Source organism: Canis lupus, chromosome 5, assembly GCF_048164855.1.
Source record: "Canis lupus baileyi chromosome 5, mCanLup2.hap1, whole genome shotgun sequence".
NCBI classification, from domain to species: Eukaryota; Metazoa; Chordata; class Mammalia; order Carnivora; family Canidae; genus Canis; species Canis lupus.
Genome location: NC_132842.1, coordinates 82,810,709 through 83,093,504, shown reverse-complemented (window position 1 = coordinate 83,093,504; position 282,796 = coordinate 82,810,709). Strand labels below are relative to the sequence as shown.

General features: G+C 52.7%; 4 protein-coding genes and 3 long non-coding RNA genes across 30 annotated transcripts in view; 4 read left to right on the top strand and 3 right to left on the bottom strand.

Annotated features, from left to right (window-relative positions):
* KAZN (kazrin, periplakin interacting protein) overlaps window positions 1-28,963 on the top strand; it is a 1,010,923-nt gene extending 981,960 nt beyond the window's left edge. For all 9 annotated transcript variants that reach the window (XM_072828267.1, XM_072828268.1, XM_072828272.1 and 6 more), the window contains 7 exons: window positions 7,962-8,167; window positions 8,675-8,793; window positions 17,051-17,282; window positions 18,883-18,984; window positions 19,554-19,720; window positions 24,624-24,738; window positions 26,364-28,963. In XM_072828267.1, coding sequence (XP_072684368.1) covers window positions 7,962-8,167; window positions 8,675-8,793; window positions 17,051-17,282; window positions 18,883-18,984; window positions 19,554-19,720; window positions 24,624-24,738; window positions 26,364-26,528 — 1,106 coding nt within the window. In that variant the 3' untranslated portion in view covers window positions 26,529-28,963. The remainder of the gene's footprint in view (window positions 1-7,961; window positions 8,168-8,674; window positions 8,794-17,050; window positions 17,283-18,882; window positions 18,985-19,553; window positions 19,721-24,623; window positions 24,739-26,363) is intronic.
* A 30,452-nt stretch (window positions 28,964-59,415) lies between these two features.
* On the top strand, window positions 59,416-115,230 carry TMEM51 (transmembrane protein 51). 9 transcript variants are annotated; one of them, XM_072828265.1, is made up of 5 exons: window positions 59,416-59,520; window positions 107,527-107,601; window positions 108,099-108,172; window positions 111,392-111,929; window positions 114,106-115,230. In XM_072828265.1, exons 4-5 carry the CDS (start codon window positions 111,589-111,591, stop codon window positions 114,515-114,517), a joined length of 753 nt encoding a protein of 250 aa, XP_072684366.1. In that variant the 5' UTR covers window positions 59,416-59,520; window positions 107,527-107,601; window positions 108,099-108,172; window positions 111,392-111,588; the 3' UTR covers window positions 114,518-115,230. The 9 variants fall into 9 exon arrangements, with proteins under 9 accessions (XP_072684366.1, XP_072684358.1, XP_072684361.1 ...); XM_072828262.1 differs by lacking the exon at window positions 59,416-59,520 and adding an exon at window positions 81,534-81,688; XM_072828263.1 differs by lacking the exon at window positions 59,416-59,520 and adding an exon at window positions 98,445-98,514.
* LOC140634394 (uncharacterized) lies at window positions 114,846-130,693 on the bottom strand. The gene is made up of 3 exons (XR_012031894.1): window positions 130,659-130,693; window positions 127,627-127,697; window positions 114,846-115,131 (listed from the first exon to the last, which is right to left on the bottom strand). It is a non-coding gene; the product is annotated as an uncharacterized lncRNA (long non-coding RNA).
* An 81-nt stretch (window positions 130,694-130,774) lies between these two features.
* On the top strand, window positions 130,775-253,184 carry FHAD1 (forkhead associated phosphopeptide binding domain 1). 7 transcript variants are annotated; one of them, XM_072828250.1, is made up of 34 exons: window positions 130,775-130,896; window positions 134,808-134,914; window positions 152,105-152,311; window positions 167,706-167,973; window positions 175,977-176,086; window positions 179,340-179,555; window positions 183,533-183,656; window positions 186,581-186,711; window positions 189,247-189,336; window positions 190,588-190,692; window positions 194,589-194,696; window positions 197,203-197,286; window positions 198,036-198,188; window positions 199,141-199,336; window positions 209,109-209,179; window positions 210,733-210,885; window positions 212,477-212,584; window positions 212,824-212,931; window positions 216,110-216,217; window positions 219,516-219,623; window positions 223,911-224,084; window positions 225,989-226,214; window positions 227,689-227,770; window positions 228,288-228,394; window positions 229,977-230,136; window positions 232,142-232,274; window positions 235,687-235,816; window positions 236,658-236,785; window positions 239,389-239,481; window positions 239,920-240,140; window positions 240,651-240,816; window positions 245,534-245,614; window positions 248,181-248,234; window positions 252,639-253,184. In XM_072828250.1, exons 2-34 carry the CDS (start codon window positions 134,822-134,824, stop codon window positions 252,753-252,755), a joined length of 4,413 nt encoding a protein of 1,470 aa, XP_072684351.1. In that variant the 5' UTR covers window positions 130,775-130,896; window positions 134,808-134,821; the 3' UTR covers window positions 252,756-253,184. The 7 variants fall into 7 exon arrangements, with proteins under 7 accessions (XP_072684351.1, XP_072684349.1, XP_072684353.1 ...); XM_072828248.1 differs by having other exon boundaries at window positions 212,824-212,991; XM_072828252.1 differs by lacking the exon at window positions 194,589-194,696 and having other exon boundaries at window positions 212,824-212,991.
* Window positions 168,715-171,200, bottom strand: LOC140634391 (uncharacterized). 2 transcript variants are annotated; one of them, XR_012031891.1, is made up of 3 exons: window positions 170,205-171,200; window positions 169,129-169,225; window positions 168,715-169,022 (listed from the first exon to the last, which is right to left on the bottom strand). It is a non-coding gene; the product is annotated as an uncharacterized lncRNA (long non-coding RNA). The 2 variants fall into 2 exon arrangements; XR_012031892.1 differs by having other exon boundaries at window positions 170,215-171,194.
* On the bottom strand, window positions 196,044-228,719 carry LOC140634392 (uncharacterized). Its single transcript, XR_012031893.1, has 2 exons — window positions 227,850-228,719; window positions 196,044-199,478 (listed from the first exon to the last, which is right to left on the bottom strand). It is a non-coding gene; the product is annotated as an uncharacterized lncRNA (long non-coding RNA).
* Window positions 253,185-265,040: 11,856 nt separating the features above from the next.
* On the top strand, window positions 265,041-279,459 carry EFHD2 (EF-hand domain family member D2). Its single transcript, XM_072828247.1, has 4 exons — window positions 265,041-265,407; window positions 277,004-277,151; window positions 277,853-277,987; window positions 279,063-279,459. The coding sequence occupies exons 1-4, from the start codon at window positions 265,097-265,099 to the stop codon at window positions 279,192-279,194; spliced, it is 726 nt and encodes a 241-aa protein (XP_072684348.1). The 5' UTR covers window positions 265,041-265,096; the 3' UTR covers window positions 279,195-279,459.
* The last annotated feature ends 3,337 nt before the right edge of the window (window positions 279,460-282,796 follow it).

The window sequence follows — 282,796 nt, the reverse complement described above, 5'->3', positions numbered from 1 at the left end:
CAGGATCATGCCCTGGGCCAAAGGCAGGCACTGAACCACTGAGCCACCCTTTTAAAAACCACCTTTTAAAATTCTCATTTTAAAAATGAGAATTCAGCTTCTGGCTGGAGAAGTGGTGCCGGGGCTGCCTGCCACGGCCCGAGGGGGTGAGTGTTGACCAGAGCTGGCAGCCCGAGTGGGGCAGGCTGAGAACAGGAGGACGGGGCACTGGGGGCAGCTGCGCCGCGGGCTTGCAGGCATCCAGGGTACAGAGGCTGGGTGTGCTCCTAAACATCCTCCCCTCAGCAGGGCAGCTTGCACGACAAAGAAAGCTGGTCCCCAATGCCATTCAGTAGTGCTGAGGCTCAGAGCCCCTGCCATCAGCCAAGAAAAAGGAATGAGCCTGGGTGGTGGTGCATTTGAGGGCCTGCAAGCAGTTGGATGTGGCGGGAAAGGAGGTGTGAAGGAGATGAGAGGCCTGCTCCCTCCTCCTCACCGCCTCCCCTCCCTGCTCACTTTCTTTTAAGCAAAACCTACGGGTGCCTTCTGTCCAGGCAGTAGTGGGCAGCTCTGGCTCATACAGGCTCCCAAACTGGGTCCCGGCTCCACACCCCGTGGCCTCTCGTTGGTCACTGACACAGGCCGAGGTGGGTGAGTTTACACCACAGAGATCGGCAGAGGTTGAGGCCGTGCTAGATGTCAGGGATATCTGGGGAGCAAAAGAGGGCCTTGCGCCTGTCCTTATGGGGTCTACATCCTAGCGGGGGGCACACTCACCAAATAATCCCATGGCCGTTCATTAATGTCAGCCGTGAGAAGTGCAGGCAAGAACAGCACCTGGATTAATGAGAGTACTGTGAGTACATGCATGTGGAGTGGAGGCGTGGACACGCATGTGCTGCAGGGAGTGGTGACCGGCCGACACCAGGGGACCAGAGAAGGGGTCCTGGGAAGAGGTGACATTTTGATAGAGCCTGCAGACTTCATAGGCGTTCGCCAAGCAGAGCAGCCTGCAGCTGGGTGCTTCCAGGCAGAGAGCAGCAGGCGTGACTGATTCGAGAGGGGAGAGGGGACCAGGAGTGCTGGAAAGTGCGGTGGGGGGGTGGTGTGTGCCACTGAGAAGTCGGCAAAGGGCTGGGTCACACCCAGCCTTGTCATGCGAAGAGCTTGGGCTTTATCCAGGGAGACAGTGATGGATATTGAGCACAAGAGGTCCCCGGGAAGATTCAAATTAAAACAATGACAACAAAACAAAAACAAAAAAACTATTGACTATCCCTTTCCCATAACTTGGTCTTTTAATGGTGGCATCACCATGAAGCAGGCCTGGGTGATAAAGAGAGGGATAGACTTGACCCCTGACCTTGGAACTCCCTTTGTGGCAGGGCAGATGGACAGACCCATGCACTAGCAGAATGTGAAGAGCACAGGGTGGACTGTGCACACAGCAAGGGGATGTCCTCTCGGGCCAAACCACCAAATCTAAAATAAAATATATTAAAAAATAATAATAATTAAATAAATAAATAAATAAAATAAAACATAGTTTTTAATGTTAATCTCTGGCCTCACCAAAAGTAAGGGAAATCCCCACGCTGCCCCCATCCAAAACTAAAAGTTCATGAGCTAAGACCAGAATGGGAGCAGAGAAGTAGTGAGCGAAAACCAAGTATGAAAACCGGGGTCTGTCCTGGGGGCAGATGCTGATGTCAGGACTGTGAACAGGGAAGTAAACGCTGGGGTGTGACAAAGTGGTCTCTCGTTCTCCAGGTCATCCTAACAGGATTGAGATGGTCCCTGCTATCAGGTGCCATCCCCCCACCCACCCCCACCCCCCTGGCGGATCACAGAAATCCTCTCTGGAGGAAAGCATTTGCTGTTCAGACTCAGAGATTCCCAGAAGATCAAATGTGAGCTCCGCATGCATGAGAGTCCACAGAAAAATACAGCAGATGTAGACCCTCCAAGGGCTTTTCAGATACAGTAATTACCAATATCAAATATAAGCTAATATGTATGTAAAACTTTAAAAAAATTTAACACAAAGTCATAAACATGAGCAAACAAGAGACTAATATGAAAAGACCAGGTAAAAAGAACCAACTAGAACCTTTGGAAGTATACAGTGAGTAACATTAAAAGAATAAAATCCAGGGGTGCCTGGGTGGCTCAGGCAGTGAAGCATCTGACTCTTGATCTTAGCTCTGGGCTTGATCTCAGGGTTGTGAGTTCAAAGCGTTCGTTGGGCTCCACGCCTGGTGTGGAAAAAAATAAATAAAATAAAATAGAATCCGAGGATGGACTAAACAGAAGAATAAGCTGCTGAAGAGAGAATTTTAAAAATGGAAAATAGGTCAAAGGAAATTACCAGATTGCAATGCAGAGAAATAAGTTGTTGGAAACCATGAGAAATCAGGGCTTCCTGGTCCACCATGCAACAGCCACTAGCCACATGTGGCGATGTAAATCAGTAGTTGGATTAATTAAAATTCAATAAGGTTTTAGGGTCAGTTCCCCGGGTACACTGGCCACATTTTGAGTGTTCGCAGTCATACGTGGCTTCTGTCTGCCATAACACACCGTGCGGATGATCTAGCATCTCCACCATCACAGGAATCTCTGGTGGACAGCACCAGCTTACGAGAGAGGGAAGATAGAATTAGAAAGACCAATCCCAGAAGGAGAGCAAAGAGAGAATGGAGAAGAGGCAATATTTTAAGAGATGATGGTTGAGGATATTCCAAAAATCAACCGAGAGATACAGGAAGGAAGCTCAATTTAAATCAGTCAAAATAAGAAGAAATCCACAGGTAGCCCCATCGTAATGAAGCTGCAGAACCCCAAAGACAAAGAGAAAAATCTTAAAAGGAGCTAACGAAAGAACAATTGGACTGGCAGCTGCCTTCTCTTTAGCAAAAAGGAAGCCAGAAATCGGTGTTGGCGCAACGTCCTCCAGGTGCCGGAAAGAAATGACCGTAGACCTACAACTGTGTGCCCAGCAAAGCTCTTTGAAGGACGAGGGGGAAACACAGGCTTTTTTCAGATAAACAAAAGCTGTAGGAGCTTACCCCCCAGAAAATACTCTTCATCAGAGGAACTTTCAAATCATGTTCTCCAGGAATAAGAAAAATCATCCTAGACATTAGGTCTGAGACGCAAGAAGAGTGGTGAACACCGTGATTAACGTGCAGGGAAATTATTTTAAGCAAATATTATCAGGATAAAAATCATCATGACGACAGTGTCTAAAATTGTGGGGTTTTATTTTTCCCCAAAAGGACAGAATTAAAATAATGGACACGGTAGGTGGTAAGTCAGAAGGGGTGATCAGAATGTTCAAATAACTTACTATTTAGGGCAGAGCATTAAGATCCTGTTCAACCGTAGGTTTTGTTAAGTCAAATACGCACGGTAAGTTTTCAAGGGTAGCTAATAAAGAGTGGTTCTAGAAGTTGGCGTGTATCAGAAACACCTTGGGCGGGGACTTGTTAAAATACAGATTATTGGACCCCAGCCCTCAGAGCCACTGCCCCAGGAACTCCGGGGTGGGATCCTAGAATCTGCATCGCTAACAAGTCCCCAGGTGCTGCTGGCGCCGCACTTTGAGAACCACTGACCCCAAAGCAGAGAAATCAGGTGCCTCCCTCATTTCCACACCAACAGAAGGGGGGGAAAGGCGAAGGGAAAACAAACAAAACCTTCCGTCTAATCCAGCTCGGTGCAGGAAGAGGCTCACGTGAGCCACATATGTCATTTTAGATTTTCTAGGAGACCTACCCGTAAAAACGGGTGGAACGGATTTTAACAACTAGGTGATGTAATGTGTAGTTACCACAAATATTGTCGTTTCAATATGCGATCCACATAAAAATTCTTGAGATTATGTTTTCTTCTTCTTCTTCTTCTTCTTCTTCTTCTTCTTCTTCTTCTTCTTCTTCTTCTTCTTCTTCTTCTTCTTCTTCTTCTTCTTCTTCTTCTTCTTCTTCTTCTTCTTCTTCTTCTTCTTCTTCTTTTTTTTGGACAAAGTCTCCAGAATTCAGCATGTATTCCATACTGTAGGTTCTTCTCAGTGTGGGCAAGCCACGGAGCAGGTGCTCGACAGCCACGTGCCGTGTGTAGCTCCTCGCAGGCCGGAGCCGGTGTGGGGTGTGCAAGCTGTGAGGCTGCAGAGGGCGGAGGCCCCCGCTCCGTGCGGGACACCAGGCAGGGAACCGTGAGCAGCGTCCATCCCCTCGCTCAGCCTCACCTAGGCCTGTGACGTTAGACTTTACTGTCTTCCCGTTTCACAGATGGCAACGGTGAGGCCGAGCACATTCCAGACTCTTCCCCAAGAGCAATGGAAGGGCCAGCAGTCAGGCCCCGGCCTCTCCACTCCCGCGCCGACCTCAGAACCCGAAGGTTTCTGAACAGGATTTTGTGTGACAGACCGGAGAGGAAATATTTCAGGCTCTCGGGACCAGACAATATCCACCTGGCAGGAGAACATAGAACCTCTTCTTCCGGACCCACCTGGAAGGATCCAGATGGAACCCCCTCGGCCTCTGCCAGCGGCCCGGCCGGCTCGCCTCCCTGCCTGACTCGACGTGGGAGCTACTCCCCCCGTCAGGGCTGAGACAGAGGGGAATAAAAGCCAGGACTGATGGAACCCCAGACAGAAAACCTGGGCCCGTGATGCCTGCATTTTGGAAGTTGCCTTTAATTAATGGTTTATGACCCCAAAGACGCCCCCGCCCCGTCGGGCCTTCTGCAGTGTTGTCATGGGGCTCAGTCCTGCGGGCGAGGGCGGAGGGGGGCGGAGGTGGTGCGGTGGCAAAGGCGTGGTTTGTTCCTAGGAGCCCAGCTGGGCCTCCTGCATGCTCGAGCCGGATGCCACCCGCCACCCGCCACCCACCACCCGCAGGTGACGACAGGTGAGGACAGCCGGCTCTCCTCAGCGGCCGGGCCCGCGAGCTGCAGAATGACCCCCAAGTATTTGCACACCTGTCATTCCTGGGGCGCTGCTTCTCTCCTGAAGGCTTCTGCTCTTTGAGTCTCTCTCTGACTCTCGGGGCCTCTCTTCTCCTTCCTTCCTCCTTTCCCTGGGGAGGCCCAGCCACGTGCTGCCCCCGCCCCCCCCCCCAGGCCTGGGACCCACGAGCCCGCCCCTCTCCTCGCGGGGAGCCCGGCCTCTCCCACCCGGACCAGACCCGAGTCCTGCTGGGACGATGCGTTTTGGCCCCGGTGGGCTTGACCCCAAGTGGGACCCCTAAGCTCCTGAGCTGAACTCAAGCCAAGTTCACCCCAGGAAGGCGGTGGGGCTGAGGCAAGTACCCAGTGGCCTACCATCGCTTCCCGTGCGGAGTTCATGAGTCATTAACCGGGGAGGTAGACAGTAGGATCGTTATACCCATGTTATAGATGGGAAAACAGAGGCTTCAGGAGGTCAAGAAATTGGCCCAGAGCCGACGTCTGCTCAACTCCAAAACCTCTTTCCACAGGCCCAGTCCAAGTGGACATCGCGGGCTGTGTCTTAGAACTTCAGGTACCCAGATACGACGAGGAGGAGTGATGTTCGTCTCTCACCTTCCCGGAAGCGTGTGACAGAGACGCGGCTCAGCGACAGGAATAGCGCAGTGATTCTCGGCTCTCTCCCACCCGGGAGGACACCCCCGCGGCGTGCCCGGGGTTCACACCTGCAGGGCCCAATCCCTGCAAGCCAAGCCTGCCCTGCGGAGCCAGGGACCAGCGGGAGGGACACCTAGGCTGGCGATGAGCGGAAACTCAGGGGCCCCAGACAGGGCTGCAGAGGAGGCTTCTGTTCCCGCATTCCCGGGCGTCATGGCAACGTGTGCTCAGGCTGGCGACCTGCACGGAGCTCCATGCCCATCTGCCGTTTCCCTGGGGGCAGGGAAGAGGCCTCCTCCCACCCGAGAAGGGAAACGCGATGATGTTCCAGGAGCTTCTCAAGCCCTCCCCATCTGGCATAGACAGGCCCCAGCATCCCCAGTCACTGAGGCCCCAGAGCAGCCCAGGGGAGGACGCAGGTGGCAGGGAGCACCACCGAGCCAATCTTATGGTGCTGGAAACCGGGGCATGAGGCCTGAGGGCTGCCCACCCCGAGTCAGGTGGCTCCGCCTGGGCGGCATCCTCCTGCCCACCCGCTGCATGCTCCGGGGGGGCTCTGGGCTTACCAGGTAGAGGCTCGCGGCCTTGGGGAAAAAGGTGTTGGCAGAGCGGGCTGTGTGCGTGGTCCCCAAGCTGACGGAGCTGTTTGCAAAGAGTCTACATGACGAGGGCCGGGGAGGGGTGAAGGCACCGGGGAGAGCGGACTCGTCGTAACTCGAAAAAGATTTCTAGGCTGCGTTTCTCCATTTAGAAAATAAATACACCTCAAAAATAGCATACCTCGCTGCAGGAAACGTGGGAAACAGGAAAGCAGGCACACACGTGCAAATACGCTCGCACACTCACACAGGCACAAAACGATCACACACACACGTTCACATGCAATTAACCCGTCACCCCTTTCTGCACGCAGGCTTTAAACATTTATCCCAACTAGTATTTTATACGTGTCAATGCCCACGTATACGCATGCACACACAATTAGAGCTCTCCGTCGTGTACTCCTGTCCACATCACCTCGAAAAGGCAGCTGGGCCGACGATGCACCTGCTGTCGTGACCTGTCCTTCTTCACTTGGCGATTAGATTATTGTCAAAAATATTCCCCAGTGACGCACTGCTCATTAAGCACCTATGTTCCAATAACACGAATGAGGCATTGCTCATCATTCAACCTCCCCTCAATAACCACTTATACCGCTTCCTATTTAATTTCTCCAATTTTTGTTAAAAATTTGTACATGTTTGTCATGGAACTTTGATGAGACACACAAGTACAGCAAGAGGAGAGTAACCTCATCCTTCCCGGCACCCGAGCTCAGGGACTTCGCACGCAGATTTGTAACCACGTGGCCAATTTGATGGATAAGCCTTTTTTTTTTTTTTTTACATCGTCATGATCATTTCTAATGTAACAGTATCGGCAGGGTCCTTTCTCACCAGGCTTATTATTTTTTTTAATACTTGTCATTTCTCATGGTAGTGGGTTTGCGTGGGTGTTTGTCTGTAACCCTGCTTTAGAGAAAGAGACTCTCTCTCTCTCTCCCTCTCTCCCTCTCTCTCTGTCTCGGTCAAGTCTCTGTAGCCTGAACCTGACCCGTTCGTCAGGTGCTGTTACGTCCCACCACGGACGGAAGAGTCGGGCTGGGAAATGCAGGGGGATTAACATTTTCGTCGATGGGGGGCTCCTCTGGAAACAGGTGTGGGTGCAGTAATGAGTGGAGCCGAGGCTCCGTTTATCCTAAGGAAATAAGTCACCAGGCTGTCACCCAGCTGCCCGGAGATAACTGCGCTGCGTCGTTCACAATAGCGAGAAACGGGGACAACCCATGCCCGTCAGTAGGAGGCAGGCGACATAGAGTACAAAGCATCCCCTGAGGCATCCCGCGGTGCTGTGGAAGGAAACCACAGATCTCCCCGGAGGTGGGGGGATGGCCCCCCGCGGGGTAAATGGGAACATCGCGCAGCGGGGAGCACCGTGTCTGCGCGTGGGTCTGTGTGTGTTCGTGAGCGTGGGCATCTGTGTATCCCAAAGACTATTTAACTACAACTAACAGCTGCTGTCTCCGGGTGGCGTGGGATCTGGGGCGACTTTCACTTTCTGGTTTATTTTCATCCTTTCCTGGATTAAGTTTTTAAGACCCAGTTCTTCTGTTGGGGGGGCGGGGACCGATTGCTTTTGTAATGGGGGAGGGGCGGCAAAAAAAAAACGGAACAGGAGCCCGTTGACTTTGGAGAGAAGAAATGCGTGGGGAAGACGCCCTGCCCTCCCCCTGCGCCCGGCCTGCCTAGGCCCTGCACCCGTCCCCCTCCCTGCAGCCCCCCCACCCCCCGCAGCCCCCACCCGTCTCCCCAGCAGCTCCCGCTTGTGTGTTGCAGATTCGGACAGCCAGTGCAGCCCCACGAGGCAGAGCCTCAGCCTGTCGGAGGGCGAGGAGCAGATGGACCGGCTGCAGCAGGTGGAGCTGGTCAGGACCACCCCCATGTCCCACTGGAAGGCCGGCACCGTCCAGGCCTGGCTGGAGGTGGTCATGGCCATGCCCATGTACGTCAAGGCCTGTGCGGAGAACGTGAAGAGCGGGAAGGTAGGGCGCCTCCGGGATCCCAGCGCGCATCTCCCTCCTGTGACCGTTACCAACCCGGAGCTGGCCTGCTCCACCCCCCACCCCACCCCACCCCACGGCCCCAGGAGGAGCCGTGTTCCAGGAGCCAGCTGAACTGGCCTCAGGCCCCAGTGTCCCCAGTAAATCATCGCATCTCCCTGGCAAGGCTCGTAGCCCTCCGAGCCTGGGCCTCTGCGTCTTTAAGTTGGGTCTCACCCTCCCGTACCCGGCTGGAGGAGGGCAGGACTGGCCAGAGGGCTCTTTTGGTCAGGATGTGATTCCTCCCACCTCCTGGAGCAGGGATGCACCAAGTGCTCTGCGTGGACCCCAGAGAAGGATGTGCAGGGAGACAGGCGGGTGCTGGGCCCCAGCCTCATGCTAACAGACCCCTCCGGGCTCAGCCGCAGCCAGCAGCAGGTCCTAGGGGTCTCGGGCGCCCACCGCACACGTTCCCTCTGGGCGCTCAGTCCTCACCTTCCTGGGGAGCAGATGCTGCTGAGCCTGAGTGACGAAGACCTGGAGCTGGGTCTGGGCGTGTGCAGCTCCCTGCACCGGCGCAAGCTCCGGCTGGCCATCGAGGACTACCGCGATGCCGAGGCGGGCAGGAGGTGGGTCGGCATGCCTGGGCACCCCACCCAGCTGGGCCTCCAGGGAGAAGGGACGAAGGTGCACCCCAAGACCTCCAGATACCACAGTGAGGGGCAAACGGGCACTGTAGACTGGGCCAGGGATGGAGGGTGGTGGGGTATTCCCCGGGGATGCCGGGGGGGGGTCAGGTGCTCCCCAGTCCTGCTCTGGGCCAGGCCTCCCCATAGAAAGATGGAGCTACTGGGAATCAGTGAGATCCCACCCCCATGATCCCCACAGCCTGGAGGCAGGGGGGCCTCACTCACCCCCAGAAACTCCTCTATCCCCGAGGGCCGGCCCAAGCAGGTCGGGGAACTGGGCCAGAATGTCTGTTCTCCCTACTTCCACCTCAACCCCGGGTCTACCCTTCCAGGGGGAGGACGGATGGCGTAAGGCAGGGAGAAGTAGGATGGGACAGAGAAGAAATGGAGCAAAGGGCTTTATGGCACCAACACCCCCAAAGGATTAGGGCTGGCCCAGAAGGGCTCCTTTAGCAACCACACCTGGGAATGGCCTGCGGTCCCTCTCATCAGGTGTGTCCTGTTCCCGTTGCTCACACCCCCTCCCACACACCCCGCCTCTGTCCCATCTCCTGCCTCCCTCCTGACCTTTTTCCGAGCAGGAGCTGCTGGCGGGGGAGCTCATTCCCCAAGCAGCTCCAGGGAAACCAGAACACCCCCCTCAGCCCTCAGCACGCAGAAAGAACTAGCGCACGTAGTAAATCTGACACTTTCTGTTTTTGCATAATTATCTCCTTCACTGGTTCCCCATCATTTTCGTGCAGTTAATTAATCAAACCTGGTGGTGTGTGCTATTATTTGCAGAAGCTGCTTTGTGGATTAAAACGTGAGGGGGCTAAGGCGGGGAACCCAGGCTAGTGTGGAAGCAGGAAACCAAAGGCTCGTGTGCGTCCTGCCTTGGGCCCTTGGCGAGATTCCTAGGTGGCCGCAGAGACATGTGAGATCAGATCAGAAACTCAGGTGGCGACTGAAAGCAAGCGAAGCCAGAAGGTGCCAGACTCTTGTCAGCAAGTCAGGACCCTGCGGGACAGGGCTGGGGGTGAAGGGTGGCGGAGGGGAGTGATGGGCAGGGGAGGGGAGCAGCAGGCACGAGCCTGCTTTCTTGGAGGCTTGTCCCTCCCTAGGGCCCCACAAGCACTTCCCGCTCACCACCTCCTTCTAACCGGTGCCTCCCCCCGAATCCTCTGCCACCCAAGCAGGAGCCCCCTCCTGCCCCCTTGTCCCACTCCCAACGTGGTCAGTAAATGCTGCCCGTTGAACAGCATGGGGCTGCCCCTACACCTTGCAAAAATGCAGGATCACTGCCCAAGTTCCCCCCAAAACATGGTTGACCCCAAGAACCCCTAGGAACAGAGATGCAACAGCACCTAGAAGGGTGTGGACACAAATCGGCAGACAGGTGTGAAGGGAGTTTGGAAATTTCCCAGAGCCATGGTCAGGACTGTTTCCGAGGATCCTGTGCCCCCACATCAGACACCCCCAGGCTTCCTGCAGGAGAGAGGCCTCGTTCCCGGTGGAAATCTGGCCTGTCTCTAACCTGCCGTGGCTTTGCCTTCTCTGGGACATGGTTTCTCCACCTGTGAAGTGAAGGGGGTTCAATCAGAACAGCGGTTCTTTTAACTTTTGGAGACCACGGCCCCTTGGAGAATCCGACAAAAACTGTTGACACTTGCCCCAGAGGTGATATACAGAAACTCCACGATTTGCTTTCTGGGACCCTCTGACTCACTCATGGAACTTTCGGTGGGGGCAGCCCGGGTGGTTCAGCAGTTTAGCACCACCTTTGGCCCAAGGCGTGATCCTGGAGACCCAAGATCGAGTCCCACCTCGGGCTCCCTGCAGGGAGCCTGCTTCTCCCTCTGCCTGTGTCTCTGCCTCTCTCTCTCTCTCTCTCTCTGTTTCTCATGAGTAAATAAATAAAAATCTTAAAAAAAAAAAAAAAAGGAACTTTCAGGGGCCCATGACCTCTAGGGTAAGAACCCCAGTGAGGTCACCTTCAAGAACACATCCTGCATGGCTTGGGGCATGACATTGCCCTCCCTGGGCCTGGTTCCACTTATCTCTAAAGTACCGACCACCAAGTCCACAAGCCGGGTCACCAGTCGCTTTATAGACATGATTCTATTTAACCATCAAAACGGAAATGTGGGGTAGACATTCTGACCCCATTTTAGAGATGGAGAAAGTGAGGCCCGGAGAAATCCTGAATGCAAAATCACACTATGAAATACCCAACTTCCAAGTTGATCCCCTTTCCGTTATCCCGCGTCGCCTCAATGTCAAAAACATCAACGACCCCTACTACTCGTGTTTATGGAACACAGAATGAGCCCCAGACTCTATGCTAAGGGTTTCACGTTCTTTCTTTAAAAAAAAAAAAAATCTTAATTATTTATTCATTAGAGACACAGACACAGGCAGAGGGAGAAGCAGGCTCCCTATGGGGAGCCCAATGTGGGACTCGATCCCAGGACCCCGGGGTCACACCCTAGGCCGAAGGCAGACCCTCAACCGCTCTGCCACCCAGGTGTCCTGGGTTTCACGTTCTCCGGTCTCTTTCAGCCCCCACACCTTCTGTGAGGCGGGCACGACTAGCCCCACTTTGAGGACGGCTGGGGCACAGAGACACAAGGTCCCAGAGCTCAGGGTGATGGAGCCAGAGTGGCCTTGTGTTTTCTGTGTTGAACAATGACCTAGACAATCTAAATTCTGTGCCCAAACTCAGATTTCAGGGCCTAATCCAGCCCCAGTTTGGAGCAGGGAAATGTCAAATTTTACAAAACATCTGAATTACTTTTAAAGTCATGCCGTTTTCTTCAACTTGGGCGCTTGCAATAGCTCAGACCAACAGCTGGGAAAGTGTTGCCAAGCCGAGGCCCCATGGGGACAACTTTAATGAAAAGAGAACCGTTCTGAAGGGCAAGAGTGCATTAGCTGTCAGCATGCGGATGGATATTGCTGACTCTAAATGGCTTCCCCCAAGTAGCTTCAGCCAGGGGCCCCTCCCACCCTCCCACCCCATGTCTTGTTGCACCATTGATTTGCTGAGCAAACCCTCCCTCGGACTGGAGAAGGGGGCTTCTGGTCTCCAACAGTGACAACCGGGCCCCGTGGCACCTGATTCGGAGGGCTGGGAGCTCCAACTCGGGGCCCCGGGCAAGAGAGCCGTGACAGTGGCAGATAAGCCTGGGAAGGGCCACTCTGAAGTGACAAGGCTGGAGCCCAGCCCCCAGGAGGGGGCCTGCCTGGCACTTTTCCCCCCTAGAGGGGAGCTTGTCTTGGATCAGAAGTTGCCAGTACGGGAGCCCTGTCCTGGGTGGCCTCCTGGGGGACTGGAGTCCATGCCCCCTCACCCGGCCTTGCTTCATCTTCTGTACATTGGACCATAGAGCAGAGGCTGTGGAGCACTAGGCCGGAGCCAGGAGGGGAGCCACACCCGGTCCCGCCGTCCAGGAGCGGGCCGTCTGGTGGGCCGCTGGCCAGATGAGCAGCAGGGTGACAGCGGCAGGGATGGGGCCTCCCAGGGGGCTCTGGGTGCAGGGGCGGGCTCTGACCCGGCACCAGCCCTGTCGGACTCAAGCAGGTGAGGGGGTGGTGTGGGGTGGAGCACGGCCCGGAGACGAGGAGGCCTCGGGGCAGAGCCCAGCGGTCCTGGGGGCGGAGGAGCAGGAGGCAGCGGCCACGCGGGGAGCCATCCCTCCTTTCTCCGGCGGCTCTCCCGGGGAGGCTGTGTGTCGAGACGAGGCCGGCCCTTCCGCAGAGTCTCTGTGCTCAGATCACTTCGTTTTTTAAAGTTCCACGTGTGATCGGTGCTTTGAAGGGAATCCTTAGAGGCAGAGCCGCAGGCGGGGGAGGGGGGGCAACGTCAGACGGAGCGGTCAGAGCAAGCCTCTGCGGGCAGGGGAGCAGGGAGCCAGCGCAGGGCTGGGAGGCAGTGGGCCCGGGGAGAGGCCAGGCCCAGCACCCCAGGGGGCCAGGAGCTGGGTGGGAGCACCCGAAGGGCCTGGACGTGCCCCCTGAGCCCCGAGGGGAGGCCCGACCCTGCTGGGGCCACTCCAAGGACTTACGACCTTACGTCCGAAGAGGGCAGCCGGGAGAGGCTTCTTGTTTTCTTTTGTTTTACTTACATCTACTCTTTGTTCCTTTTCACCCTCTTTTGCTGACTTTGTATTAACTGAACGTCCCCACTGCTGGCTTAGGAGCCATACGTCTTTGTTTCACGTTTCATCGTTGCTCTACAGTTTGTAACACGCCTCCTTAGCTTCACACTGTCTTCAAATAATATCATACAACTTAGTGTACAGTGTAGGATGCGTTTTCCCCCTGCCTTTGTGCTATTGTTTTCATACATTTTTATCTGTGTGTATTAGATGCTCCGTAATAGTGTTGTATTTTTCTTTTAAATTGACCGTTATATTTTAAGGAGATTAGCAAATGAGAAAAATACTTACCCAGATATTTACCATTTCCAATCATCTCTATTCCTTAAAAAAAATTTTTTTTATTGTGGTAAAATACACATATTTATCATAGTAACTTGTTTTTTTGTTTGGAGACAGAGACAGAAAGGGTGGAGAAGGGTCAGAGGGAGAGAGAGAATCTTAAGTAGGCTCCATGCCCAGTGTGGTGCCTGACATGGGGCTTGATCTCACAACCCTGAGATCATGACCTGAGCCAAAATCAAGACTCAGACATTTAATCGGCTGAGCCACCCACGTGCACCGCCCATCGTAACTGGTTTTATTTATTTTTTTTTAATTTTTTATTTATTTATGATAGTCACAGAGAGAGAGAGAGAGGCAGAGACACAGGCAGAGGGAGAAGCAGGCTCCATGCACTGGGAGCCCGATGTGGGATTCGATCCCGGGTCTCCAGGATCGCGCCCTGGGCCAAAGGCAGGCGCCAAACCGCTACGCCACCCAGGGATCCCTCGTAACTGGTTTTAAGTGTACAATCTTAATGATATAAAGTGCACTCACCTTGTTGTGCAGCCATCACCACCCTCCAGTCCAGGACTCTCTTCATCTTGTAAAACTGAAACCCTATGCTCACAATAACACAATAAACACCAACTCCCCGTTATTCCCTCCCCCCTGTATGGTGACAACCACTCTTCTATTTTCTGCATTTATAGTTTTGACTGCTCTCAGTACCTCATTTAAGTGGAATCACACAGAAGTTGTCTTTTTGTGCCTGGTTTATGTCACTTAGCATCACGTCCTCAAGATTCATCCACGTTGTAGCAGGTGTCATTTTCCTTTTTAGAGCTGAATATATTCTACTGTGTGTATCTAGCACCTTTGTTCATCCATTGCTCTGTCGGTGGACACTTGGCGGCTTCTACGGTTTAGCTACTATGGATAGTGCTGCTGTGAACATGGGGGTATTAACACTTCTTTGAGACCCTGCTTTCGATTCTTTTGGGTGTTTACCCTGAAGTGGAATTGCTGGATCATATAATAATTTTATTTTTAACTTTAGAGGAAATGCGTACTGTTTTCCGCAGTGGTTACACCATTTTAGATCCTCACCAACAGCGCACCAGTGTTCTGATTTTACCACACCCCCAACAACACTTGTTTTCCGAGATTTTTAGCCATCCTAATGGGTCTAAAGCTGTATCTCATTGTAGAGAAATTTGTGTTTCCCTAACAGCTAGTGATGGGCATCTTTTCCTGTGTTTATTGGCCACCTGTTTGTCTTTGGAGGAAGGTCCATTCAAATCTACCCATTTCCAGATCCAGTGGGGTTTTTTATTGTGACTCCTAGGAGTTCTACTCTTTATTCTTTTGTGTGGGCCAAGTTTCCGTATGGCTATTATTTTCTTGCCTCTTGAAGAAAGTCTTTCAACATTTCCTGCAGTTTATTTCTCTGATGATAAATTCTCTAAATTTTGTTTATTTAAAAAAAAAGTCTTTTTCCTCCCTCATTTTTAAAATGAACTTGAATTTTTAGAGCCGTTCTAGTTTCATGGCAAAATTGAAAAGAAGGTACAAGAGCTCCCACATCCTCCCTACCCCCTCTCCCCCATAATCCACATCTCCCACCAGATGGAGCATTTGTTACACGATGAACCCACACTGACACCTCACAATCACCCAGACTCTATAGTTTACAGAAGCGTTGGCTCTTGGTGTTGTACATTCTGCGGGTTTGGACGAACATATGATGACATGCATCCATCATGACAGTATCATACCCAATAATTTCACTGCCCTAAGAAATCCCCTGTGCTCCACCTGTTCATCCCTCCCTCTCCCGAACCCCTGGAAACCACTAATCTTTCCACTGTCTCCATAGTTTTGCCTTTTCTAGAATGTCATACAACTGGAATCACACAGTATGCAGCCTTTCGAGATTGGCTTGTTTCTCTTAGTAACGTGCATTTAAGGTTTCTCCACTGGAAGGTTGTAAGCAGAGGAGGGACACGATCTGACTGATGTTTTAAAAAGACCATCTGGCCACTGTGGGGAAAGTGGATTAGAAGGAGCGGGGGAGGGCAGGGGAGAGGGGATACAGGGGGGCGGCAGGGAGAGAGTAAGGAGGCAATTGCAGAAATCTGTGCAGGTGGTGGTGGTAGCTTGAACCCAGAAAAGGAGAAAAGAGGACACACATGCTGACCAGTGTGACTGATGGACCTGGTAGGGGAGAAGAGGACAAATGAGGACCAGGAGCCAGTGATGGTAGGGGAGGGCAAGAGCTGGGAGAGGGGACAGGGCATTTCATTTGGAGCCCATTAAATGTGAGCTGTGGGACAGGAGACGCCACAGGGGCAGTTAGTGAGCAGCTGAGCTCAGAAGAGAGGAGCAGAGGGGGCGGAGAATTCGGGAGGCCTCGTTTACAAGTGTAATCCAGAGCCCTGGAAATGCGTGCCACTGGGACGGAGCGTGGGGAAGAAGAGAAGGAAGGGGCCGGGAGGCAGGAGGGGCCCACTCTAGGGCGGCGGCCGTCCCAAGCACGGGGGTCAGCAGCTGTCCAGCACGCAGTGAGGAGTGGAGGGAGGAAGGACAGCGAGGAGCCACAGGGGAGCCCCAGCAGGAGGGGTGCGGCTGCTGTCCTGCCAAAGGGATTGGGGAGGGCTCAGAGGCGGGGGGCCGAGAGGGGGCCATAGGAGGGCAGCGTCCAGGGAGACGCGGAGTTGCCCGGAGTGAGCCGCGGGGAGGAGAAAGGAGAGGCTGAGTCCGGCGGAGGTGAAAAGCCCACGGGGGTCTCCAGCTAGAGATGGGTGCACAGGGAGCGGGCTGGGAAGTGGGTGAAGGGTATTCTCTGGGGGCTGGGGGAGCGGAGAATGCTGGTCCCCATCCCAGACCTGGGGAGGAGGGAGTCGCTCTGTGAGCCCGCATTTCCCTGTCACCTCCTGACCCCCTCCTGGGGTCCCTACCCCGTCATCTCTCAAGTCACCGGCAGGTGGGCTGTTCTCATGCCTTCTGTGACGCTGCCACCGTGTGGCGACCGGGGGAATGCCCGCGCAGGGGACCGCAGGCCGCACGTCCACGCCCTTAACCATTTGAGAAGCACGCGGTGCGCACCACTGCGCAGCCGAGCGAGGATGTGGGTGCGAGGCGGGGAGATGTGAGATAGGCGGGGAGGAGAGAGGGCTCGGAACAGGCAAGCCAGGGGTCTTAATTCTGATTCCAAGGCGCCACAGTGTGGCTCTGGGCGAAGCCGGCTTCTGGGGTTGTCAAGGGAGGCGAGATGGCCCAGGCCACAGCTTCGTGGGCTCAGGGGTTCCGGAGCTGAGCAAGGCCCGGGGCCACACCCGGGGGCAGCCCCAGGATGCTGCAGGCTTCCGCGGTGCTGCTTCGGCCGCACATGGCCCTGCTGCTCGCTACGGTCCCCTCCCGCCGGTGTCTGAGTATGCCCTGCTCCCCCTCCCTCTGCCTCCCTCCCTCCCGATCCCTCTTCTGCTCTGTGGGGCTCACTCTGTTTCTCTGTCTCTGTCCATCTGTCCATCTGTCTCTGTCTCTCTCCATCCACTCCCTGCATCCCCCTCTCCCCTTCTCTGCTTCATCTCTCTTCTTCTCTGCCTCTTCACTCCATCCCCTTTTCCTTCCGTCTCTGTAATTGCTCGGTCCCCTGCCCTACCCCACCCGATCTCGCCCTATTATTTTCCCTCTATCTTCAACTCTGCCCATCTCTGCCCCATTTCTACCCGTCCCTCTGTTTCTGCCACCTGGCCCCACCCGTCCCTCTCTCTGGCCATGTCTGTCCTCACCAGCCTATCCAAAGCCGCTGACCTGGACCATCACTGGGTGGCCAAGGCCTGGCTGAATGACATCGGCCTGTCCCAGTACTCTCAGGCCTTCCAAAACCACCTGGTCGACGGGCGAATGCTGCATTCCCTGATGAAGCGGGACCTGGAGAAGCATCTGAATGTGTCCAAGAAGTTCCACCAGGTCAGCATCCTGCTGGGGATCGAGCTGCTGTACCAAGTGAACTTCAGCAGGGAGGTGAGGACCAGGGCAGGAGGTGGAGGGATCTTCCACAGCCCTACTTTCCCCACTGGCACCCACTGTCTATCCATCCATCCCCCTGGCCATCCTCACACCCATCCACACACGCATCCATCCCCCTGGCCATCCTTACACATATCCACACACACATCCATCCACTTGCCCATCCTTGTACCCATCAAAATACACATCCATCCACCTGTCCCTCCACGTACCCATCCACACATGTACCCATCCACCTGGCCATCCTTACACCCATCCACACACACATCCATCCACCTGGCCATCCATGCACCCATCCCTTCCTCTCTCCCTTCCTTCTTCCAACAGCTGTTTACTGGGCATGGATCATGCCCTGTGTCCAAGTAGGGGAAGTGGGGAACCCTCATCCTCCAAGAGCTCACTGTTTATCAGGAAGAACCACAAAAGCCTGGTGCCACCATACCATGGAAAGCTGGCCCAAGGAGAGAAGTCCAGAGTTTTATGAAAACCCAAAGGTGTAACTTCCAGAGGAATCAGAGAGGGCTTCCCCAAGGTAGTGACAGCTGGACTGAGATCTGAAAGAGGAATTCCAGGTATCAGTTAGCAGGAAGTGTGAGAGAAAAGCAACCCAGCAGAGAGAACAGCACAAGCAAAGGCTCAGAGGACAGATGATATGGTCCCAGCATTGGGTCTGAGGTAGGGGCATGAACAAGGCCAGCCAGGAGACCATGGACCCAGAGAGGAGAATCAGAGTTTGGACTCTGCGTGCCCCCTTGATTCTGAGCCCTGCCAAATCAGACAGTATGGGGCATCTGCTTCAGCTCCCCCAGGATCCAAATATTCCCCAGATCGCTGGTCCCTGCGAGGAGGGTCAACCCAGAAGGTTTACTTTTCCTAGAGTGATGTCAAAGTACCAGCCGCTCAGGGTCAGGAGGAGAGACACTGAGGAGGGAGCTGTCCATTCTTCAGCCCCTCTAACACACCCACCACAGGGCCCTGGGCATGGGGAGTGGCGAGGCGCAGGCCCTGGTCCCCGACCCCCAGAACCTCACTCTGGTGAAGGAGGCAGATGTGCAGGAAGATTGTGACAGTAAAGTGTGGAAATGGGCATGGTACACTGGGGCTGGTCAGGGCACGTTGGAGGAATCCGTGGGCCAGGGGGTCCCTGTCTCCACCACCATCCCAGGAGCCCTTTGTCTGAGAGCCAGCCCCCCAGAGGCTGGTGAAAGGGGACCAGGCTGATCCCTCTACAGGTCGCCATAGGTGATGTTTTATACCAGGGAGACACTTGTTGCCCCAGGGGCTAGGGGAGTCCCGCGGGAGACCCGCAGGAGACTTAGCCCCTCATGGAAGAGCCGCATTGTTGGACACCTATTCAGCAGGGGCTGGGGGGTCTCACCCAGCCCTCCACCCCCAGAAACAGGCTTCTCCCCATTTCCCAGAATGAAAGGCCAAGCCCCAGATTGACGTGGCCAGAGAAGCCAGGGCTCGCCAGCCAGGACTCTTCCTTGTACTGGCATCCTGGAGTCCCCCCAGCACTGTGGACGGTCATCCCTTGTAACCTCTGCATGCCCCCCTCCAGCTGACCCATTGTCTCCCCCCGCCCCATCCCAAGGCCCTCCAGGAGCGCCGCGCCCGCTGCGAGACACAGAACATAGACCCTGTGGTCTGGACCAACCAGCGGGTGCTCAAGTGGGTGCGGGACATTGACCTGAAGGTGAGTGAGGGGCTGGGGAGCTGGGGTGACTCACAGGCATATACACATCCCATGCACATCTGTGTGTCCATTTTATGTTGCCAGGCTGGCAAGAGTGCCTGCCTCTTGTCGCTCAAGAAGAGGGGCATCCACCCCTGCAGTGGGACCCCCCATTAATGATGCCTTTCTCATAGCAGGAGGGGTGAAGAGGCTGGGCTGTCCTCTGAAAAGAGGCTGGGATTGAATCCAGGCTCATCTCATTAAACAACTATTTTTGGGCTGCCTGCCAAGATCTGGAGATACATCAGCGACAAAATAGTCTTGGTCACTGTCCTCATGGCCCTGAAAGAGTTGGGGGATCCCTCTAAGGCTTAAACTAATGGTCCCCAGGGGCACAAGCCCTTGCTGTTGGGGGCAGGCCCCCCACTTGGAGCTCAGGGCACCTCAAGCCAGCAGGGCAGGTCCTCAGGACACCTCAGGACAACAGGGTGGCCCACTTTGACCAGCAAGGCAGGACACCAGGGCAGACCTGTCAAGCTAACAGGGTAGCCCCCCACCGCAGGCTAACCAGCCCTGTGCCTTGCCCTCAGGAGTACGCAGACAACCTGACCAACAGTGGCATTCACGGTGCTGTGTTGGTGCTGGAGCCCACGTTCAACGCCGAGGCCATGGCTACTGCCCTGGGCATCCCCAGCGGGAAGCACATCCTCCGGAGACACCTGGCAGAGGAGATGAGTGCCATCTTCCACCCGGCTAAGTGAGTGTGGGCTGCAGAAGCAGGTGATCCTGACTACCTCCTGGGCCCCTCGCTCCCTATATCCCACTTCTTCCCTACAACACCCTGAGGCTCCAAGAAGCAAAGTGCTTCAGCCTGAAGATCACAGCCAAAAAAGAGGCAGAGGAGTGGTCAGGTATTGAGTGAAGTGTGTAGAGAAATCCCCCAAACCACCCAGGTGTTTAGCGAAGGGAGCGCGAGCAGCACAGGTGTAAGGAAAGGCCATGCAAGGGTGGGATTTGAGCTGGGGAGGAGTCTCACTGGCTGGAGAGGTCAAGGTGGCCAATTCCAGGCAGGGAGAGCTGGTGAGACAGAGGTTTAGAGGCAGGGAGGAGCATAGCAATGGGCTGATGGTCCAGGTGAGAGGCCATGTCCACCTACCTACTCCAGTCTCCTCATCTGAAAAGTGACCAGAGAAAAAGCACCTGGACGGATAAACCAGACCCCGTCCCAGTGGGTCCTCTCCTTAAATTAATTACAGTTAAGCTAAAGTGACCATTTACTGGATACTTGCTATGGGCACTAATGACAATACCAAGAAATCGGTGTCACTCTCCCTCCTTCATAGATGGAAAAAATTCATTCGAGGGGATGAAGGTACTTGCCAAAGGTAACACAGCTAGTAAATAGCAGACCCCAGATTTGTCCTTTGCTCTATTAATATCACATATTACATTGGTTTTCATATGTCGGACCAATCTTGCATTCGTAGGATAAATCTCACTTGGTTGTGGTGTAGAATCCTTTTAAATGTTGCTGGACTAGGTTTGCTAGCGTTTTGACGAGGACCTTTGCATCTATATTTATAAAGGATGTTGATCTGTAGGGACTTTTTCTTGTGAGATTTTTGTGTGGCCTTGGAATCAGAGTAATACTGGTCTCATAGGATGTCAGGAAGCATTCTCTCCTCTTCTGTTTTTTTGGAAAAGTATGTGAAGGATTGGTGTTCATTGTTCCATAAACATTTGGTAGAATTCACTGGCGAAGCCACACGGTCCTGAGCTTTTCTTCGTGGAAATTGTTGTTTGTTTTGGTTTGGGTTTTTTGCTACTTCAATTTTATCTGTTATAGATCTATTCAGATTTTCTATGTCTTCTTGAATCAGTTTGAATAGTTTGTATCTTTCTAGAAATTTGTCCATTTCATCTAGGTTAGCTAGTTTGTTGGCATTCAGTGGATTATATAAGCATTTCCCTATAATCTTATTTCTGTAGTGTCGGTAGTAATGTCTCCTCTCTCAGTCCTGGTTTCAGTAATTTGAGTCACTCTGTAATTCTTGGTCAGCATAGCTAAAGCTTTGTCTATTTTGTTGACAGAGCTCATATGTGAATCTGAGGCTCTCTGAGTCAGAACTCTGAGTGTTGAACCCCCAAACCACATGAAACCTCAGGAAGCAGCTGGGCCACAAACCATGTTATACAGAAAGTGAGGCATGGGGGGGGGATATTGTGCATCGGTAGCATGATCCAAAAGTCCTGAACTGCTCTTCCCCATAGGCAGGCTAATATCCAAGGGGTTCTTAAAATGAGGTTCACAAACTCCTGCAACAAAATCATTGGTGCTCTTGTGAAATACAGATCCCCTGGCCCTACTCAGATCTACAGGACCAAGATCTTCTAGGAGAGCCCAGGAATCTACATTTTGGACATTTTGAGGTAGCTTCTTAGAGACCAGAGTTTGAAAAGAACCCCCTATTCCATGAGCCATGAATCAACAGTGCAGGAAAAGAGCTTTTCTCCTAAGCATTATCCACCTTCCTGAACCTTCCTTCTGGAGCCATGTGACCTGTAATGACCTTAATATATTCTGAGCCCTGGAGGGGCAGTGCTAGCTAAACATTAGTGGGCATTCGTGTGCCTAGTAACCCTTGACCACCCCTGAAGTAACAGGTGCATCAAGGACTATCTAGGATTCACAGGTGAGCACTCATGGGGCACAAATAGGGTGGCTTCTTACGTTGTTGGCAGGCCAGGGATTCCTTTACCTTCCAATATCAGGATAAGGAAGAGGAAAGTGGACTCCTCGGTCCTCCTCTTCATTTTATAGATGAGGAGTCTGAGCTGGTCAGCCAGGGTCTTGAGAGGCAGTGCCAGCCCAGACCCCAGGCACGGCTCCCTACTGTTACCTCTGCGCAGTGCTGCTCTCTTACACGTGTCTGCCCGTGGTCCATGTGTCAGGTCTCCGTGTCGCATTTTGGAGCACTTTGCTGAGAACACAGGCCAGGGGGAGCAATTTCAGTCAGCTTGGGGAGAAACAGAACTTCATGAGTTCCTAAGAAATTTTAGAGACCACCCCTGTTGGTACAAGAGTCCCCAACTAAACAAAACACCAGTGGAGATGGTGATCCCCTGGCATGTGGTTAAATATTGTGGTGATATTTAACCACATGCTGGGGATTATATTAACCAGGCTCTTCAGGCTTTGCCCCAGGACATCTCTGCAGAGGTCCAAGCAGTGAAGCTGCCCTGTCCACTGCCCTCCTGCTTCCTCTCCTTCTGTTGCTGACTTCAGCTTTCCAGAGAGAGGTGGGGCAAGGCAAGTGGGGCTGGCTTTTTGGGGTGAGTCCTTCCAGAATGCCCTGATTGAGTGGGAAGATTCAGATGGAGAAATATCCCTAACTATTGAGTATCTCTCAAGGGACTAGCTCAGGACTCCATCCCAGATTGAACCCAAGGCTGGGGGACCCTGATGGAAAAATAAGGTGAAATGACACATAATGCAATTGGCAGAGGAACCAGGGCACTGTGAGGTGTCCAACAGTGCAGCGATTATCAATTATTACTCTGAACTCACTACCTGCACCTCCACTGCTGCCTCCCTTTCTCCCCCAACAGGGAAATGGCTGGAATGTGGGTTCAAATCCTGCTGTGCCGCTTTCTAACATGTTAGACACAAGCGGGTGATTCCAGGCCTCTGCACCTCAGTGTCTCATCTGTAATATGGGAATAGGAGCCCTCCCTTCCCAGCAGCTCTGTTAGCAGGGTTCAGTGAGGCAAACTATACGCAGCGCACCTGACACAGACCCCCCCAGCACCTAATCACTCAGGCCCCCCGACCTCACACGAGGACCAAAGCATCTCCTTGATGCACTTTCCTCTGGATTTGGTTGCCCAGGGCGCCCTTCTCCGGGGCTGTGCTCCAGCTTCCTCCTTAGCATCACAGCGGGAGGAGCCTTTCCTCTGTGAACTTGGACATGCTTCACCGTCCAGAACACGGAATAAGAGGCCTTGCCACGTCTCCCACCTCCGTGGCTGGCAGGCTCCCCAGGCCACAGAGTCAGGGGTGGGGGGTGTTCTAAGTGGGGGTGGGAGGGGCATGCTGAGATTTTCCGGCACCCATGCCAAGGTGATGTGTGGTGACATCCTGCCACCCAACCCCTAGCAGTTACTGAAATGTGAGCCTAGAGACCAGGCCCCAGACCATTCGATGGTGGTCCCGTGTATTGAGGGGCCACAGCAGGGCCTCTGAGGCTCCATCTCTGGCTTCTCCATCTTCACCATCTGTGTGATTTCAGGCAAGAAACCTGCCCCCCTCTGAGCCTCAGCTGCTCAGCTTGAAATGGGGATAATCACTCCTTCTCAAGGTTTCTGGAAGGGTTCAAGCACCACACATGGGTGAGGACCTGGCTAACACCCAGCACTCAGGAGGTGGCCATGCATACTCTTCCCTTCCCCACCTCCTTCGTCTCCACCAGAGCAGAGCATCTTGTACCTCACAGGCCTTAAAAATCCTCATTTGATCGGGTCAGATTCAACTCTCAGGTGGGCCTGCAGCCAAGGCTGATTCCCACCCCTGACCTTCCCTCCTGCACCATGATGCCTTTTTAGGGTCCAGGATACCCTCTACATTGACTCCAGAAACCTCACTGAGATGCCGGGTCCTCCAGAGTCTACCTTTATCAAAACACGTCCTTTCAGCATTCCGTCCCCTCAGGGTCTGACAATGTGACTAGAAATACACCAGAGGCCATTTTTAGCCTCCAAAGGCCTTCATCTGGTGTTTGGCTTATTCCCCGAAGCATTGATGTTTTCACCATTTTAATCCAAAGGAGGAACTGGGGTGGGATTCAGCTGCGGTGGGAAAAGCAAGAAGGAGAGAGATTTTGGCATGGTGGTGGCGGAGGCCATCCCCGGGCCCTCCGTCCTCCCCGCTTCGTCCTCCACAGCACTGGTGTCCTCATGGGCAAATTTCATCTATAAAAGGTTGGACAGTAAATACGGGAGCACCTGAGAACCATCTGGTCTGCGTCAAACGTAAAGCACCCCGAAGAAAGCAGGCTTCCACAACATGTGAACCAATGGGCGTGCCTGGATTCCAATAAAACTTTATTTGCGAAACCAGCTAGCCAGCCAGGTGCCGCTTGCCGAGTCCCATTCTAACGGAAGCCCTTGATGCTTTAACACAGAGAAGGGAGTAATGGGGTCACTTCAGGCATCAAGTTCGCGGAGTGGGGGACACAGATCTCAAATGCAAAGTAAGGGGGATTTTGCTGATGCTTCTCCAGTCGTGCCAGTTAGCTCAAATGTGGGCCCTCTCCCATCAAGCCTCCCCTCTCCTGGCAAGGCGTGCAGCACCCTGGAGACCTCGGAGTCTCACAGACTTGGGTTCAGATCTCGGCTCGGCCGCTTGCATCTGGGTAACCCTGGGCAAGTCGCTTAACCTGCCTGAGCCCTCCCATCCCGTTGCCCCAACTGTCATGCAGGGATGTTGTAAGGGTTGCATTCATACAGTGCTCAGCACAGGGGTGGCACGCAGGAGGGACGCAGCAGATCACAGCAGTTAAGGCCACTGTCACCTGTGTGAGTGTGCGTGTCTCTGGGGGGTGGCAGCCGCCTGGGCCCCCCCACCCCCATGCACTGCTGACTCAGAATGGGTCTCTCCCCAGCTCCTCAGGCATCCGGGAGGCTGAGCGTTTCGGAACACCCCCCGGGAGGGCTTCCAGCATCACCCGGGCGGGCAAGGAGGAGAACAGCGGTGGCATCAAGTACAAGGCCGGCCGGGTAAGTTACGGATGGCTTCAGCTGAGAGTCTTGCGGCCCGGGCAAGGTCTTTTTTTTTTTTTTTTTTTTGTCATCTGGGCCCTTGGTGCCGCCTCCCACCTCCAATCTTGGCCTGAGGAGGGAGGGGGGGCCAGATCACAGGTGCGACCAGGAGAGAGGAAGCCACCTTCAGTTGACCTGCGTGATGCTTAAGCCCCCAGCCCACCCCCACCGCAGGCTTAGAGTAGGTCTCACCTGCCCGCATCAGAATCACCTGGGCTGTTGATTCTGGGACCCATCTGGGCCTCCTGAAGCCACAGGCCTCTGGGGTGACGGGGAACCCTGCAGGCAGCCAAGCTGCCCAGACTCCGAGAACCACTGACTTAGCTCTTGAGCTCCAAGGACCCAGCCGACAGCCGACAGCCACAGGTTAGGCTCTGGTCTGTGAAAGTGCATCAGTGTGCACCTGTTCACGCGGACCCAGGCTGACCCAGGCTCCTCGGTGGAAGCGCGTAGACGCAGAGGGAGAGGCGGGCAATCCAAAACTTCTCCTTCGTTCAGCAAACATATTTGGGCCCTGACTGTGTTTGAGGTACCACCCTAGGCATGAACGGGGACAAGCCTGACTGAGCCCCCACCCTCGCTCACGGCGCCCTCCATCTAGAACGTGTGGTCTCGAGTGGGGTGTAAGTTGGTGCCAGGGTGGGAGGGGAGGGGAACAAACCCCTCACTCTCTCTACGTGTGAGGCTCAGTATACGTACGGGACGTGAAGAGAAGCACGGTGTATCTGCCGTGTGGAAATTTCACGGTGGGGGCGTGATTGGGAGAAAAGTCTCTAAAAAGGCTCCTTTTTGAAGGTGGCAACGTTGGACAAAAGGTTGGGAAACCCCTGGTCTGGAAACAAAAACAGTCAAGGAACTAAAGAGTTCCAAAGCGCTGTCAGGATCATTGTCACAGAGGGATGTTCATAATAAGAGGTAAACAGGCACCGGGAGCCTGGTCCTACGACAGCGAGAGCCCTTCGCCAGCACCTTGCCGGGCGCCGTACAGATCCGATTTCTGCTCTTGACCTCAACTCGGGGAGGAAGGAAGTGCTATTCCCACTCCGAAGCTGAGAAAGCAGGGGCTCAGAGAGGGCAGGTGACCCCTCCAGGGTCACGCAGCTGGGAGGTGGCAGGGCAGGGGCCCAAAGCCCGGCTTGTGAGTTTCCGACTCACGCTCTTTCCACCACCCTGGCAGGTGCTAGAACATTTCTTCCCGACCTGGGGGCGCAGTCAGACTTCAGGCCCATGTGCAAACACCCTGGCCTCTCCCCCATCACACCCGTCCCCGACTCTCCGCCTGCTGGTGAGGGAGATGGGAGGCTCTTGAGGACAATCAGAAAGACCTCATTTGTCCTCACCCTCGGCAACCGTCCAGTTCCTCCGGTTGGGAACACGAAGCTCCCCCGACGTTAACTCGTGAAACCCTCTCCGGGTCTCTGAGCGACAGAGCGTGAGATCTCACAGGAGGAACACGGAGAGGTTGGATGAGGGACTTAAGGTCACACGGCGGTTGGAATGGGGGACCCCACATGCCCCAGGTCCGAAAACACTCATCCCTTTCCTCTCCTCCCGGCCCGTTCATCTCATTTCTCTCTCCTCAGCTCCCCCTGGGGAAGATAGGAAGGGGCTTCAGCAGCAAAGACCCCGATTTTCACGACGACTACGGCTCTCTTCAAAATGAAGACTGTGGAGACGATGACCCCCAGGGCAGGCCGGAGCAGTGCCGTCTGGAAGGCTACAATGGCCTCGAGGTCACCAATGTGTAAGGAAGGGACGCCGCGCCAGGCCCAGCGCGGACACGCCCGCCGAGGGAGAGTCGCCAGAGGCTGGCACCACTCTGTACATAGGGACCGCGGCCGAGGATGCTCCTCTGCTCCCGGACGGAACCCCAGCAGACTGGCGCAGCGTCACACGGGGGCTCCGGGGGGCGAGGAGGCACCTGCTTGTTCCCGCTGGGTGGAAGGACCCGTCAGCCCAGCCTCTCGGCAGCCCAGGCCCCCCCGCAGAGGGACTGTCAGCCGTCGAGCAGTCCCCGCGGTCCCCGCGGCCTCGAGCTGAGCTGCCAAGGTGGAAGGAGGCCAAGGGGTCCCCAAAACACCCTCCCGGAAGGAGCGGGTGGGACTCCAGCCGGACACACAGAGCCCAGCGCCGGGAGGGGGCGAGGCGCCAGCCAAGCCTGAGGCTGACCCTGGGCACCTGGAGCCCTCCGGCCGGCCTGGTGAGCCCTTGGCTTCGGCTCCGTTCCTCCCATGACTGGGGAACTCGGGTTCTGACTTGGGTCCCTGAATCTCCGCTGGGATTGGGAGGATGCACAGTGAGACGGTCATTCCCTCCCAACCCCTAAAAGTTGTGTGTCAGGCGGGGGGTGGACTGTAGAAAAGCTATTTGCCTTCTCTTCCCGCGAGTGGAGGCAGGTGGATGATCCTTGCACGGGTGGGGCTTAGCAGCGACATTTCCAGGAAATGCAGACTTCCTGTCGTCAGGATGAAGGATGTTCTGAGGACAGGAGCCAGCACGGGTGATCGACTCAGTGGCAACCACGTGCAACAGTGGGTTTGGGATTGGGAGCAGGGAAGTGCTTGTCATTGTTTACCCAACAAGCCTCTGCGGTGATGGCTCAGGCACCTGAAACAGGTGTGCCCGCCAGTGTCCTCGCTGAGACGAACCTTGCAGGGCAAAGTCACGAAGGCGGTGCAGAGAACCCCAGCCCTTTCCCGGCCCCACCACCGTTCTGCTCCGTGGCTCCTTCCCAGGGGCCTCACCTCTCTGTGCCTGAACGTCTTCATCTAGGACCCTTCCGGTCCCCTCCCAGGGACACTGTGAACATTAACACTTGCTAATGTCTGTAACACGCTTTGTAACCTCTCCAGGGACAGGTGGGAAGGTACAGGGACAGAAGGAAGTGTCCGGATTCCCGTGTGGGACACAGAATTGACCTTGAACCGGTTTCCCCGCAACTGGTTGGGCCAAAAGGAGGACAAGGACTGCTTCACGTTTGGACTCTCCAGAGCCCCCAGTAGGGCCCTGACCAAAGAGAGAGATAGAAAGGTTCACGTGGACGACCGTGGAAAAATCCGTTTGAGCCATGTGTTCAGGCTCGAGTCCATTGACGTCCGCGCCAAGCGATGATTTGGGGGCACAAACGCATTGGGGTTCTCCTGACGCCTCGGTCGTCAGAGCGCATCATTTGTCGGGACCACAGCGTTGAAGCCTTTCGCACAAGAGCCGAGGGCAGGTCTGAATTTCCAAGACTTGAACAGGTGTCAGCCTCCGAGACCCGCCAAAGCGCGGGTTCTTCCACCCAAGGAACAGTTTCCTCTCAAGAAAAGCCTAAACCGAGGCCCGATGAACCTGAGAACGATTCCTCCCCAATGCCCGAGACCATGGTTTTCCCTCTGACCCTAAGATAAGCACAGCTTTTCTTGCCACTGGAAGCCGAGCGCCCAGCAGGCGGCAGGTGGACGGCCCCTCTCTTGTCTGAATGTGTAGCCTCCTAGGGTCGCATCTCTGATTCCAGGGCCTCAGGGGTGAAGCTCTGGCGTCTAACTTGGCTTTGCTGGGGTTCCAAACCCCGGGATGTTAATGCCATTCGGCCACACAGGCTGCAGAGCCTGCAGCCTGGCAGGGGGAGTAAACCCCCTCCCCCATAGCCTGATGCCGCACACAGGTCACTCCCAAGCCAGCGTCCGGGCTCGGTGACCTGGGACCCCCAGATCTGCCTCTTGGGAAGCAGCAAACCAGGTGGGAAATGATTCCCACGGGGTGAGCAAGGCTGGCACACGGGTGCCTGCGTGCAGCTCTGATTGCTTGAAGCCAGTGTTGACCTGAGTTGTCGGAAATGAAGCTTGCATCCCCCCCCCCTTCAATCCCATGGGGCATGAGATGGGCAAGTGGACAACAAAATTTGCAGCATTCGGCCAACAGGCCCGGGGCCATGTGGACATCAAAAGTACCTTTCAGTCCAAATGCTACCCCGATGGCACCTTCTCGCCTGCCCACCGCATCTATCCTTGGCGGCCAGCTGAGCGCGTGGAGCTGGCTCTGCAACACGAGGACAGCTTGGTTGATGAGTGAACAACCTCCACAGAGGGTCAGATCCCGGGAGCTTCATCTGCTGAAAAAAAAAAAAAAAATCCTAAATGTCAACTCTGCTCCGAGGGTGGGCAAGGAGAGCACGGGGTGCAGATAGCCTTGGTGGAGAGATTCATGTGGCTAATTGACCAAGGCTGGAGGGTGACCACCTGCAGAGCAGCGACCTGCCACGTTCGGCCCAAAGGGGCCTCAAGGGGTGACAGGGCTTCTGGGAAAATGTGAATATGCTTCTTTGGGAGGTGGCACCTGCGCCCATGGGTGCTAGCCCCTTAAAAAGAGGCAGTTGGTGCCAGAGGTTGGGGTGACCCAGAAGGGGGTGGAGGCACCCCACACCTCTCCGAGAAGCTGGGGGCCAGAGCCATCAGAAGGCCCCTGCGCGGCAGACTCAGCTCTCTGCCCCAGACACTTCTGAGAGGCCCCCTGTTCCTTAGCCCCACAGAACCTTTCTCCCAGAAATCTGCGTGTCCGTCCCCAGGGCTCAGGCTGTAGGAGGCGGGAGGAGCCACACGAGCATCCGGAGCAGATGCAGGAGAAGGGAAAGGGGCGTCTGCAAAGCGCGGCCAGCACGGAGGTGCGGGAAGGACAGTGGCCCCAATCCTGAGGCCCCTCAATAGGGCCCCCCACCGCTCCCACCTGGTCCATCCCCGTCCCGTCCAAAGTCGCACCTTGTGGCACCGTCTTTTCCACGCTGCTCTTCGAGGCTCCCACGGCTCCTGGCGGTTGTGTGGTGAGGAAAGAAGAGCCTCTGAGGCCGGCGTTGCCAGCAACGGCTGGCGGGGGAGAGGAACCCCCTCCCGCAGACGGAGTCCGTGGCTGCGAAGGGAATCCGTGATCCACGAGCAGAGATGACGGTCTGGGTTCTCTCATCGGGGCCACGGCCCCCGCGTCTTCCCAGGAGTGAATTTTAACACTGTAACAATAAACACTACCGTGCAGAGCTCTGCTGACCAGGTAGCCTTTTGCGACGTGTGTTCTCATTTCATTTTGCCAACAGCTGCCTTGGGAGAGGGGATTATGGGCCCATTTCATAGGTGGGGAAACTGAGGTTGGGGAGGCGAAGAGGCTTACCCAGCTCCATACAGCTAAGAATTCCCGAGGCAGGGACTCAGACTCGGTCATCTGCCTCCCATCGCAACCCCAGGCTCCTCCGGCCCCGCTGGCACTTCCAACCACCCCCCTGCCCCTGCCTCCCAGTGTAGGACCTACCTCACCAGGTGGCATCACTCAAAGTGGAGTTCAGAGGCGCTCTGTCCCGCTGGAAGAGTCTGGGCCCGACCCCACTGGCGGGAGGGAAGCATCCAGTAAGTGACCCTTCCCTTAGCGTCAGTGGCTTTCTGCGTCCCTCCTCCAGGGGTTCTTTATTTTTTTTTTTCCCAAGGTTTTATTTATTTTTTCATGAGAGACACACAGAGAGAGGCAGAGACACAGGCAGAGGGAGAAGCAGGCTCCATGCAGGGAGCTGATGCGGGACTCGATCCCGGGACCCCGGGGTGAGGCCCTGAGCTGAAGGCTGATGCTCCACCGCTGAGCCCCCCAGACGCCCCTCCAAGGGGTTCTTTCGTTTTCGGATTTCCCAGATCAGCTCTCCAGTGCTGGCCTCAGTGAGCTCGGGCTGCCCTGATGAAACATCACAGCCTGGGGGCTCACACAGCACATTTCTTTTTCCCAGCCCTGGAGGCTGGGCGTCTGAGGCCAGGATGCCAGCGGCTCCCGCTCCTGGTGAGGGCTCTCTTCCCGGTTCGCAGAAGCTCGCCCGTGGCCAGGGCGGTGGAGGGATGGGGGCTCCCAGAGCACCTCTGAACTGAGACCTAAGTTCTGAGGACCCAGCCCCGCCCAGACCCGGGGGAAGAACGTTCCAGTCAGTCAGAACCGAGCGAGATGCTGAGGACACGGTGGTGAATTAAGTCCTGCCCAGCATCTGCCCTTGGAGACCTTCCAGTCCGGTGGGGAAAGGGGACACAAATCAAATACTCCTCCAGAATGTGAGAGTGTAACTGTGACCAGTCTTGAGAGCGGAGGTCTAGTGGGAGGGCTTCCCACACGGGCATTTGATGTGGTCGGAAGGAGGAGAGGCCTGGACGGAGGAGAGGTCAGCCGCAGAAGGAGAAAGGGAAAAGGGTTCTAGATCGCCACGACAGCATGTGCAAAGGTCCCAGAGTAAATTGGGCTGAAAACGGGCTGGGAGAAAGAAGTGAGGGGCTCATCTCCTGCGAGTGCTGGAGGGGCAGGTGGCATCTGCCCATCTGGGTCACCCCCAATTGCAAGCAGGGCTTCCTAACTGGACATGAAGCTCCCACTTTCTGCACACGCGTCCCTCTTTCCCTTTGACTCATCGCCAAATTGGGCTCCTCGGGACACAGAATGACACAGTGGGCCCAGGAGGGGGCACTGGGGCTGTCGGGGCAGAGCTGGCTTGAGGCCAACAGAGGCGTCAGGTGCCTCTTTCACGACCCCAGGTAGAAATCTGAGATGTCTATGTTAAGCCAGGCCAGTCAAAAGATGTACTGCTGGTTTCTAAGAGCAAGGGGAAAAGCCTCGAAGGAAACGCCATCAAACTCCCGGTTAGATGGGGCCTGCAGAGCTTCTTCCCCGGGGGGCTTCCGCGGCAGGAGGTAGCCTGGGTCGCCCTGAGGGTCTCTGAGCCTCGCCAGGCCCCCCAGGGGAGGGGGCCAAGTTCTCAAACACAATGAGCAGCTGGGATTTGGTCTGTGTGTCCCCGCCAGCCGCCCACCGTCCGCTAAGCGCGTTGCACGTGTGGCCCGTTTCACCCCGAAGCCGCCCCGAGAGGCACGTACATTAGCACCCCCGTTTTACCGATGAGAAGACAGACACGGTGAGTGGGGGAGGCACGTGCGTCCGTCTGCAAACACCCCACCCAGCCTGGCCCTGCCCCTCCGGGTGCCTCCCCGACGTGGGCCCACCTTCCAGAAGGGATCCTCGGGGGAGCACCGGTGGATTCCCGGAGAAGCCTTGCTTGGTCCGCCCTCTCTGTCTGTGACCCAGAGGACGGAGCCCGGGCTTCCTCCCAAAGGTTCTGCGCTTCAGCTTTGCATTAAGGCCGTTCATGTGGCACCCGGGACCCGACCACGTCCCCCCGTCCCGCGTCCGACGCGCACTCCTTGTGGGTTGAACAGGTGAACAGATAGAAAACAAATAAATTTAAATTCACGGAGGGAGACGTGCAAGACGCAGTGCAGCCGAGCCATCCAATAGGTGGCCACAAACTACAGGGGGTGTTTAAATGATTAATTAATATTAAGTGAAATTTAAGCTTCCATTCCTCAGTCGTCCCCCCCCCCCGCCGCCCCCGCCCCCCCCCCCCCCTCCGCACATTTCAAGTGCTCCATTGCTGCCGGCGGCCTGCTGGGCAGATCCAGCACATTCCCACCAAGGCAGAAAGTTCAGGCTGCTACAGCGTCCAGAGGGAACTTAGCTTACTACCCAAACACGGCCTCAGTCAGAAGCTCACGGTTGCGGGCTCTCTAGAAAAATTCATAACTGGGGGGATAAAAGATTTTAGGGCAGGTGGGACTTCTGTATGAGCCAGTGAACGGAGATAGAAACTCACTGCAGAAACTGGCTTAAAAGTACAAAGCAGGGGACACCTGGGGGGCTCAGTGGTTGAGCATCTGCTTTTGACCCAGGATGTGATCCTGGGGTCCCGGGATCGAGTCCTGCGTCAGGTTCCCTGCAGGGAGCCTGCTTCTCCCTCTGCCTGTGTCTCTGCCTCTCTCTGCAAGTCTCTCATGAATAAATAAATAAAATCTTTTTTAAAAAATTTAAAAAGTACAAAGCAATGTACTGACTGGTGTCTGGAAAGCACAGCCCAGGACCATGACTGTGACTGTGACTGTGACTGGCTTTGGCTGTGGCTGGATCCCGGGCGTCAGATGATATTTTCAGGATCTTCATCGCCCTTCATCTCTTGGCTCTGCTTTTCTCTATATCAGGGCCATGCTCAGACAGGTTGTCCCCACTGTTGGCAAGTGACCACGAGACACACAACCTCCCAGCTGAGCAAGCCCTGCACGAGAGAGAGGCTCTCACCTGGTAGTTCTAGCACAGTCTCCGTGGGACGGGGTCTGCAGCACCCACCGGGGCTCGTGTCCTGAGCAGATGAGTGGCTCTTAGGGGACTCCAGCAGACGGGTGCTTTCGTGTGGCCCGAAGGCTTCCTCCTTCCCGGACGGAGGTCTCCTCTCCCTAGCAGTGGGACAAGCACAGACCCCAGGGGAGAGCAGCCCCCTGATATTCACGGGAGGAAAGAATGGAGTCCCGGCGCCCAGCAGCTCACAGAAGCACCAGAGACAGACTCAAGGGTTCCAGGTCAGACCCAGAGGTCAGACCTAACAACAGACAGCCTCGACTTGCCCTGTCCTTTTACTGCGGGGTCTCCCGACCTCGGCACCATCGACATTCAGGACGCACGTTGTCAGGGGCCTGCCCTGTGCACTGCAGGATCCTAAGCGGCATCAGGGCCTCTACTCAGGAGAAGCGGGCATCAGCCCCCCTCCAGGCCTGGCAACTCCCACATTCTCCCAGATGTTGCCAAATGTCCCCTGGGAGGCAGAAGCGCCCTGGTTGGGAATCACAGCTGCACATGACCATGGCTTTCAGAGAAGCATGGCTTTTCTCATCTGACAGATAGGGAAACTGAGGCATGGAGCGGTCACATAGACTCCCAGGGTCCTGGACGAGCAAGTGGGAGGGGCGGGGCCGAATGGGCTCTTGGCAGAGTCTGGACTCGGAACCAACGGCCTGAGGCTGGCCGGCCGCACCCAGCTGTTTACAATTAAAAAAATCCCTAAAGCCAGATGTTCCCAGGGCAGAGCAGACTTCCTCCGTAGTAGGTTCTAGGTTATCGGGAGCTCCATCCCCCCACCCCAGCCCACCCGGCAGAAAATCACTCTGTAAATTACAGGTTTGAAGGCGGCCCCGTGAGCTCCCGACTTAAAACAAGGTAGTAATTTAGGGGCGAGAAGGGTCTGGTTGAATGAGCTCCTATGGGAGCTAATCTCACACCACACCCCCACCACCCCCATTTTATTAAAACACAAACAAACAAAAACGATAGGGAAGGAGCATAGGTTTTGGATGCTTGCCCTAGACCTCGTGGCAAGTTAGACGGAGCCTGAGAGCGGCCTCCCCCTTCCAACCCTGCTGGGAGCCCGACCCCCTCCCAGCCCCACCCCGGGCTGACCGGCCCCCCAGGCTCAGCACAGACAGGCTGTGGGGCCTGAGGCCAGTTCCCTTCCCCATCCACGGAGCATGCTTTCCCCTCCTCTGCCCGCCCTGGGGAGAGAGCTCTGCCCTCACTTCTCAGGGGTGGGGCGACCCTGGTCTCCTCCTGCCCCTGCTGCCCACACCCGAACCCCCACCCCCACCCCTACCCCCATCCCTGCCTTCAGGGAGGTCTCGGGATCCGGCTGCAGGGAGTCCAGCCCCGCAGCCCCCAGGCGATGCAAATGGCCCTGAGATCTGAGAGGGAAAGTCCGCATGCTTACCCAGATGGTCCAAAATAGGGACTTTTCGGGTCTTGGGCTGTAAGATGGGCCCCAGAGTTACAGGCTGCCGCGTCCCTCCCACACCCGGACAACCCAGGGAATGGGACCGACTCAGGGCCACAGTACAAGACGGTTGCATTCCCCAGACCAACCTGTCCCTGCAGACCCACCCCTGCTTCCTGAGTCCTGGGGGTGCCAGCCTCTGCCCCCCTGCACTCGTTTGCTAGGGCTGCCATAACAACGTGGCTTAAAAATCGAAATTTAATTTCTAGAGGCTAGAAATCCACCATCAAGGTGTCAGCAGGGTTGGTTTCCTCCAAGGCCCCTTTCCTTGGGCGTGTGGTGGCCGTCTTCCCCCTGGGTCCTCACGCGTCTTCCCTCTGCACCTGTCTGGGCCCCGGGTCCCTCTTCTCACTGAGACACCAATCATGCTGGATCAGGGCCCCCCCAATGGCTCCGTTTTGACTTAATCACTTCTTTAAAGACCCTGTTTCCAAGCACAGTCCATTGTGAGGTGCTGAGGGTAAGGCCTGCAACATGTACATTTGGGGGGGGCGCATAATTCATCCCATAACACTCCCCCTGAAACACACACTCCCTGCTTAAATCAACAGGAATTGGGTTTCAGTCTCCTGATCCAAAAAGAGCCTCCGTTAAGCTACACGCTGTCCCCGGGCTTGACCCCGAAGTGCCCCGTCCCTTCTCCTAATTCCTCCAGGCCCCCTACCCGTGCACACACACGCACACACGGGCGCACACACAGCCTCACCCCACATTTCAAACACTCTCCCTGCATTACACAGGACAACACGGAAGGATGAAATGATGTTAAATTCCTTTTTTTTTTTTCTTACCTGACCTGATCCTCCTAGCTAGAGACGCGCTCCCTCGAGCCTGTGACATTGCATTTTTGGGGACAGTGCTGCCCTGTGTCTCCTCGCCACCATGCTGCCACTATCTGGGGACACCCCACAGGATGTCACCTGTCTCTCGGTTTCCTGACGGGGTTTCCGTGCCACTCTGCTCCGGCCAGGCAGGACCACTCCGGCTCTAGCTCATCCTAGAGGTCGGTCCAGAGCCAAGAGGATGGAGCCAGTGTCCCTGACAACACTGAGCCCAGAACATCCGGAGCAGGGCTCCGCTGGGAGCCCCACCGAGGCAGATGGGCACGCAGCACCGCCCGTGGGAGAGCTGGGGACCACTCTCTGGCCTCAAGTGATGGATAAAAAAAAGTACGTAACATGGAAGCTAGTGTGAGGAGGGGGGAAAAAATCACACAGGCAAGGGGAAAAGACAACGGAGAGGCACAGGGGGAGGTGGGCGAGGTGCCACGAGGGAGGTTCTCTTGCTCCCTCCCTCTCTGGACCAGCCGTGGCTCTGGTTTCTTGGCCACTTAACTCGGTGAGCCTCGGATTGGCTGGCTCCCGGGGTTGGCGGGGTGGGGGCGTGGGGTGCAGACTGCATTTGTGGAAAAAAGCAACCCGCAGCATCATCGAGGTCAATCTTCAAACCCGCGCAGAAAGCCCCTCGGCGGCTGGATTCCCCAAGACCACCCTATTTCTGCTGCGGCCACAAACCCGCCCCCCAAATACAGACCCGGTGTCTCCGTGCCGCTGGCTGCTGCAACAAATGCCCGGGCAGGGGGGCTCGAAAACCACAGAAAGTCACTCCCCGCAGCTCCCGAGGCTGCAGCGCGAGACGGGGGAGCCCATCAGAGGGGGCCTGGTGAGGCCCCTCCCAGGGGCTGCAGTCCGCTCCCTGCTCATTGTGCCCATCGCCCCGGCTGGCAGGGGGTCAGGGGGCTCTCTGGGGTCTCTCGTAGAAGGGTGCTCAGCCCCCCATGACGGCTCACCCTCGTGACCTGGTCACCTCCCCGAGGGCCTCCTCCAAACGGCGTCCCCGGGGGCTTAGGGTCCAACCTAGGAATGTGAGAGGGAACCAGCATCCAGGCCCTAACACCTACGACATGTCTATTTTAAATTTGGCTCCGGCCTGATGTCGCTTGGAGCTTTTGTGAGGCCGCAGGTCCAAGACGCCGGCCTTATGTTCTCTAACAGGTAAACGTAGGCGCACAGGTGCGTGCATGCGCGTACCGAGTACGCGTACACGGGTGTGCCAAGTGTATATGCAAGCACACACACGGGTATTGCGGCAGAGGCTTGTCCGCGAGTCCCCCACGACCCTCTGAGGGGTGCAAGCTGCACGTTGGAACCCGCTTCCTCTCATTCGCATCAGCCCGCAGGGTCCGCGGCAGCAGGCTCCCCACCCCGCCGGCTAGTCCGTACCCTTCCTAGCTCCGGGGCTGCCAAGGGGTCGGCTCACGCCCGCCACCTCCTGATCCCCATTCCCTCCTGCACACTAGAGCCTGACCTGACATTTCCACGCAGCACATGCCTTGCTCCCCAAATACTCACCCCCAACTTAGAGACCCTCAAGCCTCCCCCAGGTCCCTCAGCTCTTTCATCCCCTCCTCCTCGGGACATTCTTCTTATAAATATGTTCCTGTGATCACACTCGGTGCCCCCAGTAGATCTGAGCAGGGGGACTGTTCGTGGGGGACCCTCTTCCTAGGGGCCAGGCCCTGTGCTAAGTGTTTCGCACATGATCTGGTTGAGCCCTTGAAGCAACCCTGACAGACACGCACTCTTATCTCCTACTTTACAGAAAAAGGAAGAAGCTTAGACATGGGCCCATGGTTACACGATTGAGAGCAACAAAAGCAGGACTCGAACCCAGATATTGAAGTAACCACTATGTTTTATCCTCTCCAATGTAGGTATTATGCTTCTAGTAAGATGACCAAATACAGCATCCCCATTTTAAAAAATCCATATCCCACGGTTGTCTCATTTAACTTGTGGCCAGCTGAGTCAATGGTGTTGAAGTCAAGTTGCCCATGGGATTGGTAGAGAAATCTTGTTAAGAATTTGGATTCCAAAAAAGAAAAGAAAAGAAAAGAATTTGGATTCCCAGGGGCACCCGGGTGGCTCAGTGGTTGAGCATCTGCCTTCGGCTCAGAGCGTGACCACAGGGTCCTGGGATCGAGTCCCACATCAGGCTCCCTACATGGAGCCTGCTTCTCCCTCTGCCTCTGTCTCTGCCTCTCTCTGTGTCTCTCATGGATAAATAAATAAAATCTTAAAAAAAAAAAAAAAAAGAATTTGGATTCCCACATCCTATCCCAATCCTAGTAGTTTAGAGGTGGATCCTGGGGATCTATATTCTAAAGCTAAACTGATTTCCAGGCCTCAGAGTTTCTGGTGCAGCAGGTGTGGGGTAGGGCTTGAACATTCATATTTTTTAAAACCTCTTTGGGTGAACCTGCAGCACATCCAGGACCTGGGATGGAGGCCCCGGGGATAACCAAGTCCGGTCTAGACCGGTCTTGAGCCATTGTAGCTCCCAGTTGCACCAGCCACCACTAGATGGCAAGAACCTACACCCCTTGGCCGCCCAATCCAGCTCCACGCGGGAAGGAGCTGAGCAGCCCAGATCATCCAGGGACCCCCACCCAGCAGGCACAGCTTCCATGGGCAGCTTCCCCTTACGGTCTGTGTCCCTCCCTGCACCCCAGAGAGGGTGGCTCTTGATGGAGAAGTGTCTTTTGTCTTTGTTTCCCCCACGGAAGGCGAAAACACCTCTTCAGTGGGACAGACAAAATCTGGAAGCTGGGTTTAGGACAAATCAGAATACCTGTCGAGCCTCTGTGTGATCCCCCCAGCCTGGGAGCCACAGCCCTCGCGGGGCCCCGCTTCTCATCCTGAAACGAAAGCATCTGGGCAATGCAGCCCCTCCGGCCCCGACAGATTGGGGATTCTAGAAAAGACGGTGACGTTCCCATTAGAACCTCTGCTGGACTGACCCTGAGCTTGGTGCTTCAGCTGGACTGCATTCACCAGGGGGCGGGGAGGGAGGGTGTCCGCCCCAGGAACAACCCCCACAACCCCCGCCCCACCCCGCAGCGCTGCCTTTGCCCAGAGGTGTCTACTCTTCAGAGGCCCATCCCACTGCCCTCCTGGCTCCTCTTAAGAAGTGGGGCCCCAGTAATTAGTGCTTATACCACGTGGGACATGGGGCCGCTGAGCTACGTATGGACAGCAGTGACCCGTGCCTGACTGTTCCCCAGGGCTCAGCTAAGGGGGTCCAGTTGGGGGCATGGACTGCAGGCTCAATTATGTATGTCAACCACGGGCATTGTCGTTATCGGGACTGCCCCTCCCCACTGCCACCTGACAAATGTGTTTTATCACACACCACCCGTTTGCTGTACTGATATTATTCAAGAAATAATATAGACTTGGAAGACAGAAATGTCCTACAAACCCAAAACATACAGCTTAAGAAGGAGATGTAAATATTTTTCTAACGATACGAACGAAATGATACGAAGTCTCTTAACTCTGGAACCAGTTTTTGTTTTTTCCATCTATAATCTTAGGTAAGTAATATACATGCAAAGTTATTCATATAGTTCAATAATTCTTCATACAAGTTGAACAGATACCTGCTGGCTAGCTTGGAAAACCACCTGGGCTTTAATAACATTGGTGCTAAAAGAAAACAGATTTGAGGGGCGCCTGGGTGGCTCAGATGGTTAAGCATCTGCCTTCGGCTCAGGTCATGATCTCCAGGTTGTGGGATCGAGTCCCACATCAGGCTTCCTGCTCAGTGGGGAGTCTGTGTCTCCCTCTCCCTTTGCCTCTGCCCCTGCTTGTGCTCTCCCTGTCTCTCTCTCTCTCTCTCTCTCAAATGAATAAAAAATCTTGAAAGAAAGCAAGAAAGCAAGCAAGCAAGCAGATTTGATTTCCAGTTTACACACCTATGAAGGCACCTCTGGAATATAACGGGCTGGCCAGTTCTCATAAAGCCTTCTTGAATATTCCACCCAGGAGCATTCAGTGTGCAATGGTCACTGGCGATGCCATTGGATAAATAAGGATGGAATACCTTTCCCTCCCCCAAGCAGCCATCCTGTGGAAGAAGCTCCAGATCTGTAGAACTCCACACCTGAAAGGGGAGAAATAACTCTTAAGTCAATGTAGGGGGCAAGATCTAATTTAAAACCTTCGGGGTGAGGGCGCCTGGGTGGCTCAGCAGTTGAGCGTCTGCCTTTGGCTCAGGGTGAGATCCCGGGGTCCCGGGATTGAGTCCCACATCGAGGTCCCCACAGGGAGCCTGCTTCTCCCTCTGCCTGTGTCTCTGTCTCTCTCTGTGTGTCTCTCATGAATAAATAAATAAAATCTTTTTTTTAATGAATTTTAAAAAATAAAACCTTCCAGTGAAGAAAGGCACCACTCATTTCACAGGAAAATGAGACTACCAAAAATTTAAACCGGAGTCCTTCTAAAGGGGCTGGAGCAATTTGAAAAGATTCGTAGATTCATAAAATAGACTTTGGATTAAGTCCCCACTGCTAAGTGGTGGAAGGGTCCTGAGAGATTCATCCCTTCAGCCTTTAGGAGGCCAGCAGGTGCACCCGGACCAGTCAACTCTACCCAAGAGCAGTCTTACCTGTTGACCTCAGGGTACCAAGCTGTGATGGAAAGCAGGGCCCTGGTTCAGGGATCCCCGAGCATAGGAAACACCTGAATGGATGTTTAAAATACGGAGGCTCCTGAAACACACTGAGCTAACTAAATGGCAAAACACAGTAAAAACACCCGGAGTGTCCTTTACACCCAAATATTAGGGCCCCACTCCCAGAGATTAGTATTCGGTTGGTCTGAGGTGGGGCTCATAGTTATTCTCTAAAAGGTGTTCCTAACATGCAGCCACGATGAACCACTGATTTTTTTAACCCAACTCCCTACCCAATATAAGAGTTTCCCAAGACAACTTGACAGGTGCATCTAGCCCAGATGCCAAACATTTCCCCCCACCCTGTGTCCTTCTTGCTGCTGAGACCCGAACAAGTGCCGTGTAAATGCTGCCTGCCTTTTTACTACTATCATTTGCATTTGGTCGCAGCTGCAAGTTCAGGCCACCTGTCCCCGTATCCCCGTGCCAGTTACCCTGGGGTTTGGGAAGAGCATGGGAGCTATAGGCTAAGCCAGTAAGAGTCCTGCTTCATCCCCCTACCTGCCCCCTCCCCTAGTGATTGATTCAACAGTGACCATGTGACCAGTCACACGCCTGACGATCCCATCCTAAGACTCATATTGAAATTGTTGGCCAAGAGAATCACCCACTTTCCCCTTTATGCCTGGAAGGGTGCCAGCCTTAAAGCAGCCGGAACCACCAAGATGAGAGAGAAGCTGCTTGAGAATAAGGCAGCACAGGAAAAAGTAAAACCAAAAGATAGAGACCTTGTCTAGCTGACACCATTTTACTTCACTCAGCTCCAGCCACATGGGAAGCTCTTATAGTCCTGGACTTGGCATATTCCCTTTTCTGCTTAAGTCAATGGGCATTTTGTTTTGCTTTTTGACTTGCAAATGGCAAAGACATCCTATCACATTACTTAACACCCACGCTTCACCATGGACCATACTCAAGCTGGGCTCCTGCCCCGGAGCCCCTGACCGGTGACTAGGGCATTGTTAGCTGATTACAAGTTTCCCAGGTGCCAACTGCCTTCCCGGCTATACTTCTTCTCCATAGCTGTGAACTGCTCACATGCCAGGACACCTCTAGGTCACCTTGGATTAGGGTGACCAACCCTCCCAATCTGCCCAGCACTGAGGGGCCTCCTAGAATGTGGGACTTTGAGGGCTAAGACTAGGAGAGTCCCCCGCAAACCAGAGCAGCTTGGTCACCCTGTTTTGGATCGTGTATGAATTAGAACCAGAAACCGCTGAATGCTGAACACTGGGCTCCAACAGCAGAGACACAGCTGGGGTTGACCCCCCATGGACTGACCTGCTCCAGCAGAGGCCTGGAAACAGGCCCAGGCCTTCCTTCCTTGCTGCCAGCCCTGAGCAGCCAATGCCTGCTGAAGCCTCGAATGGCTACCTCCAGAGAAGCAAGCAGGGCACAAATAGTCCATGAATGCATCCTCTCCACCGAGGGGAGCCTCACTTCCCCACCAGGTGACCCACTTCTCAGGTGGAAGATTTAAGGCATAAGAAATAACCACATCATGTGTATACGGATTTTAGCACAGTACCTGGTAAACCTTAGATAAAGATGGTAGCTGCCACCCCTGTCCCAAACAAGGGTTGATTGTCTGGTTTCTCAATAAGCACTAATTTTACAGGCTTCCTGTATGCTGGCCCTTGGTGTGAGTACTTCAACGAGGCTAACTCATTTCATCTTTACAGTAACCTCCAGAGACACGTAACATCATCCCACTTCTCAGGAGAGAGACCCCCAAAACTGCCTCATGAGACTGAATTATTAGCCATTATTCTGGATTAATAGAAGGCAGCCTCTCCTCCAGCCTGACTGTTGTCTATTCATTGAATAAGCATTTAACTGAGCACGTGCTAGGTGCCAGACACTGTTTTAGGCACGGGGGCTATTGCATTGAGCCAGTCTCCGCTGTCCTGGAGTTTACATTTTAGTGGAAAGGACACCAATAAAGAAGGAAGTCCGTAGCAGAAACCAGCTCTTGCCTGGCTTTTGCAAAACGGAATTTACTGGAAGCTGCTCTCAGCGCATCGTTGAACTGATGGACCTGTCCCAATGCAGATCCAGGGGAGGAGCATCCGGTTGGCGAGGCCTGGGTCATATGCCAGCACCGTGACTGCTGGAGGCCAGAGTTCCCAATTACCTCCCTTTCCTCTCCGCCAGACTGGGTGCAGAGAGGAGTAATTCCCCCCAAAAGACATCAGAGGCGTGGGGATACAGGGGGGAGGGACGCCGGGCAGCCGGAGCAAACATCCGTGACCCCAGCCCTCCAATACTTAAAGACACAGGCTTCCCCCTCCCTCGGAGCTGAGACCCTGTTCCCCAACCTAATCCTGGAACTGGGTGACTTCAGAGCTGGAAGCTGAAGTAACCCAGCCACACGGTGACCAAGCCTCCGCCTCGTGTCGGAGAAGCGGATCGGATGCCTTAGGGTCCGGCCCGAGAAGCAGAACCCACAGATATTCGGGAATTTATACAAGGAGTTTGGCGGGCTGGAGAGGTGAGCCTGAGCTCAGGGGGCGGGGCCGGGGAGGGGCGGGGCCACGGAGGGGCGGGGCCCGGGGAAGGCGGGGCCATTGGCCGGGGGCACGGGAGGCCGGGGGAGGGGCGGGGCCACGGAGGGGCGGGGCCACGGAGGGGCGGGGCCCGGGGATGGGAGGAGCCATGGGCGGGGGGCACGAGGGAGGGGCGGGGCTCGGGGAGGGGCGGGGCCTGGGGGAGGGGCTGTCCATGGGGGAGGGGAGGGGCCTAGAGAGGGGCGGGCCCGGGAGGGGCGGGGCCTGGGGAGGGGCTGCCCATGGGGGAGGGGAGGGGCCCAGGGAGGGACGGGCCCCAGGGAAGGCAGGCACGGGGAGGGGCGGGGCTTTGGGGAGGGGCGGGGCTTTGGGGAGGGGCGGGGCCCGGGAGGGGCGGGGCTTTGGGGAGGGGCGGGGCCCGGGAGGGGCGGGGCCCGGGGAGGGGCGGGGCCCGGGGAGGGGCGGGGCCCGGGGAGGGGCGGGGCCCGGGGAGGGGCGGGGCCCGGGGAGGGGCGGGGCCCGGGGAGGGGCGGGGCCCGGGGAGGGGCGGGGCCCGGGGAGGGGCGGGGCCCGGGGAGGGGCGGGGCCCGGGGAGGGGCGGGGCCCGGGGAGGGGCGGGGCCCGGGGAGGGGCGGGGCGGGGCCCGGGGAGGGGCAGACCAGCACTGAGGCAGGGGCGAGGCCAGGTCTATGGGATCCACAGGTAGGATTCATCCTGCATCAGGGAAACCTCAGTCCTGCTCTCACGGCCTTTCAACTGACTAGCCCTGCCCAGATTATCTGGGATAACCTGCTTCACTTAAAGTCAGTCCTTCCGGACTTTGATCACATCCGCACAATACTTTTGCAGCAACACCCACATTAGCATCTGACCGTGTAACTGAGGGCAGAACCTGGCCACGTTGGTGCATCGGTGTCCCTCATACAGAGGTGACCTCACTGAGCCGCCAAGATTAGGGTCCAAGATCTAATGTCCTGTTCAGTTGGAATTTTAGACAATGAATAATTTTTTAGGAAAAAAATAGGAAAGAGAGCACCAGGAAGGAAGGGCAAGGGGTGGGGGGAGGCAGAAAATACCCTCTCAAAGCCATTGTGCGTATAAAGACCTGAGCTCTGAAGCAAGCCCGGGAAGGATGGTGGCCTGCAAGGGCCCCCGGCCCCTCTCACTTGCTGACCAGCCATGCATTTGGAGAATATTTATTGAGCATCTATTATGTGCCAAGTAAAAAAGCTACAGCTGACATTCCCATAGCGAGTGTGTGCGGGTTCTAGCTGCATTTATGCTTGCTAATTCATGTAATATGCACAAGGCAATGGGGTAGGTATAATTCCTATTTTAGAATGAAGCAACCAAGGCAAAAAAATTAAGAAATGGTCCACAGCCCCAGAGCACGTAAATGGTAGGCCTGGGATTTGAACCCCCAGGTAATTTGGCTTCAGAGCACATAATCCTTGATGGCCTGTGTATCGGTCAGGGTTCAAAGCAGCAGAGCCAGTAGGAAATTTTATATGTATCTAAATGGAGGGAGGGAGAGAGGGGGGAGAAAAGGAAAGATGGAAGGAAGAAAGGAAGGAGGGTGGGAGGAATTAGCCTCTAAAAAGCCTTTGTGTATGATGAGTACGTATGTATGTGACAGAAGGCACACACTGTCACCTCCCCATCACCGTGCACTCTATCCCATAGGGCCAGCCCTATTGGGTGTGGGAAGGGATGCTCAAGGTGTGGTACCAGGAGGTGGGGGGCACCCAGACCATCTCAGAGGCTCTGTCAACTTCCTCACAAATCTGTCCCTCGAGGTACTGAGCTTTGTCCTTGGGGAATTGACGGTCAACAGGACCAGCTCGTTCCCTGCCCTTCCAATGCCTGACAGCACGAGAGATGAGGAACCAGCAATAAGAAAACAAATAAATAAATCATTGCCGACTGCAGTGTTGCAAAGAAAGCAGAGAGCAGCAGGGGTGACTCACTTCCAGCAGGGAGGGCGGGGAAGGCCTCTCCGAGGAGGTGACATTTGAGCTAAGACTTGAAAGGTGAGGAAGGAGGTGCCACTGAGGGCAGGTTCCAACAGCAAGTTCAAAGGCCCAGAGGAGGCAAAGGCCCTGGGGCTGCAAGGAGAAAGGTCAGTGAAGGCTGCAGCCTATTCAAGGAGCCTACATGAGGCTCGATGGCGCAGGTGCTCGGAGGCCTGCCGAGGGGTCACAGCTTCCGCAACACGCTTCCCGGAGAACAGAGAAATTGGGAGAGCAGGTAAAGGACAGGCAGAGAAGCATCGACGTGGCCTCCCCTGCCCCAGATACACACACACACACACACACACACACACACATCTCCACACTGGCACATTTACTTGGTTGAAGGGTTCGGTCCCAGGTTGGGGGAGGACACAGTGAGGCCTTTCCCTGGCTGAGTCTGGGAACGGGAACCTGAAGGAAGGATCTAGAAGAAGACCTTGTACCTGAAACTCATGGCCCTCTTTGCAAAGTGCATCTGCTCCGCATTGAAGGTGGTCTTGTACTGGGGCCAGGAAGTCCTACTGGTGCTCCTTCTGCACGTTACATCCGGGCACCATCCCCATCTGCTTGGACGAGCCCCATCAGCTGTCACTGGATTACTACCACCGCCTCCTCCCTGGTCTCCCTGCTTCTGTCCTCGCCCCCCACCCCCGCCCCCCGCTATTCTCCGCATAGCAGCCGGCTCCCCTTCGAAATGTTAAGTCACATCTTATCACTCCTCTGGGGAAACTCTGAAGGCCCTGCCTCTCACCGGGTTAAAGTCAAAGCCCTAGTCACCTAGATGGCCCCTCTGCCTCTCACCTCTCCAACCTCACTCCCACACCCGTCTTACTTGCTCAGCTTATTCCCGCCAAACAATTCTCAATGTTCCTGGATACCCCAGGATCCTACCTCGAGGCCTTTGTACTTGTTGTTCCCCACCAACCCAGAACACTCTCCCCATCCCACAGCGGCCACCTCACCCCACAGCATCCCTCACCTCCTCCGGGGCTTCTGAATGTCACCTGCTTTGACTACTCTGTTCAACACTCGGACCCTCCCAGTCCCTTAAGCCTCCAGCACTTCCCCTGCCCCTTCCTGCTCCGTCTTACTTAGAGCACGATCTACACCCAACTCCTTGCACTTTATGTACTTATTTGCGAGTGTATGGTCTTCTCCCCTGTGAGAATGCAACGTTGTATGAGGGCAGGAAGCTGGTCTGTTCCTCCCCTGCTGTAGGCCCAGAGACTAAAACAGGACCTGGCACACGGCAGGTGACCCATAGAGGAAATCGACCCTCTGACAGCCACTAGCCATGGACTCTACACTTTGGGAACAAGACTCTACAGACTTGTAGACTCAGAGGACTCTACACTTTGGGAACAAGAGTCCCAGTTCAGCCAGCTAGCACTGGGAAAAACCAATGAATATGATCCACCCTCCCAGTTCACAGAGGAGGCCACTAGGCCTCGTAGTGTCCCTGGTCCTGTCCTTCAAACCAGCAGTGAGGCTTTAGGCAAGTCGCTTCCCTGGGTATCAGTTTTCCCATCTGTAAAATGGGGAACACACACATTCTATCATCTCTGAGCTCCTACTTGGCATCCAAGCCTTTGACAGGCACCATGGGCAAGAGGCAGGGCTTTCTCCCAAGTTGCAGGATATCGCTCCGTGCACTGACCCCAGAAGGTCAGATGACATTTTTTGAAAGGGGAAATGCTGTTGATGAGTGGCCAATGTACTTTTATATCTTGTTCTGAATGTGGCTGCCGTCGAGCAGTGCCCTCTGGCTCCTTTCCGCCTCTCAGACTCTCACGCCTGCAATCCCCAGGCGGCTGTGCAGGGGGAGGGCAGAGGAGGGGCGGGAAACACATTAGTTCTCCTTTCCCTGATCTTGGAGCGTTTTCAAGCAGAGTGTCTAAAAGGCCTGAAACCACTCCGGGGTGCGTGCCTGGCGGAAACGAGGGCTTCTGTGCACCCCAAGCCAGGCGCAGAAATGTGCACAGCCGCTTTTTTCCTAATAGTCCCATGCTAGGAAGGAACTGGATGAAAACACAAATTGGGGGAGAGTCATACGGTGGAATATTACACATCAGTGAAGAAGAACGGAGGACTGATGTACAAAACCCAGACAGAACGTGGGATGGAAGAAGTCAGCCACAAAAGACTACATCCTGGGTGGTTCTTTTTATTTGAACTTGAAACACAGGCAACACTAGTTGGAGGGGATAAAGGTTAGAATTGAGGACTCTGGGGAGTCTTGGACAGGGAAAGGGGATGAGGTAGCCTTCTTGGGTCCTGGGAACACTCTAGATTTTGGTGCGGGCGCTGACCGCACCGTCTGCACGTTGGTAGAAACCCATTGAGCCGTCCACTTAAGCATTTTGCACTTCGCTAAATGTATATTGTGACTCAATAAGAATAAATAAATATAAATCAGTCGAAGGCTGGAGGGAGCGGGAGGAGGCTTCCTGCACAGGGAGATGCCCTGCTGCCCACCGACAGGGGATTTCCACGGGACTGGGTGGCGGCTCCCACCTCCCCCGGCAGCCCGCAAAGTCATTAACTCAGAGCTCAGCATGTCTGGCCAAGACTTCCGCCTTCTGAGCAGCCGGGTCCCCAGAAGCAGAGAGGACCCGGGGCACAGCTGCTTCTGGTCCCAGGTGCCTGGGCTCCTCCACTGCCCCACTGCCTCCACTCCACTGCTCCTCCTCCCGCCTGCCACCCCTTTCCTGAGAGCCCTCTGAGTGGGCCCCATTTCTCCATCCTTTGCCCTCCTGCCCCAACAGCGTTCCATATAACCCAGGATGGGCTGGACAGGAAACCGCCGCCTGGCACCTTCCTCCAGGCCTCGGCGGCTCGCTGGGTCAGTCCCGCTGCTGGCTCTCCGGCGGCGGCCGAGGCCCTGGAGAGTTCAACTGGCAGGACTATGTCCTTGACACTGCAATCATAGGTCTGCGGAGTGACCCCCGCCTGATGGGCAGCCACCCTGTCACCCTAGCCTCCCTTGGCCTAGAACAGCTTCATTTGTGTTGGGAGTTTCTCTTCAATAGTCAGAGCTTCCTTTTACAGAGCAGCTTATGGCAAGGCAGGCACTGCTTGCTGCGCTTCACAGACATGGACTTGGTTGGGACTCCTACTGACCCCATTTTACAGATGAAGAAGCTGAGGCCCCACGAGGTTAAATGCCTCCCCAAGGAGCTGTAGTCAGTGACTGCAGAGCCAGGATTTGAACCCATGCAGCCCAGCTGCAGGGCCATGTGCCCAAGCCCTGAGCTAAACTTCCTCCTATAGGAACGACTCTAAATACAAGGGCCAGCATTTCGAAGGCGCCCGGTGTTAGCTAGAAAAGCAACGTAGGTCAAAGAAAGGGTTACATTTCTGGCGGGAAAATATCTCAGTCTCAATTAATACACATTTTTTTTTAACATTGAATTACACTGAACTAAAAATAAAACAAAACCCTTCCCTTTTTCTGGCCAAATAGAGGGCCAGTTAGCCCGATGGTGCCGTCCAAACCTGGTCCAGGCGCTGTGCGGGCAGATGCCACCTGGGAGAAAACCCAAGGGCCCGGGGTGGGTCTGTCTTTTCTGGGGGCTGCTCCGGCTCCTTGTTCCCAGGTGCTTGGCTGCAGAGACCCGGAGCAGAGCCCTGGGGGTGCAGGGCCCATGCACCCAAGTGCTTGGAGGGAGCAGGAGCAGCTCTCCCAGTGGCCCCGTGACTGGCAAGCTCGTGGACTGCTAGCCAGGCCCTTGGACCAGAGACAGCCAAGGGACAGCCAAGGGACAGCCAAGGCGGGGAGGAAGGTCTGCAGGGAGCTGAGCAGAAAACCCAGAGTGGCTCTCTAGGCTCTGTCTTATAATTAGATTTTCGGAGAAAAAAGCTTTTTCCACTTTGCAAAGCAGGCTGCTGATTTCCAAAGTGATAGCAGCCAGCATCTCCCCTTTCCCGTAACTAGATTTGCCAACTTTCTGACTCAACCTCTTGTCTGTCCTTCCATTTTTATCACTGTTCTTCTCCAGGGAGTCGTCGATCTGTCTGTCCCGGCCGTCTGGACTCTTGCTGTGGCTAAAGTGACATGCGATGGGGGTGGGGGGGGGAGGTCACTGTACGTCGCCGTGCAGGGATCGGCCACCTGTCAATCACGGCCGCCCTGCCAATCATCTGGGGGTGGGCGGGCCTTAGTGCAAGTTCGACCAATGGCCTTTCAGTTTCCCCCAGGTGAGGGTTCTGAGTGCCTGCGCCCGAAGGTGGGACCTGGGAGCTCAGGAAGCCGACAGGTGGAGGTGCGATGAAGCCACACCTTTGGGGGGAGCGGGGCGGCTCCGATGAGCTCCGGGTCCCAGTCCCAGCTGTGCCCCTTCGCGGGCTGTTGACTCAGGACAAACCCTTCATCTCCAGCCTCCTTTCCAAACTGAGGCTGAAATGAGGTAAGGCTCGTAAGGAGCTTAGCCCAGCCCCTGCATGCAGAGAGATGATGAAGGCTGACATCTGAAATTAGCTGATGTGTTTTGCATTCCCAGTTTTTGTTGCTGCTTCAAGATCCTCTCCACCCCACCCTCCCCCACCCCCCAAAATTGAGGCAGCTGTTATCAAACGTCTCCGGGAGTTAATGACACAGCGAGAAAGACAGAACCAAACAGTCCTGGCTTTGGATCTTGAAAGTCTAGGAAATCACGGGGAAACAGAAAGGACTAGTGTGTATAGACAATAGGATGGGGGGGCAGGGCAGGGAGAGACACAGATGCTGGACTCAAGAAGCTTCCTGCCTCTTGACTGGACAAAGTTCCCAGATCAGGAGGAGGGAGTGTCTGAAAGGAAGCCAGGGAAACAGAGAACGAGGGCCCTGGGCTGTGTCCCATTGTGTCCCTTTCCCATGTGGAGCCAGCAAGGGCCTCAGGACCCGGGGCTGAATGGCCATTGGATTGATGGATGGAGGCAGATGGGTCTGAGACAGCTCCACAATGTTTTTCTGCACCCCAGCAAGGAGCAGGAGAAAAATGCACCCGGGGAACCCAAAAGGAACACAGAAATAGGAAAGAGCGAGGTTGCCAACTCAGACATCCATGTAGGCCAGGCAGGTTTTGCAAATGAGTGAACCAGGCCCGGTGTTAATAGGGAATGGTGGGGACTGTGGCGAGCCCACAGAAGGCATGCCTGGTGTCTAGGGGCAGCCACCATGCAGAAGGGGCCTGCAGATTGCCGCCTGTTGGGATGTGTGCCTGGAGTGATCTCCAGATTTTTAGATTTTTTTTTTCTTTACAAGACGTGAAAATCATTATTATTTTTTACAAAACAAGAAAATATTATTTTTTTACGAGACATGAAAATCCTCTTTTTCTTTCAACTATCTAATTCTTAGGTGAAAATTCCCGTTCCAAATATTGGCAACTGATCCTTTAAAAACACCATATGGGTCAAATGAAATGGATCTGTGGACTACATGTGAGTCAGAGGATACCGGGTGGTGACCTGTTGTCCTGCTAGGTTTCCCTCAGGGTCAGCATGGACTTGCCAGGACCAACAGCCCGGCAGCCAGCCTGGGAACAGGGATCGATGGCATCTGCACCAGATGTGCCCTTAGGGAAGCTTTGGCATGAAACAAAAGCTTCAGAATTGAGATGCAACCCTTGCAGAAGGGGGGGCAGGAAAGCATCTCTGCCACCTGGCTGAATAGGGGCTCCTAAGATAAATAAGGCTGAGTCATGGAAAAATAGGTCCATTTCCTGCCAGCTTGAGTTTGTGGTCTGAGTCTCACACCTCTTCTAGTGACCGGGGGAATTTAACTATTTTTATACTGCACGTGTTTTGGGCAATTCTTTCTGCCCTTTTGTCCCTGTGTATTTATTTCATTCAGGTTCAAATCTTTATTTTGAAATAATAACAGATTCACAGGAAATGGACAAAAAAAAAAAAAATCACAAGGAGGTCTCGTGGGTCCTTCGCCCAGTCCTTCTCCATGGTAGTTTCTTGCACGACTTCAGTACAACATCGCAGCGGGGAGATTGACGTTGAAATGACGTTGGTACAACTCCCAGAGCTTATTTGGATTCCATGTTCCCTTATATTCATTTGCGTCTCTATCTGTGTGTGTAGGTTCAGGTAACCAGCGCCTCCCTCAGTATCCAGAACTGTTTTGTCCCCACCAGAATGTGTGTGTGTGGGGGGGTGCTCCATGGAAGCCACACCTATGCTGGCACAACCACACCTCCTGGCAATGTTCTTCATCTCTGCAACTTGGTAGTTTCAAGAATACTATGAATGGAATCGTACAGTATGGGAGCTTTTGAGATTTGATTTTTTTTTTTTTTTTGGTCAGTATGATTCCCTTGAAAGCCATCCAGATTACTGCATACCTCAAGAGCTCACCTGTTCCTTTGTATTGCTGCCTAGTACTCCACGGTGTGGCTATACCACAGTTTACCCCCTCACCCACTGAAAGGCATTTAAGTTGTTTCCAGTATTTGGCTATCATGAATCCTTTTCTTTTTTTTTTTTAATAAAATTAATTCAGAAAATGCCAGCCAGTGGCATCTGTGTTCTGAGTTTGGACAGGGTACAATATTTTCTGTGATCCCTCAGTTGTGGAAATTTGCACAGACTTTTTCTTTTTTTTTTGCATAGACTTTTTCATTTGAACTCTACAGAAGCCCTGGGAGGAAGGCAGGGCAGGGCAGAGATTCAGGGGGTCAGTAAGTCAACACATTTTTTTGAGCACTTATTATATACTATGCACTATTCTACATATTGGGGAGATAGTGGTGAAAAAATAGACTAAAACCCCCTTCCTCGTTGATTATCCCCAATACTCATCAGAGAAAGCTGAAGCTCAGAGAGGCTATATAAATAACTTGCTCAAGGCCACACAGGTAGGAAGTGAGACTTGACCCCACATCTTCCAACCTCCAGGCCACTACTTTTCTGGTTAGATTTCGCCACCTATCCTCCACAGATATCAACTCCAGAGCAAAAGCACATGCCGGGGATCCTGTATGCAGTATTTTAAGCAGTGGATCTTAGTTGGGGGTGATTCCCTCCTCCCCCCAGGGACATTTGACAATGTCTGGAGTCAAAGCTTGAGGGAGGCGTTGCTATTGGCATCTAGCAGGGAGAGGTTCAGGGCAGCTGCCAGCAGCCCTACGGTGCACAGGGCAGCCCCCACGACAAAGACTTATCCCGTGCAGATGTCAATAGTGCTAAGGTTGCAAAACTCTGGTCTAAAGAGCCCTAAGAATCACAGACAAAGATAGCGACCACCTAGACAGCACAGTGTAATATTGAACCTCCACCCCCCGCTCCCGGGACAGAATTATTTGCATGGCAGGTATGGTGAAGGCAGCACACCGCTGGTTGGGGGCCGATGCGGGTCCCTATGAAGCAGGCACAACACACCGTCACCTCCACTGCATCAATACTGGGATGAGGGCACAGGGTAGACGCCGGCGCCTGGTGGGCTGCCTGAAAGAGGACGCAGAACGTGCAGGGGACTGGCACCTCTGCCCCATGCTCTCTTCCTCCGTTTCCCTTGAAGAACCTCACTTACCTCCTTTGGGCAGAAATGCACAAGAGAGCAGAGCTGAACAAGCAAGGCCTTTTTAGGAACAGCAGGGAAGTGAGCAGGATGCTCGGTCCGCATCGTGGAGCGTGTGAGAAACGTAACTTCAGTTTTCAGAACTAGGCTCAATTTCTACTTCAAATCCCCGTTCTGCTGGTGGGAGAAACTTAATCACAGCTACTCAGTCTTGCTCTGGGCTACGTCTGTGTTTCTCTTTTTGGTGAAAGGAGCTCACAAAGTGCCAAGACCTGGGCAGGAGCCAGCAGCAATCTGGTCTTCTCTGGCACCTGCTGACACGGCCTCATTTCTATATTCCGGATGGCAGACGCGCCCTTCTCGCCTCCTGGAAGCCCTCTCTTTGCCCAGCTTCTCCCTCTTTTCTTCTCTCAGCTTCTGCTCTCCTCTCGGGCACATGGGAGACACTGGCAGGGCCTGGCAAACTGCGGCAGGGCGGTCTCACTGCCTCCGCCGGCCACCCCATGTGACCCTCCCCCCCGGAACCACAGTGGGTGATGACAGACATTCTCCTGGGCTCCCCCCAGCCCACACCCACTCTCAGAGTGGGCAAAGGGCCAACGCTTTGGCCACCACTCACCTCTCTGGAGACCCACATCACCCTCTGCCCCTCTGCGTGGACCCCCAACCCAGAGACACCTGATCTGACCTGGCTCTGGGCAAATGGTTATCAGATCTTGCTAAGTCCCCAAACCTTTTGTTAATGACACAAACTTTACGCCCAGGGCTCCCACTTTTGAAACTCAAAGCTCAGATTCTTCTAATCCCAAAGTCTTGAATCTTAAAACTCAAAAATGTTATCTCTGCTTTCCTGCTGCATCTGGTTTACCCTGAAATAAGAGCTGCTGGCTGAAAAAACAAAAGGGGAGAGAAAAAAAAAAAAAAACAAGAACAAAACCTTTCATCACTAAGTGTTAGCCCACTCCAGCAGTGTGTTGGAATGGGGGGAAGACACTGTCGGGCTCCTTCTTTGGGCCCTTCTCTGCCAGGGGAAGCTGAATCTCAGTCTCCAGGCTCATCTCCCATCCTCCAAGCCTGGATCAGACGTCCCTAAGAGCACTGCAAGCCGCACTAGCAGGAGAGCCAGGGCAGAGAAGCCTGTGGGTGCATGGACCGCAGGCCGCCCGGGGTCACAGCCAGACACCAACACCTGCCAGCTGGGTGAGCTTCATCAAGTCACTTAACCTCTCTGGGTCTCAGTTTCCTCGTCTGTAAAAGGGGGAAATATAACACCTCATCTTCCTGAGCTTGTGAGGATGATTAATGAGACAGTGCGTGTATACGTGTAAAGTGTGTAGAACAGTGCCCGGCACGTAGTGAGCACTGTAGGAGTGCAGCCTGCTATTGTTGTCACTTACTTATCCTAGAAGTGAATGGGTTTCCCGGAATCCAGAATCCGAATCCCATGCTCACGCCCCCACCCCCTCCTGCCCTGTGCCGGGTGCTGGTGACTACAGTCACTCAACCCGGAGACGATCGGGGCATCTGTGCCCAGCCTCTGGCGCTGCCTTCAGCTGCTTGCAAGAGCTTCAAATGGATCCTCTTAGGATCTTTTCCTTGCAAGAAACAGAAACTCATCAGACTAGTTTAAGTAAAAAAAGGAAACTCGTTGGAAAAACAGGACTGCAGCTCAGCATCAGGAAGGAAGGACGGTGGCCCGCAATCCAGGGAGCTTCCGTCTCGTGCTGTCTGCAGCCGGCTCCCAACCTGGCGGCTTCCCTGCACCTGTGGGGCCCTGCTCTAGGTGCCTGCTGGGTGGGTGCATTGGCTTCTCCTTCCTGCTGGCAGAGCCTCCGTGTGATTCGGGTGTCTGCGCCAACCCCAGTGACCCCAGGTGAATCCTGAGAGTCTACACCAGGCTCGAGGGCCCTTGCCGGTTATAGGTTGCAGAATGAGCATGTGACCCAGTTCTGGCAAGGGAGGTATAAAGGAAGTTTATGGGGAGCTTCTGGGAAAGGTTTCATCACTGATGGAAAAGGGACCACAGAGGAGTGACAGGGCCTGGGGCCTGAGGGTGCGATGAGTAGCAGGGCTGAGCAAGTCAGAGGGCCCACCTGGTCACGAAGCCCTTGTGTCCTGGGCAAGAAGTCTGAACTCGGTGCTGAGGGCCCCCGGGGAACCCTGGCTCAGGTCTGGGTCACACTGCTGACCGTGAGACATGCAGAACGCATTCCAGGGGGATAGCCCGGACACAGGACACCAGGTAGGAAGGAGCTGGGTGAATTGTACTGAAGATGGGACACAGAGGAAGGTTCTAGGGGATGGGGCACCAAGGAATATGGGTGATAAAGAGAAAGAATCTCTGGCTGTCCGTGCTCAGGGGTCTCAAGAACCAGGATCCTAATGCCACGAGGTCCTCACTAGCTCCATTCTGGGCTGATTCATCTACACAGGCCCTGTTACAATGGTAACTGAGGCAGAGACATATTTTTCGAAGCATTTTTCAGAAAGTGGGATGAAAAGGATTTCATTTTTTTTAATTTTATTTTTTTAAGATTTTATTTTATTATTTATTCATGAGAGACAGAGAGAGAGAGAGGCAGAGACACAGGCAGAGGCAGAGACACAGCAGGCTCCACGCAAGGAGGCTGATGTGGGACTTGATCCTGGGACCCCAGGATTATGCCCTGGGCCGAAGGCAGGCGCTAAACTGCTGAGCCACTCAGGGATCCCCAAAGGATTTCATTTTAAACCAATAGTCCAACTACACGATTCCACCTTGCACTGTATGAGCAAGGTCTCTCGGCCACCCAGACCTGACTCAACCCTCCGAGAGGCTGGGCCAGTATGTCACGGTGATACCTGCGTGTAAGACACATCCCTTCCCGGTGACTAATGTGGACCGCTCCAGGTGAAGTACACGTACATGTGTGATTTACTGCTGATTGCACGCAAGAGTCACACAGTGGAGACATTGCTCAGCTCCTCAAGGGTTGAGAAATGAGCCCTCATCACAAGCCACCTGCTCAGAAAGGAGCGGAAGACTGGCAGCCGAGGGCAGACACAGGGGCAGCAGAGGGGGTGCTCCTGGGGGGCGATACACAGGGCTCCTGGCGCCTCCTTCTTGTGTTTTCTTAGCACACGCACTCACTGCTTTTCAATTTCTAAGGGTAACCACAGTTTGGTTTCATCCCTCCCATAATACACGTTATATATATTTTTTCTTCGAGAGAGAGAGAGAGTGAGCATGAACAGAAGGAGGAGCAGAGGGAGAGAGAGAGAGGGAGAACTCCAAGCTGACTCCACGCTGAGCATGTGAGCCCGACACGGGGCTCAATCCCACGACCCCACGATCATACCCTGAGCTGAAATCAAGAGTCGGACATTCAACTGACTGAGCCTCCAGGCGCCGCCCCCCCCCCCCCCGCAGCATACTTTCTATGCATAAGCAAATATATGTGTGTCTATATCTTAAAAAACAATAACAACGACAACATTTGTGTGGCCTCATAATGCTCAGTCTCCTGCCTCTCTCAATTCATGATCCAGCTCGGATATTCTTCCCAGGCAGCCCTAGCTCCTCCTTTCTCATGACCACATGGCATTCCTGCCCGAGCCCACGCCTCGGCTCGGCTCCCCTCTGCTGCTGGCAGTCACCCGTGGGAGCTCTATGTGGCGATCTGTCCCTCTAAGCAGGTTCTCAGCCTCACCTCCTGACAGACCGAGGTCAGGTCACCAAGCGGCGACAGTCTAATACTTTAAATTAGCTACTTGCCCGCTCACCGCTCAGCCAGAGGAAATAGAAATGTTCACCAGCAGAAGGCTCAGAGCAGCATCCCCTCCTCTTAGATTTCAGTGTTTTGGAAACAGACAGGCTGATGCGCCAAGCGACTCGTGTTCCAAGGATCCCAGGCCGTTGGCGGGACACTGGGCCACATCCTGTCTCCCCTGACCCTCATCTTGGTGCCGCAAAGTAGGTATTATTAGCATCACTGTTTTTGCAGAGGATTTTGAACCTGAGGCTCAGAGAGGAGACGTCGTCTATCCAGGGTCACACGGCTCGTAAGCGGCGGGGGACCCAGAAACGAGAGACAGATCTGATGAAATCCTGCGTTCCTCCTGAGTCCATGGTGCACAGTGTCACCGGCCTCTTGGGTGGACGCTTCGCTGAAAAGGTGGGTGATGTAAACAGCCGCCTGCACAGCTCAGCTTGCCAGACCTGCTGGCTTCCTCTAGTGCCTGTGACAAACTACCACAAGCGCCAGGCCTAGAAGAACACAGATTCATGAGCTCACCGTCCTAGAGGTCGGAAGCCCAGACTCGGCCTCAGGAGGCTAGAAGGAAGGCGTCAGCAAGGCCGCGCTCCTGCTGGAGGCCTAGGGGAGAACCCGTCCCCGGCCGATTCCAGCTTCTAGGGGCTGCTCGCCTGGCTCGGCTCAGGGCCCTTCCAGGAACCACATCACTCTGCACTGCTTCCGCACCTCTGCCTCTGTCTTAGAAGAACACCTGAGTCTATACTGGACCCGCCAGGACGATTCAGGATAATCGCCCCACCTCAAGGGGCATCTGCAAAGTCCCTTTTACCATGTCAGGTAACACCTTCCAGGTCCGGGGGATTAGAACACGAACATGGTTCAGCAGCCGTTATCCTGTCTATCCCGGGGGGCTCCTAGCATAGTGGTTAAGAGCAAGCATATACATCAGTTGGAATCCTGGCTCATCTGCTTGTTAGCGGATGGAGGTGTGTAATGTCTCTGAGTCCCAGTTAGCCTGACCCGAAACACTGGAATCATAGAATGTCCCTTCCAAGGCTGTTGAGAAGATCAACAGCAGTTAAATTAAGTCGGGTGCTTCCATGGGACCTAGAGAACCAGGGAAGAATTGAGGGAAAGGGCCATGAAGGGGTATGATGACAAGGAGAAACATGCTTCCCTTGAGTTTCTAGTTTCGTCTGTGGCTCCACTTTGGAGGAGATTTTCTCCAGCCTCTCCCCAGATTAGGCAGGATGAGCCTGCCTGAAAGGAACACTCCGAAGACGAGTTGCTGAGATGGGCCAGACCTGCCCAGTTAGGTTTGTGGTGGAGCAGGGCGGGTCTGGAATTGGACCCTGGCACAGAAATGTCCTGGGGCTCTTTGCCTCCTGCCTGAAATGATCATCCCCAGTCCCGGCCTCTCCAAAGTTGGTCTTGCAGAGTGAAATGAAAGCCAGATTCTGGGTCTTATCGGAGAGCTACATGACTGTTTCTCATCAACCATTTGGAGCCTGGAAGGTTCCCAAATTCATTGTCTAAACGTTGTGAGGGAATACACAGCTCTCCAACGTGAGCTTGTTGTCACAGGTACCTGCCTACACAAACAGTTCTCGCCATTCAATAAACTAATGTTACTATTTGGGGCTTTCATTTGGCCAACACATATTTATCAAGCGCCTGCAGGCGGCGAGGGGAGAGGGCAGGAGAAATGGGCAGGACACAGGGGTCCCTATCCCCAAGGAGAGCGGGAGGCAGACTTGCCTAAAGGATTAGGTCACCGTGCAGAGTGAGACAAAAGTGACTTCTCTTCCTGAAAGACAGGAGAAGCAGGGAACCTTGTCTCAGGGGAGGGAGTGTGTGCAGAGTGACAAGGAATTCTTCCAAAGATGGGAGAGCACGGGCTCCGGAGCTGACCAAATGGGGTCTAACTCCTGATGCTTCCCAGCTGTGTGGCCTTGGGCACATGATGACCTCACTTTCCGAAGCCTCAGCTTTCTCTTCTTTAAAGTGGGTGTGACCCAAAAGCACCACTGGGGTTGTTGTAGGATTAAACGGGCGGGGAAGTGAGCGGCAGCCTGGCGATGGATTCAGGGTAAGGACGTGAGGAATACGCTCTTATTGTTATATTCATGGAGACTCATCACTGTTGCCCTAAATGCTTTCCTCATCCCCCAGATCACAAGTCAGCCCCAGATTTGCCTATTTGTGGACACCAGGGACCTGTTGAGCTGTTACTGTTCAAGTTAAAAAGCAACAGTGGGATGAAATTCCGACACGGGCAGATATAGGTATACGCAGGGTTGGATGCTGTGTACCCTTGAACTTGGCAGTAGGGCAGTGAACTTGATTGCAGTTCCACAGCGACTGCGGGGTCTGATTTCTGCCCTGGACACAGCAGATTCCCAGTAGGAGGCGCCTTCTGTCCTCTGCTGGGTTCTCTGACACCCAGCCAACGGCCTATTGGCCTTCCTCAGGGTTTGAACTTCAAAGGCCTTGACAGTCACAGGAGAAGGGGGCCCCCCACCTGGCTTCTCTTGGAATTCAAAACAATCTAAGATTGGGAGAGGCAGCGGGCTGTCTCCTCGCTCTGTGTTTAGAATCCAGGTTTTTTTTTTGTTTTGTTTTGTTTTTTTTTTTGGTCTGGCTGTGATCTCAGGTTTGGGTGCCCGGGAGGTTCCAGGGGGGACCTCCAGGTGGGGGGCAGAGGCAGGGCGGACCTAAGAGGCACCCTCACCAGTGCGGGTTTACTCTCCCCAGAGCCAGGCTTCAGGCAGCAGTTCTGGGGCTCTAAGCAGAGGGGGCCACCGCTTGCAACCTGGTGGTCAGAGTGACCCCCCCAAACCGTGTTTCATTGGGAAGGTTCTCCGGAAAGCTGGGAACGAAAGCAGCCAGCAGGGGAGATTCTCTGGGCCTAGGGGCCGCGGGCGCGGGCACCCGAATGGGCTCCCCCCGGGGGGCCGTGCGACCTGGAACACGCAGGGGGCGCGCAGGGGATGGGAGACGGGGTGGGGGGCCGGGGCCGAGGGCAGGAACTGACTCGCTTTTTAAAAACCTGCTTCCTCCTTTGCTACCTCCACCCATCAGTCACCTCGCAAACCACCAGCCCTGGGCGGTGCAGGCGGGTCCCAGCGCCCCGAACACGCCCAAGGGTGAAGAGCAAGGCGGCGGCCTCCCCAGGAAGCAGGGGGGAGCGGGCGTGGAGAGGCGGGCGCAGCCTGCGCCAGGTGAGCGCCCGGCCAGGTGAAGGCGCGGCAGTGCTGCACCTGCGTACTCGCGCCGCCGGAGTTGGGGGGCGGGGCAGGGGGGTCTCCCCAGGTCTAAACACTTAACTAACCTGGAGTCCCGAGTCGCCGGCCCCGGCCCCCATCCCTGGGGATGTCTGGGCTCCGGGCCCGTCCCCCATCCCTGCTTGGCCGACCCCGAGCGGCGGGGGGCGGGGGCGCTTGGCGCAGCGCCCCCCTCCCCGCACCCCTGCCCCGCGCGGGCGCGAGACCCGGGGCGCCTGGGCTCTGCGGGCCCCGGGGTGGGGGGGTCGGCCGGTGGGCGGCGCCTCCCGGGGCCCGAGGCCGCTCCCGCCGGCGCCGCCCTCCGCCTCCCGCCGTCCCTCCCCCCTGCGCGCCGGCGCTCCGAGGCCGCGCTTCCTGCGTCCCCATCCCCGGCCGGGCGGGCGCTGCGCGCTGTCCGCCGCCGCCTCCCTCGGCCGAGACCCGCGCCCGCACCGCCGGCCCCGGGGCACAGCGCCCCGGAGGAGGCAGCCCGGGGCACGGGGTCGAGGAGCCCCGGTGCCCGCCCGCCCGCCCGTGACCCAGCGGGACCCGCAGCCGCCCCGGTGAGTCTGCGCCGCCGCGCCTTCCGCCCGGGAGGGAGCCGAGGGCCGTCGGGGTCGATGTGTCCGTCCGTCCGTCCGCCCGGGAGCTGCCCGTCCCGCGTGGGCCGCCGGGAGGCCTGCGGACCCGCACCCCTGCAGCCGCGCCCCGCCCCGCCGGTGCGGGACACCCCGCCTCCCCGCAGCGCGCCGACCTCGGCCGGGCAGGCTGCGCGCCTCCGGGGCCCCCTGCTGGCGAGGACAGGTGCCAGCGCGGGGCGGGATTCGAACCCTCGGCCGGGCCCGCGAGGCACCTTCCCAGGAAGTCCCTGGAAACCACCCTGGCCTGGCGCTGCCCCATCGCTGCCCCTTCCCCCCTCCCTAACTCTTTTCTGGAAACCGAGGCTTTGGGGGGGATTTAGGTTCGCGGGGGTGTCCCGGCAGCAAAAAACGGTGAGAAACCGGGCGTGAGCGAAGTGAGGTCAGACTCAGCTTCCTCACTGTGAAATGGGCGTGATGACCTCCCGGGATGAGGCGTGCGGCCTGCAAGTGCCAGGTCTAATGGGAAGGGAAGGGATGGGATGGGATGGTCACTTAGAGAAAGTTAGCTTCCCCAGCCTGCGGGCGGGGACAGCCCAGCCCCGCCTGGCCCTCCCTGGCCGGCAGCAGCCGTGGGGCACCTGCGCACCCTTGTCGGGCGAGCTTGTGCGGCCCAGGCCAGATCCCTCCTCGCGTCGTGGGTGGTCCAGGCCCCGGAATCCCTGCGGGGCCGTGTGGGCGGGGCCGGGACCAGCCCAGGTGGGCGAGCGCCGGGGAGGGGTTACCCTCTAGAGCTGGCTTCGCCAGTAGAAGGAGGAAGGTGGGCTCTGGGACCTGTGAACGGCTCTCACCCCAAGGAGACTTGTCACACAAAGATCTTGACCTCGGTTGATAGGAACAAATGGAATTGGGGAGGATCCCCGTTCCCTCCAGATGCTTCCCTCCGCCGCTTGCCAGAGGTCCTGCCCAGACTAGGAGAAAAGGCCGAAGAGAGGAAGGGGAAGAGGCTGGCGGTGCATCTGTTCCTCGCGATGCTCTGTCCGGTGGTTGGATGATGAAGGCCTCCTGGGCATCAAGCAGGGCCAGGCCTGTCCCTCGCGATGCAGAGCCTCGGGACCTCGAGAGATCCCGGCCTAGTAAATGACAAGTGTCGCTCAGAGGTGGTGATGCAGTCAGGCCCCAGCACCCCAGGCTGGTTGTGTGACCTGCTTCCCTGAGCCTGAGTGACAGCCTCCTAGGTGGGACCTTCGTGCCTAGCACACAGCAAGTGCTCTGTAGGAAGGAGAGAGAAAATACCCCAGGCTGAGGTGTGCCACGAGGTCCTGCTAGGAAAAGAATGTTGGAATAGTCGACAGTGTACTGGAGTCCCTCGGGGAAGGGGGCGAGGGGTGTCTGGGCAGATGGAGCAGCACGAGCAAAGGCCCAGAGGTGCGAAGGCACATGGGGCTTGGTGGGCCTGGGGGAGTGTGCTCAGGCCGTGGCAGATGGGTTTGTGGAAAGGTGGGGAAAGTAAAGGGAATGGAGGGTCTGGAATGAGCTAGACTAGATAGGCAGGGGGCCGGGCATTGCCCGTGGGACTTTTTCACGTGGATGCCTGGGAGCCATTGAACGAACGTGTGTTGACTGAGCACCTTCAGTGGGCCAGGCACCTTCTGGGTGCTCAGGACAGATCACTGAACAAGAACGACAAAGACAGACACAAATTCCATTCACGTTCTTTAAGCAGGGGAGTCATTTGATCCTGTTGATATGTGAGGAAGATAATTCTGGCTGCGTGGAAGTCTGTGGAGAGTCCGGGGAAGGCTGCGGGGAGAGGGGAGGCTGGCCTGCGGGGTGGGGGCGGTGGGGATGAAATGGGGGGCTGGCGTGGAGCCCCGCCCAGGAGCCAGAGATGAACAGGTGGTCTTCACACGTGACCACTGCTCAAGGGCGAGGTTTGTGGATTTGGTGTGAGGCCCAAACTGCCAGCCTGTCTCCTGCCAGAGAGCGCGGACGGGTGCCCGGGACCTTGGCAGGGCCCAAGCCCCTCCAGCCGTGAGGCCTCTCCTGCTCCCTGAGCTCCAGAAGGCACAAGGCCCTCTACGTGAGGGATGGCAAGCTGGAGGCAGAGCCAGCGGCCCACCTCCTGGGCAACCTGCCTCTCAGGGCTCCTGTTTTACTGGGCCTTGGTTCTGGTAAACGTTCTCTCCCTCTCTGGGGCTGGCGGTAAACCCCTCAGGACCCTCGGGCTGGAAGAGGGGCTTTGGCTCTGGGCTTCTCTCCCCCCCACCCCCCCAGTTCCAAAGTAAAGTGAATTCGAGGGACTGAGCAGAGTTTTCTCCCTAAGTGCTGGGGACGTTCCAGAAGCTCAGATGTCTTCTGTTGGGAATGTGGCGGGCGAGGGGTCTTGCATCTGGCTTCCGGCTTCTGGTCATGTCTGTTCTGAAGCTTGGTCAGCTCATTTCTTGCCATTGACAGCTGTAAGGGTGTCTCCCATGTTGGAGGTCTCCCTCTGCTGGGAGGGGGAACCACGCTGTTTCACCAGCCGCAGGAGGACCCCAGAATGTCTTGGGTGGAGGGGACCACTCTCATTTGACCAATAAAACTCAGAGCGGGGAAGGCCATAGAGCAAGTCAGCAGGGACTGCCACCCACCTCCTGAGCACTCCGGGGTCCCCTGCGTCCTCCCAGGAGACCTGGCCTGGACTCCAGCTTAGTACAGGTTTGGTGGTTTCTCAGGCTCTCCTTCTTGCCGGCCACTTCATAGAGTCTTGCCCCTCCCCGGCCTGGACAGGTGGCCTGGCGTTTTGGTTCTCTTCCTCTTGGACTGAGCCCCTGGTACACCGGCTGCCCCTCCTGGGAGCTCTGGGCCCCCAAAGAAACAGGCCGCTTGTTTGGTTTTCCCCGCCTCTGCCCCAAGACACCAGCCAGAGGCAGCCCTCCGAGGGTCCCTGCTGAGCTCTCCCACTAGCTGTGGCCTCAACCTGATTCTTGACTCCTCCCTCCCCTCAGCCCCAACCCTTATCTCGGGAGGCTGGTTGGCCCTGCCTTCTATCCAGTGTTGTTTACTTGGGCTAAGCTGCCAACAGTCTCTTATTCTCTCTTGCCCTAGATTTATCAGACTTAGCAGCCTTTAAACCTGAATGCCGATCCCTTTAGCTCTTAGGCTTCTGAAGCCAGAGGGGACCAGAGCCATCAGAAAGTCTAATCTGCTTATTTTATAAATGGGGAAACTGAGGCCCAGGGAAAGGAAGGCACTGGCCTGAGTTCAGAGGTAGGACTAGACCCCGTTTCCTGATTTCTTTTTTTTTTTTTTTTTTTTTTTTTTTTTTTTTTTTTATTGGTGCTCAATTTACTAACATACAGAATAACACCCAGTGCCCGTCACCCATTCACTCCCACCCCCCGCCCTCCTCCCCTTCTACCACCCCTAGTTCGTTTCCCAGAGTTAGCAGTCTTTACGTTCTGTCTCCCTTTCTGATATTTCCCACACATTCCTGTTTCCTGATTTCAAGGATGGTTCTTGAAAATAAACCAAAGCAGTGAAATCAGAGGAGCCTCTTTCTCTCTACTCTCCACACTGGATGTTTTGGAGACATCCACAGTGACGTATCCAGGAGGGGTAAATGCTGAGGGACCTGGAAGACGGGTGCACATTGAGGAGTATATATCTTGGGGCACCTGGGGGGCTCAGTGGTGGAGCGTCTGCCTTTGGCTCAGGCCGTGACCCCGGGGTCCTGGGATTGAGTCCCACATCGGGTTCCCTGCAGGGAGCCTGCTTCTCCCTCTGCATCTGTCTTTGCCTCTCTCTGTGTCTCTCATGAATAAATAAATAAAATCTTTTAAAAAAATGAAAGAAGAAGTATATATCTTGACATTTTCAAGTTCTATCTGCTCAAACTGGCATTAAGGCCAGAGAATAAGCTAGTGATTAACCGACATTATTTGCTGCTCCTCTAAGCATACAGGCATTTAAGGTTGTTTTCTCCCCAAAATTACAAAGGAAGGACACGCTCATCATAGAAAACTTGGATGGAAAACATCACGATATGCTGGCAACCACTGTTGATGGGTGTTTACACAGATTTTTTTTGTTCGCTTGCTTGCTCTGCTACTTCATACCCTGGTTTTTCAGTCCGTCGTCATAACGTGCATTTCCCCGTGTGACAGCACGCCCAGCTCCTACCTGTCAGTCTCACGCACTTCTACCATCCGATGGCTGGAGATGACTCAGGAGGCCAGCTTTCTGTGGCTCTGTCAGAACCCTCCAGCAACCAAAATCCTCGCACGCCATGCAAATTATTCACCTCCGTGGGACTTCAGGGGGCCATTTGTCCGCACTGCCGTGGTGTGGGGAAGGGCATGTTTACAAAATGTAAAGCAAAAATCAATTCTTAGGGAGCCTCTTAGAAACGGAGGAAGTTAGGCATCCAGGTGGCATGGGTGTGATCCAAAGATTACAGAAGGGAAGAAGATGTCTTTGTTTCCTCTCATTTTTTGCTGTGTTGGTTTTAACCCAGCCAAGTGCTCCCACCCCACTGCTACCACCCTTGCCCTGAATCTCCCCAGGGTTCGGCACTGGGGTGGCAAGTGTGGGTTCCTAGGAAAATCAGTACTGTATTGGCTTGCTTGTCTCCAAGCCCTGCCTCTTGGACAGCAAGTGTTTCAGTGGCAGACAATTGAGTTGCCTACTCAGGTGATCCAGGCTGGGTCACCTTTGGGACAGGGTCTCCTGGCAACTCTCAGACTCTAATGGGGTCACAGCTTTGGTAATGCCATATAAATTGTCAATGCTAGAAGTGACCTCAGAGGATCCCTTAGGCCAGTGCCTGCAGACTGTGGGCAGCAACTTAGTGGGTTTGAAAATCAGTTACGTAGTTTTCCACTGGCTTTTAAAAAGTGAAATAGAAGAAAGCCGACTAGAAAACAGCGTGTATCTCACGACAGGAGATGCATTCTTCAAGGAAACGTTCATCTCAATTTTCTGGGTGCGGGTATGCACTGAGTCACCAGATAAATATATTTCCATCTGCCTGGTAAGAACCTTGGGTAGCCCTGCTCCTGTCCGTTGGTTTGGTTTTTGTTGTGTTTTTTTTTATTTTTTTATTTTTATTTTTTTTAAAGATTTTATTTATTCATGAGAGACAGAGAGAGAGACAGAGACACAGAGACACAGAGACACAGGCAGAGGGAGAAGCAGGCTCCATGCAGGGAGCCCGACGTGGGACTCGATCCCGGGTCTCCAGGATCACGCCCTGGGCTGAAGGCGGCGCTAAACCGCTGAGCCACCTGGGCTGCCCTGTTGTTTTTTTTTAAATTGGGGTACAGCTAACATGCCATATTATGTGTTTCAAGTATACAACATATGTATCCATTGCAAAATGATCCACACAGCAAATCCAGTTGCCATCTGCCACCTGACAAAGTTAACAAGATGTTACTGACTGTGTTCCCCATGCTATACATTATATCCCCCTGACTTCTTTGTTTGATTACTGGAAGTCTGTCCTTCTTTATCCCCTTCACCCATTTTGCCCCCACCGAGCCCCCTTCCCTCTCTCAACCACCAGTCTGGTCTCTGTATCCATGAGCCTGGAGTTTGTTTTCTTTCTTAGATTCCACATATTTGTGAAATCCTGTGGTGTTTGTCTTTCTCTGCCTGATTTATTTCACTCTGCCTAATACCCTCTAGATCTGTTGCTGCAAATGGTAAGATTTCATTCTTTTTTATGGCTAGGTAGTACTTTTTTGTGTATATAGATATTTATGTCGAGTCTTCTCTATCTGCTCATCCAATGATGTGCACTTGGGTTGTTTCCATGTCGTGGATTTTGTTTGTAGTGTTTTTTGTTTTCTTTGTATCGGTATCCAGTAATGAAATTGCTGGATCATAGGGTAGTTCTATTTTCAGTGTTTTGAGGAACCTCCGTACTTTTTCCCACAGTAGCCATACCAATTTACATTCCCACCCACAGTACGCAAGGGTTCCCTTTCTTCCACATCCTTGCCAGCGCATGTTATTTCTTATCTTTTTGATGACAGCCATTCTGACAGGTGGAGGTGATAGCTCATTGTGGTTCTGATGTGCATTTTCTGAGGCTGAGTGATGTTGAGCATCTTTTCGTGTGCCTGTTGGCCATCTGGATGTCTTCTTTGGAAAAATGTCTACTTAGATCATCTGTTTATTTTTTTAATCAGATCCTTTGTGGGCTTCTTCTGTTGTTGAGCTGTGTGAGTTCTTTATATATTTTGTGTATTAACCCCTTATCAGACATATCATTTGCAAATGTCTTCTCTCATTCTGTAGGTTTTCTTTTCATTTTGTTTTCTTTAGGTTTCTTTAGGTCCCATTCTGTAGGTTTTCTTTGTGGTATGGAAGCTTTTTAGTTTGACATAGTCCTAGTTGTTTATTTTTGCTTTTGTTTTCCTTGCCTTTGGAGTCAGATCCAAAAAAACATCGCTAAGACCAATGTCAGGGAGCTTAGGGCTCCTGTCTTCTATCAGGAGTTTTGTGGCTTCAAGTCCTACATTCGAGTCTTTAATCCATTGTGAGTTAATTTTTGTGTATGGCGTAACGGTCCACTGCTTTTTATATTGGGATCCTGGGAAACTTGGAATTTTTTGGACGGGTCCCAGAAGCAGTCAGACGTTTGCAGGGACAGAGTGGTGGGAGGCAGGGCCAGCTGGAAGGAAGCTCTGTTTACAAGTGTTCCAGATGTCGGGGTGTGAAAGATTCCTTTAAAAAAGTTCTGTGGCTTTAAAAACAAAATGAAACAACAGGCTAGAAACCAGTGCTCATCTAGCCACCTCAATTCTTAGAAAAGAAACAGAGGCCAGAAAACAGAGAGTCAGTAGGGGAAGGTGGGCTCTCCGGCCACACGCTCAAGGACCTCTAAAAGTAGCCCCCTGACAGCTCTCCAGATGAGGTGCCAAAGTCAGTGTCAGAGCTGTTGGCCTGAAGCCCACACTCACCGTGAGCCCACGTCCCCCACAGGCCACATTGTTAATGTACACTAGGAATTCATGTTTATCATAAAACCCATTAACTGTCATGCTAATGGCTCAGTTTATATTGCTACGGTGCACAAAATATTAGTTTGTTCAATGCCAGCATCTAAAACCCATCACAGGATTGGTAAGTCCATTTTGGCATTTCTTCTTTTTTTAATGTCCCCAGAGCTTCACTAATGGAAGCATCCAAGAGGTGATGGGCCCAAGGTCACCCGGCAAATCCTGGCAGATCCAGGGTGAGGACTCACCGTGGTAGGTGAGTTCCTTTCTTAAAGACTGTGGCCTCACAGGATGTACAGTTCTGGTTGTCTCCAGAAGGTTCTGCTGTTTCTTTGATTCAGGGTGTAGAACCAGGTGGCTCTAATTCTTGGTGAATTTTATGTCTTTGCCACTTTGTCCTCTCCATATCTGGTCCGGGAGAGAGAGGGGAGAGAGAGAGAGAGAGAGAGAGAGAGAGAGAGAGAGAGAGAGAATTTACCTACCTTAACCTTGTTCTACATTTTCCCCACGCCTACTGGCTGGGCTTGCAGAGGGATACCTCATTTCATTATGTTTTGTAGAAACTGTGTCTATTACAAATTGAAGATTTGTGGCAACCTAGTGTCCAGCAAGTCTGTTGGTGCCATTTTTCTAACAGTATTTGCTCACTACCGGGTCCCTGTCACATTTTGGTAGTTCTTGCAATATTTCAGATTTTTTCCTTATTACTTTGTATGGTGACCTGTGATCAGTGATCGTGACTTGCCGAAAGCTCAGATGATGGTTAGCATTTTTTAGCAATAAAGGACTTCTCAATTAAGGCATGTACATTGTTTTTTTTAGACACAATGCTGTTGTACATTTACTAGACTCCAGTATGTTGTAAACATAACTTTGTATACACTGGGAAACCAAAACATTCATTTGACTTGTTTTATTGCCATATCCACTCTCTTCCAGCGGTCTAGAACTGAACCTGATCTCTGAGGTATGCCCATACTGGCTAGGGTATAGGCATTGTTCATTGACACGTGGTAGAGGAGGATCTGATTTAAAAACATGCTTTCAAAAAAATAATAAATAAAACACGCTTTCAAATATTATGTCTTAATTAACTGCAGTTTGGATGATAGCAATTATGTATCAGAGTTGTCCTTGGGTCATTGGTTTCAAATAGTGACAGGTGCAAATTCTTCTATGGTGGTGGGGGAACATTATCTTTGGCTCATCACAAGCTGTGACTTTTAACTAACGTACCGGTATGTTCTGTGTGCCAGGGTGAGCTAGAGGGCCAGCTCCCGCCCCCCAGATGGGGCTGATCAGCCTGGGGGGCGGGGGTGGGGAGCTGGCTGTAAAGGCACCATCGCAGTTCTGCCGACAGTGATGAGGTAGCCCAGGAGCCAGAAGAGGAAATTTCACCCAGACCTAGAGTGTCAAGGACGGGCTTTCAGAAAGCTGAATCTAAGCTGAAATCTGAAGAGGGGCAGAAGGTCAGCAGCAGAAAAGGGGGCACCTGGAAGAAGCAACAGCCTGAGTAAAGGCCCCAAGATAGAGAAGAGCTTAATTCACATGGGCAGATACTAGATGTGAAGGATGGGATGGGAGAAACCTTTTGTACAATTTCTTCTTAAAAGTCATTTTGGAAGTAAGACTCATTCATTCAGCCAGTATTTATTGAGTTTTTTCTACAGGCCAGGTGTTCTGGGTTTGGGAGACATCAAGGAGACATGGTCCCTGCTCTCGTGGAGCTGACATTTCATTGGGGTGGAGCAAGGAATTAGTAAATTAGGACACAAATAAGTGAAATCAAGAATCTAATAAAGAAGTAAAATCTTTACCACTCCCTCAACTGCCTACAGGATCAAGGCTAAACTAAGACACTCAGCCTTCAAAGTTCTAAAGACTGGAGTCTCCTAAATACTGGACTCCTTAGAGTTCAGGCTCAGTTTCCCCTTCCAGACCCATTGCTTCTGCCCCAGCTCCTCCCCCCAAACAATGGAGGAGTTGTAAAGAACCAGAACCACTGCCCACCTCCACCTGCCTCCTACACCCCCACCCACAGCCATGAACTATGATGGTTTTCTCTTCTATTCCTTCTACTTTTCTGCCTAGACCATTCTCTGTCCTAAACAAAACTCTTTTTTTTTTTAATATGTTATTTATTCATGAGAGACACAGGGAGAGAGAGAGAGAGAGAGAGAGAGGCAGAGACACAGGCAGAGGGAGAAGCAGGCTCCATGCAGGGAGCTCGACGTGGAACTCGATCCCGGACTTCCAGGATCACGCCCCGAGCTTAAAGCTGCGCTATACCGCTGAGCCACCCGGGCCGCCCCAAAACTCTTAAAAAAACACACACACACACACCCAAACTCTATTTTGGAATAATGTTATAATTTATAGAAAAGTTGCAGAAATCATACAGCTTTCCTATATCCTTCACTCAGCTTACCTTACCTAACATGTACATAACAAAACTGAGGAATTCGAATTACCGCTCACAAAATGGTGGACTTTATTTGGATTTCACCAGGTTATTTTGTTGTTGTTTCTGCTCTGGGATCCATTTCAAGACACCACACTGCATTCAGTTGTCCTGTCTCCTTTGTCTCTCATGGCCTATCACAGTTTCTAGGGGTATTCTTGAATTTTGTGACCTTGAAAGCTTTGAGGAGTACTGGTCAGTATTCTGTAGAATGTCCCTAACTTCAGGTTTGTCTGATGTCTCATAATTAGACTGGGATTTGGGGTTTGGGGAAAGAATACGACAGTGGTGAAGTATCCTTATCATTGCATCATGTTGGGATTTACCTCATATATAGCAACATGACTCAACCTGTGGTGCTGACCTTGGTCATTTGGTTAAAAGTGGTGTCTGTAAGACTTCCCCACTGTAGAATTACTAGAGCCCCTTTTGGGAGGGGGCTTTTAAAGGATGATAGTCAAAAGTAAAATCATAAAATAAATGACTGAAAATGGTTGATAGATTAGGCTCCTAAAATTAAAAAGCTTAAAAAAATTTAAAAAAATTAAATTAAATTAAAAAGCTTCAGTACAGCAGATGATACACTGGAGCAACATTTGCAACAGGGGGTGGACAAGGGGCTGTTTTCTAAACACAGACCGAGTTTTTCCACTTAGTATGAAAAGCCAAAGTCCCTCAAGAAATGGAAAAACAAAAAACAAACAAAAGAAATGGAATAAGGAAAAGATGCTGTTGGCCAAAAAGCATGTAGGGGTGGGGGGAAGAGAAAAAAAAAACCAATCAAGAAATGTAACCATGATACACCAATGTTTTCTAATTAATTGTCTGTATTCAAGAGTCCCCATAATATCAGGATCAACCACTGATTTTATTTTTATTAAGTTTGTATTCAAATTTCGGGTAGTTAACCTAGAGTGTAATAATAGTTTCAGGTGTACAATATAGTGATGCGGACTTCTGTACAACACCCCGTGCTCATCGCAACAGGTGACTGATAGTCTCCTTTATTCCAAGATAGTCCCCAAAGTGTGTTTGGTCTCCCGTGGCACTGATACATTTGAAGAGATGAAGCTGATGTCTTCATTGTTTGCTTTTCACCTCATGGCTGGTTGAGTTTTAAACTTTTATGGCAAGAAATTTTCACATATGCTGTGGTATAGTTGTCATTGCATCACATCAAGAAGCATTGGAGGTCAGAGCTCAAGAAAGAAGATGAAAGAGAAGAAAGAGAAGGAGAAGGCGGGGGAGGCAGAGAAGGAGAAATGTCCTTAGCCAGTAAGCACATGGGGGAAAAAACCCCAACATTCACCCTCATCATATTAAAGAAAATGCTGCTTAATACCATCAGGGTGCCTGGGTGGATCAGTGGTTGAGAGTCTGCCTTTGGCTTATGTCATGATCCTGGGGTCCTGGGATCGAGTTCCGCATTGGGCTCCCCATGGGGAACCTGCTTCTCCCTCTGCTTGTGTCTCTGTCTCTCCCTGTGTCTCTTATGAATGAATAAATAAATAAAATCTTTTTGAAAAACCCAATACCATCATTCATATATGAAATTTTAAATGTTTTAAATGTTTCAAAATTTTAAGTTAAAGAGTGCTTATCTTTCATGAGCTCATGGTGGGGACGAGGACAGTCTGAAATGCATCTCAAAGCTTAAAAAAACACAGCAGTTTCAATACCAAGAGTTTATCCAGAGGAAACACGATTGTGTAAGGGGTTGGTTTCAATACTGTTATTTTTAAAAATAGCAATAAAATTAGAAGCCAACCATGTGTCTGGCCATAAACGACTGGTTAGTTATGTAAATGATGAGTCCTTCACATACCAGAATATTCCTCAACCATTAGAAGTTATGGTTTCAGTGAATTCTGATGATGTGCAAAATTGTTCGTTATATAGCAACATTTTAAAAGTTAGGTCACCAAGCCGTGTTACAGTAAGATCTCATTTTTGTAAGAAAGAAAGAAAGAGAAGAAGAAAAAAGAAAGAAAAGAAGAGGAAAGAAAAGAAAAGAGGAAGGGGAAGGGGAGGAAAGGAAAAGAAAAAAGTATGTTTGCTTACAAAACACAAGAAAGTCTGAACACCATGGATGTTATCAGTAGTCACAGATGGCGAGCTTATCGGTGATTTTCATATCCTTTCTGTTAATCTAGATTTATTAATGTTTGTTTAATAAAGAAGCATTCGTTTTATAATAAGAGGAAAATGTTTTCTTTTTTTAAAAAATCCCCTGGGGTTGTAGTGGCTCCCCCAAGGGTGACTGGGAGGTAGGGTATTTGTGAGCTCTGGAGGGCTTGCATAGGTTGGCCCCTGGTCCAGGTGGTCCTTTGATGATTTTAACTTTGAGCATCTGATTCTCCCTTCCCAGGCTGAAAAAGCTGAGAGGTGAACATGGTGAAAACACAGCAGCTCACTGGTCTGCACCTGTGAAAGCCACTTGTTACGGGCTGTGTTTTTGTCCCCACCCAAATTCATTCTCCCAGGGTGATGGTATTAGGAGGCGGGGCCTTGGGAGGAATTTAGCTTAGGTGAGGTCTCGAGGGAGTCTATCATGATGGGATTAGTGCCCTTAGGAGGAGAGGAGAGAGAGAGAGCACCCAGGACACAGCCTGAAGGCCACCTGCCATCCACAGCCAGGAGGCAGGCCCTCACCCTGACCCGAGACTTGCAGCCTCCGGAGCGGGGAGGAGCCTATGTCTGTTGGTAGAGCCGCGCGGTGCGTGGTGCTTGTTACAGCAGCCCGAGCTAAGACGCCACCCTCCCAGCGCTGTGTCATCTATGTCATCATGTCATGTACATCCTTCTAAATTTACAAACGGGAAAACTCACCCTTTCTCATGTATAGTTCTCCAGTGCTGATAAACGCATACAGGTGTGTAACTGCCACCACAATCAAGATATGGGAAAGTTTCATTAGAGATGTCTGGGGGGCTCAGCGGTTGAGCATCTGCCTTTGGCTCAGGGTATGATCCCGGGGTCCCGGGACTGAGTCCCCCATCGGGCTCCCTGCAGGGCGCCTGCTTCTCCCTCTGCCTGTGTCTCTGCCTCTCTCTGTGTGTCTCTCATGAATAAATAAATAAAAATCTTTCTTAAAAAGTTTCATTACACCCCAAATTCCCTGGTGCTGCCCCCCTGGTCCTCGGCAGCCACTGGTGTTGGGCATCCTTAGAGTTTTGCCTTTGCCAGGACGTCACACAAATAGAATCCCACAGTAGGAAGCCTTTGGAGTCCGGCTGCTTTCACCCAGCATCACGCTTTGGGATTGTCCATTGCTCGGATGTAACAAATGTAGATCCATTTGACCCTTCACCTGTTGAAGAATATTTGGATTGTTTCTGGTTTGGGGTGATCGCTGCCATAAACATTCACGCGCAGGTTTTAATATGAACATAAACGTTTTCCGTCTCTCTTGAGCAGATCCCTTGGAGTGGGACTGCCTGGTGTGTCTGGTGAGCGGATCTTCCTACCAAGTGGCCAAAGTTTCGGGCTGCAGATCCAGGGAGGGGAGCAGGAGACTCTTGCTGAGCACCTGCTGTGTGCACTGACTCTTGCTGAGCACCTGCTGTGTGCACTGACTCTTGCTGAGCACCTGCTGTGTGCACTCCCAGCGCCGGGAGCTTTCCGTGCACAGCCTCAGTGGTGCTCAGCTCAGCCAAGGAAATACCGGGCTCCGGCCGCCCCTTTGCCCACAGAAAAGGCAATTACACGCTCTTCGACCTGATAAATGCCGAGCCACTCTCCTTGAACTTGGACAGGGTTGTGGTGGGAGGCTGTTTATCCTCCTCTGCGTGTCCTCCCTCTACATTCCAGCTTTGTTCTAGCATTTACTGTCTTCATCACCCCCGGCCGGGCTCAGAGCAGACTGGGTTGAGCGCACACCCCTGAACTGCCCAACTCCTCCTGTGTAGGGACCTGGTAGATTATGAATAACCCCCTCCCTCAACTTGGCACTTTAATGTTGGATGTTGGACGCCCAGGAGAAACAGCGTCACGCCACCCCTACCCCTTGGAAAGAGTTTGGCAATGAAAGTATGTTCTGAGAACTGTGGTTTAAAAGAAATGTTTGAACTTGAATCTGAATAAAATGATAGGATTTTCTCCATTTTTTTTTCCTAGAGAGTTGAAACTATAAAATCTGATTTTGAAATATTTCAAGATAATCTTAGGAACTGTGTGTTCAATTCCACCAGCTAATATTTTTAAATTTATTTTCTCAAAGTTGTGATTAATGTTCACTGACCATAACTAATTCAAATATCAAAATTATAAAGCAGTGAGACTGATTTCTTTTTAAAAGAACACCAGAACTTATATCTTCAGATGGTCACCTTAGGAAGCAATATGTTCATTAAAACTACCTTTGCATTTGTGCTCAAAACTAGGAACATATTTTTATATCATTCTCAGCCTTTGAGAGTAAATCATATGTAACTGGTGAATAAAGCTGGATGATAATCTCTAAAAAAGAAAAAAAGGGCCCCACTGCTCTGGGAGGAGGTAAGCGGACCTTTTTAGCATTGGTGACCTGTCCCTTCCCCATGTTGCAGGAATGACAGTCGCAGTGGGTTGTGTCTAGGTCTTAACCTAAATAACTTTTTTCTTGACTCTTGATTTAATTAGAAAAAAAATTTTACACATGGTAAAAAATTTTTTTTTAATTTCACACACTGTAAAGGGCTCCCCAATGAAAACAGATAAATCTCCCTCTCATCTCAGAAGCCCAGTCTCGTTTCTCAGAGAGAGCCCGGCTCAGGGTTTCTGGCATAGGCTTCCAGACATTTTCCGGGTGTCTAAGATGCTTTTAAATGCTGCTTTTTGATATTCAAGTGTTGTCAGCATCGTTCTGAAATTGTTGGGTACTTTTAAACTAGTAATTGCTCATGTCAGGGTCCTCAGATTGCCTTTGAAGACCCACGAACCCCCTAAAATTTTACGGGAAACTTCCATCTCTGCATTTTTCTGTGGAGGGTCAGTTTTCATTAAGGGCCTGTGTACACACACACACACACACACACACGAAGAAACACACAAAAAGGCATAGCAGAGGGTATGAGAGAAGCAACCTTTTACTGATTAAAAAGTAGTTAAATGTGTAATTAGCTGGGGAGGGGGGACCAGTTCTGAATTTACGGATCATCAGTCCCTAGTTTTATGGTTGGAAGCCGACGGAGCTGTTGATTGAGTAGTGTTGTCCCGGAGGGACAAGGGGGACAAGGGGACAAGGGGAGCTGCGCCTGGCCGAGCCAGCGGCCGTGAACTTCACCGAGCTCTTCCCTCCGCATTTCACTGACTCATTGCCTGTGGGGAAGTGTGTTGGCAGCTTTAGAACACATGCACGCTCTTGCCCGGGACGGAGTTACCCATTTACCCATTTACTGGGAACTTCTCACAGGAAGGAGGAGAAAAACTTGCTTCCGAAAAGAGGATTTCAGGCAGAAAAACATTTTAAAAGATTTTAGGGAAATTCCTGGGAGCTAGAAGAGCCATAACTGGTCGGTGTCGTAAGTCATGAAGGTTTGGGGGAAATGACCCTTTATGGGGTCAATATTCTTGATGGAGTTGGGGGTGCAGAACCAACAGCCCCCCCCACACCCTTGTTTTGGGGTGGCCGTGGGAGGCAGATCCTAGCTGGCAAGCTGGAGAGGGGGTCTGACCTCACGAGGTATTTCCAATGTCAGTTTAAATGCACACAGCAAAAAAAAAATAAAAAAATAAAAAGATAAATGCACACAGCAGTGTGCCAGGAGCTATTCTAAGCATTTTGAGTATATTAACTCATAATCCATTGATCTTCATAACAGTCTAGTGACATGGGGAAACTGAGGCAGGAGTAGGCTAGCTACTGTGCACACAGCCTCACATCTCAAGGACTCAGGACAGGTCACAACGTAACCTGCTGGGTGGGTTATTCAGGGACCCAGGCTTCGTCCATCTCCAGCACTTGGTTTCCAAGGCCTTGGCGAGCTAATGACACTACCCCCTAGCTGTAGAGACGGGTTTTAAGCCCAGGTAGGCCGGTTCCAGAGTCTGTATTCTTAATCACTACATCATGGTGAGGAATGAGAGCACTGGCTTTTAGCTAGATTGACCTGGTGTGTCACCTCAGAACCAGAAGTAGGGAGATAACAGGGCGTTCTGGAGAACATTGGGGCCTCATTGCCAAGGGATCAAGCTCCTCTGGCTAAGGAGCAAGCTGGGTAAATCTCAGAGACGTTTTTACCTCGTCTTCTGCACATATAAGTAAAAGCCCTTTCCCCCAAAAGTGTGCACCTGAAATAAATGTATGTCAACTGTGTTGATGCCTGACGCTTGGATCTTTCTGCCACAGATGTCATCTGTGCAGAGCTGATTGCCCCATGTTGCCGCTTGTTTTGCTAAATTTCAGCACCCTGGTTACAACGTTTCTCCCGAGTTGAAGTGTCTTCTTATGGAAACAACCCAAATGTCCAACATAAAGACCTGGACAATAGACTATGGTACATCCACCCATGGGAATGCCACATGGCCGTTAAACATGGTGGTGATGGAGACCTTGAGAGACATAGACCGTTCTAATCTAGTAATGCAAAAAAAGCAGATTACAAAGCCAGTCCATTTTTTTTTAATTTTAAAAAAGATACTAAGAGTGTAAAAATGTGAATATTGACCATTTCTAAATTTCCTATAGAGAAACATGTATTAAAGTTACAGATTTAAATTCAAGTGCTGGCCCTCATGACTGCAGTGAGTTGGCCAATTGCTGAACATCCCCTAATGGGAGGAGAGTTTTAGGATTTTATGAGGAGTAAATGAGCTATGTGTAGAAAGTACTTGGCACACAGTAGATGCTCAATACAGTTTTAGATGCTGTTATTGTCCTAATTGCTTTTTAAAAGTCTTCCCCCCCCCCAAAAAAAAAAAATCTTCCCATTCTGATGAGCCCACTCCATATCCAGATGAACCATTTCCAGTGGCCAGAGGTGGGGGCTTTATGGCAGCGGGCCTGGGGTCGTGGACCTGTGAGCAGGCCAGTGTGCTGGGGAGGTCCGGCCTCCCCCTGGCCTCTGCTGCAGGACAGGGCACTGCCAAGTGTCTGAGACACTGCTTTTAAGTGTCGGCCCAGGGGCGCTCCGGCTGATGTCTGGCTTCTGTCTGCTGCACAGAAATAACGGCAGGGTTCTGGGCATAATGGCATATTGGGAAACATGTGGAGTCTGAGTCAGACTATTTGGATTCCACCTCGATTAAATAGAGATAATTTAATGTCATCTCTGTCGGGTGGGGGTGAGGATGAAGTGGTGCTAAGCTTGCGAAGCCTTAGCACGATGTCTCAGTAAAGGCCAGCGCTCACAGACAGGCCTCAGAAATTCATATAATAAAATTATATCAAGAATACAACATATTTTCCATAGATGTATTTCCAGGACCTTTTCGTCATCCTCGACAGAAATGGAGGAAGGCTTGTTAAATGCCAACAGGAGAGATCCTTAAACTTCAGCACGTGTCGGAAGCTCCCCCGGAATTTCTCCTTCAGTCGGTCTGGAGGGTTGGGGTCTGACAACTTGCATTTCTAACAGGCTCCCGTGGTGCTAATGCTGTCGGTCCAGGATCACATTCGGAGAACCACTGTCTAAGATTGAAAGGTCTGCAGGAAAGGGCAGATGATGAGCTCATCCAGCCTGAACTCAGGAAGCTGGGCCACTATGACCAATGGAATTTGGGATTTATTATAAGAATTAGATCTTGCCCAGTTATGGGAGGGTGGGGGATACCGGGAGGAGGGGTAGAAGTGAAGGTGAAATGGGACCCAAGAGACCAGGATGTCCAGCCATCAAAGTGAGACCACATAGAAGCCCGTGGGCAGCTATTGCCTGGTGGGTGCCTAGCTAGGTGCCTGGTGGCAGCCTGGGGACACTGTCGGTCAGCAGGACCAGCAGTCAGAGGGAGGAGCTGGACACAGACCAGATAGCAGGATGGGCTCAAACCTGCCTGACCCCCATGGTGCCTGTCCATAACTGCATCTACCTCAAGAGCATGATGGCTGGCTACTTCTTCACTTCCACTTTCCAGATTTCCCACAAACTTCCAGATTTCCCACAAACTCCTAACCTAGAGCTGATAGGAAGGCAGATTCTGGGAAGCAATTCCAGCTTTATCAAGTTGGCACAACATAAGTTATCATAACAGATGAATCAGTCCCTGCCATGGAGCTACCTCCCTGAACTCATGGGTGCTTGGGGAGGGGGAGGCCCTTGGCTGTGGGTTCCCCAGCTCTCCCAGCAGGACCTTCTGGCTGGCACAGATGTGGCCCACCCCATCGATCCTCTGCTCAGAGCATCAATCAGCTGGATTAGAACTGTTAGGAAACTTACAGAAACAGAGGTTCCCAGGCCCCAGCTCAGGCCTCTGATGGGAACCCAGGAATCTAGATTTTTAACTTGCCCTGTAGTTGATTCAGACATCCAGCCAAGTTTGGAACTCCTGACATATGAAGCAGAAAGTACACTCTGGGGCCAGACAGATGTGAGTTAAATTCTGGTTAGTAGCTTTGTGATCGTGGGCAAGTGGCTTATCCTTCCTGATCTGATACTGTTGACTCATCTGTAAAATGGGCATAATGCCTGCCTTCCTCACGGAAGGGCCTGGGGACTGAATGACCTAATGTATCATAAACTTCTGGCGTGCATAACATATGGCACTTAATACAGTTAATAACTGGCATAGACATGTCTGGGGGTATGTCAGATAAGCCCAGAGTCCTCTCTTTCTTCTTAGGAATCTGGGCCTGAACCTGGCCATATTTTTACATATGTTGTTTTCCCACATCATGAAAACCAGACTTGCTTTTCTTGTGTCTCCATTCATACTCCAAGCATTATTTCATATAAAGATCAGTTGCTTGGGGTGCCTGGGTGGCTCAGCAATTAAGCGCGTCTGCCTTCGGCTCAGGGCGTGATCCTGGGGTCCTGAGATTGAGTCCCACATCGGGCTGCCTGCAGGCAGCCTGCTTCTCCATCTACCTATGTCTCTGCTTCTCTGTGTCTCTCATGAATAAATAAATGAAATTTAAAAAATAAATAAAGATCAGTTGCTCAATCTTGAAAAAGAACAAAATTGTAGGTATCAGACTCGCAGATATCAAGATGTACTACCAAACGGTATGGTACTGGCACAAAAATGGGCACATTAGATCAGTGGAACAGAATAGAGAGCTGAGAAATACACCCACACTTTTATTTTCAATTGATGACAAAGGTGGCAAGAATGTACAGTGGGAAAAAGACCATCTCATCAACAAATGGTGTTGAGTAAACTGGATGGCTCCATGCAAAAGAATGAAACTTCTTACGCCATACACAAAAACAAACTCAAAACAGGTTAAGGACCTAAATGTGAGACCTGAAACCCTACAAATCCTAGAAGAGAGCAAAGCAGAAATGTCTGAGAAATTGGCTGTAGCAACATTTTTCTGGATGTGTCCCCTGAGGCAAGGGAAATAAAAGCAAAAACAAACTACTGGAACTACACCAAAAAAAAAAAAAAAAAAAAAAAAAGCAGCTTCTGGATAGCAAAGAAAACCATCAACAAAAAGACAACAAAAAACAACCTACTGGATGAGAGAAGATATTTGCAAATGGCATATCTGATAAAGGGTTAGTATCCAAAATATATAAAGAACTAATACAACTCAACACCCCCAATAAACCAAACAACCCAATTTAAAAACGGGCAGGAGACATACATGAACAGACATTTATCCAAAAAAGACCAATAGATACATGAAGAGATGCTCAACATCACTCATCGTCAGGGAGATGCAAATCAAAGCCACAATGAGATATCACCTCACACCTGTCAGAGTGGCTAAAATCAAAAACACAAGAAACAACAGATGTTGGCGGGGATGAGGGGGAAAAAAGGAGCCCTCCTGCACTGTTGGTGGGAATGCAAACTGGTGCAGCCACTGTGGAAGACAGTATAGAGTTCCTAAAAAAAAAAAAAGAAAGAAAGAAAGAAAGAAAAAACAAAAACTAAAACAAAAAAACAAAGAAAGGTAGACTTACCATATGATTCAGTAATTCCACTCCTGGTTATTTACCCAAAGAAAATGAAAATGCTAATTCAAAAAGATGTGTGCCCCCCAATGTTTATAGCAGCATGATCACCAATAGCCAAATTATGGAAAGAGCCCAAGTGTCCATCGATGGGTGAATGGATACAGAAGATGTGTCTGTGGGCAATGGAACATTACTCAGCCGTATGAAAGAATGAAATCTTGCCATTTGCAACAACATAGATGGAGCTAGACACTATAATAAGTGAAATTACGTCAGTCAGAGAAAGCCAAATACTATATGACTTCAATTATATGTGGAATTTAAGAAATAAAACAAAGAAAAAAAGAAACAAACAAACAAACAAACAAAAAAAACCCAGACTCAACCATAGAGGACAAACTGGTGGTTTGTCCAGAGGGAAATAGGTGAAGGGGATTAAGGGGTGCGCCTGTTGTGATGTGTCCTGAGTGGTGTATACAATTGCTGAATCACTACGTTGTACACCTGAAACTAATATAACACTATGTTAATTATACTTGGATTTTTTTTTTTTTAAAGAGGTTCTTCAACAACAACAAAAAAGTATCAGTAGCCTATTTCTTCTTTAGGCGCATTTCACAAATTCCACCTTTAACTACCAATGATTCCGTCAAGACCATTCTAACCTCCAGCCCTGTTGCATCCCAAAACGTTTTCTTGCATCTGGAATCTTTGTTGTTTTCTTGGAACATTTCCATCTTTCCGCTCATGCCTGTCATTTTGACACTCAGTGAATTGCTGTGGTCTGCGTGACAGAACCAACCGCTTTTCCAAGAAAGCAAGCTGGAAGATTTCACAATGTCTGCTCCTCCGAGGATGAAAGCAGCCCTCCTGGGCCAGGCTGGTTGATAAAAGGAACTTTGGCTTTGAAGTGTGCTTTTAAAGAAGCTGTTATTCCCAAACCAAGCAAAAGCAGCAATAAGGAAAACAGGGTTTTGCGTTTCAGCTGCTGGAAGGGTGAGAAAGGAAATGATGATTTTTAATGGTCAGAAATCAGGGAAGGCTGGCGGGGGGCCTTTGGAGAATAGCTTTCAACATTCGGCAGAGGTGCCAGGGCACACGGGGCGTCTCGGAGCGAAAGCAGCATTCCACACCTTAGACACACCTCTCTTGGCTTCAGTGACGTGATCTCACTATTTTGCTATCTCAGTCTCAGCTCAGATTTTTCATCCTAGAGACAGATGGAATCATTCATTGTTTGCGGAGTTTTCCCCATCTCCGTAAAGGATCTGTATTAGCTCAGGCTGCTGTAACAAATACCATAGACTGGGTGGCTTAATAACAGAGACTTATTTTCTTACAGCGCTGGGAGGTCCAAGATCAAGGTCTCGCGTGGTCAGGTCCTCACGAGGGCTCTCTTCCTGGCCTGCAGACAGATGCCTTCTTGCTGTCTCATCACATGGCCTCTCCTTGGTTCATGTGTGTGGACAGAGAGAGAGAGAGAGCAAGCTCTCTCGAGTCTCTTCGTGTAAGGGCACTAATCCCATCGGATCAGGGCCCCGCCTTCATGACCTCTTCTAACCCCGATTACCTCCCAAATGCCCCATCTCCAAATACCATGACATTGGGGGTCAGGGCTTCAACACGTGGATTTAAATTCGGTTCTTTTTTTTTTTTTTTTTTTTTAATTCGGTTCTTAACAGCGCCCTAGCTTCCTCTTGATTGCTCGGGTTAAAATCAAATCTGTAATAAGTTCATCTCCATTTGTCACCTTTGCCCTGGGCTAGGGCGGTACCGTCCTAACTGGCTCCCTGCTGCCCCCGTGCCTTGCCCGTCTTCCAAGGTTATTCCTGCCTGGGGCCTTTGCACTGACTGCTGTCTCCATCCGAGACTCCTCCCACCTTCCCATCCTGCTGTGCTGCTACCTTGTGGGTCCCAACTGAAATGTTTCCTTCTCTGAGAGGCTTTCCTCAATCACCTTCACCTTTACGCTTACATTCTGTTTCCTTTTCTGAACCATTCTTGGTCCATCCCTTACATTGCATCTCCCAGGCCTTGTGTTGCTCATCACTGTGTTCATTCCTCCACCTGGCGCCCAGTATTGCTCAGTGAACATTAGTTGAGTGAATGAAGTCAGGGAGACTCGTTGAGACTTTGTGATGTAGCTCCGTGCCCAGTGTTAGGCAAGTCCCAGGGAGATGTAAAAATGCAGAGGCAGCGATAAGAACACAGGTATTAAGCCCTGCCTGCCTAACTTCAAACGTAGTTAGAGAACGTGGCATGAAAATCACCCCCTCCAGACCCCTCCAAATGGCCAGGATCGAGTGGCTCATACAAACAACCGGCATTCACACAGCTCAAGAGCAGGCGAGCTGTTTCTCACTGGCCCTGGGAGGAGGCTTCAAGAGGAAGGGGCATGGGAGCTGGGTGTGGAAGGTTAGGCCTTCAGGGTCAGCTGGGGGAGGGGAGAAAGCAAAAGCAGGGAGACCGGACAGTGTGCAGGGGACGGAAGGCAGACCCATGTGACTGGAGTTGTGACAGCAGGACTGTTTCCCGTCCTTGGACACGTCCCTCACATCACACTGATCTTTCTCCTGGGAGAAAGCACATTTCTCTCCACCCTGTACCGATGGTGCCTGGTACTGGGTTCTGCACAAAGCAGGTGCTCCAAGAACACTGGTGTAGAGGTAAGCTTGAATGGGGGGGGGGGGGGTGGTCGGACACTCGGGGAAAAGCTGGACCACATCCCATAGGTGGTGAGGGACTCCCCTGAAGCTTTGGTAGACACTGTGGCCGGAGGGTTGGCATGGCTGGACCGAGCCTTGGGGGCTGAGAAAGCCTTAGAGAAGTGTGTTATAATAATTATCACAATCAACCAGGGCTGAGAAGCAGGAAGGAGGTGGATGGGGTCCAAAGAAAGACTTTGGGAAGGGAGAAGAAATGAATTTGGGACCAACCGAATGTGGAAGGGGACAGGGGTTGCAATCGCAGGTATCTGAGAGGCAGCAGGGCGTGTTAAGGAGAGTCAGGCCGGGTGTGAGGCATCAGGGAGCGGTGGGGATCATGGCAAAGTGGAAGGCAGGCCCCTTCCATGGGACACGGCTCTGACTCAGCACCAGCTGCTTGTAATATGTGAGAATTGGGGCCCGGCTTACCAGATTTTCAAGTTTTATATATGAGATCACCGATGCTCTCAATAATGGCTACTGCTCCACATTACATAATATAAATAACCCTCCACAGTCCAAATAAGATGCTTCTGCAGGTCGGAGACAACCCTCAGCTGCCAGTTTGAGACCTGGAGGGGTGTGTGTGTGTGTGTGTGCGTGCGCATGCATGCACACGCGCGTGTTGGGGGATGGAGTGAGAAGCAGAGAGAATGCCCAGGGGCGCTGAGATTTCAAGACCAAGTCACCAGGACAATAGTGAGCCTCGCACTATAATTAGGAAGTAGGAAGGAGAGGGGTGGGTGGAGCGGAGGCTGCCGGGGTGATGTGCATGGTCTTATGACAGAGGACACGGCCTGGCAGGACAGCTCATCCTGGGAAGCTGCTGAACTGCAAGGGTGGTGGGTTTGAGACTGGAGGGAGGGCCCGTGTGCGCTCAACCGGTGACGAGTATGGAAGGGGTCTCCCTGGGGCCCCTGTGCTTCTGTAAGGGGTTTGTCCTGATTTTGGAATTTTTGTTTTTGTGTTTTATCTCCGCCCCCCACCTTAAGATAGCCTGATACGGCCCCCGGCAGGAGGCAAATGTAAGAACTCGGGTGTTAGAGCCGTAGGGACACGGCTTGAGTCCTGGTCCAGCCCCTTGCCGTCAGGGACATTGGGCAAGTCCCTCTGGGCCGCACTTTCCTGGGTCTCTGTCCCTCGTGGATGAGAATGCCCGCCCTGATGGGTTGGGGGGAGGCATCCACAGCCTCTCCCTAGGGCTCGTGTCCCACCCACGATGGTTAAAACCGTTGCCTCTGGGTCCCCTCCCTCCTGCATGGCTCCTACCTTCTCTTCTGAAATGAGGGACACAGACGGGCTGAACCCAGTGTCCTTCGTGGCTCCACTCACCCATCCTGGGCCTTGGGAATGCCCCCGCGGACGTCCCCTTGAAATCTGAACCCACTTCGGCCGGAGGTGGAAGGCAGAGGAGGAAACTTCCAGCTGCTGCCATCTGTTCTCCCCCAGCCACTTAATGCCACAGCACACCCCAAACAGCCCGAAAGAACCTCCTGTCACCATCGAGGGACTTCCAGCCGCGTGGGAAGGGGGCCTGAACAGCCACGGGCCCCCTCCCTGGTCAGGGATGCCGCGGAGCATCCTGAGGCCTCTGCATGCCTGTTTGGATGTCGTTTTGTCCGACAAGGGTCCTGTGGTCTTGGGGGCTCACAGTCCCTGGCAGGAGAGAGAGCGACACAGGCTACTCGGGAGGTAATAGTTACCCACGAAGTCTGTGACGACATTTGTTAAGTACTTACTATGAGCGAGGCACCGGGCGCACCTGGTTTAAGTGTTTGACGTAAGCCCCCACGGCAATGCGCTACGGCGGGTTCCAGTATCACGTCCACCTTACAGGCGAGAAAACTGAGACCCAGTGCAGAGAAGGAGCCTGCACGCCACCCCCACTCAGGTGGCAGAGCTGGGCCGCCCTGGCAGCCGGAGACCCCGTTGCTTACCTGCGCGGAGCTCAGCAAGTGGATACGACTGGAGCATCTTGGGGGAGCCACGTGGTAGCTGAGGCAGAAAGAGGTAAACACGGCCCGAGGGAAACAGCTCCCCGGCCGGACGCCCCAGAGAGCCGTGTCCTCCCTCCCCCGGCCGTTCGGGTTGAGGAACGTGTCTCACTTGTCAGGAAATGCATCCCCAGACCTAAAGTGGAAGCAACGTGAAGTCCGAGCGCCTTCCGCACTAACCGTGTGACGGCCACCCGGCGTGTGTCACATCCCCTACCCACGCGAGCTCGTGACCCCCTCCTGGCAGCTGCGTTAGCGAAGCCAGACGTTTTATGAGACCCATTTTTACGGCTCAACTGCAATAACTTGCTCAAGTTCATCGAGCCGGGAAGTGGTGTAGCTGGGAGTTGAACCTACCCTGGCCCAGTAACACCAGTCTTGCTAAGGTGATAGCGCTTGGCTGAGTTGACCCACAGGCCACGTGAGGCGCGCGTGGCTGCAGCTCCCGGGCAGAGCCAGCAGGCAGTCTTGGTGGAGGAATAAATCCATCTCTGGCCGCCCCGGGCCTCCTTCCACCTGCCCTTGCTTCCACCCCCACCTGTCGCTACATCCTCCAGTCCAGCTGACTTCCTGGGCTCTGCCTTGGTCCACACTCGGGATGCGCCTCGGGACCCGAGGCTTTTGTGAGCATCAGGACATCTCGGGGAGCTTGCTAAAACAGATCCGGGGCCCCACCCCAGATCCTGACTCTGGGAGTCCATAATGGAGCCGCGGAACCTGCTTATTTAGCCAACCCTGCCCTACCTGCCCTGCCTGTGCAAGGTCGGGGATGCGGAAGTCCTCAGCTAGCAGTGGGTCTCACGTTACAGTCCCTCCGCCTCTTGGTCCCCGTCTGCTGCTCAGCCGACCTCGGCCGCCTCCTGTTCTAGGCCTCGGCCTATTGAATCCTCACTCCTGTTACTGCTAAGCATCGCCGTTTTACACGTGAGGGGAATGAGGCTCAGAGGACCTGGATTTGATCACCCCTGGCTCTGACCACCTCACTTTACTACCTCTGCTGAGCTGGTATGGGGGGGGGGTCCCTTGGGGCCCCTGGTGGGGTTTAGAGGAAGGGCTGCAGAGGATGCATTTTCATCAGTGCATTCAATCCAGAGACTATTGGGGAAGGAGCCACAAAACTCCGTCAAAGCCTTGGTACCCAGGGGCGCCTGGGTGGCTCAGTCCGTGAAGGAGCTAACTCTCGATTTCGGCTCAGGTCACCATCTCAGGGTCGTGGGGTCCAGCCCTGTGTGTGTTGGGGGGGTCCCCGCTCAGCGGAGAGTCTGCTTCTCTCCTTCTCCCTCTGCCCCTCCCCACCGTTCGTGCACACTGGTGCACGCTCTCTCTCTCATATAAATAAATAAATCTTAAAAAAAAAAAAAAAAAAGCCTTGGCACCCGGAGTACTCCTCGCACTATCTCTATGGGCTTTTAAGTCCTGGTATGAACAGCTGACATCATTAGTCAGAACAAACCATCCAGATGCAGCTCAGCTTTCAAAGCTAAACGTGAATCAAAATGTGGAATGATGCTCGGTTAGGAAAACGGATTCCTCTGTGATCCGGAGCAGGTCCTGTGAGCTCGGGGGCCTCCCCACCCCACCCCGGACGGAGGCCTGAGGAGAGAGGACCCTAGGGAACCCTAGCCCCCCACCCCCCGGACTGCTGTAGCACCTGGAGAGAGGGTTAGAATAAATTCTCGTCCCCCTGGCCCGTGGCAACACGTGTAGCCAAAGCCTCTTTGAACCGTGTGCAGGGAATCTGAAGGTCTGCGACTGAAGCCTCTCGGGTGCTCCCCCTCCAGGCCTTCATCCCAGGCTGCTGGCGACCATCACGGTGACGCCCTCGGGAGACACTCCTGCACGCCTGCCGCGACTGTGACCGCAGGACCGAGCTCCAGGCCCATCAACCACCTTTTTGTTTGTTGGTTCTGTGTGATTGATTGATGATTGATTGATTGCCTGCCTCTCGGGAATCACAGTGCGGGTTCTTGTCGCAGACAAAAGTGAAGCCGACGCCCCCCTGCCTACGTGAGACGTCCGCGCGGGCTGCTTTACAAGTGACACACGTGCGACTGCAGTAGGCTGAAAGCGGCGTGGTGCCACGGCACAGCACAGCGCTTCTGGATTCCGACCCCTCCTCCCTTCTTGGCCGTGTGACCTCAGGGACGCGTCCACCTGCCTCTCTGAGCCTCGGTTTCATCATCTGTACGATGGGTACAGTCGCCCGCCCTCCTTGCGGGGCTGTCGTGGGCCCTTGGCACCGTGCCTGGCATCAGCTAACACGATGATCCGTATGCCAGGCCCCTTCTGAGTTGACTTTCAGATTCTGGGTCCCTCGGTGACTGGCTCTGTGACCTCGGGCAAATTACTTCCCCTCTCTGCGCTTTAGGTTGTTCCATTTGCAAAATTAAGACCCTGCGTTCCTCATGTACAGGATTGTCCTGAGGGTTAAATGGAGACATGACCTCCAAACTCAGCCCAGCACAGGGCTTGGGACCTGCAAGTGCTCGAGACATGGGAGCGGTTGTGCCAGTGATACGGCGATGGGCACGCACGGCCCTCACTCTCAGGGAGGGCGAGCAGGGCCATAAGTCCCCGCTCCCCAGAGGACTCCAGAGTCGCGGTGCTGGGAGTACCTGGTAGGGCCCTGAGTGACGGGGGACATGGCTGATGCTCCTTGGAGAGCAGATGGGACAGGTCGTAGCAGGGAAGTGCTGGATCTCCCAAGATGAACAGTGACTTACCCGGTGGCCTTGAGGGGGAAAGGTGACCCAGCTGGCCAGAGGACACAGAAATATCGACGGTTCCTTCACTTGGCTGGCCCTGTGTCTTCCCTGGTGGCTTTGTTTCTGGACCCAGGTCTGGAGGTACAATGGTTTATAGCAACTGGCTTTGGGAACTTAGGGACAGACAGACCGGCTTAAACAGATTCCGAATACAAAGATGCCTTTGACCCCAAAAAACACGTGGGGGGTTAATGATTCCCCAACCAGCAGAAGTCTTTATTTTAGAGAAGTGTTCGCCAGGAAATTCGTTTCCATGTCGAGCCCCGTGCGTGTGTAAAATGCTATTTGAATCGGCATAAGAGGGCGAGATTGTGCAGTGGTGACGGGGGCAGTCATGGGGCCAGATCTCCCCCGCCCCCCGCTCCGGGTGGCAGCTCTACTCTGCCTGCCGCCGCCTGTAAGACCCTGTGTCATGGGCCCCTCGTTCCTCATCTGTAAAACGGGGGTTATCGTAACCATTACCTATGTCGCCTCGTAGGTTTTGTGAAAAATAAACAAAATAGTCCGGGTCAAAACCCTATCACCACGTAGTGAGGGTGCGATACCTGTGGCCGTTCTGGGCTCCAACAATATTTGCACGATACCTTCTGTGTGTCTGGTTCCGTCGGCCCCGTACCTGACCGTGTAGAGCTTCCCCTGGGGTGTGGGGTCCGGGGACGGGGACGGACAAAACACCGTGTTAAGCAACGAGGTGCTTGTGAGCCGCACGCATCGCCGCGTCCCAAACCAGCAGGTGCTAACACACGTGGTCACACGAGAGGCTACTGTGCGCCAACGTCCGGCGGCGAACATCCCCCCACGGGAGTGACATTTGAGTGACGGGTGAGCAGGAGCCAGTGGCGAGGGGCAGTGTGGTGGGAGCGGGGGCGGGGGGGGGTACGGCAGACTGAAGCAGCTCCTCACAGACTCGACGACGATGCTTGTCGCTGTGACAACGCAGGTCCTGATGCAGCAGGTCCCGGGGCAGACCTGAGCCTCTGCTTTTCTGCTAACGGGGCCCGGGGCTGCCGGGGACCCCGCTCTGAGCCACCAGAAGGAGGCTGAGGGGGTCAGGGGGTGGGGGGCCAGCCGACAGAGCAACAGAGCTCCGGAAGGAGCTTGGATCGTGCGCTCAGGGCAGTAGGAGCCCGGCAGGAGAGCGACGGAACTGAGGGGGCCCAGGCAGGAGGCGCGTGTGCCATCCAGGTGATGGTGGCAGCCGGGGAAGCAGATGTAGGGGTGCTTGGGAGTAGGTGCATGTGACCCCTTTGGGCGAGGGGAACTGACACCACTTGCCAAGGGGCTGAATAGAGAGATCCTTAATGCTCTCCATAAAAATTATTGCGCATGCTTCTTTAAAAAAAAAAAATCCTAAACCAGTAATGACGTAGAGCAGCGGTTCTTGGCTGGGGCATCTCCCCGCTGCTGCCGCCGCCGCCACCACCACCGGGGAACATGTGGCCATGTCTGCAGACATTCGTGTTGCCCCAGCGGGGATTGAGATGCCTCCGGCCTCTAGAGGGTAGGGACCAGAGACGCCGCTAAATACCCTGCGATGCACAGCACAGCCCCCTCGACAAAGAGCGGTCAGCCTGACCTGCAGTGATGCAGGTGGAGAAACCCTGGTGGAGAAATGCAGAAAGTATGTCGCCCCCTTTTGTCACCCCGTCTGCGGGGTGCCCCAATGACCACGTTTCTCTGTGCATATGCGCACATTCCGGTTCCCTTTCCAGTAAACCACCTCGCCAGGCATGGGATGTGCGGCAGTTGCTCCCAACTTGGGAGCAGGGTCGGGAGGAGGGTATCTGGTTCGCTGAATCTGCTCTGCTCTCACCGCACGATGATGGTCGCGGCCCAGCCACAGGAGCCGGGAGGTAGCAAGTGGCCTAAAACCTCTTTGCTCTAAAAGTCGTGAAATTCTTCCTTTTTTCCAAAGGGCTGTCTACAAACTGCCTATCACTGTGATCCGGCAGCCTCTGTGACAGGGCTAACTTCCAGAACCTGAGAATTTCAATGTCGGAAGAAACTTCGGGATCATCTAGTGTCTCAGCCGACCTATTTCTCAGATGGGAAAACCGAGGCCAGAGACTTTTTTTTGCAAATGGGGAAATCCTTTTATAATAGTCTCTTCTTAATATTTTGGGATTTTGATCTCAGGTTTTTAATGTAATGTGTGGTGACAGCTTATGTTTCTGATTTTTTTTCCCCTTGGGCGCCTCCGCATGTGCAGTTGGTTACAGTGGCTGATAGAGGAGATGTGATTTAGCCCTGTCGCTCCTCGACGCTGCGTGTAGACTCTACGCTCAGAGCGCTACCGGCCGCCCTCCGGTCCTCACGCTCCCGTCCTGTGGGGGAGACCCCATAGGGCCCCCCGAAGCGGAGAGAACGATGCCCTGCCGCTGTAGGACCCCAAGCAAGGACCCCGCAGGCCAGAGAGGTCGACTCCGGCAGCAGTGAGGACCCCAGCAGGCCAGGGGCGGCAGGGGGGACGTCTGGCGAGGGACAGGGGGGTGCATCGGGGTGGCTCCCTGGCTGTTTCCCAGACCCCTCAGGCTGGGCAGAAGGGCCTCAACACCAAGCTCAGGGCTTTGGCCTTTGATTCTGTGGCCCTGGGAAGCCACCGAGGGTTTGTTTCTGAGCAGGAGAGTGATGGTAAAAAAAAGGGGGGGGGGGCTGTTTCTGGAGGATCAGAGTGGCAGCAGCATGCCGGGTGAGTTGGATAGAAGGGAAAGACCGGGGGCAGGAAGCCAGGTCGGCGCAGCGAGGGGGAGGGCTGTCCCCTGGTGCAGTGGAAACAGAAGAGGAGGAAGAGATGGGCCTTCGGGATGGCCGGGGCCGATGGGAAGGACGGGGGAGCCCGCAGCCACAGATGAGCCAGCTTTCCAGTTCAGATGGGGACGGGACTCTACGATGTGGGAAACTGGCACCGGTCCCTCGCCTCTCCCAGCCTCAGTTGTCTGTAGGACGGGGTGAGACCAGCGCTGGTGGTGAGGAGGAAACAAGATTGTGCATGGAAGTGCGTGGAAATCAGCCCGGGCCTGAGGGGAGCGGCAGGCGGGGGCTGGGGGCCAGGAGGTGCTGGGGAGCCATGGAGGGATCTTGACTGAGGGTGACATGATGACATTTGCCTTTTGGAAAGACACCCCACCCCCACCCCACCCCGTCCTCCCTGAAAGCAGCATAGAAAGGACAGGCTGGGAGGCAGGGCCCACCGAGGAGGCCTTCATGGTCCACATCCAGGTGAGGTTGGCCTTTACGGAGTGGGACGTGGGGGCCATCGTGGGCTGTGGACTCTCCCCAGGGGCCCACCTGCTTGCTGGGTCCCCTTTGTGCTTGGCAACCCCTGCCCGATGATGGTCAGGAGGCAGATATTTGCCCTGCAGCCCAGCTCGGGGGTTCTTTGTGCCCGCTGGCCCCTGTGTGCACGGTGCTACGCCAGGCAGGCCCCGCGGCAGCTGCCCACGTGGGAGCCCAGCAGCACCGGATTCACCCTCCCGCCCAAAACCTTAGCCCTCACGCCAGCCCCGGATCCGTGCCCCACCGCCAGGGCCTCCCTGTTGGGGACCGGGGGCTCCTTGCTCCTGCTCTCTACTAGCATCTCTTCCTCCTCCTGTGCTCTCACCCAGGGCCCCTCCATCCTGCATCTTGGCTCACTTTTCTCTCCTTTGGGTCGCTTGTGCCTCACTGTCTCCTTGCGCCCCGCGCCCCCACCCTGTGTCATCTCTCCTCCCCCTTCCAGTGCCTTCCTCTCCTCCTATCTTCCTGCACGTGTCCGTTGGCTAGACGTGCGTTATAACCTTGGCAGTAACGTTTTCAAGGGCAGGCCTGGTGCTTCTTCCTGCCCTGTGACTCCTGCCAACAGCCTAGAGGCACGCCCAGCCCCGTGACTTACGGCAGTGTCTGTGGGGTGGCGCGTGGGAGGGCAGCGGCCCAGGGAGAGATTTGCCGGCTTTCAGCCCGAGGACCGCATCCTTCCTCGGTCACTGCCACGGCCACAGGCCTCTGTTAGTCAGCGGCCCTGAGAGTCATCCTCAAAGCATCCCGACCAAGGAAGGAGATCCAGTAACCTGGCAATCAGGCCTGGACTCCTGACCCTGCATTCCAGAACGCCTACCTGTCCAGGTGCTCGTGGCCAGACGGCGCAGAGAGGACTGTGAGAAGGTGCCCTAGGGGGAGGTGGTGGTCACTGCTCACTTGGTCAGCACCAGGCTTGCCTCAGAAAGGAGACGGTTGGGGGCAACTAGCCAGTTTGGTTTTGCTTTGGGTTTTTTTTTTTGTCATTATTAATTAAAAAATAATAATTTTAAATTAGACAAGAGGGTTTATATTGGTTCATGCAGCTGACACATTGGGAAGTCCAGCTGGATTCTTGGGTTCAAGTGGTGTCTCCTGGCATGGGGCTCGCCGTCCACCTCCGCTCTCATTTCCTCCAGTGCTGGCTCCCTCCTGGGGCAGCCTCTTCCCCGGGAGAACCAGATGGCCACCAGCTGCCACCAGCTATCTCCTGTCCCTTCCAGCAAACCCCGGGGTGGAGGGGATGGTGGGGGGCGGGGAGGTTAGGGACCCAGCAGGGGTTCCCCTCCCAGGCATTTCCTTGGCCAGGCCCCATCCTCTGAGTGATAGGAAGCTCTGATTGGCCAGGCCTGGTGGCGCCCAGATTTAGGGCCAGGAGAAGGGGGCTGGGATGTCGAGCACCAGCCTGGCCACAGGGCACCTGCGTCCTGGTCCAGGGCAGCCTGGCTCTCGGAGCCCAGTGTAGCCCGGCCCCCCAGGCCTCCAGGGACCATCCTTGGGAGTGACATGTGCCACCGGCTCTGGACGACGTGGCACTGTGATGGGCACAGTAGTGCCTCCTTCTGAGGGTCCCTGCAGAGGCATTTGTGATAATAATAGATTACCCTCGGATTCCCTCTTTGGGATTTTCCAATTTTTTTAAAAGATTTTTTATTTATTTCCTTTTTTTTTAAGATTTTATTTATTTATTCATGAGAAACCAGAGAGAGAGAGAGAGAGAGAGAGAGGCAGAGACACAGGCAGAGGGAGAAGCAGGCTCCATGCAGGGGAACCCAATGCAGGACTCGATCCCAGGACCCTGGGGTCATGCCCTGAGCCAAAGGCAGGTGCCCAACCACTGAGTCACCCAGGCACCCCAGGATTTTCCAGTTTGATACCGGATCTTTGCAAAGAGAGGGCCTATGTGTGGGGCTGGCTGCCTCAGTCCCCCAGCACCTGGACTTCCGCGCGGCGTGCCGTGGGTGCCCAGTTCATGTGTATGGGGGGTGGGGACAGACTGCCAGGAGACAGCTGGCAAGCCAGAGGACAAGAGCCTTGGCCTGCCCCCAGGCCCCACCCTCACCGGGCAGCCTCCTCCATCTGCCTCCAGCTGGTTGGGGGTACTCAGGAAATAGGGGCTATTTTATCACCATCTGTGTCATCATTATTTATCGTCCCTGTTGTAGTTACTCTTGTGACTACATGGCCATTGTTATTGTTCAGCCTGGAAGTTTCTTCTGGTTCAGGGAGCAACCTTGACCCTTGCTGGACCTCACCCCCCACCCGCCCCTTTGCTTCAGTAATTGCATCCGATGCCCAGATGTGTGGTTACCATCCCCTTGGCTGATGGGTGCATCAGGGTCACAGCTCACAGATATTTAATAAAGCCCTACACTGCCTCGGCCCCCTGTAGGGTAGAGACCATCTGGCATAGCTCCTGGCCTGAGGGGACAGGGACACGACTGGGATGCCCACAGATGCACCGCAGACTGGGACACCGCGCTGTGGGGCTTCCAGGGGGATAATCCCAGCCCAGATGCAAACAGCGCTGCTTTGGACGTGTGGTGCCTGGGTGCTCACCGGCCTCAGCCCCCTTCCTTCCTCTGCAGTGGGGACGGCGGAGCAGCCGGAGAGTGTGTTGATGGTTACAAAAATGACGTGCAGAAGTGTCCAGCTCAGTGCCAGGAAGGAATTGCAACCCCCGGGCTGTGCTGCGGCGCCTGAGAGGGGGCAGAGTCCTGGGACGTGTGACTAGCCACCTGAAGCCTCAGGTCACAGGGGCTGAGCCCGGGTGGCCGAGAAGCATGAGGTCAGCACTCAGCCCTGACCCTAGGCTCCCAAGCAGATTACTTAAGACACTGGTGTTTGTCTTTGTCACTGAGCGGCCTGGGACAAACCCCGGTCCCCTCCATCTCGGTGCCAACAGCAAACCCTGGCTGCCGACGGCACACAAAGCAGTGCCTTGTTCACGGAAGCCCCGTGTAGTGACATCTGAAAGACTCATTCTTTTAAAGCCCGGTTTGGGGGAGCAGATGAGAGGCAGGATCTTAGAGGGACTCTAGACTCAGACCATCTGGTTCCCAGCCTCATCCTGCTACTTATTAACATGAGACTTTGGGCAAGTTCCGTAACCTCTCCGGGCCTCAGTGTGCGCATCCGTAACATGGGGGTGATGGTAGCGGCTTCTCCGTGTGAAGATTAAGTGAGATAATCCGGGCTCAGAGTAAGCATTCACTGCATTTAGTTAAGCAGATGTTAGCAGGTAAGTTAGCAGGTAGGAACAGTTACCTGTTCTTATATTGATGTAAAGACACACGCTTTTGAAAACAAAAGGCCCTTTTGTAAGACGCGTCAGGCCCCAGTGCGTGTCTGACGGGCGTTGTCTATATCCAGGGTCACCTGAAGCTCCGAGCGCCATGCGGGTAGATTCCAGGCTGGGGTTTCTTATCCTGGGGGACCGTCCCCGAAAGGCCAGTGACCCCAAGATTGTGCAGGGCTGAGCCCAAGGCCCTTACCGTAGGCCGGATGACAAGTTTATTACGGGATAACGGCACCGCCACCCCCAGACGCCCACCTGATCCCGGAGCCTGTGTGATGATGTCACCTTACGTGATCAAAGGCCTTTGCAGATTCACATTATCCGGGTGGGTGTGTCATGGTCTCAAGAGTCCTTAAAAAGGCGGGGGGCATGAGGGTGTCAGAGAAGGAGGTGTGCTGATGGCCACAGAGCTGGGAATGACATCCTGGGAGACGGGGGGGGGGGGGGGGGCGGTGGCGGGCCGGAAGCTCGGGAGCACAGGCTGCTCTAGAAGCTGAAGAAGAAGACAAGGAAAGAGATGCTCTCCGGAATCCTCCAGGGGGAATGCGGCCCGGCCGACACCTCCTGCCCTCCAGGACTGTGAGAAGATGAATGGGAGTTGCTTTAAGCCACTCAGTGTGGGGTGATTTGTCACAACAGCAACAGGAAACCAACACAACCTTCCTCGGGAGAGGGTGTGCGGTGGTTTTTCAGATTTCCACCTGCGCTGACAGGCAGATGATGAACAGTCGCAGGTGCAGAGCATCCCGCTGGGCATCCCACCTGGGCATCCATCCCGCAGGTGTTAGGACGCCACCTTCCCCCCTCCTTGGTGGCGCCCCCTGCCTCTGCATAGCACATCTGAGATGAAGGCATGTCTTCCCCCAGCATTTCTTCTCTGGAACAGACTCAGAGAGGCCCCACAGAACAGCGTGTTGCATGGCTCTGGGGGTTTCTAAATCCCGACCGGTACAGGTGTCCGCGGAGTGTGCCTCCCCCGGTCCTTACTCAGTGCCGCTGGGGCCTGTCTGCATGGGGAATGCGCTGCGGCTCCCTCCGTGGGATCAGTAGAGATACCCCTGCGTGGGCACAAACACCCTAGCAGCTGCTGGGGGCCACAGCCTGGCACCCAACCTGGGTTTATCATTCACACAACCCCAAACAGCCGCAGCTTCCCGGCAGCGCCCTCGGGCTCGCACGCGCGGCTGCAGCTGCCAAACCTGGCGTCTGTCACGTCCCTGGACCCTCAGGAGCAGCAGCTTCCTTACACAGAGGAGGAAGCCGAGGCTCACAGAGGTGAAGTGCATGGCTGTGGGCGTGCGGGGTTAAACCAAGGTCGGACAGACTCTAAAACCCGTGTATTTTCCGCGATAGCGCTACGCCACGCCATTCATTCATCCAGCATTTATGAGGCTCCTCCTGCACATGCCGGGCCTGCTGCAGGACAGAGGGAGAGCAGCGAGCAACGCAGAGCGAAGCCCCCTGCCCTGGAGCGCTCACATTCCAGAGCAGCGCTGTCCCTTAGATATAGAATGCACGCCCCGTGTGTCATTTCCAGTGGCCGGTAACCGCGTTATTTTTTTTTAAAGTACAAAGAAACAGGCAGAGATGATCATTGTTATTTAACTCGCTATATCGGAAATATATCATCCCAACACAAAATTGATCAAAAACGCTAACGAGATAGTCTTGGCGGAGGGGTCTTGTACTTTTATAGGACATCTCAGTGCCGACTGGCCACATTTCCTCTTTTTTTAAGATTTTATCTCTTCATTCGTGAGAGACACACAGAGAGAGGCAGAGACACAGGCAGAGGGAGAAGCAGGCTCCCAGTGGGAGCCCGATGCGGGACTCGATCCCAGGACCCTGGGATCACGCCCTGAGCTGAAGGCAGCCGCTCAACCCCTGAGCCCCCCAGATACCCCCAGACTGGCCACGTCTCAAGAGCTCACCAGCCACATGTGGCCAGCGATGGTCGTAGCGGTCAGAGCAGCTCTGGCACACAGCCGATGCCCATGGAGACAGTGACCTGGGTGCAGCTGGTGTGGTGCCACCCACGGGGCTCAGCAGCCACCAGCCCATCCCTGCTCACGTCCAGCTCGGGCTCATATTGGCCACACGCGGCTCCGCAGCTTCTTGTGGCTGGGTTGTCGTGGAATCGGGACGAGCACTTGTTTGTGGGGTGGTGGGCGGAGGTGCTGGGCCTCAGCTTGGAGGTTGGGTTAATCCAGCCCTTAACTTGTGCCACATCCTCTTCAGTGGCCACATCAGGCCTCTCTCTCTCGTTTTATTACTGTTGCTATTATTTTATCCCCCTGCCCCCCTTGCCCCAGCTCCACTTTCCTCTCCCAGCACCCATCCCCGCTGCGGGGAGTGCCCTCATTAGCCCTCGTGACGGGCAGGTGCTGGCCCTGGAGCCGGGGTTAGGGTCATGCGCTTGGCCTGAGAGCAGGGAGGTCCCGGCAAAGAAAATCCAGGCACTGATCCACAAGGAATGGGGACAGCTGTGGCCTCAGGCCATCTCCGGGCACCTGGAACCTCTGGACCCTGTGTTCCCGACCCCCGGCCTCTCTGCCTAAAGAGCCCTTCTCAGCCTCTTTGTCCACACTGTCCTTTCTCCCAGTTCAGGCCCGGGCTCTCGGAGAACCAGCACCGAGTCTCCCGTGCCCCTCATTCCCGCAAAGACTGCTTCTTGGCCAGCGCTGCACCGACAGGCACTTGGTCTGCGCATTCTCTCTTCGGGAAGGTGTAGTTATGGCCATCTTACAGATGCGGAAACTGAGGCTCGGGGGGTATCAGGAACAGCTAGTTGAGCAGAGGAGCCACGGCCCGGACGGAAGCCTGCACACAAGGCCCTAGTCCTCCCCGTCCTGATCTGCACGCGGCCTAGTTGCCAAGGCCTGGAACGGGGCGTCCTCACCCCACACAGCTACATCTGCCCACGGCCAGCCTCCAGGCTCGGCTCCCACGCTGTAAGCCTCTCGGCCTGACTTTCAGACTTTCCCACCCTTTCCAGTCCTCACCCCTAGTTCTGTGGGGAGAGAAGGGGTCCTCCGCCGACCTCTCCTAATCTCCCCGGAGCCCAGGACAAGCTGTTCCCCTCTTCCTAAAGTTCCCCTCGTGCTTCATACCCAATCACCATAAATTTAGTAGCATGAAATAGCTCATGTGTATTATGTCGCAGTTCTTGTGGGTCAGGAGTGCAGCCGGGTCCTCTGTGAGGCCAGGTCGGGGTGTAGGCCCGGGATGGCGTCTCCTCTGCAGGGTGGCTGTCAGGGCTTACAGCAAAATTGGTGCCTGCGCTTGTAGGACCAGGGGCCTCATTTACTGCCGGCCGTCGTTGGGAGCCGACCCCAGGTCCTTACCGAGTGGGTCTCTCTCCAAAGTGTCCACCCGCTTTATTAAACTCTCCAAGCAAGAGAACGTCTTCCTGCAAGGTGGACATCACGGTCGCAGGTGATAGAGTCTCGCACAATAACCTGCATCCCATCACTCTTGCCGTATTTTATCGGCCAGAAGCAAACTACGGGTTCCTCCCACGCTCAAGCGGAGAGGCCACGCGAGGGCGCAAACACCAGGAGATAGGGACTGTGGGGTCACTTTGCGAGTCCGCCTGCCGGCTTTCCCTCTAATTCTCCTTCCTTAATGGCAGGATGGGACCGTGGAGTCGGAGAGACCTGCTGTATGGCTTTAGGCAAGACCTCAGTGTCCTCATCTGTAAAAACTGGGGCAATACCATCTGACTCTTGGCATTCATGGGATGCATTCATGGGATGGTTAAATAAACTCCCTAAGTAGAGCTTTTAGCACTATCCTTGGCAGAGCTGTTAGGCTCATAAATAATAACACATTCCCTGTTACTATTCACCCGGCCTGAGCTGGTTTAGGTGACAAAAAAAGCCCTACGTAACAATAGATTCAATAAAATAAATGTTTGTTTTTCTTCCATGCAGAGTCCGGAGTTCAGCCGGCTAGGGCTGGGAAGATGGCTCAGCAAGCACCAGGGTCCCAGACTCCTTTTCTTTCAACTGCTCTGCCATCTTCTTCATGCTCCATATGGCTGCTGAGCTCCAGCCATCACATCTACACCACAGTGAATAGGAAGGAGGAAGGGGAAGAAAGAGAGAGAGAGAGAGAGGCATGTCCCTTCTACTTAAGAACCCTTCCTGAGAGGCACCCGGGTGACTCAGTCAGCTAAGCACCCAACTCCCACTTTCAGCTCAGGTCATGATCTCAGGGTTGTGAGATCAATCCCCACATCAGGCTCTGCACTGGGTGTGGAGCCTGCTTAAGATTCTCTCTCTCTCTCTCTCTCTCTCCCCCTCTCGGTCTGCCCCTCCTCCTTCTAAAAAAAAAGGAGGGGGACCCTTCCTGCAGGTCCCCTTCCCCAACACACAGTTCTGCTCATGTCCCATTGGGTGGGACACAGTCGCGCAGCACAGCTGGCTGCTCGAGAGGCTGGTAATGTCCTTTATTCTGGGAAGGCCTGGGAAACGGAAGCGTCGGGAGTTTTCTTCCGATGGAGGAAGGGCAGAGTGCGTATTCGGAGCCGCGAGCTAGCAGAACGGAACCACCCCACTGGGACTGTCAGGCTGGTGAGTCAGCATTACCTGCTCCTCCTGCCCTCGCTCCAGCACAGGTGGGAGAAGGAAAGACCAGGTGAGCTGTGCGGGGAGGTGAGCCAAGCCGTCCAGGTGCTGTCTCCCTGCAGCCTGCTGGCCCTGGCACATCCCGAGGAGGCCATCGCCCTTTCTAGCACTTAGCTGGGGCCCGACTGCCATTTACAGGCCCACATGGCCCAAGGAAAGGCAGCCAAGGTGTTGCCCCCCCAGGGCCCTGAGAAATCCTTGTGCGCCCCAGAGGTTTCATCTGGGGGCTCATCTGTGGACGATGGGACCACTTCAGTGTCATGCGGAGGCCGCAAAGGAGGCACAGTGAGCCTTTCTCAGGTCTTCAGAGACTGGGGGGTGGGGGTGGGGGTGAGTATAGAATCCAGATGTCACCCAGGCCTCAACGCGTCCCTCCTCAACCCCATGCGGTGGAGTGGACACTGCCCTAAGTGCCACCGGACAGACGGGCGCACCCACCATGCAGGGCTGTGCCCGGCCCTCCGTGCGCTGCTGGCGGGGGGCGTTACAGTAGCACTTTGTTCCCAGCCACTGGGAGTCACACAGAGAGGAGGCTGGGGAGCTCGGGCTGCGGACGGCACCCAGTCCTCCCCTCGGGTCCCAAGTGGAGGAGGTGCTGCCGCCAACAAGCTCCTCCATGGGCTGCCAGTCTGTCTGTCCCTGTGTCCTGCCCGCCCCGCCCTAACCTCCACTCCAGCTTTATGATTAAACATCCCAGCGTCAATTATTTACACTATGTCCTGATGACTATCGGGGTTGCAGGGGGCCCGGTGACTCACGCGGGAAAGTTGGTTTATTAAGGAGGGGAAATAACGCGGAGGGAAACTACCACCTGGCCCCAGAGCCTGAGGTCAGCCTAGGAGGGGCTGGAGGCACCTGGGGTGCCGGGAGGGGGCTTTCTGGGGGGTTGCGGGTGCCAGGAGGGGGATCCCCGTGGGGGTGCGGGTGCCGGGAGGGGGATCCCCGTGGGGGGTGTGGGTGCCAGGAGGGGGTTCCCCGCAGGGGTGCAGGGTGCAGACAGGGGGCCTTCCGCCGGGGTGCGGGGTATGGGCAGGGGTCTCCCCGCAGGGTGCGGGGCGCTGCATGTGGGGTGCTGGAACACACTAGGTCTGCGCTCAGACATAGCCAGCACGACTCTCTGCTGTGCCGTTCGCTGGGTGACTTCGAGCAGGTGCCTTAACTTCTCTGAACATCTGTTTCCTCATCTGTGAAGTGGGGATGACTCTAGAAACTTTCTCATCAGGGGTCTTGGGCATGTTAACTGTGTTAGTAAATAATACATTTAAAAAATAAGCATATTGGGGCGCCTGGGTGGCTTCAGTCCCTGAAGCCTCTGCCTTTGGCTCATGTCATGACCCCAGGGTCCCCGGATGGAGCCCCACGTTGGGCTCCCTGCTCAGCGGGGAGCCTGCTTCTTCCTCTCCCTCTGCCACTCCCCCCAGCTCATGCTCCTTCTCTTGCTCTGCTGTCTCTGTCCCTCTCAAATAAAATCTTTAAAATTAAATAAAATATATTAAATAAATCATAGAAATAAGTCTTTGATATTTACATAAAATAAATAAGATAGACTAAATTATCTAAATACCATTAATAACCGGAATGCCTCGGTGGCTCAGTAATTGAGCATCTGCCTTTGGCTCAGGCCATGACCCTGGGGTCCTGGGATCGAGTCCCACATCGGGCTTCCTGCAGGGAGCCTGCTTCTCCCTCTGCCTGTGTGTGTCTCTCTCTCTCTCTCATGAATAAATAAAATCTTTTTAAAAAATACCATTAATAGCAATCATAAAAATGCATGAAAGCAGCCAGCACAGTGCCCAGCGCTTGGTTAACGCTCAGGAGACTGTCCACTGTTGTTGCCACGATCCCAGAACATGACAGATGGGAAAGGAATTGGGGGTGTCTTTCAGAGAAGTGACTTTCTGAAAACCAGAAGCAGGAGGAGACGAGGGCTCGAGAAGGCAGGAGCTTCACGCGGAGCCACAGGTAGCCAGGGAAGAGGGGGCAGGGAGAGGAATGGGCAAGCTTGAGCGGATTCCAGGAGGACGCTTGGCAGAAGGTTTGGGAACCACTTCTGTGGAAGCCGCATCACTGTGGCTAAAAAAGAAAATGTCCAGATATGGGCAGGATAACCGCGCTGGGACTGTGTCCTCCCCTCCACAGTCAAGGGCAGCCCCGACGAAGGCCTGGGAGCGGGGAGGGCTCTGTCGGGCCGCAGGGGATCCCCCACTTCCCTGCACACCTCCGGTCGTGGTTAGGAACCCCCCAGGGAACGACCCCAGAACAGCCGTCTGCCTAGCTCTGTGCCGAGGGCTTAGAGCCACCAGGAGAGGGTGAGAATGCACCCCTTTGTTCCAGTCTGACCCCAGCCGACTTGGAACAAGTGCAGGCTTGCCTCCGGAGAAACCTCGGGTTAAAATGTAAACCGGGTGCAGGAGGGCCGGCACCGAGGAAGCGGCGAATTCACCCCGGGATCCATTCTAGCAGGATCAGGGAACCGGCCCGGGGAGGGGAGCTGTGGGGCGGGCGAGCGGAGGTCCGCGTGCCCGCAGGCCCCGGGGAAGGCGTGCAGCCCGCCTGTGGCTGCTGCGACAAAGGAGCCCCGACGTGGTGGCCGCTTACTCTCTTGCAGTTCCTAAGGCAGGAGCCCGCGGTCAGGTTGTTTGCGGGGCTCGTTCCTTCTGGAGGCTGAGGGGCAAAGTCCCCTCCTCACCCGCCTCTGGGGCCCAGACGGCTGCACCCCGTGGCTCACGGCCCTTCCCCGCCGCCGCAGCCCCTGGCTTCTGCCCTTACAGCTCCTGCTTCCTCCTCTGACCTTTCTTGCCTCCCTCTTCTGAGGACACTTGTAATTAAATTGGACTCACCTGGATAATCCCGGCTAATCTCCCCATCTCAGGATCCTTAACTTAATCACATCTGAAAAGTCCCTTTCGCCCTATCAAGTTAACAGTCACAAATTCCAGGGATTAGGATCTGGATATTGGTGTGTCTGTAGGTGGGGGGGTGGGGTCATTGCTTAGCCTCCCTCACGCCCTCTCTCAAATTCTGAAAAACACGGAGTGATGGCAAACAGCCCCCAGCTGAACCCAATTCCTCTCTGTGCCCAATTTCAAGGGCCTTGAATCAGCCTCTCCCTCGCCCCCCTGCTCGGGGCCAGCTAGCCCATCAGGAGCGTTACTCTGGTCTCGGTGCAGCCCCGCATTGATTTTTCCAGCTCCGCTGGCCCTAGAAACAGCCGGGCAGGCTCCTGCCTCAGGACCTTGGCTCTGCGGTTCCCTGTGCCTGGAAGGTCCTTCGCCCAAATACCCTCGGGGTTCCCTCCCGGGCCTCCTTCAAACCCCTGCTCAAGTATCCCCTTCTCAGTGACTGTGCTCCCTGAGCAGCACACTTAGAGTCCCCACCCCGGTGCTCCCTACCACCCGGCCGGGGGCAGCATCATCACTCCCAGCTCGTCCGCCCCACCCAGCGTTCTATAGTTTTCTCCCAACAGGTGGTTGTCCATTTTGGCCATTCCTCTCTCCCCGGCACTCACAGCAGGCCCCGGCACATGACAGATACTCTGTTAATGTTTCATTGAGTGAATCCCTACATACCCGAACCCCCAAACTTTGAGCCCATAATGCATAACAACCCATGAGGTCATCGGAGTCCAGCTCCCCGAACAGTGGAAGCGGACGGAGGTGAGAGGTGGACTCTAGGCCAGTGTGAAGTAGCTGGGCTGAGACGGGAGCACAGCCGCTGGCCCAGAGCCCACCCTGGGGACCCCACCGTGTGCCAGGAGGAGTCGATACTCACAAACACATCTCAGCTCCCTCATATGAGCTCTCCCCTCTGCCCGCCTCTCCTTGTTGCTGCAAAATGCCTCCTGGGGAGGAGGAACAAATGAATCAGGTCAATGTCCAAATTGACCTTCTGCACAAGGACACAGGCTTTGTGCACAAAGTGCCCAGGTTCACACAAGCCTGGGCAGCAGCCAGCGCACGGACCCGAGCAGCCAAGTTGCATACGCTCCCTGTCCGGGGCTGTGACATCTCACCAGCTTCAGAGCAGGGGTGGGTGGAGAGGGCATAACAGGTGCCACTGCCCTGCCTTGGTGATTTTGGCTGAACGGCTGGTTTCCCCTACTGCCTCGTGGATGAGGGAGGTCTGAACGAGAAGACCCTGCACAGGTGCTCCCACTTACACACTGTGGGTGAGACCTGGGGCAAGTTTCTCAACCTCTCTGGGCCTCGTGTATTCGGTGATACTGTGGACGGAAGTGGGGATAAGAGCACCGCCTTCATGTGATGCTTGGGTGGAATAAATGAGCCAACCCATGCAAGCGCGGAGTGTGAGCCCGGCACACACACTGGTGTCCAGGAAATGCCAGCAGATCTACCTGTTGCCGGCTGCATGCTGGGGCCAGGTGGGGTGGTGGTGCCTCTGCTCAGCCCGGCTTCTCAGCGTGGGAGGCCACTGGTGGCCCATCCCCGGAGCCCGGAGAGGGATCAAGATGTCAGACTCACTTTGAGTTGATGGTGACAGGAGCTCTGGTTGCTGCCCTGCATCTCATATGGGCACCAGACTCTGTCCTGGCAGGGGAACACGCAGTGATGTCATATTTCCCAAGAAATATGGAATGTGGCTGGAGCCCTTGAGACTGGTTCCCCAGTGCCAGCCTCGTAAATCGGGTCACACGCCAGCCACTTGCTTAGAGAAAGACACTGCGTCAGGCGCCAGGAGCCTAGATACCTGGCTTGTTAACTCGCCTCCTCTGTTCCTGGCTCCTGGAGTCTTCAGAATGAACTGGACTTCCTTAATGTCACCAACATTTAAATGAATTAGCAAGGAGCCTGGAAATGCCAGGTCTTAGAAAATTTATGGACATCTGCAGGGAAGGGGGAGGCTGCCTTTCTTTTCTCCGCAACAAGTAGTGGGCTCCCGGGAACCGTCCTGTCTCCCAGCTCTGTGCAGTGTCTCAGGATGGACCCGTCCCACAGATCTCCTTCCTCGCCTCCCACCCCCAGACTCCATCCAACGTAGATTTATATACACCTCAAGGCTTTGCAAAGCTGCTGCTTTTTTTCTTTTTTAAGATTTTATTTATTTATTTGAGAGCAAGACAGGGAGCACGAAAGAGAGAGAACATAAACAGGGGGCTGGGGGGGGGAGGAGCTGAGGCAGAGGGAGAAGCAGGCTTCCCGCTGAGCAGGGAGCCCAACTCGGGGCTCGATCCCAGGACCCTGGAAGCATGACCTGAGCCAAAGGCAGACGCTTAACCAACTGAGCCCCCAGCCGCCCCAAACTGCTTTATCTTCCTTCCCCCACCTCCTTCAAAGCTAATCTGTTGCTCTTTCTGTAGCCTCCTGTTAAGCCCCATTTTAGCAATACCGCCTGGTGGTTAAACGCATGGGTCTTAGAATCAGACACACCTTATCCCTGCCTTGCACCAGCTGTGGAACTTAGGACATGTTACCTTACCTCTCTGAGCCCCAGAGGCCTTCTCTGTAAAACAGAAATCGTAGCTATCAAGTGATTGTGCATTCACACAACCACGTGAAGGAGCCCAACACAGGGCCTGGCACAGAGTCCGCATCCAATCCAGGAATTGCTGGACTCAAGTTCTCTACAAAGCCATTTTAGGGGGCGCCTAGGTGGCTCAGCGGTTGAGCATCTGCCTTTGGCTCTGGTCGTGAACCTGGGGTTCTGGGATCGAGTCCCCCATCAGGCTTCCCCGCAGGGAGCCTGCTTGTCCCTCTGCCTGTGTCTCTGCCTCTCTCTCTGTGTCTCTCATGAATAAATAAATAAAATCCTTTTTAAAAAGCCATTTGGAAGAAAGGCACACCTGTTCCCCCGGTGCTTTCATGATGACATACCTCCGAGGATAAAGTACGGCGCTCACCGCGGCCTGGCCGCCCTGCCCAGGGAGTGGTGGGGGCGAGGGGAGGAGGTGCACTGCAAAGCCAGCTGGATTTGATGGGGCACCTCGCCTGCTGCTCGGAGCTGTGTCCCCGAGGGCAGGTGGCGTAACCTCTCGAGGCTCACGGGTGGCGGGGCTAATCATTCCTGAGGGGCGGCTGCAGCTGGTGCTTGCCTGACCCTTCCCATAGCGACTGCCCTGCCTAGCAGATTCCTGAGCATCCCTTCTTGTCCTCTACCCCCGTCCACTCTCTCTAGCCCAGCAGCCCTCTTCCCTCCCCTCTGCCTTTATGACTCATTTGCACATTGATCTTCGTTTTTCCTGAATGCTCAGTCCACAAGAACGCGTTCTAAGAGAATGGGAACCTGACACCTTTGACCTTGGTTGGTGGGAAGGTGGCCTGAAACTCCCGGGCAGGACTGGGACGGCAGCAGTGGTGGCACCCAGAGCCTTTCTCCCCCTGCATGGGACCGGAACTTAGTGACCAGAGTGACTGGGGCCTGGGCCCCACTGAGTTCTTCCTTTGTGATGGGCATGTGGCCTGGTTCCCTGGGAATGCAGCTGGGGATCCCTTTTATGGGATGCCCGGTGCCCAATTATGCCTCTTGGCAGGAAGCGGCTGGGGTGCAGGGAGAATGGTCAAGGAGCTCCTTTGTGCTGGGGACCCGTCATGCGGCCAGGCACCTCCGACCGCCGAGGTCCCTCCCGGGCCAGGCAGCAGGGCCGGGCGCCCCTGGGACTGCTCCTTCCCTGGGCCGGGTGACGGGCTCGGTGGCCACACGGGGTCCTGGTTCCTAAATCCTCATAGAATTTCTGGGATTCAGCGGGGACGGGGCACGGGAAGCCTTTGCCATCACTTGGGACCCTTTGCTCTGCCTCAGCTCCGACAGCCCCGTTTGGTTGTTTTCTTTCTTTCTTTTGTTCAATTTTATTCAAAGCATTGTCTCTGTATTAGATCCACAGAGACTCCAAGGCGGGTGCAGGATGGGCGCGCTGGGGTCTCAGCCAGGTGGAGGGCTCTCGTGTCCAGGGCTGTGACCGTCCACCCCCACCCCAGAAATCCCTGCTGGCTCTGGTCAGCCAAGGGTGCAGGTGGGGGGGAGGAGAGCTGCTGCCCAGAAGGGGGCAGTTTGGGGGCTCTCACCCCTGCCGACCTCTGCCTAGGAACGCCAGGGAACCCTGAAGGCTCAGACTCCACCGGGGAATGTTGGTAGAGTCGCCTCTCGGTCACAATCACGTTTAACCTGGGCGCCTCTCCCACCTTGCTGGCAAATGGTTTGCGTTACGGATACTCCGGAAAGTTGCTCCAACCCATCCTCTCTCCCTCGGGGCCAACCGTGGCTAGGAATTTCCCCAACTCGATATGGGACACGGGTCAAACTTTTTACCTTGCCAGATATTCATTCTACCAATAGTCACTAAGCACCTGCTAGGTTCCCTAACAAGAACTTTCATTCAGGGAGTTTAAACTCCAATGGGAGCAAACAGGAAAGCAAAACAAGACTATTACAGATTGTAAGGTAATGTCATCCAGCCATGGGAAGACACCAGGCCTGGGGTGTAAGGATAGCGGGTGAGGGAGGGGCACCCTATATAGAGTGGTTAAGGAAATCCTCATTGAGGGGGCGGCGTTTGAACTGAGAAACAGAAGTAGTAAAGAACTAGCCAGACCAAAGAGACAGATGGAAGAGAGTTTCGGGCATTGGGAACAGCAAGTACAAAGGCCCTGTGGCAGAAAGTGCTTGGTGTGGGGGAGAAACAGAACAGAAGCCACCGAGAGTTGGTGAGCCAAGAGAGAAGGTATGAGAGAGGCAGGAGCCAGGCCAATCTGGTGGGACTGGAGGCCACAGCAAAAGAATTTGGAATTTATGCCAAGAGTGGTGGAAAGATGTTGACGGGTGTTGGAAATTCCTGTTACAAAGTAATTCAGCCAATGAAGACAGTGTCTATAAGATATCTGTGCAGTTTAAGGACTAATGTGTTGAATAAACACCCACATGTCGTTCGGTGTTACCTGGCTGGGAGCTTCGGGTAAATGGAAATGTGCTACGTGTGCTTTTCTGCTCAGCATCACGTTCGTCAGAGTGGGCCGCGCTGGCGCACGTAGCTATGGGGGACCCATGTTCAGGGTACACGTGGCTATGTGGTATGCCCCTGGATAACCCTGTCATGGCTTATCCTTTCTCCTGGTTCTGTATGGCCTTATTGATTTTCTTTTTATTTTATTTTATTTTTCTAATTTTATTTTTATTTTTTATTTGATTTTCTAATGGTGAACCAATCCTACATTCTTGGAATAAACCCAACCAACATGATTGTGATGTATTATGTAGTCATCTTTTTAAATTTACTTTAAATTTATTTATTTACATTCAATTAACATATAGTGTATTCTTAGCTTCAGAGATAGAGTTCGGTGATACATCAGTTGCATAGAACACCGAGTGCTCATCACATCACATGCCCTCTTTCATGCCCGTCCCCCATCCCCCCAACCCCCGTCCCCTCCAGCGACCCTCACTTTGTCTCCTGTGATTAAGAGTCTCTTACGGTTTGTCTCCCTCTCTGATTTCATCTTGTTCTCTTTTCCCCTCCCTTCTCCTATGCTCCTCTGTTTTGTTTCTTAAATTCCACGAGTGAGATCGTATGATAATTATCTTTCTCTGATCGATTTACTTCCCTTAGCATAATACCCTCTGGTTCCATCCATGTCATTCCAAATGGTAAGATTTCATTTTTTAATGGCTGAGTCATATTCCATGGTATGTATAAATCACACCTTCTTTATCCATTCATCTCACGACGGACATGTGGGCCCTTTCCATAGTTCGGCTATTGTGGACATTGCTGCTGTGAACACTGGGGTGCAGGTGCCCCTTCAGATCACGACATTTGTATCCTTTGGGGTAAATCCCAGTAGTGCAGTTGCTGGGTTGTAGGGTGGCTCTATTTTTAACTTTTTGAGGAACCTCTACACAGTTGCCAGAGTGGCTGCACCAGCTTGCATTCCCACCCACGGTGCACGAGGCTTCCCCTTTCTCCGCATCCTCGCCACATCTGTTGTTTCCTGACTTGTTCATTTTAGCCCTTCTCACTGGTGTGAGGTGGGATCTCACTGTGGTTTTCGCTCGTATTTTCCTGGTGCCGAGTGATGTGGAGCATTCTTTCATGTGTCTGTTGGCCATTTTTCACGTCTCCTTTGCAGAAAAGTCTGTTCATGTCTTCTTTCCCTATCTTGATTGGATTATTTGTTCTTTGGGTGTTGAGTTTGATAAGTTATTTATAGATTTTGGATTCTAGGCCTTTACCTGATAAGATGTCTGCAAATATCTCCTCCCATTCTGTGGGTTGTTTAATTTTGCTGTTTCCTTCGCTGTGCAAAAGCTTTTTATCTTGATGAAGTCCCAATAGTTCACTTTTGCCTTTATTTCCTTTGCCTTTGGAGGCGTGTCTAGCAAGAAGTTGCTGCTACAAGAAGTGGCAAGAGGTGGCTGCCTGTGTTCTCCTCTAGGATTTTGATGGATCCCTGTCTCACATTGGGATTCCATTTGCTTATATTTTCTTGAGGATTTTTGTTTGTGTGCAGACAGATCAGATTGGCCTGTCATTTTCTTTCTTGCCTTGTCCTTGTTTGGTTTTGGTATCAAGGTTCTACATTCCTCATAAAATGACTTAGGGGAGTGTTTCCTCTCCTTTTAGCCTCCGGAGCACTTGTAGAAGATGGATAAAATCTCAGAAGGATCTGGTGAATGCAGCTATCAGACTGTCATCCTTCTGCGGCCCGACTTTTTTGGTACAGCATCTTGGCTTCTTCGGGCACAACTTCCCTTACATGTGCCCCAACCCCAACCCGATGCCGTCCACCTCCACCAAGAAAAACAGAGAAAACACATTCCTTCCCTATGAGCACCCCAAATTGAAATGCTCACAGCTAACTGAGAAAACTGTGTTTCTGGTTTTTTGCAGAGGGATCCTTAACTCAAGACTGTAACATGAAGAGTTGTTTTCAGGCCTGCCCCAAGTGCCCCCAGGTAACAACAGGTAGGTGCTTCTCCTAACTGGTTAACCACTTTACATGAAAACCCAGGTATAGGATCCCTCACTTATTCCTTGGGCCCGACTGGAACATGAGCCATGACGGGTCCAGCCAGAGGTGAGTCTGGCTGAGCTGGGACCCCAGTCTGCCCGCCAAGGCTGCTCTCTTTTAGGGATGTGTTGGAAAGTATGTGGTCCAAATCCTCTAAGCACAAAATTAGCTTCTTTCCATATTTTTGAAAGGGAAAGAACACCTTACTAAATATAACATGGGTCAACAAGCCAGAAACAAGATAAATAGCCACCAGCTGTAGCTCGGGAGCTGGGTTCCACACGCCTGGTGAACCCACCAGGCTCCTGGTCTCCTCCAGAGGGAGGGCGGAATTGATGGGCAATTTTAAGCGACCATTGGACGCCCAACCCTGCCACGAACCCAAAACACAAAAACTTTTATTTCATTTTTTGATTCTAAAAGCAACACATACATGTTTCTGTGTTTCCAGTTGTTACTCTCCCAGCAAGAGAAAATAAAAATCATTCTAACCGCACCGCACAGAAGACAACTGAAAACACCACGGTATGCATAATTTGAGAGTTTTGAAATTTAATATACACTAAATAGTGTTTCCCAACCTTTTTTCTCCAATGTTGTCCCACAAAGAGTCTTTTTAGATATTGTTTTTATTATGCGCCTACTTCACCCCCCACCCCATGAAATTTTAATGCTGCAGATAGGCTCTGTGTCTGTTTATGTATTGCAGCGGGCCACAAACCATTGTAATATCTAAGACTATTTTACACCACCCCCAAGAACGAATTTTTGCCCCCATTAAAGGTTGTCTCGCCCCTTTGGGAATGCAAGCTTTAAATACTATTAAACAACAGACTTTTCTATAAGAACTTTCTTTTTTTTTTTTTTTTTATATAAGAACTTTCTATGTGCTTAGTCACATATCATTGTAGGTGCTTTATGCACATTTACACTTATCATAACTCTCCTATGAGGTGAATACTTAGAAAGCTTTTATCTCCATTTTATAGTTGTGGAAGCTGAAGCACAGAGAGGTTAAGTAACTTCCCCAAGGGCACACAGCTGGGAAAATTCAGAGTGAAGATCTGAGCCCAGGGAGCCTGGTTCCAACGTTGATGTTGAACCACCAAGCTATGTTGCCTTGGGCCAATACGTTCTGATTAAAACTAGTTCAAGAAACAGAAATAGAGTAACAGGTACACTTCCCAAGCACTCTCTATTCTCAGAAGCAATCATGCTAAATTTGGAATGTGCCATTTGTCTGAGATTTTTACATACATGTTTGCCAGATGGAAATCTTTTGTCTCTTGTTTATTTTGACATAAGGAGGATCATCCAGTCTTCCTATATATTCACGTATCTAGATCTGTGTATAGAATTTTTTTTTAAAAAATTAGAATCACACTGAACATACTGGGTTGTTGTTTTTCTTAACCTTGTTTGAATTTAAAATGCATCATTAGCTGGCTTGAAACTATAATTGAACAAGCACAGGTACTGTATTTTATTTAACCAGATACAGATTATTGGCTTTTTAAATACTTTCTAGTTTCTTGCTACTATAAAGCTACAATGAATATCCTTGCCTGGTACATAATTCTTAGAAGTCAGAATTATAGAGCCCAAGGGTATAAGCATTTTTGTAACTTTTGATCCATAAATGCCAAAATTTGCCATCTGGAAAAATTGTTATAGAATTGCTTATCCCAACACCATTACTCACACCGGCTATTATTGCCTGTTTTCAATCACTGACAATTTAACAGGCCCAAATGTCTGAATCCTGACATTTTCATCTGTCAGTGACTCTTACCAGGGGCCTGTTTTACTCATGTGAAGGGTAAGGCAAAGCTTGAGTCCAGAGAGCAAGGTGGAAGGTAAAAGGGGCACCGATCAGTGGTCTAGAAAACTGGCAGCCTAGGGACAAGGCCTACCTGTTGGGCCCCTAGCAGGTGGTCAGTGATGGGCTTTCTCATCCCGTGCTTCCCACACCAGCCTCGAGATGCACCTCTGCACCAGTGAGCCCTTCCCCTCCTCTGGCCTGGTCTCAGATCCATTTGGCAGAACTGTTAAACCCCTTGTCCTTTCCCTTGCTGGCTGTGAGTGATATTTGAGAAACAAATACCCTTGTGTGTATGGTGGGCTTTTCAGCTGACCCAGTGCAACTGTCTGCAGCGGGATGGGACCCCTGGGCAGTGCCCTGCGTGCTTACACATACACGTCCCCACACCAGGATGCACGCATATGTGCATAGGCACAAATGCACCCAGCACAGCACAGTCAGGGTGCAGACCCTATTATATGAAATGCGACCTCTCTCTCACACCGACTTTCCATACGCCCTCCAGCCTGAGTTAGGACACCCACCTACCAAATTCGTTTCTAGACTTTCTTCCCACTCTCTTATTATTCCTTGTAGACTTTTTCCTGCTGGCCTGGAGGCACCACTAACCCTTAATTTGCTCACTGGTGGCCCATCCATTGCCCAACGCTGCTTAGCAGATGCGCAGGAAATATTTGTTGAATGAAAAAAAGAAGGAACAGACCTCAAGCCAATGAAGGATATTATCCCAAATATTTTTAGAATATTTTTTTTAACAAAGTGGCCACATTCAGATCGAGCCCGTTGTTTGATGAGAAAATATCTCTGCAGTATTAGATTTCAAGTGGCCTGGTTAGCCGTCCTTCTGGAAAGATCGGAAAGAATGCAGAATTGAAAATAGGACCTTGCCCATCCAAACATCTGTCAGGCTCTACTGTTCTGCAAAGGTCGCTGTCCTGGGAATAATGTATTGAGGAGCAGTCGGCCAGGAAGGGTGCTGCTCGCTGGTCCTCCTGGCCCCTGAAAGTATTCTGAGCTCAACCTTCAGGTGACCTGCTTCTCTGGCCCACTCTCCCGGCCAACAGATGGCCGTGGAATCCCAGGACCGTGGGCTGCTCCCTTTAGCACAAGGTCTCTGAGCTGCTTCATGGGAAGAGTTTCTTGGCCAGCAGCTAAGGTGAGGAATAGCCATGATTTTGCCCCTTTAAGAAAAGCAAAACTCTGTGTAGCTGAAGGGAGGCGAGCCCTATTCTGGTCTATCCTGCATCTGATGCTGCAGATGTGTTTGGAGCCCTGCTGTATCCCGGCACAGGGATGGAGGAGATGTGTCACGGGAAGAGAGAGACTGGCCACAGTCGTCACTGGGGGCCTGTGGGAACCCACGGAAGGGGCGGCTGAGAGTGTGGCTTGGGGTCGGGGGGAGGGACCAGAGAACTGCAGAAGTGCTGGAAGGGCGAGGTGAGAGATGGAGGCCGAGGGGCAGTCACAGGTGTGACTGTAGGGGACCGGATTTCCCACCGCGGGAACCGGGGAGCCGCAGAGGGTGGGGAGCAGCCCGCAGGCCATGCGGAGTGGGACGGATCACCGCTGATGCCCGTCTCCCTGGCGATGTGGGCCCCGTCGTCCTTCGCTCCGAGCTGGACTTTACTGCACTTCCCTAAATTCCACAAAATGTTTTCAGGACCCGACCTTTCTGGCCTCCTGCATGGAAAGGTCTGGCTTTTCCTTTTCGGGTGGGGTAGGCGGGTCTGACGTCGGGCCACGGGCTCCCGGAGGAGCCGGCGCAGCGTGAGACATCTGGAACGCATCGACGGCGAGGCCCCGCCGAGCCCGTGGCCCGGCCCGCTCCGAAGCTCCACCAGGAGTTAGGGAGACAGCCGCTGTGTTCCTGGAAGCGGCCTGAATCCCCACTGATCTCCCTCTCCTTCCTGCTTTCCTTCCAGAACTCTCGGCCGTAGCTGTCCACGCGGGGCTGCCCCGCATCGGCTCGACGGCGGCCCTCGAGAGCGCGGCTGCTGGGTCTCTAACGTGGCACTAGGGATTTTGTTGTTCTCGTTGCTGCTGCTGCTGCTGCTGCTGCTGCTACTCTCGTTTATTTATTTTCTTTCTCTGAACCGGGCCTCGCCCTGCTCCCAGTGGCATGATGGCCCAGTCGAAGGCCAACGGCTCCCACTACGCGCTCACCGCCATCGGCCTGGGGATGCTGGTTCTCGGAGTCATCATGGCCATGTGGAACCTGGTGCCCGGCTTCAGCGCCTCCGAAAAGCCGACGGCCCAGGGGAACAAGACAGAGATAGGCAGTGGCATTCTCAAGAGCAAGACCTTCTCCGTGGCCTACGTGCTGGTCGGGGCCGGGGTGATGCTCCTGCTGCTCTCCATCTGCCTCAGCATCCGGGACAAGAGGAAGCAGCGGCAAGGCGAGGAGATGGCCCACATCCAGCACCCGCCGGGGGTCGAGCCGCGCACCCCAGAGGAAGACAGGTGAGGCCCGGCTGACTACCCCCTATACATGCTCACACACCTGACCGGGGGGCAGGGGGTGGACACACTCATAGGGTTCACCAACGAGGCTATTTTAGTCTGGGAAACTCTGCCTTTCTAATTCTCCCCCCTCCTAAGACTCTGTAAAGCAGGGTACAAGTTGCCAAGTAACTTCATACTTCTATCTCAGAGTTTCCCAGATAATGTCGTATGAATGGATTAGGGGCGTATCGAGATTTTGACACCTGCAGGGGAGCTGCATGAGGCCCCGGGGCAGCCAGAGCCTCCAGACGGGGCCGCTTGTCCATTCACTCTGGCATGCTGTGCTGCTGTACATGCTTTGTGCTGGAAGGGTTGGGAAGTAGAGTTCTATTTGACCAGAAATGCCAGGAACACATGTAAGAGGCAAACGATAAATTGGGGAACACATGATGAAGGCTGACATCCCTATTATAAAAAGAGCCCCGATGAATGAGTATGACAGGTGAACGCACCAGTAGGGAAATGGACAAAGGATACAAGCAAGCCTCTCATAGATGCTCAGACAATACATGTTCAACCTCATTAGTCACCGAAATGCAAAAAAGGAAGGTGTCATTAGTCTTTGCCTATCTCAGTGGCCAAAACGGACAGCCCCCGGCGTTGGGAGAGCTGTGGGGAACTGGGTCACCGATGGGGGTGTTGACTGACACCACCTTTCTGAAGACCTGTTTCACAGTGAGAGGAGGTATTGAAGATGCGTGTCCCTATCTGTTCTGTTCCTAAGAGTTTACCCTTGGGAGGAAAAATCACACAAGTGCAAAGGGGTTTGTGCCTTGGGCTTATCAGAGCATTGCTTAGAATAGCAAAAATGGAGAAACAGCCTAAATAGCCATCATTCAAGCTACAATCTGGCACGCCCATCAATGGCTGTGGCACAGCCTTAGTTCTATAGTTGTTAACTTGGGACCACACACACCACGGTGAGAAAGGGAGGTTATAACACAGCATCTCTGGTTCTAAACGCATCAAATATTGCAGCTGTGGGATTAAAGGGAGGTTGGGAAAGGTGTCCAACAGAAGGTTAATAGTGGTTGTCTCCAGGTGGAAGGAGTTGGGGTGGTTTTATTGTTTTTCTGGGCTGTTTAGATTCTCTATGACTTTGTCATCTTTCTAGTAGGAAGGGAGGGGAGTTGTTTTTAGTTTGGAAAAACTAAATCCGTTTTCTGATCATAAAGATCGTGCATGCACAGTCGAGAAAACTTAGGAAATACAGAAAAGAACAAAGAAGGAAAATCAAGTCACCCTTAACTACCCACCCTGGCCATGAGCACACACATGCCCAAGGGCAATGCATGCAGGGTCTGGACCAACCTGGTAGGGGGACGGTGATGTTGGCTATGATCACCCCACAGGGTCAAGTGTAGAGTCCTAGAAAATGGCTAATGGCATGACTCCCTATATGTGTGTAAAGAAACAAAAACAAAAACACCCTGGCTTTCTGGTTTTTTTCTTTCAATGGTCAAATGAGAATAAGCCTGACGATAAGACCTTTGAGCCTTATAGTAAACTTGGAAGACAATATTATAGAATAATTTGAAATACATAAAATTTTATAACGGAAGTTCCTTCTCTACCTGGGGACAAGCATTTTGCCTCAAATCACCAGCTGTTTCATGCATGTTTATGTGGCCTTTGGCCAACGGACACAGCTGGGCACCAGAACAGCCCATCCGGCATATGGTTAAGTGTGAGCCTGAAAAGCAAAGGGGGTTTAGTACTTCCTTGTATTACAGCTTCCAGATAATCCAGGGTAGTCCCTGTGGTAACTGGTCTCCAGTTCCTGCTCTCCCCCTTCCTAAATACACGACCAAGTCAAATACATAACCTTGATGTATCAGTTTCCCCTTCTGTCAAATGGGTGTAAAAATAGTACCTAACTCATAGCCTTGTTAGGAAGATGAAAGTGGTTGATACGTGTTACTTAGTACTTCCTGAAAGTACTTAGAACAGTACCTGACTCATAGCACACAGTTGAAGTGTTAGCTTTCCTTACTTCTGGGACCCACTGGTTGTTCACAAGGCTGGTGTATGAGGACCCAGTGCTGACACAGGATCCGGAGTTCGTCTCCTTGTGACTTTAAATGCGGCCTGGGCGCATGCTAACGCTCTCTGTGTTGGTGTTGTTGTCTTGCAGCCAGGAGGAGGAGGAGGAGGAGGCCTCCTCCAGGTACTATGTCCCCAGTTACGAGGAAGTGATGAACACAAACTACTCGGAAGCGAGGGAGCGGGACCAGAACCCAAGGATGAGCATCTCTCTCCCCTCCTACGAGTCCTTGACGGGGCTTGACGAGACCAGCCCCACGGGCGCCAGGGCCAGCGCGGACGCCAGCCCGGGGAACCCACCCGACAGACAGAACTCCAAGTTGGCCAAACGCCTGAAGCCGCTGAAAGTTCGAAGGATTAAATCCGAAAAGCTGCACCTCAAAGACTTCAGGATCAACCTCCCCGACAAAAACGTCCCTCCTCCCTCCATCGAGCCTTTGACGCCCCCGCCGCAGTACGATGAGGTCCAGGAGAAGGCTTCCGACGCCCGGCCACCTGACTGACGGGCTTGCAGGTGTGTCCGTCCGGGCGCTCACCCTCCACACCACGGACCCCCGGGAAGCCACTTCAGCTGCAGTTGAGAAGCGGAGGGGCCGGACGTGTACAGATTGACGGGGATGGGGACGGGGGGTGGGGGTCCTCTGACAAGGGACTGACGACGTCCGCCGAGCCACACGTGGCAGGTGCATCAGAAAGAGCTGCCTCCGCGGAGCTGGGGACGTGGACCCCGTGGGGGGCGCAGGGCACCCCCTCCCCCCGCCCTTCTTCCCCAACTCTTGAGTTGTTGGCGACAACACTTCTCTTTCCAATCAGGACAGGACACCTAGCAGCTGGTTTAGGTTGTGATTTTGTTTTGCTTCCACTAGGACTGTTTTGTTTCAAAAAGAGAACAAGACAGGCCTTTTGCTTTCTTCACCGGAGTCCTGAGCCTCGGGATGGAGATGTGACTTGGCTTTCTGGAAAGGATGTGGGGCTGTTTCATGAATGAAGCGAAACAGGAGGCTGATGGACGAGGTGGGGCTCTCTCGGAGCTCCTGAAGCTGTTGGTTCTCCGAGGGCCCAAGGCCCGGGGGTGCATGAGATCAGAGCCTCTACCGGTACGCTTTCCTGGTGACTCCTGCGTAAGGGCGAGAAAGGAAAGCTGTAGGAGATGTTTTATTCCTTCTAAAATGCTGTGCAACTGAGCTTTTTATAATAAAATATTTTATATGTAGTACATTTGGGCACTGAATTCCCATGGATGGCAGCTCTTCATAGGGAGAAACATCACTGATGATAATAATTGCTAATCTGCACAAAACAGATCATATCACCAGGTGCTGTGCTAAGTATTTCACGTACGTTACCCCATTTCATCTGCATCCTGGTATCACTGCCATTCGGTAGGTTAGCCCACAGAGGCTCAGGTTAGGTAAAGTGCCCCATGTCACATCGCTAGTGAGTAGCAGAGCTGGAGTCTGAACCCAGGCCGTCTGGCTCCAGGGCCTGAGTTCTTTCAACGCTCTACTGTGTGACTCAGCGTAAAGGGCTTTTTCCGACTTGGAAGGAGGATCTGTGCTTCCCAAGAGCTGGGGCTGCACCATCAAACTGAATGCTCAAGAGAACATTGTGGCTGTTTAGACAGTAGCTCCTACCTCCCTAAACAACCTCCCAACATCCCCCTCCTGAAACCCGGCCCAGAGGGGCTGTATGCTCATGCAGGCCAGGTCAGCATGTCCTCACGGACAGGGCAAAGTGCCTGCCCTCTGGAGCCCAGGAAAGCAGTTCAGCTAATGAGAATGCCCAGGGGCCTGCTGGCTGCTGAGACGTCTGGGGTCTTGCCCATGGAGTGGGAGTCTGGGAAGATACACCTGAGTCCAAGGCTGCCTTCCCGGTGTTGCTGAGCATGAAGTGGAGCCTGCATGGCTAGGAGTAGAGTAAATTCTGAGGCCCTGAAAGCTTAGTAGGGAAGGGGGAGCAGGTAAGGAGTGAATCACCTCCTTATCTCAGATAGTCAACAGGGTCTAAATTCCAACCTTTCTTTCACTTTACTTATGCAAATCCATCTATGACAAAGGAGCTGCAAGGACCTGCCTGGTGGCTAAGACACCAGAGGCCTGGTCTGGTCCCAGCCCACTACCTGCCAGCCTATGGCTCTCCATGTATCTGTGGGCTGGGCCTGTTCTTTGCTTATTCTTTATGCTTCCTCCTGATGGGAAGACAAACAGAAGGAAAAAGAAAAGGAGACTAGCAGGGCACCTGGGTAGTTCAGTTGGTTAAGCCTCCAACTCTTTTTTTTTTAATTTTTTAAAAATTTATTTATTTATGAGAGACACACAGAGAGAGGCAGAGACACAGGCAGAGGGAGAAGCAGGCTCTGTGCAGGGAGCCGGATGCGGGACTCGATCCCAGAACCCCAGGGTCATGCCCTGAGCCAGAGGCAGATGCTCAATGCTGAGCCACCCAGGCGTCCCTAAGCCTCCAACTCTTGACTTGGGCTCAGGTTATGATCTCAGGGTCGTGAGATCAAGCCCCGGCTAGATAGAGCTGTGTTAGAGCCCTACATTGAGCTCCATGCCCAGTAAGAAATCAGCTGGAGATTCTCTCTCCCTCCCTCTGCCCCTTTTAAATACATATTTAAAAAGGAGAACAGCAAGGTTCCAAATGATAGAAATGTCCCTCAATGTGGGCTGTAGTAGATCATCCTGTGGGGCATCTGCCCAGCCTAGACCTTCCTTGAGGGAGAAAGGTTGGGGGCCTGTAGTGGGCTGGATGGTAACCCCAAATGATAATCAGGACCTAATTCCTATGATCTGAGAATGTTACCTTACAAGGTAAAGGTTTTGCAGGTGTGATTAAGTTAAAGGTTTTGAGATGAGGGTATCCTGGAATATCCAGGTGAACTCTATATGCCACCCACAAGTGCACTTACAAATGAGAGATGGGGGACACCGCACAACATGGGATGAAACATCCTCAGCTCCCAGTGACACTGTTAAACAATCACACAAATGCCAGAACTGGACATCTTCACCTTAGATGAGCAGTTCTCCCCCAGGATTAACTTTGCTGCCCAGGGGCCATTTGGAATGTTACAGTGGCAGTAAGGGGGCTGCTTCGGGCATCTGGTGGGGCCAGGATGCTACTAAACATCCTACAGTGATGTCAACCGCCCAGGTTGACAAATCCTGCCCTAGACATAGGAAGATCCATTCTCTTGGGCAGTGAGGACTCTGAGGGTAGAGCCTGGCCACCCAGAGTCAGCTCCATCAAAAACCAAGAAACACTATCCTTGAAGATCAGCCTGAGTATGATATTTATGATTTTACTTTAAGGAAAAGAAAAAACTGTCACTTTTACAAAGTGTCCCCAATCCAGAACTGTAAATCTCATTCTCTACAGCATGATATAAATAGGTCTCTCCTCTTTTTCTCCATCCCCAGTCCCTGCTCTGGGCATTAAAACTCTCCACTGAAATTTATTAACTATCATTTAAAGGATGTGGGAAAGAGAATAGTCAGTAGTATTTACAAACCCAAATACATTTTTAAGAAAGTTTAGGATACTTAAAAGGCTAATGAAGGCTATATTTCAAAATAAAACAACTAGGATATAATTTGAGAAGCAAAAATTACAGCATGATCTTTTCTGGAATGTAATTCTTCTCAAAAAAAAAAAAAAAAAGATGTCAGTAATACAGTATGCTTCTCAGGGATGAGCTGGGCTCAGTACCGTATAAACTTTGAGAGGTGCCTGGAAACTTCAAACCCAAAAATGTTCTCACTATTTATCCTCAAGATGTCTTATTTTAGAAAGCATCTTGGCAGTTGTGTCCAGTCAAGAGAAATTATTAGCATCTACTTTAACAAAACACAAAAGAGGGAAAGATAATGTAACAACGTGGTAGCAACTAGACACACTGTAAGCAGGTGTTTATAAGAGAAAGTGTGTGAAACTTGATATAAGCAAGTGAATAAGTGCACCTGCCTCACCTAAAACTGAAACACTGTGGGACCCCGGGGTGGCTCGGTGGTTGAGCATCTGCCTTTGACTCAGGGCGTGACCCCAGGGTCCTGGGATGGAGTCCCTACTTCTGGATGGAGTCCCTACGTCTCCCTCTGCCTACATCTCTGCCTCTCTCTCGTGTCTCTCATGCATAAATAAATAAAATCTTTAAAAAAAATAAAATACAGTTGAAAAATTGAGCCAGTTAAATAAAAAGCTGCATTTATTGTTTCTGATGAATTAGCTCTCTTTTTAAAAATCGCATTCATGTACTAGTCCACCACCGAGTGGGTTGTTTTAATTCAGTACAAATGCAGCAGAAAAAGAGATATGGGGGAAAAGCCATGAGCCATAACTTTAATGAATTTTAAAGGTAATGCAAGGTTTATTGAAAACATCCAGTTGATCAAAATGGCAAAGAAATGCGACCCCAAAAAAGCTGACTACTATAAGGGATAAAACTTGATTGTGATGTTTATTTTCCAAGGTCAGAGGGAAAAAAAAAATGAATGCGTTAAGTTTTCCCATTGGCCTGAAAGCAATAAAAATTGTCCATTAATCTTCCTTTAGGCCAATAATAGAACAGTCTCAAGGGGCAGAGTAGGAGCCAGAAATAAGACCGGAGGGGAAACGTAGGAGAATGTATCTATGGACATGTTAGGAACAGGCTGTCCTATCATTGTGATTCGTGTATCCTTGAATTCTCAGATGTGTACATTTTTATACATCCTTTCATTGAATAAACATTGGGTTAGAAAGGAATATGCAAGTCAGGGTTTTTTCGACTCTGGCACTATTGACCCTTGGAGCTGGATGACATCGATGTGGGGTGGGGAGCGTGCTGTCCTACGCACCATTGGATGTTTAGCGGCAACCCCGGCCTCTCCCAGCTAGGTGCCAGTAGCCTCTCCCATGTGTGACAATCAAAAAGGTCTCCAGACATTGTCACAAGTCCCCTGGGATGCAAAATATCCCCGACTGAGAACCAGAGCTTGAAGTCTAGTGGGAAGAATGTGGGATGGGAAATTGGAAAAAATGTTATCGCTCAGGTGGTAATTTCCATGTTTGTCAAGTGAAGATGTTGACAGTTGCCTCGGGTGACAAGACTCGGGAGAGCCCAATGAGCAAACTATATGTGGAAATGCTACAAAAAGTAGAGTTTTGGGCAGCCTCGGTGGTGCAGCAGTTTGGCACCGCCTGCAGCCTGGGGTGTGATCCTGGAGACCCGGGATCGAGTCCCGCATCGGGCTCCCTGCAGGGAGCCTGCTTCTCCCTCTGCCTGTGTCTCTGCCTCTCTCTGTGTGTCTATGAATAAATAAATTAAAAAAAAAGAAAAAGAAAAAGAAAGAAAGAAACCCATTTCCATTTAAAAAAAAAAAGTAGAGTTTTGGGCAGGAAGGCTCTAGAGCTCATCTAGGGATGAGCTTCCTCTTACAGAGAAGGAAAACTAAGACGAAGATGTTTACCTAAAGACTACCCCAATGGGGTACAAACGTGGAGGGCTGTAAATAACGATTGCGTGGTTTCCACGGGGAAAAACAAAGGACACAGAGCCCATTTCAGCAGACCCCTGAGATGGCATAGTGTGACACTCAATCCAAATAATGGCTTCAATGGGCTGGGACACATCTACAACTTTTTAAAAGATTAATACATTGGTTTTGAGAGAGAGAGAGAGAGAGCATGGGGCAGGGGCAGAGAGCGAGAATCTCAAGTAGACTCCGCACTGAGCACAGAGCCCCACGCAGGGCTCAATCCCATGACCCCGAGATCATGACCTGAGCCGAAATCAAAAGTGGGAAGCCCAACTGACTGAGACACCCAGGCACCCCTGCAGATCTTTGAATCAAAGATTCCTAATGAAATTTTTTTAAAAAGTCATCAGTCGCCTTGGCAGTTGCTTCTCACTTTGAATATTGACACATAAAAAGAAAGAACCGATCCTTCGTTCTGCCTTTCCTGAACAAGTCGTATTTTATGATAAATAGTGAAGGAAAACCCTTCTTTCTCAAAGAATTCTAGCTAATAATTACCAAATGAATAGCAATCAGAAAAGTCACAACTTAGCAACCCCAAAGGAAATAGTGGATCTAGAGAATGATATTCAAAAAAAGCTAAAATTGGGGCAGTCCCAGTGGCTCAGTGGTTTAGTGCCTGCCTTCAGCCCGGGGCGTGACCCTGGAGACCAGGGATCGAGTCCCATGTCGGGCTCCCCACAAGGAGCCTGCTTCTCCCTCTGCCTGTGTCTCTCTGTGTGTCTCTCATGAATAAATAAATAAATAAATAAATAAATAAATAAATAAATAAATAATCTTAAAAAAAAAAAAACTAAAACTATTAGTTAAAAAGTTGATGAGTCCCAGTGTCCATCAATGAATGAATGGGTAAACAAAATGTGGTACCTACATACAATGGAATATTATTCAGGAATATTATTAAAAAGGAAGACAATTCTGACACCTGCTGCAACCCAGATGGACCTTCAGGGCATGATGCTCAGTGAAATAAACCTGTGTGCTCAGGACATACAGATACTGTATGATTCCACTTATGCGAGGCACTTAGTCAAATTCACAGAAACAGAAAATAGATGGGTGGTTGTCAGGGGAATGGGGAGCTGTGGTTTAATGGGCGTGAAGTGGGGCACCTGAGTGGCTCAGGGGTTGAGCATCTGCCTTCAGCTCAGGGTGTGACCCCAGGGTCCTGGGATCAAGTCCCACATTGGGCTCCCACTGGGAGCCTGCTTCTCCCTCTGCCTGTGTCTCTGCTGCTTCCTCTGTGCCTCTCATGAATAAATAAATAAATATTAAAAAAAAAAAAAGAACAAGTCAATGGAAATCATGAGGAAGCCATCAGCCACATCCAGGATGCGAATATGCTACAGGACAAGGGACTTAGTTTCTCCAATAAATCAGTGGCTGAAAAATGGGGGGGAGGGGGGTGGCGCACAGGTGGGAAGAATGGTTGCCTTTACAGAATAAAAGGGATTTCAGAGACAAAAACCACATGTAATGTGTGGATCTTGTCTGCATCTTGTTCTAACAAACCTACTGTGAAAAAATATCTTTGAGAGAATCAGGGAGATGTGAGCATGGACTGATGTTAGACGATATTCAGAAATTATAAGTATTGTTCAGTGTGACAATGTGTGGGGGTGAGGGGTGGCAGGTACTGTAAAGGGGTGGGATCTTCCTTTCGGTTAGGAAGTATCCGTGGGTGAAATGACACAATCTGCTTTAAATGCTTATGTGGATCCAGAAAAAAAAAAATCAAAAAGGAAGAAAAAATGAAATGAAAGAAGATTGGGAAACTATTGAAGTGAGATGATGGGTCCTTGAAGTTCATTGAATTATACCCTTTCTCTACTCTCAGGTATATTTCAAAAGTCCCATGAAATAAATAAATAAATAAACAAACAAACAAACAAACAAACAAAATAAATAAAAACAGGTTTTTAATGTAAGCAGTCTCAAAGGAACATGCGAGCATACAGCACAGGTCGAGTGAGCTACAACCACAGTGTAAATAAATAGATAAACGCTTCTACCAATGTGGGAAGCTAACAGGTGCCAGAAATGGGAGGTTAGGACTAGGACCTTTGCCCAGTGGGCTAGCCAAGGCTCAGGTGCCCAGATGGAACCAGCATCCTCAAAGGTGCTGTACATCCCTGCAAAGGGAGGGCTTGAAAAGTTTTTTTTTCCCTCGGCTGCTAGAAAAGGGAGCCTAGGAGGCAGTCTGTCTGTTTTCAGTGTGGGCCTGGAGGGGAAAACTTAATTACGGCCACAATAATAATAAAGATGCCTGTCACCTGGAAGACCTGTAACCACGTGGGTCTGGGGTGCAAATTGTCCAGCGGGGAAACTCCAAGCGAAGGGAGTCAGTGTAAGTGGTCACAGGTTATCAGCATCCCTGGCATCCCGCTGAACCCAACAAAAAGCTTTCCTAAGAGGAAGGCAGCCTGGGATCAGCGCCCTCAGGAGTCCCACAGGTCACGTTCAGGCACAAATGAGATGAAAATCAAATCGCTATATGTCTGAGAAACAAGTCAGTATGAGCCAGAGCGGGCTGAAGCAGACAAGGGATCGAGACCCCACCACCACGCGCCACCTCCCCCCCACCCCGGGGACTCCAGACACTGAAATTCTCAGATGCAGCTTCTAAAATCACCACATATTAGATCCTTTCTAAAGAGGGATTTACACATGAGCAGGGAATGAGGCTGTCAAAAATGGTAGGCATGTGCCCTCAGGACTTTAAGGGAGCACAAGAATTGCTATGTGACCCCCGTACTTTGGGCACTGCCTTTCTGGTGGGAGCAACAGATTTATTTATAGAATCAAATTACGCTGGGGATGAAAACCAAAGTGCTCCCAGGGGCCAGAGAGGAAATAGGAGTGGTGCGGCGGCCAGGGAAACACAGACCGTATTGCAGGAGGGCAGCCCCTGCTCTGCCCTCACAGGCTGCTGACCCACCTGCGAGAATGCAGCCCGGGTCCCCATTTTCCAAGAAAAGGCATGAATCCAGATTTTAATGTAAATTAAAATGGTCTGGACACGTTGGCCACCATGAAATTTTTGTCACCCGGTACCCGTCTTCTACAAATACTATGGTGTTATGATCCCCCTTGGGGACCACGTCTCAGCCCATCTCTCAGAGGCTGTGTGGACACCATCTCTGGCCACAGGAAGAGGCATGTGCCTCAAGCCCAGCCAGTCAGAGCAGAGCAGCCTATTGGCCTCGATTATCAGCTCAGGAATGGGCCTGTTCCCCAATCAGAGGAAATGAGAAGCAGTGAGGCCTTTGGGGGAACTTGGGGGAAAAGACCCTCACTCTTCCCCATGGGATTCAAGGCTGAGAAGCTGTAAGGGCAAGAGCTATGGCAGCCCTTTTGTGACCATGATACAGAGATTCTATCTAAACTCAGATCCCCGTGGCTAAAAAGCATCACTGAGAGCTGAAGAGAGGCCAGGGACTGATGACATCCCTTGGGCCTGAGCCCACCTGTTCTCTCTAGACTTGTCATTTATGCTAACCAGTGACTTTGCTTTCATGCTGACACCAGGTGGAATTGGTTTCTCCATCACTCCACAGAAAGAGGCCAAACCCTTCAGCAACTACTTAAAAAGTCTTTAACATGCTATGAAGGCCAAACACACATGTCTGAGGGCTGACGTGGGCCTTCGGTTTCCAGTCTCAGCTCCTGGCCTCCCCTCCTACCCGATGGGCCCACGCTATTCCCGGTCTCTTGGCCTCTCTTCCTTTCTTCTGTATAATCTCTCCCTGCTCAACCACCTAGAATCTTTTTTTTCCTGTCACCTAGAATCCTACCCATCTTTCAAGACTAAGCTAAAAAGCCTCCTTTTTTCTTAGAAGAGCCTTTCCCGGGGGCCTCCCCCCAAGTCCCACCCCACAGCAGGAGAACCTCCCTCCCTCCCCTGCCCCACGTCCCTCTGATGCCCCCTTGAGCCCTCAGCCCTTCTGCCCAGGAGTCTGACCACCCAGCAGCATTCCTGTCCCCTGTGCTTCTTGACCGGGATCCAAATTCAGACCCAGATCAGAAGGGATGATCTTTGAGACTTGAATTTCAAAAAACAATCGGTTCTCAGGAGAAGTCAGAAAAACATGGTGAAAGACGAGGACCGAAGTGAGGGATTGGAAAGAAAGAGCGGTTGTTCTGGGGAAAAGAGAGGGTCTATGTTGAGTGCGGTGAGGAAGGAGGAAGAGCTGCCGTATCTGGACTGAACGAAATGATTCAGGGGAAACCTGAGAAGAACCGTCTAGAGGGGCACGAGGTTGATCTGCTCGGGAAGGAAGATAAAGAGCATGTGACGGGAATGACCCGAAGCAGAAAATAGGAGCACTGTTCGCAGGATAAAAGAATGCAGACAGCAGCACGGTGCTGGGAAACCTCCAGAAAACAAGGCCGAGGGTGACACACGATGAGGTCATCCCAAACTGGATAAACCGAGAGGCTTTTTGAAGAGGTGGGGCTCACATCCGCTTCCGCGGGAGGAAACTGAGGCCCCTGGACCTGACACCGGGAGGGTTCTGAGGCCGGGCAGCCGCTAGGCCAGCCGTAGCCCAGGTCGCGTGGGTCTGACATCCTTGCTGCTCCTGGCGCCAAGGACACATCAGGGAAGAAGACAAGGATCCCCGCCGCACCGAGCGTACCTTTCCGTTTATATTCTAGCCCCCAGATCATCAGCAAGTCTGAAGATGTGACCCGAAATCTGGTGATTCTGACATGGGGCCAGGTTTAGGGCATCCAAACGGGCAAGGTCGGTTTGTGGTCCCTCCCAGCGAGCGCTGAGCCTCTTCTCCCAGCTACACGCTGTCCTTCCCCACCACCAACTGTGACAACCAGGCCAGGCTGGATCCAGTAGCAGCAGCGCTTAGCCTTTGCTGAGAAGGATCTGGGGAAGGCTCTGGGCCCTCTTCCCAGAAAAATGCACAGGGCTCAGATACGTCAAAGTTTCCTCCCGATTTCAGGAGCTCGTGCCCCCTCTGAGGCCTATTTTGTGAACAACGGTGCCCGAACTCATTCAGTTAATTTAAAAAAAAAATGTAGGGGCGTCTGGGTGGCTCAGCTGGTCGAGCATCTGACTCTGGGTTTCTCAGGGTCGTGAGATCAAGCCAGATTGTGTGCTCAGCAGGGAGCCTGCTTGAGAGTCTCTCCCTCTCCCTCTGCCTCCCCCCTGCCCCTCCGCTTTCATTCTCTCTCTCTTTCTAAAATAAATAAATAAATAAAATCTTAAAAAAATAAAAGGTTACTGAGTGCCAACTACCTGCCAGGTGCTGCTCCTGGCACCAAGGATGCATCAGGGAAGAAGACAAGGATCCCCGCCGCATGGAGTGTACCTTTCAGTTTATATTGTAGCCCCCAGATCATCAGCAAGTCTGAAGATGTGACCCCGAAATCTGGTGATTCTGACATAGGACCAGATTTAGGACCTCCTGTCCAGAGGAACCCCAGGTCAAGGGCCCTCAGTAAGGAGAGAGGGGAGGATGGTATTGGAAAGCAGGTGCTCTGGCTGGAATGCTCACACACCTACCTGCTCCAGGGTTGTAGATGGTACCTGCACTTTGGAAAAATGTTTGGAGGGATCGTCTACAGTTGGACGTCTGGGTGCTCCGAGGCCCAGCCATTCAACTCCTCGGTGTATACCCAGGAGGTACTTGCACGTAGGCATACCCCAAAGACATATGCAATGGCCCCCAGTTGTCGCCGGTGTTCACACCTCTGAGTAATCCCCTCCCCTTGAGTGTAGGTGGGACCCGTACCTTATCTCTAACCAGCACAATGCTGCAAAGGGGATGGGATGTGTCATTTCTGTGATCACGTTACAGGAAAGGGTAACTTGCATCTCACCAGGAGCCTCCGTCCATTGACTCCCAGAAGCAGGCCACCTTAGGGAGAGGCCCACACGGCAAACAAAGAGTGGGGAGCTCCCGCTAACAGGCAGCGAGGAGGTGAGGCCCTCAGTCCAACAATCCTCAAGGAACTGAATCTTTCCAACAACCCCATGAGCTTGAAAGTGGATCCTTCCCCATCTAAGTCTCAGAGGAGACTGCTGGCCTTGGCCAACCCCTTGGTGCAGCCCGAGAGAGCCCCTGAGCAAAAATGCCCGCTCAGCAGTGGCAAGATTCCTGACCCACGGACGGAAACTGTGACATAAGGGTGTGTTGTTCTGAGCCACTATGTTTGTCATAATTTGTTATGAACACGAACAGATAACTACTACCCTGGAATGCAGGAGGGCAGTGAGAATGAACGAGCCAGTGACATGACACCACAAGGCTGAAGCCCACAAACATCACGTCGAGTGAAAAAGCCAGGCAGAGACGGGAATCTGTATACTTCCGTTCAAATGAAGCTCAAAATCAAGCAGAACTAATCTACGATATTGGAGATCGGGGTGGTGGGTGGGTAATGAGCAGAAGGGAGCACGGGGAGTCTTCTGGGGGGGTGGCAGTCTGCTCCTGGATCTGGGTTCTGGTTAGGCGAATGCATGCGCTTTGTGGAAATTCTTCAAGTGCCCACTTATGACTGGTGCACTTTTCAATATTTCAAAATGTGTTCTTTTTCGATCAACAGTTTACCAAAAATGTGGCATTCTGGAGTAGGATCCCAGCCTGACCTCTTGCGAGATCTGTAAGCCGGCAAGTCACCTGACTCTTCTGTGCCCCCTTCTGCAAAATGGGTTTGGGCTAAGAGTTGGATGAAACCGTGCATGGCACAGTGGCGGGCACTCAACACGACTAGATACACATCAGCTGGTTTTGCTAACCACGTCCATAAAGGTTCATTGTTACTCGCAAAAAAATAGCAGAGGTCTGTTTGTCCAGATGCCTGAAAGTAGAATTTATGGAGTTGCCCAGCAGGTACCACCCCAGAGAGAGCAGGTGGGTCCTCAGGAATCCCTCCGGGGGACATGAGGGCAGCGAGCCCAGCCCTTCGCCAACATGCACACCTAGAAAGGTCCCAGGGCAGAGGGCAAAAAGGTGGTCAGAGGTCAGGTTTGCTCTGGGTTGGGACTCTGAGTCTTGATGCAAATCAAGCCTCCCCCCAGGGTGTCTGTGACCTTGGGCTGTCCTCCCACACCAGCCAGAAAACAAAACAAACACACCAACCCCAACACTCAGCTGTTGCAAACACTCACACAGCGAGTCCGTGGTGCCGGGGCACGGTTTGCGCTTAACTGACCCTGAACCCTCTCGATCGGGTCCAGACAGGCGGATGGGCAGCAGAAGTGAGGCGCGGACCATACGCGTGTGTCAGAAGGACACACCCGCTGCGGGATCAGCACACCTAGGTTGCAAACAGAACACGCACACTCACTCCCGCGGCAAAGCCCGGGGAGCCAAGGGGCCTTGACTCTGGGGACAGATTCGCAAGAGAAACAGAGGCCACGAACCAGCACAAGAGTCCAGGTGGGGAAAACCTCCCAGGCTGCGTGTTTTCTCACGGTCCGTCCAGGGAAGGGGACATGAGGGTGGCGCAAAGTCCCCTTTCTTTGATTTGAATGTACCTTTGTGCCCGTGTGTAGGTGTGGGTCAGTAAATAAAACCCCACGTCCCCCAACTGAAGGGCCGGGTTGTTGGTGGCTCGGGAGCCTCCAGGCCATCTGTGCTCCCCTCTGTCATCCTGCGCGGCAGCTTCCTGCTGGTCGCGCTCCTTCTCCCTCGTGCTCTCCCTTGCTCCTGCTCTCCCTCTCTTTCCGACTCTCCCTGACCCCGTAGAGGCCGTAGAGGCCTGTAGAGGCCAGGCCAGCCTCCCTGCCTTCATTTCCATTTGGAACGCAAAGGCACCAGAAGTACAGGCAGGTCCGGGGACAGGGGGGCCATGGCTGTGGCCTCCCCAGCCAAGGACAGCCCAGGGAAGGTGGCTGACAAGGAACGAGGTTCTAGAGCTCCTCCCAGTGTCTGGGCCACCAAGGTTGGCAGCAGGCCCCTTGCCCGGCTGGCCCCTTTCTCTCCCTGCTTCGGGCACTGCCAGGCGGGGCCGGGAGGGGCCTTCAGGGCAGACAGGAGCCCGGCCAGGTCAGAGATGACGGGAGCAAGGACCGTCTTGTGGTTGGGTCACCTGTGGTCCCTGGGACGTGCCCCTCTGCAGTCATGCTCACCTACCTTCTAATCAGCCAGATTGTTTCGCTGTACGACCTTGGGCACATTGCTCCATGTTTCTGAGCCCTGTTTTCCTGCCAACATGGGAATGCTTTGTTAGAAACAATGATCGGCAGCAATGGGTTGGTTTGGTATTTTGGGTTTTTTTTTGTTTTTTTTTAGGGCTTCTCTGCAGCAGCCCTGTTCTGGGTGTTTGATCGTGAGATTCAAATGAGGTGACCCCCAGGAAGGACTGAGACAGCGCCCACCCAACGGGCGGAAAACCCACAGATCACAGCATTCAGGCCCACCGGTGTGAGGCCACCTGGGAGCGGCCGAGCTGGGACTCGACACCCGGCCCTTCAACGCCAGCACTTCCGACACGAGTCACGATGCCATCCGGCCTTGGTAGCCACGCACAGCAGAATAAAACTGATGGATTATAAGCATCACCAAGGAGCCCATATAATCTAGAAACCTCTACTTTCTCCTTCAGGAGCAGTATTTTTAAGACCCCATCATGGCTCAATTGCAAGTTACGACTGTCTCAGTCCAAGCAATCAGCGCAAGTTATTGGGGTGGTTTCTGTTTTTTTAAGTTAAAGTGGATTGCTTGTTACTGTGTTTCAAGGATTTTACACAGCCTTTGAGATAACTGGCATTTTGTGGGGAGGGGAGTCCAGTCAAGATTTAGCAGTTTCTGCTCCCGTTGGACAGAACGTCAGCTTTGTTCTCAGTTTAGTGTTCAGAGGAGTGGGCCACTGGCGACATATGACCTCTCAAAGACTCTCTGAGGCCAGGGGCTGCTCCCACTCAAGGCCAGCCTTGCTTCCATTAGGGTCCGCCTGGCAGGAAGCAAGTTTGCATCCTCCACTCATGTTGAGGACAAGAATTGAACTAGAGACGCGCGTGGAGGTGGAGGTACAGGTGAGGGGGGGTGCTCAGGCCTCCCGAGAGCCCAGCGCCTGGGCAGCTGCCTAGACCAGCCAGTCTCCTGAGATAGGACAGATCAGCTCTGCAGCCCAAGAAGGGGGAAGCCAGGCTGTGGGCGGGTGTCAAGGGCTGCCCCCCACTCACTCGCTCACTCAGGCACTGTTCAAGGGACCGTGATACAGCAGTAACCGAAACAGAAGAAAAAAAAAATCCCTGCCCTCATGGAGCTTAGTTTCATGGAGGGTAGGGCCCGGAGACAGAAATAAAGTGAAATGAATAACGTAGGATGTTAGATGATAAGCGGTCAGACGAGAAGAGGGATAGAGTGTGGAGGTTTTTATTTTGTTTGGCTGTTCTTGTTGCTCTTTCTTGTTTATTGGGCTTGTTTTGTTCTGTTTTGTTTTGCTGTGGGCAGATGGCCGGGGCTTCATTACGTGGAATGGGTTGCCAGCCACCTGCCCCCTCGTTGTTGTTGTTGTTGTTTTTTAAGAACTTTAAGTAGGGCAGTGTTTGAGTAAACATCTAAAGGAGGTGAAGGAGACTCTGGTGGAAGTGCTTTCTAGGGAGAGGGACAGTAAGTGAAAAGGCCCTGAACCAAAAAGGCCCCGGAGTGTTGAGGCTGACGGTCCCTGTTCCTGTGACGCTGTTATCCCTCAGGCCCGGGTTTCCGTGCTCAAACCTCAAACTTCAAGCCTAGGGTGTTTCTGGTTGTGGGGGACTAACCCAGGCGGAAGCTTCTAGGCTGTGTGAGGCCCTGGAAGAGATTTCTAGAGCTAGGCTCTGGGGAAGGTCACTGCATTCAACTTCACAAAACAGGGTTTGGGCCGAGTTTGTAGCAAATGCAGCTTCCTGGGTCAGGCTCCACATCCCAGAATCTGTGACCACGGTCTGTGCCTGGGAGTCTGCATTTCTGGAAGCCTCTCCGGGTGTTTGAGCATCTTCACTGCCCATTTCCATGCGTTCTCCCTTAGCTCTTGTTCTAACCCACTAGGGTAGAGGCCTCCATGTTTCATCTTTCTTGAACGTTCTTGAGTCTTTCTGGAGGCACCTTGCCGGCCATTTCCTGCCAGGGACGGAGCATCCCCTGGGGAGGTGGAGTCGGCTGGGCTGCTCGGCTCCCGGGCAGAGGATGAGCGGGGGTGACGGGCCCGGTGGGGCTTGCGGTGCATCCTCCACGCACCCCCCACCCTGCCCTGGGCCCACGTGGGGGTTTCAAGGACAGTGATGATGCAGGTCAACTCTGGGGACTCAGGATAAAAAACAAACGACCGAATGTCAGTTTTGACAAGAACAGAATCGTATTGGGGTTGGCGGCTCGGAAACATCCCTTCCCTGGCGCATGAAAAAAATGCCCTCATTCTTTCAGAAGTGTTCCTTCCCCATCCCTCGCCATCCCCCCTGCCACCCCCAGAAGGGGTGGTTCCCGCCGCCTTGCTCTATTTTCTCATCTCATCTGCAACGGACAGGACCAGGCATTCAGGTGGGGCAGGGGTCCCTAAGCTTCTAGTGTCTAAGCTTCTCCAGGTTCAGCTCCGCGCCCCTCGCCCCCCGCCCCCCGCCCAGCAGACTGTCCCGTCAGCTCGGGCCTCGCTGGAAAACCGCGCGCCGACTATTTCTGCGACCTCTGAGCCTCCGTTTCCCCATCTGTAAAATGGGCCGCCAGATGCTTCAGGGCTCCGTGATCTACGAGGGCGCCCACCCCCACCCCTCCCCCGCTCTCCCCGCGCCCGGACCTGGGTTATCCCACCCCGGCGCCTCCCACTCTCCCCCCCGCCCCCCACCCCGCGATCCTCCGACCCCCCCAGCTCACCCACCCCCCCTGCTCTCCCCGCCCCCCCCGCTGTCCCCGCCCCTTCCCCCCTCACGCTCTCCCCTCTCACCCCGCCCCTTGCTCACCACCACCCCCAGCTCACCCCGTCCCCCCGCTGTCCCCGCTGTCCCCCTCCCCTCCCCCGCTGTCCCCGCTGTCCCCGCCCCTTCCCCCCCACCCCCGCTCTCCCCTCTCACCCCGCCCCTCTGCTCACCCGGTCCCCCCGCCCCGCTCTCCCCGCCCCTCCCCTCCCCCGCTGTCCCCGCCCCTTCCCCCCGCCCCGCTCTCCCCGCTCTCCCCGCCCCTCTGCTCACCCGGACTCCCCAACGCTCTCCCCGCTCGCCCCGCCCCTCCCCGCTCGCCCCGCCCCCTCCCCGCTCGCCCCGCCCCCTGCCGCGCAGGCCACGCCCCTCGCCGGCCCGCGCCGTCGCCATGGCGACGCGCGTACACAGGCCGGGCGGGCGCGCGGGGGGCCGGCCCGGCTGGAGACTCCGCGGGAGCGCGGCCAGGCGGCCTGGCCCGGGTCGGGGCCGGGCGTCTCCCTCCGACCAGGTGAGCGCGGCTGGCGGGGAGGCGGCGGGCGGACACCCGGGCCCGGACCCCAAGGGCCCTGCGCGGTCAAGAGCTTGGAGGGGAGGCTCGGGACTGGCCCCAGCCGATCCGGGCTCGGGACCCAGGAGCACCCCGAGGAGGTGTCCCAACACCAGCCCGTCCTCCCTAAAATGCAGGCCCCACCCCCGCCTCCAGAGGTAGCCTGCGCGGGACCTTCAGGACCCTCCTTGCACCACGCGTGCGGCTCCTAGGTAGCCAGTGGGGTACAGCTGGGATTAGGAGGGGTGCCCGCTGGTTCCTCTGCTTCAGGGACGACGCCCACGCAGAGGTCAGAGATGCCCTTACCTGACCTTCCCTTCCTAGACGAACTTCTGCAGCTCCCAGGCCCCCCAAGACCGGTAGCCCTGAAAAGACTACCGCTTCCCTAGCCCAATTCCGAGCCGTCCAGGTGGTCGGAGGGTACGCAGGTGATTGAAGGTCTTTTGCTCCTCACTATGCCCGGTGCTTCCGGCCACTGAGAGCGAATTTATAGAGTTTAACACGTTCACATTACTCCCTACAGTGTTTTCAGGCAGGGGAGTGACTGCACAGGGCAAGATTGAGATGGAGAGATATTGTCCAACCCAAAAGCAACAGGTAGAATTTAGGGTTTTCAAAAAGGAACTCATAGGGCAGACACTGAATGGGAAGATTCCTAGCCAGCTGGCTGCGCAGATTTGCTTTGATGTGTCATCTGCATTTTCATTTATTCAGCAGATGTTTGCTGAGCATCTACTATGCGGCAGACACTGCTCCAGGTGCTGCAGACAGAGCAATGGATAAAACTGTCAGGAACTGCAAAGGGGCTGAGCTTTTACCTTGCTCGTAAACTAATAAGTTAGCCTGGCAAACGACACAGGACAAAATCTGTCAATGCCTCTGCTCCATAATGGGCACAGGCATAAGGTACCCAGGACGAATTTATGAGCTTGGCCAAGCTAACTTATTAGTTTGCAAGCAAGGTAAAAGCTCAGGCCCTTTGCAATACAGTTCTGGCTCTCCCGGAACATATATTTCCTTGAACGGGAAACAAACAGCAAACACAACTAAATAAAGGAACAAGAAAATGTCAGGGAATGAGAAGTATAAGGCAGGAAACACAGCAGGGGAATATATGCCAGGAGTGATGAAGGGCGGCCTTCAGCTAGGGCAGTCGGGGAGATGCCCCAAGGGGGGGCCTCTGAGCAGAGAGAAGGCTCCAGCCTTGGGAACATCTGGGGGTGGAGCTAAAATTCAAATCTGCACGTGATCCAAGTTCTGGGGCTTTAGTGGCATTTCCTGTGGTTTTCCTGAAGAAGAGACCTTTCTCCCAAGTTTGCATTTCAGTTTCATTAGGCTTGAGTGTGTTGCTTCCTAATGTGGTCCTCTGCCATCAAAGTGAATAACTGCAGTGATTTGATGGCCCCAGAGCAGGGTTCTTCTGGACGAGGAAGTGTCCCTTTCTGTGAAGGACACTGAGCTTAGTAAAATGTGTTTCTCATTACAGGTAGGCGTCACTATGTGTGAGGTATCCGCTGCTCTCAGTATTTACAAATGTAGAATCATCTGGCTTATTATGATTTCTCTTACCCCTGGGTTGGGTTTTTTCTTCCTTTGAGAGGATGGAATCCTGGTGTCAAGGGCTTCCTGACATGTCCCAAGTGTCAAGAGATAGTGCAACCCCCCCCCACACACGCACCCCACTCTGCCCCACCCAGCAACAGTGGACACGGGGGAGGTTGAGCTGCTGGCCGATTGCACAGTAGTTACATGCAAAGGCTGAGTTGCCTCCCAGACACTTGCTCTTATGTGACCTTAACCTCTCTGAGTCTCAGTTTCCCCATTTGTAACGTGGGACAGGACAAATACCTACCTCACAGGGTTGCGAGGATGAAAAGAGGCAGGGTGTATAGGAGGATAACACAGTGCTTGGCACCTAGGAGGGATTCAATAGTTGATAATGAGGATGTGGATGAAACGTAGAACCAGACCCAGGACCCTCTATGAGCATAACTTGATGGTCTTTGTTTTTTTCCACAGTCCAATGGCTTCACATTTCAGTGACCTTTCAGTTGAAAAGAAAAGTGAGGGACTTTGGTTCTTGGACATGGCATTGAGATAGAGGATGCCACACTGTGTAACTGGACATATCTTAAATCAGAATTCAAGCATTGTGTGAATTATCAACATTTTGGAACCTCCTGAAGTCACTGACATTTTTATACTTGAAACAACAGGGATAGAACTTACTTTGAAATGCATCAAACTATAAAATGAGTGGATGCATGAATAGGCGGATGGGTGTGTGATACAACAAATAGAGCAAAATGTCAATTGTAGGATCTTGGTGGTGGGTAAAAGGAGTTCACCATTCACTTCTTTCAACTTTCCTGCACATTTGACATTTTCATAATAAAATGTGGGGGGGGGGGGGGAGATGTGCAGGGTCCTAATCGCATGTCCAAACTAGAGTTTTGATACTTTGCCTTTCAAAGTTGACCCTTTCAAAAAAAAAAAAACAAAAACAAAAACAAAAAAAACAAAGTTGACCCTTTCCCCCTAATTATATGGAAAGTGGAGTGATTTGCAAAAAAGTGGCCTTTAAATCCTCAGTGACTGACTCAGCAGCTTCAGCTCTACAGAAGGCTTAGAATTCCTTGGATCTGAGTTCGATAAGCCCAAGATTTGTAATGATAATAATAATAATAATAATAATAATAATAATAATAATAGGAAAAACGTGTGGTTAGAACATAGCGGTCATCACCCTAATTGCTTCATACATATGATTGCATTTCATCCTCCTCCGGAGTACAGAGTATTATTAACTCCATCTTACAAGTGAGAAAGCTGAGACATACAGAGAGAAGTAACTGGCTCAAAGTCAGAGGGTCAGGAATATGGAGCAGAATACTTGCCGAGCCGGATACCCAACCTGGTACTAAGCTTCATGGGAGGTAGACAGTGATTATCCGAGGAATTCAGGTTTGTCATTGGGCTGTTCTAGCTCTCGGTGGTTTGTGCTCAGAGTTATGTAAAAAATGTCTTCTGTCCGATGATCAGAACCAAGCTCCTCTTTGCTAGATGTCACTGTTTAAAAAAAATTAGTCTTGGGGCACCTGGGTGGTTCAGTGGTTGAGCATCTGCCTTGGGCCCAGGGCGTGACCCCAGGGTCCTGGGATCGAGTCCTGCATCGGGCCCTCCGCAGGGAGCCTGCTTCTCCCTCTGCCTGTGTCTCTGCCTCTCTCTGTGTCTCTTATGAATAAATAAATAAAATATTTTTAAAAAATAGTCTTAAGGGGCATTTAAGCAAGAGTCAGGTAAGCATCTGACTCTTGATTTTGCCTCAGGTCATGATCTCAGGGTCCTGGGATTGAGTCCCACATCGGGCTCTTTACTCAGCACGGAGTCTGCTTGCTGCTTCTCCCTCTCCCTCTGCCTCTCCCCTACTTGTACGCACCCTCTCTCTCTTGCTCGCTCTATCTCTCTCAAATAAATAAATAAACTCGTTTAAAAACTAGTCTTAAAAATATGCAGGAATTGTGAACACTGTAAAGTCCATCTATCCACTCCTGCCTCTGCTGATTTCTCCTTTAAACATTGGAGTGTGGGCAGCCCCGGTGGCTTAGCAGTTTAGCGCCGCCTTCAGCCCAGGGCATGATCCTGGAGACCTGGGATCAAGTCCCAAGTCATGCTCCCTGCCTGGAGCCTTCTTCTCCCTCTGCCTCTCTCTCTCTCTCTCTTTCATAAATAAATAAATAAAATCTTTAAAAATAAATAAATAAAAATAAACAAACATTGGGGTGTGTTTCATCCATTCTAAAGGTGATGTTGTTGAGTAATCAGAGGATTGCCTTTTCCTAACAAAAGTGTTTTCTGCAAACTTTATATAGGGAAAGCAGAGAGTATGAAAGCCTACCTAAAGAGCGCAGAAGGCTTTTTTGTCCTGAATAAAAGTACTACGGTTGGAAGGCATGAAGACTCAGACCTTGTTTTAGAGGTAAGGACTGTTCCTGCCCACTCCCAGCCCCTTACTCCCCTCACACACCCCTACTGTTCTGCAGACTCCTGTCTCTTTTAAAGCACACCCCCTCTGGCTGACAGCCACATCTTCCCTCCATGTGTGACCAGTAACCACCGACGGAATGTACTGGTTTTCACAGCATGTATGGGGAACATGAGTATGAAGCAGAGTGATGTGCCCTCTGTCCTTTGCTGACCATGTGCACATATGTTCCACCCATTGTCCTCTCCCTCCAGCCAAATAGGGCTGTTTGGAGGGGGTGTGTAGCTGGCACTTTGACCTTCTCCTGCTCTGGGCCTGACAGCGAGGGCCACCTGGAGTATCCAGCTTAAGCCATGGGCTCCCCCCCTCTTCCAGAGCTTTTGGAGACTGTTGTGATGTGTATAACATTTTCAGAATGTCATATAAATAGAATTATACCGTGTGTCCTTTTGAGATTGTTTTCTTTCTCACTCAGCATAATATCCTTGCACTCCATTTTGGAGATTCTCCTGTTCCTTTTTATTGGGGAGTAATATTCCGTGGTGTAGATGTACCATCATTTGTTTGACTATTCACATATTGAGGGACATTTTGATTGTTTCTAATCTGGGGTTGTTACGGATACATCTACTCATGAATGCTTGCGCGCAGATTTTTGTGTGAATGCAAGTTTTTATTTTTCTGGGATAAATGCTCAAGAGTGTGACTGCTGGACTATATGGGAAGTGTATGGTTTCTAAAGTAGCTGCCAGACTGGTGTCCCGGGTGGCTATACCATCTTACATTCCCACCAGCGATGTATGATTTTTCTGCATCTTCACCAGCAACTGGTGTTATCCCTGGTTTTTTATTTTAGCTGTTCTGCTGAATGTTCAGTGATGCCTCACCATGATCTTCATTTGCATTTGATGTTGGACATCTTTGGACATCTTTTCATGTGCTTACTGGCCTTGTGCAAATCCTCTTTGGTGAAATGTCTCTTCATGTCTTTTGCCCATTTTCTAATCACAGTGTTTGGTTTTTTTTTTAACTATTGAGTTTTGAGAGTTCTTTAAATATTTTAGAGACATGTCCCTTGTCAGATATAAGTTTGAAGATAATTTATCCTTGTCGATAGCTTGTCTTTTCACTCTTAACAGAATATTTCACAGGACAGAAGTTTTAAATTGTGATGATATTTACTTTATCATTTGTTTCTTTCACAAATCATGATTTTTCATGTTCTAAGAACATGTCACCAAGTCCTTGATACTGAGGATTTCTTGCATATTTTCTTCTAGGTTGTGTGTTTACATCTATGAACCACTTTGAGTTCATTTTTATATATAACATGAGATTTAGATCAAGGTTCTTTTTATTACATGCAGATAATGCAGTTGCTCCAGCACCATTTGTTGAAAAGACTGTTCTTACTCTGTTGAAATGCTTTCAGAACTTTGTCAAAAACCATTTAGTCATACTCGTGCGGGAGCTACTTCTGAGTTTCCTGTATGTTTCATAGGTCCATGTGTCTGTCCCTCTACCAAAACAACATAGCTGTAGTTACATAAGTCTTGAATCAGGTAGAGTGGTTCCTCCTATTTTATCCTTCTTTAAAAAAAAAAAAAAACTTACTTTTTACCTATTTTAGTTCTTTTGCCTTCCCACACAGATTTCAGCGTAAGCCTGTTTATATATACAAAATATCTTCCTGGAATTTTGATAGGGGTTGTGTGTAAGCCTACATATCGGTGCGAGAAGAATTGATATCTTTACTATGTCGTCTTCCAATCCACGATCATGGTATATCTCTCCTTTTACTTAGGGGGTCTTTGATTTCTTTCCTGAATGTTCTGTAGTGTTTAGCATACCAGCCTTGTACATGTTTTGTTAGATATACACTTAAGTATTTATCTTTTTTTAATTATTGTAAACGGCATTATGTTTTTAATTTGGTGTCTACATGTTCATTAGCAGCATATAGAAATAGAATTGTTTTTCATATGCTTATATGGAATCTTGCAACTGTAACTAAACTTTCTAGAAAGTTTTTTTGTTTTTCTTTTCGCTTTAAAGATTTTATTCACCTGTTTGACAGACAGAGAGAGAGAGAGGGAGAGGGAGAGCTCAAGCACACAAGCAGGGGAAGGAGCAGAAGGAGAGGGAGAAGCAGATTCCCTGCTGGGCAGGGAGCCCAATGAGGGGCTCCATCCCAGAACCCTGGGATCATGACCTGAATCAAAGGCAGATGCTTAACCAACTGCATCACCCAGGTGCCCCTAGAAAGTTTTTATAGATTTATTGAGATTTTACACATAAACAATCATGGCATCCACAAAGAAAAAGTTTTATTTCCCCTTTCAGAAAAGGAGATAATAATACGCTTAATTTCCTTTTTCTTGCTTTAATGCACTGGCTAGAACTTCCAGTATTCTGCTAAATAACAGTATAAATCTTCATATTTGCTTATTCCTAGTTTTCTGAGAGTGTTTGTCATAAATTCTCCAGTTTAAAAATAACTCAATAAACCTCCCCTTGAGATTCTCATCTGTGATGTGGTCTCCCTACAAGGACACAGAAAATCTGCTCAGTTGCACAAAGTGGAGGAAAAGAAAAAAGATTGTAGATTCTTCTTTATCACCCAAGGGACAGGTTTCGGTAGTTTTATTTCTGGTCTGGCCAAAGTAGCAACAGAGATCTGTGTTCTGAACCTGAGTATGGTATTAGCAAACTAGTATCATAGGCTTTGGAGATTGACAGACCTGGGATTGAATCTCATTAGGCCACTTACTGGCTGTGTGACTCCAAGCAAATTACTTGTTCTCTCTGAGCTCATTTTCTGTCTATAAGCCACTTACCTCAATGGGTTGTGAGAATTAAATGAGAAATGCACATAAAGCGCCTGGCATGTAGGGCACCTGGGTGGCTCAGTGGTTGAGCGTCTGCCTTCGGCTCAGGGCTTGACTCTGGGATCCTGAGATCAAGTCCCATGTCGGACTCCCCGCAGGGAGCCTGCTTCTCCCTCTGCCTATGTCTCTGCCTCTCTTTCTGTGTCTCTCATGAATGGATAGGTGGGATTTTTTTTTTTAAAGCCCCTAACATATGACTCTAAGTAAATGACACCATGATCATTAATATGGCCTCATAAACTGGAGATTGAGAAGAAGCCTTAAGATGCACAGGATTAAGATAAGGACCACTGATATTAACAAGTTGTACAGAAAAGGGGACTAATGAGGATAATTTTTATGTAGACAGAAATCGAGTTGCATGCACTGTATAAAAATAATTGACTACCTCCTGCTCCTCAGACTTAGTTTAAGGAGTAAGTCACCACCAGCAGCCATAGTCACATTGATTTATGAAGCAATCAGCTGCATTTCCAGAAGCACAAGCCCATATTGGCTCCCTAGAGAACAGATGACACATGAATTGCCAAATGTTTTGTGAACAGATTTTTGATGGGAGCTTCTATCTTCTCTTTGACAAATCCTCTTCCCCAAGCCTAAATGGATTTGGGAGAGAAAATGTGCTCTAAACAGAGTTGTGGGGGCACAGGTCCATTTTGAAGAATTGAAACCTGCAGGCACATCAACAATTCCTCATTTTATAAAACCAGACAGGGTGAAAATTGCTTCTCTGCTGACTTTCTAGGGCCTTTCTGATGGGAAGAATCACCCTTGATTAGCTGTGGGCCACCCTGAGGAATAATTCAACAGTCAATGTATAGTTTATGTTATTTGTACCATCACAGGTCATTTCATTAAGTAAAGTTCAGAAATACATATTAATAAAAAGTCGTCTTCAAAATTACCCAGAGGTTACATCTAGCAAGTAAAAAGGATTGTTTTATTTACCTGAGTAAATCCTAAACAATGGGCAGTCTCATACGTCTAGAGATTTACACTCACTGGCAAGGCTGACATATTATTCTGGTTGTCGATGTCACCATATTCTGACACCATTTACTTTTTTCCAATAATGGTAGGTAATTACATGTTTATTGTTTTTTTAAAAAGATGGGAGAAAGCAAAGTATAAGGAAGAAAATACAAGTCATTTGTAATCATTTGGCTCAGGGAAAAAAATCAATATTCATATTTGCAGGGTTTTGCCCTGCAGGCCTCTTTCTATATCCTGTCAGGAGTTTGGTTCTCTAGCGGCAAAGGAAGCCTGTTTCAGCCAGGCTAGCTTTTACTGTTGTTATCAGTCATTCCTTCCACAAATATTTACCTGGAGCCTCAGCGCCGAGGCAAGCCTGGGGATAAAGCGGTCAGAAAGCTGCTAGGAGAGAGACATGTAAGTCAAAGGATCCCACAAAGACATGTACGGTTCTGTTCACGTAAAGAAAAGGAATATGGAGGATACGGGAGATTTAACTAGACAAGGGGAAAGGGGAATGGCATGTGCAAAGGCCCTGGGGTGGAAGAGCATATTATGAGCCCAAGGTACTGAAAGAAAACTGGTGTGTCCAGAAGTGAGAGTGGAAGGGAAAGAGCTTAAGAGAGGAGTCAGCCTTCCTTCAGCCACCGGATCTGAACAGCATGGGGGAAAAACCTGAGGAATTTTAAGCAAAGGCAGAGACCTGCATTTTGAAACAACCATCCCGGCTGCCACGTGCAGACTCGCAATCAGAATCTCCCCTCTGCCACTTCACCCAGCTCGAAAGCCTCGCCCTCGTTCATTTAAGTCACAAACCTTGTGGATTTTTAATGTGTGTGACTGGATGTGGCTTCTGAACTGTAATTCTTAGAGTTAGATGTGGCCGTTACGTAAACCCGACCGAGAAGGGGGCTCAGTCCTTCCAGAATGAAGACATACGGCAAGCCGGTGGCTGTAGAATTTTCCATATGTGTCAGAGTACTTGTTAGAGCAGGACCCCTGGACATTCTGACCCAGTGGGTTCAGAGCAAGGCCTGGGAATCTTCATACTCTGTATGCTTCCCGGGCTCAGGTGGGGACTGGGGTCCTGTGGAGATGGTTCCAGGACCACGCTTTGAGGACCCTCCCTCTCTCTTCTTGACCACCTGTTTTTCTTCCTTCCTGATGTCATGGGAGCCCCTGTTTGAGGGGCGAGGGGTGCATACTATTTCAATATACTCTGTTTTGAGGGAAAGAGAAGCAAGGGTTCATAGTGGAGAGCTGACCCACCCTAGCCCCTCCTCGAGGACACACGGGGCCGCATTTGAGAGGTTTCCACATCCCTCCAAGACCAAGCCGCAGGACAGCCCACGTCAGCACAGCACTGTGGCTGGGAGTGGAGAGATGGAGTAGAAGGACCGAGGACAAAGATGACAGGGGGTGAGATGCCTACAGCTGTGCACCTGGCCTGGGTGCACGGCACCTACCAGTGGCTCCTTTCTGGCTGGAACGGTCCAGCATGTGGCAGCCCCTTCTCAGGTGGGACCTGAGGGTCGTGGAGCAAGACGGATCTAACACACACGCCAGCACCCAGACAGCCAGATGACTCCTGTCCCTCGCCGGGCCCCTGCCAGTTCTGGGCTGCCTCCTAGGACAGAACCATCAGGGCCTCCTCCATCGTAGTCCTGTTTATTTTATTTTTTATTTATTTATTTATGATAGTCACAGAGAGAGAGAGAGAGGCAGAGACATAGGCAGAGGGAGAAGCAGGCTCCATGCACCGGGAGCCCAATGTGGGACTCAATCCCAGGTCTCCAGGATCGCACCCTGGGCCAAAGGCAGGCGCTAAACCCCTGCGCCACCCAGGGATCCCCTGTAGTCCTGTTTAATCATTACAAAACAAGGCTGCTGTGACTGTCCTGTTATGTAATCATTTCCCAGACGTGTCAAAGGGCACATACACCTGTACCTCTGATGGGCATCTCCAAACCGCCCGCCAGAGGTTAACACGTGTGGCGTCCTGCCAGCACTGGACAACCCGGCCCCAGGGCATGCTGTCCACCCCCTGGATCTTTGCTGAAACCCAGTGCCCGCGTCATTTTGATTTGTGTTTCTCTTAGGAGCGAACCCCTGCATTTTGAGACATGAGGTGACAGGTGGACCTGGCCTGGAGAAGGATTCCTCCCTCTGCTTGGTGACTGTGGGCAAATCCACAAAGACACACAGGCTGGGATCATGGGTGTACAAATATCCCTTCAAGCCCTTGCTTTCCGTTCTTTAGGATGTATACCCCAAAGTGGGCTTGCTGGCCCATATGACAACTTCACCCTTAATTTTTCAAGGAACCTCCCTACCACTTTTTCACACCAGCTGCACCATTGTACATTCCCACAACAGGATGCGAGGGTTCCGCTTTCTCCACATCCCCACCAAGTTGGTTTGTCCTCGGTTTTTTGATAGTGGCCATTCTCATGGATGTGAGGTGAAAGACCATAATCTTTTCAAAAGCACAAATAATACAAAGGGCTAGAGCGTGCATTTCTAGACTACTTAACGCACCTCAGGTACTTTCATGTATATTCTATGTATTATATGTGAGTCTACAAAATTACATCCTCCAAAAAGAAAAAAAAAACCCTAGGGAGGTAGGAACTGCTATTATCATTATTATCCTCATTTAAAGATGTGGAGGGGATCCCTGGGGGGCTCAGTGGTTGAGGCCCGCTTTCAGCTCAGGGTGTGATCCTGAAGACCCGGAATCAAGTCCCATGTCGGGCTCCCTGCATGGAGCCTGCTTCTCCCTCTGCCTGTGTCTCTGCCTCTCTGTGTGTGTGTCTCTCATGAATAAATAAAATCTTAAAAAAAAAATAAAGACGTGGAAGGCTAAATAGGTTTCCCCAAACCACACAGCCATCGGGAGACGTGGGGCTGAGTTTGATTCAGGACTAGCTCAACGCTTCTCTAGAGCAAGTTTTAGTCCTGGGTGCAAATTTAGCTTTGGGGGCACCTAAAATCTAAATGTCTGAAATTCCTTGTGAGTTCACTGGAATGTTACAGTAGTTCGCGGAGCTAGGGAAATTCCACAGCGTGAAATCCAGACTAAGGATCATGCATGAAACACAGAAAGAATGTTCTTGGGATCCCGGTTCCCGTTCCTGCAGCCAGCTGGGGCGGCGCCATCTAGTGGGGGAATCTGTGTGGGGAGGGAGCGTAGGCCCCGGGAGAGGAGGGCCCAGCAGAAATCCCCCCTGGGGGCCAGGGAGTGAGCCTCAGAGAAGACCAAACTTGAGCTGCCTCTCTAAAAGAGCAGCCTGTGGATTTTCCAGGCAGAGCAAGCAGGAAAGGACACCCCGGGTGTTGAAACAGCACGTGCAAAGGTCCGGAGATGCTTGGTGAATCATTTGGCCCCAAGGAGAAAAGGACAAAGTGGCACGTTGGTGGCAACATGTAAAACTGAAGCCAGGCGGGGGGATCCTTGGGTGGCTTGGCGGTTTGGCGCCTGCGTTTGGCCCAGGGCACGATCCTGGAGTCCTGGGGTCGAGTCCCACGTCAAGAAGGGCGGGTGCAGCGGCCCCGGAACAGGGCAGTCAAGTGCATAACCTTGGCACCAGGTGGCTGGTTCAGAGCCTGGCTCCGCCCTCGTGGGCTGGAGGGTCCCAGGCAGCAGATCTCCAGTGTGGTCTTTGTAATACGTGTCGCGGGGACGGTTGCAGGGACCACGCGTGAGGCCTAATTGCCGTGAAGTGCTCAGATCAGTGCCTGGTGCCGTCAGTCCCGCAGTCAGTGTCGCTCCTGGGTCTGTGTTTTACTTACAACAACACGAGGGGCTTATGTCACGGTTCTGGAGTCAGGGCGGACTCAGCTGCTTTCCCTGCTCCAGGTCACACGAGGCCAAAGTCAAGGTGCCTGGGCTCCTACACAGAGTCTCCAAGGAGAAGCCACCTCTGGGTCAGTTCAGGCGCTTGGTGGAACTTAGCCCATGTGGTTATGGACAGGGGTCGCCTTGCCGGGCTGGCTGTCAGCGGCGGTGGCCCTCAGCCCACGGAGGCCGCCCACATTCGAGCCTAGTGGCCCCTTGTATCTTCAAAGCCAGCAGCATTGGGTCAAGGCCTTTTCACGTTTCAGACCTCTCTGACCCCCTGTCCTGGCTCATCTGTCCAACTCTAGCCAGAGAAGGTTCTCTGCTTTATGGGCTCATGGCAATAGATTAGTCCCACCTGGACAGTCCAGGATAATCTCCCTCTTTTAAGGTCTCGGATTAGTAACCTTTACATCTGCTCCAGCCCTTACGCCATGTAACGGAGCACACTCACAGGATCCAGTTTAGGGCATAGATCTCTTTTGGGGACCATGCTACCCACTGTAGTTAATCCTACCTCTTGCCTGCTCTGTTGCCACGGAGAGGGTGTGGCCTTATGGGGCTCCTTTGAGAGCTTTTTGGAGGATCCCATAAGGGCAACAACGTCAGGAGCTGTGGAGAGAGGTGACGGGAGAGTGGGGAGGATCATATGGGACCGGGGGAGGAGGGTGCAGAATGAGGTGAGTGCATCCGCATCCGGGCCAGGTGGGCAGTGGGAGGCCTAGAGATGAACTGGGGGGTGGAAATAGGGGAGAATCGGGGCTGGTGCAGTGGCCCTGCCTGTGGCCAAGCAAGAAGGAAAGGGAGCTGGCCCTGGCATCCTCGGGGGCCGTAGAACGTGGGGGCAGGCAAGGGAAGACATAGGGAGCCCGAGAGCTGTGACCAGGCTGGGGAGTCAATCAACAGCACACACGGAACATACTGAGGGTCAGCTGGTGTCAGGCACTGTTCTAGGCATTTCCGCCAATCTTCACTCATTTAATCCTTACGATCAACAGCCAGATGAGGCAGGCGCTGTCATTTCCCCCATTTCACCGATGAGGAAGTTGAGGTCACAAGGGTGAGTTAGGGGCTGGGAACTCTGCTCAGGCAGTCTGGTTTTAGGAACCAACCTCTTCTCGAGGCCTTGCTCTTCCCCAGGGCTCTCCCAGGGAGACCAAGGTAGCTGAGTGTTGCTGGCAGAGGGACGCAGAGATGCTTCCCCTTCCCCTCTCCCCCCAGACTCGCCCTCTTACCAGAGCCCAGCTGTTTCTTCATATCCTTATTCTTTTGAAAACCCCAGTTTTCAAAAAAAAAAAAAAGAAAGAAAGAAAGAAAACCCCAGTTTTCATGATGTCTGTGCTACATCTTTCTTGCAATAAGGGGCAGGGGCTGGGGGACAGGATCGCCACGAACCAAAAGGTGGAAAGAAATAGATTCTCTCTCTCTCTCTCTCTCTCTCTCTCTCTCTCACACACACACACACACACACACACACATCATTTAATTTTTAAAATGTTAACCTGCTACTTTGAAAATTCCTCCAAACAGGGGCACCCGGGTGGCTCCGTCGATTAAGCCTCTGCCTTGGGCTCGGGTCATGATCTCAGGGTCCTGGGATCAAGTCCTGCATCGGGGCCCCTGCTCAGTGGACAACCTGCTTCTCCCTCTCCCTCTGCAGCTCCCCCTGCTTATGCTCTCTCTCTCTCTCTCAAATGAATGAATGAATGAAAGAATGATGGAATGAATGAAAATTCCTTCAAATGGTACCTTCTGGCAACCCTGCGAAGCACGGCCTATCAAACCCATTTTTTCATGGGAAACAACCACAGAGAAGCAAGAGACTTGCCCCAGGCTGCACAGCAGAGAAGTGGTGGAGGTGGGGCTCGGCCTCCAGGCTTTCTAACCCCAGAGCCCACCCCCTTTCTCATAATCCTGAGCATTTCAGCATTTTCGACACGTGCCTAAGTTCTAAGTGATTTTATATGTCTTATTTCATTTATATGTCACAATAACTAATAGGCTGTGGTCTGTATTCACAGAAGAGGAAACTGAGGCTCTAAGAGACTTGCTCACATGCCCATGTTCACCCAGCTTGGAAGTAGGAGAGCTGGATTTGAACCCAGGCCCCCCTCCTCCACGGCCAGTCTATTAAGCACCGTACTGTCCTGCCTCTCGGCCCCTCAACCACAAGGCCATGTGCCTCCCCCGACATCAGTCTCAGCTGCCGCAGAGAGGCTGGGGAGGCCATGGTGACAGTGGCCCTGGGCTGAGGACTCAGGTGGGAAGGAACACTCTCCAGGCAGTTGGACAACAGAGGAAAGGGAGGGGAGGCATTCTGAGGATGGGGTGATGGTGAGCACGTTCATGGGTGGGGACATGATACTGGGGGTCACCATGAGACTGAAGACACAGAGAGGAGACCTTCTGGGAGCCGAGGCCAGACCAAGTGGGGTAATGACAAGACCACCCTGAGCCCCTTGGCGGCCAAGAGAAGGGGCCTTGAGAGCTATGTCTGAGAGCTCCTGCCTGCTGGAACCCCAGGTCCTGGCAGGGAGCAGAGGGCCTGTCAGAGTGTGTGTGGAGTGACAGAGGCAGGTCTTGTAAAGCGACTGCTACAGGGGGTGGCCAGGCTTAAACCCCCCAGGATCATATGGTGCCCAGAGCTGCTAAGAGTGAGGGGCTGTCCTCACCCCCTAGACCTGAGGGGTGAGGGGGTTACATCTTCTGGAACCCCCGACAGGAGCTGTGGCTTTTGGTGATGGAGGGTTGCACCCAGGCCATGGTGACCCCACAGAGAGGGAGCAGGGGAATAAACACCCCAACCTCTCTCCTCCCTGCTCAGATGTCTGATCCCCTGTTGGCCAACCCCAACCAGAAACTGGAGGCAAGGAGCGCAACAGCCCGTTGATCAGCCTCATGGGCTGGCCTGCTGGGGCAGAGGGCAAGGGGATCAGGGGGCAAGTGGAGGACATCTGGCAGGGGACGGGCCCCTAAATACTTTTAAAAGGTGTTTTGAAAATGCATGGGCCGGGGGCACCTGGGCGTCTCATTCGGTTGAGCATCTTATCTTGAAGTCAATTCAGGTCATGATCTTAGGATCCTGAGATCAAGCCCCCGGTCAGGCTCCATGCTAGGCATGGATGGAGTCTGCTTGAGATTCTCTCCCTCTCCCTCTACCCCTCACCACCCCCCAGCACACATGCATACACACATGCTCTCTCTCTTTAATAAATAGGTAAATAAATAAATAGTAAAATAAGATGCGTGTTCCATAGTCAATTCCACTCCACTCCTCTCTCACTATTAAATCACTGTCTAGTCTGAAAAGCATAAGGGCAAGTCAAGGGTGCAAATATTGGTCCTGACGGTGCCATGTGCCAGCATCTCAATGTTGGCTGAGGCACTTTATCTTAGTCATGTTTTTAAAAATATTTTTATTTATTTATTTATGTAAGCAAATGAGAGAGAGCATATGCTAGTAGGGGGAAGGAGAGGGACAAGCAGACTCTGTGCTGAGTGCAGAGCCTAACGCAGGGCTTGATCCCATGACCCTGACATCAAGACCTGAGCCAAAACCAAGAGTTGGACACTCACCCAACTGAACCACCAACCAACTGAACCCCCATCGTAGCCATTTTTAATATTGTGGTAAAATACACATAACATTTACCATCTGGATCGTTTTTAAGTGTACAGATGAGCGGTGTTAAATGTGTTCACATTGTTGTGTGACCAACCAGAACCTTTTCATCTTGCAAAACTGAAACTCTGTACCCATTAAACCATCAAACTATTCCCAATTTCCCCTCCCCCCAGTCCCTGGCAGCCGCCGTCGTACTTTCTGCTTCTGGGAGCTTGACAGCTCTCGGTACGTCATAGTCGTAGAATCAGGCAGTAGTTGCCTATTGGTGACCGGCTTATGTCACTCAGCGTAAGGTCTTCAAGGTTCGTCCCATGTCACGTGCATCAGAATTCTCTTCCCTTTTAAGGCTGAATAACAGTCCATCGTATGTACTTGGCACGTTTTGCTGACCCACTCATCTGTCAGAGGACACTGGGTTGTTTCCACCCTTAGAGCTACTGCAAGTAATGCTGTGAACATGGGTGTACAACTATCTCTTCAAGCCCATACCTTCGGTTCCTTTGGATGTATACCCAAGAGTGGGCTTGCTGGATCATATGATAATTTTATTCTTAATTCTTTTTTTTTTTTTTTTTGAGAAACCGCCATACTATCTTTCACGTTGAGCTGCACCTTTTGACATTCCCGCTAGCGAATAGTGGGATAGCTCAGCAGGACAGAGCTCACACGTTCAGCCCATCTTAGCAGCAGGGCTTCTGTCCCAACAGTAGCTTTTGGCAATTTTCCAAGGAAGCAGAGGGTCTCGTGTTATAGGGCAGTGCCGGGAAGCACTCTCTTGGCCTAACATGTGGCAGGGCCTCACCCCATGTTATAGAGTCATTCAAAACTTCCTATTTATTTTGGTTTCTTAATAATGGCCTGACAGCTACTGAGGAACTGAAAGTAATGAAGCCTGGGAAAAGAAAAACAAAATGTAACGCATAGAATTTCTCTCTTTGATGGATTATCAAGGGCTCATGGAAGACAGAGATCAATGGGAATAATGATAACCACGATGTGCGTGGCATTTGCCAAAGAACTAATGTGCTGTAACGTTGAAACAAATGCTTTCCTTTTTAGAACGGATGGAGGTTTATAGGAAATTGAGCAGATAGTACTTAGAGTTCCCATCTATCCACCCGCCCCATACACACACCGAGCTTCCCCTATTATTCACATCTTGCTTTATTTAACATGGGACGTTTGTTACCACTGATGAGTCAGTGTTGATATATTATTATTATTAACCAGAGTCCGTAGATTACATTAGGGCTCACTCCGTGCATTCATTGGGTTTTGGCAAATGTATAGTAAGCCCCATTACAGGGTCATACAGAACAGTTCCACTGCCTCAGAATGCCTGTACTGCATCTATTCATCCTGTCCCACGTCCACTGGAGACCCCAAAAACCACTGATCTTTTTACTCTTCTTATAGTTTTACCTTTTACAGAATTTTATACAGTTGAAATCATACACTAGGTAGCCTTTCCAGACTGGCGTCTCTCACTAAGCAATGTGCATTTACATGGTTCCTCCGTGTCTTTTTGTGGCTTGATAGCTCATTTCTTTTATCAGACTATTATTTTATTGTATGAATATACCACAATTTGCCTATCCATTTACCTTTTAAAGGACATCTTGGTTGCTTCCAGTTTGAGGTAATTATGAGTAGTAATACAATAAACATGTATCCAAAATAAATGAGTCTTAAAACCCAACAATAAAAAAACAGACAACCTTGCCTTTGAAAATAGGCAAAAGATAGGACTTGACACCTCACCAGAGAAGATATACACATGGCAAATAAGCCTATGAGAAGATGCTAAACATCATATATCATTAAGGAACTACAAATAAACATGGGCTATCTTGTCGTTTATTTAGATCTTTGATTTCTTTCATCAAGATTTTATAGTTTTCTTCATCTAGACCTTTATATATTTTGTTAGATTTATACCTAAGTCTGTCTGTCTGGTCTTTCTTTTATTTTTTCTTTTCTTTCTTTCTTTTTTTTTTTTTTTTTTTGGTGCTCTTGTATTTTTAATTTCTTTTTTTTAAGATTTTATTTATTTATTCATGAGAGACAGAGAGAGAGAGAGGCAGAGACACAGGCAGAGGGAGAAGCAGCCTCCATGCAAGGATCCCGATGTGGGACTCGATCCCGGGTCTCCAGGATCACGCCCTGGGCTGAAGGCAGTGCTAAACCGCTGAGCCACCCGGGCTGCCCCCCTGTTTCTGATCTTAATGGGAAAGTTTCTAGTTCCTCACCATCAAATGTGATGTTAGCTTTAGGGTTTCTGTAAATGTTCTTTATCAGGTTGAGGAAGTTCCCCTCTATTTCTACTCTGCCAGAAGTTTTGTATTCTTTTTCTAGTGATATATGCATTTTGGATTTTCTCAAATACTCTTTCTTCATCTAGTGATAGGATCATGTGACATTTCTTCTCTAGCATGTTGAGGTGATAGGTTACATTAATTGATTTTCAAGTGTTGACCCAGTTGTGCATACCTGCATGCTTGCTTGTGGTGCACAATTCGTTGCATACATTTGTTGGATTCGATTTGCTAATATTTTGTCAAGGATTTTGTATCTGTATCTATGAGAGATGTTGGCCTGAAGTTCTCCCTTCTTCTAATGTCTTTATCTGGTTTTGGTATTAAAGTAATGTTGTCATCACAGAATGAGTTAGGAAGTGATCCTTCTTCTATTTCCTGGAAGAGGTTGTAGAAAGCTGGTATCATTTTTTCCTTAAGCATTTGTTGGAATTCACCAATGAACCCATCTGGGCCTAGTGCTTCTGTTTTATAAGATTATTATTTAGAAGATTATTATATTGATTCACATGCTTTATTATATATGGGCCTATTCAGATCACTTATTTCTCCTTGAATGAGTTTTGGTACCTTGTGTCTTTCAAGGAGTTGGTCACTTTCATCTAAGTTATCACACTTGTGGACATAGGATTATTTATAATGTTCCTTTATTATCCTTTTAATGTTTATAGTATCAGTAGCAATGGTCTCTCTTTCATTTCTAATTTTAGTAATTTGTATCCTGTCTCTTTTTTTCCTGATTAGCCTACTAGAGGCTTGCCAATTTTATTGATCTTTTCAAAGAATCAACTTTTGATTTCAGTGATTTTTCTCTATTATTTTCTTGTCTTTTTATTTCACTCATTTGTGTTCTAATTTTTATTGTTTTTTTTTCCTTCTATTTGTGTTAGGCTTATATTGCTCTTCATTCTCTATTTTCCTAAGGTGGAAGCTTAGGTTATTGATGTTAAGTCTTTCTTTTTTTTTTTTTTTTTTTAAGTCTTTCTTCTTTCCTAATATATGCATTCTATGGTATAAATTTCCTTCTCAGCACTGCTTTCCTCATCCCACAGACTCTGACAAGTTGTACTTTCATTTGCATTTACTTTCATTTAGATAATTTTTTTTCTTTTTCTTGTGACTTCTTCCTTAGACGACATGCTGTTTAGAAGTATGTTATTTAATCTCCAAATACTTTGCAATTTTCAGCTATCTTTTTACTATTGATTTCTAGTTTGATCCCATTGTAAGCTGAGGGCATGCTTTGTAAGATTTCTGTTCTTTTAAATCTGTTATGCTTTGTGGCTCAAAATGTGGTCTGTCGTGGTGAATGTTCCATGTGAGCTTGAACAACATGCATTTTGTTGTTATTTGGTGAAGCGATCTATATGCATCAATTAGATCCAGTTGCTTGATGGTATTGTTCAGTTCAGCTTTACCCAACTAATTTTCTGCCTGCAGAATTGGTCCATTACACAAGGATGTTGGAGTCTCTAACTGTCATAATGGATTTGTCTGTTTCTACTCAAACTTCTATCGCTCTCTGCCTCACTTATTCTGATGCTCTATCTTGAAGCACATACAATTAAGGACTGTTATGTTTTCTTGGAGAAGTGGCCCCTTTATCATCACATAATGCCTCCCTTTATCCCTGGTAACACTCCTAGCTCTCAAGTCTGTTCCATCTGAAATTAATATAGTTCCTCCTGCTTGCTTTTTGCCTTTCCATATTTTGAGTGCCCACGTGTATGATAAAAATTTTCAAGGTGGGTAAGAATACAGACATTTGAATCAAGCAAATCTGAGTACATGCCAGGTTAGTGAAGGCTAGTCAAGCTAGGTGACTTTGGGCAAATTTAATCATTCTGTGCCTCAGTTTCCTTATCTACAGAATGGAGAACTAGCCCTTTGGGTTATTGGGTAGATGAAATGGGATAATTCGGTAGAACACTTAGCAAATTTCCTGGTATATAATGTACAGTATAATATAAGCTATATAATATAAGCTGTTATTATATTATTGATACAAACTATTGGTTATCATTGTATTATGGGACTTTACACTTTTCTAAGTGCAACTATGTTTGCATGAACGTCAGATGAGGTAGACTGAGAAGACAAATTTAAAAACTAACTGCAAAGTCTCGGACTGGAGTGGATGTCTAATAACAGCATCCTGGAAAGAAAGACTTCACATGTGCCCTGCTGCCATAGTCCAGAGCCCCGCAGCCGAGCAATGTGGTATTTCCTCCTGGATGCTGAACTTTGCTCACTCTCTGACCAAAGTGAAATCACAGAATGACTCCACCACCCTACCCCACCCCACCCCACCCCCACTGGCAACTCACAGACACACTGTCCGGGTCCCTTTCTTTATGGAAATGTAGTCACTCCTGGCCTCCTATTAAAAAGCAAGTCATCTCCAATTAGCTAAATTCTGAGAAATAACCAATCTCTATGGGGCTATCTTCATTGTACATCAAGGTTTTGTAAAGGTAGTCATAGAACTGTGTTATGTGGTGTGATCTCAATTTTGTTTGAACTTTTTATAAAGACTTTAAGCATAGACAGAAAACCAGAAAGAAGGGAACCACAGTGTTATCAGTGCTCGCCCCTAGGGTGGTGGGGGCCGACGTGATTTTAATGTTTTTTTTTTTTTTTTTGGTGTTTTTCCCCAGTTCTCATTCTCTGTAACTTTTTTTAAATGTTATTTTTATGTTTTTATTTTTTATTTTTAAAATGAATCAAACAAAAAAATTAATGAATGGCGATCATTAGAAACCTTCCCCCCACTTAACTATATGTACTTATTCCACGGACGCAGGATTTTCCTTGCAGGAAAGTGGATAGTTGTCACTTGCCAACTGGCCTTCCTGGTTTGTGTTTGGGGACATTCTTGCTTTCTGTCCTGCCATCTGGACCACCAAAAGCATAGCTCCATGGGTCAGAAAAATAAAAAGTGGCTGACTCCCCTAAAGGAGCCAGACATGTGCTCCTCCAGACTCCCCCAAGCTCCTTTGCCTCTGCGCTACGTGGTCCCCCTCCCCACAACCTGGGCACCTGCTCTGGGGCTGGAGTCAGAGAGCACATACCCCAGCCCCACTATGCCATGTAGCCTTAGCCAGGTCACTTAACTTCTCTGACCCTGAGCGTCATCTTTTTTCTTAGGAGAGAGAAGAAGGGTGGAAGGGAGGGGCAGAAGGAGAGAGAGAGAGTCTTAAGCAGGCTCCACACCCAGCCCAGAGTCCGAGCATCATCATTTTTATTTTTTTTTTAAGATTTTATTTATTTATTCATGAGAGACACACAAAGGAAGAGGCAGAGGGAGAAGCAGGCTCCATGCAGGAGCCCAGTGTGGGACTCAATCCGGGGACTCCGGGATCATGCCCTGAGCCAAAGCAGGCACCCAACCACTGAGCCACCCAGGTGTCCCCAAGCATCATCATTTTTAAATGAGGGCTGTGGTGACCAGCTGGCCAGGCGAGGCATTTAGCACCTTCTGGTACCCAGTGCTCACTAGTAGACGTTAGGAGCCCTGGTTACAGCGGTCTTCCTTCTGTATTTCAGTCTCCTGACATCGACAACCATCATGCTCTTATCGAATACAATGAGGCCGAGGACAGCTTTGTTCTCCAGGACTTCAATTCCCGAAACGGCACCTTCGTCAACGAGTGCCACATTCAGAATGTGGCCGTGAAGCTGCTACCCGGAGACATCCTGAGATTTGGGTCTACAGGGCTGACCTATGAACTGGTCATCGAAAACCCACCCTCGGTGAGTCCAGGCCCTTGCAGGGTAGGGGGCCAGAGGTGCCGTGTCGTGTCGCCTTCCGTGCACCCGAAGGGTGGTGCTTGTCCACAGCGTGCCACTCGGATTTCAGGCTCCGCACACAAGTGACATGGACTCACTGGACCTTGCAAGGTTCACACCAAAAGTGGATCCTGGTAGGATGGTGTGGGGGGTGGGGGTGGGGTCCTTGCGCCCTCTTCTGGGAACTTCCTGGAACGACATGTAAGAGTTGCGCAGAGGCCGACCAGAACCACAGCATTCTCCTAAAACTGCCAACGTGGTTCGGGGAGGAGGAAAGCAGGTGTGTACTTTTGAAAACTCAGAGACGGATGCTTCATCTTAGGCCGATGAGCACTCTGCAGCTCCCTTGCTGTGTGACCTCAGCCAGGGCTCTTTATGTTTTGGGTGCCAGGCTCCCCAGGGCTGCGTGACATGGAGAGAATATCCACCTGCAAAGCATGAAAGTCAGTGTCCGCCCCGAGCAGACACTCAGCACGTGGCAGCTGTTGTTATGCCCCGATCAGAAATGTCCTTGGATCCTGACCTGAAATATGGCCCCAGTTAGAGCAAAATGTAATACAAAGCTTCCCCATTAAAGCTCAGTGACGAAGGAACATACTGTTCCCCAGAGAGGCAGGATGGGGGCCGGGGCGGGGGGCCGTTAGCCACACAGGTTTTGGTCAGAATCCTAGCTCTACCATTTGAGTGCTTGTGTGTGCCCCTGAGTAAGCCCCTGGACCCCAAGAACCTGAGCAAGCCCCCAGCGCCCCAGAACCTGAGCAAGCCCCCAGGACCCCCAGAACCTGAGCACACCCTGGGCTCCCCAGAACCTGAGCAAGCCCCCGGGCCCCCCAGAACCTGAGCAAGCCCTCAGGCCGCCCCAGAACCTGAGGAAGCCCCTGGACCCCCCAGAACCTGAGCAAACCCCTGGGCCCCCCCCAGAACCTGAGCAAGCCCCCGGGCGCCCAGAACCTGAGCAAGCCCCCAGACCCCCCAGAACCTGAGCAAGACCCTGGACCCCCCAGAACCTGAGCAAGCCCCCAGACCCCCCAGAACCTGAGCAAGACCCTGGACCCCCCAGAACCTGAGCAAGCCCCTGGGCCCCCAGAACCTGAGCAAGACCCTGGGCCCCCAGAACCTGAGCAAGCCCCTGGGCGCCCCAGAACCTGAGCAAGCCCCCAGACCCCCCAGAACCTGAGCAAGACCCTGGACCCCTCCGAACCTGAGCAAGCTCCTGGGCCCCCCAGAACCTCCTCTACAAAGTGGGCCCAATGACAGCAGAGGCCTTGCAGGCTCACCTTCAGGTTCTGAAAGAGTCAACTCTAATTGAAGACTAGCCCGGTGCCCACTCACGGTGAGCACATGTTGGTATCCACCTTGTGGGTCCCAGTGAGTTGGCGCATTTATCTGACTCGCGCCCCCAAGAACGATACGTGGACTGAGGCCTCCAAGGCTTAAATTCCTTTCTGGGACAGGCTGAGCATAAATAAAATTTAGAGGATCTAGACAGACTCCTGGGGTTTCGAGCCCACGGGCAGCCGTAAATATGCACCCCGAGAAGATCAGTGATGTCCCTCCAGCTGCGTGGGCCAGGATGCCACATCCATCATGTTTGACTTCGAAGAAGTGGGTGGATTTTTCTGCTCAGCTGCCTTATCCTCCTCAGAAGATGTGTTTGTTCATGGGACGCGCCAGGGTCCTGGGGCAGCTCCTGACCCAAAGGTGTTGACCTGACCCAGAGTCCTCAGCACGGGTTCTAAAGCCTGCCCCTCCCCCCCATACATCATAACCCTGTGGGGAGCAGACCAACAGTGCAGATCCCTGGGCCTCACACAGGCCCGAGGACTCATGGCTTACGATTGCCAGATAAAACACAGGACACCCAGTTAATCTGAATTTCAGATAGGCACCAAATAATTTTTTAGTATAAGCTTATCCCAAATATTGCAAGGAATCACTTATGCTAAAAAACATTATTTGGTATTTGGCTGAAATTCAGAGTTAATTGGTTACCCTATGTCCCATTTATATTTTTTATTTTTTAATCTCTCTATTTACGTTAAATCTGGCGACGCTACACAGCCTCTCTGGGAGTGGGGTCTGCATTGGGGATTCTGATGCACCCCCAACAGAAGGGAACCCTAAATTTAGAATCCCTTGTACAGAGCATTTACAGATTTTTTTCCCCCAAGAACCAAAGAAAATGGAATTTCAAACTCCAAACCTGTAAATCCAAGTTGGTGAAGTTTGAGTCAATGTTTCTCAAACAAGTCTGATTATAAGAATGTTTCTGGAATGTTCAACAAAATTACAGGTTCCCAGGCCCCCACCCTGAGAACTTCTCCTTTTGTGGCTTGCCGGCAGGGGGAAGGGGGACAATGTCTGCGTTTTTTTCATAAGAAGATATTTATGGAAATGGTATTTATAGGGACACGAAAATTGAAACCTAAATATCCATCAAAAGGGGGCATTGTTTAAGAAAATATGAGTTCATTTGTATATGGAAAACTGTGCTTTAAAAAAAAAAAAAAACAGATTTACGGAGGGCGCCTGGGTGGCTTAGCCCACTAAGCGTCTGACTCTTGATCTCAGCTCAGGGCTCGTTCTCCGGGTCCCGCGTTCAAGCCTCACATTGGGCTCCAAGCTGGGCGTAGAGCCTACTTTAAAAACAAAAAAGAGGTGGTGGGGGTGGGAAGCAGCTTTACGAAGGTGTGACTGACACACAATGAACTGCACGTGTTTGAAGGATGCAATCTGATGGGCTGTGACATCCGTGGGCCGCCGGGTAACCATCGCACAGTCAAGGCCGCCAACGCGTTCACCACCCGCTCGGCTCCTCGTGAGCGTGGCATCCGTCGGCTCGCCTGCTCTCAGCGAGCTAAGAGCTCAGTTCACTTACGTAACGTAAATGAACTTCATTCACAGGAAGCCGACAGTTCAGCCCATTTTTGTACATTTGCAGAGTGAGGCGTCCGTCCCGTTCTGCTTTCAGACTATTTCCATCCATTTCTGTTACCGCCCTCCCCACCCCCCCAAACAAAACAAAACAAAACAAAAAACCTTAGGGAGGTCCTTAGGTGTCTTTTTGGTTTGTTTTCCATTTTTAATCTGAAAAACTGTGGTCAAATGCTGAAAACTTTGGCCATCTTCGCCGTTTTTAAGTATACGGCTCTGCGGCCTCACACTCCCGCGGCTCCTGGGCCGTCTCCAGAACTCCCTTCGTCTGCCCGGACTGAAACCCTGAGCCCCGTAGACAGAGACTCGCCCTTCCTTCCGCCCCCCACACCATTCGTTCTGTCTCTGTGAATCTGGCCGCTCCGGGCACCTCGTGGAAGGGGAATCTTAGAGCGTCCCTCCCTGCGTGACTGTGTCGCTTCACTCACGCCGCGTAACGTCCCCCACGTGTCACAGTCCCCCCTTCGTCTGAGTAACATTCCGTCGTGTGTATACACCCCACTTTGTCGAGCCATTTTATCCATCGATGGCTCCGCCCGCCTGTTGTCAGTTGTGAACAAGGGTGTCTTGGACCTGGGGGTACAAATACAGAAGGGGGGGCACTTCATTTTTAGAGGTGCTTCTGATGTGAACTAAGTGTAATGGATGGTGATGAAGACCTCGAATCTTGACTAGAGAAGAAGGTGCTTTAAAGGGCGGGGGGGCGGGGGGAGTAGCAGGAGTCACCCACCGAGAGGAAGGACACTGTGCCCAGCAATTTGCCTGCTTTCTCTTATTTAACACTTAGAGCGGCCTGCGAGGTGGGTTCTCTCATGATCCCTGTCTTCCAGACAAGGAATCCAAAACTCAGAGAGGTTAAGTCATCTCCATCTCCCCAGCGTCACACAGCTGGCCAAGCGCCGAAGTAATCTGGATCCCCACCCGCGGGGACCTAGAGGGGACAAAGCCATCTGATCTATCTAACGCTAGCGAGCGCAGTATCACCGACTGGTCTTCAGACACAGCAAAGCACACTTGTTGCGGTCGCTTGAATATACACGAATTTTTAAAAATTCTTATTTCTCCAAGCGTGTGCGTCCCGCTTCATTTCCTAAGTGACCGCAAGCAGCTGCATAAATGATCCCCCGGCCTGTGCCCAGGGCGCTTGCAGCAGCCTGGGCCTCCCCAGGGAGCCACCTTCCCCCCCCCCCCCCCCCCCCGCGCAGGACTCCCCCTCCCTCCTCCGTCCTCCCAAAAGTGCTCTCTGCTCGGGGCATTCCTAGTTTGGGAGACGTTCATGCAGGCATCCCCCGAGGCATCATCTGCAGGGCCTGCGTGAGGGCAGCCCTGTGGCCTGGAAGGAAGGAGGGACGGAGGGAAAGAGGGAAGGAAGGCTGGACGGGAGGAAGGAAGGAAGAGGAGGTGATGAAGGGCATCTCTCGTTAAATACTTTGAGGTCCAGCTTTTCTAAGACATTTGTGGCCATCCTGATTGCTGCGTGCTCTTGCTTATGACTGGTTTTTGGGGTCCCAGGTGAGGGGCACTGTGTCCCCCCTCAACCACCACTGAGGTAGTGTTTTCCAGAAGGATCATCAAGGTGTCAGAAGGCTGGGGCATGACCGGAGCTATTCTCTTCCTGGCTGAAGAGTTCCCAAACGAAAACACTTATTCCAGGCTTGGTGGCGACCGTAACCAATCAGAAGGCACGTGACAGCGTCTTCTTGGGGGTGAGGGTGGAGAGTGGCGAGAGCTCAGGCAGCCACACGTGTTAGCAGACGTCGCGGTGGGTGGACTGTGCGTCCCGGTCAGGCCACGGGAGTGCAGTCCAGCCCGCTCTTGCGCTCATGCAGGCTCGCACACTCGTCACCTCGCGCTCGCACCTCGGCTCCCAGGCCTGCAACGTCGGGGCACTAACACGGAGCCACCGTGGCACTCGGTGGGCAGTGCATGTAAACTGCGTGGCCCCACGTCCGGCCCCCGTGACAGCTCACGGTAACACTCCGCTTCAGAATCAAGCACACGAGCATGTTCGCGGCCAGGACGACGCCTCGGTGGGTGCTCCTTGGGACTGCAAACCTCCCAAGACGTCCCCTGCCAGAAGGTGGAGTCCTGTGCATGAAGATTACCTGCAGAACGACCTCCAAGATGAAAAAATATCCCCCCAAAAGCCCCTCTTGGTTGACGGGAGGCATTGGCACCTGCCCCCGGGTACGTCTGGGAACACACTTTGTAAATCAAAGCTCCTTCACCGAAGCGGAACCTAGGGCCTCTGTGCGGCACAGGGGTAGGGTCACCATTCACGCCAGGGTGCACGTGGACGGCGCCCACCTCCACCCCCAGCCCAGCTGTGTAAGACGTGGGTGCAGGGCCATTGGTGGTGGCCCTGGAGCAGCCGGAGACGAGTAACAGCCTGTGCCTCAGCACCAGGCCATCGAAGTCCGACCCGGGTGTGCCCACCATGTCGCGGCTTTCGTCTGTGGCTGCCCGTGTAGCACCTTCTGGTCCCCAGACAGGGAGGTGTGGAAGCCTCGGCGCTGGCATCCTGATAGGGCAGCCGGAAAGGCGAGGAGACCCACCTCACCCAAACAGGTGAATCGCGTCCTCCTCTGTTCTGAAATTTGGCAGGTCTGATGGAAATGCCCAGAAGGGAGAAAGGTAAGCCAGGCACCCCAAGGGATGTGCAGAACTGTCTCATGCACAGGTTGGCAGCCCTCGGAAGCAGTTTTCCTCTTCCCCATGCGTGGTCCCAACAGCGGCCACCCAAGACTGGGCTCCGGGCTGACCTCGCCCACCTGGGCCAGCGGGGGTGGGCAGGGGGGCCCCCACGGTGGTAAACATGACCACCCCTGCCTTCGGCTGCTCGGCCCTGTCCCTCGTCCAGCCACCCTCTCCCACATGACCTGGGTACCTCCTACGACATCCCACGCGACGCAGCCCCGCAGCCCTTGCGGGTCCCCGCTGTACCGGGAGGGTGTGCAGAGCCGGGGAGGAAAGCAGGCGCTTGGGGGTCCGCAGGCCCGAGTCCGCACTCCAGCCGCGACTCATGGCACCTCCCTCAGCCTTCGTTTCCAGCGTCCACCAGGCGGGTGTGTTACTCACAGGGCGCCCTGCCTCTCCCTTGAGAATCTCTGCACGAGTCGTCGGGACCACCCCATCATCGTGTGAGTGGTGCCCAGCGATTTTCCTGGGACTTCCTCCGGCATATGTTAGGGTTACAGCCAGCGCCAGGGCCGACAGGTCGCTCTCCCAAGTCCCCCGGGCTCCAGGGGCTCTTCCTGCCGGTGGCCCGGGGTGCCGAGCTGCTGCTGCTGCTGCTGCTGCTGCGAGGGCTCGGGCGGGGGCTTCACTGCAGGGCCGTGGAGGCAAGTCCTGCGGGTCCCAGGCCAACCTGCCGTCCCACGTGCTGTTGGGGAAGATTTTTCACGGCGGCCAAAGCGAAAGCCACCAACAGTAGAAGAAAATGCAGTTGCACTTACTGGCTTCCCTATTGGCCTCCCCTAACTTTCTCCCTGGAGGTTGCTGCAGCTCCAGGGCAAACCCAGTCCTGCCCTTCCCCGCTGGGAGTGCCTGCTGGCTCCTGCTGGGTGCGCATGGCCCCTCCGAGGAAGGACTCTAAGCTGGGGTGTGCACTCGCTGTTCACGTCCCACGGGCTGGGAAGTGGCCGTTACCACCCGGTTCTTCAGACAAGGCACAAAAGGAACGCACTCGTCAGGGCCCACGGATGGTCAGCCGCAAAGAGGGAGCATGTGATGCTCAATCCCACGCCTCTAACCAGAGATTGGCAAACTCCAGCCCACGGGCCGCATCCAGGCCGTCACCTGTTTTTGTGAATAAAGTTTTATGGGAAACCAGCCATCCTGTGTCACGTCAATGTCACCCACGTCTGTCATCCTGCTACGGCGACAGAGCTAGTTGGGTGGAGCCTGCAGCGTGCAAAGCCAGCAATATCTACTGTCTGGCTCTACAGAAAACATTTACCAGCCTCTGTTTATAACCCCCGGCTCCACTGATTCTCCTATTTTACTTTAGTTCCTGAAAGAAAAGCTGAGAATGGAGGTGAGGACAGGGAGAAGGAGCTGGCCCAGCTCAAGCCCTGCTGGGCTCCAGGAACGTGCTGCTTAGTTCCTTTTACCTGGTTAACTGAGGAATCATTAAAAATAGGCAAGCTGAGAAAATAGATTCAAACAGTCTTTTCATCCCATCTTTTTTTCAAAAAGCTGGAAATATGTGGTTCTGAATATGTATATACGTAATATGCATTTGCACACGTCGTAATAGACTCGCATTGAGATTTGGCTGATACAAGTGCTAGGCATTAACGTGTAATACACACCGCAGTTGTATATTATACATTTCACTGTTTCTTCAATGGGGAAGTTTTCTTTTAAAACTTGGGAACGCTCTTCCCAGTACGAGTTTTGAAAAGATACTTGGGATTTGTAGTCTGAAGTCTGCTGTAGCTAGAAAACTGTATTTGTTCAAAGTTTCTGTGTGTGACGTTTCACTGCGTGTCTTGTGGTTGGTTCCTTGATCTTAGATCACTTCTTCTCTGGGCCACTGCTTTACCTTTACAAGTTTAAAGATAAATGAATGTGGTGCATGTTTACACTCTGGTGGGTTGTGTTTGAGTATATCGTAACCTGTATAACACCCTTCATTCTGACTATGCACTGATGCTTGTGCTAAAGTCTCAATAAACTTATTTTCCAGGAAACTTTATTGTTTGCAAGTGTCAGACACCCAACTCAAACTAGCCTAAGGCAGGGGTCGGCCGGGGTGGGGGGAGGTGGCGGGGAGCTCTTGTCACTGAAAAGACCAAAAGCACCAGCTTCAGGCCCAGCTGGATCCAGGTACCTGAACAATGGTCAGGAATCTGTCTCTTTCATCTCTGTTAGCTTCACAATCTCAGGCAGTCCCTTTGCCCCCCTTATACTGAGGTGGCCACCAGCAGCCCCAGCACCCTCTAAACTTAGTAGCTCCAAGAAAAGAAGAAATTTCTTAATTAGCTTGACTTGGATCATGTGCCTATCCTTGAACCAATCACTGAGGCCAAAGACATGGAATGCCCTGATTGCCCGGCCTGGGTCATGGTCTCTCCCCTGGAGCAGAAGAGATCAGCCCCACCAGAATTATGTGGAAAGGGAAAGGCTCTCCTCCACAAAGACTAAGGTACCCACAGAAGATGGAGAATGGATGAGGGCTAGGCAAAACAGAGACCCCACATGTCCATGACATTAGGAGGCATTCCCACTGCCTAAACTGAACTAATAGGATTTGAGAGTAGGAATTTGGGGAAGAAAATGAGAAATAATCCACTTTTCCATTGGAAAATCCCAAACCGATGCCCAAGGAAGCAGAGTAGCCCTGGCGAATGCGTGTGATGAGAAGCTCACGGTCCATCCTGGGGAAGGGTGGCATTTCCATCCTCATGGCACCTCGGCATAGATTCCATTCTTGAGAAGATGTGGCTTTGCCTGTACCCAGGCTCGAGGGACCAGTGACCAAAGGACCAAAGGAACTCCTTAGAACAAAACTCTTGCTGGTCAAGCTCCTGTGGGACCCGCTGATGTGGTGAGGCACCCTGAGGTCAGGTGTTTCTTGTCGAAGGAGATGTTCTGAGGCCAGAGAAGTGGAGAGTGTGGGCAACCCATGGCCCCAGGCTGGGTGTCCTCAGCAAAAACACAAGAGGACTGTGGAGGTCTGTGTTGTCGTCAGATGTCTATCTCCAGGCCACCCAGATGACATCGGAGGGCAGGGCGGGGACGCAGAGGGAAGAGCTCCAGTGAAGCCTTCACATCCTGGGGAAATGACCCCACCCGGGGAACCAAGGAACCAAGCTCGGCTGCCTCTGGCTTCCTCCGGCAGGTGACACCCTTTGTGATCAAGCTGGAACCACACTGCTGCTTCTCTTTTCTCAACTTCATGGGTGATCATTCATTCTTTCATCCCTTCAGTCTCTCAATCTGGCAAGAATGAACTGGAGGAGACCTCATCTAGGGGTAGAAAAGGCTTATTTGCAAAAATCTGGGTCTTTTCTCCTTAGACTCTCTTTCCCGTTTTACGGACTGACCAGGAAGCTAGTTAGAACTCGAAAGGAAAGACCGTAGGCTAGAAGACTTGCAGACAGTGGGGAAATTCGATGGGCCGCGTCTCCAACTTAACCCGGCTGGTAAAAATCCAAATGAAGGACCCTTCTGAGCAGCTCAAACAGACCCACCTCTTGAAGCTCCAGAAATTGCATATAACGTGTCAGGTCCCTGTTCCAAATGTATAATCCTGATTTCTCACATTGAACATCTTGGACACGATTGAGCCTTTTCTGGGGGACTTAAATTTATTACCCCTCTTGGAATTATTGCAACGACCCCAGGAGCTGCAGAGGGAGAGAAGGCTGTGGGCCCCGGGGCCAGATAGTGCCTCCTGCTGGCTGTCGGCGCTAACACCTGTGCTGCCTAGGCTAACCCGTCGGTGGTCGGTGGCGCCTTCCACCTCCACCCCTTCCAGTCATTACAGGTGTGCGGCCCTCAACTTTACTTAGGAAACTTCTGGGGCGGGATCCCTGGGTGGCGCAGCGGTTTGGCGCCTGCCTTTGGCCCAAGGCGCGATCCTGGAGACCCGGGATTGAATCCCACGTCGGGCTCCCGGTGCATGGAGCCTGCTTCTCCCTCTGCCTGTGTCTCTGCGCCTCTCTCTCTCTCTGTGACTATCATAAATAAATAAAAATTAAAAAAAAAAAAAAAAGAAACTTCTGGGGCTGGAAGCCGTCCCAGAGAACTCTCCCGTGAGTATGCTGCATCAGTAGTTGCATAAGGATTTTGTACCATTTTTTTCCTGGTAACCCGAAGTCTTTTTTTTTCCCCTCCCTTTAAGTAAATAACACTTTCATTTTTTAATAACTTCTAAATTTATATAAAGGTTATTAAAAAAAAGCAGTGATAGCACAGAGAGTTCTTGTATACCCCTTCCTCCATTGTCCCCATTTTTACATTACCATCATACGGTTTTCCAAATCATGAGATTATTAACTGAACTTCAGGCTCCTGGACCCAACACGGGGCACCGCGCTGGCTTTCGTCACTGTGTCTTCCTAACCTCCTCTGGTCTGTGACAGCCTCTCGGTCTGGCTTTCATGACCCCGATAGTCTTGTGGAGTCCTGAGCAGGTGTCATTCTTCAGGATTCCTGGTTGTATTGTATTATGTTGTGTTCATATCCGATTTGTCCGATCCTTTTCTCGGAGTAGACTGGGGTTATGGTTTTCAGAAAACATGCCACAAAGGTTCAGTGTCCTTGTCACATATCAGGGGGTACTCATCGTTCACATGACATCCCCGGGGGATGTTAACTTCTTCGCTTGGCTAAGCTGGTATTTGCCAGGTTTCTTCACTATAAAATTACTACTTTCCCCCTTCCGTACTTTATTCTTTGGGAGCGGGTCATAAGTGTAACCCACCCCCAAAGGACAGGAGAGGAAGGAGCGGAGAATGAGAAGTTAGCTCCACCTCCTGGAAGGGGCCTATCTACACACGTGAAATTCTTCTGTAAGGAAGATTGTCCTTCCCTGTTTATGTATTTCCTGAAGCATGTATTTATATCAGTATGAACTCATGTATATTCAGTGTGTACTTTGGTTGATGACCCGGTACTACATCATCTGTCTTGTTGCTCAAATAACTCCAGCCGTGGCCACTGGGCGCTCTTTTGGGTTGGTTGCTGTGTCCTTTGACATGTCCCCACCCGTGGCTTTTGAGGACCTCCTTACTTTCCACAATTATAAGACGTGCCAGGCTTGTCATGCATTTTCCCAGCCCGAACCCCCAGAATCAGCCAAAGGCCTTTTGACTTGTGCTCCATCTGCCAGTTTTTCCACAAAGTTCAGCCAGCGAACGCCCACAGCGCGTACCAGGCACTGCCGGCTGTGGCCAGCACCCCGCTGGTAAATGTTTACCAAGCAGCTCTCTGAAAAAAAGTTAAGTAAGCATAGAAAGAACGTGTAACACATTCTCTACAAATAATAATAAAAAATACACTACTCTTTGTTGTACGTTCCGTATAGCCTGTCGACTCTCACAGCACGCTTTCACTGACTTTGCCTGAATGCTGACACCCATAGCCAACGTACCTTCGCGACTGATGGATGAGTGAGTGAGTCCCCAACCTGAACGTGGGCAGATATCTTTGCCTTGATGAGCAAGACAAAAGTGAAAGGAGAACGATGTATGCTGGAACTTCACGTGTTTATCCATGACCTCTTTGCTGTACCAGATAACAGTTTTCAACCACTTCCTCAGTTTTACGCGCTACTCGTAATGGCTCTAGACACAACATGCTTTCATATAACTTACATTGTTATATACATACATTTTCTCCAGAACCTTCCTAAGTGTAGATGAGCAGGGAGGAAAAAAAAAAAAAAAGGTCAAGCTTTGATTGACAGTGTTTCCTGGTTTCTGTGGTGTAAATATTCCCACCACGGCCAATGTCAAGCGACTGTGAGACATCACTGAATACAGGGGTGCGGAGATGACACACGTAGAGTTAAAGAACCTCGAGAGCATAAATAATAATAAAATATAGTAAGATAATTGGGAAAGGTGAGATTTAACTATCTGTTAACCTTTGTTTCTAATATCATTTAATTGGATGTTTATGTAATTTAATTTTTATGAATGGCTGTGTTTATTCACCGGTTCGAGAAATTGCTGGGTGCTTAGTAACTGGCTCTCATGAGCCGGTAGTGGCTGGCCCCAGTGTTATCCGCTGGTACAGGGGACATGCCCTGGCCCTGCCCGCATGGAGGCTGGGGTCCTCCGAGCCGCGTCCAGCATGTGGCACGTACCATAGGATAACACTTCCCTAGAAGAGTTGTCGGTGTTCCTAGAAAATCCTGTTTCCAAGCAGCCCATGCAACTTGTGGTTGTTCACCTCATTTCTTTCTTATTTTCTTTTTTGTGACTCAGAAAATCTCCTATTCCCGATCACTTAAGACCCTTTGGTGAGTTCGGAAAGCGGGTACACACACCCCCATGACTTCAAGTAGCCTCGAAGCTCTGAGAGCACAGGTGTCAGAGTCAAACAGCATCACTGCTTCCTGGCTTTGGGGCCTTGGGCAAGTCACTCAACCTCTCTGAGCTTCAGTTTCTTGATTCACAACCCCGGGAGGTATACATGTATCCCCATCTCCGGCATTATTCTGGCTATCGGATGAGAACACGTGTGTTAAGGGCACAGCACAGTCTCTGGCATGTGTGCGCCTTCTTGACCTGGTGGCTCAGAGCAGTCGAAGCGTCAGCAGTTCAGACGGCAGAGCACGCAGCAGGCTCTCCAAGGGCAAGGTCTACCCCACTCTCCCCCCAGCTCCCAGGCTTCCCGGCAGACTGTGTGCGTCCCGTGGGCGCCTTATATGCTACCCTTGATCCCTATACCTTGATACCCTATACCTTGATCATTTTAGAGTGTCCCATTCAACCTGCACCCTTTACAGGGCTACAGGCGCATATTGGAAAGATAACACAAAGAACGGATAGATAATTTTTTAAAAATGGATTATGTTTTCTTGAGTAAATCATTGACAGGTGTTTGTTCAAAGCTCATATAAATCCAGCAGTGGGTGTGTCGTGATTAATCCAGGTGGTTGACAACCTGCTATTTGAAAGATGGCGTAGATGAAATCGGGAGCATAACACATGCTCCCCCCAAAACAAAACAAAACAAAAAACACACGACATGCCATATGGTCAGAGAATAGGGAGGAAAGAAAGGAAAAGAAAGAAAAGAGGGAAGGCATTAGCATGTATTTTTAAACTAAAATTCCTAAAAACAGACTTGTTGATAACTGACCTTGACCCCAAGCTCTGTGTACATTCTAACAGGAGCACAGCCCAGAACGTGCTTCTAATGTGAGTCTTTTTCTTGTGTTTGCTTTACCCCTGCCTGTTTCCTTATAGTTACTGGCAGCAATTTCTGAGAAAACTTTGACCTTGCTTATTATAGAGCAAGCATGCCAACCAGAGAACATCAACTTTAACCTTCCAACCAGAGCCACCCTCACTCTGCAAGCTTGAGAAAGAAAGCAAAAAGCTTCATAGTTTTATTTTTGAACCCGAAAAGCCAGTTGGGAGTCTTTGCTGCATTTATGTGTCTCTGGCTCCTTCCCCTTTAGGGACCTCATCATTAGGGCTCCGTGCTGCTCTAGCTGGCCTCATGGGGCACCTCCCAAGCCAGGGCTCAAGGCCAGCTTCCCAGCCGGCACCACCGTGTTCGCAGCAGCATGGCCACGGTAGCCAGAGTGGAAACAACCCAAGAGCCCACTGACACTGAACAGATAAAATGTGGGGTATACAAGAAGGTGGGTTATACTGCCACCTGCTACAGCGCGGGCGGACCTTGAGGACAAGATGCTCAGTGAAATAAGCCTGTCACCAAAAGACAAAGTCTATATGATTCCACTCACCCCAGGTACCTAGATAGTCTGATTCATAGGGCCGGAAAGTGGAATAGGGCGGGGGCGGTGCCAGAGGCTAGGGGAGGGGGAAGAGGATATTGTCGTTTAATAGGGACAGAGTTTCAGTTTTGCAAGATGGAAACCTTCTGAAGATCCAGCAACAGGGTTGCCTGGGTGGCTCAGTGGTTGAGCGTCTGCCTTTGGCTCAGGTCGTGATCCTGGAGTCCTGGGATCGAGTCCCGCATCGGGCTCCCCATAGGGAGCCTGCTTCTCCCTCTGCTTGTGTCTCTGCCCACCCCCTCTCTTTGTGTGTGTCTCTCATAAATAAATAAATAAAATCTTAAAAAAAAAAAAAAAAAGTCCAGCAATGTGAGTGTCCTTCACACTCCTGAACCATACACTTAAAAACGGTTACAGTGGCGAATTTTATGTCGTGTAGGATTTACCACAATAAAAACAGCAACCGCTTCCATCTCCCCATGCCTGGGCCCTGCTCCCTCAGGTGGGCTACCTTCCCAGGTCCCGCAGGTGTCTCCAGATCCTGGTGTCCAGCCACGGCTCCCTGGGGCCCCTTGGCTCTCAGTGGGTCCCACCACTGAGCCAATCACTGGGGCCAGGGAGTGGGATTGGCTGAGTGCTCTCTCAGCCCGGAGCCTGATTTCTCTGAGCACTGATCTCACCCACTCCAAGTATTCGGAGGGCACGCTCAGGATTCTCGACTTGCTGGAGCTAAAAGCTCAGTTCAGGAGCCTGAGCAAGCGGAGAAGCTTCCTCTTGAACAAAATCCGTCTGAAGCTATAGGGAGCTCTGTGAGCCGGTGCTCATATTTCGGAAGCGCCCGCCTCTTACTTTGTGTCTCTGAGCTCTTATTCTCCTGTCTGTAGGAGAAATGTGAGCCCAGGGAGGAGTAGACGTGTGCCCTGCAAGGGGGACAAATATTTGAACTTAGTGGGTTTTTTTCTGCCAACAGAGGGGGAGGGAGGAGAGAGACACACAGACAGAGAGACAGGGCTCATCAGACCTCGATCTCAGCTCCCAACCCACCACTACCTGAGCCTGGGTAAATTCCTTACCCTCACCAAGCCTTGTTTATGAAGTAAGAATCAGGAGGCCTCCTGCTCGGCGAGAGGAATGGAGGAAGGATCAGGAAAGAGCAATAAATGACCGCCGGCCCTGATGTCTTGGTCTAACCACTAGACACAGGGGGAAGCCAGGTGTCAGCACCTCTCGGCACATGCTTGTCCGCGGTTAGATGGACTTGGGTGTGCTTCCCACTGACGGCAGCTGCGGACGTCTCCACGGGTCAGATGACGAAACATCCCCCTGGCATCTCCCAAGAATCAGATGTGATAGGTGTTGAAGATCAAAGGTCAACGCGACCACCAGGACCCCTGCCCAATCCCAGAGCTCTCGGCTTCGGAGGACAGAAGGCGTAGAAGGGCCTAAGGGATGGGCAGTGTGGGGGGAAGGAAAGCGAGCTGAGGGCCCTAGAGCTGGGCCTGAATCTCAGTGATTTGTTCATTCGTTCTTTGAACCAGTATTCAAGGGCCTGCTCTGAATGTGCCGGCGCACTCGTTCTAGGTGCTGAGGCTACGGGGGGAGCAAGATAGACAACAGGCCCTATCCTCTTAGAGGTGACATTTGTCCAGCTCAGAGGCTCCCTGGCAGTCGGCGATCTTGGAAAGTCACGAGGTCTTGCTCAGCCCCAGTCTTTTGACAGAGCATCCGGTGTCTGCCTTAAGGCCAATAGGGCCATGCAGGTGACTCTCTTGGCGGCATGCCTGGCACGAAGGCGGCACCCAATTAATGGTGGTGCAGTAGTGTGCAATGCGGCCCACGGTGGGAACCACCATCCCAAACTGGGGGAGAGTCTGGGAGGGCTTCTTGGGGGAAGAGACTTATAAGCCGAGCCCTACGGTGACAATTATAGGGCTGAGACAAGGGTGGAGACCACTCCCAGCTGACCAGAACCTCCTCTGACCCTCTTGTCTGCCCCTATAGGTCTCCTTCCCATGGATGAGTGGCCCAGTACCTTGGCCAAGACCACAGCCACCTCGGGCCATGCAGCAGCCGAAACAGTCACCCTCTCCACCACAGATGCCCTTCCACTCGAGCATCCGGCCAGCACCAGCGCAGAGGAGCTGGTCCCAGGGGTTTCCCAGACCCGCCATGGTCCCGCCTGCCTCCCACAAGCGGCCTGTGAGTGCCAGCGGGAAGATGTTCTCCTTCGTGGTGGACAGCACTCACAGGCCGCCCATCATCAAGCAAGGTATTCACGCGCACTTCCGCTGGTGGCTTTGGGGACGGGTTTAGAGCCACAGCATGAGTCTTGGTTTTTGCTTATTTGCTCCAATTCAAAAAGTAGAACAGAGTCAATTGTGAGAAAATCAGAGATGGGGCGTCAGGATGGTTCAGTCAGGAGTGTCTGACTCTTGACCTGACCTCAGGTCTTGATCTCAGGGTGGTGAGTTCAAACCCTATGTTGGCAAAAGCCCAATGTGGAGCCTACCCAAAAAAATTAAAAATTGGGGGATGGAGCACCTGGGTGGCTGAGTTGGTTGGTCTTTGGCTCAGGTCATGATCTCAGAGTCCTGGGATTGAGCTCTACATCCGGCCCCCTGCTCACCGGGGATTCTGCTTCTCCCCCGCCCCCCACCATTCCCTACCCCCACCCCTGCTTGTGATCTCTGGCTCCCTGTCAAATAAATTAATTAATTAAAAAAAATTTTTAATGGGGATAAACAGAAAGCAAGAAAATAGTTAATATCATTTGTCACCCTCATCACCCAATAGCCTCTGTTGACTTTTTGGGGCCTATCCCTCTAGACTTTGTGCTCTGACATATGCACACATAAGCAGCCCTGTGGCGAGGGTGTGGGTGTGGGTGTGTGTCGGTGTGTGCGTGTGTGCTCACGTAGGAATGTGTAGCAGGATGCAGACTTACAACTTTGACTCAGATGTGCAGAAACATTGGCAACTGAAATCCCCCTTGGCCACAACAGCCTCCGGAGTTTTTAAAATATTTTATTGCCATTTTACAGGTGAGAGGAGGCTGAGGCTTATCGAGGAATATTACCTCCCGATGTGACATATTCAATCTAGTCCAATCTCACATTTTTCAGTCAAATTTAAGGCTGATTACCTCAATCACTGTCACCGTCACTCACAGCCTGGTCACTCTGGGGGCCAGCCTTCAGGGTTTCCCTCCCTCATCCTCTTCCATGGGGGAGGTGGGGGGGCTTCCTGCCTATCGCTGTCCTCTTGGCCTCAGCAGCAGGCTTGACTTGATCCCTGGCATGATTGCAGCTTCCTCCAAACCTGTGATGTGAAGATCCCATTCTCTGTCCTCTGCACCCCAGCCCCAGGCCCCACATCCCCCTCTGTGTCTCCACATCCTCCCCTGGTCTCACTCAAGACCATTCACCTGGTCACCTCCCTCAGCTATTCAAATAATAGTTGTTGTCGTGAAATAAGCAAACGGAGGAGTAGGTGCAATGCAGTTACATCGTCTTCTTCTTCTTCTTCATCCAAAAAAAAAAAAAAAAAAACCCTTATGTGCCATCAACACCAAATGAAACTACTCAGCCATTTCCCCCCGTACCTTCTATAAATATGAAAATCTTCAAACACAAAGCAAAGTAAAAACAATCTCCCACCTAACTCCACCATTAACACTTTGCTGTACTCTTTGTATCTGTCTATCCATCCTTCTATTCATTCATTAATCCATCTTATTTTTTTGGTGCATTTGAAAATAAACTGCACACATGTAGTCTTGCCCCTTAATATGTTAGTTTATATACCATTAACCAGAGTCCAACAGTTTTTGTCTTTTGGGTTTTTTTTTTTTTTCAGTTTTTGTCTTTTTGATGTAAAACTAACATGCAATGTATATGTTATCAATCACTGCATGACAAACTCTCCCAAAACTTAGTGGCCTAAAGCAAAACAAAAACAAAAACCCCAAACATGAATTATCTGGTATAGTTTCTGCAGGTCAGGAATTTGGGAGCTGCTTAGCAGGGTGGTGGTGGTTCAGGGTCTCTTATAAGGTTGCAGATGAGCTGTCGGCCGGGGCTGCAGTCATCTGAAGGCTTGACCAGGGCTGGAGAATCTGCTTCCAAGATGGCACCCTCAATGGCCATTGGCAAGAGGCCCCAGGTCCTCATCATGTGAACCCATCCAGAGAGCTGCTGGAGTATCCTCAGTGGAGAGCAGTTGGCAAGTGATCCAAGAGAGCAAGATGGAAACTACAGCATCTCTTAGGACCAAACCTCAGAAGCCACTCTGTCATTTCTGCAAGATCCTATTGGTGACACAGGTCAGCTCTATCCAGTGTGGGGAAGACTTCCCGTGGGCCTGAACGTTAGGAGGCAAAAATTATTGGCAGCCCTATCTTGGAGCCTGGCTACTACAATGTGCCCTCTGGTCCTCAGTGATTCACACACACACACCCCCACCTCACTTGTCTAATTCCTTCCCCCTCTCCCGAGTTCTTACAAAGTCTCACCCCATCCCAGCATCAGCCTAAATTCCAGGATCTCATCATATAAATCAAGTCCAGGTACCGATGGGGCTCACTGGGGCTAGTTCCTTAAGTTCAGCTTCTCAAGTCCCATTTCCAGCAGTCTGAAGATCTGTGCACTAAAGAGACGGGTTGTCTGTCTTTCACACACCCAACGTACACTGGCGGGCCAGGCATAGCATACTGTGGTGGACACGCCTTCTGTTCAAAAAGGAAAAACAAACACACAGGAGTCCTTTCAGTCCTTCAGCAGTTCTGAAATCCAGCCAGGAAAATGTTTCAAGGTCCCTGATTAGGACTTAGGCCTATTCTTGCCCCAAAATGACCCTCTGTGGCTCTTGCCTTTGCCCTCTGGCTCCTTGATCAGCCCTGTGGGTCCTCCTATCTTTTCCATGAAAGGTATCACACGTTTGCAACTGCCTGGTTTTATAGTCAGCTACCTGCCTATAGACATGAGAACTTCTTCCGTTTCTGTGCGTCTCTGCCTCCAGCAGTCCACATTGGTCATGTTCCTTATTGAGGTTCACCCTAGCAGGCAAAAGCCATGCCCACATATTCCTTTGACACAGGCCCTCCTCCGCCCGGGGCTTCTGCCAAGAGTGGGAGGGATAGCACTCCGTAGAAGCCCTGGGCCCAAATCATTCTCCGAGACACCGGCTCCGATGGTTCTGCATTCTCGACAAAGGATATTAAAGGTTTTACACTCAGCTTCGTCTTCAGAGCATGTTTTCCTGAGAGTGGTCTGATTTGATCTTTGCCCAGAACCTGTGTCTTAGGTTTCATTTGCCACGTGGCGAGGCAGAGAATCTTCCAGCCCAGTCGAGTCCCAGCTTCTTATGGTTCAACGTCCCTCTGTTGGCCGCTCCCCCCTCCCACGGTTCACAGGAAGTACCAGGCTCCGTCACCCAGTTCATTGGGAACATTTTCTACTTCCCCCATCACCACAGGCAATGTGTTGCAAAACTTCCTGCCACCGCATGTCGGGGATCCTTATAAGAAGAGAGAGATCAGGGATGCCCACACGTGGAGGAAAGGCCGTGTGAAGACACAGAAAGAAAGTAGCTAGCTACAAGAAGAGAAGCCTTTGGAGAAACCAACCCCGATGGCATCTTGACCTTGGACTTCTAGCCTCCGGACTGTAAGAAATACAATTCCATTGCTTAAGCTGCACAGTCTGTGGCATTTTGTTATGACAGCTGAGCTGACCATTGCAAAGCCCGCCCACTGTTGGAGAGGACAATCCACGGGTGTGAATACCAGGAGATAATAACCCTTGGTGCCATCGTGGAGGCTGGCCGCCACACAGAGGCACCCAGTCCAAATCCTAAAGACACAATTAAGGTGCACACATGCTGTACACACATGCTCCGGAGAATTAGCTGATAAGTTTCAGGAGAGCCAGGCGGTTGTTAAAGCACGGAAGCGACTTCTCTCCCATTTGGCAATTAGGTGCAGCTTGAAACTTCCTAAAGCACCTCTGTCCCCACCACCTCGCCCCATGCCCTCCCACTGCCCCAGCCATCCCATCCCTCCCTTAGAATTCTCCCCACGGGGATCTCCAAATGATCCAGCAACTAGAGGGTTTGTTTTGAACTGAGGCAAGCCAGTTCGGTCATACATGGCCCTTGGGTTCTCATTGAAAGGTAACAGGAGCCAGTAAAGATGTTTGGGGTGGGCGGGGGAGACTGCTCCAGCCCCTCTCTGCCCGAGTGTAAGGAAAGCAAGTCTCAGATAAATGCTGCCTCCAGTAGCAAAGGGGTCCCAAACCTCACTCAGCCTGTTCTGTAGGTTTGATCAAGTCCAGGCTCTCTGTCCTTTAAGGGCTTCAGCCATCACCTGATAGAAAAGGCTCAGTCAAGACAGCCAGGACAAGGTCACAGAGGCATCTAGAGTTATCTAAACCAAGCCTGAAAAAAAAATTAAATTAAAAAAACTAAAAAATTAAAAAATTAAATTAAAATTAAAAAAATAATAATAAACCAAGCCTGAACCCGAGTCCCTCCTGGGGAGCATGAGGGAGGGGCTGCCCAGTGCTTCAGCTCACCTGCAGGCAGTCTCTTCCTCCATTTGGCCACTGGGAGCCTGTTCATAGAGCATGCACAGTAATGGGCCACCCTTTTTTACCAACAAAAACTCATTTCTGGCCTTCAGCTTGCTAATTTGGAAAGTGTCAAGTGTCATAGCTGCCTCTGGACTGCACCTGTCCAATGTAATGCTGCCCGGCCACCCCAGGCAGGGGGACTCCTGATTAGGGCGACTGACTTCCCCTGGGCTGAAAGGTAAACAACTTGCTATATATAGCATCAAACAGACTCCACTGAATGTTGAAAAAATAAGCCACAGGCCTTGCGACAGACATGAATGTGCCACAGGGGCTTCCAGGAGTCGGCTGGATGTTATAGTCAAAAGCCTGTGCCATAGAATTATTGTTTTTTTGTTTTGTTTCGTTTTTGGGGATCCCACTTCTCCTGAATTCCTTTCAAAAAAAAAATCCAGTTATAGATATTGGCAGGAAATGAGACATCAAGTAAAGAGGGAGGAGCACAAGATGGAAAATGTTCTAGGCCCATGCTTTCTGGTGCAGTAGCCACCAGCCACACGCAGACTGAGCTAACGTAGCTAATGTGACAGAGGAAATAAATGTTTAATTTACATTAATTTAAATTTCAAGACCGATACCTGATTCAGTTATTGGAAGGCTTGGAGCATGCCTGGAACATCTTGAGTATGCAAATCTACTTCTTCAACTGCACGTTTTTTTGTGAAACCCAAATACAGATCAAGTCTTCCCATTGAAAATTTAGCTTCCAAATCGAGAGGCACCGTAAGTGTAAGATGAACCCTGAGTTTCAAAGACTTGGTGCCCAGAAGAAAAAGAATGTAAAATATCTTGATCTTTTTGGTCTTGATGATGCGTGGAAATTATCATTTTTTAACGTACCAGGTTAAATAGAATATATTTCAAAATCAGTTCCACCTTTTTTTTTTTTTACCTTTTTAATGTGCCCAGTACTAAATTTAAAGTTTAAATTGTCTTATGTAGCTCTCATTATTTTTCTATCAGACTGCACTGCTCAGTGACCCTCCCGGGGAAGGCCTTCTGCTGCCCCTTATTCCACCCAGCTCTTGCCCCCTCCCGTCACCGTCACCCTTAGCAGGCAGCTGCCCTCCAGAATTCCTGGGGAGGAAGCAGGAAGGAATTCCACAGAGAGAGGGAGTCGCCCGGGCCCAGGGCCCACTCGCTCCCCACGCAGGATGCTGACCCAATGTGGAAGACACATTCTCAGGAGTGGTGTGAGCACACCTGCTGTCTGAGCTGTGAGGCCAGCACCCCCAGCAGGCCCTCTTCCCTAAGCCCTGCCCATCCACAGCCCTGTAGGCCTCCATCAGAGACAGGAAGCCAACTGTGTAGGTGGGTAGGAGGGGAGCTTTCTTTTCTGGACTATTTCTAGGGGGACCAGATGGTATTGCATGGACTGTGCACCGTGGAGTGTCTCCCTTCCTGTTGATTGCCAAGGACTAGGTTAGGGACTCACTTGATGGAGTTTTAGCAGCTGCCTGATGAAACTGGTAAAGGGACCAAGTGTCCTGCTTTGCCAGGCAATGCGGGGCTTCCTGAGATGGGGACTCTCAGTACCAAAGCCAGGAAGAACCCAGGCAAACCGGAATCAGGCATGTTCCTTCTTGCTGCAGGGTCTCAGGCCACGTTCCTCCAATGGGACTGGAGACTGTCCAATGTCTCCCACTGGTCCCGCCCACCGCCCACTCTGGGCAGTCACTGTCCCTTCCACCTAGAATGCTGTTTCCTCCCCTCTACACTTCATGAAGTCACTTGCCTTTCAGTGCATGGCTTGAGTGTCTCTCCCTCAGGCATTAGCCGGGGAGAGGGTGTGACCCCAGGTCCAGCCACACCAGGAGGTGTACCCCAGACGGTTCTGGTGCCGACACAGGGAGGATGGATGAGAGCCCAGGCCCCTTTCCTTCCACACGCCCGGGGCCACTCATCCAACATGCAAGGCCACGCGTTCACCAGGCACCACGGGCCTTTGACTATGTCCACTTGTGCTTCTGGAGTCGACAAACACATCCAAGACCTGGGGGAGAAAATCATTGGCTCTGAAATCCATAAAGAAAAATGCGGAATCAAAGTGAATAAGTGATGGAATAAATGTCCACAAATGTGACAGTGTGTACTTCATTAATTGTTAATGGTAACATTCATTAATGTTTCATCACCTTTGAAAACAATTGGTTCAATTTCTCACTTCACAAGAAGACAAGAATGTGCGGTGTATGCCCAGAAATCCATCAATGGGAAATTTCAAACGTGCCGCTTAGAGCCAAATGATCTCAAAAGCAGGAATATAGAAATCTTCTCAAAAGTTTCTACACCAAAAAAAAAAAAGGTTTCTACAACAAAACAAACAAACTTATTTAGTGTTAATGTGAGTGAATCATGGTATGTTTGATGGAAAAAAAAAAAAACAGACAGGAAAACCTAAATGTCTACCAAGTGGATCCAAGTTAAATATGTTTGGCACATTTGGACATGGACTGCGGTGCCTGGCTGGCTCGGTCCATGGAGCATGCAACTCTTGATCTCAGGGTCATGAGTTCCAGCCCCACGTTGAGTGTAGAGATTACTTAAAAATAAAAAAAATAAATCAAATAAATTAAATAAATAAATAAATAATAAAATAAAATCTTGGGGCACCTGCGTGGCTCAGGCAGTTAAACATCTGCCTTCGGCTGAGGTCATAATCCCGGGGTCCTGGGATCGAGCCCTGTGTTGGACTCCCTGCTCAGCAAGGACATGCCTGCTTCTCCCTCTCCACCATCCCCAAGCTGGTGCTCACTCTCTCACTCTCTCTCTCTCCCTCTCTCTCTCTCAAATAAATAAAATCTTTTAAAAAAATCTTTTTTTAAAAAAGAACATAATGAAGGGAATTAAAAGGCACAAACTTCTAGTTCTTAAAAAAAAAAAGCATAGCTGCAAATACGGACATTGGAGGATGTTTTTGATATGTTGTCAAGTGAAAAAGCAAGCTGGAGAAAAATCTCTGCAATAGAAATCCATTTTTGGCTTTTTCTTTAAGGATATAATTGCAATAAAAATCGCTAACATTTAGTACTTAATGTAGTCCTCGGGGGCGGGAAGCTTCTTCTGGAAAGAGAGGCTTTTTCTGTAAATATTTTAGGCTCTGCGGCTATACTGTCTCTGTCACAGCTACGCAGCCCTGCTTTTGTAGCTGGAAAGCAGCCACCGACAGTATGTCCATGAATGACTGTGGCTGTGTTTCAATAAAAGTTTATTTAAAACACAGCTGGGAGGCCAGCTTTGTCCCTGGTGCCATAGTTTGCCGACCCCTGCTCTACACCGTTACTGCATTTCATCCTGAGTGCCCTTGATAACAGTGCCCCATATAACATGTAAGTTAGGTAACTAAGGCTTAGAGAATAAGTGACCTGCCCAAGGTGACCAGCTCTTGCACGGTGTAGCAAAAAAGCCTAGCAAGGGACCCGCCAAAGCGAATCGGCGCGGTTACCCCTGAAAAGGGGAGGGACAGTCCCTTCCCTTTCTGATACTTCAGTGATGCCTTCTTCATCGCTTTGCAATGAATGTAGACACCGCCTTGCAGTGTTTCACAGCAGCAGGGAAAGAGTCTGAAAGTAGTCTAAAAATATCCTTCCCGACCTCGGGGACACTCACAATGTCCTGTGTGCTCTCTGTTGATCCCGTGCGTTAGTGTGGACCGATGCTGTGGAGCTGTCGGAACAGTCAGTGGTCGAAGGAATTTCCAGGGCAGGACTTTCCAGGGACATTTACGTGGACCGGGACCCAGCCCAGCAGGATAAGGTGAGGGGTCTCGGGAAGGACAGAGCTATAGCAGCAGAAGAGCCTGCGGAGGGATTGCCTCTTGTCCTCTGGGCTCTAGAAGTGCCTTTTTCACTATGTCCAAGAAACCACCTTTTAGTCCCGGGACATTCAACCAAAAGTTTGGTAACTGCTCATTTTATCCCAAATCACAACATCTACAAGCACGAAGCATTGAGCACCTACCACGGGCTGGACTGTGTCCTGTGCCCTTAACGTTCAATTTGCTCATTAATCTTCACCAGCTCCAAAATAGGTGTTATCCCCCTCACTTTACAGATGAGGGAGCCGAAGCTCAGAGGGGTTCAGTAACCTGCCCAGCGTTGCACCCTGGGAGGGCAGCGCTGGGATTCAAACCTCGGGCTGGTTAACTTGGAGGCGGGTGCTCCTGACACCCACACGGTGACCTTGAGTGGTGGGACAGTGGTGGGGAAAACCCGTTTCCTGGCAGGAAGAAGTGAGCACTGACGTGGAAGACTGAGCCAGGACAGAGGCTCCCTGAAGAACCAGAGAGGTTTAGGATGAAGCGAGAGTGCGAGCCAGAGCAGGTGAAGCCCAGCCATGCTGGGAAGGGTCCAGGGTGATGTCTCCTTCCAGAGACACAACCTGAAATTAGCCTAAGAGAAGCAGTCCTGCGATGTCATACCTCCTTCAAGACCAGGACCTGAGCCCTGTGGCGATTCTCTGCATTTGTGAGGAGCAGAACCACTTGGGGTCCTGGAGAGCCGTGGGCATCGGTGACTGCAGGTGGCAGGTGTGCCAGGAGCAGACCTTGGAGAGGTGTTGCTGTGGGGCGAGCAGCCAGGCTCGGATGCTGTTACCAGTTCTCTACGGCTGCGTGCAAGCCGCCCCAACACTTAGTGGCTGAAAATGGCAATTTATTGGGTGCCCGGCTGGCTCAGTCCGTAGGGCCTGCGACTCTTGATCTCAGGGTCAAGAGCTCAAGCTCCACATTGGGCATGGAGCCTACTAAAAAAACAAACAAACAAACAACCCAGCAACTTATTACTTCCCAGAATTGACAAGTTGACCTGGAAGCTTCTTCTGCTGGTGTCCCCTGGCTTCACTCATGCAACTGTCATCAGCCAGTGGCATGGCCCAGCCGGTGGTCTCGGATGGCTCATTCCCATGTCTGGGACCTCAGCCGGCGTGCCTGGAGTGATGGGTCCCTCTCTGCACTCGGTTTACCATCCGGGGCTTCTTCACCGGCCCGGGCCTCCGGGAGGGCCAGAACAGAAGCTGTAGGGCCTTCTAAGCACTTGTCTGGAGATTGTTCTTCAGCACTTCTGACCTCTCCTATTGGTCAGAGCAAGACACAGGACCAGCCCTGATTTAGGGGCTGGGGACGTAGATTCCACTGCTTGATGGTAGAAGCTGCAAAGCATCTGTGGTCGTTTCTCCATCCACCCCAGTTTTAAAACTGCGGAAATAGAATCGCAGCCACATTTATAATCTTTTCTATTTAGAAACCATTTATGCCCTGACTTTCCAGGATTCCTTCAAATGCAGGTGGCAATAAGCACATTAGCTTAAGGGAGGAAAAAAAAAAAGGCATTTTTTGGGGTCATCTTTTTAAAAATGTTTAAAGCCCGCTAGTTTCAGGCACGGCTCGATACAGGAGCTTGAGTGAGCATTTCAGCGTGCTCTCTCCTCCCCATCTCTTCCCTGTGTTTCCCTCCAAGTTTGGCTTTTTGCAAGACACTGGCTTCATGGGAAAGGACAAACTCAGGCAAACCAGCCCATAAATTTAAAGTTTGGGATCCACAAGGAGGCAAGATCCTCTCCGTCTGTAATGGATGCATGAAATCTCTGAGAAAACCCTGGTTGTCCAGCTTGGGTCACGGACACATGAGGAGGTGGGATGGGAAGGAGCAGGGCACGTGACCAAACGGTCTTATCAAGACCCCATGGGAGGGAGAGCACTCTCCCCAGGAAGAGCCTGGGGTCTTCACAAAAGGCAGCAACCACGGCTGTACACCACACCTTACGGGCTTCTCTATACTCCAGGGCCCAGCACAGGGCCTGGCACATAGTAGCTGCTCAGTAAATGTTTATCGCATAAACATCTATTCACATATTGCACAGTGAATCAGCACCTGGCTGCCGCAATCGGATGAAACAGGCACAGCAGCCCATGAGCGTGGGATCTGTTTGATGCTAACCCTTGAAATTTTGCCACAAGCTTTTGTAGGGATTCAAAGAAAAACCCTTGGCGGCAACTGGCAATGCCAGAGAAGCTTCCTCGTGATGGAAACCCTGCCCTTGGGTCGGGGAACTGGGAGGTCATGAGGCCAATTAGCCAGCTCCCCAGGAAATGAGTTGGCCTACAAATTACTCACTTACCTCCTTCCAACCAATGGAAAATTGCTGGAAGAGCAGGGACTATTATAAAAGCAGAAATTCTGTAGCTGCATTTGAAAATACATCTGGGGACTTGTTTTTCAGTTTTTCTGACATTTTATTGATGACTTCTGGTGAGAAGATTGGGGTTTTTTTTCTCTTTTGGGGGGGGGGGAAGCCTAACAAATTCTTGGGCTGCAGAGCTCTTTCTTTTGGAGACATGGAGAAGTGGGTTAATTATGCCTGTGGGTAAAGTCGGCCGGCAATTTTTTTTTCCAACCCAAAGTTTACATGAGCCCACGCAAATAAATCACCGTTCCTGTCCCATTCGCTTTGCAGACTCAGTTACCTGGAGTAAATTTTTACGTGAATAACGCAAAGAGGCAGGAAACACCAGAAGGGAGGAAATGAAAATACATATTTCAGAATGTATTAAATTTTTTAAGTTGAATAATAGTCCTCATTATATGCAGGATGTGGTCAAATAGAGAGTATTGTCCTAACTACCTTTCCTGGGTCCCCACCGTGCTAGGCTGAATATTATAAACAAAAACATTATAAATAAACTCCCCAGCAACAAAAGTTCCCAGGTCGGGTGGTGGTTCTCAACATGAAAGTATAATTTTACAGGAAAGGAAATTTTCAGCCTGTGAGGTATAAACATCTATTACAGGAGCCTGTATACAGTATATCATTTTCACCAAACTCTTGTCTCTGTGAGGTTTTCCAAGTGGCAGAGACAACCTTGAAAGCCCCCTTCCTCCCCCCCGCCCCACCCCCCGTCCCCTTCCCAAAAGAATTACACCGTGTTTTCCTTATATTTTTTTTTTTAAATGGGCTGGGTCTTGCCCGCGGACCCACACCTTAGTGAACTCCCCGTCTGGCCTCCACCCAGGATGAAATCATTCTGCTCCTGGGGAAAGAAATCAGCCGTCTCTCGGATTTTGAACTCGAATCCAAATACAAAGATGCCGTGATAGCAAACCTGCAGAATGAAGTGGCCAGCCTGAATCAGAGGCTGTCGGAGGCAACCACGTCCAGGCAAAAGTTCCAGGTTCTGGATGAAGACATCGATGACAAGCAGAGTGAGATCCAGAGCCTGAAAAACCAGGTAGGACTCGGAGACAAGTTGGCAGAGGCCTTAGGGTCACAACACAGGGTGACAGCTCCTGGGTAGAGCCAGGGGAGTGTGGAAGGGAGCCCCCCAGGTAGATGGGAAAGTGGCGGCCCTGGTAGTGTGGTGGGTATGAGCTCAAATCCCAGGAACTGGGGGCATGGCCGGCTCCTACCCTACGAGTAGAACCACGGTAACTTCTGTTAAGCCCCGACAACGTGCAGGCACTGGGGCCGGTGCTGTAGGTTCATTGGCTCGCTTAAACCGCACGGTCCTCTGACACATGCCATTCCACAGACAAGGAGACTGAGGCAGGCTCAGAGCCCCCTGGGAACTTGTTCAGGTCACATAGCAAGTTAGAGGGGGCAGCGCACGGTAAACACGGGTCTGCCCCTTGCAGACCCTATGCTCTCACCCCACCTCCTGTCCCTACCCAACTCCCTTGCTTCAGCGACACTGTCTCTCACATCCACCCCAGCCGGGCTCCAGCAAGAGCTCTGGGTGGTCAGCTGGAGAGAGGGAGCGGAATCCCCCATCATCCAACCCCACCCTGAAGGCAGTTGCTGGTTCACTTTAGGGAGCTTCATCAAACAAAAATTCCCCACCTAGAATTTCTGCATTATCCTTGAGACTAGTTAAAACTGGCTGTTGATCTGCTACATAAATTATATGTCAACAAAGTTGGTTTGAAAAAACATCAAACTGGCCACTGATGAATCGTGGCCTCGGTGCGTAATGTTGCCTAAGGCTGTGGTCATGCTTGGGGCCTCTGTTCTCTCCTTCCCTGTTCGCTGCCTTCCCACCCCAACCCCAACCAACTCAAGGTGCGTGGCCTCAATCCTAGAAACGGTGCCCCCAGGAAGGGACTTAGGTTGCTCGAGATGAACCTAGGAGATTCTACTGGGAGATCATAAGCTCCATGACAGCAGGGAGTGGGCCCAGCCACCTTCTAGAACGCTGATAGGACCGTGTCTGTTTGTCCATTCATTCAAGTAAGATTTGTGGGGTGCCTCTCCTGTCCCATGCCCTCTTCTGGGCTCTTCTCCTTTCTGGAAGCTTGTCTCTTTGCCCAGTCCCTCTGGTGTCATGCAAATGAAAGCCCGAAGCCGAGAAACCCTCTTCACTTGGCAGAGAATGAGGCAGGTATGATCTTTGCCTTCCCTCGGTTATGTTCATAACAGGCACGAGACAGACTTAATAAGTGAATCTCATATTCACACAAACAGATGACTCTCCGTTGGATGTGTTCTGGGAAAACCAATGAAAGTAGTAGATCCCATAGGAAGGACGACTTGACAGCTACCTTGACAGGAAGCTGACTCCTTGATGAGCATCTTGTTCTTGATCGGAGCCCACTTTTGCCAATGGACAGAGTGACATCTCTTTGGGTTACCCTCTCATCTCAGAACTCTCCTGAGTACAAGTGGTGTGTCTTGCCCAGGTGTGCGGACACAGGTGAACAATTCCCACATCATCTTTTTTTTCTTTTAGTCAAATACATGTGACATATGCTGTGTGATCCTCACTTATCTTTGAACGTCAGTAGGTCATGATTTGAATCTTGCTGAAAGTGGCTGGTGATATCTGGGGCAGGAGGGTGGGGATGTTCACAAAGAAAGGGTCTAGAAATAATCACACCGATTCATCATACTGTCGCCTCCCCCCAGTTGATCGTCACTTGTAACTGAAAGAGACTGTTTTGTTACAAGGCGCATCGGAACTGGAGGCCACAGTGGGTCTGAACCCAAATCAAGTTGTATCAGCTCACACGGTCGTATCCTAAATACTGTACCGCCTGCAGAACATTCAGCCACAGGTGTGAGCCCTGTGGCAGGTTGATTTATTGATCTGATTACTTTGTAGGCTCTTCCCCTGTCCCCCTGAAAGGGTGCGTGCCAGGACCTGCTCCCAGGGGTCTTCCATCCGCTACAGCATCTCTGGGAACCGCCTGCCTCTGCGTGTTCTTGAAGGCCTGTGCTAATGAGCAGCCCAGTTATTCTCTCGAAGCCGTCCCCGTCACGCTGTCCACTTTCTTGCCATTCGGCGCCCATCTATTACACAGGACAGCAGACCTCGACCTTCTTGGGATGTATGCCCATTACAGACGGTGTGGAGCCTTTCTTTCCCACCCCGACCCCAACCAACTCAAGGTGCGGGGCCTCAATCCCAGAAACGGTGCCCCCAGGAAGGGACTTAGGTTGCTCGAGATGAACCTAGGAGATTCTATTCCTAGAATCCATTTCTTCAGAAAGAAACAAAGAGGTTTGAAGACCATTTGGAGTTTTCTTGTATTCGGAAATCCTAAAACCCCGAAGCATAGATTGAATTCTCTTCTGTCAGAAGCAGAAGCACAGGCATCTTTGGGCAGGTGGGCATACGCTTTGCCGTCCTTTCTGGGAGCTCGTCGCCTCGTGCTGTGGCTCTGGTGTCGTGTAAATAAAGGCACAAAGCTGAGAAGAGCTAGAAACGCCCTTCAAAGCTACTCCCAGTACCTTTTAGGGGAAAGTTGCATGTCTCCCACAGAGAACAGTAAGAGGTGAAAGAAAAGTTTTGGCTCGAAGTTTCAAAAAGCACAAACATGCAAAAGTAGAGCCTCGGGGAGGGTGGAGGACAGAGTCATCTATGTCCCCACCACCTTCTGGCACATGCCCTCTTCCCAGCGTCTCAGATCCCCCAGGGAGAGAGGAAGTGTCACGGCCCCAGTTGTCACAGAACCTGAACAATGATGGTGCGTGAAATGAGCCAGGGAACTTGTGACACCTTGATCCTTCTGTTAATTCTACCAGAGTAAGAACGACGAGGGCTTCAGGGACAGAAACCGGGACCGAGGACTGTGGGCGCCATCTGGTGGCAAAGGCCTCTGCGCCCTCGGCCGCCTGACCTGAGCGCCCTACCTCCCCCCCATTTTTCGTGCCACACCTGCTGCAGGATAAGAGGGTGGACAGGGACCCCCATAGCCCCGCCTAATTGCAGTCACGCGGATGTGTAAATGAGCCTCGACGAGGCTCCCAAATGCACCCAAAAATCTTACCCGGCTACCTTCTTCCCCAGAACGGGCTGGAGGAGCTGCGGCCGGGCCCACCTGGGTGCTGAGCTCGGAGGACAGTCACGGCTACCGCCTGGGTGCCGAGCGCCAGGCACAATCCGGGCGCCTGTACACACACTAACTCATTAAAACGCCTCTGAACCAGCCCATCCGATGGGGACTCCTGCCACCCCACTTCCGGAATGGAACAGTGAGCCAGCATCTGGCCTCACGTGTTCGTCAGCCTGTAAGTGGCAGGAACAGAGTTTGAAGGCCAGAGTCGGGCTCCCGAGCCCCTGCTGTGCCGTACAGCCTGCGGCCTGTATCCTGGCCCTAGAGCCACCTGGCAGGGAGCAAGGAGCCACCTCTGCAGCCATGTGATCCTGAGCAAGTGACCCACCTCTGTGAGACTCGGTGTGCTGCTTGCAAAATGGGGGCATGAGCGGGACCCTCGGCCTCCTGCGACGCTGTCAGTTGCCATCAGGGTAGCATCTGTGAAAGGGCTTTGTGAGCCTGGGGTGTCCTGTGAGATGGAGGCTGCTGTTGTTCGCATTCGAGGCCATTAATTCTACACCCGGCTTAGCCTCTCATGAGCTCTGCTCTGCAGCCCTCGGTGCTCGATGACCCGGAATCGACAGCTGGTCTATTCCTGGCCGAGAGTCCAGGGCGGGTAAGAAGGCACCGTAGGGATCAGCTGTCCCCGGTGCCAGCTGACCCGAGCCACTCCGCAGGCACAAAGATAAGACATGCTTTGATTACATGTGACATGGCGGTCCCTGAAGGAACCTGCCCTCTCCTGTCCCTTCTGCTGGTTAGAAGTAAAAAGCTCGGTTTCCCCAGCACCCCACCAAAGATCCATCCAAAGCTGCTGTGCAACCGCGGAGGGGTACCCGCGGATCCTGCGCACCTGGGCAAGCGCCCTCTGACTGCGTGTCGCCTCCTCCCACAGATCAGTGCCCTACAGCAAGGCTACAGCCAGGTGCTGTGCCAGACCCTGTCTGAGAGGAACTCGGAAATCACATCCCTGAAGAACGAGGGTGAGAACCTCAGGAGGGACCATGCCGTCACCTCAGGTGAGCTCTCTCTGATGGGGGGCCTGAGAGCTGCCCCCTTCCCCCTCTTTCCCTGGCCGCAGCAGACATCACCAGTCCACCGCTGCCCGGCTGCACGCTGATCCGAGGTGCGGCCTCGGCGATCTTCTCAGCGGCCTGTGTCCCCGAGTTCAAGTACAACCAGCTCCTCGGGCAGGGCCTGACACCCGTGTGCGTGAAGGTTATCACTCAGCTATGTCTGGCGAGCGCCCCAGGGAGGACATGGGACGCCGTGGGGCTTGGGCGCTTCCACGGGCCAGCTTGCCTTCAAGCTAGAATGTGGGCAGAGTGGGGTCACTGCATTAGGGGCCTAGTATACTCGGGCCCAAGTGAAAACATTTCCTAAGTGGCCAGCAGAGGCTGCACCCTACAGACCTCAGGGTGGGAGCCCACACGCCCTCCGGAGACCAGCTGTTTCTCACCCTGGATCCTTTCATTCATCCTACGTGTTTATTGAGCGCCCACTGGGTATCAGGCCCCGTTCCGGGGGCTGGGGACAGAGAGCCTGAGCACAGTGCTCCTGTACTCCCAGGGTTCGCGTCTGTGAGCGGGTGACAGGCACTAAAAGTAAACCTACAGTGAATAAGCAAGCCCGTTTCGGAGAAAACTGGCCCAGTGTGGGAGCGAGGTGCTTGAGGGGCAGAAATGAAGTGAGCATATAGCTTGGTGGGTGGGCGAGGACAGGCCTTTGAAGAGGTGGAAAGGGGAGAGCAGTCAGGACACCAAAGGGAACAGTGTTCCCAGCAGAGGGATCACAAGTGCAAAGGGCCTGAGGCTGGGGCCAGGTGGCCATGCAGGAGGGCTGGAGTGGGGTGCGCATGGGGTGGGGCAGGTAAGGTCAGAGAGGGAGGCAGGGGGTAGATCACTGGGAGGGAGGTCTGGGTTTGATTCTAAGGGTAATGGGAAGCCGCTGGGGATTTTAAGCAGGAATGCCTCGAGACTGGAGGAGGGTGGGGCCGTTAACGGAGGGAGTGAAGCGCGCCGGGGCGCGGGCAGCGAGCCTGGACTGGGCCTGTTGCTCTGAGTGCCCGGGACGCAGCAGGAAAGCCGAGCAGAGCGCTGAGCCACGGGGGAGTCGCCGTGGGTCTCTGCGCATCGGGCGGCCTGACCCCCGGCTTCTCCTCCGCCTGGCTCCGCACCCGCCAGGCCTGTCTATGCTCTGTCCTCAGACACCACCCTCTCCACTCGGGGAGTGGACGACCCTGGGCTGGGGGAACACGGGGTGGGCTGGACCCGCTCAAGGTGTGGTCCCCAGACCGGTGGCACCAGCAAGCCCCGGGCCCTCGTGAGAACCGCAGAGTCCCGGGCCCCAGCCCAGAATGTCCTGCACCGCAGCCGCACTTTGGCGGGATCCCGGGGGCTCGTATACACACAGTCGAGCTTGAGAAGCTCAGGGCCGGGTTGTGCTGCGGGAGCGGCCCTGGGTCTCCGTGGCTTCCGACACGCGGGCTGGTGTCTTGCCTCCACCTGGTGTCCGTCGGGGGTCAACAGGGGATTTGCTCAGTGTAGCCACTCAGAGACCAGGCTGACAGGCCATCGTGACGCCCACTGACCTCCACGCCACAGGTCGGTCCAGTCCCGCCTCACAAAGCTCGAAGGCAAGTCCCAGAGGGATCCACCCGTTGCAAAGTAGCCTAACCGAGTCCTGTGACAGAGCTCTGGATCCCATTCATTTCACATCCTTTTTTGACTGGCAGCTACCCATCAGATGGGGCATAATGTTCTTCCAAGAAAAGAACCACCTGAGACAACCCAATCGCACAGCCTTTCCGCACCCTTCTTCCCACTTGTCCTCAATATGAGAATCCAATAATGTGTTAGTGACCGACTGCTACGTAACCGGTTACCCCAGAATCTAATGGGTAAAACAACAACCACTATTTATCTCATCCAGCTTCTGGAGCTCAGGAATGTGGGGGTGACTTGGTTCTCAGGGTCTCCCGTGAGGCGCAGTCAGCACATTGGCTGGGCCGTGAGCTGGCCCCCTCCGCTCCCCACGGTGTGGGCCTCCCCTCGGCCGCTTGAGTGTCCTCACAACATGGCGGTCGGCCTCGCCCAGCGTGTGAGCCAACGGAGACCGCGGGGAAAGCCGCTATGTCTCCCACGACCCCCTGGGAAGTCGCAGTCCGTCTTTCCCACAATATCATCCTGGCTACCCACGTCAGCCCTGCTCCTGGCGCTGGGGCCATTTTAGAAGCTGGCTACCATAAAATAATAATAATAATAATAATAATAATAATAATAATAATAATAATAGGTGCCCTGTAACAAACGCTGTGGGTCAGCCACTCTCGTGTGTTCTTTATATGTCTTTAACCCTTATAACTCCTCGGGGAGACACAGTAAGATACTGATAAGGAAAATAACGTGTCCAGGAACACCAGGCTACTGAGTGGTGGTGAGCGTGAATCCAACCGCCCCGCTGACAGCCTCCTTCTGCCACAAGCCTTTTTATGGCCTCTGGTGAAAACTCCTGGGCCTTCCCCGTACTAGGCCTCGGTTTCCCAGCCCCATGGCGTGGCCTCTCCTGCCAAGCCTGAGCCCACAGGGGCCCCCCTAAGGCTCTTCTTCCCCCGGCAACACTCTTGTTCCCACGGCTGACTTCTTGTTCTCGCCGCCGTCTTAAGCAAATGCTGGTCAGTGCATTTCAGCGTCACCCCTGTCCCGGCTCTGGGAGCCTAGACACAAGCTCCTCCGGTGCAGGTGAGCACCAGGGGCGGCCCGGGCTTGGAAGGGGCTCGGCCACAAGTTGGCTGACAGCTGTGGTGCGGTCATCCTTCCTGCCCCTTTGACCTCTGTGAGTCTTTATATATATATATAAAGATTATTAAATATCTATGTAAAATTTATGTGTTTGTTTATTTATTTATTTATTCATTCATTCATTCGTTCGTTCATTCCCCCAGGGATGGTGTCATCTCTGCAAAAAGAAGTGCTCACAAGGGATGAGGAAATTCAACAGCTCAAACAGGATGTGAACCAACTAAAAAGTGAGAACAAAGAAAAGGATCACCAGCTTGAAGCCCTCAGTTCCAGAGTGAGTGTTGGGTCACCGTCATCATACTGTAGCTGTCCCCAGAAAGCAAGCAGAGCAGGGTCCCATGACTCATCTCTCATACCCTGGGCCCCGGCTTTAAATGTCACTCCCATCTCTCCCACCACCGTGAGATGAGGCCGGTGCCCCAGGGCGTAAGGAGGGCACAGGAGGACAGCCGCTGGGTGGCCCAGAACACGAAAGGCCCAGCGGGAGAGACCAGCGGCAGGGGCCAGGTTCTCTGCAAGTTAAAGAGCTTTTTTATTTTTTTTAAAGATTTATTTATTTATTTATGAGAGAGAGAGAGAGAGAGGCAGAGACACAAGAGGAGGGAGAAGCAGGCTCCATGCCGGGAGCCTGACGAGGGACTCGATCCCAGGACTCCAGGATCCCGCCCTGGGCCAAAGGCAGGCACTAAACCACTGAGCCACCCAGGGATCCCCTTAAAGAGCTTTTTAAATGTAACTTTGAGGGGCACCTGGTGGCTCAATCGGTTAAGCGTCTGCCTTCGGCCCAGGTCATGATCCCTGGAGTCCTGGGATCGAATCCCACATCGGGCCCTGCTCAGCAGGGAGCCTGCTTCCTCCTCTGCCCCTCTCCCTGTGCGTGCTCGCTCTCTCTCTTGTGCTCTCTCTCAAATAAATAAACAAAACCTTGAAAATATAACCATATATGACTTTGACGCTGCGAATGATGCCTTCCATCCTGACTTTAGAATCCCGATCCCGCAGAATAAGGTTTCTCTCAGCATGTGTGTGCTCTCTTGCAATGAATCCAGCTGAAACCGAAGAGCCGTCACCCCAGGCGGCAGCTCGGGGACACATGGTGCCTGACTGACCCGGTGCTCTGTCTGCGGGGATGTCAGGGGGTGAGAGCTCCAAGTCCTAAAGAAAAGGCCCAAGAAGTACCAGTCCGGTGCTTAGCACGGTACCCAGTTTGGAACTCAGAAAACGCAGAGCGTGACCTTCGGGGTCAGACAGGCCAGGATCCTAGCCCAGGCTTTCTTGTCTCATGACTTACTTGCCTCCATGTCGCCTCTGCCAGGCGGGGACAAGAAAGTGATGTTCCGAGAAGTGGGAGGCTGATTTCAGTGGCCCTCTCCCGCCCCTGCCCCCACCAGCCGCCAGGCGACCAGTCCCTACCATCACTTCTACCCGCAGACTGACTTCCTACATGCAGGGCACCTGCTTTGTGTGGGGGGCGTGAGTGTGCCTGTGAGTGTGTGTATGTGTGTGCCGGCAAGGGGGGCAGCTTGCAGGGCTGGTGCCAATTGGGAGAAATATGGAAAAACAACCCCGACTTGACCATTCTGCTCACTGAAGTACGTGTGGATTCTTTCTCCCCCCACTTCCCCTTCCTCGTTGACCTTGGAGTGAGGCGTTTCTCCTCCCTAACCGGTGCAGCTCTTGTGAGCATTTGGATGCCTGGCTTTCCTTTTTTTTCTAATCCCCTTTGTCATGTGTGATAATTTTAGGAAAATAAAAGATGATATTGAGAAGCAAAATTGAAGAGATAAGGAAGAAAACGCTACCCCTAGAAACCCACATTCATATTTTAATGTGTATTTTTCCAGTCTTGGAAAAAAATAAATACAAATTTTAACATTTATACTATACTCTTTTTTAATCTTTTTTTTTTTAATTTTTATTTATTTATGATAGTCACAGAGAGAGAGAGAGGCAGAGACACAGGCAGAGGAAGAAGCAGGCTCCATGCACGGGGAGCCCGATGTGGGATTCGATCCCGGGTCTCCAGGATCGCGCCCTGGGCCAAAGGCAGGCGCCAAACCGCTGCGCCACCCAGGGATCCCTATACTATACTCTTTTTTAATTTTAAATATGTACTATTTTCCCATGTTAATAAATAAAAGCTCTTATCATCGGTCCTAAAAGCTACAGAATATTTGTCTGGAAGTACACAATGTAATTAAGTGATCTGTTGTTGGACACGGTTGTTTCTTTTTCTTTCTTTTCCTCTGTTGCTAATACTGCCTAGAACATCCCTGACCCTACAGTTTTGCTGATTTCTCTAGTCAGCGTCCTTAAGAGACAATACTACAGTGGGGATTTCTGGGTCAAAAGAAGGCCCATCTTTATGTTCTCAATGTGTGTTGCCAAACTGCCCTCCTGAAAGGCTGTTCCATTTACCTTCCCTCCGCCAAGCAGCTGTGTTGGGAGATGCACCTTGCAGAAAGCACGAGAGCGCCTCCCTGTATTCCTGGCAGCTCTCTTGGCTGGTCCCAGAGGCAAACACACCCATCCCGCCACCCTAAGGATCCAGACTCCGCAAAGCTGGGTCTGTCCTGTGGTGTGGACTGCTGGCTCCTGAAGAAGCATTTACACACATTATCCCCGGAACTCACGAGAGGGGTGACTGACTACCACCTGCTGCAGGGCCCCGGGCGTCCCTCAGACGCAAATGGCCTCACCTCTGGAAATTTGGGGAAGTGATTGGATTAAGCAATAGGAAATGCTCAAATGCGGGGACTTAGGGACCCACAGACAACCCATGTGGCCTTCTTGTGTTGTCTCTCCATAGTGCTCCGCGCTGAAAGAAGAGTTAAGAAAGGAAGATGCTCAGAAGGAACGCCAGGAAGCCCAAGGGAAAGAGTTAAAACTCTGCAAAATTGTGAGTTGAGCCTATTCACTGCTCCGTGTCCCCAGAAAGGCTAGACTTTGACCTTCAGGGAGCTTTGTGGGGTCGGAGAGGGGTTCCATGGCCCATTAGATAGCACAAGCTGTAGGGCTTTAATGATTGTTTATTAACCTTGTCTCCTAATTCTTTGAAATGCTGCTTATAGCCTCAAAGAAGAAATGGCTGAAAATACCGTAGAAAACACACCCTCCCAGGATTCTCTGGGCAGTGCACACCGTCCCCGTGGGGCTGGACAGGAGACATGGGGTCCCTGCCCCCCAGACCTGTGGTGTCCAAACTTTCATGTTCCATCATGTTCATCAAAGTTTATCTTACACGTGGGCACTGTTATTAACACAAAATTTCAATTTCCTGAAGCATTTTTGTTGAAATACATCAATTTTACACCAACTCATAAAAACAAACAAAAAAAAATCATTTGCCTTATATAGGCGATGACTTTGGAAATAATGAAACAATGGTGAAAATACTTGCACTAGAATGAAAACATTCAGGGACGCCTGGGTTGAGCATCTGCCTTCAGCTCAAGGTGTGATACCAGGGTCCCAGGATCGAGTCCCACATCGGGCTCCCCACAGGGAGCCTCCTTCTCCCTCCACCAATGTCTCTGCCTCTCTCTGTGTCTCTCATGAATAAATAAATAAAATCTTTAAAAAATAAAATAAAATGAAATGAAAATGTTCATTCCCTGTGCCAGTCGAGTCCTCTTCCACGGCACCAGGCACACGTCCCCATTCATTAGGAAGTACAGCACCTTAGACACGAGGAAGAGACGTCCTGTTCTCTGTGCCAGGAACATTGCTATTCTCTGCCTCAAAATGGGAAAAAAGAAAAATTTCATTATTCTGTCCTTCCAGACTATGTCCATTGTGGCATCCAAGCAGCCCTGATTCAGATTGATCTCAAAAATACACCCTAGGAGAAGAGCTTCTAATGAGTTGATGGATATCTTGTACTGTTTAATCCAGGGTCCATGCTGATTTTCAAAAGAAACTAATCATTTCCCTTTACCCAATTTCCCAACCATCAATTGAAAAAACATCTACTTTGCCCCACAGATGTAGAATTTTCCCCCAAGGGAAGCAATTAAGCTAATACCAGACTAGGTTTCTGCCTTAATGAACCCAATGAAATGAACTACAGAGGCTCAGGATATTTCAGCCCAGAAGGCAACTCCCACTTCCCATCAGGGAAGTTGACTTCCTGTTCTTGAAACTCTTTCAGCAAATCCAAGACATGGAGAAAGAAATGAAGAAGCTCAGGGAGGAGCTGAAAAAGAGTTGTACTGAACAGAACATGATCTCTAAGACACTGCGAGAAAAGAGCAAGGTAAGACAAGGACAGTGTGGCCCAGTGACCGCTCTGGGCCAAGCCTTCTGCACGTATCATCTCCATTAATCTCCCAATGACTCCGCGTGGTCAATACCGGTATTAACCCCACTTTATGGTTGAGAAACTGAGGCTCACAGAGGTAAACGATGTTAGCCAAGTTCACGCAGATAAAGTAGCTGTACTTCTCAGAACTTGGACCCACGTCTATCTGACTCCATGCTCCTGTGTGTAACCACAAGTCTAGACTGACTTCAACTCTTATTTGCAAAATTTATCCAGAAGAGAACTGATCCATTAAATCAAGTTTGCTAATGGTGTTGCTCAAACTTAAACGCTCTTATGGATATTTTTGGCTATGTGGCCTAGCAGTCATTGAAGAGGCATATTTTTTAAAACCTCATGATTGTGGATTTGTGTATTGCTACTTTTAGTATTGACAACTTTTGCTTTGTATATTTTGAGGCCGTGTTACTAAGTGCCTATAAATTTAGAATTTTAATACTTCTCATTGGAGAAAAAAAACCTTTGATCATCATAAAATGTCCCTCTTCATCTCTAATAGATTTTTCCCCTTAACGTCTACTTTGTCATTAATGCAACTTTGGCAGCGGGATGCCTGGGTGACTCAGCTGGCGTCTAACTCTTGATTTTGGCTCAGGTCATGATCTCAGGGTCCTGGGATCAAGCCCCACATCAGGCTCTGTGCTCAGTGCAGAATCTACTTGACCTTCTCCCTCTCTCTCTGCTTCTCTCTCTCTCTCTCTCTCAAATAAATAAAATGTCATAATATATATATATATATATATATATATATATATATATATATATATATATATATATACCTAGAAGCCCTACTGCTTTTCTTTTGAGAAAAAAATACTGATATTTTCATAGCATGTCTTGTTCCTACTCTTTCTGTCAGTCTTTTAAGTTTTAGGCACATCTCTCTTCTAACTAGCATATCATCTTTATAAAATCTACTTTAACAGTCTTTGTCTCTTGGTCCATTTACATATAATGTGGTTGCTGGTTTGTCGGGATTTAAATCTACCTTCCTGCTCGGTGTACAAACTGTGTGATGCTCCCTTTTCTTCCTTTCATGCCCTCTTTTGAGTTAGTGGTTTTTGTTTCCATCTTCTCTATTAGCTTGGAAATGCCTTCCTCCTTTACTACTCTCTTAGTAATAGCAAGACAACAGCATTCAGCCTTGACTTACCAAATCCAATAGTAATTGAGTTTCTCATTCTTTAACTCTTCTTCTCATGGTCAACCTAATGGCTATAATCTGCATTCTTGACTTACCAAGATCCAACATTAGTTGATAATTATGCCCTTCTCCTTGGTAAGGAAATGACTGTGGAACACTAACTTCACTCACCGCCTCCAGATTTGTGTGCCACTGTTGTCATTTTCTAAATGATATTTTATTTTATTTATTTTATTTTTAAGTAGGCTTCATGCCCAGTGTGGAGCCCAATACAGGACCCGAACTCATGACCCTCAGGTCGGGGCCAGAACCAAGATCAAGAGTCAGACACTTAACCAACTGAACCACCCATGTGCCCCATCAACTATTCCCTATTTGTAAACCCCAGAAGACCTAATCACTATTTCTCTATAGTCAATATTCATGTCCATACGTTACCTTTCTTGCTTTCTTTTCTGCATCTCTGATCATCCATTTGGGATCATTGTTCTTCCATCCAAAGAACACCTTTTAGTGTTTTCCTTCAGCATGGCTATGCTGATGACAAATTCTCTCAGATTTGGGCACACGCATCTTTGGAAATGAATATTTAACCTTCATTCTTAAAACACATTTCGACTGAGTGTTGAATTCTGCGTTGACGTTGACATTCTTCTAGCGCATTACAGGTAACATCAGGTCCGTCATTCCATTGACTCTTGGACGCTGTTGTTTCTGCTTAGACGTCATTTACAAGCCTAACTGTTTGCCTTTGAGTAATCTATTTTCCCTGGCCACTCTGAAGATTTTGTTTTCTCTTGATTTTTAGCAGATTCATTATGATTTATTTCAGTGTGGACTCATTTTTATTTACCTGCTTGGCGTTCGTATGGGCTTCTTGCATCCTTGGCTGGGTGTTTGGCATTAGTGTGGCACTCGGGTGACCTACCACACAGGCAGCAGGTTGCTGATGAAGGCTTTTGAACAGAGAACTGGTATGATGACTTGTGATCAATGGTTATGGTGAAGATAATAGCTAAAATTTCCCATGTATTGGGCACTATGCCAAGCATTTCATCTCTTTCACCGATCTAGGCTCTCCGTTTTACAGATGAGGGAATCAAGGCTCCTAGTCACTAGTAAGGTAACCAGCCCACAGCCACACTGTCAGTAGGTAACGAAGCAAAGACTGGAAGCCAGGTTTGTGTGGCTCCCATCACTGTGGCGCAGCCACGAGCCACATGCAACTCTTCACACTGAAATTAACCAAGATTGGGTAAAAACTCCAAACTGAGTTCCCCAGTCACACCAGCCACATTGCCAGTGCTTGACAGCCCGAGGTGTCTGGTGGCTACTAGTCAGCACAGACAGGGAGCATTTCTGTCAATGCGGAAAGTCGTGTCGGACCCAGCTGCTCCACAGCCTGGCAACTCTCACAGCATGAAGAATGTGCTGGGAGGAAGTAAACCAGAGGAAGGAGCCACTTACATAGGCCAGAGGCCCTCGGTGCCTGGCAGGGGTGCTCACCAGGGTAGGGATGGAGACGTGGACTGGATGTGACAGGGGCCCGAGCCACAGGCTTGGAGATGGCTTGGCATGAGAGATGGAGCAGGGCGGCAGCGAAGGATGACCCCAAGGGCTGGGGCAGGGAAGGTGGGGCAGATGCTTAGGTGGGGAGCCCCGCTAAAGGCAGAGTCCAGGCTGGACTTGGCCTTCCCGGCATATGAGGGAGTCTGCTGAAATAGAAGTCAGGGCGTGTTTAGACGTGAGGGGATGTTTGCGGAGGAAGCTGAGGCCCAGGGAGCGTAGATGGCTTTGCCAACGGCCCAGTGCTACCCAGAGGCTCCCGGGCTGCCCCACGCTGCTCCGAAGAAAGCTCCGGGGCTCTTCTGGGTCTTTTATTACTTCTGTGACCCCCCCCCTTCAGCCCCCTAAGAAACAGCTCGCAAAGTCGTTGCAGCACAAAATCCTCACGCTTATCTAGGGGAGTTTGCTTCCTCTCCGGAGAACCCCAGAGCCCTGGGCTCCGCAGGTGCTTCCAAAACGGCGGGGTCCCCAAGGGAGCAGCCGGGCTGCGGGGCCCGTGGCGGCCGGCAGAGGGCGGCGTCCAGCCCGGCAAGCTCGCCCGCCTCGCCCTCTCCTGCCCAGGGACAATGACCCGGCCAGTCGCCCCGCTTCCCACGGGCTGCGATTCCTGAAAGACTTTGCTTGGCAAGCCCCCGGCGCGGCTTCCGCTGGCGAGCGGGCTGGAAGCGGTGATGCCAAACAGGCACGATGATAAGGCCAAGTAATAGCATCTACCAGGTACCCGGCGTGGGCCAGTTCCCCGCGGCGCTAGAGCACGGCGCCCGCTGCACATTCCCGGCCCGTTTGCAGCCCGATGTGTGCACAGAGCTTTCCAGAGGTGCCGGCCCCGCTCGAAACACTGAATCCCCGCACTCACCCTGGGAGGCGCACTAGGATCACCATCCCCGCTTGGCAGAGGAGGACCCGTCCCTGGTCATGTGGCTTGCTGGGGACCCGCAGGGGTCCTTTCCATCCCACCCCGGGGCGACTCCTGCGAGCCCGCCTCCACCCTGCACTCGCTCACCCATGACCCCTGCCCCCGCCCCAGGACCCCCATGGCCCTCAGACCTCCTCCAGGAAGCTCCCCAGAGGGCATTATGATCACATTAGCAGCGAGCACATGCTTTCATCGTCCTTTCAGGTTGAAGAGAAGCTTCAGGAAGATTCCAGAAAGAAATTGCTCCAGCTACAAGAAATGGGAAACAGAGAGACCCTCATTAAAGTCAATTTGGAAAGGGCAGTAGGTCAGGTAGGCGAGCTTCAGAGCCCCCCTCGGTGGCCCATGCTCCCCTAGGTTTTCTGCTCCCCAGCTGGTGGGGATGAGTCAGGAGGATGGTGGCCATGGTTGGATTCCCCCTGGGACCCCAGCCGAGAAGCCGCGTGTGGCTCCTACACCCCGGGAAGCTGCCCGCACCAACAGCCCGACCCCACTCCACGCAGTGAACCCACCGTGTGGTTCCCTCTTGGGAAGAGTCTGAGCCTCTTGACCCCATGATGTTTCTGGGACTTTCTCCCTCACACTTTTTTGTCCTGACATTTACCATGATCTTGCATCCCCTGTCTGCCAGCAGATGTCACAGTCAGTGTCCTTAAGGAAAGAAAGTAAGGGGAAACCAGAATGTCAAAGTGCTCGCTAGATGGGGAAGAGTCTGGGCAGGCCGGTGGGCAGGCTCCGACAGGCTGGCCTGGGCACGCCACTGCCCTAACGCTCTGGCCCCAGATGGCCCAGTGGCCCTTCCTCTGGTGTGCGGCACGGATGTCAGGGCCAGGATGTGCCAACAAGACTTCGCCAAAGGCCAAGGGAAAGCCAACTGGACGCCGGGGTGGAGGCCCCGACCCTCCAGGATATGGCTCCAGGGCAGCCTGCCTTGGACTTCTCCTGGGGGGCCCCCTCCTGGCAGCCACGTCTCCAGGGGGCCCAAGAACATTCTCTGTGTATATATGTCTGTGCTTCTGCTCTCCTGGGAAGGGGGGCCCACCAGGTTGCTCACTGGATTCTCAGAAAGGTCTGTGCACCCGGACCAGCCCGTCCCCTTTCTGTGCCCTGCAGCCCCCAACACACCCTTGATTGAAGGCATGATCTGTGTCACTTGCCCAAGTCCCAACATCCAGGTTACAGTGGAGTTTAGGAGAGAAGCCTCCCGGGAGGACCCCCCCGCAAGACACTGAGATTCCTCCGGGTATGGACCCAAGAGACAGAGGGTGGGCCCCATCTCTGCTACTTCCCCATCCCAGCCCCTTATTTCCAGGGCCCTGCTCCCTGCCTGAGACTCCGCCCCTCGCCAGGCAAGTGGCTCCAGGACTGAGCCATGAGCCAGGAGGACTGTCCCCTCCCCCGCCAGCAGTGCTGTGGGAGGCCTCCGGGGGGATGTGGGGCCGTCATTCACAGGGCATTCTCTGCGTGACCTCTTCCTGGGCTTGTTGGGACCCCTCTCCTTGGCCATGGATCCAGAGGATGGCCTGGAGTGCCTCAGCCCCCCCACCCCTGCCCCTGTCTACTTTGAGCAGGCTGATTGCTGGGGTGTCCTTAGGAGCTCACCATTCCACTCTTTGGTTCCCAGAACTCCACCGTAGCAAGTAAACCCTGCATGTCAGGACCCTTTGACTTTTTATTTTATTTTATTTATTCATAAGAGACAGAGAGAGAGAGAGCAAGAGAGACAGAGACACAGGCAGAGGGAGAAGCAGGCTCCATGCAGGGAGCCTGATGTGGGACTCGATCCCGGGTCTCCAGGATCACACCCTGGGCTGAAGGTGACGCTAAACTGCTGAGCCACCAGGGCTGCCCAGACTCTTTGACTTTTGAGTTGATTTGGTGGCACCTATGATCCCTTTGGGGCTCTGTTTTATTTTATTTTATTTTTTTTAATTTTTTTTTTTATTTTTGTTTTTGTTTTGTTTTGTTTTGTTTTGTTTTGTTTTGTATGTTCAGGTCTCTGTTTCAGAGTCCATGACCATGTTTTGTCAGTAAACCAAAAACCCAGGCCACGTTGGTAAATTGTCAGAGCAAGCTGGGCTTCCCGGCCCATCCCTGCTGCGGGCACTGGGCACCTTAGAGCTGTGCCTCCGTGTGCCCTGGCCTAATCCAACCGCGCCATCTCGTCGGCTGTAATCTGAAAACACTGGCACCAAGCAGGCACCCAGGAAAAGCTGGCTGAACCAAAGCGGGGCGCCCGGGGCTGGCAGATGCCCGCATATGAGCATCGATGAATATGTACTGAGCACCTCCTCTGCCCGGCTCTGAACCAGGCTCTGGGGACCCAAAGGCCCCCAACACAGCGTTCAGGACACGTATGGTCGGAGGCCCAGGCTGGCAGACGGGAGCACGCTGTCCTCTCGCCAGACACCCGAGCTGATGACACCATTTACTTGGGCTGACAGCCTCAATATTTATCTCACAGTCTGGGGCCGACTTCCCAATTATGGAAGAGCGCTCCCGGCCCCAGACTTCCCACTGGATAATTGGCAGCCAGTGGCTCGTCTGAGGGCGCGAGCGGCGTGCGTGCCGACCACGGGTGCCCGTCGGGTTCGGCGGGCAGACCTGAAAGGTAATTAGAACCTGCTGTTGTGTGCTCGGCTGCCGGGCCCTTCCAGGAAGAGCTCAAGACGCCCGCGAGCCGTACTGACCATTGGAGGCCGCGGCCCCCTGCCTCCTGGCCCCTGGCACTGCCGGCCACCCCAGCCCTGGCTGCCCCCACTCACTGTCGCCTTCCCTTTTTTTTTTTTTTTTTTTGTCGCCTTCCCTTTGTGTGTAGCTGGAGCATTTCAGAAGTCAAGTCATCAAGGCCACCTACGGACGAGTGAAGCCGTTCCTGGACAAGCCCGTCACCGATCAACAGGTTTTTCTTGCTTCCTCCCTTCCTCCCTCGGGGACCTGGGCCTCCAGACACTGGGAGCATATGCGCCTGTGTTTTGTTGGTGGTACATATTTTTCACACTGTTGCTACACCATAAAGATTTGTTTTGATTTTATGGGATTTCCTGGCTTTTAAAGTAAAAGCCAGTTAAATTCCCTTGAAATGTTTCTGTGAAAATCAAATTAAACCACTCAGGCCTATTTCTGGTCGCCAGACACACACATTTACCCCCTCGCTGGCACCTTAGAAGTAGGGGGGAGTGGGGCCGCCTGTCCCCAGACGCTGCGTTCTCACTTCTTCCTTCTGAAGAGAAGAGATGGTGATGGGGGTGGACTCCCGGCCATAATGATCGCCTTGTCGTTCTGATTTTCTTTCTAACCCTCTGTTCCACGCATGTGTAAGAAAACACACCATGGGCTGCTCTTGTCAGCTGTGGACACTGACCTTCTTTCTACCTATGAGTCCACAGCATCAGGCTCCGCGTGACAAATCACGGTGCAGGAGAATCTAGAGCAAACTCATGACATTACAGACCTTTGGCTCTGAAAAGCCATCTCAGACCCTGGGAGACCTGTCCCGGGGACAGGACCGATGTCCTCCTCCAGAGCCGTCACCAAGACATGTCAGGGCCTCCCCGTTCACCTGCAGAACCTGGGAGCTTGAACTCGCGCTCCTGGTCCCTTCCCAGAGCCACCCTGGTGTGCAAATCTCTCTTTCCTTTTTCTCACCAGCTAATAGAGAAGATCACCCAGGTCACTGAGGACAACATCAACTTTCAGCAGAAAAGATGGACCCTGCAGAAGGAGACTCAGCTCAGCAATTCTAAACAGGAGGAAATCACAGAGAACATCGAGAAGCTGAAGACATCTCTAGACAACTGCCAGGTGCCCTCTTCCTCGGCTTTTCACAAATCTCATTCTTGTGCTGCTTGTTTGGGAAATTTCCCCAGCGTTTGTGGAGCAGGTTGGGCAGAAATGCTCTGCTCCTTTTTCATCCTTTTCTCCTGGAGAAATCTGTTTGGGAGCAGAAAACAAAGAGCCTCAAAAAATGCCTCCCAGGTGAACTTGGTGCGGCCACGGAAAAGATGCATGATGCACCCCTGCTACTGACCTGGGGAGGCCCCGGGCCCCAGCAAAAAACAAATCAATAATAAATAAGTCCCCCGTTATTTTCAGAGGAACATCCCTGCTCTTTATTTGCATTATTTTCTGGCCCAGCAGTGGAAAGGCTATTGTTTTGAGCTCTTTGGGGTTTTTGTTTTTTTGGATGTGTTTTTGTTTTTGTTTTTTTGTTGTTGTTAGGGGGTTTTTTTGCCTCTTTTGCTTCTGACTCCGGAGGAGACGGACCCAGAAGTCTGCCTGAACCCCACGGCTCCCACACCAGTATGGAGCCTCCCCAAGCAGGCAGCTGCTTCTGCTTTCTCTAGAAATAAGCAGCTACTATTTGGGGAGCTTGTGCAAACGCTGGCTTGTCAGCACTCTTTCAAATCAGGAAACCCCGCTTTCTGACCAGCTGATGTGTTGATCTCAACAGGAATTTTGATGAACAGAAGTAGCCAGATTTGGTTCTCCTTTCAGCCAATTGTCCTTGGCAGTTTGGCTTTGGAATTGCAGATACCTAAAAGTGGGGTCTCTTCGACCACCAAAGGCTGCATTAGAGTGCCAAAAAAAGCAAAAGCTGCCAAAACGGGGAGCGGGGGGGGGGGGGAGGAGGTAAATGAAACTGAGCCGTCCGAGTGCGGCCAACATGCGGCGCTGCCTGTCTCATGGCCAAGTCAAGAGCGCTGCTGCTTCTGGGCCCAGCGTCTGGGCTCCTCATGATCTCGTGTCTTTCCAGGCCTGCATGAAAAAGTCTTGCGGTAGCAAGGACCTGAAGAAGGAGGTGGACCTGCTTCAGAACCTTCAGGTGAGCCCACCTGTTTCAGGGCTCCAGAAGGTGGCGCTGGACATCCTGCGCCTGTCGCTGTCCTGGCTGGAGGAAACGGAGCGTCTCCTCCGGGACGTGGGCATCCAGCTCTCCAGCTCTGACACAGGTTAATGGCACTTTTTTCTCACGTAGTTGCATGACTCTAAAATGTCGCGTTGAATCTTATCACGATGGGACATCTGTTGAGGAAGGCTTCTTAGCTATATGGCCAAGTGGCCCTTCTCCAGACTTTGAGAAGTGATTTTTTCCTTGGGGGAGGAAAAAAAAAAAGTGAGACATGATTACTGCAGGAAAATGAGACGTGACACAAGCAAAAGGAAATTAAGTCGGGATTATGCTAAATCCTATCTCTCAGAAGCGACTACCATTATGTATCTATTAGACTGTTTTTAGAGCAGTTTTAGGTTCATAGAAAAACTGAGAGGAAAGTACTGTACAGAGACTTCCCGTGTGCCCCCTGCCCCCCATATGCCCAACCCCCCCCCATTATCAGCGCCCCCCACCAGAGTGGTACGTGTATTACAGTTGGTGAATCTACAGGGATGCATCATTCCCAGAGACCATGCTTCACATCGGGGCTCACTCTCGGCGTTGTACACTCTGTGGGTTTGGACAAAGGTGTCACGACCTGGATCCACCATTATAGTATCACACAGGATAGTTTCATTGCCCTAAAAATCCTCTGCTTGCTATCTATTCATCCCTCCCCCAACCTCCAGCTCCCCCAGCCGCTGACCTCTCTACTGCCTCTATGGTTTTGCCTCTTCCAGAACGTCATGCAGCTGGAATCCTACAACTCTCCAGATTGGCTTCTTTCACTTAGTAATATGCATTTAAGTTCCCTCTCATGTCTTTTCATGACTTGATAACTCACTTCTTTTTAGCACTGACTAGTTGTCTGGACGGACCATAGTTTATCTATCCATCCACCTGGTGAAAGGACATCCTGGTAGCTTCCAAGTTTTGGCAATTATGAGTAAAGCCATCATCACCATCTGTGTGCAGATTTTTGTGTGGATATAAGTTTTCAACTCCTTTGGGTAAATACCAGGGAGTAGGATTGCTAGAGCATCCTAAGGGCATGCATGGTTTTAAAAGAAACCACCAAACTGTCCTCCAAAGAGCCTGCACCATTTTGCATTCCCACCAGCAATGTGTGAGAGTTCCTCTTGCTCCACATCCTTTGCCAGCAGGTGATGTTGTCACTACTGTTTATTTCGGGCATAACTTCCACAGCATTTTCCCATGGAAATAGATGTATGATTCTTACTCTCTCTCTGCCTCAGTTTCCTTACCTGTAAAATGAGGATAATAAGGAGTACCTACCCCTTAAGGTTGTTGGGAGGATTAAAATGCATTGGTATATGTGAAGTACTTAGAATAGTATCTGGCACAGAATAGGCACTACTTATACATTTAATTTTTTTAAATTTTTTTGTCACGGGCGTTTAAGTTGTTTCCAGTTTCCCATACTTAGAGATAATGCTGAAATGAATGGTACAGAACATATACCAATTCATCTTATATTTATCACCTTAGAGGTGGAGGGAGTTAAACCACTTTCATTCAACAGATTTATTGCATGCCTACTAGATCAGCTCTGTGCAGGGTAGAGATGTAGCGAGGTCAGAAACAGGTGGAATTCAGGTGGAGGGTGTATGGGTGTCTTGCTTAGCCTCTTGCTTTTATCATGATATTTGTCATGATAAAATATTGAGGGGGAAATAGGCACTATTGCTGCCCTCATAGACCTTGTGGTCTTAGGGAGGGGAGGGTGGGCATTAATTGGAAAATCACTCACACCTAAAACATTAAAGGTGACAAGTGCTACAAAGGAGAAGTGCAGGACTCTAACCTGGTTAGGGAGGGCAGGGCATCGTCAGGATACACAGGAGTTATTTGTCAGAGGAGAGGGGAGGAGAGGGGAGGGGAGAGAATTCTGGGTGAAGAGAGCTGTGTACCAAGATGGGAGCATAAGAACACAAGGCACTGAAAAAAATAGGGGTGGGAGGTGGGACAGGGCTGGCAGGAAAGGTCAGCAGGGGATGTGCCATGTGGGCTTGTAGGGCTCTGATAAGAAGCTCTGCTTTATCCTAAGCGCATTGAGAACCCAATGAAAGATTTTAAGCAGGGAACTGATGGACAGGTTTGCTTTAGGAGATAATCCTCTTGACTGTGAGTGGAAAATATACTGGAAAATGGCCATCATGGAGCACCAGGGAACCAGCTAGGAGGCTGTCACAAGAGATGATAGTGGCTCCAGGGCAAGGGTAGGATACAGAGGGAGAGAAGTTTCTCAGGCATTTAAGAGGTAAATCAACAGGCCTCAGTGGTGGAATTGGATACGATTGGAAGGGAAGTGACATAGAGAAAGGGTTCTAGAGACCTCCAGGTTTCTGGCTTGTGTAAAAGAACAGACAATTCTTCCTCACTAAAATCCAGAGTAAGGAACGTTGCATGAAGACCAGGTTTGAAGGAAGTGCTTGTGAGACATTCAAGATGAGGTGCCAAGGATGCAGCCGCCACCTTGTATGTCTAGTCTGGGAAACAGATGTTAATGGTGTATCTCTAGAACCCAGAAAAGCATATGCCACATAGTGGGTGCTTAATAACTGTGGGTGGATGAGTGGATGAATGGATGGATGGACAGATTGATAGGTAGATGGATGAATGGTTGGATGGGAGATAAATGGAGGATGGATGGGTGGATGAGTGGATGGATTGATAGGTAGATGGATGAATCATTGGATGGGAGATGAGTGGGGGATGGATGGGTGGATGGATGGATGGATAAAGCCATAGGTGTGAATGGTATCAGTAAAAAAGTATATGAGGAAGAGAGCTGAGGGCCACACCTTCAGGAACTCTGACATTTTGAAGATTATTGCTATGCCTTGCCAAGTCACCCTTCATAGAGGCCGCATGAATTTGACATTCTTAGAGCAATAAATGAGAATAAAGGAGTGATTTTCAACTCTGATGATTCAACATCCCCAGCCATGATGTCTCCAAAGTAGTCCCAAAGGTGGTATAAAGTTCTTTGAAAAGAAGGCAAAAGCAAAAAACACGATTAACTTCTATAATGCCTGCCCCTCACATTATAGCACAGAGAAGAGGATAGTTGGTCTTCTCCTGACCACCCAATGGCTCCCCAGTCCCAGTGGTACTGTTGTAATCTTGGCAGTCCTGAGCAAACATGAAATCAGGTAAAACATGGATCACAGTACTAACTGTTCTTCAAGAAGTAAGGAACTAGCATCTCTATCCTAATAATAGTGGGGCCAAGTTATGTGTGTGCCATCCCCTCCCCATGACCAAGACCATTTTAGTGCTTGTAGCTTATGTCCATAAATCTAGACATATACTTTATTATAAAGCGATGTGGATTAATTATAGAGTTGAGTGTCAGGACAGCAATTCCAGAAAATCATTTCAGGCAACATTTCTCAAACCTGCCATCTCAAGTGCACAGCCACTTCTACACCAACATGTGCTATGGATCTAGAAAAATGGGGTAGAGAATGCAGTGTTCCCAAAACACATTTCTCCTTTTTTGCTGTCCTGGCTCACATCTAACATCTTTTGGAATAATGCTCTACAGAACACCTGTGGGGGAAACACAGACTGTATTCTGTGATTACAACTACTTGGTTCTGAGAAGTTAGAGAAAAAGCATGGAGAGTTATAACAGAAAGGTCAATGAGTAGGGTTCATCCTTCATTCATCTGGCAGAGGTTGACAGTAAAGGCATTTTCTCTTCCAGTACAAGCGGTATTATGGCAAGGTCCCAAAAGACTAAAAGAAAGGAATGAGTTGAACAATTCCCTGTATTCTCTGTGTTAGGTACTACAGTACCTCATTCCTAGCACAGAACCGTCCACACACAGCCATGGTAATGGTAGTGAGGATGGTGAAGTTGGTGAGGATGATGAGGATGATGAGGATGGTGGGAGTGAGAATAAGTGAGGATGATGATGGTGATATGACTATGATGGTGATGGTGGTGGTGGTGGTGGTGGTGGTGGTGGTGATGGTGTGATGATGATTATGATGTTGGTGAGAATTGTGGTGATGAAGATGATGATGGGGATGAGGATGGGGATGGTGAGGATGATGATGATGGTAGTAAGAGGATAATGGTGATGAGTATGACAGTCATGGTGATGATCACATGGTGATGGTGGTAATGGTGAGGGGGATGATGATGGTGAAGGTGCTAATGGCGACGATGGTGGTTGTCATTCATTGCTGAGCATTTCTATTCTAGATGCTATTCCAAGCATTTCCATACATTATCGCACTTCATCCTCACAACAACTCTGTGAGGCAGGTACAATTATCCTCATTTTAGAAATGAAGAAACTGGCTCAAAAACTACTTTTGTGAGTACTCCAGCATGACAAGGAGATGCAAAGTACTTCATATCACTGAGGCCAGCAGGGGGGTCCCCAGTCATTCAGCGCCAACCACAAACACTCCTAAAGGCCTTCTGTGTTCCCAGTTCATGAGAGAAGGTTAGGAACCATAGTTTACTTAGCTCCTCCTGGGAACTTATCACTGTGTTAGATGTTTTATGTGCGTTGTATTCTTTTATCCTCCCATATCGGAATAAACGAGGTACTATTATTTTCTTTCTTTTTCAGGTAAGGAAACTGAGTCTCAATGCATTAAGAAACTTGCTCAAGGTCATACAACTGGTACCTGGTAAGGTCAGGAGTCAAACGAGTCATTGTGATCCTAATGCCTGTGGTTTTTCTGGGACCCCACACTCTTTCTGAAGATCCAGAGAGGTACCAGGTACGTGCCCAACTCCTAAAGGACATACTCTGTCATCAACTTAGCAGAGAGAGAGCTAAGAGCACTCGCTCCCCAAGGTGAGCCGCCTCTCCCATGCACACCATGAGCCATGCCCAAGGAAGGCCCATGTGCGTCACACAGCAGAATGCTTCTGAGCGTGGGCTTTGGAGACCAGCTGCCAGAGTTTGAATCTCAACTGTGCACTTACTAGTTGTAGGAGCAGGTTACTTGACTTCTCTGTGCCCCTGTTTACCTGTTCATAAAATGGGGCTAAGATCCCACAGGGATGTTGTGAGGATTAAACACTAAGATGCATGCACCGATCATGGAGCCGGGGCCACCGTAAGCCTCAACAAATGGGAGCTGCCATCATCACCAGCCCGAAGTACTTGTTGACCTAATTTGACCTAAATGTGGGTCAGATAGGTACACGCACGGGCAGTGCAGCTTGATTTATTTACACCAAGGTAACTTGACCCGCAGCCTCTGCCCCTTTTTCATTTGGCAGCAAACAGGATTTTCTCAGCCACAAGCACTCAGTTGGGTTGAACCCAAAGGAGCCCTTTGCAGGCCTCCTCCCTAGATTCGTGACAATGGGCCAAGTGTCCCAACAGCCACATGGTACAGCTGGGATTCAGTTCAGATCCCTCTGCCCTCCAAGCCCCTGCTCTTAACTACCATCACCACCTGCCTTTCCCATCACTGTCCTAAGAGGTAAAGCACACCTAACAAGCTAGGTTTGTAAATCCTGAAATAAACCCTCCGGGGGAATGCAGGTCAAGTAATGTAAGGGGAACTATTTGAAGCATTGTTGGCTAGCATCCTAAGGGACCCAGAAGGTTGATGTTGCCACTAAAGACCTGAGTGGTGAAAGATTTGCTGTGTGGTCCAGCTGGGAAGATGTGAAAAGTCTAAAGAGGGACCTTCAAAGTTATTCCCCACTCCTCCTGCCTGGCTTCTCGGCTTCTTTTGATAAAGGAAAGAAAGGACTCTACTTTTTTTTCTTGCAAAGTCAGTTGTTTGTGTCTATTTCTGCAAGACTTTGTTACAAATAAAAGGCTTCCCTGCATGCACAGAAAATCACTCTTTCTCAGATATCCAAAAGATGCAGCATTTTGAAATGAAAAAAGGAAGTTGTGATACAATACGCATAGTTGCTCCCATTTCGAAGAATCGGTATCCAACCGAAAGAAAAATCTGAAGAAAAAGACATGCAAGTGTGGGGAGCGTTATCCAGTGTGGTGGGATCGCGTAGAACCTTTGCTTTCACTTGGTGGCTCATCAGCTATTTGCTGCAGCCCTACTGTGTGCCGGCCAGGGAGCGAGAGCAGTGAACACCGCCCGTGTCACGGATGTCTGTAATGTTTGGGTTTGTGTAAGAGACACATATAACTTTTGTAACCAGAAATATAATGAAGAATTGCTTCTTCTTCTCGAGAAGAGAGAAATCCCACTATGATTACGGCTCCTGGTGGAACCCAGACAGGTGACCACACACCCCCTCTTCCCCTTCAACATCCTTTTTTTTTTTTTTTTAAGATTTATTTATTTATTTATTCAGAGAGAGAGAGAGAGAGAGGCAGAGACACAGGCAGAGGGAGAAGCAGGCTCCATGCAGGGAGCCCGACGTGGGACTCCATCCCAGGTCTCCAGGATCACGCCCCGGGCTGCAGGCGATGCTAAACCGCTGCACCACCAGGGCTGCCCACCTTCAACATCCTTGAGTCCTTCCTCTCCCTAATCCTCTCTGCATCCTACTCATGCTTTGATCCTTCCCCTCAGGTTCCTGGGTCACATGTTGCATCCCACTCTAACCACCCAAATCCCTGTGCTCCTATAGCTCATGCCAACATCACCCAGGATGTTGGGTGGGAGTCTCCCCCGACCCCTGCCATCTCGATGTTCTCACAGAGCACCTCCCCTGATACACCCTTCACATTTGCCACCCCAGCCTTTACTCACAAGCCTCCAGTCACTCGAAACAGAATGACAGACCCGGGGCTGGATTCTGACCCTACCACTTGCCAGTTCTGCAGCTCGACCTTGCTGAGTTTCTGTGGCCTCACCTACTGATGCAAACACATTTCCTTGCTGGGTTGTTTATAAGGATTAGAAACTATCACGTGTAAACCTCCTGGCACGGTGCCTGGCACACAGCAGGTACTTAATACTTGATAGCTATTATTATAATATTACTGTTCTATTCTTGCATGCTGGAAATTCGCAGAAAGCTGCACTGCCAGGGATCAAGGCCCCAGGCATGAACATATTCAGCTCTCTTCCTTTCTCTGCCTCCCTACCATCTTTCCTCCCTCCAAATCCCCCTCCAAATCCCCAGTCTTCTCACTGCTTTCTCCAGATGCAGCTCTTCCCTCCCTGTGTGTCCCCTTCCCTGTCCCTCCTGGGGGGAACCTGTGCACAGAGTCCAGAAGAACGACTTCCCCCTCTGGCCTCCACAGCCTTTCCCTCCCTCTTATTCCTCCCCTTCCCATCAAACACGCGTCTCAGGATGGCGGTTCTTCCCTGGAACCTGCTGCTGCTTTAGCTCTCTTTCTCCTCCGGACACTCCTGTCCCACTGATGACCTTGAGGAAGCGTTAGACCCTCTGTCTTCATTGCAAACTTCCTGCTGTGGCGCTGCCTCCTTGCTTTGCCCCCGCATGCATCTGACCCAGGCCTCCTGCCCTGGCGGGCCCGCCATCCCTCCCCAGCCCGTGTTCTCTCACCCAACGCCCTCGGATCTCTTCCTGGAAACACCCTCACCCCTTGGCTCTCCTGCGCCTGGCACACCGGCCTGGCTCCTGACCCTCTCCATTCGTTTTCAGCAGCCCCTTTCACTATTCCTGCCCCTGCGAGAAGGTTTCCTCCAGGGCAGCCCTCCGTCCTCCCCTCTCTCCTGTCTCCTTTCTCATGAAGAAAGTCTCCATCCGGGCAATCCAACAGCCACTCCCAGGGCAGCAATGGCCAAGGGGACATCCCCACATGCTGTGCTGCTGGGAACGGTGGTACAGATTTGGTGCCACCTAAGGCAGCAGGTGGCACCGTGGCCAGGACCACGTCCACCAGGAAGAAGGCTGCTGTCTCCTAATCTCACGAAGACCTGGGTGGGCCGGGCTGTTCCTGCTCCCTGCCGACCACCCTTCCTTCGAGTCCTCCCAGTACCTCAAAGCTTGGCAGCTCCTCCCTTCTCGCCAGCCCCCACACCACCCAACCCGTCTCCTCTGTCTGACGGTGGGGCCACCATCCTACCCTGAAAAACAGCTTTTTCTCCCTCTTCTTTTTATCCCCATTTCTCCCACCCTGGTATAGAACATGGGCACTGAAGACCCGGACGTCCGTGGGCTCTCAGCCCCTAACTTGGAAGAAGGGATTTGGCCCACACCTGCCAATGTCTGGAGATACTTTGGTCTCCACACCCCACGGTGTGCAGGATGGCCGCCCCAGCAAGGAATTGCCTAGCACAGCCCGTCAGTACAGCTGCAGTTAGGAAACCCTGCTAGTTCCTCCCAGCTATTTGTCTAGGAGGAAGAAAAGAAAAGAAAAGAGAAGAGAAGAGAAGAGAAGAGAAGAGAAGAGAAGAGAAGAGAAGAGAAGAGAAGAAGAGAAGAGAAAAAAGAAAAGGCAAAACACAAAACAGTCTGCATCAAGCCAGTCCAGTGCTCCATCAGCCACTGAAGTCGCAGTGACCCAGATGCTGGAGTCACACTGACTTGACCCCCAGGCCTGGCTCGGCTGATTGCCAGGCTCACTGGGCTGCCATGTGTCTCAGGGCCCAGCTGCCTCACCTGTCAAACGGGGCGGTGAGCAGGTGATACGGGGGGCGATGCCTTGATTGCCTGGCAGAGAGCCGGGCACGCAGCACATGCTCAGTGTACTTCAGGGATGTTTCCATCAAGTTTACGCTCTTTTTAGGCTACTGTTCCAGCCCTGCCATGAACTGACCCACCTCCCGCCCCCTGCCTCCCATCACCTGTGCAGCCAGTGAAGCACGGCACCCTGGCCGGATATGCGCTGCCCCCCAGCTCCCTTCCTGCCCCCACCCCTGTGTTCGCTCCCTGGGGCTGCTGCAACAAGTACCACAAGCACAGAGCCTCAACACTACACATTTATTGTCCCACAGTCCTGGAAGCCAAAAGCCTGAAATCAGCTTCCCTGCACTCAAGTCAGGGTGTCAATGGGACTGAGTCCCCCTGAAGGCTCCAGGGAAGGCTTGATTTCTTAGCCTTTCCAGTCCCTAGAAAGGAATTCCTCACATTCCCTGGCTTGTGGCCCCTTCCTCCGTCTGCAGAGCCAGCAGCACAGCATCTTCCAGCCTCTGCTGCTCTCACATCCCCTGTCCTCCATCTTCCTGTGTGATTGTACTGAGTCCCCCCAATATCCCAGGATGATCCCCCCATTGCAAGATCCTTAACTTGATGAAGGATCACCTTAACCAGCAAAGTTCCTTCTGCCCCGTAAGGTGACATTCACAGGCTGCAGAGACTAGGACCTGGATATCTTTGGGGGCCAACCTGTAGCCTGCTGGGCCGCATCTTCCATTCAGAAATGCCCTGCCCTCCGACTCTGAGCTCTACGTACCCAGCAGTCCCCACACCTGGTGACTCCTCGGCCAAGTAGCCTCCTGTGATCGCTCCAGGCACATGATCGCTCCTCCTCTGAGATTCTCACACCCCCGCACCCCATCAGCCGTCACTTAGACGCCACATGAGCCACTGCGTGTTTCCTGCCAGGCAGTTAGACCCTGTCTCTCGGACTGAACCTTGAGGAATGGCTTTGTAGCATCCCCTCGCCTCCCCCCTCCCCCAAAGCACTCAGCTCATGGCTTTGCACACAGTGGACATTGAGTCAAGAGAGGGTGCTCTGTGGATGGGTTTTATTTTCCATCTTCAAAAAGAAACTAGATTGAGGCTGACTAACCATTTTAAAAACACACATTGGGTGGCAGCTCATGTCTTCTTGATGGAGGGCGGGGGGCAGTGTTGCCCGCGTCCACCTGTGAGCGAGCTCTGTTACGACGTGGTTCAGAAAGCAAAGGAGGCGAATTGAATTGAGACTTACCTTCTTCTTGGTTTTCTTTTCAAGGACTGTCCTTGTATCTGGAATATCTCCTGGTATATTATAAAAAAATTACAAGCCAAACCCAGGAACTTCAGGTAATATTTTCATTCTGAAAGTTATTTCCGCTCCTCGTTGGCATTTATATAGCACTGTGCATTTTAGCCCTGGTCTTTCCCTGTTAACTAGTCAGTCCACATTCTCCCATGACGTGACGTGATATCTCCGTTTGACACAAAAGGACTCAGATACGGTGGCTAAGATCTCCCAGGAGGGCAAGGGCAAAGACAGGATGCTTGCTTCCTTCTGTCAAAATTATCAGAAAATGTAAATGCCATCAGATCTGGAAAACCGTACTTATTAAAAACACAGTGGAAGCAGCACAGCTAGCCGCATGCAGGGAGCACAATGACCAAAAAGTCACAAATGTCCACATCGTACAGGCAAGTGATCCTTAGGGAATGCACCACTCTGGTAGCTGGTGCCATAACAATGCTTTGTAATAAACACCTACAAAACTTTAGCGGCATTCCACAATTATTATTCGCTGGGGTCAGCTGCTAGGTGGGTACGCCAACCTGGACAGGCTTGCCCAAGTGTCTGGGTGTTGGCTGGCCCTTGATTGGTCTGGGTTGGCCTCTGCTGGAGCAGCTCTACTCTGCTCCACCTGTCTCTCATCCTCCTACAGGCCAGCCTGGGCATGTTCCCATGGTGATGCAGAGATGTAAAAAAAAGCGCAATCATGGAATGCTTTTCAATTCTCTGCTGTGTTATGTCCCTTAACATCCCACTGGCCAGAGTAGATCACGTGGCTGAGGTCAGTGTCAGGGCAGCATATGGCTGGGCCCTGCCAAGTACATGGCCAAAGACATGGATAGAGAAAGGGTGAGGTATTGGGACCAAAGGGCCAGATGGCAAATATTTTAGGCTTCCAGGTCATACAGCCTCTGTCACACCTACTCAGCACTGCTGCTGTGGAGTAAAAACAGCCATTGACAATACATGAATGAATGAGCATGATGGGAGTAGCTCTGTTCCAACAGAACTTTATTTATAAAAATTGGCAGTGAACCAGATTCAGCCTGTAGACAGTACCTTCTCGACCCCTCATCTAGTCCATGCTCCTTATTTCACAGATATGGACATCAAACCTCAGAGGCTAGGTGACCGTTCCAAGGTCACACAGCTAGCTGATGAAAGAATCAAGACAAAAGCTCAGGCCTTCTGACCCTAGCTCGTCGCTTTTTCTCTTCCACTCAGCAAATAATAACTCATAATTCTAGCTGCCATTTACTGAGCACCTGCTATGTGCTAAGCGCTGTGCCAAAAGCTTTCCGTCACGACCTCACTTAATCCTTACTCTGAGAGGCAGACACTGTTATTACTCTCATTTTCTAAATGAAGGAGCATCTAGAAAGAAGTAGAGCTGAAATTCTATCTAGATCGAGAGTCCGAGTTCTTAACCTCTCTGCTGTTTCACTACCAGCAACTAGGCTAAGCATAGCTTTTCCGTGTTTTTAAGAAAGTTTTGGGCAAACCCTTGGCTGTCCACCTAAAGGTAAAGAACAATGTAAAAAGAGAAATGTTGAAATGACTCCTTAATTCGTCCTGTCCCCCTCATCAGCTTCAGTTCTCCTTCCTCTGGTTTCAGATCAAGATCCACAGCTCTCAGGAAACCCAGCAGTCTTTTATGCAAGAGAAGTTGCAGGAGCATCTGGCAGAGAAGGAGAAGCTGAATGAGGATAGGCTGCAGCAAGAGGAGAAGCTGAAAGCCAAAATCAAGAAGCTGATGGAAGAGAAGGCGGTAAGGCCGTCCCTGTCATTTTCTTTACTCCTGGAAACTGATGGAATGGCCTTTGCTGAGGGCATGTACTTGGGGGGAGAAATCTGAGTGACTCCTTGTTCGATGCTATGGAAGTAAATTAATTAAATAGGTGAATGATGCTGGAGGATTAAGGCGAAGCTTGAATTCTAAAACTTATAGTGAAATCAACTTGAAACGTCAAGGTTATTGAAATTCCTGGAACTGGTATCTTATAGCTTAGATGCCACAGTCGATTTCCCAAGTTTGAGTCATTACTCAGTCCTGGTTTGCAACCCACAGACTATCTCTAAGTGCATGAAAGACCAACTTCACAGCATTTCCATCTTCCACTCTTTATTCATATCATAGGGAAAAAATGGCCAAGATTGCTACTTATTTTCCTAAACACCAAGCCAATTAGAAGATTCTCTTTCTGAAATAATAAAGTAAATCTTTTTTTTTTTTTTAGAGAGAGAGATTATGATTGGGGAAGGGAGAGGGCCAGAGGGAGAGGCTGACTTCCCACTGTGCAGGGAGCCCGATGCAGGGCTCGGTCTCAGGACCCTGGGATCATGACCTGCGCTGAAGGCAGACACTTAACCCACTGAGCCACCCAGGCATTCGGTGGGGGGTCCCAGGTTGAAATCAGTCTGCCTTAAACCCTAAGACACCATCACCCCCAGCCTTTCTAAAAATACATGTGTCAAAACTCACTAATTAACTCCTTCTCATGAATCCTGACTCATGTGAGGACTACTTGAATAGTAAGAAATTCTAGGTTCTTTTATCAAGCTAATCCTTTTCTATTATGAACCGTTGACAACATGTACTTGACTTGTGCACACACTAATGGTTTAGATCAGGCTCAGCAAACTTTTTCCATAAAGAGCCACATAGTATGTATCTTCAGTTTTGTGAGCCGCATTGCTCTCCTGTGACTGCTCAGCTCGGCTGTGTGGTGCAAAGGCAGTCAGTCATACACAATCTGCAAACAGTGAGCAAGGAAGCGTTCCAATAAAACTTTACAAAATGCAGAGAGCAAAAAAAAAAAAAATTTAAAAAAAAATGCAGAGAGCAGGCCAGGTTTGGCTGATAGGCCAGAGTTTGCCAACCCCTGGTTTAGAAAACAGACTCTGGAGTCAAATGGACCAGGGTTCGAATCTCTGCTTGTGTGATTTGCTGGTAAATTTGGCCGATTCCTTAATCCCCCTAAGTCCCTCTAAGTGCTCTATGAAGTGGAGATCACAGAAGAAATGACTGACCCTTATTAATGAATGGTGATCACATGCCAAGTGGCTCATGTCCAGCCTCCCATCTGCCCCTCACATTCTCCCAGGGCAGGAAGCACTATTACTATCCTCATTGTACAGAGAGGGAGACTGAGGCTTCTTTCCCAAAGTCGTGCACCCAGAAAGGACCAACCTGGGGCTCTGAGCTGAGCCTGCCCACTCCAGATCCCTTGCTCCTAGCTGCCCACAGTCTCCCCCGTGGGGTTGTTGGAGCAAAGAGCTAGCCCGTGCAGTGGCTGGCATGGAGTCCAGATTCCTGCCATGGCAACTATACCTATTAAACAACAGTCATTGACTTTCAGGCTTTGGAGGAAAGCATCACTGAAGAGAAAAACAGAGCAAAAGAAGCATTAGAAGAAGAACAGAAGAGAATCCAAGAGCTGGAGAATCGCTTAGCCTGCCAAAAGAAGGTAGGCAGCTGGGGGAGACAGAGTCAGCCTGAGCCCAAATCAAGGTCACTCACCCAGGAAGGACCCACCTGGGCTCTGGGCTGAGCCTGTCCGCTCTGGATCCTTGTTCCTAGCTGCCGGCGGCCTCCCCCGTGGGGCTGTGGCGAGCAGCAAAGAGCTGCCCGTGCAGTTCCTGGCACAGAGTCCAGATTCCTGCCATGGCAACTAGGTCTATTAAAACACTGGCCATTGGGTTGCAGGTCTGGGAGGAAAGCTTTACTCAAGAGAAAAACAGAGTGAAGGAAGCATTAGAAGAAGAACAGACCAGAGTCCAAGAGCTGGAGAATCGCTTAACCTGCCAGAAGGAGGTATGCCGCTGGGGGAGACAGTCGGCTCGAGCCCAAATGCAGCTCGAGGGCCATGTGGAAGTGAGTTCTGAACCACGGATGATGGGGGTAGAGCTCGGCAGAGCGTTCCTATGGCGATCTGTCCTTGGGAGGGTTCGGCTACTCTGGGGAGCCGCGGGGCCCAAGGGGAGAGCCCTTGAGCTGTAGCCTCGCCAGCCAGTTGGAGAAATCATAAACCGCAAAAATACCGACGTAGATAGGACTCGAGAGATGAGTTGGGGCTGGCGACACGCTGGCGACACGAGCACGGTGATTGTGTCCCAAAGCATAGACGTGGAGGAGGCACAAAGTCCTGGGGCTTCGGGGCTGTGTCAGTCTTCCAACAACATCCTAGAATAATCCAGCCTCCAGCTCCACCATCGAAGAATTTTCTACAGGCCCAGTGGTGATGCCTTGGCCTGGCAGGAAATCCTTCTCTGAGGTTGAGCTCAATCAAACTCTTCCTCCCAGAGAGCATCAATCCTCCGCCAACCTCCCAGGCTCCTGCCAAGACCTGTCCACATCCTCATCCACATAATAACCTTTTAGATGCTTGAAAACAGAGACACCTGCTCCTCTCTAGGCCCGAATGCCCGTTTCCCCTTATAGGCCTCCCAGGACAGGAGTTGGGCCTCGGTCCCCTCCTCCGACCCGCTCCGTGCTCCAAAAGGCACAGGCTGGCAGCTCCCTGGCTGAAAGGGGCCTGTGGACATGTTATGTTTGGTCCCAGAGTGTTTTGTTTTGAATTCATAACATTTACTTAAAAATCCAGATTTCCATCCTCTTCTGAAAAGTCAGAAAATCTGGCCCTGTTTCCACTTGGCAGAAGCGGACGGGAGCTCCACCCAGCAGCAGTGATGTCCCACAGTCCCCGCCGCTCGCTGTTGCATTAAACGCAGCCCACGTCATTGCTGGTACCCGTGTGGCCCCTGTAGGTGCCCGAGCTTGCAACCCCCACTCTGTTTTGTTCCTGAAGCGCAGGAGCCAGAACCAGACCCGGTTCTCCGGCCACAGCGGCCCAGGGCAGGACTCTTCTCCCCTGTTGAAGATTTTTGTGCTCGTGCAGACGCTCCCAGAGCCGCTCTGGGGAGAACTCTGTGACGCTATGGGCGCAGGTTTGCCTTGGGGTCAGCCTGGGCTCTCGGGGTCTCTCACGAACTGCGCTCCTGAGCTCTTCCAGGACTTGCAGCCACATGAGACAAGTCCTGGCTGGACGACATAGGGGCCTCAGCAGATCGCCCAGGACCTCCCTCCTTTCGGGGTGGCTGTGAGGGCCGGCGGTCACATGCCACAAAGCGTTTGACCTGGAATTGTCACTCAGGAAGTGTAGCTACTAGAATGATCACAGGCACTTCCTTCCCCATCAACCCCGCCAGCCCCATCCTCCCTCCTCGGCCGGCCACCGCTGCGGGAGCGACAAGGAGGCGGCAGGGCCGAGCCCGTGCTATCTGCTCGGATCCAAGGAGGGAAGATGTTTGTGTGCCCGGTCTCACTCGGGGTCACCTGTGCAGCTGCGCTGGGCGGCCCGTGTAAACAGTGCGACTGGGGGCTGGCCCTGAGTTATCTCTGCAGGGATGGTGACAAGGAACAGAGGCTCCCAAGGGTTCACTGGGGCCAAATGCCACCAAGAGGTCAACCACTCAGCTCCAGGGCCCTGAGAAGGCCCTTGAATTTAGAGACTTCGAGGTCACGGGGGACTTCAAGGGAGATTTAAGGAAGGCGTGCTGGGGTCAGCCTCACTGTGGGGAGAAGCTGTGGCCAGGTCACCCCAAGCCTAGGAAAACACCAGCCGACCCCTCCTGGTGGAAAGTCTCTGTGCTGTCTGGATGGGGAAATCTGAGCAGACTTTCACCAGCCTCAGACGGTTCCTTGACTTTTCCTTCTCCTAGGCCCTCTGCCACATAATCAGATGAGCCTTTAAGGACAGCAGACTGCTAGGTCATAATGCGGGGTTCGAGGTAACGTGAAAGGTCGACTCCCACTCCCTGCTTGGGAACATGGGGGCAAAGCAGGGCCCGTGTGTGGGGAGTCACAGAAGGACCACCCTCCTCTGAGCGCCCCTCTCGGCTGCAAAGGGGCTGCCCAGAGGAAAGTCCAGAGTGTAGACGCGACATCAGATGCAGCGGAGCCAGCCTGGCGTCCCTGGAAAGTGCCCGCAAGTCTCTTTCACGAATTACAGGAAACCCCCCCAAACCCCACCTCAGATGTTCAAACTCCGCGTGCCAACTCCCGTGGTGACACCGCTCACCTGCTTTATTTAGGGCTGCTATCGGAACGGCTGGGCGTTGGGAACTTTTTTTTTTTTTTTTTTATGACTTTTCACTGCAAAACAGACAGCATTTCGGCCGGGCTAATCTGAGCAGATCCCTAACCACTGGCTGTAATGGAAACCGTGTTCCATGTTCCAGACGTCTTCCGGGCGAGCTGGTGCTTAAAACTCAACCTGTTTGGAAGCTGACGTGCCCTTTCTTGCAGAGACTAGAAACAGGGGCCTCTTGGGCAACTCCTACCCCTTGTGATTTGTGTTAACCACTTACTCCCTAAATAAAACTCCTCGAGCACGAGCACCTAACCACACTTCCCCCCCAGACACCCTCTCAGAGCTCCGCTTGTGAGGTTCACCCCCACCCCTTCTAGAAATTGGAATGTTGTGGCTCATTAATTCAATCCTCATCTTGAAACCTGATTCTCCTTAAGAGATTAAGTTTAATAATAGGATATCCATTATTAATGAGATTCTTCTTATCAGAGAAGGCTGCCTGGCACTGTGATAAGAGCTCAGATTCCAAAATAAGACAGACCTGGTTCCCTCACTTGCTCCCTACCCCGGGCCTCTGGATGCAGGCGGCGTGCCGTCCTCCGCACGGGGCTCAAATCCTCACCTCACCACCGACACGCTGCACGACCCTTGGGCACGACCCTTGGGCACGACCCTTGGGCACGACCCTTGAGCCACTCTCTGTTCTTCTGTTTCCTGGTCGGCAAAATGAGGTCCCTGACGCCCCCACCAGAGTTGCCTTGCTGGGGTTCGCCGTGTGGGACGTGCTGGCCGTGGGCCCCGGCCCACCCAATTAGTAGTAGGGTCGTCCTGGGCCGCTCCCCCCGCCCTCCAGCCCCCGAAATGCACAGGCAACCACAAAGACTGGCCGTTGGTTTTCAGGTTTTGGAGACCAGCATGGCCCAGGAGAAAAGGAAGGCAAAGGAAGCTTTAGAGACAGAAAAGAGAAAAGTGCAAGATCTGGAGAACCACTTGACCCAACAGAAGGAGGTACGAGGAGCAGGGCGCCGAGTGGGCCGGGCACCCAACCCCTGCGGGCGGAGCTCCGAAGCCAGACCTGAGGCCGGTCCTGTGCCCCAAGGGAGAGTAGGGCAGGCCAGGGGGCGGGTGCTGGCTGGGCCCCACTGGCGGTGCAGCCAGGGCACGTCGAGCCTCAGCCGCCGCCTCTGTAAAACGGGAGTGCCGGCAGTCCCAGCCTCGCAGGATGAGGTGACCGGACGTAGACGGCGTACCTGAGTCGCACGGTGCACGTCCCTGGCCCTCCGCGGAGGCCTCGTCTGCACGGCCCCCGAGGGCAGGGGCACGCGCTCCAGGAGAGAACCCTTGGAGGGTGTCTGGGTCAGTCCCCCAGCCAGCATCTCCGCCCCCTCCTCGGAAGGTATCTCCGACACAACCCAGCATGGGCGCCCTAGAAAAACACCTGCTCCCAGCCCTGTCTCCTGGTTTCATCGACTTGTGGTAGAGACACAAACAGTGGTGGAGTGACCGGTACATGACACGCTCGCAGGCCAGTCACACCAACAAGTGCCAGAGGTCCGGACTGGATGAGAAGTAGTGCACCCATGGTCTGGGCAGGCCCGAGTACCGCGCCCGGGGAGAGCTGGAGACACCCGCATCCAGCCACCTCCGCCAGCCCGGGGACTGGGCCCACCGGCCACACCGGCCTGGAGCCGCCCTGAAAGGCAGGCCTCCAGGCTAAGAGGAGGGATGTCACTCATGTGAACCCAAACACCCCAACCGCCCCCCGTCCCAGAAGCCAAAGAAGGAAAAAAAAAAAGCCAAAGAAGGGTTCAGGAGCTGGAGGCCAAGGAGAGGTGCCCTCAGTGACCGATAGCGGCAGCTCCGTGAGCTGGGCTCCAGGGACACAGGGACATAGACACGTGCTGGCCCTCATGGAACTTCCAGAAACAGTCACGACCCCATGAATTGTTTAATTCTGTCTCATGCATCCATCCACAAATATTTCCCAAGCACCTGACATGGGCCAGGCCCTGCTAGGTGTTGGGGACCCCACAGGGCACCAGAGCCGTGTCCTCCCAGAGCTTCCCCTCGAGGGTGGAGGGACAGACACCACCAAACAGGTCACATGATAGCTGCAGAGCCACAAGCCTGGGGAGGGGGACTGATATCAAGTAGGTGGGCTAGAGAGTGGTCACAGGCAGGGAGGGCTTCTCTGAGGAGGTGACGTTTGAGTGAGACCTGGAGCGGAGGAGGAACACGAAGGCAACATCTGGGGGGAGAGGGAGCCACTGGGTAAAGTGGCCCAGCTGCAAAGGACAGGGACCTCCCTCAGCCAGGGCAGCAGGAGCAGGTGTGAGGAAGGAAGCAAAGCTGGAACAAGGTGGAAGCCAAACGAGGGGTCGGGGGAAGAAAGCCAGAGGGAGACTCAGAGGGGGCAAAGCAGGAAAGCCTGGTAGGCTAGAAGTGTCGATTCTGGTTCAAATCCCACCTCTGCCCCAACATGCTGTTTGACCCTGGCCAACGCCTTCCCTCTCTGTTCCCCCATCCGTAATGTGGGTGTAGTGACAGCACCCCTCTAGAGGTGTGTGGTGAGGAGTCAGTGTATTCTTTATGAATCACCCGCCCAGGTGAGGTCAGCGTCCAGGTGGGGGGGATGGGGTGTGTACAGGGTGGGGGTGGTGGGGCAGGCGCGGGGGAGGCCGACAGTCAAGCAAGGCCCCTGGCAGTGGGACTGCGTCAGCCTGTGCAGGGAGTGAGGTCAAACTGTCGTCAGCAGCTGTGCCCAGAGCGTCCCCTGCATATGCGCCAAGGGTGGAAGCGCGGGTGCCCGCGTGGTATGTGGACTTGGAGCCACGACCCTACAGGCAGGTGTTGGCCTCTGCGTGGGGTGGGGTTTTAATCAGGAGGACACACAGGTCAAGGTCGGGAAGCCAAGGGGCCGCACGGTTAGGGCAGGGCTCTGGCGTCCCGGTGGCATGACCTCCGCACCTATTTGGGTTCTTACCGCCTCCGTCCCGGCCTCCGCGGCCTCCCCTGCAAGACGCGCCTCGCTGGGCAGCGCTCTCTGGGCCTTGCCCGTCAGCTGCGCCGACGCACTCCGCGCACGCAGCCGAGCACCCGTGTTGCAAGCGTTTCAAGAGGAGTCAGCGTCACCCTTGTTTTCAGCTGGGACACGAGGCCCGCAGCGGGGGGCTGGCAGCCTCTACGACTGGCAGGCGGGGGCAGGACAGTCTCCGCGGGCTTGGCAGCGGGCAAATGCCAAGCTCGTGCAGGGAGCTGAGTCAGAGCCCAGGTGGGGCGGGAGGCCTGCGCGGAGCGGGGCAGGTGGACGGCGGCCGCGGACACCGCGCTCAGCAGGCAGGGCCGGTGGAGAGACCGTCTTTTTCCGCAGGGCCGCGCATCCCCAAGGCCCCGTCCTGCCCCCAGCACCGCATTCCCTGTCACAATTTCCAGTCATTTTTCCTTTTGCCAAATAATGTATGTTCGTGCAAAAAAAAAAAAAAAAATGTCAAAGATACAGACCAGGGAAAAGAGGAAAATGTAAATTGCCATAATCCCAAACCCCCAAAATAACCGATATTTACATTCCAGTACAGATCTCTCCAGGCCCTCGTCTATGCATAGATGCATATATTTTAATTTTTTTCTGTGTGAGCTTTATGTTTGTATGGGAGCATAACTGCAAGGATTCCAAGCCGCAAGTTGAGTTTTCCAACCTCCCCGCACTGTGTACCTCCTGGGGCCTGTGTACGTGAGGCTGGTCCTCCGTGCCCACCTCCGGGTCACCGGAGCTGTGGCCTACATGTTCTCAGGGTCACGCTGTCCTGGACATCAATTTTTGGACCCAAGCCTTTGAAGGCTGGGGAGAGATTGAAGCCACAGGCATCAAGTCTGCTGGGACAGGAGGCATCCCCCCCAGCCCCCGACTTTGCCTCCCCTGCCCCACCTCCCAAGAAGCCAGGTACTTCCCTGCGGAGCGCCCACACCGGTGCAACACCTGCCAGCTTAATTAGTGGCCCCGGGCCAAACGCGGTGGCCTGAACACTCACCAGCCCATCCCTTCCCGAACATAGCCCTGAAATCCTGAACGATGAATAACCCTCTTTTATGCGGTGACTAACCAGACCTGCCCCCGAGGCCCTCACCGTGGCCAGCATGCCAAGACTCCCACCCCCGCCTCCCCGCGTCCTGCTCCCTGAGCCCTCGCTCCCAAACCCTGACTCACCCGTCTTGGGGGTTACTCATCCTGGCTACCCCCCCACCCCCCGTGCCACTTCCCTGCCTCTCTGGCGGACACTCCCTCCAACCTGTTGTCACTGACTTCCAGATTTCAGAGAGCAGCATCGCCTATGAGAGACTCAAAGCAAAGGAAGCCATAGAGAAGGAAAAGAAAAAGGTGCAGGATCTGGAGAACCGCATAACCAAGCAGAAAGAGGTAAGAGTCTCAGAGAGGAGCAGACAAGGAGGCGCCCGGCATGGTTAAGAGCAGGGCTCAGGAGGCAGGCGGTCTGGATTCGAATCCCACCTCTGCCGCTTTCTGGCTGTGCGACACGAGGCAAGTTCCTTACCATCTCTGTGGCTACGTTTCTCTGCTTAGGGCATCCAGGTGATGCCAGTAGATCAGCCCCATTGAGTTGTGAGGCTTGATTGCTAACAAGCTCGTAAAACATGTAGGAAAGTGTCCAGCACTTAATAATAATAACAATAATAATAATAATAAATAAAAGCATCCAACACACAGAGCATTCACTGTTGTTCTTTTGTTATTATTATTATTAATATTATGAGCTCACAGCTGGGAACTGGAGGCAGAACAGAGCCCTGCACTGTCCCCCTCCTCTTCCTACATCCTTGAACACTGTGTGGCCTCAGCTGTCTGGAATCAAAGTGGTGACGTCAGGAGACAGATGCCTGAATTTCCCATCACCTTGACGCAGCATCTCCACCAGAGCTTGTCACCGTGGGCATCATGACCCTCCCAGTCAATCTGCGTTTACGGTTATTCCTGGGAGGAGCAGACCCAGTAGGAGCACCAGTTGTTGGGTCCTCCTCACTGTAGGACCGAATTCACTCCTCCTGGGTCCCAACAGTACAAGGGACACGCACACACACACACACAGTGGCTGATCCCGAAAAAGTCAAGGCCAGGGATTAAACACACGAGCTGACAATAGGGGTGAAATTGGAAGGCAGGTGACTACAGGTCAAGGGACTCTGAAGACCATATGGGACTAAAAAGGTCTTTGTCTCTATTCACATCAATCTGAGATCATTTTCTTTGGAGAATGATCTCCAAACATTAGCTTGCACAGAATCACTTGGGGGGTGGGGGAGGGGGCTAGGGAGGCTGTTTTTAAACGCCCATTTCCCAGACCTTGCCCCCAGAGATTCGGATTCATTGTCTATGGGGTGGACTCAGCAATTTGCATTTTTAACAAGCAGCCCAAGTGATGCTGGTTCCCTTGGAATAGCACTGCCGTGGAGGGGTGAGTGGCAGGAACCCACACCTGGGTTACGTATCCGGCCCAGGCACCGCTGAGAGAGACCTCCGCCGACTGGAGGGCACCCAGAGAAGCCAGACCAGAGTTGGGGGGCATGGGGGTGACGCAGGACCCGTCAGCCGCGGGCTGGGGCACCGAGGGAGGGTGGGCAGGCGCTGTGGGCCGACGGAGCCCAAGGGATCCATCTGTTCACACGCGGCCTTGCGTCCCCAGACGATTCACCACGGATCTTCCATCAAATATCTCAGTTGGGGGTAGAAGGAAAGGAGAAATGCACATTTTTAAAGTTGATCAGTCAGGGGGCGCCTGGGAGGCTCCGTGGTTGAGCTTCTGCCTTCGGCTCAGGGCATGATCCCGGGGTCCTGGGATCGAGTCCCACATCAGACTCCCCAAGGGAGCCTGCTTCTCCCTCTGCCTCTCACTCTGGGTCTCTCATGAATAAATAAATAAATATATTTTTTAAAAAATAATAAATAAACTAGATCAGTCAGGACATCAAATGAATCAAGAATGAGACTAATGCCTAAAAAACGTCCGTCCGTGAAATCAAAGAGCCGTCGGTGTTGAGCAGTTACAGTGAAAGCGCGGGCTCGGGCGGCTGTACGAGTCTCTGGGTGAACGTGAACCCACCGCCCCCGGACACCGGGCCACTCTCGGTGCACAACCCGGAGAGGATGTCTCCTGAGGACCATCATACAGAGGCCCCTGCTGCGCGTCCGACAATATCTTCAACAGCCTCAGGGAAAAACAACAGTGACATCAGAGGGTGAGGTCTTCAGGGCAGACAGGTGGCCTCATACCAGACGAGGAGAAACGGGGTCCCACCCCAGGGACTCCCCACTTACCATCAAAGACCAAGGAAGTGCAAGGTCAAAGAACCGCCCAGACCTAGGGCTGCTCATTCCCACACTGTGTGACTCACACCAAAGATGTGGGCGCAGTCAGCTGTCCTCCTGTCCTTGAGTAAAAGCGGCTCAGCCGCTGGCAAGGGGCGAAGATGCCAGGCGGTGCGCTCTGCCCTTGGGCAGCTTCGTGGTCCATCGAAGAGAGCACATACTTGCCTGCCGTGGACTGTCCGGGACGGCTGGGGTGTTCGGCCGTGAGCTGCAGGCGACAGGCTGCTGGGGGGATGCCTGCCAGGATGCCCAGCGAGCACGTCCTCCGGCCAGGGCTGCACATGGCCTGCCTGGGATCTCCCAGCGGTCACGGTGGCGTGAAGGCCCCGAATAGAGTCAGGTGGCGTTCCGCGGGGGCACGCAGACGACGAAGCACCCCCCAGCCAGGCTTACAGGAACCGCACGACGAAAATGGGTTTTTCTTGTTGCTTTTAGATGTTTCCTTTCGCAATTATAAAAGGAGCAACTATTTACAGAAAATCACTCAGAAGAAAATAAAAAAAAGAAAAAAGAAAAGAAAAGAAAAGAAAAGAAAAGAAAGAAAAGAAAAGGAAAAGGAAAAGAGAAAAGAAAAGACACTGCCCGTGATTTCCACTGAGCAGAGTCACCACTAGCGACATTTTGACCTGATTCCTTCCGGACCACCTCCCCGTGATGGTTATCCCAGATGCCGGCAAACATCCATTTGCCCCGTCACGCTGTGCACACTGGCCTGGACGCTGTATTTTAACTCCATACGTTCCTGAAATGTCTCTATGGCATTCAACAGTCTTCCACGACCAGCCCTGGACGGTGACCGGGGTTTGCGCTGTGGTGCATGGACCCCAATTCATTGACCCGTCCCCTGTGGTTGGGCCCCAGGGCTGGTTCTCACTTTCACTAGGAAAATACAAACAAACCACTTGGCCGAACAGCCCTGTGCAGCATCGGTCCTTGTGCGTGGGCCTGGTTAGGTCCTTGCGATAGATTCCCAAAAATGGAATTGCTGGGGCACAGGATGTAAATATTTTTAGCCTCTTAATACACGTTCCCAGATGACCCTCCAAAAAGGTTGTACCGGTTTACACCGCCACCAGCAGAGTCCGAGAAGACCCGGCGCCGCACCTCGTGTGCTACTGCCTCACATCGGACGAAATCCTGTTTGTGAAAAGCCTGCAGACGGTCTGATCCCAGCTACATGACATTCTGGAAAGGGCAGAACTATGGGGACGGGCGTCGGGGGAGGGCAGGGCTGACTAGATGGAGCCCGGAGGACTTTTTAGGGCCGAGAAACTACCCTGTGCGATACTGTAATGGTGGAGACGTGGCCCCAGACATCTGTTCAGACCCATAGAGTGTACGGCATCCGGGGGACCCCAGCGTAAAGCACGGACGTCTGGTCACTGTGATTGTCAGGACAGGTTCATCAGTTGCAACAACGGTACCATCTGGTGCGGGATGTTGACGATGGGGGGCTCCTGCGGTGTGGGGCCAGAGGGCATCGAAGAGAGCTCTGTGGTGTCCTCTCAGCTTCGCTGCAAGCCCAGAACTGATCGGTCAGGGGCGCCTGGGCGGCTCAGTCCATTAAGCATCTCGACCCTCAGGTCATGACCTCAGGGTCCTGAGGTCAAGGCTGCCCTCTGCACTCCACACACACTCATGTGCTCGCTCCCTCGCTCTCTCAAATAATCTTTTTTAAAAAGAATGAAGTCAAGTAAATAAAGCTGGTGAAGCCCCCACCCCAGGACCTGACACGAAGCTCACATCCCGTGTGGTCTGAGTCGGGGCTCACGGAGGAGGGCAGGATTTCTCGAGTCCAGGACTGGAAGAGCGGGTCCCGGGAGGAGGGAGGAGGAGGTGTGCACGGACGGGCGGACGGACGGATGGCCATGCGGGCGGGAGCAGAGGGGAGAGGGGAGGCCATGGCTCCGAGGCCAGGGAGGGGTGCGGGGCGGGGGGGCAAGGCCCATCCCGTGGCCAAGGGGTGAAGGAGCTCGGCGTGTTTATCCTGGAAAATAGATTTAGAGAGAGACATGACAACCCTCCTCAAATACTTAAAGGGCTGTCTCATAAAAGAGAAATAAAACGTACTCGGTGCGCTCCAGGTGACAGCTGAGCTCGGGGACCAGAGATTGCTAAGGAGGCAGTCTCAGCGGGAGAGGAAAGAGAGCTCTATAACCATGGAACCTTCCAGAGAAAGCGTGGACTTTGGGCTGAGAGGGGAGACCACAGCAGAGTAGAGGTCACCTCCTCTCTGAAAACGAGGGACGCGGGGGTGGAGGGGGGCGGCTAGGGCAAATATTCATCCCCCAATTTCTGTTAACTTGATGTTTATGGTGTGTCCAGGAAATAGACTTAAAAGGGCAAAGAGAAGACATTTTGAATAAGAAATTAAATGACGCGCTGGCCATGGTCCAAGAGACTCAGAAAACCAAGACGGCCGAGAGCCTCAGAGCAGAGAGCCTCGCCATGAAGTTAAACGAAACGTTAGCCGAACTGGAAACCGCCAAGACGAAAATGGTGAGTTGATGCCTCCCGGGGACGGGAGACTCCTTCCCTCGATGAAGGATCCCAACGCGGGGAGAACGCCTGATGTAGACCAGGGCCTGACAGCCTGGGCGCCGCTGAAGCTCCGGGCCGGATACCCTTTTTCTTGTGTGAGGCCCCCCCCCACCCCGGGCCCTACCTGCTAGACGCCAGTAGCGTCCTCCCTGCAGACGTGTCGACCCAAAATGTCTTCAGGCTTCGCCAAACATCCTTTGAGGAGCGAAATCGCCCTCTATCAAGAAGCACTGGTGTAGGATGAAAAGTGAGCAGAGGCCACGATGCCCTGTCTGCAGGCGTCCTGATGTGTCGTGATACAGGGTCCTCACAGGGTCCTCACAGGGTCAGGCTGAAGGACCAAGCAGCCCCAGACCTTAGTGATCAATGGCTGTGCCACAGACTTTCAGATAATGTTTTCAGCTTTTAACTCGGCATTCAAGGCCCCCCGCCATCAGAGCTCAGTATGGCACTCATTTGTCATTCGTACATTCCAGCAACAGGTCTGTGGGAAGGAAGTAGTGAGGATTCACGTGGCCGAAGCGCACAAATTGAGTTTGAGAGGGGCTTGGGCTGGAGAGGCCAGCTCAGGCTTGGTGCACGGTGGCCGGCGCCGTAGCCCGGAGTCATAGGGACCTGCAGACTCAGGCTGGCACGGGAGCGGGGCCAAAGAGTGGCTGCAGGGACAGACACGGGAGAAAGGGCAGGACTCGATAACCGTGGATGAGACGCGAGTGCCAAGGACAGGGAGGTGCTGGGCTTCCAGGCAGGGCACCCAGGGCGACGACGGCCTGGTGCTGGGGGCTGGGGGTGCAGATTGGCAGAAACAGGGAGGTCACAGTGGCTCTTGGGGGGGGGGGCGGCCTTGTGGGGAAGGCAAGGAGTTCGGCTGAGGCGAGGGCAGGGTACCCAAGTTCACAAGCGCCCCAAACTTCGGGGAGGCCCGTAGATTTGGAGGAGAAAACAAGACAAGACGTGCCCGTTTTGAAGGGCCGTGATGGTGCGCGCGCGTGAGCTTCTAGATCGGGGGCTGCGGCCCCGTGTGGGCCGGGAGTAGGGAGCAGGACTCCGACATCGTTAGCAGAGCCCTGGAAGGGCCGGTCAGACAAACAGGTGGGGAGCCCCAAGAGGAGCCTCAGGGGGCACAGGCCGGCCGCGGGGAAGCATCCAACTCCCCTTGTGGTGATGATCGGTCATTTTTGCCTTTAAGAAATACAGATTTGGGGCAGCCGGCTGGCCCGGTCAGGTAGGCGTCCGATTCTTGATCTCAGGATCGTGAGTTCAAGCCCCACATGGAGTCTCCATGCTGGGTATGGGGCCTACTTTAAAAAATAAAAAAAATAAAAAAAAATTTTTTAAAAAGGAATACAAATTCATTCTTTTTCATATGGAATTGTTCATTCATTACTTCAACAAGTATTTATGGAGCATTGAGGTCTAGATGCTGTGTCAGGGATCTAGGCACGGGTGACGTGGATGCGTCGGGAAAGAGGCCAAGGTAAGTTTGTGCCCTCCTGGAGCTTACATTTGAGTGGGAAAGGGAGATAAAGAAACGAGATCATTCCGCTGGTCTTAAGCACATCATGGAAAAGTAAAGAGGAGGATGGATTAGAAAGTCTCAGGCTGCTCCTTCAGACAGGCGGTCGGGAAGGGCTTCCCTGAGGAGGTGACCTTAGTTAGCGTCGAGGCCTGAAACATAGGAAGGAGTCAGCCATGCAAGGAGCTGGGGGAAGAGAGTACCGTGCAGAGGGAACGGCACGTGCAAAGGCCCTGAAGTGGGGCCGCGTTCTGCACCTGTGGGTGCAAAGGGGGCACAGGGCTACTGTTGTGCTTGGCGTCACACCCAGCTCCCAGGGTCACGCGCATTCCTTCCGTTTCCTCAGCTCGTCATGGAGGAGCGCATACAGCTGCAACAGCAGGCCGTGAAGGCCCTCCGTGAGGAACAGGACTCGCAGAAACACGGATTTGAGACAGAAATCAGGGAATACAAGGAGCAAATCAAACAGCACTCCCAGACGATCGTGAGCCTCGAGGAAAGACTCCAAAAAGTGACTGAGCACCATAAAAAAATAGAAGGAGAGATTGCAACCTTGAAGGACAGTGACCCAGGTCTGTGCAAAGGGAAACCGAGGAAATCTGGGCGTTCGGGGCAGGCCTCGACCATCCGTGGGTCCCCCTAGGCCGAGGGGTCAGAGAAGGCTGCACCTGGCTTGAAAGCTCCTTTTTCCCGGGAGACACCGTCTTCTTCCCGGCACACGACACAGTTAGAGACGCTCGTGGCCCGGGTCAGACAGAGGTAACGACAGGCAGACAGGTCGTCCTTTGCGCGGAGCCAGCAGAGACACAGGGCTGCGGGGGCATCAGAGCCGCGGCCACCGAGCGTCTTCCCCACGTGAAACCCTCCCGCGCGTGGGGCCTTTTAAAGGCCTCTCTGCGCCCTCGGTAATTTGCGACTTTGTCTGATGGACTCCCATAACCTCCTCTCCAAAGAAACCCAGAAGAACTCAGGGTTGTGCGCACTTACTGGCCCTTGATGGCCAAGGCGACGCAATGCCTTGCAAAGATGCTGAGCTCTCGGGGGAGAGTTCTGGAAGCTGCGGCCTCGGGCCAGGGCTCAAGCGGGTCGCTGCGGACATCTGGAATGGGCTAAGCCCTGGTGCTGGGGGCCGTCCTGCGCACTGCAGGCGTTGAGCGGCACCCCGGCCTCCACCCACGGCGTGCCAGCAGCACCCCCGCCCCAGCGTCGCCACCAGAAACCCGAGGTTGCCGGATGTCCACTGGGGTGGGGCAACCTCGCCCCTGATTGAGAACCAGGTCCTGCTCTCAAGCCAGCAGACGAGCTGTCGGGGCTCCCTTCGTGCTTTCATTCACCCAACAGCCTTCATGGAGCATCTATTAGGCTCCAAGCCTGTTCTCGGCACTAGGGATTCAGTAGCCCCAGGAGGGTCCCTGCAGGTCACCAAGTGGTGGCCCTGACGGGTGGCCCAGGAGGAACAGGGCACCGTGGCACGGGCGTGGGGCGTGAGGCGTGGGGCGTGGAGTGTGGAGCAGGACTCAGTGTCCCAACCCAGGTCCAGGTCAGAGGGAGATGGGACCTGAAGGATGACTCCTGCCTTGTCACCTCACATTTAGCTCAGAACCTGCCAGAAGGCAGACATTCCATTGTATCTGGCGAATGAGTAAATGGGTGGAAAGGATGAGGATGGAAACCAGAAGGCGGTGGGCTGAGGAGTAGGTGGGAGGTGAGGACAGGACAGGAGGTGTCTGGGAGGAGGTATGGCCCCGTGGTTAGGGCTCCACCTCTCACCAGCGTAGTTGAGCGGCCACTGGCAGGGTCTGTCCCTTCTGTGCCCGTTTGCTCACCTGTAAACGGACTTCACGATCCCTGCCTCATTCCAGAGAAGCCGGAAAGATTTCATGAGCTCACACGTGGGGGTCCCAGCCTGAGCCACAGAACACGTGGTGGGGCTCACGAGATGGAGAGAGGGCGACAGGGGGAGGGAGGGTGGCCACGTTGGCACAGACTCAGGTGCCCAGGGGAAGGAGAGGACCGTAATGACGCTCACGTGTCCCTCTGATTCAGCCCAGGAGGTGACGCAGCGAGAACCCCCAGCAGTGCCTCCGATGGAGACCAGCGTCAAAGACGAAGTGTGTGACACCTTGATGTGAGTACCCGAAGGGTGTGTGCACACCGGGCCAGAGACACCCCCACCCACCCCTTCTGGCCACGTCGTCAGAACTTACGAAAAAGGAGTCGAGTCCGGGGTCTTCTCACTGTCCTTCGAATTGCTTGATCCTCCAGCAGGTCAAGATGGTGTCATGGAAAGATCTGGGTGGATCCGCGTTCAGATCCCAACTCACCCCTTCTGGTTGCGTGGCCCTGGGCAAGTCCTGTCCCCTCGCCGCAACTTAGCTGAATCGCTTGTGAAATAGGCAGGTGCTTGTCGTGCCTCAGCCTCAGACCAAACCCGACTGGGAGCCTCTGTCCTGGCTCCGTGTATTTTCTTGCATTGAAGTGAATTTTTTTGTTTTGAGAATTTTTAACGAGCGCGCTTCCCTGCCGTGCGGGGTCTGGTGTCCGGCGGACCGGCCCTGACGGAGGGTCGCTTTGCCCCTCCACCCGACCCCTTGCAGGCCCTGGGGACACCACAGAGTGACTTGGCCTGGCTTTGTGAATTTCAGAGGGGACCTGCTGACCGCCCAGAAGGAAATCCTGTCTCAGCAGGAGGTCATCGTGAAGCTAAGGAAAAACCTCACGGAAGCCCACAACCGGATGTCCGATCTGAGAGGTTTGTACGATGGCCCGTGTCTCCTGACTTCCTGACCCGCTTCAAGAAAGGAAAAAACAGGCTTCAGAGTTGGAAAGCTTAGCATTAAAAATGCCGCTGACCTGCTTTTCTGAGCTGTCACAGCATTTGTACCTCGGCCAGCAAGACAGATGCCTTATCAGGGGGCCTCCGGGAGCATTCTCAGGAGCATTCTCAGAGGGCTTCAGCCCTCTGCCTCGAAATGCAGCTTTCCTTTTGGGAAAAAAAAAATCCCCTTTGACCTCAGAGGAGTTGTCTCTGGAGGCAGAGCCTGGGAGGGAGGGCACAAACCCCAGCACCCCCCAGCTCTGGGACCTAGAGCTAGGTGATGTCTCTGTGCCTCAACGCACCTGTTTCCTGGAGCTGGCTGGCCATCAGGGGCCCCCAGGGACAAAAGAGCTCGGACAGGTCTAGCTGAATATTCCTACTTTTCTTTTTCCCTCCCCGCTTCACCCTGTCCCTTTGCTCCTAATAGCCACCGTCTCCTTCTTGGCCCCAGCCTCCATCGAGCCAAAGGGCACAGGCAGGCAGGAGTCGGGAGACAGAACTGGGTTTGGGGAAGCAGAGGGAGGGTGAGGAGCACTCCTCTAGTCTTGGCCCCAACCTAAACCCTGTGCACCCCCAAACCTTCAGTGGTGTTTGCTCCCCCTATGGCTGTGCTATCAATGCCCCCAAGGCACTTAATGGCTGAATTTTTCAGAGTGATCGTCTCCACACTAAGGTATGAGAAAGTGTAGCAGAGAGGCTACGGGTCCAGTCCTAGACTCGCGAGACGCTGGACCCAGTTCTGGAACCGCTATTTATTTTAGTCACATGAGTTTTGGCAAGTGCCTCTCCCTCTCTGAGCCTGTTCCTGCACCTGTGAAGTGGGGGTGGCACCAGCAACTCACTCGTAGGGTTGCTCTGAAAATTCTGTGAAAATTGAAGCAATGCAGGTGTCTCAGTTTGGGTTTTCCCAGAGGCTGACCCTGAGACCCGAACTCTGCGGCAGGCCGTGTGTTCGAGAGGTGATCCCGGGAACCAGCCCGGTGCAGGTGGATGAGAGGCAGGAAGGGGACCAAGGCAGATAAAGCTGGGCTGTCACTCAAAGCTGGAGCTGAATTCTGCAGGGGCGTGGGGGCAGCTCCAGGGAGCAGGGTACAGCCCAGCCCCGGGTCCCCACCCGACGGGGAGAGAGTCGGGCTGTGTCTTCCAGTCTCACCTGTCGCAGATGGGGGCTCTTGCCCCCAGGAGGTGCAACAGCAGAGCAAACCCCTTAGAACAAACACCCTTAGGCAAACAGGTGCAGAGGCCGGCAGCTGAAGGTCAGCCAGGGAGCCCCGAAATGCCACAGGTGCAGAGGCACGGCCCTGACAGCTTCTGGAATGCTGGGCTGAGGCAGAGCTTTGCCGTCGTTTGCCAAGACGCAGGCAGACCCCCTCGCCGTTACTCAGCCCCCCCCCCCCCCCCGAGAATTCCTGGAGGGTGGACCCGCCTCATGGTTCTTGTAGGCCTGGCAGGTCTGCAGGGGCCCTGCAGAGACCCGAGGCCAGAGACCCCTCACCAGCTTTCCTGTCCCTCCCAGGGGAGCTTAGTGAAAAGCAGAAGATGGAACTGGAGCGGAACACGGCACTGGTCCAGCAACAAAGTGGCGAGCTGCGAGCTCTCAAGGAAAAGATGGCACATCTGACCGGCCTGGTGGAGAGGAAGGACAGGGAGCTGGAGCTCCTCAAGGAGGCGCTCAGGTGTGCGGGACGGTCCCCGTGGTATAGGGAGCCCAGACGCACCCACGTGCCCAGAGGGCCTCCACAGGGAGGTCACCCAGCAAATGCTGAAGGGATGTAGGATGGATGGATGGATGGATGGATGGATGGATGGATGGATAGGTGGATGGGCAGGTGGGCGGGTGGATGGATAGATGGACGGACAGATGGATGGGTGAATGGATGGATGGACAGATAGATGGACAGTGGATGGATCGATGGATGGATGGATGGATGGATGGATGGATGGATGGATGGAAAGGTGGGTGGATGGATGGATGGATGGATAGGTGGATGGGCAGGTGGGTGGATGGATAGATGGATGGATGGATGGATGGATGGATGGATGGATGGACAGATGGATGGGTGAATGGATGGATGGACAGATAGACAGTGGATGGATGGATGGATGGATGGATGGATGGATGGATGGATGAATAGGTGGGTGGATGGATGGATGGATGGATAGATGGATGGGCAGGTGGGTGGATGGATGAATGGATGGATGGATGGATGGATGGATGGATGGATGGATGGGAAGGTGGGCGGGTGGATGGGTGGATGGATGGACAGATGGATGGGTGAATGGATGGATGGACAGATAGATAGACAGTGGATGGATCGATGGATGGATGGATGGATGGATAGGTGGGTGGATGGATGGATGGATGGATGGATAGATGGATGGATGGACAGTGGATGGATGGATGAACAGATGGATGGACGGATGGATGGATGAATGAATCAATGGATGGATGGATAGGTAGATGGACAAATGGACAGATGGATGGATGGGTGGATGGACAGACGGATGGATCGATGGATAAGTGAGTGAATGAATGGATGGATGGATAGACGGATGGACAGATGGATGGATGGATCGATGATGGATCGATGGATGAGTGAATGGATGGATGGATGGATGGATGGACGGATGGATGACATGTGTTTCATTACTTCACAACCTCATCACTTAAAGCAGGGTTTTGCTTAGTTCTGTGCTTCTCAAACATTCCTGCCCAGTATTCCAGATAACAGGTCTCAGCTTAAATGCCACTTCCTCCAGGAAGCCCTCTGTCTCTTACTGTCACCAAACATAGCCAAGGGCTCCTACTCTGCCCAGGGTCTCCAGGCCCTGCACTCCGCCCAACCTAACTTCTCACACAGCCAGGCTGCTATTGCCTGTTTAATTGTCTGCCTTCCCCAGAAGGATCCCCACATAGACCTTGCCTGCTGTTGACTCCCCAGCATTCACAGTGCCTGGCACATAAGGAACTTTATAAATATTGATTGAACAAATGTATACACTGGGGTAGCCGAAGTCAGCTTAAAATAAATGTAAAATTTCATTGTCATTCCACGGATTAGTCTGGAAAATGCATGCAAGTTTGCAGTTTCATCCATAACTTATCCTTATTTTGACCTAAGAGTAATCTTTTCTCCAAGAAAGGTTGAGTAAAATCCACATCGTGCGAGACCCTGTAGCCTCATATGCCTCATGGCTCGTGGCCAAGGCAGATTCCCACAGTGGTTGGAGACGCAGGCTGCCTGGGTGCAAGGCCAGCCGCCTTCCCTTACAAGCCTCGTGACCACGGGCCAACAGCTGTGAGCCTCTTCGCTCGTCTGTAACATGGAGCAAGGACGGTCCCCAACTCATGGGGCCTTTATGAGAAACAGAGGGGTTAGCACGTACAAAGGGTTAAAACGGCAGACACGCAGCAAAGGCCCCAGTAAATGCCACAACAGGTTCTCCCACAGACCCCGTGGGGGGAACAAGGGGGACAGATGCCTACTGCCCGGGCCACCATTTCTCAAATCCCCTGAAACTGAAGTCTCTAGAAACCTGCAGGCAGGAGACTCGAAGCCAGAAGGTTGCAACCCGGTTCCTTTTTCTGTTCCGCCAGTGGCTACAAAGGTCACTCAGGGTTCCTAGAACCTCGCGCTGCCAGCCATCGTGCTGTCCAGTGACTCATCTTCTCTGCCCTAGGGCCTCCCAAGAGAAACACAGAGTCCAGCTCTACAGGGAGAAGGAACAAAAGCCCAGGAACAAGACCCAGATGTGCGACATCTCGGTACAGATCGAACCGGTCCACACTGACACTTTCTTGAGCAGCCAAGAGGTGAGTGCCACCCAGTCCTGGGCACTCGGGGGCGGGGGGGACATGCTTAAGAAAGAGCCCAAGGGTGTCTGTCTCTGCTTCTGAAAATATTTTCATTCCAAGTCCCAACAATATGACTTGCTCACACGGAACGTGCAGACTAAGAAGTGCTAGTCCCGGCCATCCTCCCGCGGTCCCTGGAGGTCACGGCTGCTGGCCGCGGTCGGCACGTGCGCCACCAGCCCTCGGCCTCACAGAGACTGCCCGACCCTCAGGCGCGACCCTGCAGTGTTCGAAGGTCAGCCGGGCTGCCTAGGTTCCGTCCCTGAGTGGGACTCCTGCACTCGGAAACGCTGACCCCGGGGAGGTTATCGTGTGCCGGCCCCCTTGCCTGGAAAGTAGGGGTGATGACAGCCACCGCCTTGGGGGGGCTGTAGAGAAATAAATTTGATTTATGCACACACAGACACACCCAACCTATAGATACGTGTTGACTTAATAGGTCTCTTTGCAAAATAATGGTACGGAGCCACATGTGTGCTGCACTGTGGTTTTCTCCCGCTGAGCACTACGTAAAGGCCTCTTTCCTAATAAGTGTATAATGACCTATTTTGCTCTTTTAATTGGGTGCGTAGAATTCACTGCACCCCTTTTATCCGCCCTGTCCCCCACTGATGGACATTTAGGTTGTGTCCACTTTCCCACGTTGCTATAGTTAGTGTCCTTGGAGGTGTGTCCGTAGGACAGATCCCAGATGTGACCATGCTGGGTGCAGGGGGCATCCTAAATCGGGCTTGACGGGGCCGGACCGTGTTCCCACTCATGCTCCAGGGCTGTCCCTCCGCAGCTTCCTTTGCAGCCCTGGAAGCCCGAGCCGTGCAGCCCACGGGGCGCACGTCTTTGGGTGAGGACCACCTTCACCACGCCGCCCCCGAGGTGCCACCCACACTCACGAAGACTGACTGTGGGCTGCGGCGGCCCCTTGAGGCCTCGGGTTTCCTGGAGTCCGGGGACATCCTCTTCTCCTTTGCTTCATGAAACGAGAGAACAGGGCATTTCAGTAACGGGCTTTGGATTTTCACTTGGCAACGGGGCCAAATGTGTCAGCTTGCCTTCCTGCTTTCTCCAAGATGCCATTCCCCTGCCAAACAGCAGTGAGCCGGGCCGCACACAGCTTGGATGAAAGGCCCGGCGGCCCAGCCAGCTGGCCTTGGCACAGTGCTGTCCCCAGTGCCGTCAGAGAAGCCAGAGGGGCCCGGGCGGTCCCACGCCCTGAGCCCGGGGTTAGGGGGGGCAGGGAGCACTTCTCCCTCCTGTCGCAGACCTGATGGGATCCCGAGCTCTTTAGTGCACGACCCCGCCCTCATTCATGCATTGGTTCAACAACTGTTGAGTGCCCGCTGTATGCCAGGCCCAGTGCTGGGCGCAGAGGCGGGCACACGGGGCTCCCGTTCACATCAGACCCCCCTGCGACCCCGCACAAGTTTGCTAGAACGGATCATTGCCTGGACGCTGAGATTAGTAGTTCCTCTGATGAGGCAGGATTCGCTGAAGAGGATCGGGGAGGGATTAGCTGCAAGATAAAAGGAAAGAAGTATTTGTTCTTTTTCCGAATGGCTTTCTAAACGCAGGCTACTTCCTGCTTGCTGAGCCAGAGTGGGTCAGAGGGCTTAAGAGTTGTATGAGAAAGAATCTCCATCTTTAAATAAACAAATTCCCAGAAGAGCCATGAGTAAGGGTTACATCGGGCTCAGGCATGAATAAAGGCTGTCACCGAGCCTCGAGCCTCGCTGCTGTGGCTGCCCCACCCCCAGGTCAGTAGCCCCTCCCCTCCCCTCCACACCCCTGCACATGTGCCCTTACACACACATACACACATATACAGGACATGCCAGGGCAAACATACATCCCCAAAGACAGCAAGGCCAGTGTTGAAGCCACCTGGGAAGAGTGGACCAGCCATGCAGCATATAAGCAGGCTAAAGGCGGTGTCACGGTCAAATGAGGTCCTACTCAGTGCAGCCAGGGGTGGAGTGCCCCCTTCTTTTTCCTGCTGAGCCCTGGTCCCAGCCAGGAAGCTGAGACAAGCTCCTTCCTGCTCCTGTTTCTGACCTCAGTTCATTCAGGCTCCATAATTATTGACCATCTACTAAGCTCGGGCACAGTGCTGGGCCCTGGGAACACCACAGTCTCCAATGGAGACAGGACTAGGCTCTCACAGAGCCCGTGGGGTGCATGGAGTCCGTTACTGGGCTTCAGGGGCACCCTGAACCTCCAGAACCTGTATGCAAATTTTTTATTTTTTTTTTAAGATTTTATTTATTTGTTTGAGAGAGAAAGAGAGAGAGAACAAGCAGGGCGAGGGGCAGAGGGAGAGGGAGAAGCGGGCTCCCCACTGAGCCAGGAACCTGACTCGGGGCTCGATCCCAGGACCCCAAGATTATGACCTGAGCAGAAGGAAGACACTTAACCAATTGACAACCCAGGCCCCCCCCCGTATGCAAATTTTTTAAAGATTTATTTGTTTGAGAGAGAGGGCACACGTGCACAAGCGGGGGCGGGGGGCGTGCAGAAGGAGAGGAAGAGAGAGGACCCTCATGTAGACTCCCTACCGCGTGCAGATCCCAGCACAGGGCAGGATCCCTGGGACCATAACCTGAGCTGAAACCGAGAGTCGGACACTCAACCAACTGAGCCACCCAGGTTCTCCTGTGTGCAAATTTGTGTGTGTCTGGGAAGTTCTTTGAAAGGTATAACTTGCACTCTTTAAAATCTGAAAGGTGGACCAGACCCTTAAAAGAGGGAGCAGGCCTCCCCTTGGCCATGCCCTTCATAAGCCCTACTCAAGCGCTGTGCCCAGTGGCTGCCATACTGGATAGCACAGATATAGAGCATTTGCCTCATCCCAGAGAGGCCTGTGGGTCAGTAGAGCCTCCAGAAGTCTCAGAGGAAGCTTTTCCTTTCTCCAGACCAACGCGAGCCAGTCTATCAAACTCCCCCTAGCAAATATCGAACAGCCATCCTTATTACCAGTCAGGAAGAAAGTACCATGCCATGTGTTCTCATCTAAAAATGCCCCTCCTGGAGCAGAATCGGAATTTGATGTGATTATTCCGAGATGAGACCCAAATGACAACAAATGGAAACCCAAGCTTAGACGAATATTAGAAGAAAATATAAAACACGGGGAGGGAACATAGAGGGGGTTTTCATTTATAGATATGCTAAGTAGGTAAGAGAGCTGGAAATCTTCCTAGATGTGACTTTCTATTTGAAATGAAGAATTTAAATTTCCTTCTGTGCTAAAGCCCCTTACAGTAGCTTCCGAGGTACTAAGTGACAGGGCCTCTGCCAGTCATGAATTGTACATGTTTCTTGGAACATAAGAGTCTGACCCCTAATAAAGCCGCCTTCCGCACCGTTCTGGTCCTAGGAGCAATCCTTCAGTGATCTGGGGGCCAAGTGCAAAGGGTCCCGACACGAGGAAATCATTCAGCGTCAGAGAAAGGCCTTGTCTGAACTGCGTGCGCGAATTAAGGAGCTGGAGAAGGCCTGCTCATCAAGTAAGTCCCCTCCCTGCTGGTCTCCCACTCCCCGCTCAGATCCCTGAGCCCCAGACTCTAGAGGTCACTCCGGGCACTGACAGTCGGCCAGGACCACCCGCTTCTAGCCCATCACTTCATAACCAAAGGACGTTGTAATACAAGGAAAGACGGCAGGCATGGTCTCAGAGTCGAGGGCAAGTCTTCATCTTAAATAAATGGGATTTCATGAAAAACTCACTACATTGTCCTTTTTCTTATTTCGCTGTGGCCCGAACTTTGTCCCGGACTAATACTGCAAGAATCAGCCCCAGGGGAACCTCCTAGAATACTCTGTTTAGAGGGCATAGCGTTCTCAAGACACCGCACCTGCTGCTGGCAGGAATTCAGAAGCCGGGGTTCAAGTTCCATCCTGGTTCCTGTGGCTGAAAGTTCACCGTCCATGCCTCGACATTGGCTCCTGCGAGGCCGCAGCCTCCTCCTAGCTGTGTGTGACCTTGGTCAAGCCATTTACCTGTCTAGACCCATTTCTCACCTGCCAAGGGAGGGCGGAGATTAACACTGGCCTGCAGTAAAGGACCAGTAAACAGCAGCTGTGATTTCTTTTTTAAGGGTTTATTTATTTGAGGAGCCGGGGGTGGGGCTCGGACGGGAAAGAGAGGCAGAGGGAGAGGGAGAAGCGGACTCGCCGCTGAGCGGGGAGCCCAACTCGGGGCTCGATCCCAGGACCTGAGATCATGACCTGAGCTGAAGTCAGGTGCTTAACCCACCGAGCCACCCGGGGACCCCAGCAGCCGTGATTATTACGTGCAATAACTCCTTCCTGACCCTTTCTTTTGACTCTCAATTGTTTATTTTATAGATCATAAGGACCACCTGAGTGAATCACTTCTAGACTTACAGACTGTCAGAATGGACAAAAATGTCCAGAAATTATTGGACCCAAAACCTGATGATTTGCCGACTTTCTCAAGAATAGAGATCGGAGCGGTAACCAAAGAAAATTTATCTCTGCGGTGACACGTGGAGAGGGTGGGCGTGAGGGCGGACACTAGCCGCGTGCCCTGGCACGGCCACGCGTGTCTGTGGTTTGGAGCCAGGCCTCCCTGGTAGGCCGGCGTCTGTGCCACCTGCTTGGTGCTTTGCCGTACCGGTAGCCCCGTGTCTGAACAGCTTCCTTTCCACCTGCGCCCAGAGTGTTAAATCACAGCACGGACGCTGGACCAGAGCGATCTCTGGTGGGCCCTCCTTTTCACAGGATGTGTTATATTCCACAGAAAATATTCAACAGGCTAATTTTTAAAGTTATGCCATGAGTTTGCCTGAAGTTTGCTTTTCACGGCCAACTGGAAAGCACAAACACCTAAAGGGTAGCAGGTGGGTTGATGAAGAGGACACAAGTTCTAGAGTCAGAGGGACCACCAGCCTGCAAGCTGTGTGACCTCGGGCGGGCTCTTAGAGCCTTTCTGGGAGGCTTTATCCCAGCTACAAAACGGTGAAAACCTAGAGGCCGCAGTGGGAAGGGCTGACCCCCGCGTCTCGCTCAGAGCACACACTTCATAAATGATAGCTGTTCTGATTGTTTAATAGTATTTAAATGGTGTCACTCAAGAAAACCTTCTTCTCTTAAGGGAAATAGTTTTATTTGCTAGGATTTTCAAAAGGGATTTGGCTGTTATGTTGGAGGTGCCCTGGGCCCTAAATGGATGCTCGATGGGCGCCTGATTGATGCCTGACGGTGCACCGCCCAGGTCAGCGTCAATCGCGGGGCCTGTGGGCCCGGCCTGCTGCCACAGCCGCATCTAAACCACGCATAGGCTTTTAGAAGACATTCCAAAGTCATCCCATCTGTACCGACATTCTCCTGCCCAGTTTTTCTAGACATTTGCTAGGGATGCGAGTCTTCGGGAATACGCTGGCTTTCCCATTCTCCAAGGTCGGAAGCGGAAGGGACAGTCCCCAGGTGGGGAGCTCAGCTGGCTCTCACAGCCTGACCTCCAAGAGTCACCTTCCCCCCAGCGCTGACCCTCTGCCCCCACCACCACCACAGAGCAGGAAAGCCCCCAACCCTCTCAGAAGACCTCGATCCTCCAAGGTTGGCAATAATGCAAATTAAAAAGAAGAGGGAGAGCAGCAGGGAGGCTCGCTGACATCTATTAAGTGCTTGCTGTGTGCCAGGCACGGAGCTAAGCTATCATTTATCATTCAGCCAGTTCTCATTCGACCCTCACAGTGGCCTGGTGACAGAGTTACTATTATATGATCCCTGTTCTGCAGATAAGAAAAGTTAAGACTTCATGCAGTCAAGAACCTCACCCAATGTCACGGCGTAATGACCGATGGAACCAGGACTGGGTCCCTGGCCGCCCGTCCCTAGCTCCCTGCTAATCTGCAGAGAAGGGCGTGGGCACCGTGTGATTGGACCTTGTAGGCCAGACTCTGCCTTAGGTGACCCTCCATCAGGAAAAGAAGGGGAACCTGGAGCGGGGTGCAGAGGACACCACCTAGGGCTAGAGACCCAGAGGGGTCCTTCGGGCTCTGTCCTTCTCAAATCCCCTCCTTCACACTCACGGCTCTAGATGTAGAGACAAATCGCACATGCTTATCTCTCAGAGTGACTTTCTGAGCCTTTACAGTTTTGTAGTTGGGTTTTTCTAGTCTCAGAGGTTTACAGCGTGGTGCCAGCAAATGCTGCGGCTGGCAAGCACTTAAAACCCAGTTTACTTTTTAGGGAGATTTATTACAGTTATTTGTGGTCCTTCGGACTCCCTGATCCGTCAGGTGGCTTTTCTGTACAATCAGCAGGGACTTTGAGCCGCCAGCTGGCAGAGAGGGTGTCAGTGAGGGCACAACTGTGAACACCACTGGGCCTTGTTTCTGGAGTGGGTCTGAAGTGACGCTCGCCCAGCAGCTTCCAGCACTAGGAGAGGGTCTGGCCAAATGTGCTGAGGGAGGGTGTAGGTTCTGTTGCCTATAAATGAGATTCCTTTAATAAAAGGAGGAAGGCTATTTCCTCTGCCCACTCTGTGGCACTTTACCAGGTGCCATGCTGGGCACAAGAAATGGAACCATGAGCAAAAGCAATACGACCTCTGTTTTTATGAAGCTTGTCATCTAGACTGGGGTTTCTCGACCCGAGCACTACTGATATTTTGAGCCAGGGGATTCTTTGTTTGGGACGCCATCCTACATACTGTGGGATGTTTAGCAGCATCCCTGTCCTCTAGTTGCCCAATAGTACTCCCCACCTCCACTTGCAACGACCAATACTGTGTCCAGGCATTGCAAAAAAAAAAAGGTCCTGGGGCACGCAGGGGAGGGTGGACGAGATCACCCTCGACTGAGAACCGCTGGTCCAGAGGGAAGATAGAGAACAAGGCAAACAATGTGCCATTTCAAAGGGAGTCACATTCAGAAGGGTAGGAGCGTAGTTCCCAGAAAGCAGTTGACAGGGGCATCAGACTGGCTGGACAGGAACTGAAATGAAAACCGACTCTCCCAAGTCATTCTTCGGTACCCACAGCGCTTTATCTCCAGGATGTAGAAATGCACAACGGCGTGCCAAGAGCGTTTTTGCCTCTTTTTTATTTCAGCCTCTGAATGGCCTTGCCAACTCAGCCATCCCGGCCACCGAAAAGTCCAGGAAAATGGATGTGGTTGAGGCTTTAGATCTCAGTGAAAAGCTGGTATGTACATACAGCATCGTCCCCTCCCGTCCAAACCTGGGTCCCCCACCGTCATCGTTAACCACCGGAGAGTTTAACTAAACATCAGCCTCACACACGTGCTCGGTTGTTATAATAGCTCCTCCGCAAGACCCATCTACTCGCCCAGCATGGGTGAGACATTACACAGGCCAGTTCCTTGAAACACGAGGTAGTTAGAATGAATGTTTATGTCTGTTGTCACTTTTCCTCCTGGTTCTCAAAAAGGCGTAGCATAAAGGGATGTGGAGTAAATGAAAGTATCACGAAAAGCCCAGTTGCACTCGCTCCCAAGTGTGTGTGTGTTCTCTGCAATTGCAAAAAATGAACAAAATGGAGTGAGTGAGGTGTTTGCTTCCTCAAAGCAGCCACCGGCAGTCTCGGGCCAGGCCTCTTATCTGCCAAACGCTCTCCTTGTAGTACATGGACATGAGCAAGACGCTCGGGAGTCTGATGAACATCAAGGATATGTCGGGTCACATATCCATGAAATACCTGTCCCCAAAAGAGAGAGACAGAGTCAACGAGCTCCGACAAAGGGACCTCGATCTGGTGTTCGATAAGATCACCCAACTCAAGAACCGGCTGGAGAGAAAAGAGGAGCTTTTGAGAGGATACGAGAAAGACATAGAACAGCTCAGGTACCGTCGGGGACCCCGTGGAAAGGGCCAGGCGTCCGTGCTCAGGGCAGCAGCAGACGCAGGTCCCCGACAGGCAGAGGCCTTGGGGGAGGGGGTGGGGGGGTGATTACTGGGGCCTGATGGGGGCGGTGGGGGGGGGTCTGTCTATGGGAAAGCAGCGGCTGAGGTGCTCAGTGTTCACTCTGTCCTGTGTCCATGAGCAAACTGCACCTCGCGTGGATTCTGACTTGGGGTTCACAGTATGTACCTTTCTGAGCCCCACCCGGTGTCAGGGGCTGCAGTTCCCCTACACCCACCCTGGGAAACGGAGGAGGAACCTGGGGGCATCCCCTCCAGCTACACTTAGGCACCGGAGGAGCCCTTTACTCTGCCTCATTCGCCCCAAATCTGCTCGCAATGAAGCCACTAAGCCGCAGACAGAAGTATTCTAAGCTTCTCCCTGGTTGGGACCACTGATGGCGAACGAGAAAGAGGAGGGGGAAAGAGACTGTGCCTCTCCCCTCCGCCCAGGCAGAGCAAAGTATCCGTGCAGATGTACCAGTCGCAGGTGGCAAAGCTGGAGGACAACATCTACAAAGAGGCGGAAGAGAAGGCTCTGCTGAAGGAGGCTTTGGAGCGCATGGAGCACCAGCTGCAGCAGGAGAAGAGGATCAACAGGGCCATTCGGCAGCAGAAGGTGAGGGGTCCTTGCTTGCAGCAGAACCTCGGGGGCTGCAGCCCCTGGGCTCCCTTTAGAAACGGCAAAGTGAGGGCCCAGGGGGTCCAGGCAGCATAGAACACACTCACTGATGCAAAGGAAGATGCCAGACACACCGAGGCGGATTTCTTAACCTCTCCGAAGCTCATAATCTAGCTCATCTGTATCATTTTAAATCGTGGCTCGTGTTTGTATTTTTACTGTCCCTCCAGGTGGTAGGGATACACAGACGGATAAGCAACCTGTGCATAAAGATTTGGGATCACTATTCTGAGTGCTCAGAACATAGGTGACATCCAGTAAACATTGATGGACGGATGGATTGCTGGATGGACCGATTCTCAGGCAGATGGATAGATGGATGGGTGAGGATAGATGGGTGGATGTCCTTGGCCATATCCTTTAGGCCAGAACAGTCAGAACAGAGCTGACTTCCAGCTGATTTAATGATTCGAAGTCTCTGTCTAAAGGGCGCTCAGGCTGTGTCACCCAGAGGCAGGCACTCAGCCAGCCCAGGGCATGCCGGGAGCGGAAGCGCTTTCCAAGTGATGACACCTGTACTGGGTTTCGAAGGAGAGTTGGAGTGGGTCCACCAGAGGCGTGGGCGGGTGCGCGCTGCAGGCTGTGGGCACCCCCGGGAAAGGCAGGAGGAGAAGTGATGTGGCTCCGGCAGGAGCCTGGTGTAGCGCTGCCTTGAGAAACCAAGGTTCCAGACTCGGACTCAGGCTGGTGATGCAGCCAAAGCCCCCTCCTCCCCTCACCCCGTTATTTCCTATGACACACAGCGCAGAAGCCAGTGAGGGTCACGTCCCCCCCACACTAACTAACGTGTGGCCTTGTGCAAATCCATTCCCCGCCGTGAGCCTTGTCTCCTCGCCCGCAAACAGCAGCCGAGGGCCCCGGCCCTGCAGGTTGTTGGGACGATTGCACGCAGGCAGGAACCCTCCCTAGCCAAGCTCGCACAGTGTGGACTCACAGGCCACATGGTTTCAGAAGGTTGGGGACACTTGTGCTGCCTCTGAGGCATGTGGCCCAGGGCCTGGCCCCGGCGGGTACACGCTGCTGTCTCAGAGCCCGCAGAGGCGCAGCGGACAGCGGGCACACGGGGGCGGCACCCAGACAAGCGCTGGGGGGCCCGCCAGCGGACCTGCACCTGCCCCCCCACCCCGACCCCGGGGGCAGAGGGGCTCTGTTGTCTCCTCTGCGGTTCACACCCACAGCCGCTGGCTCCCACGTTCACTTCCAAACCAGACTCCCCCTCGTTCTTAACCCTCGCCTAAGGTTGAGCGGGTTCAAGACTGAGATTAGACACACGAGGGGAGTTACCATCAGCACCATCTCAGGACCACCTACAGGCCCCTGGCTTTGCAGCCCCGACCGGCGTTACTGGTGCCTTGGTAGCTAGGCCTGGTGGGTGTGATGACCCCCACTTCACAAATGAGGAAATTGAGCCTTGGGAAGTTAAGAGACTCGCCCAAGTTCACACAGTAGCTGGCGAGGGGAGCCTAGACCTGGCCCCAGACCTCTGACCCTAGTTTCTGTGCTCTCTCCTGGGCTCTCCCTACTCTTCTTATAATTGTTCGTTTTCCTGACTCAGGGCTGTGTATTTGTGCACGCGTACACATGTGCACGTGCATTTAAGTGTGAATGTGCTATATGTGTGTTTGTGCATGTATATCTGTGCGTTTGCATGTGTGTGTTTTCATGTGCGTGTCTGTGTGTTGCCTGCATCAGCTCTAAGGAGGCCAAGCCAGAGAAGGCTCTAGAAGGGTGCCCTCCTCCCTAACCTGCTCAGATAAGTTCCTTGCAGGAGCCTGCCCTCCATCCTGCAAACCTTCCAGACTCCCTGGCTTGTAGAAATGAAGGCAGCCTCTCCTGCTCTGAGGGAGCCCCAGATGCACGGTTTCTAGCATCCACAGCCCTGAATTAAACATCACAAGCCCAGGCCAAGGACAATTTCCTTTCACACCATGCAAAGTCGGGGAGAGCCGGGCCAGTGACAGAGCTCTGACTTTTCCTTTGATGTGCCCTTTGGAGAGCTCACCCCTCCCTAAGGTGCCCCCACCCCCAGTACTTGGCAGGCTAGCCCCTAAAGCCGAAACACCAGACCACAGAATGGGACAGCAAAGGGCCCAAAAAAGGCCATTGTCATGTGCTGGCTAAAAATGTAAGAGAACCTGAGGATTTACATAATCAGGCTTTACATGCATTATTCATGAGCTGCCTCATTCATACACAATGCAGGGGCCATGCCAGCCTGTTGGGCACTAGACATCCTTCTGTGGAGAAGGATCTAAAATGGCCAAGTTGAACCTCCCCGTCTGTGTCCCCAGAAGAGCTGGAACTGGGAACGTTCAAATTCAGGGAATTCACAGTTTAGGGAAAGATTATGAAAAGTACAGCCACAATCACAGCAGTGCTGATGGCCTTATTTACTGAGCGCTTCCCGAGTGGCAGGCACCTGCTCCACACGGCATGTGCTTCGTCCGTCCCATCAACCCTGCAAGGAATGCTGGCGCCTGTCCATCCATTCAGAGAGGCTGACAGAGGGCAGCGTCACCTGGCTGCCCAGCAGCAGAAACGGGACCACCCACCCCCACCCCAGCCCGGGCCTGCTGCCCTCCCCAACTCAAGTTCACGTCTTCACTCACACCTGTTGCTCTTGGCACCTCCCTTTCTGGGAGGCAGCCCCCCACCTCACCCCCACTCACCATCACTCCAGGGCCTGGGTTTGCTATTAATAAGGTTTGTTATTAATATGTTGTCAGAAATCCCTGTTTGCCAGGAGATAAAAACTCATAAATTTTTAAAGTTTAAAAAAAAAAACATAAATTCTAAAAATTTTTTTAATAAAAATAAATAAATAAATAAATAAATAAATAAATAAATAAATAAATAAAACTTAAAAACCATAAATTCTAAAGGCAACTTGTATTCACCTGTCTTGGCCTCAGTTCCTTCCAAGGACTATATTCATTATTTAAATAGAAGCTCGAGGAAAAAAAAAAAAAGAAAAAGAAATGGAAGCTTGAGGAAAATAGAATTCCTTTTGGTTTTAACTTTTATGCCTAATATTTTCACAAGGACCCTTAACGTTTCCAGTCTCGTGTATAAAATTTCACCCGTTCATAGAGAAGGAGTGGTTGAACCACTAGTTAATGAAATTATTCCCCTTGAGCTTCAGAACCAGAACTCTCCTCAAAAAAAGGGGGGAGGGAAAAAAAGGGGGGGAGGAGGGGTTTAAAAGTAAGATGTAGTTTTTAGTTTGATGTCTGAACATCTCTTCACCAAGCAGAACTTTCTGGAATCCTACTTCCACGCTCATACCTTTGGCTGTGAAAATGAGACTTGATATAAAATGCAGAGAAAACCTCAGGGCTGGGCATTCACAGAGAACCTTGCGGTCATCAGCTCTGGAGTCTGGGATGCCCTGGGTCTGGCGCGCTCCCACGCTCTCCACGTGACACGGCGACAATGACAGGGGCCCAGGCTACGCTCAGTCTCATCCACGCTAGATAAGGCAGCTGTGTCCCTCAGAGTTGAGGGGCTGCCTCTGGAGCCCAGCAAATAGGGTTTAAGCCCCACCTCTGGCCCTGAGTGACCCTAAGAGGCCCAGGCCCTGTGTCTCAGGGTCCTCCCCGAAAACAACCAAAAATGATAACAGCGGGCCCCGGGAGGGCTAAATGACCTAATGCCCGCAGTGCCCAGTGCAGAGCATGCATGGTCACCGCAGGGGAGAGAGAGGACAACTGCATCTCTTCCAGAGAGCTTCCTGCCAGCTGACACAGGCCGCCAACCCGAGCTGCCTTCCCGCGCCTGCGGCCCGCAGCTCTTTGTGCAGCTCTCCTTTGTGGCTGGCGAGTGCAGCTAGGGCCGCGGCCAAGAGCAGCTCAGATACTGTCTGTGAATGGGTTAAGGCTGGGATTTTCTTTCTTTTTTTGCAGGGGGGGGGGGAATTTTCAATAGGAAATTTTTAAATGCACAGAAGTTGCCGTTTGGGAAGCACGCAGCCCCCGGCCCCCCTTCCTGGACCTTTATTTAGCGTTTCAAGTGGGAGAAAGGCTCAAGAGCCTGGGCTGGCTGCTGGGGAAGCCCCTTAGTTCTCCTGCCAACCAAACCTCGGCCAGGGACGTGGCCACCAGGTTGCCAGGTGGGGTGGAGTCAGCCCAGCTGGATCTTCCCTGGGCTTAATTAGCTCAGGTCCCTCATCTTTAAGATGAGAGTAAAGGCAGCACCTAACCCAGTGCGTTCGCTTCGGGGAGGGCACGGGCACAAGACCCTGAGCACGCAGGACCCCTGGATCCGAGCTCCTACACCGACATCGATGTCATCACTATCTCATTTAAATCACGATTTTCCAAAATTTTCTTGGGCCCCAGCATTCTCGAGATCGAGGTTTCTTCAGTGCCACTGGCGTGATTCTGACCAAGGAGTAGAAATCAGTAGATGGTGTGTGGGATGAGACCGGGTGGGTAGGCGTGGGGCGGCGCCCTCTGCCCCACACAAGGAGGAGAAGGTAAAAGTGGTTGGGCCGGGGCAGCAGGTGAATAGGAGAGAAGGCCATCCCCACCCTTCATCTTCTGCCCACGGATCCAGTGAGCCCCAGGGTCTCCTAGAAACCTCGGAGGGGTGTCCCAGGACGGAACGGGACAGGACACACTAAACGCTCTCTTGCACACCTGCTGTTTTCACTCAGGAACGTTTAGAGGATCACGAACAGAGAAATTCAAAAGAATCAACACCTTGCAACTGTTCCTTCAAAGAAAAAGAGAGGCAGGTATGGAGAGGTTTCCTGGTGTCACAGCCAGACACGAAGTAGATACAGTTGTTTTTTTTGTGTTTTTTTGTTTTTTTGTTTTTTATGAGTGAAGCCGGTGTGCTGCCAGCACACCGTGTGCTGCCACGGTGTGCCTGCCAGCTTGTGCTGGTCTGGGAGCATCCACGCACCTCCATGCACCTCGCTGCACCTCCACGCGCCTCCACGCACCTCCGCGCACCTCCCCTCCCCGCCCCCGCCCCTCCCTTGCCTGTCATCTGAGCAAATGACCTAAGTGACAGGCCAGGGTCCCGGGCACTGTCTGGAGGTAAGGCGCTCGGAAGCGCCCTGCAGTTTGGGCTGAGCAACCACCCTAGGCATGAAGTGATCTACGGACTTGGAGACGGTTCATGAGAAAAGAAGAAGAGAGGGGTGGGGACCCCCACAAGCCCCTGCCCTAAGAGTGCAATAAGTGGGTGGGCACAAAGTGGAGCCAGGAGTGAGGAGGAAGGTGCCAGCTCTCCCTACCTGCCAATGGGGAGCCGCGCTTGACAGGGCTTTCTGGCAGCCGGTGGCATCTGGAAAACCCAGAGGTCACAGTGTCCACGAGCTACCGATGGATGCAACACTCGGAAGTGTTCTTAAAGACTGTGCAGGATTTCCCCCTAGAGAGGACACTGCGTGGTATAATGAACAACATCCCTAAGAAGAGCAGCGCAGTGTTGGCCGGGCCGTGTCTGAGGACGGGTCTGGAGACAGACTATTGTCATTACAGCCCAGGGAGTTGAGGAAAGTTCAGTAAAAGCAGGGGCGCAGGGGCCAGGATCTGCCCTTTGGTGCTCAGCTGCTGTCCACTGATTGGATTTAATCCAAGGAAGAGGTTTTGGGGCAGGGCTCAAACTGGGGTTCCCTGGAGCCCTTGGATGCCATGGAAGGGTGTGACTCTCAACATCCCCACCCCACCCCACCCCCAGGCACGTACACACACACCTTGTTCCTCCCAGCAAAGTTCTCCTTTATCTGTTTTACAGGCCAAATTCCTCACGGGATTTTGCTTCAAGCATTCTGCTGGGGGGCGGGGGGGGGGGGTAAAAAAAAAAAAGAAGGAAGGCAGATTGCTGGTTTAAAAACTGCTGCTTTACAATTATCTGGGAATTTGGTTGGTGACTGTCTTCTAAGCTTAACTCCTCTCAACTGGGCCCAAGGCCTTCTCCATGAAAAACGCCCGGAGGACAGCTCAGTTGATACAGGCCCCAAGCCCTCTTCGACCAGTTGCTCTAAGGGCAAGGTGGCACCCTTTAGTGGGAAGGGAAGAGACTCACAAGTACTCGTCCCCTATCCAAAAGATGGCCCTGCTCGCTTCCTCCGGGAGTTTTGCGAATACCCAGTAGAGTTGCCAGATTAAGGGCAAGGAAAACAAAACAGGATGCCCGGTTAAACTTGAATTTCAGATAAACCACAAATAGCTATTTAGTGTAAGTATGTCCCAAATATTGCACGAGACATACCTATACCAAAAAATTATTTCTTTCCACTCTGAAAATCAAATTTAATGGGACATCCCATCTTTCACCTGGCAACCCCACCAACAGACATTTACTGAGCACCAACTGGAAGCCAAGGGGGCAGGCTCTGAAGCAGATGACACAAAACGGCAGTCCACGGAGGCGTTTCATTTTGCTCATGGGTTTTCCTTTCTTTGGGGGCGGGGGAGGGGTTAAGTAATTCCCAAATAGGGCATTTTCACAAAATACTCAGGATTTCCGGCATCTCTGGGCATCCTGAGGGGCGGTTCTAGCCCCTTGGTACCACAGCTACCATCTTCCAGGCCCCCTAGAAAGGCACTGGGCTTGTGGGTTTGCCGCCTTCCCCACCCAGCTCGCTCCGCCTACTTCTTCCACTTCCTCAGCCCCTATAGGCGCCTGACTGGTGCCTCCAGCAGATGCTGAGGACCGTCCGAGGCACACCCCCTTCCCAACACCCCTGCTCCATCCCAGCCCGCTCTCACTGGTGTGTCCCCAGCATCTAGGAGATCCCAGAGGTGCAGGGTCTCGAGCAGACCAAGGTCAGCAGCAGCCATCAAACCCCAGGGGAAGGGCCAGCTCCGGATTTGCCATGAGGCTGGCTCCCGAGCAGGTGCTCCTGCAGTCCCGGACAGGGAGGTTAGCCACTGTGGCTCCCATCATGTCCGGGGCTGCTGGGATGCCTCGGTAGAAACCCACGTCTTCAGCTTCTTCCATCGGTGTGGGAGGGTCCACTTCCACCCAAGGCTGATTTGTCCTCCAGAAGGCTGCAATATTCCTCCCAGGGCCCTCGCTTGACAGGGCTCTCCTCCTCTCAGATTCCTCTGGAATCCAGAACAGAGATCCCCCAAGGAGCCCAGCAGGCCACTGTAGCAGTGCCTGAGAGCTATGCCCCCTCCTGCAGACGCACCTGCTCAGCCCCCATCCCTAGGACGGCCCAGCATTTCATCCAAATGGGTAACATCTGCAAGTTGAGGGGAAAAAAAAAAACAACACTTCTCTTTGATGTAAAAGGGAAATAAGGGCAAAAGCTAAATTTTGTCCATATTCTTTCTGTATTCAAGAGACGAATGTTTGTAGAGACGGTGAAGAAAAAGATGCAGAATTCAAGTTTCCAGGTGAGCTAGAAGGAGAAAGAAAACAGTAGGACGTCAGCAGGAAACCCAGGTTGACAATAATACCCCATCCGTGACGTACTGAGCATTTAGTATGTGCCAGGCACAGAGCTACGCACTCGACAGGCATTATGTCTCGTTCGATCTTCGTAACACTGGGGGTACGTATTGTTCTCATATCTCCATTATCGGATGAGGTGTCTGAAGTGCAGAGACTTTAAAGTTATTGGTCCAGAGCCACACAGCTCAATAAGGGAGCTGTAACTCACTGAGACCTGGACGCCCAGGTGAGCACTGCGGCCCCTCCTTTAGGGAATCAGCCTCCGGATCATAAATCAACCTGATACGTACCGGGTGACTTTCCTCATGTATTTCAAGGAAGCATCCTCTAGAACACTCTTTTTTTCCTTTAAGAGTTGAGAATCAAGACTCTGAAATTTTAAACATGTTGAAACGCTGCCATTCACAGTTCAGCCCTGCAACTGGAATGGACCCACGCACATTCCCACGTTGCAGGAAGTAGAGGTGAGCTCCCAGGAAGCTTGAAAGCTGAATTCCTGCGGTGGAATAAGACACAGGAGCCACATTCGAGGTTTATTAAAAAGGCCACAGTAATTCTGAGACAACAGAATTGTCATTAGTAAAAACCAAAGAGATTCTAGCCAAGGGACACGTTGGGAGAATAGAAGCCTCTTCTCAACCAACACCCTTCTGAGTCTGGAAGGTGGTTACTACCCAGCGCGGGATGTGAAGAGGGTACAGTGTCCTGAGGGCTCCCCTGAGCTCTGAGACCTGCCGAGCCGAGTGGGAGCGGGTGGGGGGTTTGTCACTCACGCACCCATATGTAGGGCTGAGCCAGCAGAGGGCAGGAACCGCCCTGCAGGGGGCTTTCAGCCGAGGACCACCTGGGGCTGGAAGATGACAGAGGAGACGCCAGCTGGGCCCTAGACGTTTTGGGCACACTGCTTCTCGGAGCTGCACGGCTCCCCCGAGCTCGGCCGCCCGTGGGCAGAGCAGGATGTGGCAGACGGTGAGCTTGCCATGCCCCCAGCCCGAGCCTAGGGCTTGGGTGTCTAGGACCTCCTTGGCACAGAAAGGTCTCCTCCACAGTCCTTACAAAGTGCAGCATGGGCATCCCCTCGCTCTACAGCGTGCCTTGAGTCCTTGGAGGGGGGGAGTCACCAAGGCCACCTTGAGAAAAATGGGACACGGAAAATCTGCTTTTGCACCCTTGCCCACTCATAAAAGAGCCTCCACCTCCCTTTCGGAGGGCCTCTGGGTTTCTGTTTCCTGTCCTTCCTTGTGCGGTTCGGTGACTGTATTGATTGCCATTGCAGCTAAGAGGCATCTGTAGTTGTTGGGGGTTGTAGGCTAAAGAGGAAAATCTTCTGGTTAACAAGTATTTATTGACTACCTGGCCTAGGCCACGTGCCACCCTGGGGGTGGGGTGGGGGTGGGGGACACAAGAGTGAACAGAAAGATAGTGTCCCAGGAGTCCCAGGACTATTTACTGAGACCCTGCGACAAGGCAGGTACTGTCCAGGTGCTGGGGTTCAATCAGGAATCCTCAGCAGGGGGCACGATCACCCCTGAGAGGGCAAATTATTTTTTAGGCGTAGGAAGCATGCACATATATGTATACACAGGGCTATCATATAAAGATTTCAGGGGCGGGGGGGGAGCAACTAGGAGACTCCTGAGAGTCATGAGAAGGGTGAACAGCACAGGGCTCAATCCCAAGAGACACGCACAAACTCCCCTGCCTTGCCAGCTTCCGTTCTTGGGCTTTTTGCTTTTTTTGCTTTTTCCCTTCCTGTAAATACAGTATTGATTAAATAGTTACCTTGCACACCCTGTTTTGGGAACAAAGGTCAGATGCCCGAGTTCAGGAGCGTATTTCACAAGGCCTCACTCACAAAGGCCAGGAGAGGCCTCCCCAAGAGGAGCAGCTGAAACAGAGCGCCGAGGCCCGGTGGGAGCGAAGGGGTCTTTCTAGATGTTTGCAGTGGCCCGAAGCAGCCACCACTCGTGTGTCCTGAGTTCATTTCCACCTGGGCGGCTCCCTTTCAAGTCCCAGCTTCTATTCCCACCCTTTCATTCCAAGGGTGAGGCCTGTGGTTCCCTGACGGGCAAGCCTCAGGCAAGGTGCTCACCTGCGGTCCTTGCTCAGTCCCTGCTCGGTCACTGCTTAGTCACTGCTCGGAGGGGGGGGCTGCACGACTCCCCGGCCCTCCCCGCCAAGTGCCTCAGCGTCCTCCTCTTCCCCGCTCACCCTCCTGCCCTCTGCTACCCCACAACCCTGTCACTCCAAAGCGGAGCAAAGCTTGCTTGCTCTGGGGCGCTTCCCACCCCAAGCTCCTGGCGGACCCGGGGGCTGAGGATGCTGGCACTGGGCACCCTTTATTTGTAACAAATTCCCTGACTCCAACTCTAAACAGCCGACTTCACATGGGGTCAGGGCACTGGTATTTGGGAACCATCCACAACCAGCAATTTTATGGAAAATCAAACAGAAAAGGGTATAAAGGAAAGGTGGATTGGGAGAGGTTTTTTGACATTTGCTGTCTGGTTTTTTGTTGTTTGTTGTTGTTGTTGTTTTGGGTTTTTGTTTTTGTTTTTGTTTTTTTTCATTTTCCCTGGGCATTCGGACCAAGATTTACTCTGTAGGCTCATGTAGAGAGGGAGCTAGCCCTTCTCACCCTGAAATGATTTTGGATGCAGTCTCAAAGTGCACTCAAGGCCCCCTGTCAGCCCCGGGCATGGGCCTCAGGAGGTGATTTTTATACTGCCTGGGTGAAAAGAGCTCAAGAGATGGTCCTAGCAGTCTCTTCCTTTAAAATCCACCCAGGGGATCCCTGGGTGGCACAGCGGTTTGGCGCCTGCCTTTGGCCCAGGGCGTGATCCTGGAGACCCGGGATCGAATCCCACATCGGGGTCCCGGTGCATGGAGCCTGCTTCTCCCTCTGCCTGTGTCTCTGCCTCTCTCTCTCTGTGACTATCATAAATAAATAAAAATTAAAAAAAAAAAAAAAAGATTCTTTAAAAAAATAAATAAATAAAATAAAATAAAATAAATAAAAATAAAAATAAAATCCACCCAGAATCTTCTCTCGGCCCCTGAAGAAGTCAGGATATATATTCTAATCCCTCCTGGACAGATGAGGAAACTGAGAGCCCTGTAGTAAGTGGCCGAGCCCTCTCCACCCACCCCACCCCACCCTACCCCACCCCCGCCCCAGGGATATGCGACCTTCCAGTTGGAGTCAAATCCTTGCCAGAATAGAGCCGGAATTTGGAGCCTGTTGGAAAGAAGCTGCAAGTTATGATCCCACGTACAGCAAGTACAGAAGTGTGTGAGAGGGAGATTCTTGGCTGCAACTAATGGAAACCTGCTCAGAAACAGGCATGGGGGGCTCTTATAGGGGGTACAGGCGTGCACGTCTGTCATGAAAACAGGGCTGAAAGAGGGTCCGGCCTCAAAAGAGAACTGGTAGGCCCCAGGGCCCAGGCGTCATCTCCCTGACACACACGCGTGCTCACACACTATTCCTTCCCTCTGTCTCCCTGCACCTGCTCCTCTCTTCTTTCTCCAGTTATACGACTGGAAGAGATGACCTCACTCTGGTTTAAGGGATCAGCCCAAGGGTTCAGTCGGATAAGCATCTGCCTTCAGCTCAGGTCATGATCTCAGGGTCCTGGAATTGAGCCCTAAGTCAAGCTCCCTGCTGAGCAGGGAGCCTGCTTCTCCCTCCCCCGCCCCCCACCACCACCACTTGGGCTATCTCTGTGTGTGTGTCAAATAAATAAATAAAATCTTTTAAAAAATGATAAATAAATAAAATTAAGGACCGGCCCGGGAAGTGAGTAGCATCTCAGAGCCCGTAACCCCAAATCCTGGGCGTGATCATCTAAAAAAGCACAGCCCGTGCCAAGTACCCAATCAACTGTGACCAGGGATAGCGTTACACACGGGGAGGCCAGATTAGGAGGGGCAGCGCTCAGAAAAGGCCAACATCAGAGACTTAAGACACATGCCGTCCTGTAAGAGCTTTCCAGGAGAAAGGAACTCCATCACAATAAATGTGCCCATCATAAGAAACTCCTAGTTCCAAAAGCACAAAAATGTAAAAAGGGAAAATGTTATTTGTGTATCTGGAAGGGTGTTCACCAAAACAGTCATAATGCTTACCTTTGGGTAGTATGATAATTGTGGATCATTTTAGCTGCTTTCTACGCATCTCTCTCTCTCTCCCTCCCTCCTCCTCCCTCTCTATAATTATATACATATATATAATTTTTTGCAGAAAAAAATTTATTTTGAGTAAAAAAAAAATCATTTGAGTGGAATATTTTGGGATCTTGCCACAATTACAGAGTTTGTGCATTTGTTTCTCTTGCTCATTGAAGGTTGGAGCCAGAAAAGCCACCCCAAAGATGGACCAAGAAAGGGAGACGCTGAAGAGAGACACATCCAGCAAATCCAGCCAGAGCCTTCTGTTTTCTAAGCCTGGCGACAAGAACTAGAAATGTCATCCCGTCGGGCCTTGCGTGATCCTCCGTGAGTCATGTGTGTGACTCTTCTGTGTCAAATACTAAGACACTTGTATAGGACTTTAAAGGTTGTTACCCTAGTAGGTTGCTTCCTAGACTGGTGTTTGCACCGTGCTGTATTTTGGAGCATGCAGGAGTCGGGGTTCTTTCGAAAAATACTTAGGAACGTACACATCCTCAGGCATAGGAAGAATGTGAGTTTGAAGCCCAGACTCCCAAGTCTGGTAGATACAATGATGTGACTCCATACCTGAGTTGTGAGGCACCCACACATCCACCCCCACAGCTGGCAAGACGCAAGACATGGACTGGGGCCACAGGACAGAATGGCAACCTTGGCTGGCCGTGGTCGAGCACATTTATATCTAAGTTTATTATAATAAATTTAACATGCCGAGTCGTCTTATCGCTTCCGTGACACTGATATTTATGTGGCACTCTGCAGTTTTCAAAATGCTCACCTAATCCTCACCCAAACCCTGGGAGGTAAACTGTATAACTGTATAATGATCCCCATTTTGATCCCCAAAAAGACAAGGCCCAGAGAGGTTAAACTGCCTTGTCTAAAATCGTGCAGCTAGTAAATCCAAAAGTTGGGCCTGGAACCCGGTTTCTGACTCCCATCCCATCCTGCCCATTCTGCTGCACCAGGGGGTCAAATGCCAGTCCCAGAGGACAGACCCAAGTACCCACATGCTGCCCAGGTGGACATACCCCTTTATCACGGGGTATGTAGAGACCCTCCTTCTTCTTGCTCCCATGTCCTGTCCTCTCTCCATCCACCTGTCCCCCTGCTGCCTTTCTGGTGTGGCGAGGACAGCCGAACACAATGGGAGGAAGAGCCAGCCGTCGTGAATATCATCTTTTTTATTTCTAAAAAGCCACAATAAAAATATTTTGCTATTTTAAAACCAAACAGATTCTTTATACTGATTAAGACTAGAAGGAAAAAAAAAAAAAAAGACTATAAGGAAACAGGAAAAGTTCTTTGCATGATATTCCGCTGAGGGTACCTCTTACAGAGGGCCAGGATCTAAAGTCGGAAAAGTGAGCCATTACCTGACCTTAAAAATACTTTTGAAAACCCTGGAAATTTTCCATAAAGAACATGGTGTTACCTCCACTGTAGCATAGCCCCAAAGTCCAAAACAGCAAGTTTTTCTCCAGCTCCAGAAAAGATCACTTAGGCAGCCATTCGAGGAACTGGCTCACGCTTGGAAAAAGATGTTTCTTGTTGGTCGAACATGTGTATTTGCATTTGCAGAAGCCAAATACAATACCTGTATGACTCCACTGTATTTTCTGTCTTCTAAGGGCATGTCAACTTTTATCCTACCAACATTACAACCCGTGATGGCCATGTCTCTTCTCCACTCCTCCTACTATGTATAGATCATTTATTTGGAGGGGGTCTCCTCAGCCTCGCCCCCTTCCCCCTCCACCAGTCAGGTTTGCCCCAACTCCTATGTTGTCTTGGGCACACCCGATTGGCTGAGCAGTACACCCAAACCAAACCAGGCCAATCAGCTTCCTCTCCTAACTCAAGCCCGACTAATAGTGTCTTTGGCCTTGGCGTCTGAAAGCTGGCCCCTGGGATGCCATCCAGGTCGTTCGTGGCGCTGGAGCTGAGAGTCTTGATGCAGCTCCAGGGCTGAGGTGGCCATTTCCCCCACGTGCGCTCGGAGAAACAAAAGCCAGTCTTCAGAAAAGGGGGGGTGGTGTAGATACACAGGAAAGATGGGAGATCAGGACTCCCAGACCGATGGTGCAGTGGCCACTACAAGCCCCTTAGTCATCACCTCCTCTGCTGTATGGGCTGAAGCCTAAACGCCTTGATTGCCCGGCCTCCCCTGCAGCTAGACTTGGCCACGTTGTTCAGTTTGGGCCAATGATGTGTAAGTGAAGGCCCTTGGTAGGGCTGACCTGTAACAGAAGACAAGTGTTGGAGCACCTGGATGGCTCAGTCCGTCAAGCGCTGGACTCTTGGTTTCACCTCAGATCATGATCTCAGGGTCCTGAGTTCAGGCTCCATGCTCAGCAGAGTCCACTTGAGATTCTCTCCCACTCTCTTTCCTTTCCCCAGCTCTCCGCCGCCCCCCCCCCAGCTCACACACTCTCTCAAATGAACAAATAAAATCAAGAAGAAGAAGGAGGAAGAGGAGGAGGAGGAAGAGGAGGAGGAGGGGGAGGAAAGTCTTCACTAGAAGAAAGCATTTTGCCAAGGATGATGGGGCTCAGGACAAAGGCCTGGCAGGTGCCTGGCAGCGTCCCTGAGCTCTGAACTGCCTCCCTCTGTACCTCTTACCATGTAAAATCCCTGTTGAAGGTACTGTAGCCAGGTATACCTACCTGTTTGTGCTATGGAACAAAGCACCTAAAACTTAGTGATGGAAATAGTTATTATTTCTCATGACTTCATGGGTCAAGCCATGATTCCATGACCCTCGTACCAGTCTGGGCTGGCTTGGCTGGGGCTGGATGGCTTAGGGTGGCCTCAGTTACATGCCCAGTCATTGGTAGGCAAGTTGGGTCAAGGCGGTGGTTCTCAACCAGGGGCAGCCATGCCTCCCAGGTGACCTTTGGCAACGTCTGGCCACTGTGTTGGTTGTCACAACTTGGGTGAGGCAAGGGTCTCCAATCCCCTGGTTGGTAGAGGCCAAAGATGCTAGAGTGCACAGAACAGGCTCCCCACAACAAAACTTATGGGATCCAAAATGTCAGTAATACCAAAAATGAGAAATTCTGGTCTAGAGAGGCTCAGGTGGGACAGTTTGTCTCGGCGAGGCACGGCCTCTCATCACCAAGCAAGCTGGACCAGGCTCTTTCAGGGGTGGTGGGCATGGGTTCCTAGGAGCAGCAGAAGAGAATAAGCCCCCAAAAGCACAAATACTTCCTGAATCTCTCTGCCTTGTGTTTGTTAATATCCCGTCAAACAAAGCGAGTCACGTGGCCAGAGTCATTTTGGGAAGAACTCCAAATTTTTACAATCTACCCACGGTCAGCTTTCTGTTATTTGAAGCAGAAGGCATTCCAAGTGACACGGATTGATTACTTTGATTCCTGGAGACTTTCTGGTTCCTGGTTCCTTTCTTTGGGAGAGCCGGTTTCAGTGCCCACCCTTGGGTTCCACTAGGATCCTTTGTATCACTCAAGATTCCTCAGTTGCAAACAACAGAAACCTCCCGTGGCTCGCTTCAGCAGAAAGGGAGTTTATTGAAAGGAAATAGAAAACATAAAGAATCAAAGGATAAGCCAAGCTGAAGAGCCAGGACAGTCAGGAACTGGCTTTTCTCCCCCAGAGATGCCCCCCTTTTTTGCTTCCACTAGTTTGACTTCCTATTATTTGCAACCAAAAGGGCCTTTATTAAGACACTGCCTCCACTAGTAGCTCTGAGAAGCTGCCAGCAACCCTTCCCTGGGTTGGGGTCAAGGTACAAGAAGGTACCCGCAGTCCCCAAAGCCTCCCGATCTTCTGATGCCCCGAGAAGCGAAGACAAACAAGTGCCTTCCACCCTTGCCAACGGTAGCCTGTTTGGATTCTCGGATTCGTGACTTTGCAGATAAGATGCCCTTCTCTCGCAGCTTGGCGGAGCCGCCCGTGCCTGCTGCTGTGAAAACCAGAGTCATGAGTGTCTGCAGAAAAAAATAGCTTCCAGATCTGCGTTCCAAAGTGTGCTCCTGGTAAGCTGGAGTGGTTTCCAATTTTTCCAGGTCTTAGGAACGAGAGCACTACACTAGTGATGAGATAACGCTGAGAGGAACCCCCCAACCCTGCTACTGCTAGTGCACTCCTCTCCGCGCAGAGGCCCCCCCTGAAGCAGGTGGGGTGCCGGGGGAAGGCAGACTTGGCCTCGTTTCCATCAGGACGTGCCGCCTGCATCCGTGTGCTCGGCCTCCCGTTATCCGGGCCCAATCCGTGACCCTCTGTGCCCGCTTTTGTCTCTAAACGTTTTGTGTCCTCAGGAACCCGTGGGCCTGGGCCTGCGGCCCGTGGTGGGAAGCACTCGCGGGCCCTCTGTCCCGAGTCTCCTCTCCTCTGTAGCATGTTGCTTTCTTTCCTAAAACCCTAAGACGCTGGAGGCAGTAATCTTATCTTCCAGCTGACTCTGGTCTGATCGTCATAGAAATCAGAGGTGCCCTTTGACCGATAAATCACTTATTTTTCAGTAAGTTGGCACGTAATGTTACACCAGTATCAGGTGTACAACAGGGTGATGGGACAAGTCCATACATTATGCTGTGTTTGCTGGAAGCGCAGCTGCCATCTGTCCCCGTACATCACTATCACAAAACCACCGACTGTACTCCCATGACGTATTCAGTCCCTAACTGGAAGCCTGGGAATGCCACGTCCCCTCCCCCACCTTATAGGTCTGATTCTGCTTTTTGTCTGTCTGTTCATTTGTATGGTTTTGGATTTCGCTTGTGAGTGAAACTGTATGGTTTTTCTCTGTCTTGGTCTGACTTATTTCACTTAGCTTAACACCCTCTAGGTCTATCATCTTGTGTCAAATGCCACGATCTCATCCTTTTGGTGGCTGCCTAATATTCCGTTGTGTATTTATTTATGCCACACCTTCCTTATCCACTCATCTCCGGTGGACACTTAGGTTGTTTCTCTGTCTTGGCTATCGTAAATAACCCTGCAGGGAACACACGGGTACTAATATTTTTTTAAATTAGTGTTTTTGTTTTCTTTGGGTAAATATTCAGCAGTGGAATTTTTGGGTAATGCGATGTTTCTATTTTTAAGTGTTTGTGGAACCTCCACCCTGTTTTCCACAGTGGCTGCAGCGGTTCGCATTCCCACCCACAGCGTACCAAGGTTCCTTTTCCTCCTCACCAATACTTGTCATTTCTTGTCTTTTCGATTTTAGCCATTCTAACAGGTGTCAAGTGATGTCTCATCTGGGTTTTGATTTACATCTCCCCGAGGATGAGTGATGTTGAGCATCTTTTCATGTGTCTGCTGGCCAGATGTCTTCTTTGGAAAAATGTCTATTCAGGTCCTCTGCATTTTTTAATCGGATAGTTTGTTTATTTATTTATTTATTTATTTATTTATCTATTTATTTATTGGTGTTGAGTTGCATAAGTTCTTTATGTATTTTGAATACTAACCCTTTAAAGGTGTGTCATTTGTGAATATCTTCTCCCATTCAGGTAGGTAACCTTTTTGTTTGGTTGATTGTTTCCTTCACTGTGCGGAAGCTCTTTCTTTTTACGTAGTCCCATAATTTACTTTTGCCTTTGTGTCCTTGCCTCGGGAGATGTATCTAGAAAGATGTTGCTATGGCAGATGTCAGAGAAATTACTGCCTGTGCTCTCTTCTAGGATTTTTATGGTTTCGGGTCTCACATTTAGCTCTTTAATCCACTTTGAGTTTATTTTTTGCGTAGAGTGTTAAAAGGTGGTCTAGTTTCTTTCTTTTGCATGTAGCTGTCCAGTTTCTCTAACACCATTTGTTGAAAAGACTGTCTTTTTCCCACTGGACAGTCTTGCCTCCTTTGTCATAGATTAATTGACCCTAAAATCATGGGTTTATTTCTGGGCCCTCTATTCTGGTCTTTTGATCTGTTTTCCTACCATACTGTTTTGATTACTACAGCTTTGTGATGTAGTGTGAAATCTGGGATTGTGTTACCTCCAGCCTTGTTTTTCTCTCTCAATATTGCCTTGGCTTTTCAGGATCTTTTGAAAATTTTCCATGACATTTTAGTATTATTCTAGTTTTGCGAAAAATGCCATTGGCGTTATGATAGGCATTGCATTGAATCTGTAGATCGTTTGGGGTAACATGGACATTTTGACAAAATTTGTTCTTCCAGTCTGAGCATGGAATATCTCTCCATTTGTTTGTGTCATCTTCATTTTCCTTCTTCAATGTTTTATAATTTTCAGAATATAGGTCTTTCACTTCTTTGGTTAAGTATATTCCGGGACATTTTATTATTTTTGGTGTGATTATAAGCGGTGTTGTTTTCTTGATTTCTCTGACCGAAAAATCATTTTTATAGTTAGAAAACCGGTCTTCATTCATTCAGGCAACAAATACAGGGCACCTACTATGTGCCAGGGACTAAGGTTACTGTGCTAGACCTCATGGCCTTGACTCTTGCTCCCCTTTCATGCTCTGATCTGCTGCTCTCCTGGAAAGGAACTGGAATCATTAATTCACTGGATAGGTTGCGTGGGACAGTTCACCTTTGATGCTCATCACATCCTCTTTTGGGGTTTTCTATGGGACTACTGCTGGGCATTCTATAGAGAGAGCTGCATGCAGCAGAGTTTCTTTGTTCCTCTCAACAGCTAAAGTTTAATAGCTAATAATAGCAAACTTTTTATGGTGTCCTTGCCAACCATCACACGCTCAGTGTGCCAAGCACAGTCCAGACGTTACCCTGCTTAGTCCTCACTACGTGTATCACTCCTGCTTCACCTGTGAAAACGATGAGTAGGTAAGGAACTTGCCCAAGAGCAAGAGTGTCGGAACTCAGACTTCTTACTCTTAACTGCTCTAACACTTCACTTTCCTCAGGGAAGTCCAGAAGCCAGCTGGTTATTTATGACTCAATGAGCATAGGATTGGCAAACCTTTTCTGTAAAGGGCCAGACAGTAAAAACTGTTTCCTTGCAAAGGGCCATTCACTTCAGGGACCATGGGATCTCTGTCACCACCAGTCAACTCTGCCATTGCAGCATGACATCTGAACAAATGAACATGGCTGTGTCCTAATAAAACTTTATAGAAATAGCAGCTGGGTGGCTCAGTCGGTTAAACGTCGACTCTTGATTTGGGCTCAGGTCATGATCTCAGGGCCAGGAGATCAAGCCCCGTGTAGAGCTCTATGATCAACAAGGAGTCGGCTTCTCCCTCTCTCTCTACCCCTCCCATTCACACCCTCTCTCTCTCTCCCTCTCTCAAATAAATAGATAAATAAAGAAATAAATAAATAAGTAAATAAAATCTTGTTTTTAAAAAGTCAGTGGGCCATATTTGCCAATCCCTGTGTGAAACTCTCACCCAGACTAGATTATTAGTATCTGCAAGACCTCTGCCTGCTGCAGGACTCCCAGGAAGTCAGACTGTCATCACCTCCATCACTGAGAGCATGTTGAGCTCTTACTATGCACCACACCCTGCACCAAGTACTTTCCATAAATTTTCTCATTTAATCCTCTCAAGTGCTCTGGGAGGAGATAGTTATTGCCATTTTATAGACAATGCAAGTGAAGATAGAAAGGTAAAGTCACTTGCCCAAGGTCACGCCCCTGGAATTTTTACACCCGGCTCCTAACCACGAAACCGCACCACCTCTCACCATTGGAACCCTGCGTCTGAACGGAAAGGAGTTTTGCCAGTGAGTCCGGAAGGTCTGCTGCCTCCGGCTGGACCAAACTTAAAAGAAGCACATCTTCAGGACACACCCTTTCCTCAGGGCATCTGGGTTTACTAGCCCCCTCCTGAAAGAGTCACCTGCCTCCTTTAATACCTTAGGTCAGGTGTCCCTGACCTAGGTACTCTGTTCTCTCCTTCCATTGACGTTGCCTACGTCTGCACCGTGCTAATTTTACAATTTCCCTTTCAAGTTTCCCCTGTCACATGCAGTGTTTATCTGTCCCTTCCACTGTGCCTCTTCCACCTTGTCTGCTGAGCAGAGAACTGCTAAATGACCTCTGAGCCACATTGATGCCCAAGGACCAGCAGGTTACTGGGCCCAAACCCTATCTGATGCCGCTGACGCTGTCCTCAGAGGAGTAGGGGACAGACACTTGAGAGGCTTGTTTTTTAAGAGCTCCTGTTAACTTTCGTGTTGAGTCATGTGGGTGCAAAGAAGTGTCATTTTAGCAGCTTCTTTTTCTTGGCAGTGACCTTGAGACTGAAAAATGGGCCACCGGATGCTCTAGAGGGGACACTGAGAAAACACCCAGTCCCTCCCGAGCCCTCGGGCAGAGCAGATCATGCAGCCATTCAACAATGATTTCTCCAGCAGTACCTTGGACCAGGCACCATGCTGGGCACTGACCCAGACAGAGACAGGCCCCTTCCTCCAGGAAGTCGTCTCAGGGGTGGGGAGGAGGGGGAAAGGGTGTCAGATATTTTTTTAAAAGCTTTACTGTGGGTTGTAATAACTGCTGAGTCCCAGCACTTGTAGTAAGTGCTACAGTCCAGTTATACCAGTTGTTACCTCTCTATCCCCTCAGCGTGGGGCGCAGCAATTCCCACTCTTCAAACTGGCGAGTGCTGCTCCTCCCACCCCTCCACCCTTTGCCCACGACCAGGAGAATTCCAGGACCAGAGCCTGGTGCCCCAAACGCTTGATAAATACGTCTTGATTGCCTGGATGTAGATTCACCGCGCTCTCAGGGAGTAGGACGAAAGTTGAAATCAGCTGCCCATCTTACTACCCTCTCTGGGAGGGGGCCAGGAAGGCTCTACACATGCAGCATTGCAGGGGCTGAAGCCACAAGGTACACACACACACACACACACACACACACACAAGCACACACACATTTTAAGAGTTTAAAATAGGGCTAACACTGAGGCCTGTCAGGTTTTAAACTTGGACACTGAACTGCCTGAGATTTCACAGAAGCAGAAAACCTGCTCAGCTTTTTTTTCCCAGCCTGCCCAGTTGGGCATATGCAACTAATCTGAAAGACGATCTTGGTCTTCAAGTAGATTGATCGATCCTGGTCTTCAAGTAGATTGATGGCATCCAAAACACACACACACACACACACACACACACACACACAAAGAGAGAGCCCTACAGATAGACAGTTTGGGTCCTAATGACCTGCAAATGGGTCTACCTGCAGCTGGTGCCCGACACCCATGTCCTGCTCAGAAGCCCTAGGAGCACCTGCTTCAAACAGTTCCTCCTCCCCCTGTCCCCCGTGTGCAGCTTCCAGACTTTGTAGGAGGCGAGAAAGCCCTTGAGACCAACCAGGCTGTGACCCCATTCCCTGCCCTCGCTCCTCCAAATCACTCAAATGAGTATTTGGGCCATCTCTGAACCTTGACCTCTGTTATCTTTTTCAATCCATCAGGGGTTTCCTGGTGCCTTCGGAGCGTTTGTGATGATTAATTAGTGAGCTGGTATTTATAAAGTGCTAAGTGAGTGCTGCAGTTTACAGCCAACTTTATCTCTGCCGGCCTCCCTAATCCCTCCCCAGCATCTCAGGCTTCAGGGACCACCCAGTTCTGCGAGGCTCTGGAATGCCCCTCAATATCCACTCCGCGCTGCCCCCAAAACCCAAGAGCTCCTCCCCAGCCCTCCCCATTTCTACTCCATCTTCTTCCAAGTGCTGTTGTTTCTCTTAATATCACTTTGCCCCTCCCCGAAAGACAGTTACACAAGTCGATGTGGGAGGAAGAAGAGAAACATAAGTCAATGGTGACTCAGTCTGCCTAGCTCCCTTGCCGCTGGAATATTGTCAGAATTGGCTCTGGCTCACTCTGCCTCTGTAAAAATCCTCTGCGGAGGGTGTGATTTTTCCTGAAGATCATTCTTTCCACATGACCAAATGCTGTCATGTGTAACCAGTCCAGATCGTTTCTTTCTGCCCAAATCCATGCTTGGGGCACAGCACTCCCAGTCGTTCAGAAATGATTCCCCCTATCGAACAGGCAACTGTTCCTGGAAGGTCCCTGGGCTGTCCCTGCTTCTCCTGCTCCACTACTTCATTTCTGAAGAAATGTCTTTCCTCAAGCCCAGCGGTCTCAGGAGGAAAGAGGTCGAATGGAGCCCCCCTCGCCACACTGCATGCATCTCAGGTGTGAGCAGATCACCGGCTGTGTCTACAGGTGGGGCCCAGAGAGGAGACAGAGAACTGAGCATCATGAGCTCTCACCCTGCCTAAAACTTTGAGAACCTGTGGCAAAATCACCCCCAAGAGGTGTTAAAAGGGCTCACCCATGTGGGCAGCACTTCCTGAGCTCTGCATGAGTATGACAGCAGCAAGGTCTGGGCGATCCGTTCCCCTTTTACAAGACACAATAGCTAATGAACAAGAATTCCTCAGCTGCGTCGTGGGGCCTGCCCAGCCTCCCGAGGGTTGTGCCCGCTTGTACGAGCCAAAGGGGTAAGTAACCGGGGAGTCTGATACACATGGCCCACCTGAGTAACACAAACCAAAACCTATCTGGTTTTCACACACATGTGAAGTTGTTTTTTAAGAAGGCAAACTCCCACATAATCTCATTACTATTAAAAGTTTGCTCCCACATCAAGGAGATGCAAAAACATATCACAATGAAGGCAGCCCTGTTTCACGGAGACACATTATGAATCATAGATCGGGGCAGGTGGAGGTTCACCAGAGCTTTCAAAGTAATCAGCGACTTGTGAGGAAGGCTAAGAATCTGGTACCCCGGAGCCTCGGCACACAGAATCTTTTTTTTTTTTTTTTAAGTTTTATTTATTTATTTGAGAGAGAGAGAGCACACAAGCAGGGGGAGGAGCAGGGAGGGGGGACAAGAGGACTCTGCACCGAGCATGAAGCCCGATGTAGGGCTCCACCCCAGCATCCTGAGATCATGGCCTGAGCCAAAATCAAGAGTGGGGCGCTTAACCCACTGAGCCACCCAGGCGCCCCTGCAGACAGGATTTTTTAAGGTTTCAATCTACACCCCATCCCTAGTCTTTTGCATTCAATAAAAAACAGACTATTTTACTTCCACTGGGTCCTTCAAACCCGCACATGGGTGATATTGAAAACTGCCTTTTGCAAGAAGCTGAAGCAAACTGCCCAAGACCGGCAGAAACGTAACTCTGAGCCTTAAAAGAAAACAACAGAAACACATCACTTAAGCTGGGCGTCTTTATTAGACTCAAAAACACTCTAAAAAAAAAAAAAAAAGTCAATGAAAACATCCTATTTTCTGAACCCTAAAGCATTTCTCTCAATTTTGTTCTCTTCACATACCTTTTGAATTAATTCAGCAATATTCTCCAACTACGGCAAAGGGACAGATGCCAAGGAGGGGTCCCGTCTTATGCAAATCAGCCCTTAGCTGCCTGCTGCCTTTACCTTCTCAAGTGCTCTCCGCCTGCAGACCATGGGTCGTTAAGCCCCTACATCCATCTTTTCTCTGCAACTGGTGAGAGCGGTTTCTGCACAGGGATCCTCAGCCTTGTCCTACCGTTTTAGAGACCCAGCACAAAGCACAGTCCTCCCTCTAGATTAGAGACTCTCAAACTTCAGTGAGCAGAACTCCCCGGGGTGCTTGTTAAAACGCGGCCTTCTGAGGCCCATGCGGAGGGCTGTCTGGATTGGGGCCTGGGAACCTGTATCATAGTCCCACCCACCTGCCTCAGTGGTCCTGCTGCTGCAGGGCCCAGCTTTGCAGTTCTAAGGTGGGCACGCCAGACCCCAGAGAGAGATCCCTCTCCCCTGGGGCCGGGGTCGGGCCCCGAAATGGCAGCATCAAAAGCTCCCTGCCAGCTCCCCTAACGCAGAGGCCCCGGGGACGGCCGGGGACGGCCGGGGCCCAGCCGCGATTCTGCGAAGTCATCCCCGTGACGACGGGCGGGCCCGGGGGCGAGCAGCAGCCCCCTCCCGGCTGGGCCCCCTCCCCCGCCCCGCCCCGCCCCCGCCTCCGGGAACCGATCTCCCGCGCGCACGCTGGGCCCGCCCTTTCGCAAAGCCGCCGCAGCTGCACCGCAGTTAGGGCCTCGGGCGGGGGCCCCGCGCACGGATCCACCTCCGTACCCTGCAACCCTCACTGAGAACGCGGGTGTTTAACCGCGAGTCGTCTCCATGGCAACCGACAGGGTGTCACAGACTCGGGATTACGACTCCGCGGCGCGGGGGGTATTCCAGAGGAGGGGTTGGGGGGCGGCGTCCCTCGGCGGGCCCGACCCGCACCCGAACTGAAGGGATGGGTCCCCCCGCCTTCCCGCCGCGCTCCCGGGGCGCCAGCACGACCTCTGCGGCCCCGCGGCCACGGCGAGCCCCGAGGAGGGGGCTGATGTCCGCGACGGGGGTGGCGGCGGGGTGCGCGCCCTCCGGCCGGGGCTGCGGAGCCGGGGCGCGCGCGGGGGGCGGGGCGGGGCGCGGGGGGGGGCGCACGGGGCGGGGCGCACGGGGGGCGCGCGGGGCGGGGCGCACGGGGGGCGCACGGGGGGCGCTCAGGGGGCGGGGCGCGCGGGGCGGGGCGGGGCGGGGCGCGCGCGGGGCCGAGGTCCCACCCCCGGGGGCGGCGCCGGGCGCGGGGAGTGTCAGGAAGAGGAAGAGCGCGGCCAGAGGCGGTGCGGGCGCGCGGCGAGCAGGGGCCGGGCCGGGCGAGCGCCGCGCGGGCCACCATGGCCACGGACGAGCTGGCCAGCAAGCTGAGCCGGCGGCTGCAGCTGGAGGACGAGGGCGGCGCCGAGGCCCCGGAGCAGCCCGGGCTGAACGGGGCGGCGGCGGCGGCGGCGGCCGGGGCGCCCGACGAGGCGGCCGAGGCGCTGGGCAGCGCGGACGGCGAGCTGAGCGCCAAGCTGCTGCGGCGCGCCGACCTCAACCAGGGCATCGGCGAGCCCCAGTCGCCCAGCCGCCGCGTCTTCAACCCCTACACCGAGTTCAAGGAGTTCTCCAGGAAGCAGATCAAGGACATGGAGAAGATGTTCAAGCAGTGAGTGCCCGCCCCCCCCCCCGCCCCCGAACCCCGGCGCCCCGGGAGGGGGCTCCCGACCCCGCGTCCCCTTCCATTTCGTCACGAGGCTCCAGGACCTCGTCCGTCCCCCCCACCCCCGGGGGCGAGTCTGGCGACCCCCCCCCCCGCACCGCGAGACGCGGCCGGTGCCCCCTGCGCGCGCACCCGGCGTGGGGGACCGCGCGGCCCCCCGGGTCATCCCGAGCCCCCTCGAGCCCCCACCACCACCATACACGTGAGGCCGAAGATTCTGGAGCTCTGGCCTAGGACCCCTGCCCCGGTGGTGAAGCTTCCCTCGCCTCCCCCAGACGCCCACACAGCCTGAGATTTGGGGGCCCTGTGGCCTCTGCCCCTCCCTAGCTGCTGGAATTCCCCACCCCCACCCCAACACCCTGGTCAAAAACATCCACACACACCCAGCGCCTCAGCAAAGGTTACCATTCCCTGCACCCCGTGTCGTGCCCATTCTTCTCACTGGGGTCCTTTCATTTTCTCTGCTTATGTCAGGTTCCCCTTAACATAGGTTCTGGGCAAAGAACCCCCCCCCCCCACCTGCTTCCCCCTGTTTGGCACCTGCTAGCAAACTGTGGTCAAAGGCCCTCCAGACCCTTCCACCCCTACCCCTATCCGCGCTCCTAGTTAGGACCCCAATCCTTGACCCTCAGGTGGGGAGGGATGCCTCCATCTCTGCCCCCACCAGCTCTGCAGGTATGTTACACCCATCCTCCCTTCAGGGCTGAGTCCCCTCCTCCTTCCACACACAGTTCCTCCCTCCTCTTGCCCTAACCTCCCCCTAGCAGCTTTACAGTCACTGCCCCTCCCCACAGTCCTTCCCCCCACTGTGTCCTGTTTCCTCCCACACGGGGTGCCCAACTCCCCCTCTCTAATTTGCCTGGTTGCTCTCACCCCTACCTTTTCCTCCATGTAATTCCACACAATGTGCCTTAGCAGGTTGGACAGGCACCCCCAGGCCTGTGGCTCAGCCCTCCCCACCCACCTCCCCAAAAAACCTTAACATCTCTGTGAAGGGACTAAATGGTCCCCTTCTGGTCCATCCCTGAGTCTACGCAGCTGAGACTGAAATGGGCAGCCAAACTTCACAACCAAGGCTATGCGGGGGCCGATGGGGGGTGGGGTGTAAAAGCTCTCGGCCTCCTTCCCTTTGGGACCCTCCCCACTTCTTGTTGCCTATCCCCGTGCCCCTGGCCCCTGGAGGGGGAACAGCCCCGGGGTATGGTCCGGAGTGGAGAGGTGCTGACCCGCCTTGGCTGAGGCAGGAGGACAGGGCAGGATAGTGCTGTGTGCCCAAGCAGGAAGCCCAGGGAGGGGGTGTTTTGCAACCCCACAGCTTGAGAAAGCCTCTTTCCCAGCATCGCTGCTGCTTCTGCCTTTGGCCACCACACAGGGGAAGAGGGTCTTGTTTCCCAGACCTGGATGGTGGGAACCCCGTACTTTCCCAAGGGTCAGTCTGGGGAGAAACTGAGCCCTTAACCCTCCTCTGGGCCTCTCTGTGAAAGTGCCTGGGTCCTGAGGACCCTGCCTTTTTGACTCCAGGGTCTTTGTTGGGAGTTCTAAAGTTTCTTTCCCCACCAAAGACTGTCAGCGTCAGGAGAGCAGGATTCCAGCCCAAATTGATGGAAAGCTCCTTGAGCCCAGGGCTAGGTATAGACAGCTTCACTGTCTGGAACTTCCTTGTAGAGCCTGCCCGCCCCATGCCCTCCCCCCAGAGTGGGGGAAGCAGTGCAGGGGAGATGGTTCAAATGCATCTGTGATCCCTGCGTTGATAAGAGCTCCTTGATTCCACCCAGCATCCCCATGACGTAGAGCTGTCATCATCACCAGGGCACAGTTGGGCGGTCTGGGCACAGACAAGTTAAGTAACTCGCCAAGACTAGAAAATGATGGAGCCAGGATCCGAAATCAGGTCTGTGACTCCAAAAGCCGTGTTCCTCCCTCCTGGGTTTTGCATCACAGACATCTGCTTCCATGTGGGAAAACGTACCTCACCAACACCCCCTTCCGTGTTCATGGCTGATTTTCCACCTTGCGGACCCGCCACTGGCCCATGTCTTTCTCCCAGAATCCCCCTTGTCTTGCGTTCCCACAGCATTCCAACACCCCACCAAAAGAAAGAAGAAAAAAAAAAAAAAAACGTAGAGAGCTGTTTGGGAGAAGCCCTGCACCCCGAACAAGAAGGGACTTGGGAGGCTGCAGTTTGGTCAGAAGGGGCGCAGGACCAGAGGAATGGCCTGGAAGCTGCATTTGCGAGCAAACTCACTTTCTAAAGAAGCTGCTTTGGTGTTAGTTTGACAAGATGAAGTCCGGGGGGAGCTGAACCCCTTCCACCACCCCCTGCAGGCCCTCTCTTGGCCCTGCTGCTGCTTGCTGTGTTGGAAGGGGTGGGGGGCAGGAAGGGGCCAGGGAGCTGGACTTTTAGGGAAGGAAGTGCCGCCCGCCGGGGGCCCTGGCCAGGACAGAAAGCTGCAGGTTTTGTATTCAAGGAAACAAGGCTTCACTGTGCCAGCCGAGCCCAGCCCCGCCGAGTCCGGCCTGTGAACAGCCAACACACAGGCTGTCGGGTCGACAAAACCCTTGTTCCGCTTCTGCTGTCCTAGGGGGGGCCCCACCTCCCGGGTCCAAGCGCAGCCCTGCTGAGAGGACCCCCCCACCCCGGGTCTCCAGCTCCCCGGCCCTCCTGGGAGCAGAGTACAGGAGCTAGAGAGGTCACAGGGAACTGGGAGCTGGCCTTCCTGGGAAGGCAGGAGCTGGAGAGCCCCGTCTTCTGTCCCGGCTCTGCCTCCGAACAGCCTCGTGTGTCCGCCCTCCCTCCCTAAGTCTTTGCGTCTGTAAGAGGAGCAGGCTGTGTGCAGCAGCGACCTTATGTCTGCGGGCCCTGAACCCTTCTGGATGACAGACTGCCTTCTTCCAGGGTCTTCTGGTTCCTCCGGTTCTTCTGTTCAGTGTCTATCAGCAGATCCTTCCTGAGGAGGGAAGTAGGAGGAGGATCCAAGGGGATTGAGGGAAGCAAGACGGGCTGTCCACCATCACTGACCTCATGATCCAGCCTCGCAGGTTCCCGCCGGGAGGGACCTCCAGCCTTTCTCCCCATTTTACAGAAAAGGCAGCTGAGGGGCACCTGGGTGGCTCTGTGGGTTAAGCATCTACCTTCGGCTCGGGTTCTGATCTCCAGGTCCTGGGATCGAGCCCCAAGTAGGATTCCCTGATGGGCGGAGGCCTGCTTCTACCTCTGCCCCTGCTCCTATGCTCGCTCTCCCTCTCTCTCTCCCTCTCTCTCTCCCTCTCTCTCTCCCTCTCTCTCCCTCCCTCCCTCAAATAAATGGATAAAATCTGAAAAGAAAAGGCAGCCAAGACCCAGAAAGGTGTGGTGACTTGCTTAGGGTCATGGGGAAGTTCCCAGTAGCTAACCCAGAGCATCCTTGTCTCTGCACTGAGGCTAGTGGCTCCTGCCCCCCGGGCGGGGCTGGGAGAAGGTGACGCCTATAGGGCTCTGGCAACGTGCAGCACACGGAGGTCCTGCCTCCATGGAGCCTGGATTCTCAGGCCTCCCTCCCTTGGGAGGCCTCAGGCTAGCACCACTCACCCCTCTCCCCACCTCTCTCCACCCATCCATTCAGGGCTGCCTCTGGAACCTTCCGGCCAAAGCAGGAATGGTGTGACCCCACAGAGCCTCCAGGGGGCCCACCTCTGGGCTGGTGGCAGCCTGTGTGGGGCTCTGTGGGGTTTTGGAAGCCGAGACCTGCCCTAGAGGTAGGCGGCCACGTAATTCTGAACCTGCCATGGAATCTGAGGAAGATGCCCTAGTTCCCTGCTTGGCCAGCCTTGTCCCCAGACGCTCCATCTCATGACCCCTTGCGTCAGAGAGGCAGCCTTCCCTCTCCTTCTGGATGCCTGTGCCCTCCCCTCTTCTCCCTTCGCTCCTCCTCCCACAGGTCTCCTCAGACCCCGTCCCTCACAGCAGCCCCCCAGCATCCTCCCTGGAGGACGGTATGGCACGATAGCTAAGAGCAGGGCCTTCGGAGTCTGCAGCCCTGGGCTGGAATCCCAGCTGCAGGCCGGGGACAAGGCACTTGAGCTTTCTGGGCCTCGGTTCCTCCCCCTGAAGTAAGGAGAATAATAGCACCCGCCTCGCAGGGCCGTTGTGAAGTGTTTAACCCGGTGCTTGGCACAGTTAAGTACCGTGAAGTTCCTGTCACCCGCCTCCCCGGGCCTGGCGGTGGTTGTCTGGGCTCGCGTGGAGGGTGTTCCGCAAAAGCTACCGGCTGCCTCCACTTACCCCCTAGAGAGCTGCCGGGCGGGCGACAGCCTCACACTTCGGGCTGGAGTGTTGGGGACCCAGCATGAGAACCCCCCGCTTTTCTCCTGCAGAATAGGCTCTCTTGATTGCCAGCTACATGTGGCTCTGATAAATAACCAAAATGGGGAAACGAATTCATTATCACTTAATTACGTGGAAGGCAGGTGGCAGGAGAAAGGAGAGAGCAAACAGCAGCTCTGGAGTGATTCAAAACTGGGACTCCAGTGCCCGTCTGCTGCGGTGCAGCTGGGCGACTCCGGGCGGGGTGCTCAGCTTTGCGGCCTCACCCCGGGCTGGAGACCCTGCCTGGGAAAGTTCTGAGGATTCAGTTTAAGGAGTCCTGGCCCTTTGTAAAGAACCCACCATCGTGTCCGGCCTGTGAGCTTTTGGAAAACATAAAATCTATTCATTTCATCATTCATCCAGCACACATTAGGTGTCTGCTGTGCACAAGATCTAGAGAAGCAAGGGAAGAATAAAGTTCTCACCCTCAGACTTTAAGTCTCATGAAAAGCAGTGGTGTAGAGGGGTCTCGGGGGGTAGAGACGATGGGCCTGTGGGCCTAGAGATGGAAGTTCCCATTTCTTTATGCCTGCATGAGGCCCCAGCGCTCTCACGAGGGATGCCCGAGGGTGCACTCTCCGCAGCCAGGCCCCTGCCTCTACGCCCTCTCCTCGTTACGTGGAGCCACCAGGTCCGGTTGCCCACAGCAGCACAGTGAGGTGGGTTAATGTTGTCCCCATTTGTCAGATGAAGAGACTGAGGCTTAAGGAGGTTGAGTCATGTACCTAAGGTTAAGAAGTGGCAGGGGCAGGAACAGAAGCAGGTCTGCCTGCAGGGAGCTCCCTCCAGAGGCCAAGGGGGCTGTGTTTATGGACGGGGCAGGGCAGGGGGCGCTCTTGGAGCCTCAGGAGGGGAAGCCCTCTGGGGAGGAGGTATAGAGGTTGGGTCCTTCCACCTGCAGCTGCCAGGAACCTGGCCTGGGGAGGGAGGATTGCCCGTACTCGCTACTCACCCTCTGCTCTTCCTACTTCTCTTCTGATTCTGAGTCACCTTCCCCCCCACCCCACCCCCGCCCGAGCAACTTTTGGTTCCCCTTTGGCCTGCACCTTCCTGACCGACTTCTCCTCCCATAGTCCAGAGGCTCTGGGAGACCAGGCCCTGCCGCCTCAGGGGAGGCCCATTTGCAAGGCCAGCCCAGGCGGGTGGAGGAGGAGGAGGAGGAGGTTGGAGGAGGAGGAGGAGGAGGTTGTGGAGGAGGAGGAGGAGGAGGAGGAGGCCATGTGGACAGTCCCCCCTCCCTCCAGCAGCTAGTTCCCTCTGACTGCTGAGCAGCCTTCTCCTTGGCTGACTTCCGCTTTTCAAGGACTGCAGAGAAGCAAGTGTCCTGTGCCAGAAGGGTGCAGCTCAAGGGGAGCCAGGCCTGGGGTTCCCGAGCCGCATGGAGAGCCTCACGTGACGGGGACGGGCGCTGGCCCCTACCCCATCCTGGGCACTTTGTCTCTTATTTAATCCTTTTATGGCATCCTGTGAGCTCCTCACCCCTCCTGTCGCAGATGAGAACGCTGGGTCTCAGAGCAGTTCCGGCCCCTGTCCAGCGTCACACAGCTAGGAAGGGGGGACGGGGTGGGGGGGACAGCATTTGAACTTGGGTCTGCCTGCCTCCAAGTCCCATGGTCCCAGGGGACCCAAATAGGGCAGCATCTGCTTCTTAGAAGTGCAGCTCCCTCCACCCCCAGGGTCTCCTGGATGGGAATCTGATTTATTTTAACACTCCAGCCTAAGAAGCACTAGGCCCCCATAGCTGTCTCCGGCCACTTGCCTGCGGTGTCCCTTCGGGGAAGGCAGGTTACTTAAGTCTGGGCGGTGAGAGGAAGATTCGGTTGAATAATGAACCCAAGGTTGGATCAGACACTCAGTGAATGTTCTCTGCAATCACTGTTGTAACAATAAGTATTACTAAGGGCAGGCAGGAAGGGGGCAGTGCAGGGAGAGCTGGCCGGGCACCCACCGCTGACACTACGAGCCCAGGGAGATGCCCTCCTGGGCTGGTCGAACCCGAGATTGGGAGGTCCTAAGCCCTGACAGCGCCCAGCAGATTGCCGTCGGCCTGGGGGGCTCCCCCTTGATCCTTAGACTTACTGAAAAGCTGTGGGAGAGCCGCGAGCCACACGTGTGCGCACACACACACGCACACCCGTGCACCCTCTCCTGGGCTGACATGGCCACGGATCCAGTGTCCGATTCTGCAAATAGGACTGGAGGAAGTGGTGAGAGGCTGGGCTTTCCCTGCATGAGTCAGGCAGCCTGGGGGTGGGGGCGTGCAGGACCCGATGAGCAGTTGTCAGAGCATGGGGGTGGCCACCCGCCCAGGGGGACGGGCAGGGCCAAGCTGGCTGTCACAGCAAGCAAGGCCAGAATTTCTCTGCAGTCCAGAACTTTCCTGCCCCAAGGGACCTGCCATGCCTTCCTGTTTCATAGGACAAAGAATGCAGAGGCCTGGGAGCCACCGGGGGAGACAGGCTGCAGGAGGACCAGCTCTGTGAATGCCAAGACCAAAGCCAGGAGGGCCTGGGGGATCCTTGGTCCACAAACACCACCCTCCCCCGCTGTTTATCCTCCTGGGGACTCCCATGGCCAGAGGGGACCCCTGCAAAGACCTGGGACATGAAGCAGAAGGGACAGAGTTGGGGTCCGCTGTGCTCTCACCTCGTCCCTATGCAGCGGCTGTGCTAACTCCACACGCTGCCATCAGACTCCACAGCACAGCTGACGGGTGGCGAGGCTCGTGCACGAGGAACAACCCTGTACTAGACAGTTCCAGAGCCAACACACATGGGCTGCCTTAAGCGAAGCAGTGAGCTCCCTGTGCTCAGAGGTATTCAACACACAATCAGGGGAACTGCATTAGGGATGTGACCTTCACGAATATCCATGGCCCCCTCCCCCCGACCTGAGAATCTCTAGTACAGGGTGTGTGGGCCTCAGGACGTAGCTCAGTAGCTGACAGCATGTGTGCTCCATGAGACCTGGGTTTGGATCCCAGCTGTGGCCTTGTCAGCTGTGGCCTTGGCCAAGTCACTTCCTCCCTGCGCCGCCTCCATTGCCTCATCTGTGACACGGGGATATTTGTGCCCACTCCGCAGGGTTCTTGTGGGGCTCTGATGCGGGACACTTGGCGTAGTGCCTGGTGCATAATAAGTGCTCAGCGGAGAGTAGCCACGAAGGCTAATATTGTTATGAAACAGGGCGTTGATCCTGCAGGCTGTAGGAGCTGCCCTGGCCACCACTGCCCCAGCCGCCACCCCGACACCCCGACGCCTGGTTATCAGAACCAAGGGGAGGAGGTGCAGCCAGCAGCCCAGCCCAAAGGGGCAAAGTCCGCCTGGGTGGCGGCCGCTCCACTCTCGGGGCACATGGGACGGATTTGGCCACCAGCATCCGGGGCCGCAGCTGCCGAGCCCTGCCCATAGTCGAGAACTATTCGGGGGGGGCGGGGGGAGGCATGAGGAATGTGGGCGCGGTGCCAGGTGCAGCAGCCTCCCTCCAGCCCCGGAGAAAAGTGCTGAGCTTCCAGCCCGTGAGCTTTGTTGCCCTTCGTGCCCAGTGGAATTGGCCCTCCCAGGCAGGCCCCAGGCCGGGCTCCCGACCCAGCGTCCCCCAGCCCCGCGAGCTTGGGAATGCAGGACCCTCCACGGGACCAGGAGGAAGAAGGAAGCAGACAGGCAGGAAGAAGGAGCGTCTCCAGCTTCTTGGGCTGTGTGACCCGAGGCTGGTTGCCACCGCCTCTGGGCCCCGTTTTCACCCACATAACAAAGCAGGTGGACGAGCTGCGTGGACAGATCTTGTGCGCGGATCTTAGTTCCAGCTCAGGGAGAGAGCCGATGGATGAGAGGGTCTCCCAGCCGAGGCATCTCCTGTGTTGCCAGTCATCCACCTGCTGGTGGCACGGTGACAGCCCCGCCCCACGCGCGCACACCTTGTCACTTCCTTCCCGTGAGAGGAGGAACAGAGTAATCCAGGGCTGAGGCTCCTCTCCCTCCGCCCAGCAAGAGAGCGGAAGGCTCTGTCCTGCTGTCTTTCCACCTCCCCACGTGGCAGAGTCTCTGAATCAGGCCTAGTGGGGGAAGCAGAGGGAGCCTCGGAGGAGGGGGAGATGCTGGGGGCCGCCCTGGATCATCTTGCCCACGCCCTGCCTCCAGACCAGGCTACAGCAGGCATTTCCTCGCAGCCGTGCACCATCAGGCCTGGCACCCAAGGGCGAAGCCCTTGTATTTTTTACCATTATCATTCTTTTCAGCACTGTTTTTACGTTATATGCACAAAGGACTTAGTGTCTGGCCCACAGAAAGTTCTCAGTGGTCACTATTATCATGAAATTAGTAGGCTTTAAGCACCTGTTGTGTACTGGGCATTTTATGTTCATCATCTCATTTAATCTCTAATCCTAAAGGTAGATAGTGATGATAACGCTTCTATTTATTATCACTGGTGATGGGGTGTGGGGGGTGTTATTGCCGTGGGCCAGGCTCTGTGCTAGGGACCTACGTGGCTTGTCTCTTAATCTTTGCTTCCGCCCCAAGGTGGGTCCTTTGAGGAGCATGATGTAAATGGGGAAGCTGGGGCTCGTGGGGTCAGGTGACTTGACCAGGGTCAGCCAGCCAAGTGGCAGATCTGGAGTTTGGACCCCAGCCAGTCGCAGCAGAGTTGATGTGAGCGCAGAACCTTCAAGGTCATCTTCAGTCACATCCACGCCGGGCACCTGGCTGATCCAGTGGCCCCCGAGCCCAGGGCATGTAGTAGATGGCTGCTCCCCAGGAGCCTTGTGGGAACAGGGCCTCCCTCACCCCGCTAGTGTCTCCTCCTTTGAGGGACCCACTCCCACCCCAGCACCTGGCCCCTTCCTGACCTCTGTTGCCCCCCCTTGGCAGTTGATCTGCTGGCACTGGGACCAGCCCCTGCATTGCCCCCCTGGGGGCCAGAGCCCGCCCGGGAGAGAGCCCAGACCCAATAATTGATTGACCTGTGATTGATGCAGGCAGCAGTTCAAGCCGCGGATAAAGCTACAGCCCAGCCGGGCCTGGCAGCCGCCAGAGACCAACAAATAGAGAGCCAAGGTCTCTGTCCAAGTTCGGACATCCTATCTCTACTTCCTCTGAAAGCAAGCCACCCCCAGCTGCGGGGGAAACCCACAGACGCGGGCAGTAAAGGAAGCTGGGGCTCGGGAGAGGCAGGTGGGGCAGAGAGCAGTGTGGGAAGCACGGGGGTGGGGTGTGAGTCCGTGGCCAGCCGGCCCCCAGGCCAGCGCCCTCACCCCTACAGCGAGGTCACATGGGGAAATAATCCCGACCTCCCAGGATTGCTGAGCACAGAGGTCGTGAAGGAAAAATGCCTGGCACATAGTAGGTGCTTCATAAAGGAGACGAGGCTCATTATAGCGATCGTCAAGCTGCCAGTTCTGGGGTCCCCCGACCCCAGTGCTGGGCACTGTGCTCCGTGCATGCCGTGGAGAAGTTCAGCCCGCCCCCACGGTGCCCTGGCCTGAGAGTCCCCATCACACTCTGCTGGGGGCTCGGGTGGCAGGGGCTGCGGGGACCCAGGCAGTCTGCTCCGGCCCCGCTTGGCCCAGGAACGCCTGGCGCCCTCACTGGGATGGCTCTGGGACCGGTCCCTAGGGGCCACGCCAGCCAGCCCCTTCCCAGACTCGACGTGGAAGGAGGGGCCTCTGCCGTGCGGCCCACAGGGCCCCCCCAGCCCGAGGCGGAGCCTGGAGCGGGTGTAGACCTGCCTGACCCTCTGAGGCCTGCAGCCGTCTACACAAGTGCTCACATCGGCTCCCACCGCAGCCCCGGCACCTCCCGACGAGGGGACCTGTGGCCCATCTGCCCCGCTCTGCACCCCTCCAACCCCATGGGGGAAAAGGCTTCAGGACCCTGTGTTCCCTGCAGGGTTCCCAGAACCCCTTGTGCGTCACTTCCAACCACGGACTCGTCTGTGAACTATTTATACCCCTTGCACCAACACGCGGCGCGGTGCTCCCGGGCAGACACCCTTCTGCTGGCAGCCCCGGGACACCTGGAAGCGGCTGGGCGCAGATGGGCAGGTTTAGGAGCTGGGCTCCCACCCCCTTCCTTTCCTGCCCCGTGACCTTGGGCAGGTCACTGAACCCCTCTGAGCCTCCACTATACAGTAAGGTTCTTACGGGGACTGGGTGCAGTGAAGTGGGTAAAGATCCTGTTACAAAGGCAGATTTCAAAAGGTGGCTTCTGTGAGGTGCTCAAGGCCGTGCGGGGCTTATATATAACTAGAGGGGGGCAGGGAAGTGGGGGGCCGCGAGGAGGGGGCAGAAACGAGATGTGTGTTTACGCAGGGGCCCCAAGACCGGGCCGTCGGTTTCTGCAGCTCGGGCCCCTCTGTCGCTCTCACACAGGCAGCTTGAGGCCTGGGGTGACCCAAGCTTCTTAGGCCCCTGAAAAGCCCCTTTTAGCCCTGAGGCCACTCCTCTCCCACCACCCACGGGGAGGCGGTCAGGGCAGGTGCTCGTGAGCCTGATAAGAGCCCACATCCGTCATGCTGACAGGCCCAGGGAGGGGGGGGGGGGACCGAGCCCCGAGGCCGTCTCCGGCCCAGGCTCTGACCACAAGGAGGCCAACTGGGAGGCGCATTTAGACACGTGCTGTCCCCGTATCTGCTGGGGACAGAGAGACCTGCAACGTGCAGACACACTTTTATCACCGAATCGCTGTCCCAGCCCCGTCCAGTGCAAGCCAGTCCCTGAAGTGACCCCAGGCCTTCTGGAAGTGGACCTCCCTCCTCTGACCTCCTTGCTGTGGCCCTGCCCTGCAACACGTACTACCCTCTGCTTTCTGGGCGGAGACAGGAGTGGGGGAGAGATGCCAGGCGGCCCTGGAGAAGACCACGTCAGAGCCTGTCACCCCCACCCCCACACCCGACCCCGTACCCCGGTGGTATCGTGAATTAGTTCTCCCTGCTGGTTCCCAGCCCATTTAGTACAGGGAGGCTGTGGCTTCAGCTTCCTTACGCCTCTTCCTTGCCCAAAGGTTAGCATGTAAGAGGCTGCAGGCCAGGTGGGGAGTTCCTCGTCATCAGAGGTAACCAAGCAGTAACTACACCCCAGGACTTCACCTAGACAGAGGTCCCTTCCAGGGTGACGGGCTCCTTGCCGTCCGGCCTAGGGCGCTCTGGCCGGTCAGGTGTGAGGTGTCGGGATGTCCTTAGCCTCTGCCTTTGCTGCCACAGGTACGACGCCGGCCGGGATGGCTTCATCGACCTGATGGAGCTGAAGCTGATGATGGAGAAGCTCGGAGCCCCGCAGACCCACCTGGGCCTGAAAAACATGATCAAGGAGGTGGATGAGGATTTCGACAGCAAGCTCAGCTTCCGGGAGGTGAGCCCGCTCCCTGTGGGGGGACGGGGGGCATCTGTTCCTGCACATGGTCAGCACCTGAGTGACTTGTGGATCCCTGACCCTGGAGGGCTCCACGGGGTGTGGAGTGTAGAGGGGAGACGCCCAGAGAGTGAAATGCTGAGACTCAGGAGAAGAGGGGACAGGTGGAGGGAGCGACAGGCACTGCGTTTGAGAGGGGCCAGGCTCTGCGCTGGGTGGCTTCACCCTCCGGGGCTCGGTCTCTGGACTCCCAGGGACAGGAGCCGTGAGCAAGCCTGTTCTGTGCAGGAGGAAATGGGGGCTCACAGCCGGATAACGGGACTGGATCCCAGGCAGCCTAGGGCGAATGACAGGGGTGTCCTCCCTGGAAGAAGGAGCAAGACGCACAGAGGGGACAGGGCAGGAGAAAGGTGCTGGGGAGGACGAGTCCAGGAGGGTGCAAGGTGATGCTCTGGAGTCGGGACAGACCCTTCGTCCGCCACTCTCTGCTGCTGAGATCCGGGGCAGGGCTTTCCCTTGTCTCTGCGTCCTCCACAATCCTGTACCTGTAGGACTCGGTGGGGAGGGTGCTCCTCGCTCCTGCCTGCGGGAGCCCCTGGGAGAGCAGGAGGTGGGTCGCCTTGTCTCCCGCTGTACGGATGGGCCACCCGAGCCCTGACCTCTGGCTCCTCCCTGACACCGTGCTTCTCTCCCTGCCGCAGTTCCTCCTGATCTTCCGCAAGGCGGCGGCCGGGGAGCTGCAGGAGGACAGCGGGCTGCACGTGCTCGCCCGCCTCTCCGAGATCGATGTCTCCACCGAGGGCGTCAAGGGGGCCAAGAGCTTCTTTGAGGCCAAGGTGAGGAGCCGGAGGGTGGGGGGCGCCTTGACCCCACCTCAAGGACGCGGGTTGGCTCAAGGGTCCGTGGTCCCTGCTGAGACTGGAGACGGGGGCGCTGACCCCTTCCATCCGGGCTGTGATCCCCACGGCGCGTGCAGGGTGTGTAGCATGAAGAGCAGACACGGACCACTCAGTGCCGCCCTGGGGCACCCAGAACCACGACCCCCAGAGGGCCGGTCCTTGAAGGGCGGCCCACAGGATGGCGGAGCAGGCCCAGAAGCACGGTCGGTGCTACTCCCAGGCCTCACAGGGACCCCAGCACCGCCAGCCCCAGCCTGCAGGGCGTGTGGCCCCCAGAGGCGCCCACCCGCACGGGCATCCTGCTCCTGGTGCAGCACAGCTCGGGGCAGCTCCTGGGTTCTGACCTCCCGGGACACCTGCTTTTCCCTGCTTCTCCCTCTGCCCGTGTTGGCCAGGAACAGTCCTTCTGAAGGCCGCCCCCGCCCCCCAGCCTCAGCTTCTGGGGTTGATGGGATGTGCCCGGGCTTATCAGTGGGACCTAGTTTGCAGCTGGGCGTCCCAGGACAGGAAACAGGATAAGAATGGCAACATGAGGGGCCACCCGGGTGGCTCAGTCTGTTAAGCATCTGCCTTGGGCTCAGGTCATGACCTCAGGGTCCTGGGATCGAGCCCTGCGTCCAGCTCCCAGCTCAGCGGGAAGCCTGCTGCTTCCTCTCCTCCCTCTGCTGCTCCCCCAACTCGTGCTCTCCAATCCCCTCCAATAAATAAATTTTTCTTAAAAAAAGAGCAACATCAAAGCTCCCACAGGGGACTCACTCTAGGCAGCAGCTACCGAATGCACGTTCCAGCTTGCAGTCCACGCAGCGAATCCACGAGTCTGTTACTGAGCCGCAGCCCTGAGCAGAAAACTAAGGCTCAGAGAGGCCAGTGAAGCACCTGGGCCGGGGCCAGAGCTAGTGAGAGGCGAGAGCGGTGCAGGGGCCGGCAGGCGGAGGGCCGCAGGGTGGGCCGGAGAGCCCAGAGGCGGCGCAGACCCCTCCCTGACCGCCCCCCGCGCCCCTGCCCACTGCAGGTGCAGGCCATCAACGTGTCCAGCCGCTTCGAAGAGGAGATCAAGGCGGAGCAGGAGGAGAGGAAGAAGCAGGCGGAGGAGATGAAGCAGCGGAAGGCAGCCTTCAAGGAGCTGCAGTCCACGTTCAAGTAGCAAGGGGCTGCGGCCTGACCCCCGGCCCCCGCCCGGCCCCCCACCCCGGCGCCCAGCCAGCAGGGGCGGGCAGACTGGAGGCCAAGCCTGATCCTGGGCTCTGTCGAAGGGACCGTACTGAAAACCTACAAAGTCTGTGAACGGAGCCAGCTGAGGGGTGCCCCAGGCGGCCCGGCCCCTGCTCCCCACGCTGTTCCCGAGGCCGGGTGCAAGCGCGGGCTCCTTGCCGGCCCTCCCCCGCCATCCCTGCGTGTCTCTCGCCCCCCGGCCGCCCCTCTGCCCGCCCGGCTCCTGGCCCTGGCCCCCCCAACCCCGGGGTGCCCGCCCTCCATACACTCCCTTCCTCCCCGCCCACAGGCCGCCTGTCCTGGGGCCCCCCAGCCGCTTCCAAGACAGGGGGAGGGCGGACAGCGAGAACTGGGGGGGCTCCAGCTCTGCAGCAGAGCGGGACCTAAGGGGCTCATCAGAGGCACTGGGGGCTCCCCACCCCACCTGTTCTCTCCAGCCCTGCCTCCTCCCGCTTGTGGGGGTGTGGGGTGCAGTGGGGGCAGCATGCTTCTCTTTTGGCAAAGGGACCCAGGACGCTCACGTGGGGACCCCAGCCAGGCAGGGTGGGGGGCAGCTGTGCCAATCTACCTCACGGGCCCCCGCTCTGCCGGCCATGCCAGGCATCGTGGGAGGGAAGGCCGCTCCGGGGGTCCAGGGAGAGCAGGGTGGGGACGAGGGATTGGCCCCTTCGCAGGGAAGGAACCAGCGCCCGGCTCCGATCCCCGGGACGCGTCCAAGAAGTGCTTTAAGTGGTTTGCGCGGACCAGGCGGTGGGGACCAGGGGCCTCGCTCGGCCCCTTCGCGCCATCCTTCCCCGAGTGACGTGCACCGCCTCGTCAGCAGCGATGGGACGTGTCCCGTCCCCCCACCCGCTGAGGAAGCATGGGGACCCCAGCCCTCCCTGTGCCCCTCCCCAGACGGGCTGCGGCCCAGCCTGCGCCACCAGCCCGGTCCCACGCAGCTCCCAGTGTGCTCACCCACGTGTGCGCGTGTCCGTGCGTGTGTCCGTGTCCGTTGCCGTGTCGTGAAACTGTGCCCGTCACCCCGTCTAAACAAGTGAATGGCCGTCGAGGCCGCGGTTATGCAACTTCCGATGTGTGTCATGACAATGTCACTGCTTTTTAAACTTGATAACTCTTTATTTTAGTAAAATGCCCCCAGAGTCCACAAAACTGTTGGATTTGCAGAGGTTTTATTTTTTTGGCCTTAGAACCTGCGGAAATTAGGAGGTACTGACCCCAGTGCGGCAGCCTTGGCCCGGGATTGCGTTTGCCTTAGCGGATATGTTTATACAGATGAATATAAAAAGTTCTTTTTCTTTGGCTTATTGCTCTTTTTTTTTTCCCCCTTCCCTTCTCACCTTCCCCCAAAGAAAGCTACTTCTTCATTTGGTGGTACAATTATTTTTTTTAACTAAAATAAGATAAAATTCTATATTCTTATGTGTGTGCGGTTCTTGTTGGTCGGTGGAGGGGGTGGGGAGGGCCTGGGAGAGGGAGGAAGGGGACTGTGTCACCTGGTCCTGGGGCAACACTTGCTCAGGTGGCTCCCGGGCCCTGTCAGAGGCCCCCCGCCCCCCAGGAGACCCTTCCTAATGGGAGAGGTTGAGTGTGATGCCACCTCCTATCAGCAGGGTTTACTCTAAGTGCTTTACAGATACTTAGGAAATCCTCACGACCAGCCCATGAGATGCTGATTCATCTCCCAGGGAGTCTCCCAAGGCACACAGGCTGGGTGGAGGGGGAGACCAGGTCAGGTTGGGGGACAGGATGCAGGTCCTGCCCCCTCGCCCACGCAGCCACCCCACCAGGCAAGCTCAGAGGAAGGTGTGCACGGGGAGTGACCCCGCCTCTGTGCGGGTTCCAGATGGATGCACCCTAGAGCCCCCCCAGGTCCTCCCCGGAGCGGAGACACGCACAAGCAAGACAGGCTGGGAGGGCAGCGTGATGAGACCCGGGTGCTCCCCGTGTGGCATGGGAGCCTCATCTGTAGGCTCCTATTGGGTCTCGGTCTCCCCGTCTGTCCAATGCGGGGGCAGGGGTGAGCTAGGGTCTCTCGGGTCAGCGGAGCCCCGCAGTCCCCAGGTAGGGGTGCCACCTGAGTTCAGGTGAGGGAGTGTGGGCTTGGGCTGGGCATCGCTGCCCCCAGGTGGCCGTCGCTGGCACTGCAGCGGCCCCTGGCTCCCTCCCAGGCCCTGCGAGGGGACAGCGGGGGTCCCTGGAGCGTGTGTGCTGGGGAATGCCACCCCCACCTGCCACCCACTGCCTAAGATGCCACCACCATCAACACAGCCTGTTAGGCTAAGCGTTGCCCTTCCCCAAAGGAAGAATATGAGAACCCCCGACGTCCTAGCTCAGCAGGTCTCAGAACAAAGGGACGGAGGACACCGACTGGGAGGGATTAAATTCAAGTTCTAGGGACGCCCACGTGGCTCAGCGGTAGAGCATCTGCCTTTGGCTCCCGGCGTGATCCTGGGGTCCTGGAATGGAGTCCCGCTTCGTGCTCCCCCAGGGACCCTGCTTCTCCCTCGGCCTGTGTCTCCGCCTCACTCTCTCTCTGTCTCATGAATAAATAATTTTTTTTTTAGATTTTATTTATTTATTCATGAGAGACACAGAGAGAGAGAGAGGCAGAGGGAGAAGCAGGCTCCATGCAGGGAGCCCGACGTGGGATTCGATCCCGGGTCTCCAGGATCACGCCCTGGGCCGAAGGTGGCACAAAACCACTGAGCCACCCCGGGCTGCCCTAAAATCTTTTTTAAATAAAAGAATTAAAAATAAAATAAATTCAAGCTCTAGAGCCCCGCCTTCCAGCTGCCCCACACCGGGACCCTCCACCACATCAGCAGGTCTCAGCTGGGAGGGGCCCCTCAGCCCCAGCCTGCCCAGGACCCCCACTCCCCGGCAGAGGGACCAGACTGAGGAATGAAGGGGCCCCGAGGGACTCAGGACCCAAGACTGGGAAAGGGACATGGTTCCTTGATCCCCTCCCACGTCCCATCCTCTCAGCCCCCATCACTGACACCCATCAGCAAGCCTCCAGGCCCCTTCTGAACCCCCAGCACCAGTACTTCCATCTGGTCCTAAGGAGAAGCACGGCCAACACCTGCCCCCGCTGGCCGCTTGGTGGCCCTCACCCCAGAAGCACCTGCCACCTGGGAGTCCTATCCCAGCCACTGGAAAATATGGCCCCAATCAGTGGCACCTGCCCCGTTTCTCAGGCTATCACCACCGTCTCACTCCCAACCTTGATGCTGCTCCTCCCGAGGCCCCCCCATCTACCCCCTCTGCCAAGTCACCCTGGATTATTTTTCCAGGAAGTCTGGCCCTGAGTGTCCGAGGGACCTCGCAGCCCAGGCCCTGGGAGGCCCCACTCCAGACCCTGAAAAGCACAGAGTTGAAGGCGATGAGAATGGGGATCCCAGCGTTCTCAACACCCTCAAGTCCTCAAATTTGTTGTGGACGTGGAATCCGTAGGAAAGGAATCCTTTCTCAACCTGCACGCCACTGAGCCCCCGGCCCGGAGGAACGAACCTCTTCTCGTCTAGGGCTCCC

Coding starts and splice junctions, on each gene's coding strand:
- TMEM51 (XM_072828257.1), top strand. CDS start 111,589: ATGATGGCCCAGTCGAAGGCCAACGGCTCCCACTACGCGCTCACCGCC. Junction 111,930..114,105: donor CGCACCCCAGAGGAAGACAG/GTGAGGCCCGGC, acceptor GTTGTCTTGCAG/CCAGGAGGAGGAGGAGGAGG.
- FHAD1 (XM_072828248.1), top strand. CDS start 134,822: ATGAAAGCCTACCTAAAGAGCGCAGAAGGCTTTTTTGTCCTGAATAAA. Junction 194,697..197,202: donor TGGAAAGGGCAGTAGGTCAG/GTAGGCGAGCTT, acceptor CTTTGTGTGTAG/CTGGAGCATTTCAGAAGTCA. Junction 209,180..210,732: donor GCCAAACCCAGGAACTTCAG/GTAATATTTTCA, acceptor CTCTGGTTTCAG/ATCAAGATCCACAGCTCTCA.
- EFHD2 (XM_072828247.1), top strand. CDS start 265,097: ATGGCCACGGACGAGCTGGCCAGCAAGCTGAGCCGGCGGCTGCAGCTG. Junction 265,408..277,003: donor ATGGAGAAGATGTTCAAGCA/GTGAGTGCCCGC, acceptor TTGCTGCCACAG/GTACGACGCCGGCCGGGATG. Junction 277,152..277,852: donor GCAAGCTCAGCTTCCGGGAG/GTGAGCCCGCTC, acceptor TCCCTGCCGCAG/TTCCTCCTGATCTTCCGCAA.